The sequence below is a fragment of the Mesoplodon mirus genome, assembly GCF_964341445.2.
Source record: "Mesoplodon mirus genome assembly, chromosome: 15".
NCBI lineage: Eukaryota > Metazoa > Chordata > Mammalia > Artiodactyla > Ziphiidae > Mesoplodon > Mesoplodon mirus.
This window is the reverse complement of record NC_138991.1, coordinates 7,082,485-7,370,842: the sequence shown is the minus strand read 5'-3', so window position 1 is coordinate 7,370,842 and position 288,358 is coordinate 7,082,485. Positions and strand designations below refer to the sequence as shown.

At 39.1% G+C, this 288,358-nt stretch overlaps 1 protein-coding gene and 2 pseudogenes across 3 annotated transcripts; 1 reads left to right on the top strand and 2 right to left on the bottom strand.

Moving 5' to 3' along the window:
* Positions 1 to 126,074: 126,074 nt before the first annotated feature.
* LOC309817093 (adenylyl cyclase-associated protein 1-like) lies at positions 126,075 to 127,066 on the bottom strand (annotated as a pseudogene). Its single transcript has one exon. The product of its transcript is annotated as an adenylyl cyclase-associated protein 1-like (transcript).
* On the bottom strand, positions 127,066 to 128,499 carry LOC309817090 (adenylyl cyclase-associated protein 1-like; annotated as a pseudogene). Its single transcript has one exon. The product of its transcript is annotated as an adenylyl cyclase-associated protein 1-like (transcript).
* On the top strand, positions 127,905 to 249,038 carry LOC309817092 (uncharacterized protein). The gene is made up of 5 exons (XM_082645035.1): positions 127,905 to 127,963; positions 187,011 to 187,087; positions 195,681 to 195,870; positions 248,092 to 248,267; positions 248,861 to 249,038. The coding sequence occupies exons 3-5, from the start codon at positions 195,771 to 195,773 to the stop codon at positions 249,002 to 249,004; spliced, it is 420 nt and encodes a 139-aa protein (XP_082501161.1). The 5' UTR covers positions 127,905 to 127,963; positions 187,011 to 187,087; positions 195,681 to 195,770; the 3' UTR covers positions 249,005 to 249,038.
* The last annotated feature ends 39,320 nt before the right edge of the window (positions 249,039 to 288,358 follow it).

Below are 288,358 nucleotides of genomic sequence, written 5' to 3'. Positions count from 1 at the left end.
GAAATACCTCTGCTAAAAGGAACATAGTTTTAAACCCTCTGTTTCATATTTCTTCTCTACCACAAGACCATAGATGTTTTGAGAACAGAATCCCTGTCTTAGTATAGTGTCCTAAACCAGAGAATAATGATCCTCAGTATTTTCCTTAACTGTTGCTTAATCAAATAATAAAACATTAACAACTTGGCTAGTGGTGAGATAAGTTTAGTCCCTGATTGATAATTTATTTTACAGTAAATTCTGTAAGTTAGTCACCATAAGTAACATCACTTATTAATTTATTCAGTGAAGATTATTGAGTCCATATTGTGAACCCAGATGCTGTGTGAAGTCTAACAGATACCAATAGGAATACTGAATAGTCTTCATAAATATGCAGCTCACATTATAGAAGTGGTAATAAATATAATAATTAAAATCACCGTTAACACATGTATTGTTGTTGAGATACCGAAAATAGATCAATGCGACTCATGTAATCGAGTGTCTCCTAGGTGCTAGAATATAAGTCCCCTGAGAGCAGGTTTATTCTCTGCTCTATACCTCCAGCACCCAGAACAATGCCTGGCAGAGTAGCAGAGGGACAATATATTTTGAATGAAGAATGCTAGTTCTGAAGATATAAGGTTCCTACTATCAAGCAGCTCAAATGGGCAAGTAGGAATGTCCACAAGCCATCTTAGCAAAGAGTGATGACAATTTTGAGAATGTTGCCCACGAGGAAACAGAGATAATAAAAGTCGAAAGATGTGATGTCATCGTCCAGTGGTCAGTGCTAAAACCAATGCTCAAATCCTAGCCTTCCAAGTCATTTTAAGTAAGAATACAAAGTAAAATAAAAGATTATCTAGGGTGAATTCGTCAAAAGAGTTGTACATCAAGGAATGTGGAAGTAAGGGAATCCCCATTTACTGTTGGCCAATTTATTAAAACTGCATTTCCCTGAAATGAAAAAATAAAATTCGGTGTTATTCAACAATAATTTCTTACCAACCACAATTTATTTGTAGTTATTATGGGATTAGTCTGCAGATACACATGAAAACTGTAGTTAAATGTGATTTTAAACTACTTCTATTGAGCATGATATCTGAGCATCCTTTTGCCTGACCAGTTCCATGCCAGAGGAAACTAATTCATATTGTCACTTGTGTAATGATTATTGCATTTATGAGACAATTTGAGACTCATTCTGGTACTATTTTCTTTTTAGTTTCATAAATAGTCTAAATTAATACTTATATATGGCTGTTATAAGAAGTATATGAACATTTTAGGATAAAATTTTTCAAAATATAGTGACTCGGCATCTCTATTAAGCGATTCAGACTTGAAAATCTCACAGCATTCATGCCAACATCTGTCTAATCCAGGAAGCAGTCTGGTTTGGTGTTAGTGGCATGAGCTTGAATTTGAGCATTCTACTGTGGGATTCCCAGCACCCCCTTTCTTGAATTATTGTTCTGAGTGATGCCAAGCTTGGCTGAGATAAGGTACCTTTGGGACTAAGACTGAAAACAGATGTTGTGACATCGTATCCCTTTAGCTTTTGAAGTCTGTTATTTGCCTGGGTCGGCACAGTTGGTGTTGGTAAATTGAGACTATCTAGAATATAAGTCACAAATCTGTTCAGTGATTCATGCAGGAAAAATTCCCAGAGACTCGGGGTGTAGTCTGGGACAGCTGGATGTAAAAATGTCAACAGCTGTTCAAAATGCCTGAGCTTCGTACAGCATAAGTCAGAATAGAGCCCAAGATCATCTGTGCAGGTGAAAGCTAACTAAAATTGAAAAGGGTAATGTGAATTATCTAGAAATTATCCACAGTGATTGACAGGTATTATTCATTTTTTGGAGACATCTTTTCCTTCTTTTTCCTTCTGAGAAATGATACATTGTTATTTATTTATTTTTAATTTTTGGCTACATTGGGCACGTGAGATCTTTCACTGTGGCGCGCAGGCTTCTCTCTAGTTGTGGCATGTGGGTTTTCTCTTCTCTAATTGTGGCGTGAGTGTTCCAGAGCGGGTAGGCTCTGTAGCTTGTGGCAGGCGGGCTCTAGTTGGGGAGTGCGAGCTCAGTAGTTGTGGCACGTGGGCTTAGTTGCCCTGCAGCACGTGGGATATTAGTTTCCTGACCAGGGATGGAACCCGTGTCCCCTGCATTGTAAGGTGGATTCTTTACCACTGGACCACCAGGGAAGTCCCTAGAAATGATACATTTTTTTAAAAACAACAAAGGTAATTATTCTGTGGATAAATAGAATGCTAAAGCAGAGACCTAATTGGTGGTTGTGTCATTGATCCATTGGTAAAAATGTGAATAGCAGGTCAGAAACCCAGTACCATAGACTCTCCAACAGCATGGGTTTGAACTGTGTGGGTCCACTTATAAGCAGATTTTTTCAATAAATATGTTGGAAAATTGGGGGGAGATTTTCAACAATTTGAAAAAACTCACAGATGCACCACAGAAATTGTAATTTCTCCGATTACAACTCTCTTGTAATCGGAGAAATTGTATATTACAGGTTTTTTTTAATGTAACAATATTTCCAACACTGTATTATTATTATTATTATTTTTTGTGGTATGTGGGCCTCTCACTGTTGTGGCCTCTCCCGTTGCGGAGCACAGGCTCTGGATGCACAGGCTCAGCGGCCATGGCTCACGGGCCCAGCCGCTCCGCTGCATGTGGGATCCTCCCGGACTGGGGCACGAACCCGTGTCCCCTGCATCAGCAGGCGGACTCTCAACCACTGCGCCACCAGGGAAGCCCCTCCAACACTGTATCAGGATTATGACTGTGATACTGTATGCCATAAAAATTTTATAACATTCATTCATTAGTGTATAGGCTATGAATGATTATACTTGTGAACAAATGTGAATTACTTTTTCACGTCGTCTTTTCATTTTTGATGTCTAATGTTAGTAATATGTATAACACGTACAGTGTTTTGAATCATATAATATTGATGTAGGTACTGACAACTATTCATCTCGTAAACAGATCACATAAACGTACAGTACAGTACTTATAAATGTATTTTCCCTTCCTTGTGATTTTCTTAGTAACATTTTCTTTTCTCTGGCTTACTGTATTGTAAGAATACAGTATATAATACCTTTAACATACAAAATATGTGTTGATTGTTTCTGTTATCAATAAGGCTTCTGATCAACAGTAGGCTATAAGTAATTAAGTTTTGGGAGAGACAAAAGTTATACTCAGTTTTTCGACTGTGCGGGGGTCAGTGTCCCTAATCCCTGAATTGTTCAAGGGTCATCTGTATTAATCAAGGTTCAAAAGGAAATTCAGGATCCAAGAAGTCCACGATCCAAATGGTTAAAAGGTAGCAAGTATAGAAAACCACACTTACACTTCCTTTGCCCATGGCAGGCATTGCTAATCAATTGGACAGTCTACTACTGACCTAGAGAAGGCATACTTCTCAATCCCATCCTCAGAGAGCTATACTTGTTAGGTCAGAGATTGAAGCCTACTTACTCTCCCTGGTCGAAGAAGGACTAGCTTAAGGGATTTAGTTCACTTTTCCAAGAAGATCAGAGTAGAATGCGTACAAAGGCTGCCCTTGAGTTGGTGTTATGTCTTACATTAGCACCAAGCAAGGGTGGGCAGAGGATCCTCTCAAACTCTGCTGAGGATGGGGCCTCTGGATCAAAAGGAAGAGAATTTTCCAGTAACTCAGTTTCTCTAAACAATGCTTCTTTTAATGAAATGGTTCATTTTACCAGAGTAGATCTATTGGATTTAAATTATTCTGCTGACTTACATTACTTGGAAAGGTATCTGTTTCCTATTCATGTTGAATTGTATGAGCATAGCTGAATCTCATTTATTATTTCAATAAAGGGTGCTTTTATGTGTTCTGGGAATCTAAGAAGATGTTGTTCTTCCTGAAATTCCATTTCCTATGGGTAGAATGTGTTACATTCTGGATGGGATGTTCTGTTACAGGCTGGTCCTAGAGCAAATGTTTTTGCAGATTATTTACAGACAGGTTACATTTTGTTTCTTCTGTCATTCACCATTGAGCTTGTGACTCTGAGCTGTCCGCCCTTTGTCATCATATTCATTTGTTCTTTTTTGAATTTTAATACTATCCATTTATATTCAGGTTTCTATTTGAATATAACCCACTACTTTTGGATCTTATCAAATTCTCCTCTGTATTTCTGCTGTCGCCATTACAGTTCTTTTACTGCTGTGTTGTAACTTTAAAGATTATCCATCAGCGGCATAAGACATTTTGTTTAATATGACCTGATCTTCTTCAAGAGTTTTCTTCACATTTTTCTTCATCTCTGGGGAAGAGTAGTATAGAAAATGGCCAAGAGGGTGCATGAATAAGTTATGTTGTTAAAAATCTTACTGGAGTGCCATGAATGTAATCTTGTGCTCCTATTAGAGTTCAGAGGGAGGTTGTATCTTAAACATAATTTTTGAAACATTTTTTTTGAAACTGTTTTTTCCCCAATAGTCTATGATTTGTAAATAAGCGAACATTGTTTCATATTATACTGAATCAACAGCATTTTTTTTAGTTATATTTATTCCATGTAAAATGCCATGTCCCTTAAACAAATGTGAAAAGAAAATGAAAATTTGATAGGCTAATGTAGCATTATTTTAAATGTAATAATCAATATTAATAATTGATATTAATCAAAGTTTTCCCTGTTTTTTTTTTTTTTTTTTAAACATTGGCTGAAGTTGGTTTGGAGACCTGAGGTTGCTTTACCATGTAATGAAAACTTCATTCTCTTACTGACAAATCCCAAATCAGGGCCTTGAAAATTCATTTGCATGTGCTCTTTTATCAATGAAATCAGAATATTTGAGGGTAAGATTCAGACACCAGCATTTGTAAAACTTTCTAGGTGGTTCTAAAATGGACCCAAGTTTGAGAACCAGTGTTTTAGACTATATAAAAACTTTTGGTAAGGAAAGAATTAGTATGAAAATAAGTTCATTATGACCTTGGAGACCCTGTTGATGTATTAATCAAATATCCATTCTCAATCCTTTCTCCCCTGTGGGTGTACAGATGAGATGCAGACTTGCTTTTCTCACCGTCTCAATAGCTGGATGTGAGTTTTGACTTGGTGTGGTACAGAGTATGGTATGTGGTATGGAGTATGGATTGCAGGAAAGCAGTTGAGACAGTTGTGCGGTTCTGACAGTAACTCCAACTAAAAGATCATGGTAGCTTGGGTCAAGGCAATTACAATGGAAATGGGGAGAAGAGATATATTCGAGAGATATTTAAGAATTTTACTTGGCAGAAGTTGATAACTGATTGTAAATCAAGTCGGGGCATAAAGTATTGTTAAGAATGACTCAGGTTTCTGACTGTAGCAACTTGACGGATGATGAGATTGTTTGCTGAGATCTGAAATGTTAAAAATTAAGCAGATTTTAGGAAGAAGATGGTAATTTTATGTTTGTATAGGTGCCTGTGAGATAATCAATGGGAATATCAAGTAAGTAGTTAATATCCAGACCTGAAGAGGTTTGGTCTGAAGATGTAGACTTGGGAATCATCAGACACAGGGGTAACTGGGGTGACCAAAGACATATAGAATTAAGACTTCCAATTGGGGAAAGCCTAACCTAGGCCTAAAGATTTTCCTTATTTCACAAGTATATTCCTCAGCATTTGGAAATCTATCATTCCATTTAGAGGCAAATTTGAAAATTTCAGCTCCTGTTTCACTGGCCCCAATTGGAAATAATGACTTTCAGTTTGCTTATTACTAGTTTAAAAACTGATCTGTCTAATTCAGAGACTACTTTGCTTTCATGGAAACAGATCCTGTGTTATTCACTAGTTTCACCAGCTTCCTATTCTTTTTCTTATGTAAACTTTATTATCAGATAGAAAATATAAAAATGTTATTCATCATATATATAACACCATATACTCGATATTTTGAGCATTTCATGATCTTCCTAGTTTCTGATTAAAAATTTAGTGTAATATTTTTATTATGAAAATATCTATTATAGATTCAGAAGAAAATACATAACACTATGAAAAAAGAATGAACTGAGACTTGTTTTTTTCTTTGTATTTTGCTACAAATGTCTTCAAGACATTTATGTAATAAAAATTTCAGTATGCTTTACAACCTGTTTTCTAAATTCATTTAATTCCTTTTTTTCTTGGTCAATATATCGAGATCCTTTCTGTTCCTTCTTTCCTTCCTTTTTTCCGGCTCTTTCCCTCCCTCCCTCTGTTCTGTTGTGCTGATTCTGTAGGCTAATAATTACCTAGTATTTATAACTACAGAAGTATTTTTTCTGTAGTTATAAAAGAGATACAAATTACTTTGGTGTATGTGTGTGTGCCTGTGTGCATTTGTATGTATGTGATTTTTTCAGGTTTTGCTCTAAAAGTTGTACTAATTTTTGAAATATAAAATAGGGATCATTCTCTCTATAGCGTTTTTTTTTTTCGCTTTTCTGGGATAATGTAGGAAAAGAATCAGGGTTATCTGTTCCTTCACTTTTAAATAACTTATCCTGTAAGAATATCTATATTTGGCATAATAAAATAAACTAATAGAACAGAATAGAAAGCCACAAAACATAACCACACAAATGTGAAACTTTAAGTATTATACAGCCTCCACTGCAGATCCCTACAGGAATAATGTGCTGTTTAATAAATTATGCTGGGTCAGTTCTGCATAGAAACATATAAAATTGAATCTCAGGCTCATACTAGACACAGAAATCAATTCCACATGGATTTATGGTTTAAATATGAAAAATAATACTTTAATTTTTAAAGGAAATCTTAGAAGAATATCTTACATCATTGAATAAGGGAACTTAAAATTTTAAATATGATAAGAATGAGAAATCATAAAGAAAAATTTTAATATGTTGGATTATATTAAGGACTATGTTTCACCAAAAAAATATTGTAAAGGTGAAAAGACAAACTACATAACGGGGAGAAGATATTTTCAAGATATATAAACAATAAGAATTAGCATCCAGAAAATATAAACAACATCTACAAATCAATAACAAAAAGAAAAGCAAGCCATCCAATTAAAGGCATTAAAAAAGGAAATAGTAATGGTGAGTGAACACAGGAATAAATTCTCAAAATCATTGATAGTCATGCATGCAATCAAAACCACAATGAGACCCCTTGTGACACATATTATAATGGCAAAAATTAAACAGTCACATGAAGCCAAGAGGTTATTTTTATTTCTTACTTTGGGAGTGCAGATTGCCACGGCTACTTTGAGAAACAAGGTGACATTGCTTAGTGAACTTAAAGATGTGTATGTGAATATTTGAAAATTTCAGCTTCTATGAACATACTTAGAGAACCTCTTGTGTATATTCACAAGGAGACAAATGAAAGTATATTTAGAGTAGAACTTTTTATGATAGCTAAAAATTTGGAAACAACCAAATGTCCATCAGCGGTAGAAAGAATAAACAGAATAGTAGATACACTTTTAATACTTAGACAATGGAACACTATAGAAGATTGAAAATTAATGAAAGTGAGATGATAGTCAAAAACTTCGTGTTTACGCTGGGAGAGAGAGACAGAGAGAAAGAGAGACAAAGAGAGACAGAAACAGGAAATCAGTGAATTTTTGAAATATACTTCTATTTATACAAAAGACACACATGGCAAATTCATACAAAATATTGTTAAATGCCCTAGGAGTCAGCACTGTGCCCCAGGCTCTCGACAGCACTCCTGAGTGTGTGCGCCATGTTCCCCTTTCTCTTTTCCTCTTTCCTGTCCCTCCATATGAACACCTCCAGCACAGACATGAGCTCTTACTCTTTCCTGTTTCAGTGTTATATATATGCTTGATTTGTCTGTGAATGTGTTAAACCTGGGTTTTAAAAGGCAAGGAATGATTTTATTTTATTATTATTTTTTAATAGTTCTAACATTTATTTATTTATTTTTTAACATCTTTATTGGAGTATAATTGCTTTACAACGGTGTGTTAGTTTCTGCTTTATAACAAAGTGAATCAGCTATACATATACATATATCGCCATATCCCCTTCCTCTTGCGTCTCCCTCCCACCCTCCCTATCCCACCCTTCTAGGTGGTCACAAAGCACCGAGCTGATCTCCCTGTGCTGTGCCGCTGCTTCCCACTAGCTAGCTATTTTACGTTTGGTAGTGTATATATGTCCATGCCACTCTCTCACTTCGTCCCAGCTTCCCCTTCCCCCTCCCCGTGTCCTCAAGTCCATTCTCTATGTCTGAGTCTTGATTCCTGTCCTGCCCCTAGGTTCTTCAGAACCATTTTTTTTTTTCAGATTCCATATATACGTGTTAGCATACGGTATTTGTTTTTCTCTTTCTGGCTTACTTCACTCTGTATGACAGACTCTAGGTCCATCCACCTCACTACAAATAACACAATTTCGTTTCTTTTTATGGCTGAGTAATATTCCATTGTATATATGTGCCACATCTTCTTTATCCATTCATCCGATGATGGACACTTAGGTTGTTTCCATCTCCGGGCTATTGTGAATAGGGCTGCTATGAACATTTTGGTACATGACTCTTTTTGAATTATGGTTTTCTCAGGGTATATGCCCAGTAGTGGGATTGCTGGGTCATATGGTAGTTCTATTTGTAGTTTTTTAAGGAACCTCCATACTGTTCTCCATAGTGGCTGTATCAATTTACATTCCCACCAGCAGTGCAAGAGTGTTCCCTTTTCTCCACACCCTCTCCAGCATTTATTGTTTATAGATTTTTTTGATGATTGCCATTCTGACCAGTGTGAGGTGATACTTCATTGTAGTTTTGATTTGCATTTCTCTAATGATTAGTGATGTTGAGCATTAAAAGGCAAGGAATGATTTTAAATTGAAATGATGTACAAGAATTAGGACAGTCATTTCCTCCTAGAAATAACATTTATGGAAGAACACACTGAAGGTTTCAAACACAGTCATTTTTATATTTCGTAAGCTTATTTGTGGACAAATGGGTGTTAATTTTATTATTCTTTAAATTTTTCATATATATGTACCTATATATATATATATCAACAACAACAAAAAAAGAGGCAAATGTAGTATTTTTATGGGCTTAGATACATATAACTTTAGTGTCTCTTATATTGGTTCATTTATTTGTTTCCTTCCCCTTTTTGAGTCAAATAACATGTTTATATTTTTTTTTCTAGAAAGTTTCCCATTTTTAGGAGATTTAAAATTTTTACTATATATAGGTTATGTTAACCATTGGTTATACATTAAAATCATATTTTCTTTGAACGTAACTTTACCTATAAATTTTAGACATTAATATGTACTAACAGTGTCATCAAAATTATTTTCTCAATTGGTGGTTACGACTGTTTCGGTCTTCTTTCTCACCATGGAGTTTTCATCTTTTAAAGTTTTTTAATTGGTTTGACTTATTTTCCTTTTGTGTTTCATTTACAAATTTATTGCACTATGTTCAGAGAATCTATTGAAATATTCTTTTTATTGTTACTTAGGATTTGATTATTCTCAAAAAATATTTTAAATTTCTATATGGAAATCAAATACAGAAAACAAATATAATTATTAGGTTAATACCCTTTTAACTGCTACCTATATCAGGAGATAAACTTTATCAGCTATCCTTTTAATCTACAGATCTCTTTCTCCAAATTTGACAATTCTTGCCTTACAGTTTATTTGTTGAAAAAACAAAATAATTTCTCCTGTAGAATTTCCAACAGTGTGGATTTTGTTGATTGCATTCCCATGATGTAGTTTAGCATGTTTCTCTGTTCTGTCATCTAGCTATCGTATCTATCTTATCTATCCATCTATCTATCTAATATGTTCTTGGCAAATTGGAAATTTTTATCATAGTATATGGGTGCAATTTATTTTAATATTTTTGCCTGAAAGTCTACTTCATTCAGTATATTGCCACCAAATTTTTTGGATATTATTTATTGTTATAGCTCTTCTCAATTTTCTTTCAAATGTACTCTGATGTTTTAATCTATTCATATTAAGTTTATATACTTGTATATTTTAATTTCAGTTTAACAAGCATTGTCTTTTTAAAAATTAATTAACTAGTTTATTTATTTTTGACTGCATCGGATTTTTGTTGTTGCACGTGGGCTTTCTCTAGTTGTGGCCAGAGGGGTCTTGTCTCTTCATTGCCGTGTGCGGGCTTCTCATTGTGGTGGCTTCTCTAGTTGCGGAGCACGGGCTCTAGGCATGTGGGCTTCAGTAGTTGTAGCATGTGGGCTCAGTAGTTGTGGTGCATGGGCTCCATTGCTCCAGGGCATGTGGGATCTTCCTGGACCAGGGCTCAAACCCATGTCCCCTGTATTGGCAGGTGGATTCTTAACCACTGCACCACCAGGGAAGCCCCTCATTATTTTTTAATTGGATAATGTTTACATATATTGTAACTACTGATAGATATATATACGGATTTATTTCCCAATCTTATTCTATTATTTAAATTTTCCCTGTTTTAAATTTTTGTTGTTTCTTCCTTTCATTATATTGGATTATTTTATTTTTCTGGCTTATTCTAACACATTTATTCTCCTGGTTTAGAAGTTAACCACTCTCTAAAATTTCTTAAAATTTTAACATGCACATGTAGTTTTAAATTAATTCCCTTCCTGTATTCTTGAAGTAGGCTGGGATGTAGTAATTCTTATCACTCCTTTCTCAGAGCATAAGCTACTGTGCAGTATTTTAGTTCTGTATTTATCCTTACAAATTATACATTATTACTGTTGTCATATGCAGACATTTTAACTTTGATATGGATTTACCTACAGGTTTGCCAGTATCTTTTTTCCACTCTATCCATTTTCACCTCAGATATTTCTATTCCAATGGTATTCTTTCTTTGTAAAGGATATCCTCTGGAAGTGATGGTATATGTTAGTAATTCTTTCAGTTTTTATTTGAGAATGTTTTTATTTTACATTCATTTCACTGAGTATAAATTCTAAACTGGTAGTGATTTTTTTTTTTTTGGTCATCATTCGAAGATATTATTTGTCATCTGGCTTCCATTATAGTTGTGGAAAAGTGAGGTGCTGATCTGCTAACCTTGTTTTGTAAGTAATTTTCTATTCATTCTGAGTGTTATTATAATTTTCTTTTACTGTTTGGTTCTTCAGTTTTACTACAATGGTGTAATGATTTATGTCTGTCATAACACCTGGAAAATTCTTAGCCATTTTTCTCTTCGTATAATCCTTCTCTAATTCTCTCCATTTCCTTCTTCTGGGACTCTGGTTAAACATGTAAAACTGTCTATCTTGCTTGCTTTTAACATTTTTGACATATTTTTCTATTACTTTCTGGGCATCAGTTGTATATTTATTTCTATCTTTCAGTTCCCTAATTCTCACTTCATCTGTCATACTTTCATGTCATACTTGCTATTAATCCATACTTTTTTCTTACACATCTTTATTGGAGTATAATTGCTTTACAATGGTGTGTTAGTTTCTGCTTTATAACAAAGTGAATCAGCTATACATATACATATATCCCCATATCCCCTCCCTCTTGCGTCTCCCTCCCACCCTCCCTATCCCACCCCTCTAGGTGGTCACAAAGCACCGAGCTGATGTCCCTGTGCTATGTGGCTGCTTCCCACTAGCTGTCTATTTTACATTTGGTAGTGTATATACGTCCATGCCACTCTCTCACTTCATCACAGCTTAGCCTTCCCCCTCCCCGTGTCCTCAAGTCCATTCTCTACGTCTGCGTCTTGATTCCTGTCCTGACCCTAGGTTCTTCAGAACTTTTTTTTTTTAAGATTCCATATATGTGTATTAGCATATGGTATTTGTTTTTCTCTTTCTGACTGGCTTCACTCTGTATGACAGACTCTACGTCCATCCACCTCACTACAAATAACTCAGTTTCGTTTCTTTTTATGGCTGAGTAATATTCCATTGTATATATGTGCCACATCTTCTTTATCCATTTATCTGTTGATGGACACTTAGGTTGCTTCCCTGTCCTGACAGTGTTCCACAGTGAACATTGTGGTACATGACTCTTTTTGAATTCTGGTTTTCTCAGGGTATATGCCCAGTAGTGAGATTGCTGGGTCTTATGGTAGTTCTGTTTTTAGTTTTCTAAGGAAACTCCATACTGTTCTCCATAGTGGCTCTATCAATTTACATTCCCACCAACAGTGCAAGAGAGTTCCCTTTTCTCCACACCCTCTCCAGCATTTATTGTTTGCAGATTTTTTGATGATGGCCATTCTGACCAGTGTGAGTTGATACCTCATTGTAGTTTTGATTTGCATTTCTCTAATGATTAGTGATATTGAGCGTCCTTTCATGTGTTTGTTGGAAATCTGTATATCTTCTTTGGAGAAATGTCTGTTTAGGTCTTCTGCCCACTTTTGGATTGGGGTGTTTGTTTTTTTGATATTGAGGTGCATGAGCTGCTTGTAAAGTTTGGAGATTAATCCTTTGTCAGTTGCTTCATTTACAAATATTTTCTCCCATTCTGAGGGTTGTCTTTTTGTCTTGTTTATGGTTTCCTTTGCTGTGCAAAAGCTTTTAAGTTTTATTCGGTCCCATTTGTTGATTTTTATCTTTATTTCCATTTCTCTAGGAGATGGGTTAAAAAGGATCTTGCTGTGATTTATGTCACAGAGTGTTCTGCCTATGTTTTCCTCTAAGAGTTTTACAGTGTCGGCCTTACATTTAGGTCTTTAATCCATTTTGAGTTTATTTTTGTGTATGGTGTTAGGCAGTGTCCTAATTTCATTCTTTTACATGTAGCTGTCCAGTTTTCCCAGCACCACTTATTGAAGAGGCTGTCTTTTCTACATTGTATATTCTTGCCTCCTTTATCAAAAATAAGGTGACCATATGTGTGTGGGCTTATCTCTGGGCTTTCTATCCTGTTCCATTGATGTATCTTTCTGTTTTTGTGCCAGTACCATACTGTCTTGATTACTGTAGCTTTGTAGTATAGTCTGAAGTCCAGGAGGCCGATCTCTCCAGCTCCGTTTCTCTTTCTCAAGATTACTTTGGCTCTTTGGGGTCTTTTGTTTTTCCATACAAACTGAAATGTTTTGGTCTTGCTCTGTGAAAAATGCCATTGGTAGTTTGATAGGGATTGCATTGAATCTGTAGATTGCTTTGGGTAGTATAGTTATTTTCACAATGTTGATTCTTCCAATCCAAGATCATGGTATATGTCTCCATCTGTTTGTATCATCTTTAATTTCTTTCATCAGTGTCTTATAGTTTTCTGCGTACAGGTCTTTTGTCTGTTAGGTAGGTTTATTCCTAGGTATTTTATTCTTTTTGTTGCACTGGTAAATGGGAGTGTTTCCTTATTTTCTCTTTCAAATTGTTCATCATTAGTGTATAGGAATGCAAGAAATTTCTGTGCATTAATTTTGTTTCCTGCTACTTTACCAAATTCATTGATTAGCTCTAGTAGTTTTCTAGTAGCATCTTTAGGATTCTCTATGTATAGTATCATGTCATCTGCAAACAGTGACAGTTTTACTTCTTCTTTTCCAATATGGATTCCTTTTATTTCTTTTTCTTCTCTGATTGCTATGGCTAAAACTTCCAACATTATGTTGAATAATAGTGGTGTGAGTGTACAGCCTTGTCTTGTTCTTCCTCTTAGTGGAAATGGTTTCAGTTTTTCACCATTGAGAACGATGTTGGCTGTGGGTTTGTCATATATGGTCTTCATTATGTTGAGGTAAGTTCCCTCTAGGCCTGCATTCTGGAGGGTTTTTATCATAAATGGATGTTGAATTTTGTCGAAAGCTTTTTCTGCATCTATTGAGATGATCACATGGTTTTTCTTCTTCAATTTGTTAATATGATTTATCACATTGATTGATTTTCATATATTGAAGAATCCTTGCATTCCTGGGATAAACCCCACTTGATCATGGTGTATGATCCTTTTAATGTGCTGTTGGATTCTGTTTGCTAGTTTTTTGTTGAGCATTTTTGCATCTATGTTCATCAGTGATATTGGCCTGTAGTTTTCTTTCTTTGTTACACCTTTCTCTGGTTTTGGTATCAGGGTGCTGGTGGCCTCGTTGAATGAGTTTGGAGGTATTCCTCCCTCTGCTATATTTGCAAGAGTTTGAGAACGATAGGTGTTAGCTCTTCTCTAAATGTTTGATAGAATTCACCTGTGAAGCCTTATGGTCCTGGGCTTTTTGTTTGTTGGAAGATTTTCAATCACAGTCTCAATTTCAGTGCTTGTGGTTGGTCTGTTTTATATTTTCTATTTCTTCCTGGTTCAGTCTCAGAAGTTTTATTTTATTCAACGTTTCAGATATTTTGTAGCACAGGTATTTAGAATATCTGGTCTATTATATTTTTAGAAATGAGAGTCAAGTCCCACATATATTTGAACCTAAGTCTAACATTAAGCTTTGAAACTAATTTATTGTCAACTGTACTTAAGAATGACCTCACACTGCAAATGAAAAACCAGGAGACAGAGAAGAACTACCTATCATCTTCTCAAGAGCTGGATTTTTGCCTCTTGCTTGTTTGCTTGTTTTTCAGTGAGATCCTAAGATGAGAGCACATCCTTGTGGGAGTTAGATTTTCTACAGATAGGTTTTGATGTAATGCTGGAGAAAAACAGAATTCAATTAATGAGGCTCTTCAGGTGAGAAGTGAAACACAGTAGGAGAAGGATGCTGGGTTTTGGAAAACTAGCAAAGTTGTAAAGAACTCCTGGTACTTTTCAAGGAAGAGAAATTAGGAGAGAGTAGGGGAAACATGAAAAGGAGATAATGGGAAATAATGTCAATTGCATATTTCTCGGTTTACTAGATGGCTGACTGTTCAAGTATGTGGATTAAGCATTTTAAAATGTGCTCTTTTTCAGTAATTCCTAAATTTACTTGTGCATAAAAGATAATTATTTACAATTGTAAAATTCTGTCTCTTCATTGTTTGGATCACAAAAATTGATTTGACTCATATTTTTTTCATTAGCTGTATAATTTTGATCTGTTTGTTTTTACAAGAAAACAGATAAGCCACTCCTTTGGAAATATGTAGACCCTATTTTAAATCTAAATATTGTATTGAATTTAAAAGTGGAAAAGTGGGACTCTCATAAAGGTAGTAGTTTTTACCTGTGATGGGCTGTGTCAATATATTCAATTAAAAAAAAGGAAAATAAAAGCAATTATCTAGATATTTTAACTAAGCAGGTGGTCCCCCCAAACTCTGAAACTCTAACTCTACATTTTCTTTACCATTCATATTCCATGATAAATGCATACACAAAGGTACACTTGGTCATCCTCCACCCTGCTTCTATTCACTCAGACCTCAACTTCAGTCAGATTCAGTTGCTTCTCACTCAACTTCTGTAGACTGTAAATCCTCTCTGTTGGGTTGCATAGCAACTGCCACTCAATCTCACCTGCAAAAGGTTAGTCCAAAATCTTATTTTTTTCCTAATTTTTTTTGACTCTAGAAATAAAGCAGACCAGCTGGTAGCATTCTAAACAGAGCTGTTCAGATCTGGGTTATAAGTACAGCACTGTTGTCTTCCCAGTTGTTGCAACTAAAGAGATATAATATAAAGAACACTCTATAAGGAGACAGGGAACTTGAAATCTAGGTTTATCTCTGCCAGTAACTGGCCATAGGACTATAACTTCTCCCTTCCCCTTTCCTGACCTTAGTGTTCTCTTTCGTACAATGAAGTAGTTAAATGAAGGGATCTTTTGGGTTGCTTCCAGGTCTGACACTCTGGCAGTCATGTAAAGGAAAATGTTTGTTTGTGCACTGATCTAGATGACCTTCTATCCATCTTTAAGGCTGCCCCATTATGCAGTTCTGGGTTCAACACTCCTGACACTGTGTTCTAAATAAATGGTGTCTTCTGGAGGACTCTCCAGGGGGAGCCATTCACATGGATTAAAGTATGCAGTGCAACCTCTCTCTATGTCCTAATTAAATACTCATAGAATCTGCAAGGTAAGATTTTGGGGTCTATGCTTTCTATAGGAAGGATGGAAAATTCAGAGTGATTATATCCATTGCTCAGGGTTCTATGGTAAGTGGCAGCCTTGGAATTTGAGCATTAGGGAACCAGACTCCATAAGCAGTGCACCTTTAATCATACTTCAAGGTTCTTTCATTTGACTGTGGTATCTACATATCTATAGATATAAATATACTTAGAGATATGGATATAGATAGATACTATTTTTCAGGACTCAGTTGCAATCAGCTGGAAGATAGAAAGTCATTTCAATCCAGCTTAAGTAAATAAATAAAAATTAATTAATTAACATTATTATTAGTTAAGGTAAATGAAAAGTCCAGATGTGTATTATATCAGGCTTCAAATCAAGGCTTCTCTATCCACCTTTAAACTCTGCTGTCCACTGTATTAGCTTTGTTCTAAGGCAAGCACACCCCATGTGGTGATGAGATGGCTGCTAAATGCCAAGCCTTACATTCTCAGAAGCCCCAATGCCAAGACACATCCTACTTCCTAGAAGTTCCAATTGAAGTCGTAAGTTGGAAGCTCTCTGTTGCCGGCTTAGGCCATCTGCTCAGGGTCCCAGTGACCAGTGGGAACTGCGTATTCTCTCCCCAAGCCTGGGATGTCTGCTCAATCCTGAGCTGTAGAAGGGAAGTGTTAGTTTCACTGAAGCACAGGATGGAAACAATGTCAGGTGTCAGCTCTGAGAAGAAAATCATGGTGTCGGGAGTGGGGATGGGTAGATGCTGGGTGAACAAAATACAGCATTCACACACTACTGATGTTTTCACTTTCCAAAACTGAGACTCAACAGCTGTCACTGTCGGACTCAGGAAAGAATGCAGTGAAAGAAGAAATTCTGTGTTTTGAAGCATCCTATTCTCTATGTAATATTTTCAGCTAAGCTGACTGACATTGCCAGGTTGTACTCTGGTTGACATGAAAAAAAGATTACTTTATAGAAATCTCCTCTTCCTTTGCCCTTCATGCTCTAGCTCTGATATCGTTTCAGAAATGGAGCTGCACAAAAGGAGACAATATTATTTGTAGGCAGTAATATGGAAGGAAACCCACTCATTCTTCAAATGGTGCTTCCTTTAAATATCTTTAATCTGTCTTTTAATGTCGCACAAAACAATCCCAGGAAATTGGCATTTTCCCTTGGCAGGGAGTGCTACTTCACTTCACAGACATGGGCGGAATGTTGACTTTAGCATCCTTCTATTATATCCAGAGATTATTAATATGTCATCTTTCCCTTGGTATGAATTATCCAGTATTCACTCAGATGAGTTCATAAGACAAGCTCTTGAATGCTTCCACAAGAAAAAAAAAGTGATCAAACGATTGGTTGATAATTTGAAAAGACAGTTCTATTTAATGAACATGCTGACTCTACGGTTTTTTGTCTTGTTTTTTTAAACTAGTATGGTCCCTTCTCAACAATAGAATCTGTGCTTTTCATTTCCTTTGTGGCTCCCTTAGCAAACAATAGGTGCACACTTTGTGTGCATTGGAAGAATTAACTCAACAAATTAGGCTTCAACATTAGCAAGTGACATTATGCAAAAATTTCAAATTTGATAGTGTATTTATTGCATATACAAAATGATGTCAAATTGATATTGAAAGGGGAAAAATGTCTCTCATTACCAGTATGAAAGGTACAACTATTTCATTAGGCCTTTCTTATCCCATAAAGAAGGTTTAATTTCCTTATTCTCAAGAATATAGTGATAATCCTTGGAGAAAGTTCCTAAGGACCTTTTACAGTTATCCCAATAGGAACAGTGTTTGTTTTTCTAATTCCTCTTCTCAGCAGGTAACACAATGCCTAGCACACATTACTTGCTTAATAAATATTTGTTGAATGAATTAACAAGTACAAATGCATCATTATTTTTAATTTCATAACTTGATTAGTTTCAGAGACTTGAGAAACCACTTATGGGATAGAAAAAGCCTCTACATTTTCTATGAATGGAAATTATTTTGACAGGAACTTGAATAGGGTATGAATCTCTTGAAAAAAGCATAATTTACTCTTTGAAGCATGTTGACATGATTTTTAAATAAAAGGAATCAACTAAAAGAAGCCTCAGTCCCCAAAATAGTAAAGAATGTTTCCCATTGAGTACTAAGAGGTAACATTTAATTTATGAATCGTAGCGAGTATCCCTGTTCAGAAACTAATTGAATTTGACCCCAGTATGAATTTGTAATATGAAATGAACAAGAGGCAGTAAGAAAAAGCAAAACAGACCTTAACACAGTGACCGCATCATATTAATATTTTCAGGCAGTGGAGATTCCAGCTGATAAATGATCTATGCGACGGCATCATTATAGCACTCTTGCTGCAATTGGGAGCTTGATGTATACAAAATAAAGTCTGATTAAGTGTCATCAAAATGACACCAATGGATAAACAGCCTAAATAATGTCATGTTGAGGTTAAAACACTGATTAATTAATTGTTCATTGTGTCATTAAAAAAAAAAAAGTGATACCTAGCATGGTCAGTTGCCATTTCAGTTAGGAATGGGCGTTCTTTCCTCGTTATACATGGAGACTGAACAATTGGTTCTTTTAAATTGCTTTTCCTTGGCATCTGGAATAGGTATTGTCAGTCAGAGTGTAATTTCAGATTTAAATCATTCTGACCAGGTGTTATTAGATCAAGAGTGGTAAATTATAGTGGTTTGCAAATAACTTATTTCAGTATAAACACATACTAATTTTAAACTCCCCAGAAAGTGCCTTCCTATAAGAATAATTTGTTTAAAAGTTTGGGATTTCCTCCATGCTATGCAATTTCTCATAAGTTGCTCTAGAGGGAAAGGGACTTTACTTGCATAGAAGGCTGTAGTTCCAGCCCTGCTTCATCATGGGACAGAAGGAGATTATGCCCTAGACATTTATCCTTTAAATGAGAGGGATCAGAGTGTTCTGAGTCCATGACTGTGGAGTGAGTTTATCACCAGGTGTTCACATGAGTAAAAGCTTAGCTCCAGCTGTTCCTGTCTGTCTCTCAGACTGGCCATCTGCCCTGTTATGCAGTTCCAAGTGCTCGTGCCATTGACCCCTTGGAAAAAGAGCATGATCTTGAACACAGTCTGACCACTAGCTTCCTTGGCCCACTCAATGCATTGGGTTTTTGCTTATCTCTCTCTCTCTATCTGGATTCTCGCTCCAATAGCTCCTTGTATCAATAAGAACTTTAGTTGTCAATGACAGTAAACTATTTCAAATTGTTTTAATCAAAAAGAGGAAATTTATTGGTTTACATAACTTAAAAGTTCAAATATAGTGTTTGCTGCAGGCACAGCTTAACCCAGAAGCTTGAGCAATGTTATCAGGACTCAGAACTCTTTCTCTCTTTGTTCTTCTTTTATATCTGTTGGCCCCTTTCTAAATCAGGTGCTCCATAAGTGGTGGTGGAGATGGCCACCATCAGCTCCATGTGTATACACCACCAGCTTAGTGATTCCCAATAGTTCCAACAAAATCCCAGGCTAAAAAATCACTGGCTCTAATTGGCTTGATTAAATAATGTCATACCTTGAGATCTCACCCAAAGTATAGAGTGAGGCACCTCAAATAAAATTAGATTGCTCTAACCAGAAAAAGGTAAAATAGATTCTGGGCAGACAAAACCAACAACCAGTCACTATATCTTTTGTGACAGATAGTGTCTGACTGTTCACCAAACCCATGTCATTTTCTTCCTAGCCACATAAGTTGACTACATTTCCCAGCTTGCTTTGCAGTTAGGTATGGCCATGTGACTGAGTTGTAGCCAATAGAATGTGGACAGAAGTGATGTCACAACTTTTAAGCATGGTTGATATAAACCTCCTTTTGGAGGCACTCACACCCTTCCCTGTGTGCCATCTGGATGTTAAACACCAGATTCATCTTAGAAGCTGCAGGTTGAAGATGACACTGAATTCACCCTAGATTCCTAAATGAAACAGGCCTCACACTCTCCTCCCCAACACACCCAGCTGGATTTTATGTGAGTGAGAAATTTAAACAAAAACAAAAACAAAAAACCTACTGTTAAGCCATTGAAATTTCAGGATTATTCCATTCTATCAACTAGTGTCCTCTAATATATTCTTTAAATACAGGCATACCTAGGAGATATTGAAAGTTCAGTTCCAACCACAGTAAAGCAAATATTGCAATAAAGCAAGTCATGAATTTTTTGGTTTCCTAGTGCATATAAGAGTTATAATCACACTATATTGTAGTACTCTAAGGATGCAGTTGTATTACGTCTAAAAAATGTACATACCTTAATTTAAAAATACTTATTGCTAAAAATGCTAACCATCATCTGACAACACAGGGGTGCTACAAACCTTCAGTTTGTTAAAAACTCAACAAACGTGTGAAGCACAGTAAAGGAAGAGTAATAAATCAAGGGATGCCTGTACCTGACCTGCTCCTTAATATACCACAGCTATGCCTCCATGTTAAACGCTTTCAGAGCAAAGAACTATAACTAACTAATTTCATCATTATAGCTCACCATCATATGTCAGACATAGTGAAGTCCCATTTATTGTTATTTGTTTGCACATTTTGTGTTCTAAAAACTTTTGTCTACCCCAAGGTTGCAAAGGTCTTCTCCTATATTTTCGTGTAGAAGTTTCCCAACTTTAGTTTTTACCTTTCGAATTAATTTTTGTGTATTGTGTGAGGGAAAGGTCAATGTTCAATGTTTTCCTCTTGGAGTATCTAGGTGACCCAGCACCATTTGTTTTAAAAAAAAAAGTTCTTCCTCAATTAAATTTATTTGGCACCTTTGTCAAAATAAATTAATCATAAATGTGCAGATCTTGTATGTGCCTTTTTTTTCTGTTCCGTTAACCTACAATTCTATCTTTTCACTGGCATCAAACTATTTTAATTACTGTAGCTTTATAGTAAGTCATTTGTTTTCTTTTTTTTTTTTTTGCGGTACTCGGGCCTCTCACTGTTGTGGCCTCTCCTATTGCGGAGCACAGGCTCCGGATGCGCAGGCTCAGCGGCCATGGCTTACGGGCCCAGCCGCTCCGCGGCATGTGGGATCTTCCCAGACTGGGGCACAAACCCGTGTCCCCTGCATCGGCAGGCGGACCCTCAACCACTGCACCACCAGGGAAGCCCTGATTGTTTGCTTTTGAGCTTCCTAGTTGCCTCCCTTTTGCTTGTGTAATTAGCAGTCAACCAAGGATTGGGACAGAAGTTACATTCAGCAACCTCAAGGCAGTAAGTCTTTTACCATCTGCTGCCTGAGTTTTGTGTGGGTTCAGGAATTCATTTAGATGTACAGCTGGCTCACTAGTTTCCCAGGCTTTACATTTTTGCTGGATTCCTCCCCTCCCCTGCACTCACAGTTTATAAGTCAGCTAGAAACATGTAAGAATATATAGCTTTCCCATTCTCATCATCTCCCTCTTAAATTTCTAACTGCTCTGCTACCTGCCCCAAACTAAGTCTACCATCTCTGGCTAGTAAAACTTTGGGTTTTCATTGCTTAAGCTGGGCATAAAGGACACACTTTCAAGCAAGAAGTCAACAAAATTCACCATTCTTACTTGATAGAATTTGGTTGCCTATGAGTAAACACTTCTCAAGTTGGTGCTTGGGTTTGGTCATTTTCCAGGGGTTTTAAAAATAGTTTTGTGCAGTTTTATGCGTGTTTTCTGTGGAGGAGAATTATCTGAACTTCTCATGCAGCCATACCAGTAGCAGGAATGAATACCTGGAAACAAAAAAGTTAACACCTTCATACGGTCGAAAATACAATAAACATGTAGATTACAGTGAAAAGCCTCCTTTTCAAATCTGCCTCCCCCAGCCATCTTGGAAGGGAATCAGTAAACGTCAGTAAAGTATTATGTATCCTTCTAGAGATAATTTATGTATATACTAGCAGGTAATTTTGTTTTTTTCACAAATTTCTCTACATATTTCTTTTCTTATTAGAATGTTTTATACACACACATATAAAGATATTTCTTAATTTTATGCCTATCTATTTCACCCAAGAGAGATATATATATGTAATATTTTGTATATTCAGCACTTACAAACATTTAGATTTTTAAGCCTTTTGTTATTATAAAAATGCTGCAATTAATAAAATAATAGATAACTATAATATTCATATATTCCTTTGTAACAATGTATCCAAATTTAGCAGCTTAAAACAGTTTCTGTGAAACTGAATTTGGGGGGTTCTGGCTCAGAATCGCTAGAGCCAGCAGTCAAAGGGCTGAAGTCCACGGAAGGCTTGCCCAGGGTTGGAGAATCTGCTTCCAAGGTGGCTCGTTTATATAGTGATAGCCATGATCAGTTCCTCACGAACTATTAGGGGTTGTGGGGTTCTCAGTTCCATGCTACACTGACCTTTTCTTAGGGCTGCTTTTGTGTCTTCAGGACATGGCAGTTGACTTTTCCCAACGGGAGTGATTCCAGAGAGTAAAGTGAAACCCACATGCATTTTATGAACTAAGCTTGGAAGTTACACTTCATCATTTCTACAGTGTACCGTTGGTTAAATGCATCAACCCCATTCGTTGTGGGAGGAGACTACACAAGGGAATAAATACCATGACATGAGACTCATGTCCAAAGCTGGCTGAAATAATATATCTTTTTCTATATCTATAGCTCTCTATTGCTATATCTGTTTCATATCTATCTACCTATCCAACTATGTAAAGTTTTTGGCTCGTTTATAAGGATATGTTTCTTGATGTGTTATTGCTACATTTCCAAGATGCTCTCCATAGGGTCCAACTTATTCACTTCATAATGAGTAGTTTTGCTTAAATTTCTAGTCTCAACTTTATTGGGTTATTTTACCCCAAAATAATTTGTCATACTTCCTATAAAGTATTGAGGCCTCTAAAAACCTGTGACTGTTAGGTTTAAAGAAAAAACTTACAGTAATGAAGCAATGCGTGAATAGCAGCTTTCTTAGCAATATATAGCATCTGAATAAATAATGAATTGCATTTTATCAAAGGAAAATTTAAGCTATTTTTATCAGAGAATTCCAAGACTGTCCTTCCAGGCTGCAGTTCTCAAAGTGTGTTCACAGAACACATGTCCTCCTAGGGTTTCCACAAGCAGAAGACAGGAAACATATTTAGGAAATGTGGAGACTCGCAAAGCACATTAGTAAACTAACAACTGTGAAGTCTTAGAAATTAAGTCAACTTAATTTAGTATTGCTTAAACTTTCTTGACAATGAGACCTTTAAGTTTGTAACATAATAAATATTGCAACAATATCACATAGTATTGCATATGGTTTCCAATGGAACATGCTATGTGGAGTTTTCTGACAAGACATTAATTTCTTTTCCCTTTTTTTAAATTGCAGTGTAATCCACATATCATAAATATTATTTTAAAGTGTAAAATTCTATGGTTCTTAGTATATTAACAAAGTTGTGCAATTATCGCCGCTCTCTGGTTCCAGAATATTTTCATCACTCCCAAAGAAACTCCATATCCATTAGCAGTTACACGCTACCCCTGCCCACCCTCCCATCCCCATCAGCCTCTGGAAACCACTAGTCTATTTTTGTCTCTCTGAATTTGCCTCTTCTTGACAATTCATGTAAATGGAGCCATACAATACATGGTCTTTAGAGTTTGGCTTCTTTTACTTTTCATAATGTTTTCAGGGTGCATTCATGTATCAATCCTTAATTCCTTTGTTTTTCTATTTGGAAAGCTTTGCTATTTTGCATCAAGACAACCGCTACTTCCTTAAACAGATCAGAATTGTGTATAAAACAACAGTGATTTTGCACTGTGGTGTTGGCAACAGGTTTGTGTTAAAATATTTCATCTTCATTTTGATTCAGAGTTTTTGTGCTTTTTGGTTTTTGTTCCTTCAAATGTGCGGTTTAGGTACAAATGTTTGCAGCTGTTCCAAGCTTGATTTATTAAAATAGGTTCAGTACAAATCCCTTATGCAATTAAATTGCCTATTCATGTGTTCTTTTCACAATGAAATGCTGTTAACTAATAGCTCTAATATAATAGCATAACAGTTAAGGGAAAACTTGGGTGCAAGTGGCTAATAGTTATGAGCTGGTGTAATTTTACAAAAAATAGAATGTGTTTTTTTTTCCTCTGATTAAAATGCAGTGTGTGCACTTTGTGGAGAATTTGGAAAAGATGAAAAATTCCAACATATTACTTTTAATTCCGACACCCCAAAATAAGCACTCTTACAGGTTTCCTATTTTTTCCAATGTTCTTATTGTTACTAATCTTGAAATTCAGGAACCTCACCCGGATTTGTCTTAATGAGCGTTTCTTTTCATGAATTTTGCTTATTGCCTTCCTGAAGAGCCTCCCGTCACACTTAGAAAACAAATCAGTAGTAGCAGTAATAGGAGCAGTAGTGCAGTTATCATACTTGTTCAGTTTTATGTAAAGAGTTTGGATTTAAATGTTGATATTAATTTGTTTCCGTTTGTATTGCATCTTTGAATTTTGAGGTCATGTTAACAATTTCAAACAAAGAACTTTTAAAACATAAAAGATTAATTTTATTTAATTTGTATGATTTACTTAATCTACTTTGCAGTTGCATTTTATTTTATTTTATTTATTTATTTTTTTGCGGTACGCGGGCCTCTCACTGTTGTGGCCTCTCCCGTTGCGGAGCACAGGCTCCGGACGCGCAGGCTCAGCGGCCATGGCTCACGGGCCCAGCCGCTCCGCGGCATGTGGGATCTTCCCGGACCGGGGCACGAACCCGTGCCCCCTGCATCGGCAGGCGGACTCTCAACCACTGTGCCACCAGGGAAGCCTGCATTTTATTATTATTTTTTAAAATCCTTTAGTCGATTGCTGTCCACAGAGCACACATTTTGTGGAAATCTTGATTATAACATAGTCATTTGTGATTTTGCTGAAATGAACAGAGAAAATATGTTCCATGTTGTAAATATAAAGCATTTAATGAGTAATGTATTTTATTACTTGTCTGAAGAGAACACACAGACATCTATAACAATAATTAAATTTGGTAGTTTTGGTAGTTTGTGAATTTTCAGTCATATGAAAGCTTTAAATTTATGTATTTAAAAAATTTGCCAATGTGACAATATACTGGCCCAAATATGATGATAGAATATGTGTTATTTAATACAGTGTTAGCTGTATTTATAACTGTAAAATATTTAGACATAGGGCTGCAGGCATGCATTTGTGTGATGGGGCGGGGAGAAAATGAAGGAGTACAATTGTTTTTAAACCTCCTCTAGGAGATTTCATGTGACAGAGTGGCTACTGGCATCCTGGTGAAAAATGTTCTGCCTGATGCAGAGATGAAAATGTGGAGAAAGTGACGTGTGTGTGTGTTACCCCATGGTTCTTTCACCCCCTTCTTCAAAATGGAAACAGCTGCCAGGGTACTTGCATATCAGTAATTCTTATCTTTTGCTCCAAACACTGCTACAGCTTTGCTCTCTTCGTATATTTAACTAGGTGTTTGGAAAGACACACAGGGAAGGTGACAGAATGAACCACTAGGCACTTGGATGCCACCATCTTAAGCTGGAGAAATCTTTTCTAATTCAGTTTTTATTATCCCCACACTCATAACATTACATTTCTTTAGTTTACCTATTTGTTTATTCTATTTTACCAAGACCTTCTCTGGTCTGAGTTGGAATGACTGTGCTACACGTGAATAGTTACACACTTAGGGTTTAAATGATAAGCAAGTTAATGACAGTTATGCTGAAAGTGCACTTCCATTATGTTCTCATCTGTTTAATGGCAATTTCCAGAATCTAAATATGTTTAAGGAGCACTTACATGGCATGTTTCATTAATTTTATTTTGACCACAGTTATCATAATTTAAACAAATTTGTGAGTCTGTGGTAAATGTCCTTCCAGGAGGTAATCAAAGGCTGTTTACATACAAGTTTAAAGCGGGTTTTATACTATTTGGGGGTTAATGTTTTATCTTTTTGAAGTAGTAGCCATATTTGTCATCCCTAAGGAAATCTTCAGTTCTGTGTATCCAATCCAAACTCCTCCATTTTTTACTGATTTGTCTTTTAAATTTGCAGCTCTAGGCTGTAGTCATTAGTCAGCCAATGAACTGATTCTTTCAGTCATAGCTTTGCATATTCGTCGTCCTAGTTCATAAACTCGTTGACTTATTCAGTTAGTATGTGTGGCAAACCATTGGGCTAGGTATCAGGGATCCTGTGGTTTCACCTTCATAGAGTTTCAAATCTGATGATGGACGTCAACAATATGCAAAAGGTAGTCTCATCAATGTCCCCATGGAAACACTTGTCTTATGTGAATATTTATTCCAGAACTGAGAAGTCAGTACAGGCTTTTTAGTATATGTGCTGCCGAAGCGAGCACATTATAGGCTTTTTAGAAGACTTAATATCTAAGCTGACATCCGACTGGTGAGTTGAAGTTAGTCAGATAAGGAACATGAAGGAGGTGGCAGGTGAGAAGGGACAGGAGTTAGGAGTGGCTGGCAGGCGCAGATGGCAAGAGACAAGTTAGGTGGGAATCGTGATGATAGAGAGGACTCGGGGAGGGGCCTCATCTCAGTTCGTTTCACAGGGATGGAAAGTGAATGGCTTCAAGAGCTATTCATATATCAGAATATATGGGACTTTATTTATTAATTGGGGAGAGAGGGAAAAGAGTACTGTATAAGAATTACTTGACATGGGTATTTAATACACAAAGGCTCAGCCCAACCCAAGGTTTCCTAAATCAGAATTTCAGGGGAGGAGCCTGGGAATTTGTGTTTACCACACAGCACAGTCACCTGTGACTGTGATGCTGATAATGGGACAACTGGAAAATGGGATGATGTCCACATGTTTTTGAGCAAGTGGGTAGTGGTAGTCCCTATTATAAAGGATGCGGGGGGAGAGGAACTGGTGTAAAGGATGTGGAATGAATAAAATGATGAAACAGATTTTTGTGTATGTTGGGTTTCGGAGGCCTGTGGAACTTCAAAAGGGAGCTGGCCTGCAGGCAGTTAGATAGGAAGTGCCAGTGCTCAGGGGAGTGATCTGGTTAGATGGTGCAGCCTCGGGAAGCCAGCAGGTGATAAAATGTGGTCATAACCACGAATGTAGCTGAGGCTATTCATGGAGAACATGGAGGAGAGTAAGAATAGAAGAGGCTACAGCCATTAAAATAAGGGTAGGAGAAGACGTTCCAGTAAACAGAGTATTTGGGGAAAAATAAGACTGTTGTACCAAGTAAGCTAGTTAATACAATCTAATAGAGGGTCAGGATGCCATCAATGGTAACAAGTTTCCAGTACAGACAGGAAGGAGAATAAGATGTGGGATAGAATATTCCTTAAATTTAGCAGTTATGAAGTTTATTGATGCCAGGAATTGAGTTCTGGGTTGTATAGCCACTTTGAAATGGGTTAAGGAGCTTTGTTTCTTTATAAAGAGTAACATAAAATAACCAGCTGCCCACTCCAGGTAATAATACATAATCAAAAGCTAACCTGCACTGTGTATATCTTCAATGGGGCCCAGTTCTCACCATTACTTGTGTTAAAGCTTCATGATTCAGATCAGAAATCAAAGGAATTTCTGTGTTTGTTTGTTTGTTTGTTTTATCTAATTAAATCTAAAATACCTTAAAGTAATACAAGTTTTATCTGGCATATAGATTATGTTTTCATTTGGTGTTATAGTGGCTGAGGGCTCTTTGTTCTTTTACCCACCGTGGTGCTTCCCAGCCACTGATTATTATTGTTATTTGAAGAAAAGGGTTTGCAATCTTCCCCTTCAAAAGAAGCCCTCCAAAGTTAAAATGTGTCACAGAAAGTCAGTAAAGCTAGTGAATCCCCATAGATAACACCTCATTCTTCAGTTTCTCTAAAGACTTAACATGGTCAGGCAAACATCAGTTAGGTACTTCCTCATGACTTATAGCATCTAGGCAACCAGCTTTAAATGATCTGAAGACTGTGTCTGTGGCACCGACATTATTGTATTGGGGGAAAAAAAGCAGTCGATTCTACAGTGTACTATGTATATATTGATAGATTATTTCAATATTGTCCTAGAATCAATCAAAATCTAAATGAAAATAAATAAGACCGTTGGAAAAAGCAGTCTTAACTGATTATTTTACAGCTTAATATTGTACCTTTTTTGTGGGGTGATTAGTAATCAAATGAACATTATAACATTTTAAGCAGCACAAAAATGTATACAGTGAAAAGTTCTTTTTTTCTTCTTTTTCCTGTTTTTTACTCTAGCCTCTCAATTCCTTAGTCCTGCTCTCAAGGACAAACATTATTATTGCCATTTTCTTTGCATTCTCCAGATTACATATGTAAAGGTATGTATGGGTGTATCACTCTTCTTAACACAAATGGGAGCAAACTGCTAGGTTATAATTTAAGCACATTTTCATGTCTAAGGAAACTGAATATCATTTCATATCATTGCATTTATTTACCTCATTCTTCTTACTATTTAAAGAGGATTCATGAATGTTCCATAACTTGTCATTCTTCTACTGGAGGATATTCAAACTATTCCCAGGATTTTGTGATTGTAAACCATAGCCCAATATACACCCTTGCACAAGTCTTTTTAAATAAAGGTGAGTGAATCTACATCCCTAGGAGAAGATTTTTTGATGGAAGAATACAATACATGTATTTTTAATATTTGATGGACATAACTAGCCTTTTTCTGTATTTATGATTTTTATACCATTGCAAATATAACCAAAATAAGATCACAGTGAAGAGTGTGGCATTGGAGATACAGGGGTACTCATAATAATCATGATTATTAAATTTCAGTTATTTGCTACTCCACTAAAGAGCCAGCATCAGTGAACATGGCCCCTGGTCCAATTTAGAAAGTCTAACATCAGCCAACACATCTATTAAGTACCTGTCAAATCCTGGACTTGTGGCTGCCATGAGGTGGGCTTGGTGTTTTACATGCATTACTTTATTCAACCCCACAGTATCCTAGGAAGTTAGCACTATTGTTATCCCCATTTTATAGATGAGGAACTGAGTCCTTAAAAAGGTAAATAAAATTCCAAGGTCTCACAACTGTTGTGACTTAGACATTAAATATAATGATGACCATGCATGCTAGTAAATGTCAAATTTCAGGTTATACAGGAATTGTTTTATGCATTTGGTGATTTTGAAAACACTTTCTTTTATCAGCTTATCTGAAATTAGAGACAATAATTGCCTTTGAATGCCATTAATTGATAATGTTTTTGGAAATATGCCCAGGTCCATGGATACAAAAAGTCATTATTTCTATAAAATACTATGATATAAAATATTGATAAAACTTCTAGATTTCTAGAAGTGTTCTAGATTTCAAAGATTAGATCTCTATTCTTCGTCTCTTTAATCACAGAATTTTTATCTTTAAGCATTTCAGTGACTATCAGTATGAAATTTAGAATCTTCTCTTGAAATATATTCACTGTAGTCACTTCATGTTCATTTCATAATAATCAAGACAATCTCCATGGACATGAAGTTAATTTTTGGAAGCATTTAAGATTGTAACTGATAAGTACATCTTTGTATTCATCCACCTCTGTGGTTGGTACAAATATCTGATTTCTTTGTGTCCATGTAGCTTTCATCCTCACTGCAGACTACCTACGTGCATTTGAATTTTTGTCCAGGGCTATACAAGCTTTATAATGCAGTCCAAATCACTCCGCTTTCCTCTGTTCTTTCGCCTTCCTTTTCCTATAAACCCAATTTTTGTCTCAGAGCGGGCTTGGAGATAAGTGAGTAAATCGTATTCCTTTTCCTTTTTCTATGGCCAGTACTTTGGTCATGAAAGCACTGCGTTCTTTTCGGCATTTCTCACATCCTAGGAAGGGTCTAGGAAGACCCCTTTGATCATAAATTGGATTCCAGGTAGACTTTTAATTCTGTAAATCCCGATTTTGTGTCCATTTTGTTTCCATTTCTAGAGTTCATGTTTAATATAATAGAATATTCGATTGTGAACTTTAGCTGTTTGGTAGAGATGCAAATAATATTTTTTTTTTTTTGCGGTACGCGGGCCTCTCACTGTTGTGGCCTCTCCCGTTGCGGAGCACAGGCTCCGGACGTGCAGACTCAGCGGCTATGACTCACGGGCCCAGCCGCTCCGCGGCATGTGGGATCTTCCTGGACAGGGGCACGAACCCGCGTCCCCTGCATCGGCAGGCAGACTCTCAACCACTGCGCCACCAGGGAAGCCCGCAAATAATATTTGAATTAGCCATGAACAGCATAACAAGCAATGGCTGTTTCATAAATATGATAACAGTTGTTAGTAGTAGCCAAATTAAAATGACTAGGTGAAACAGGTGGCATGTTGTTCTATGTGTTTTACATTATTTCATCTCTTTAATAGCATCATGGAGTAGATTATAATAATATATGCATCGTGCAGATGAGGAAATTGAGGCTTTAAGAACTTATTTAATGGATTTGCACACAAGTAAAGTTGTAGAGCCAAGATTTAAAGCAATTTCTGTCTAAATTCAGAGCCTTAGTTCTTCTACATGTGACATTCTCTCCTTCCTCCGTCCCCCCACCCTTTCCTCTTTCATTCCTCCTACTCTTCCCGTTGACCTGGGTTTGAAAACAAGCAGTAAGTTTTATGGGTAGAATCTCTATAAAAATTATCACACTTCTGATCCCTGTGCAACAAAATAAAATGGAGTCTAGATATAGAAGCTTTTGTTTCAGGCTTTACAAAGAAAGAAGGGCAAATAGAGAAAAAAAGAAGGAAAACAGTCATTGCTTGAGTAAGTCTCTTGGCCAAGAGAAATGCACAGATCTTTGAAATTTCAAGGGAAAGTCACTACCAATGAAAAATCCTGCTGTGTAATAAGCTAGTAGAAGAGATTGATGAAAGTGGGTACCCAGGATTCATTGCCTTAGCGATTCAGGTTCAAGCTTTGTATTCATAGAGAGACACTTCTCTAGTTTTGGATACGCTGAGTCAGCTGACACCCACTCACACAGCATACTGAGAATGATGCAGGAAAAAATAAACTCTCTGGATGTCCCATTAGTAATGTGGAGAATGAGCCTGGTAGAAGAAAGAAGAGGCAAAAACCATCTCCTTAAGTCATCTTGTTGCTAGGTGAAATAGAATTTTTAGAGTGCTGACTGGGGTAGGGCGGTTGACTTCAGGGTAGATACACAAAGAGCAAACTAGGAGGAGTGTCATTGAGTGTCCTTCATGCCTCTGCCAGGAGCCCTACACCTTATCCCACCACCACCCTCTACAAGTGTGTCAGTCAGACACACTCCATTTCACAGATGGCAAAACTGAGACTGGAAGCTGCTAAGCACTATGTCAGCCTGTAAGACACACACGTGGACAGTGAAAGGGCTCTTCCTTGAAAAAATAATATTAAAATCCTTTTTTATTGTATATGTTTTAGAATTATTTAAAGGTACTTTGTACATGCTAGAATATGATGGGAAATCATGAGATAAAGGTTGGCAGTAATATTCTGCCACCCTTGGGAAAATATGCAATGACAAAGAATTATTTGGTAGCAGGGAACTCTGATGGAACATAATATATTTTGTGTTCTAAAATGTTAGAATGCTGGTGAAATACAATTCTTCCTTTTATCAGCTGTATTGCCTGTGGTTTCTCATTTTTTGTTAAGAAAACCACTGTGAGGATGTAACTATATTATAGTTACTGCTTAGTCTTGTACTCTGCCAAAAAAGGATAGGATCAGAAATCATTATTTTATGTTTTGGGCTTAGATTTTCCACTGGTAATTTGAACACAGGTTGTGTGTGTGTGTGTGTGTGTGTGTGTGTGTGTGTGTCTATACATTTTATTATATTGTGTATGTACACACAAGCACGTGCATACACTTAGGTTTGTAAATTATATGCCAGAAAAAACGTGATGGAGCCATGCTCTTGTCTTTTTCCCATGGGGTCTCTTAATTGATGTGTAATGTTATCTAATCTTTAATGATTCTATGTAGGACCTCTCTCTCCAAGCTACATCGTCATCATCTTCATCATAATCATCATCATTATTTTATTAATAATAGCAAGAATTGGTCTAAATCTTGTTAAGAGTTAAGAACTGTGCAATGCATTTATATTCATTTGATCATTTAATTAAATGCATTTCTTATGTATTGCACCCCAAATATTCTCACCATAGTCATAAAGGAAAATAACAGTGAAGTCTGTCAGTATGCAAGCTATAAATACCTAATTGCTATTTATATTAAACTTTCCAAATTCAACCTGTAATAAACACAGTCATCCATTTTGCTGATAAATATCACAATTTTTAAACATAACATAAAACAAGGACTTAATTATCAAACAGGTTTGAATATTAATTTATGGGCACCCTTAAATAACGACCACAGCCTATTCCAGCCTCTTCTATCTCTGTAAAGAAACTGTGCTTAAATTGCACATCATTTTTATCAGCCCATAAAACAGATGCTCCATTAGGCAACGCTTGGCCTGCTTTCATTCAGTTTGTCCATGTACTTGAACATTAAAGAATCATAGAAATAAATCCTTCTATATTACTTTAGAAAGTTTCTCAATATAATGGGAGGAAAGAAATTAATTTTTAAGAGCTAACTGAAGTTTGAGTTGAAGGTTAGGCTAAAAGTAATTCAGAAGTCCACTTACTATAGGGAGAATTTCTTTCTGTTGGGGAAAAAATACCTCAGTGGACACGTTAGTTAGGAAAATGAGCCTGATTCTGAGGTTACTCTAACATGGCACAAATTTATACAAAAAGCATATAGTAGTCTGTTGCTGTTTGCCTCTGTAGAACAATCCCTCATTTTTTCTGACAATATCCCCAAATTTTGTTTGGGGTTCTCCTTGACTATTCATTTCTGGGTTCTTTATGTTGCCTCCCTAGGGCTGAAGCACTGACCCTGGCTTAAGCCATGGCCAGCATGGTGGTTTGAGTTGGCCATGGTCAGTCCAATTTAAAAAAATGTTTAGGTTTCTTATATGGCTATTAGAAAAGGCATTCTTTCTTTCCCACTGTACTTGAACATAAAACTATAGGGACTGACATTGCTGTCTACCACATGGAGTCTAAATATGGAACCAACACAGAGGAACAAGAACCAGGCCATGGAGAAGGAGAGCTCGTCCTAGTCACTGCTTGAACCTTTGCACTCAGTTCTGTTTGAAACCAGCTCTGTCCTGGAACTTGTTGGTCACATGATGCAATCTATTCCATTTTTTGCTTAGATTAATTTGGTTTGGGTGTTTTGTCACTTGCAAATAACTCTGCATATTAAAGTAGATGGAATTTTGAATGTTCTCTTTAGTGGAGAGGGGAGATAGGAATTTGGAAACTCAGAAACTTGGGGGAGAGAAAAATGTAGAAGGAGAAGATTCTTGGTAGGAAGAGAAGTGTCAACTGACATGGCTTTGGGTGGAAAAATAAAAGATTTTGTATGGCATAAGGAGAGTGTGGACAAACACATCCTTTGTAATATGTCATCTATTCTGTGCCACACTGACATGTTGAGGATGGTGTAAACTTCCCATCAGACTTAGGAGAAGGGCTCATGCCATTTTGTTGAAAATTAGACTGTATCAATATTGCAAAAAAGGTTTTACTTTCACTTTTTTTGGATATAAATATGACCTTTAAAAATCATTTGATTTCATCTAGGAAGAAAAATAAGAAGTTAAATAATTTTTTAAAATATTTAAGTAACTTTGCTATACTTGTCAACCATTGCCATATAATATTAAGTAATAGCATTTTAAAAATATGTCAATTCATCCTGAATTGGGTGGGTTTAAAGGTATTTGAACTGCCATCAATCTTTTACATACTTCTGTATCTAAAGAATGGACCCAGGCCAGTATGTCCTATTAGCTAGTGAAGACTCTCATCTCAAGAGTAATAAGGAACTGTGTGGAGTCCTGGCAATTAATTTAACCCACCGAAGATCAGCTTTCTCAACTGTGAGAATGGGATAACAACAGTACCTCGTGAACATGAGAAGAGATAAGGGCACATGGCCTTTAGCATGGTGCCGCGAGCAGAGCACATGGGAAACATTTCTATTGTTATTATCATTTTCTTCCCATTCTGTACTTAACTGAAGTACAGGTTTTATAGATTGGGAATTTTGAAAATCTGGATATCATTGCAAGTTCTATTATTAGCTTGCAATGTGACCCTTGGTCTTTTGGACCTTCATCTCCTTGTCTCTAAAATGAGGGTGACTAGACAGTCTCCCATGTGCCTTCCAGGTCTGAAATATCTGGATGTTTCACAAGGTCTGCCTATGTCTGGGTTCATGCTTCTTTCTCTCAGTGTTAACGTATAGTCTCTACTTAATAAATATAAAGAGTAAGGCAAGTGAATTGATGACTACCTAGTGTCTTTTTCTTCAGTGTGTTCTTCGTAGGCAGTGAACTTCATTCCACATATTTCACACAAATATGGGAGAACCTAACATCTCTAAACCAATACCGTGAAGGCAGTGCAGTCTGGGTCAGAGGCCCCAGTTGCCACAAAACCAAAATGCCTTCTTCTGTGTTCAGTAGCTGTTCCTCTCCTGGGTAAAAACTTCCACTTCCCTTCTGCCACCTCTAATAAAAAATGCTTTAGGCCTGAAAAGAGGACAGAAGGAAAGTGAAGGAAGGCAGGAGAAATTGGAAAGCTCAGACTTAGGTTAAATTAATTTTTGAAGAAAGCCATCTTCTTTGGAACTTTTATCAATTTTACATCTCCCTTCTATTTTCACCGGCCTCATTTCCAGACTTAAGTAGGATGAAGGGTTAAACCTTTTCCTGGTGAGGAAGTATGAGTATTTACCTGCATTTAGTGAAGAGAGAAAATATTTTATTAGCAGACTGCAGTTGGGGAAAATTGATCTGCCTGCTTTATGTGGGAAAATAAATGTGTCCCTTTCACCTGAAATTGGTGCATCCAACTCTACAAACTTCAATTATCTTGACAAAAATGATTTAACCCACCATGGAACAATAGGGAGACTGAGGAAAAGGACTAGAGGATGGAAAAGATCCTCCGAGATCTAAGCTTTAGGCCTCTCACCACAAGAAACCTCAGCAGTGGAATCAAACAGCATCCTAGAGAGTGGGGTACTCCAGGAGATCTGTCTGCAGGGGAGCGCTGTGCTTCTCACTTAATAAGTATGTGGTCTTTCAGCGTCTGCTGAGCAAAGTCGTAGTTTTGTTTTCAGTCCAGTTACATCATTTCCATCTGCTGGCAAACATGAAATGAGATCCCCCATTAACTACAAACAAACAAGTAGTTCCTCAACAGTGTCTGGGTCCCCATAAATAGTTGGGAAAAGAATGAATGAAACAAAATTCAATACTGTGAATTTGTGAAAAAGTTTACTAGAATTTGGCCTAAAAGACAACCTGCGTTGCTTGCGTTTCTTTGTTTTTTTTTTTTTTTTTTTTTTTTCTTTTTTTTGCGGTATGCGGGCCTCTCACTGTTGTGGCCTCTCCCGTTGCGGAGCACAGGCTCCGGATGCGCAGGCCCAGCGGCCATGGCTCACGGGCCCAGCCGCTCCGTGGCATATGGGATCCTCCCAGACCGGGGCACGAACCCGTATCCCCTGCATCGGCAGGCGGACTCTCAACCACTGCGCCACCAGGGAGGCCCTCTTTGTTTTATTTTGATAAGGTCTTCAGCCCAATTGCCAACCAGCAGTGGAGCGGGATTTACTTTCCATAGACTAAGTGTGATGTTCTCCTTCCTTCTTTGAGGAGATGGGAGCTTGATTGGTTGGGGGTTGCACACCAACCTGAAATTCCAAAATCCATCCTGGGGTTGTGACAACTGTTTAAAAGTTTGAATTGATTATCAACAAGGAAGACTGAGAAAATTCCATATATATATACGTTCTGATTGTTTTCACTTATCCTAAAGAATTAGTTCTTACGATCCTGAGAGACACATTACAGCAAGGCCACATATTACTGCAATGATCAGGGACTGCCTTCTGTCTACAGAACATAGAGTTACAGGTCTTCATAGTCCCCACCAGACTCACAGTGCTAATGTGTACATCTACCTGGGTTCCATAGACCCTGAATTTGCCAACTATTGATCTATTTAAACATGCCAAATGGAGGCGCCATTATTTTAATCCACCTTGACAAACTCCCAAATTCTATAAAACAAGCAAGCCTGGTGGTAAAGGCTGCCTGTGGACTTTTAGACTGTAGAATGAAGTGTCAACAGGAATAAAATCTGGGGATATCTCTCTCTATCTAAAAACACTAGACTTGGACATACGCACATATGTGTCTGCCAGCAAACAACAGAATTCTAAATTGACAGAACAGCAAAGTCTTGGTGACTCTGATAAAAACAGTTTCCATGCATCGTCTCCATGGTGATGCCTGCTTTCTAAGGAGGGTGCCTTTATAAATTAATATACCCAAGATAAAAAGAAAAAAAAAGCATATCCACTAAGAAAGATTAAGAAGGTTTTTCTGGGTTTTGTTTTGCAACAGATCCTGCACTTTGGTAATATTGCTCTAAACCTTTGTGTTTCCTTTTAAGAGACCAACCAAATCCATTTCTTCACTTTGGGACTTAACAATTACATTTGCTTATCTCTAACTGCCAGTGCCATTTAGACTTTCATCATATTTTTGCTTTTGTTAAAAATGCCTGAGATTCCAACAGAGCCTTGTTCAGAGCTTTTGATTGTTAATATTCATCAGTTCAGAAAATTACCTTTTTTTTTTCTCATTTTTGAGTTTAAAGTCCAGCAAATAAACAGCATAATAATGTCAGGAAGTACAGGATGATTCCTTACTTTTGGCAGGTGATATTTTTGAATTTCCCAGCATGATAACACTGCTTCATGTTATTCCTGAATATACTTTATATTGAAATTATTTTAAGTTGATCTGGTACTTTGTTAGCCTTCATGAAGATGGGACTGTTTTTTGAAAATTGCTTTCCAGTTACCCAAAAGTCAGGAGTTTTTATCTTTTCTTTCTCCAAGTCATTAACATTTAGTCCTTCTTGTCCTTTTCCCCAGGTTCCATGATTTTTTTTTTTAATGGCTCAACATTTATGGGTTGTTTGAAGCTGAGTTTCTCAAAAATGTGATATACATTACTCAGTACATTCCCCAAATATGAACAAGACCTAAAAGACACATACAAGGTCTAATTATGGTTAAATTCCCAAAGTTCATGTTTTAAAAAATATTCATCAGAAAGTTTTACACAAACACACACCAAAAAAAACCAAAAAGTGAAATACGTAGGACAGTTATTCTTTTGCGTGAGAACAAATTCACATTAAAATGTCCGTGCCTTTCACAGAATATTTCCAGTTGGAAAGCTACTCTTTTAGCATGGTAAAACTCCATAGATTATCCCTTGCTCTCAAGTGCCTGTGTGTATATTTATAATAAAAAGAGAAGGGAAAGTGTTCTTTGAATAGGAGACTCTTCTCTCCTGGATTTGAGTTTCCTTAAGCAGCGCCAGCAGCTTCTCATACAATGGATGATTTGCACTTAAGCCATTAGCTTTATAGACTTCTCCAAACACCTTCTGAGACAGAAGCCCTGGTTTCCTGTCCAGTGTTGTGCTGACATTCTTATGCAGAATGCTTGTTAAGAGCATTGTCATGCATTTCCAAGGGACCTTAAAAAATAATAAATCCGAACCACCTTGCTACTATTTTCATGAATAAATGCCAGCGTCTGACCTTATCTCTTGGCTCCGCCGGGCAGTAACTTCTCCACACCTCTGCTCTATGGGTATTGTCAGAGAAAAAGGATGCATGGTTTTATCATTTAGGGAATTATTCCATCTTCCTCAGGCCTTTTCTAGGAGGAATAATTCTACATGGGGATAAATACGGGCTGGTAAAAGTAGGTCACTCCACAATGTAGTTTTATTTTTTTTTTCCCTAAGAAAAACCAGAAAACAAATTGGGACATTGTAAACCCTGATCCAGATATAAGTCAGTAAGAGGATATAAAAGGCAGGCCAAACTAGAGTAAATGACTGCCTTGAAATAGAGTGAAAATGACGATATGGTAGAAGCCGTTGTCCATAGCCTGTGAAGCTCTGCCCTCTCTTCATAGTGTGGATCCATAAAGTTTGCCTGATTTTTGCTGCCACTCTAAATATAAACATATTGTTCATACTGGTTAAAGTTCTCAAGTTTGTGAATGATCCATGGACTAAAAGTAACAAATTAAGTCCTGCCACTGCTGTTAATGCCATCTGTCATGTGCATCCAGTGAATGAATGCATTCACAAATCCATGAGAACTGCCTCCTTCAGGTGAATTGGATCACCCTAGTAGCCTCCATCTCCTCTGGGCATCTTTCTATGAGCACTGAAAACAGTGCAGCCGGCTCTTCCCTGCTGCTGGTTGCATCTAGCTCCTCTTAAGACAACGTCATTATTATACACAAGTCTTTAGTATATATACATCAACTTTCTGATGCTGTTTATACTATGAATTTAAAAGGTACAAATACAAGGGCAATTTAAGTCATGTATCCATTAACTTTCTGTTTCTATCAATATCTGTTGCTATCAGTCTTTAATATAAATTAGGTATTCTTAACTGGGTGATGTAGAAAAGAACCTTATTGTTACCGTCTCTTGTTTTTATCTTTTCTGTATCCTTTCCTTATGCAAACTCCTTCCTCACTCCATACTGTCCTGGTGAAGCCCACAGGGGTTGGTCAGTGACCTACAGGCTAGGCAATCATAGGATCACATCTTTCTAGGGAAGTGACCCGGGCCAGGCCAATCTGTCTTTATCCAGAGCATTACAAACTGGAATTTGAGAGGTAAATCTCTGTAGCTCTTGCATCATGAGGTATAAGTGTGTGTGCTTGGGGTTATCATGGACATCTTTCCTGAAAGTCGCCTATTAGGAAAGAGAAGAGCAGATTGATTCAAAGAAGCATAGCTAAAGGAGAATTGGTGGGGGGGCATATATGTATATACAGTTGACCCTTGAACAACATAGGGGTGAGAAGCAACGACCCTCTGCACAGTCAGAAATCTGTGTGTAATTTATAGTTGGCCCTCCTCATCCCTGGTTCCTGTGTATCCCTGGTTCCACATTCATGGATTCAACCAACCTCTGATCGTGTAATACTGTCATATTTACTGTTGAAAAAAATATCCACATATAGGTGGACCCACACAGTTCAAACCTGATTTGTTCGAGGGTTGCTTCTCATCCACGTAATGAAAATGTTCGCGTAGTTAGCTTGTGTGTCAGTGACCATAGTGAGAGTTGTATCTTGGCATCTGTCCAACATCACTGAGCCTCTGAACAATGAAAGAACAATCTTCCCTCCACGTGGCCTTTCACACCTACTGCTTTCTCCCTCGTAGAGGACCAGGAAAGTGGAGGAGACATTTTTCCTCCTCTGTTTTACTATCTGATGAGATTTACCCCCACTCCTTTACCTCCTAAACAGAAAAATGTTACTCAGGCAACTATTCTTTCATGTCATTCACCTCTCAAAATTCACTTTTTTGTGTAAGTTGTTTTGCATTAAGTATCATAATGTCCAGAACCACCTTTGTCTCACTAAAGCAAAATGTCTCACTGATACATATATATATATGCATTTCATATACATATATATATATAATGCTTATTTCTTTTAAGATAAGTATTTCAATCATAAATACAGAAGTTTGCTCAGAACCTCATTAGAGTAGGATTCTGTTTGAGGTGCCTGGGATTTGGGGAAAAGGGTGGAGCATATGAATAAATGATTCAAGCACTGTTTCTCAAAGGCCAGTCCTTGAGATGGCTGCACTACCATCATTTTCAAAAACTACTTGAAATACAGATTCTCAGGAACTGTCTGCCAGGCACCACAGTTTAATAGATCTGGATTGTGTCCTGGAAATTATACAATTTTTATTTTATTATTTTTTTTTTTTATTTTTTTTTCGGTATGCGGGCCTCTCACTGTTGTGGCCTCCCCCGTTGCGGAGCACAGGCTCCGGATGCGCAGGCCCAGCGGCCATGGCTCACGGGCCCAGCCGCTCCGCGGCATATGGGATCCTCCCAGACCGGGGCACGAACCCGTATCCCCTGCATCGGCAGGCGGACTCTCAACCACTGCGCCACCAGGGAGGCCCAAATTTTTAAAAAGCTTTCTGGGTTATCTAAAGTGCTTCCTTCTAATATTTTTAAAAGTTACTTTTGAGGTTAAAAAAAGTAAATAATAATTCAGATAATTGAGCCTATGGGGGGAAAATATAGTGAATAAGAATTAGACATTGGAGGAAACAAATAAGGGTTGATTAGAGAAATTTATTGTATTGAGATTATGTCTTTCATCAGCAACGATTCCCATATGAAGAGACACACGTGGGATGGGAAGTGGTTTAGGTCTGTCACAAAGACAATTTGAGGTCATGCAATGGTGTGGTGAGATGCTGGGTCAGGAGTTAGGAGTCGGTTTAGTGCCAGACAAGCCACATGATGCTGAGGAAGCCACTTAATGTCTCTGAACCTCTATTTCCCATCTGCAAAGCCCTGTGATGGTAATAACTCTTTCACAGCATTTTTACAGGAGCAAGAATAAGTCATGTAAGGAAATGTGCTTTGAAAACTGCAAATAAGTTATGTAAGTTCAAGTTCTTACTACTAAGAAGTAGCTGGTTATAAGGACTGCTTAATGTGAAAGAAGATTGAAGGGAAGTGAGGGAACAGGCATCTTACTGTTTGTTTAGAACAATATTGCTGTTAGGTGTTTGCTTCTGTTTATTTGAGGTCATGGATCCCTTTGAGAGTATGATTACAGATTCTCTTTCTGAACATTGCCCATGTGTACCAAAAATGAAAAACTTTGAAGACGATTTCTGGTTTGTATGAACTAGGTTAGGAGTCCTGTCTTCTCTTTTAATTTGCTACTTCCTTGACTTTTTTTCTCTCCATTACTTGAATGTGAGTTTCATGAGCTCATGGACTTTGATCTGCTCTCTGCTGCAGCAGCACCGGTAACAGTGCCTGGTCCATAGTTGGGAGCCTCATAGCTACGTGCTGGACACGAGTCGCTTCTAATGTGCACAGTACAGAGCTAGCTTCACGGAGCTAAGGAGGCAAATAATGCCTGACCCCCAGGGCTGAGCCATCTAGCGGAGGAAGGGTACAGGCAGATGGGCACATAACTGTTAAGGAAGTATTGAGAAGATACATACCGAAAGCAAAGCGTGCTGCACTTCAGAAATATTGCAGAGGAAATGACTGGGAGGTGACCTCTGAGCAGGGCTTGAGTATGGATTTCACGTGTAGAAGGGGTCAGGGAGTGAATTCAAGAGTTACAGAATGTTGTTATAAAGCAGAAGCTAACACACCATTGTAAAGCAATTATACTGCAATAAAGATGTTTAAAATAAAAAGTTACAGAATGGCTCAAGAAAAGTATAGAAACAGATAAATAACATGGCAGAAGTTGAAGAACAGCTACCTTTAGCTAAGTTTGGCTAACTCATATGCTTTGTTGAACCCTCCTGATGTTCTTAAAAATAGGAAATTTTACTTAAAAATATAAATCTCTTCCTTCTCCTCGAAGAGTAAGATGTGGCATCTCTGAGCCCACCACCAGGGTGGAGCAGTAGCTGTTCCCTGTACATAAGGTGTGACTTCCCTCTTAACCAGTGTCCTTTCAACACCATGCCCCACAATGTCATATATTTATGGAAAAGCTTGGTTTATTCAGGAAGTTGTAGAGCACATCAGACATCAGATACCTGCATCTTTGTGAAAGGGCATTTATGGAATGATTCCTGTGGTGGAAAAATCATTACCAGGTAGAGTCACTGTATGTTGGAAACTTGCTATTGAAGACCAATAGAGCTGAAGTAGATGAATTTAAAACAAATAAATGAAAAAAAAACATGATGGAAAAATACGTGTAATTAGTATGAATAATTATGATTTGAATGGAGGTGACGGAAACAGGCATGATCATTGTAGGTAAATAACCAGTAAGGAAGTTGCTGCAAATTATGGAGATGTGATTGCATAGAAGAGGATGTTTTTGGTTTTATGAATTTTGATTGTTGAATTCAACAATTGTATTCGTCCTTCATAAACTCACAGTTTCTAATATGTCGATTATCATGCTAATTGACCCCCTCGATCAAAAAAAAAAAAAGAGTTTTGGTGTTGCCTATAGCCTGAACACAAGCAAGAAAGAAGACAAAGCATAGGAGAAGGATTAAAAACCTCGGAAGCCAGGGCTAGAGGAAGAGAAAGTAATTTGCTTTGACCCAGGCAATAAATCTGCCGAGCAGTAATGACCATCTCTTGACACCAGTAGTGACATTGATCAAGTGAACTGTCCCAGGCTGTCACCTCCCCTTCCCCTGAACCACAAAGCCTGTCCTGACTGTTGGTGCCACTATTTATGAACAAATGTCAGAGAGCAGAGATAAAGGTATGATACAGGTGCAATGGCCTCTTTAAGTTACTGCGAGCTCTGATTGAAATCATCACAGATGCCATTCTGTGGACCAAGGGAGGCACTCTCTTCTGTTTATGTTATTTCTTCACCTGTGGAAGTGTTGCCAGAACTTGATATTCAGACAGTTTCAAAGTTCTCATTGGAGCAAAGAAGCACAAAAGCAGACCAAGAGATTTATGCAGCTCAGTTGCCTTGGTGATTCAGCCATGTGAGTGTGGGCACAGGTAAGGGATTTATTTTCCTCATTTGGAAATTTTAGGGCAAAGTTTCAAACATGAGGTGAAGCAGATGTTTTTCCCTGCCACCCAGATTTATTTTAGTAAGTCTTCTTTATATAAGTTGTTGGATGCGATGTCTCTGATTTGTGATCCAGTTGTTTTATTTCCTTTGTCACTTAAAATTAGTATAATATTCATAAAATGACATTTAATCTTCATTTTAAGTTGTTATTAATTATTTAATATGTACAAAAGTATATTTATATCACATGTAAGATATGAGGAAAAATATAAACACCTATGTTCATCCTCTGGCTTCAGAAATAGAGTTTTGCCAATACCCACCCTTCCCACATCCTGTGCTGCTCACAGTTCCATTCATCTTCCTCCCCACGGACAAGCCGTGACTACGGTGAAAATTGTGATTCATCACTCTTTTTTTCTTTGTAGTTATACTACACGCTTATAGTCCTAAGCAACATATGACTTAGTTTTGCAGCCTTTTGGAATTTCTATAAGTGGAATTATGTGTAATCTTCAACTACTTTTTCCCACTACTCAACATTGCATATTTCAGATTCACCTATATTGATGTGACATCTGGGCCAGGGGTCAGCAAACAACCGCCCAGAAGCCAAACCTAGCTCACTATTTATATTTTGTTTCATTATTTTATTTTATATTTTATTGTATGTTATTTATTTTTTTACAGTCAGCTAATTAAAAATGTTTTTTTTTCCTCATTTTAAATGGTGATATTTTAAATAATTACATAAACATAATAGCTATACAAGTCTCTACATAGTATCCTCAATTTTGCTTCATAGCCTGTGAAGTCTAACATGTTTACTTCTTGGCTCTTTAAGAAAAAGTGTGCTGACCCATCCTCTAGGCCTTTAGGTCATTAATTTCATTGTAAGAAGATTTTTTGGTTTTGTTTTTTGGTAAAATATCTAGTCTCAAGTTGAAAGCCACTTGATTGGGTCTATTTGTTTGCTATTATAAACGCTGTAGTATAAACGCTCTTGGGCCAGTCCTTTGGTCTACAAGTTTATGTCTGACTGTAAGTTATATGCCTTTTCAGTTTTAGCAGACAATGCCACGTGGTTTTCCAGAAGGGTTGTACCAATGTGTGGTCCCACCAGCAGTGCCAGGGTAACAGTAAAAGGAGCCATTTATCGGTTTTCTCTACTTCCCTTATCAAATGTTGTCTTACGTAGCTCACTGCTTGCATGTGGGCTTAGAGGAACAAGCTAAGTAAAATCTCCCATAGCTATGTCCTAAGGTGTTATGTGCAAGTTTCCTAATAGGCTATCATAGTTCTTGATATATGCTGTTTTATGATGCTATTATAATATTCTGTTAATTTATTTTGAGACAGTTTTATTCAAAACTGTAGAAATACATTAAATTTTGTAGACATAATGTATATACATTCATGGTGATCGAATGTTAATAATATCTTTGTTGGTGTATGTATTTTAAAAAAAGTCAAACTCTTTCTAATTGTTTGCCAATTTATACAAAACTTCAAGTTACAAAATGAAGTTTCAATAGAAATAGGAGTAATAATAGCAGTCTGTGCTGGATGAGATATGATTTTTGTTCAAGGAGACAAGAGTGTCTGACAATCAGGTTACAACCTCTAAAGACTGTTTTGCTCTCGGAGTTGATTTCCAGACTGTATTCTCACTCTCAGAGAAATTGTACTTCCTCATGGAAATGAGAACCAATCCATCATGGGTATCGGTGCTTATGTAGATGGCTCTGTTTAGAAATACTATTATAAAGCTAACCCAGGAAGTTCAATTTCTCTCCCCAACCAGCATATCTTTGGAATTATTTCCCTTGCAGATCAGTAGAACAGAGAATAGAATTGACTTCTCTTTGTGGGCATTCCTCCTCCAGGTACCCCCAAGTGCTCTGTGTAATGAAAGACAGCAATGTTGGTGCCTTTAATAAAACATTGACAATAATGCTTTCTTTTTCCCTGGCATTACTGAAGAAATGGAACTGATTTGGAGTCAAACAACATGAGAAAAATGCATTCTCTTAAGTTAATATATCTGAAAGGCATACATATTATGGTTATGTCAAAGTTGTGAAACAGTAAATTTCCCGTTATCCAGAGTGGTCAAAGCATGAAACATCCTTGTTTATTTTCAGTTATGTGTCTGTCTTCACGCCATCTACCATGAGTAATTGAGGGCAGGGACTCTACTGCCTTTATCTGTGTATATCTTGGCATATAGATACCTAATATTTTTATTGAAAAAATATGTGAATAAATGCAGTAGATTAAATAAGTGCACCCTATATTCCATGAGGTGATTATATATCAATAATGACTACATTTTAATTGATTTCCTGAAGTGTGCTAGATGCCAATCACCAATACTGAAAGGAGCAGTCTCCAATATTTACACCAAAATAATAGCAAATATAATCTTATTAGTCATGAATAGTGTGACTAAGATTTCAAAATATGTCACTGTCTTCTAGCCATTGCTCTGCACATTAATTTACTTTATTTTTTCTAGTGTCAGAATGGGCTTTGTAATTTTATAATTTAATTCCCTGAGAAGAATATAACTGCATACCCAGAATGTCCTGTCACTCTCTAGCCACTGAGAATAGAAAATAAGGAAAGTATAGTCCTTCAATCTGATAATCTTACAAGAGTGTTGAGGAGGAGTCTATGAAACAACCAAAAAAAGTCTTGAAACAACCAAAAAAAAATTTACTAAATTAAAAGTATTGGTGCACTAGAAGAGGTGATACAGACAAAAGTGGTAAAGGATGAATCTAGAAAAGAACAGAGCAGTGAGCACCTGCATTGTCAGGAAAGGCCAGTGAAAGACCTGACAAGATGAGCACTAAACAAAGGAGAGAGTGCAAAGTGTGAGGTTTTGTAGCATCCACCCTGACCTGTCCAGTCTCATACCCAGTATCAGGTAAGAAAGTGGAAACAGGAATGTGCTTCAGGAAGAGGAGAACCAGCTGTTTGTTATACTTTCTGGTTGGTTGGATGATGGAAGGTGATGACGGTGTCTGTACATCATCATCATGGTTGGCTTGCTTCTTCCTGGTTGCCTCTGTCTTCCGTGAGCCAGGGCTTTCACGGTGAAAGGAGGACTGAAGGACCCAGCCGTAGCACCACAGCATAGACTGGGGACCCTTCCTTCTATCCCAAGGTTCCCTCTCCTCCCTTCGTCTCCCCTCCCCTCCCAACCCCTCCCTACCCATTTCCTTCCATTCTCTTCCATTTCCTTCCCTTCCTCTTGCAAGTCAAAGAACCCAGTATCAAATATTTGAATGAAACTGCAGACAGAGCCTGACTAGAGAGTCTCTAGAACTTTATGTAGACAGACCTGAGTGTTAATTGAGCTCTGATAACTGCGCTGCATGTCCTCATAGGCAATTTACTTAAGTTTCCTAAGCCTCAGTTTCATCAGTGGTAAAATCAAGTTGGGAATACCTGCATTGCAAAACGACATCGAAGATGATTTAGCATTTCTGATACCTAATTCATTTCCTAACACCACATTAATTGTTCAAAATATTTAACTCTTATTGATACAACTCCTTTTAGGATAGAAATAGGGCAAAATACTTTTGTTAGGAGCTCCTGTGTGTCATGGGCTCCCTATACAATAATATTCTCATTTTTATAATGGCCCTATAATGAGGCAACGATTATCCCTCACTAATGAAATACCTACAGCTCAGAGAGGTTAGGTGACTTACCCAAAGTGACACTGCTGGGATTTAAACCTAGGTCTGTCTGGCTCTGAAAACATGCTTTTATAAAGTATACCATGCTGCCTTCATGACGTAGATGAGAACACAGTACTCTCATCAGCCAACAAAATTGTCAAATTAGTCAGTTATGGCTGAAGAGCTAGTTGGATTTTTGTTAGCTTGTCCTTTGGCACAGAGGATTGGCAAACAGGCAAGGGACCATCCAAAGACTCAGGAGCAATATGAGTGTATTGGTTGTGTTTTGGATTTATTTTGTTGAATTTCATTTTAAACCTACTGGAGCAATACTTGTCAGGGTCTAGAGCCATAAAGAGGACGAATTCAACAATTGTCTCTGCCTGAGTGGGAAATGCCCAGTCTTCCACTAAGGTAACATGTCTTTAGAACATGTTCAGCTGTGGGAAAGGAGATCTCATTCCTAAACCTGAGGGATGCTCCATGTCCCCCAATGGGTATTTACTGAATGATGATGGCATTAGGCAGTCAGGGTCTCTGCTGAGTCGGGAGGTTTCCCCTTTGCCGTCTACAGTCAGCAGAGATCCTCAAGGCTAGTTCCTCCTCCTCCTCTTCCAGGTCTCCTCATTTCCCACTCCTTCCTCCTTCCCTTCTCTGCCCACCTCATCTCTCACCTCTCCTTCCTCTCCCTCCCCTGGTGCCTTTCCTTATTCTCCTCCTTTCCCTCTCTTCTTTCGCCTACTCTTCCTCCTCCTCCTCTCCTTCTCCATCCCCCCATTCTTCCTTCCTTTCTTATTTTCCTGTCTTCTTTCACCTGCTCTTATGTGTTCTCACCTCCACTAACGTCTTCCCCTCCCTCCTCCTCCTTCTTCCCTTTTCCCTTCTTCTTTCCTTCCTCTTTGTTCTTCTCCCACCATACATCTTTATATTTCATTTCCAATTCATTTTTAATTGAAGGATTTATTCAGATAATTGCAGATTCATGTGCAACTCTAAGAAATAATATAAGGAGACTGCATGTACACTTTATCCAGTATCCCCAAGAGTAATATTTTGTAAAACTATGCTATAATATCACAACCAGGATATGGACATTGATATAATCCACTGGTCTTATTGGATATTCTTAATTTTACTTACTTATTTGTGTGTGTATCTCCTTGTATTTAGTTCTATACAATTTTACCATGTGTGTAGTTTTGTGTATCCATCACACAGTCAAAATACTGGACAGATCCAACACCACAAAGATCCCTTGTGTTTTCCTTTTTTAACCACTGCCATCTTTCTCCAGCCCCAGTTCCCAACCCCTAGAAACCACGAATATGCCTTCCAATACTATTACCTCCAAGACTAAAATTGTGTTATTTCAAGGATGTTATACAAATATAAGTGATTTAGCAGCCATGAAATCACAAATATTAAGGAATATGGTAAGAGGGTCATTAGATATTAAGCTTCTATACAAGAATGAGAAGATCAGGAGTAGCCAGAGGCCAGGCCAGTACAGATGGGGTGAGAGTGAGGGAAGCCTTCAAGACAGCACACATGGTGGGCCTGAGAAGCTGGCACGCTATCAGGCATGGAATGGCTGAACAGATTAGACTCCTCCTGTCCAGGGGACACAATGGTGGTCTAAGAGAAGTGTCGTGGAGCTGAATAATGGGAAAATCTACTTTCAGCAAGGATGCTTATAGAAAATTGAATTTACTAGTAAAAATGAGTTGAATTGTTCTCCATTCTTTGAGCAAAAAGAAAACAACCATTGGAGGCAACTAATTACTCTGGCGAAAGCAGTGTCTATAGAGCCAAGCAAAGGGACCAAGGTCACCCCCTTGGTTAGCAATTACTCTGGAATTTCACAACATGTTGTTGGAAGAAACAAAACTTTCATAGATACCAACTGATAAAAATTGAAGCTAAAGTGAACTCTTGAGCAAGTGAAGTAATAAGGTCTATAAAAAGCAGCATGTAATAATATATTCCTGAAAAATGGAATCAACCAGCCCCAGTTCAGGTGACATGGAAGAGGGGTCAGGCACGGTCTACAAAGTAGACTTTCAGAAGAGACTAGACTTGGTCTGATCACATGAGAACAGAGAACATTTTCTTATCCCAGATTCTTGTGAGAAGAAAGTACAAATTGATACCAAATATCCCTAAATAGTATTTACAATGTGCACACTCAGTCTTTAAGCCATTCACAGCTAAACAGATTTAAGTCTACTCCAGGGTGGAGGCCCATTCATTCTAAACATGAGCCACTCCAAGTATTGTTTATTGATTTAACAACAGCTGCAGGGCCAGGGACTTCTTATTTGCTTTCCACTCTATCCTCAGTGTCCAGGAGAATTTATGTATTCAGCAGATGTTTATTGAGCACCTACTTCATGCCAGGCACCAAGGGTACCATCAAGGCATTGAACAAAAGAGACCTAATCTTTTCTTTTATTGGAACTATGAACTATGAGTCTAGTGGGGGATATTTCTTTATGTATTCAACCAATGCGCACTTGGTGAATACCTACCAAGAGCCAGCTCTGTTCTAGACAGGAAGTGGAAACAACTACAAGAAAGGGATGGAAAGTAACCAAGCTGATCATTAGGGAGATAAACGGATGGTTTCTAGAGTGGAACTGTGCAGGGAGATAGAACAGAATGGTGTTACAGAGCATGACTGAATGGCCATGCAGACTGGGACTCAGGAGAGGCCTCCTGGAAGAGACAACTTATACGCTGGAGATCTGTATAATAAAATTGTGAATCGGCCACTAAAAGTCCTGGGGGTGGAGGATTCCAGGCTGATTAAATATTTAACAAATCATTAAATATAGTTGTTTAATTACTGCTATCCTAAGTGCCATACTGATTTTTATAACCTGCATTTCTCCGTCTTTGAATTTGAAAATACCCTTTACCAGTTTTTCCTCTGCACAGAAAATGTTTCCCATGTAGTTAGCAACTTTTGATAGTTTTTCCACCTCCTAATTCAGGGTAGTTGTGTTCTGGGGATAAGGCTTGACTTTTTTTTTTTTTTTTTGGTTACTTCTGCCTTTAGGGCAAGAGATACTACTTTTTGCAAAGTTAGTTTTAAATTTCTCTACGTTCAAGACACCAAGAATAACTGGAATAACAAATAAACAACAGAAAAATATTCAGCAGTTGACAATCATCATTTCAAAAAAAAATTAAAAGCTGTTAAATGGATTATAATATGATCAAACACATGAAAGATGTGCTTCAAAACACAGCTAGGGAAAGATGTTTGTTTTTATTAAAAGTTGCTCAGAGGCATCATCATAGCGACAGAATTTAAACATCTACCAACACAAAGACCTGAAAAATAACTCTTTTTTTTTAAATGGATAACTTAATTATGTTAGATCTATATCACTTTATTTTTTTATTAATTAATTTATTTTTGGCTGCGTTGGGTCTTCGTTGCTGCACACGGGCTTTCTCTAGTTGCGGCGAGCGGGGGCTACTCTTGATTGTGGTGCACAGACCTCTCATTGTGGTGGCTTCTCTTGTTGCATGCGGGCTTCAGTAGTTGTGGCTCGTGGGCTCTAGAGCACAGGCTCAGTAGTTGTGGTGCACAGGCTTAGTTGCTCTGAGGCATGTGGGATCTTCCCAGACCAGGTCTCGAACCCATGCCCCCTGCATTGGCAGGTGGATTCTTAACCACTGCGCCACCAGGGAAACCCTGAAAAATAACTCTCCATTGATTTTTTTCACCTGCTGTATTTTATGTATTCTGAAAGCTGTTGGTACTCTTTTAACAAGGCCTTCTTCATATCTGCCAGATTTTTTGAATGATCATTTTTTGCTGATTCAATCTGGGAAAATCCCTTTTGCTGAGACAGTCCCTAATAGCCACCTTTATAGTCTTCTTACTTGTTTTATTCCTCAAGAGGCCTTGCTATTTCTCCAGTCTAAGCACAGAATATCTGAACAACCAAAAATAGCTTTAGCTGGATTTTCCTTCAGTCAGTCAGTCCTCTGCTAGACAGTATGGATTTTTAGATCTTAGAGTTCAAAGAGATTTTCTGGTTCATATCACCAGAGGCCAGATCATGCAGACACAATATCAGTAGATTGTTACTTCATGCACACTAAAACTCTACCTTCTGCTTTTTCGCTTGTGTTTGTCATGGCTCCTTCCAAAATGCTCCAATGTGAACCTCAGATCTTCTAGTCTCTATACTTAGATATGCTTGAGTGGTGGATTGAAGTGATCACAGTGGACTTATGTCAGATTTTCTTGATGTGGTATCTCAGACAGATTCTGATTTATTAAGGGGGTGCTCTCAGGAGAAACTTCTAAGGATGTGAAGGAAGCAGGCTAGGGCAGAGTGAAAACATAAGATGTGGTTTTAGGTGCTGACTCAACTCAGCCCGATCCCATAGGGAACTCTGGAGCCTAAGTAGCACCACAAGGTTGTCCCAGCTTGAGAAGACGGCTGGGTTTTTTATGCCACTGTAATAGCCAGTCATTGGCTGAGGGCCCTCAGGGAGGGAAGAAGGTTACTGTCTGTCAGGCATTTCTGGGTGAGGTGAGTCCTGTTGGGACCTGGGAAGTTCTCCCAAGAAGGGTATAGCTGTGAGCTGTGAGCTCCCATCAATCCTAGCAATTCGGAGATGGGTACACCCCTCTGGCAAAGGGGATCCAAGCAGGAAATCAACGATATCTTCTACACAACTCAACATGTTGCCTGTGTTGTTGTTGTTTTATTTTTCCTGCCATCAGCCATCCTGGGCTGTAAGGACCTCCACGTTTCCAAAGCAATTTTCCCTTCTGAGTAAACTGTTACAAATTTGTAACTGATTCTTTGTAATTCACTCCTCAAATGGCTCAGCTTGAGTTTGAAACACCAAGAAGCTCCAAACAAAAGGCATAATTACTGAGGTTGAAAATGTCATTGATGATTTATTATCTGCAGGGTTGGTCATGATACCCTGAAATGGCATGTTATGTTTGTCAGTTAAGAGGACCTTTAAACAGCAGTGAAGAATTTCCCATTAAGAAACAAAATGTTGATTTAAAGTTTCACGCTTCAGTTGAATCCCTCCCTGCCAGCCTCTAGGGAAAATGCACGTGCTACTAAATAGTACTTAGAAAGCAAACCAAGGCAAGAGCTTGGAAGAGCTGTACAATTAGATGTGATGCGTAGACTCAAACTTTCAATTCAGCTGTGAAAGGCTAATTTAAGGATGCCTCATCTGGCATCTAAGTTAGAAAGCTACTCAATCTTCCAATCTTCTTGATATAAGTAGAGTAACCACTGTTTATGAACTGCAGAGCCCTAGAGAATAGGGGTTAGAAAACAACAGGCACACTAACCGTAGCTGCCATTCAACAGCTGTTTCTGCATTATTCAGGTACTGTCCTAAGAAGTTGATATGTCTCACTTAATAGTTAAAGAAACCCTGTGAAGTACACATTATTATTCTTGCTTTATAGGTGAAGCAGCTGAAGCACAAGGAGTTCCTATTAAGTGAAAATTGCCAAAGATGCATTGGACCCAGTCTCCGCCCTCACACAGCCAACTCTGAAATGAAGGTAAGATTACAAATGTGAACTCCAGCATACAGAGGTATGTGATTATGTCAGGTAGATCTAAGAAGATTTCCTTAAAATAAAAAGGAGGAAAAAAATATCCTGGACAGGGGGACTAGCAGATGCAAAAACCCTGTGGCCAAGGAGAGCACAGTCCATGTGGCTGGTTGGAGAGTGGCCCTGCCGGGATAGAGACACAGCCGAAAATGTAGGCAAGGACCAGAACAGGCAGGACCCTGTTGCCTGTATTAAGGGGATTTTCTGTAATGTAATAAGCAATGAAAACTCACTGAAGCAATGGAAAACCATTAATTTTTTTAAGTGATATTAAGGATGAGAGCGTGTATTTGCCTGATACGATTAGTTTTGGTTTTTAAAGGAGCCCCCTGGTTTTAGAATGAAGATTGGATTGTAAGGAGGACAGAACAAACATACAGATTATGAGCTATTGCAGGTAGACCGGGATGAATGCTGGTTGCAGCTTTGACTAGAGTATTGATGAGGACAAATAGAAGTTATTGTCAGAAATTGATATGGATTGGTAATGGGTTGGATGAAGAGTTGCCAAAAAAACGCTAAAGTTTATTCCTGGTTTCTTACTTATCTAATTATAAGAAGAGTATGAGAAAAGAAATATGGGATGAAGACCAAGTTTGCTGGGAAGGTCATGAGTTTGGTTCTAAACATGTTGAATTTGAGGTACTTTAGATTTCTCTTTAGCCTTTTTTTTAACCTTAATCCCTGAGGAGGTTAATTGGTATGGAAATCATCAAGAAGCTCCCTTGCCTTCTGACTTGAAGTTGAAGTCAGCTAATGAGAAGTGCTTACCAGATCAGAAATAGAGGACTGAGTAAAGTTGAGGTATTCCATTTTCCTGGTCTCTGGGTTCCTGTGGGTGATGCAATTCTTTGTCTCAGATCAGCACTCCTCCCGTGGCCCTCCCTGTCTCGAGGTTGGAAATCTGCTTCCTTTTTTTGCCTTTTCAAGCCTATAGAATGAAGCTATAACCCCCTCTGTTACCGGCCCTAAAGTGCCCCAGTACCCCTTGTAGTTCCCCTACGCTCAGCCCACATCTTTGTGTGTAACCCCTGTATAAAACTACGTTAGTTCTCTAGGGGTCCCTGACCCACATAGGGTAATACTTATCACAGCCAAATCACTCTGGTACCTCAAATCAGGAATTAAAAACAAAAGGCTATAGAGACAAAGTAAAATGCATTAGAAGGATGCTGATGGACAGAAGCTAATTCAAATTATAGTCATTGTTAAAGGTTATCTTTTCAGTTCACAGTGACCTTCCTTCTAGAGGCACCAGTTCACTGGGATGTGTTTTAGGCAGGTTATGTCTAAACCTCCCACAGTCTATTTCTCCCATATCCAAACTTAGCTAATATGACCAAGGGTAGTCACATGACCTGATAAGGGTCAGTCATGTCCTTTTCCTGGAAACTGCAAAAGGTCAGTTACTGAGCTGTGGGATTAATTACATGAAAAATGGAAGAGTGAAGTAAGGAAACAAGGCAGAGATTGAAACACAAGAGATCATTTCCAGATTGCAATGCCTTCCCAAAACTTGGCCCCATTTCTCCCTTGAACAGAGTTATCACTATATCTTTAAAATAAAACCCTCCATTTTTATTTGTTAGCTAAAATTGGTTTCGGTTACCTGCAACTAAAGGAGTCCTAAATGATCCATTAAACAACAAATGATAATTTTTAACCAGCAAAAGTGGCTCTATTCCAGCACCATCTAATGGAACTTTCTGCAATGATGGAAATGTTCTATAAAATCTGCACTGTCCAGTGTGGTAACCACTAACCACATGTTGATACTGAGAAATTGAAATGTAGGTAATGCAATTAAGGAACTTTTTATTTTATATTTTATTTTAAATAGCCATATGTGGCTAGTAGCCATCACATTAGCTCAGCTCTATACTTTTGGCTTCTCCCTGCTTTTGTGAAGTCAATTTCCAGAGGAGCCTGGGGTTTGAGGGCTGTCTGCTGGCAGCACATCCTACAGCTGAAGAAACAAAATCAGTCAGTCCAGCAGAGGGATCTGTGCAGTGTATCAGAGCATCCAGTATCCCATCCTCTCAGTTCTTCAGGCTAAAAACCTTAGAGTTATCCATCATTTCTCTCTTTATATTCCGTCCTAGTTCTGCTTTCAAAATATATCCAGAATATGACCTTATTTACTACCTCCACTACTGCCATCCTTATTCACACCACCATCCTCTCTAGTTTGGATTGAGTAGCATTCTTAGTGATTATTAATTGTCCTGTTTTTGCCTTTGCCCTACTTATAGCTTATGCTAGAATATCTTAAAACATATGGCGATCACGTCGCTTCACTGCTTCAAACCCCAAGCGTTCTCCATTTCATTTAGGGTGGAAGTCAGCGTCCCTAGAGCTTTCTACAGGGGTCATGACCTATCTGTCCACAGCACTTCTGACACCATTTCTTACACTTGCTCTACGTCAGGCCCTCCAGGCACACTCCTGACTTTGAATTTGACTCTGTGTCATCCTAGAAAACATATTCCCTGTTTTCCCATGGGGCCTTGTCCCTCATTCTGTTGGGTCTCTGCTCTTACGTCACCTTCTCAGCAAGGCCTTCTCAAACGACCTTGTATAAAACAGTGATCCCCTCGTCCTTGCTATTTCTCACTGCCTTCCTGGACTGAGTGGGGAGATGCTCTTCCTGGGGGAAGCAAACCAGCAGTGAGCTGAGCCTCCACCCTCACCCTTAGCAACTGGACTTAATGAAGCCATATGAGGTTGGGCTAGTGACCACAAGCCTTCACTCGCACCTTACGTCAGCAAGACCCCAGTGGGGAGCTGAGCTTGCACCCTGCCTCGGCAACAATCGAGCAGAAAATAGGTAGGGTGTGGTGGGTGAGGTCGTTGACAACCTGCTTTCTCCCTCCTCCGGTGGATCCCAGGGGAAGCTAAGCCTCTACCTTTCCCAGCATCAGTGAAGCAGAATGAGATGTTAGGTGCTGGACTAGGTGGTCCTGCACATGGTCCTTCTCCTACCCTGATGGCAGCTGAGCCTAGTGGGAAGCTGAAATTAACAGTCGCACATGGAGGGAATTAAGCACGTGGGAAGGTGTCAGCCAGGCTGAGGGGGAGCTAAACTTCCACCTCCTCCACCTGCAGGGAGTCAGTGGGAGTCAGAGCCCCACTTATGATGGGGTGGTTGGCAAGGTCCAGCGAGAAGCTGAACAGACACACCCACGTGTACCTTGCACTGCACCTCAGCAGGGAGGACTCTCTGCTAAACATAGAAGATTAAATAGGATCCAGAGTCTTATAATATCAAACATTTTAAAGATACAATTGAAAATCACTCAGACCAAGAAAATAATAGCATGAATGAGAAAATCAACTGGTGCCAAAACTGACATGAATAAGATATTGGATTATTTTTTAAAAACAAATGAATGGAAATAGTACAAATATCCAGTCAAAAAAATCTCCAGGCTACGATGGTTGGATGAGAGAATTCTACTGAGCATTTAAAGTACTAACACAAATTCTATTCAATATCTTTCAAAAAATAGAAGAGGAGGAAACATTTCCTAATTCATTTCCTGAGGCTAGCATTACCCTGATACCAAAAACAACAAATATAGGCCAACAAATAGGGAAAACTATAGACCAGTCTCTTATTAACTGAAAACAAAAAACCTCTCAACAAAATATTAGCAAATACAATTAAGCAATATATGAAAGGAATTACATACCATGACAAAGTGGGATTTATTTCAAATATGCAAGGCTGGTTCAAACTTGAGAATCAATCAAACTGGAGTTTTAAAATTATGAATGAAATGTCATGAATAGTTATAGCACTGCTTAAAGTATCCATATCATATTGGGTATGCAAATCATAGTTTGTGCTTTTTGATGGATTGGTTCATTCCCTCGAAACTGTAAAATACCCTTATCATACTATTGTATGCCCTTATATCTTTTCAATGGTTACAGAATCTGTAGTGATTATCATCTGTTTCATTCTTGTTGTTAGTAATCTGTGTCTTTTCACTTATTATCTTTGTCAGTTTTGAAAGAGAATTATCAGGTTTTTCCTGAAGCACTAGCTTTTTTTTCCCATTGACTTTGTTTTCCTGTTTTTAATTAAATTCATAACACTCTACACACATTGCCTAAATGCATTGTGTATGCAGTAAGGAAATTGCCGTATTTTGATCACACTGAATGATGAAAATTTTGAAATATGAAGTAGCAAGTAAAATAGAAAAATTGAAAGTTGTTTGTTGATCAACTGAAGTTATAACTAAAACCTAAGCCTATATTCCTGTTTATGACATTCTCTAACATAAATTTAACACTATTCTTCGTTTCATTTATTTCTAACTAGACGTGGTTGTTTTTTTTAAGTTAATTAATTAATTTTATTTTTGGCTGCACTGGGTCTTCGTTGCTGCACACGGGCTTTCTCTAGTTGTGGCGAGAGGGGGCTACTCTTTGTTGTGGTGTGCCAGCTTCTTATTGCAGTGGCTTCTCTTGTTGTGGAGCACGGGCTCTAGGGTGCAGGTTTCAGTAGTTGTGGTACACAGACTCAGTAGTTGTGGCTCGCGGGCTCTAGAGCGCAGGCTCAGTAGTTGTGGCGCATGGGCTTAGCTGCTCCATGGCATGTGGCATCTTCCTGGACCAGGGCTCGAACCCTTGTACCCCTGCATTGGCAGGTGGATTCTTAACCACTGTGCCACCAGGGAAGTCTGGGGGTGGTTTTTATAGGGAAAAAAAAACAGATAAATCAATTGAATGGTATTAATATATCTTAAACATGCCAATTTGATCTCAATTTCTTTTCAATTTTTGGTTTGTGCATAGTTAAATAATTTCTAAATATTGCATGTAGTAAAAACAGTATTTTTAAAAAAGAAGTTGGGGGTTAAATTTTTAATAAAAATAGTCACTTTTTTAAATTGTTTTCTCAGGTAACACCTTAATCATCATGTTACATAGGATTTTATATTTTGATATAAACAAAAATTTTGATGGATAGCCTCAGTTAATATAAAGAATTAGTTACAACTTCTAAAACTTTGATTTAGCAGTTTATATTTTTGGATTTTAAATTGCAGACAGTAGGGGGGAAAAGTGAGTAGCGATCAAACTTCTTCACTTAATATGGCAGTAAAACGCAAATGGAAGTGGATTTAATACAAAGCCGTCTTCCATTAAGATACGTTGATATGTGAGAAGAGTCTCTTACAATAATTCCAGTAAATTAAAACATTTGCAGACTTTAGGGAATTGTGTTGTAGCTTAGTTTAATTTTACTTCAAAAGACCATTAGGTGTAGTATAGAAAGCTGATCTTTATGAGTTGTTTTATGATGAGTTGCTTTATGAATAAGACATAAATAAATGAGTAAACATTGAAGCTAAAAGTCTAACCTTTAAGTGGCATGTAGACATATTTAAACAAAAGCAAGAGTAGTCCTACTGTGATTTGTTCTGTTGATCTGTTACATCATCTGAATGTAAGATTTCTTAGAGTTATAACAAACCTTAAATTCAAATGTGTGGGATATTTTTATCATACAACGATGTTGCAAGCTTATAAAATAAATTCAAATGTGTGGGATATTTTTATCATACAACGATGTTGCAAGCTTATAAAATAAATCAAATTTGTACATTAGCCTTTGAAAATGAAAACCTACATCCAAATATTCTGTACAATTTTACTTTGAGTATATTATAAAGAAAATCATGCTAGTGGAAGCCATATCCTGGCTAGGAAATAGGACGTTGAAGTAATTACAATGCAGCTAAAATGCCCAAAGATATGGAATACTAGAGAAAAAACATGATAACAGTGGAAAATTGGGATTAAATAGATCAGATTTTCAGAATCCTCCTAGGAGAAGGTAAATTCAAACTTTAGTTATTTCCTGATTATTTAAGAGATGAGCATCCAATTTATAGATTACATGGGCCAGGCCTAGGATATGAAGGTCTTCTAATATAAATTGCCTTGGGTGAAACCCAACTCACCAGTCTTTTTATACATCAGAATCAGATTAATATTGAAATGAAAGAAGCTCTGAAGAAAGAAGGAGGACAAAAAAAAGGTCTATAGTCTTGGAGAGAAGAAGGAATAAGGTAGAGTATAAAGGTTAAAATATAAATTCTTAGTTAAAGATCAGTGTGATTGGCAGAGAAAGGAATATGCTGTATCCTGACTAAATGGAATGTATATAAGCCACTGGTCCATTTTATAACCATCACAAATATGCATACATTCTTTACAAAGCTTCACCTGTAAAGTTAAACACTGTAAAGTTAAATACATAATTTTTCAAGCCACATAATTATTTTATCTTATATATTTATTCATTAATTCAACGGGTATGTATTAAACATGTACTATGTGTCAGACCCTATTGCTGGACACAGCAATGAAGACAAAAATCAGTGGCCTTTGGTAGTTGGTAGGAGGAGAAAGATTATAAAACAGAGAAGTAAAACACATAGTGTGTTAGAAGATGGTGATTGCTAAGGAGAAAAACAGATCCGGAAGAGTAGATTGGAAACTCTGGGGTGAGGAGAGGTGCAAATTTAAATAGTAAACGGGGCTGGGTTCAGTGAGAAGGTGACCTTTGAGTCAAGACCTGGATGATGGGAGGGCGGGGGCGATGCGGATTTCTGTGCGTGGGCCTGAATCAGAGCATACCTGGAATGTTCCAGAACAATGAGGGACCAGTGCTATGGCTGGTGAGGTCAAGTGAAGGGGAGGCGCAGTGGGAGATGCGGTCATTTAGGATGCTGTGGGCCTTCCTTCGGGCTTGGCTTTTTCCTAGGTGACCTAGGAAGCCACTGGGAGGTTTGGGGTGTAGGACTGACTTGATGGGACTTAAATGACAGCTGCTGTGCTGAGAACAGGCCCTGATGGTGGAGTCAGACAGTAGTGGCGCCAGGACACCAGTTCTGCCATTTTCAAGAAACTGTGCCTCAGTCCCCTCATTTACAAATTAGGGACAGTAGTACCTACTTCATAGGGTTGGTGTGAGAATGAATTGAAGTATTACATATAAAATACATAGAACCATGCCTGGCACATATTACATTGTCACCTATTTGTTAATATTATCTTTATTGGAATAATACAGACAAAAGATGATGGCAGTTTGGACTATACTGGAAATAGTGGTGAGGTGATGGGCACACATTTAAAAGTAAAGCTGATGGGATTTGCTGATCAACTGACGGTGAGCATAAAAAGAAAGAGGATGACATCAAAGCTGGCTTCAGTATGGAGTTAGCATCTAAGGAGTGGGGAGGGTACTTTAGAAGAGCAGGGATTATATCAGGAACTCAGTTTGACTTGATTTTTGAGATGCCTTTTACTTACCCAAAAGGAGAGCTTGAGTGAGCAGCTGGACATAGATACTGGCCCGCATTGAAGCCTCAGCCCAGTTTGTTAGTGGTCCATAGATTACGATTCCCATCATGCTTTCCATACTTAGCATTAGTTTATGTAGATTTCCACTAGTATGTTCTAATAGCCAATGTGTTTATATTGAAATATCATTTGATACTAAAAAGTCCCATTTAGCACAAAAACGGCTTCTCAGTACAGTATAAGAATCACCACCTCCAAACCAACTGCACAAATCAATGAAGATGGCTAATGACCCTTGCAGCTGCTACCAGAATCCCAGTTGCTTTTGGAACTTTCCATGTTACTAATAGAGCATTTACCATTATGTGTAGCATGAAATTATGAGCACGTACCATCAGTCTTAACCAGCTTGATACTTGAACTTACTTTCCATTACTGGAAACATTGCCATTTCTAAAGTCATCAGAGAGGGAGTTAATGGTGACTTATACACATTTCCTTCCCTGGGCCAAAATTTGGGAATTGCTGATGCTCATTTAATGGTGAACGGGGAAAGCCCTCTTTTGCCTGTCTGTCCCTCTGTCCTTTCTCTACCCATTGCTCGTAGAAGTAGGAGATGTAGCAAAAATAATAAGAGTTAAAATTTATCAAGTCTCTCATGTCCCACCGACTATGCTCAGCATTTTCCATTTTCAGGCAAGAAAACTGAAAGCCTTTTGACTCTCAAGCCCACAGTACATGGCTCCAAGCCCCACCCCTCCTGTACTTCCTACTCCAGACCCTAGAGTTTCATTCTCTTTCCTACTTCCCAGTTGTCATTTTTAGATGGGATGAAAAGTGTCCAGAAAAGTTGATCAAGCTTAAACCAGTAAAGTTTTCTCTATTTCAGGGACACTTTTAGATGGTACAACAATGAGCAGTCAATGGATAGAGAGAGCAGGGGTGCTGCAGGATACAACTAATAGCAGCCAGGTCTGTGCGTTACCTGTGGATTTTAGTTTCTCGTCACTCCATTCAACAGAGTGTGTTCTTTCTAGTGGCCAGAAGTCAAGGTGTTGCATAAAGCTCTTTAATTCCCTCTTAAACCACTGATTTGTTTCATGGACTGCAAAACTTATTACATCTTCACAGAAACCAAACTCCTAAAGATGAGGATTGGAAACGTGAAAAGTGCTGACACAAAGCTAATCCACTTGAAAAAAGACTGACAACTTCCTTTCTTTTGGATTAAGTTAATGGTGCATATTTTCACCTGGAAATAAGTCCTGTTACTGACTTGGGGAGGCAGGGTTTCAAGAGATTTAAAATATCTTCAGGAGAGGGGAAGACGGTATTTATTGGGGTCACATTAAAATTATTTACCGAATGGTTTCACTTGGCTCTTTCTTTCTGAAAGAGAGAAACAAAAGCTAATTCCTTTGGCCGCCTCACTGATGATACTCCCTGTGCCAGACAACACCGTGCCTTTTGTTCATCCACAGTGAAGAGCAGGTCTCTTGCCTTGAATATCAGGGTGACCACCAGGATTTGAATGAAAGTAATGTTAAAAACAAATTCTGATACTTAGAGTTAACTCTTTCTTAGAAATAGACATGAGTGAGTGATGTTAATTAGATACATGTATTATTTTTTGTGTGGATAGATAGATAGATGCTACTCCTGATTATAGAACTAAAGAATTGTTTTGGTCACTTTTTTCCTTTTTAGGAAACACTGTTTCCTAAACATAAAATCTAGCAAATATAGACAGGTAGAAAGATGAAAATATTGCTTAAAAAAAAAAACTTATGCCTTTTTTTTTTTTTTTTTTGATTACAAACCCTCAACTCTTTTTAGAACTTCTTCCTATGAAGACTTCGGCGGGAGGAAGTCCCGACCTCCTTCCTCAGAAGCATAAAGTGAACATATATATGTATTCTGCCCCCCCGCCTCACCCCACCTCACAGATGCTAAGCTATGGGCATGTGAGTTATGCTCATGCAGTGGGAGGCTCCCTCTTGAGATGCTGAATTTTGAACAAGTGATGCACAAGTGACAGGACCTCTGGAACTCATTCACAGCAGTGATTTTTAGGAGGTAGCAGCCAAAGTGAGTCCAGTGGCTGTGGTGTCTCTGCACTGGTGGCACTGGGACCCAGCTGCAACACACTGATGAGGCTACTCCTGCAGCTTGGCCTTGGGCTATGGACGCTGCTGCTGCTTGGTTCCTGTTCCTTTCAAGCCTTGTTCCCTAGACTTCTCATCACTTTTGTAAGCCAGACAATAGCCAACCAATACATACCTTCTACTCCAGTAACCAAGAGATGGTTTCTACTTCTTCCAACTCAGAACCTGACTGATAAAGCCTTTATAGAGATTTACTTTAAATTTACTTTTTTTGATTATTAAAATAACCTGTGCTACATTGTAGAATACAAGAAAATATATTACCAAAAGAGAAAAAATGTTTAACTGTAATCCCACCATCCAGAGAACAGATTTTAACATTTTGGTATATATCCTTCTCATGTTATTTTTAATACACAGAATACGATATTTACTAGTCGTCTGCCTGCTTCTTGCTCGACAATTTATAATCAGCACTTTTCCATTTCCAAGACGCTCTTTGACAGCATTGCTCTTTTTCTTTTCTTTTTAAAGGGGCGGGGCAGAGGAGGTGGGATTTATCGTGAAATCCTGATTTCAGCTGAAGTGTAGTATTTTTTCCCTCAGCTTTATTGAAGTATTAACAGATAAAAATTGTATATTGCTGTATATGGAAAGATATATATGTATCAATGGTTCTCAACTAGGGGTGATTTTTGCCCTCTGGGGACATTTGGCAGTGTCTGGGGTCATTTCTGGTTGTCACAAATGCTGTTGACGGCAGTGAGTAGAAATCAGGGATGCTGCTAGACCAATGCACAGGGAAACCCCGCAGCAGTTACCTGGCTCCAAACTGGCAGTAGCATAAAACTTGATCGTTGTGTGTGTATACACTGAAATTTACTAACCCAATTCGTTACTATCGGACAGTTTGTTTCCAGTTGTTCAGTGTTATGATGAGTGCTGTTATAAATACCCTTGTGCAAACACACATCTTTGCACACGTTACTAATTATTCCCTTTAGGTAAATATCTAGAATTAGAATTGGCAGAATAATAGAGATAATGGTTTTTAGAGCTTTTTATAAACACACCCGGATTCCCATCCTAAGGGGTTGTACCACTTTATACTCTCCTCGTCAGCTGGGTATCCTGTCACTTCCCATATCTTTATCGAAACTGTGCATGGCCATTTGTAAATTTATAAATAATTGAATATTTTCTGGGAAAAATATAATCAATTTCATATGTATTTCTTTCATTACTGGCAAAATTGAAACAATAGAGTTAAAAATTGGCTTCTCTCACTTTAATTATAATGCCATTAGTATTTAGTAAACATGATGCTGGCTGTTGATTTGAGAATTGTTTAATGTTTAAGTTTAATAACTATAAATTGGTGTTGACCGTTGGACAAATGATCTTGTTAGTGAATCAATCTTTCGTTCTTTGAACAAAAGAAGGCTATGTGACCTTGAGCAAGTTACTAAATCTCTCAAGGTTGTGTGGGGTTCTGCACAGATATAGAGATAAGGAAAAAATGGAGATTGAATTTAGAGTTAATTTTCTCAGTTCGGGTACCTGGGAGAATTTGGAAGGAGTCGAGCGATAGGCAGTCAGGCTGAGTTTGCCTGTTTAGTAAAGCATTTTTCTTTTTATCTATTGCATTAGCCTGGGGTCAGTCTTAGAAGCAGCCCCAGTCTAACCATACCTGCTGAAGGTAGGAAGGGAGAAAGTGACACAGGCTCTGCCTTCATGGTGGCCATTGAACCCAGGTGCACATTGCGGCGGACTGGGTGCGATCCAGATGTCCCTTCCCAATGCCAGCAGCCTTTCACGCCTTCCTTTCCTCTGTGAATTCTAGATGTTTTTGTCTTTACTTCCCCAGGTGGAATATATTTGTTTATATTCAGGACAAATGGAGACTTTTTTCAGTCAAATTTTGTGTGCACTGCTTTATAGCCAGTGTTATTCCCATTTTCTGTGTCTAGTGCTGATACCAACTTCTCAGTATCCCTTTGAGCATCTCAGTGGACTCTGAGAGAAGAGGTGGATGCTAGTGTTCAAATAGCCATCTTCCTTCATAGCCCCATTACTTGCCTTAGTTCATCCCTTTGCTGGCTTCCTTTTTCTCATTTTAGGTTTGCTGTGGATTTCTTTTCCTGTTTATTACAGACATCTTATTGAACCCTACTGAAGACATTTAAAAGGATTATTTTGGTTATTTCATTCTAGACTTTCTAGAAACCACCTCTCCTTAAAGTATTAAGGTTCATATTCTCTTTCCCTCATGCTGTTTTTAATGGACTAAATATAATTTTCTAATTATTTCTTTAAGAAGGAGAGCTCTATAACAAAATTTAACAACTAAGAGTATTTCAGTTGCCAATTTGAACAGGGTTGTTTTCTTTTTTTTTTGATCAGTGCACACTTGGGAATAAGACTTGTGTAATCATATCCAAACAGCAAATTGTCCAAGTAGCACCTAATGCTTTTATAAAGAAGGAACAGATCATGTGGGTCACTACAAAGGATGGTTGTATCCTGCAACTCACCTGGACTCTCAAAACCCAGAAAAATGTTTATGTGCATAGTTGTTTGACCAAGTCCAGAATCCTATAGATATTCACTTCATATCTTAATTGTGGATTATTATTTTCCTAGTCTCACTATAAACCAGTAGGATGTGTTAACAAACAAAAACCTCCATCACATGTTTTGTATTTCAAGTGTTTCGTTTCTTGAGATGATGTATTTTATGATGCAGTATCTTTATGTATTTGTAGCAGAGTGATGATGATGATAGAGAACATGTATTGAACACATGTGGTTCAGTTAACTATTGCTGTGTGATGGAAATACAAAAGTGGGATGAAAGACATGAGTGTACAGGTTGGTTAGGAAGTTGTACAGTTTTGGGTGAGACATGGCTGGTCTAGGCTGGCTGGCTCCTTCATACAGGTGTGTCATAGTTCAAGATAAGTGAACTGCAGGCCTTGGCTGAGATCTACTCATCTCTCCTTTATGTGGTCCTCATTATCTACCAGGATAGAGTGGGTTTATTTTCATGCTGGAGACATGGTTCCAAGAGAAAACAAAAGCATTCAGGACCTCTTGAGGTGTAGGCTTGGAACTAGTATACCTTTACTTTTGCTCCATTGTTTTGGTCAAAACAAGGGAATAGGCCATGCCAGATTCCCAGGGTGGAGAAATAGCTTCCACCTTTTGACAGAAGGAGCTACGGTGTCACATGGCAAAGGGTATAGGTACAGGGAAGGATGGTGAACGGCAGCCATTTATGCAATCATTCTACCATAACTTAAATATGGCAGGCCCTATATTACATATGCCTATATATTAATCTAATTACCACAATATATAAAGCCATTATAATATCAGTATTCCTATCTGATGATAAATAATATGTAAGTCTGGGTGGGGAAGAAATGGAATGGTGCCCTGGCATGAGAAGAAACAATCTTTGTAGAAGATAGAGATGGGGCTATTCTTTTTTCCCTACTATGTATTTCCAAATCAGAGAGAAGATAGCAACTTTCATGATAAGTTTCCTTTATCAAATGGTTAAGTATGTTAGAAATATTATGCAATAAATTTCTGTTGCAAATGTTTCATTCATCAAAATTAAAAGTCCTTTGTACTGGCTATAGTAAAATTTTAGCTTTGGTTGGAGTTGCAAGTTTATATTTCCAAATTTTTATCAATAATTAAGTATAATTTTGGAACAGGCTGATATGAGGAATACTTGTCAGATTCTATCTATTTAGAATCATAGAATCTACTCTGATACAGAACTTAGCTTTGGCAAGTTCTCTACTCCAGACTACTTCACCAAGTGGAGCTTGCTTCCTGATGGGATTCTTAACGAGTTCTTTCTTCTGTTGAGGCAAAATCTGCCTTAATTCTACCCATGGGTCACATCCATGATCATCCTATCTGGTAGAACATTTCCCCATCATTGTCTATTCCCTCACCTTGTTCTAGTTTTTTTCATAGTATTTCTCATTTCCTTTTTATTGTATTCATTTTGATTTATTTGTATATTATCATTTTCCCATTAGAATGTGGACTCCATGAGGTCAGGGACTTGATTTTGTTCAGTGCTGTATCTCCAGTGCCTAGAACGGTGCCTAGCACATAGTAGGCATTCAGGAAACATTGCTGAATAAATGAGTGCCTCTTTTCAACACATTACTCCTTGTTAGATAAGACTTTTTATTGCTATTCAGTGTGTGTGGGGTCCACAAATGTGAGAATACTGCCTTCTGTATGTTTGCCAAAATCGCTGAAAGAGTGTTGAACAAAGTGGAGTTATATTAAGAACAATATGGAAGGTGTGGAAGCTCCTATCACTGAGATATTGAGCAAAATCAATCAGTTGTTATTCAAAGTTATGAATGTCCTACCAGCACTTTAATCCAAGCTATTTCCCCCATAACTAAAAATAAAATGGCATCTAGATCATATAAAACATGAGTAAAACCAGTAATATGTACAAAGAAAGGATCAGTGAAAAAGTAATGGACGTCAGATTAACAAAATAAAGATATTCACAGAGGAAAATGTCAGATGTCTATCCCAGGGAGGGCATGGGAGGGTCCTTCTGTCTAAGAGAAGCTATGACTCTCTTGTGGAGGTCTGTAGGTCATCTGGCTATGTGAGCCATTAAACATGCAAATAGATATCATTAACTACCCTTATTCTGATGCTACAAAACCAAATAGTCCTCTCATCATTTTGCTTTCGGCACAGCTTGCCTACAGGGAAAGAATGTGCAGTCAACCTGACGCTAGTATCCTGCTTACTTGATAATTTTATTCTAATTTGAATTCAATAGTTGTCATTCTGGCAAAGCCCTTCAGTCTCTTTGAGCTTTATTAGTGTGATTCAGTATCCACAAGTCAGATCATCACCAGGACAATGACATGAGCATGTATCTGAGCTTGGAAGGCTGAGGGACAGACCCTGGACTGGGTTGAATTCATCATTCTGGACAGCCAAGTAGCCTTCCCTAGTCAGAGGTACTAGCTGCTCTGCTGGGTGTGCAGTGCTGTGAATATCTACATTATTCAAATCAGGAATCACTTTATACATGTTCCCAAAGTAAACCTTTGAGATATATCCATCAAGAAGTCTAAGGGCTTTTTTCCCCAAAAAAACAAACACATGCAAGAAAGTGATTGAAAGACTTAGCACAGAGTATGTGCCTTGGTCCCAGGATAACCCCAAAATTTATTTCCAAAAAATAGCTGATGTATTCATAAGAGAGGTCATGAATATTTCTCTCTGCTTTTTCTGTGTTTTTGTTTACTATGGATTATTTCTTGGAATTTTGAAGCACTATTTTCCAGTTAGTGAACTTAACGCATACCTTCAGGCTGTTGTGAAATCTAATGGCCAAACCTTTTATGTGCAGATTCTCACCGCAAACACCATTTTGTTTCTTCCTTTCTTTTACTCTTTTTTCCCCTTGTATTAAGTGACACAAAAGAGTTGTGATCTGCTCTGGGGAAATGAACACATTACTTGCTTGATGCAATGTACAAGCTTAAACTTTAATGGATTCTTCAAGAAAGACCAGTTCACAGCCAGAATTCTTTTATCCCACAGTGGTGACAGGGAAGAGGAGCTGGGGATTTTTAACAGTAAAGAAAAAGAAATATGGGAACTTTTTCAAAGGGTAAGATGATGTACAGGTTCTAAAAATATTCCATTTGCATTTAAAATATGCCCTTCTAGTCTATAAAGAATACAATTTTTTGTTAGATTTTTAGATAATTATACTGACATATTGGTGCTTTTAAAAGTCACTGGCCATCTATTATTTAGAATAAAATAGAGTGGATTTAGGTGTAAAGACATGTGTGAATGTATTCAACATAGTGAGAAATATTACTCATTTTTCCCTTAGGCTTTAAGTTGAATAATAGCAGCACACTAGGCTATTTTTATAGCTTGTTTATTTAAAAGTTAGTATTTCTAATGCTGAAGACAAAAGTTTTCTTCCACTGGTTTTGGTCAACCCTTATTACACAACTAATTCCAGTACAGTCAGGTCACACTTTCTTCCATTTGTACACATGTCAGTGCAAGCTGAGCCAATAAATAAGTAAATAAGTAAATACATTCATATCATGTGCTTAGTATGGCTAGACGCCATGGGTAAAGAAACAAAGAGGTTAAAATATGATCATCACCCTTGAGAAGCTTATAAATCAATTGTTCTAGCAAAGCTCGGGCTTTGGATTCAGTAGTTAGGGTGTGGGGAGATGAGACCCAGCTTTACCATTCACTGATGGGTGGCTCCATCTTGGACAATTAATAAGACCACTGAAGGCTCTATTTTACTCCTTTATGAAATGGAATTTTTAAATTTGTTAAGATGAAATAAAATAATATTCTTTAAAACTCTAGCTCAGTTCCTGGCATAGATAAGCAGTCAAAAATATGAGTTATGACCTGTTTATCCATTCATCATTCCATCCATTTATTGATCTAATAGACATACATACTATGGCACTATTTAGGTATTAGGAATACAAAAGATGAATGGTCCCCTTCCCTCCATGGGTCTACCACAAAATGGGGGGATCCAAAAACATTGTTGATAGGATAAAATTTCCATTATTCAACTAAATGCACATTTATAGAAAACTTTTACTCTGGTTATTCCATATGTCATATATGTCTCTGTCATGGAGCAATTAGATGAAATAATAGAATGATAAAAAAAACTGAAGCTAATAATTACCGATTGCATATTATATGGCAAATGCTTGCAATATCTGAACTCAAATATTATTTTAAACAATAATGAGTGACTTCCCTGGTGGTCCAGTGATTAAGACTTTGCCTTCTAATGCAGGGGGTGTGGGTTGGACCCCTGGTTGGAGAGCTAAGATCCCTCATGCCTCATGGCCAGAAAACCAAAACATAAAACAGAAATAATATTGAAACAAACTGAATAAAGACTTTAAAATGGTCCACATCAAAAAAATCTTTAAAAAATAACAGTAATGAAAAGCAAATCACTGTGAGGTACATTTAAAATTCCTGTTTTACACACTGGGCGATGGAGGCTAATCAGTCACAAAAATAGCTATATCTGGAGCATAAACTTAGTTGTCTTTGACAGCAATACTGCAAAACTTGTAATTGTGTGGCAGACGTAAACTGTTAGAGAAGTTCAGTGAAGCCATGGAGCGATGTACAACAGACATAATTCAGTCATCTTTTATGTTAGAGAAGTTCAGTGACGCCACGGAGCCATGTACAACAGACATAATTCGTCCTCTTTTATGTTAGAGAAGTTCAGTGAAGCCACGGAGCGATGTACAACAGACATACTTCATCCTCGTTTACTGACGTGGCGTAGGTAAAGCACTGTGCTAACAGCCCTCGAAGAGAGCAGTAGATGGCTATGAGCTTACATTCCTGGTCCTACCTTCTGATAACTTCCCTTTTTCAGGCCCTAACCTCGTGGTCCCCGTGGAAGCTACCGTATTCTTACAGGACTCTATTATCCTGTTCACAATCAGTTGTTTCAAGGATGACGCTTGACCAATGCCAGTGAGTCCCATTCATAAGATTTGGGATTTAAGAGCCAGACAGCTGAGGTGACTAAATGTGTACTGCTATTAGGACTTGGTACAATTTATATAAATTCAACCTACACTGGGTTTAATAGTAAAAGGAATCCACAGGCTCATTTAAGTGAAAATTTCAAAGTAGTATTGGATTCATATAAGTGACTGAGACATTCAGAAGATGTTTTTCAGAACCCAGTTTCTCCCTGTGTCTCTTTTGCTCCATGGTGGAATCTTTATTTGCTAACTTCATTTGATATAACCCCACAACTTCCAGACATTTTCCTTTTGATACCAAATAGTACAGCAGTTCCGAACCTCATATTCTCATGCCATACAGTCTAGGGATAAAGAAACTTCTGCTAGTCCCCAAATATTGTTTGGTGTTCATTCTCTTATATTAGTCCAAATTAGGCCTTGCGTACATTCCTGTACCAATCACTGTGCCTAAAGTTGGGATAGATAACTGGGATGTAAGATTAAACTAGTTTAAGCTTATCTGTGTCCAAACCTGGAGTCATGGATGTGCTGAATATTTACAAAGTGTCATATCTGTATATGGAATATAGGTGGAAAATTGAAAAAAAATCAAAGCACAGTTGGTAGGAAAAATTTAGGGGAAATGAATGCTGAAGAGCATTATATATTAATATATAATATATAAAATATATTGGGTTGGCCAAAAAGTTCATTTGGGTTTTTCCATAACGTCAAAACCTGAGCAAACTTTTTGGCCAACCCAATACATATATATTTATAATTGTATATTATATAGTTATATATACAATATATGTTTGTATATATAACTATATATAAATACGAAATCAGGTTTGATCCCAGTCTGTCTGGTTTCAGTGCCTGCTTCCATTGGAGTCTTTTACAAGACGCAGAATCCAGCTGATTAATTTAACCTTGTCTTCCTACAAAAGGAACCACATAAAGGTATTTATTGGAAAGCTACTAAATAGTTCACAAAATGGGAGTGCTATAAAAGCAGGCCTATGAGAGAGAAGAATCAGCAAAATCAGGGGACCTTAGAAGTGGGATCACATGGTCAATTTCTTTTCCGTTCTGCCACCAACTTTCCATCCCTTCCCTGAAATATACAGATGTATCCTGGGCCTTGTCTGGATTCTGTGTCTACCCTTATAAGGGAGTATTGGTCCAAATATTGCAACTCTTTGGATCCACATGGAATAAAAGGATAGGGTGTTTACCAAAGGAAAGAACATTGAATAGCTTCTCCAAGGTGCTCAATCCCCTATAGAGCCCCATCTTCCCTACAGACTTCAGGCCCCTTTGAGCCTGAGAACAGCCATGTTTGTAACAAAAATCAGGCAAGTCAACAACTGAGCTGAAATTATTTGCAGTTTTTAACACTGTTTGTGTCACATAGATATATCCTCAGAACTATATTATGTTGAACATAATAGTATTTACGTATTTAAGTTTACCTTGGGTGGAAGACGTACTGATATATGCTGGAAGCTTCCCTATCAGACTCTTTGTATAATAGATTCCTAAACGCAGGCAATAAGGATTCATTCCCAATTTCCCACTATCACTTGCAACTGAATGCATTAACACCAGTGAAGGCATTATGTACAAATCACCTTGGCAGATCAAAACAAGCAAAGCTAGTTCAGAGTGCAGAGAGTTGAAAAGATTCTGTAACAGTCACATCCTGAAACTGCAGGGCTTAGAAAAACAAAGGCACATCAAAATTAAGTAAACTAAATCATTTAAAAAGTCTGATCTCACTGCTGTATTTTTCAATCCCCAAACCAGATAGTCTTTAAATAAAAAGAACTAGTTGGTGAGATTTTGCTGCTTTCAGAATTCAGAGATTTAAAACTGAAAATAATTGCTATATATTGGTGACCTCAAATACATACTTGAAATCATTTTATATGTCAGATTGGTATCTCAAAAGATCTATATAAATCAGGGTATATTTAAAGTATCACAGAGGCACTGATGATAAAAAAATAGAGGTATTCATATAAATCAAATGATGAGCCTCTAACTGAATTCGTTTTTAAATACTTATTTGAGTTTGATGGTCCATCCTTTCAAATACTTCACATGTTACCCTTCCTTTCTTATCCTTCTGTCTCCATTGTCTTTTCCCCATTGTCTTTTATTTATTTATTCATTTAGCAAATATTCATGTATGACACTGTCTGGGCATTGGAAATAAAATAGTGAGCAGTGTATCAATAATCTCTGTTCCCATGAGCACTTATAGTCTAGTTGGGAGGAAAAAGACATTAAACAAATAATCAAAGGTGCACACATATACTTATAACAAAAAAGTACAGTTTGTTGTAAGAATATAATTTGGTCTACCTAATCCAGACTGGGGAACCAGGAAGGATGTATGTGGAGTTAAGTAGGCATGTGGGATGCTCGCATGTGTGGAGGAGGTGAAAGAGCATTCCAGACAGAGGGAACAGCATGTACAAAGATGCTACTGCCAAGGAGAGCAAGCTTCCTGTGAGGACCTGAAAGGGGGGCAGTATGACTAGCCATTAGGGCATGAGAGGAAGAGTGGACTGAGATGAGTTTGGGGAGGGAGGTCAGGGGAGAGATAGTGAGAGCATGAGAAAGCCCTGGAAGAGTTTAAACAAGGAAGGAAAAAGATCAGACTTGCATTTTAAAAGATCTCTCTAGCTACTTGGTGAAGAATACATTGGAAAAAAGCAGGAGCAGATACAAAGAAAAACAGTTTGGTGGCCACAGCAGTAGGCCAGGTAACAGAAATAGATTTGGGTTTCAGTTTGTCTCTAAATCCCTTTGGTCAATTTCCTTAACCAGTTAGAGCTTTATTATTCTTATCTGTAAAATGGAAATAAAGATAACATTTCTCCAATATGGTGTCTGTGAAGATTGAGATGTAAGTTGTGGAAAGTGATTACCATGGCACATAGTACAATAAGTCTTTTATCACTATGAAATATTAATGTTTAACCTCTGGTAATATTCCTTGTTCTGAAGTCTACTTTGTCTGATGTTAGTGTAGCTATCTTTCCTTTTGATTAGTATATGCATGTTGTAACTTGTTTTTATCCTTTTACTTATATCCCATTGTTTTCTTCATATTTAAGATAGATTTCTTGCCAATTTCTGTTTGGTTCTTCTTCATTCAATATCTGTGGTCAGAAAACTTCCTCCTGATAGAAAGTCTGGATAATCATACAGCTCACCTCCTTTAGCTTCATTCCTCTCATGGACCACACTTCTGTGTGATCAAAAGTCCTACACTTCTGTCAAGTATCCTTAAACAGTGATTTCCTATATCCTGTCCAGTTTTCTAGCAAGAGGTTACATTCTGGGCTCATTACATGCATCTGGAAATGAAAGTGATGTGACATTTGACCAGAGACTTGAATGATGATGCATTTTATATTTTAACTTTGTTATAACCAGTACTTTTTTTTTTTTTTTTTGTGGTACGCGGGCCTCTCTCTGTTGTGGCCTCTCCCATTGCGGAGCACAGGCTCCAGACACGCAGGCTCAGTGGCCATGGCTCATGGGCCCAGCCGCTCCACGGCATGTGGGATCCTCCCGGACCGGGGCACGAACCCGTGTCCCCTGCATCAGCAGGCGGACTCCCAACCACTGTGCCACCAGGGAAGCCCACCAGTATTTTTTTTTTAAGTTTGAATTTCTACAATCTCTCAAGTACCTACTAATAACTAACAGTTAAGTAAAGTTATCTTCTAAGTAGTTTAAGCTTCCAGTACCATCCATTTGATATTGACATGACATTCTCACAATGGCTTCAGGATTCTGAAACTTCTAAACATCATAAAACAAAATGGTTATTCTGGTACAAAAAATATCCCATTAAAATCTTAAAGTAGAACGTTATTGAGTGTTTAAAAAGTTAACGTGTGGGCCCCAAATATGTAAAGTTGATATGGGGGGGATCATCAAAATCTACTTAGAAGACATTAAGTTATTTACAAAGCACTTTATTAACAGCACTTGCTACTTGATGTTTAATTACCCAGTCCCTCAAATGATATATATCACTAGAATTAATGTCAATGAAAATAATGCCTAGCATTCAGTCTTTTCCTGTTTTTATTTTGTTCCGTTTCCTGAACTCCTTCATATAGGCTCAAATTCTTGGTTGTAGCAAGGCCAGAGAGAGCAATTTAAGTGGTATACTTGTAAAAAATATCCAATACTCCCAGCTAATCCACACTGGCTACTGAGAGAAGGAAATCTGCCTGCCAGGTGAGAGTCCCCAGGCAAAACAGGTGTATCATTGTGAGTGGTGAAACACATGTTTACGTATTCTGACTTAGACGAGCCATGGAAGGTTCTCAGGAATCTCTTGAGCAGACAGGCCCAGTAAAATTTCTTTTCCAACATTCTACTTTAATTGCAACTCCGTTGCAATTGCTTCATTGGTCTATGGAATAAATTCTTGCCAAACTCATTTCAATCCTTTTACCAAAATCGAGCTAAATAGCTCACATGTTGTTTTGCTCTGGATTAGTGTTTATTCCATAGTTATGTAGTTTTTCTCATTTTGGTATCTTTAACCTAAGGAGAGGACTCTGACCAGAACAGATAGAAACAGCACCTGGTGGAAGCTTTGATTCTCTTTACTAAACTCCCCCGGAGCCCTCAACAGAACTTACTCTGGTCTTCACAGATGTGCAAACATCATCAGGCCTTCTTCTTTCTTAATTCATTGCTATCAAATAAATATGAAAATCTTTGGGTTTGGCTACATGACCAAAGGAATTCAACAAAGTTTGTTGTATTAGTTTCCTGCAGCTGCCGTAACAAAGTACCACAAACTGGGTGGCTTAAAACAACGTACATCTATTTCTCATAATTCTGGAGGACAGAATTCTGAAATCAAGGTGTCAGCAGGAAGATGGGAAAACCAAATGTTTAGTAAACCAGTGTTTGCAAAGCCATGCACATAAGTCTTTCTGATGTAAAATGTTATCTCTGGTCATAGCTCTCTTCCTGGTACAGGCCCCCTATCTAAATTATTTCGGGCAGTCAAGGGAAAGGTTAAAAAAAAAAGCTCTTCCTGAGTCTGTTAGGCCTTGATTGCCTTCAGCTCAAAACAATTCACGTGTCAAAGTGCCATATGTGGGTCACAAATTCTGCTTCTTCTAAACCTATATCATACACAGAATCTTTCAAACTCTGACATCTGTCCATATCATTATTTTTCTCATTTTTCTCCAAATGCAAATGTTACTTCTCATACTATTGCATATACATACGTATGCATTCACCTATAAACTGCTATTATTCTCATGCTAATATGCTCAATTTCACGTATTCCTTACTGTTTCCATGTAGGTTGCTAGACTGACAATCTCAGGAATGATCTTTTCAAAGAGCTACATTTTATTCATAACTGGCCAAAGTTCTTCATTTCCTTTTCTTCTTTTCTCCCCTTCTGTTATCTCCCAAATCTCTCCTTAGGAGCTCAGTTGTTTTTTGGTTTTTGTTTCCTGTCATTTTTCTTTGTTCAAGTGTTTCCTTCATTTCCCTGTAATAATTTTCCTGTGAAACTGTACCTTTTCAATGCATGCCTGTAGTGCTTTGGAATCAGATAGTGTAGAGTTTGATGTGATCACGTGATATTGTGATTTATAATATGAAACATATATTTGCTCTTCATCCCATTTCTGACATAGAGCTCCTGAAACCCTGAAAATCTCTCCTGGTTCTTTCTGAATTACACCTTTTTTTAATTTTTTTTTTGCGGTACACGGGCCTCTCACCGTTGTGGCCTCTCCCGTTGCAGAGCACAGGCTCTGGACGCGCAGGCTCAGCGGCCATGGCCCGCGGCATGTGGGATCCTCCCAGACCGGGGCACGAACTCGTGCCCCCTGCATCGACAGGCAGACCCCCAACCACTGCGCCACCAGGGAAGCCCTGAATTACACCTTTTTAAAACATTTCTCTCAGTTCTCTGAGCCATTCTAGCAGATTAATCGAACCCGAGGAGGGGGTCTTGGGGAACATCTGATTTGTAGCCAGTTGGTCAGAAGTATAGGTAACAACCTGGACTTGTGACTGGCGTTCTGAGTTAGAGTTTTTGGAACCTCTAATTTGTAGCTGGCTGGTCAGACCCACAGGTAACAACCTAACAACCTGGACTTCCCACTGGCCTCTGAATTGGGGGGTGGGGAGGAGGGTGGAATTCTGTAGGACTGAACCTTTAGCCTGTAGGATCTGATGCTGTCTCTGGATAGACAGTGTCAGAATTGAGTTGAATTCTTGGACAACCTGCTGGAGTCTGAAAATTGTTGGTATAAGGGGAACACACACACACACACACACACACACCCAGGTTGGTAATTGAGTCTCAGACAACTAAACAGATCATGATAAAAATAATGTCTTTCCCAAGCCTCTTTTGTAACATCTAATCTAGGAAAGAAATCAGAAATTATCCAGCCTGGGATCATGATTCACCTTATAACTTAACCGTAAATCGTCTCTTCATCTCGTGCTTAACATCTAATTTCTACTCTCCTAAAACCCAAACTGATGTCTACAGTAGCCATCAGAGATGACGGTCTGCGGTGGAATATGGGAAGACAATGTGGACTATAGACATTGCTTTTCTTTTTTGTAGAGTCTAGTTTGGGCATTTTGTTTGTGTTTTTGTGGGATTTGGGGGGTTGCTGTCAATGAACGATGCATGGCCATGGGAAATTGAGTCCTAAAGTTAAACAGGATAAACCAGAATTGAAGCTTTTACTATGAGGAAATTTCTCTTTGAGGTGATATGTCTAACAGGACTTCAAACCTTACCTTAAAGATGACATGGGGAATATTAGCAGAGTTTGAAGTGGGAACGAAAGTAACTAATGGTGTTCTTTCTTCCCCTATTGTTTTTTGACTCACATTTTCCCTCTAACGCTCCCTGACAAACACTCTGTAGTGGCTACACTTTTCATTTTGAGTAAAATGCAAAAATGCATAAATGATACGTTGCTGTGGTACCTCTATGTAATCTCATCGCATGCCCTGCCCCCTTGCTGATTTGCTCCCCAAACCTCCTCTTCCTTAAAGTCACCGAGCTCTTCCCCTTCTCACTTTATTCTTTTATTTTGGGGCCTAAGTCTCTCTTGGAGATTTTTATGACACTGTCAAATATCACCTCCCACCTCTGTCAAGCCAATCGCTCTCTGCCATATCACCCTTTTAAATTTCATCCGTTCACTTAACGTCTTCATTAGAATATAAGCTACAAGAGAGCAGAGATCTCGTGTGACTCATTTGTTGCTATACTCTCTCAGTTCTGAGATAAATGTGCCATACTTAATGGGTTCTCCAAAATATTTTTTTGAAAAATTAAATGTGTTCCCCCTTTCTCATTCTTATAGTAATGAAGGATGGAGTAGTTTGCACCCACGTGTGAACAGTAGAATAAAACTGAAACTTTTCCAATAAGAATTGCAATAAAGTTATTCTTCACTCTGCTTCACCTCAGTCTTTGAATATGAGACGACAGTGGAAAAGGGATTAAAAACCTGCATCCAGACCTGGACTAGAGTGAAGCAAGGGTGCCTAGGATGCTAAATTTAAAGAACTTAGTCTTAGAGCTGTACAAATGGTGACTCTGCAATTGGGTGACCCTGGAAGTGAGTGCCTCCTTACATTTTGTGCCCTAAGTCTCTTGCTTGCTTCCCCTTGGCCCTGGCCCTGCCTGTGTCTTACTAAGGGTGATTTGGGAGCTTAAAACAGGGTCCTACCATAGAATCAGGTTATTTTTTCTTGCTTTAGAAGTACGGTTGCCTGATAAAAATACAGCCCACACAGTTAAATTTATCCAGTGAACAACAAGTATTCCTTTTAGTATAAATATGTCCCAAATATTGCACATTGTTATACTAAATTTTTTTTGATGTTTATCTGAAATTCAAATGTAAGCTTGCTCCTGTATTTTTATTTGCTAAACCTGACCACACCTACCTGGAAGTTTTCTAGAGGTAATGATCTCATGATGGTTATGTTGTGGCAGATTTCACCTCAACAATAATCTCATAGAGGGAAGGCCTCATCTGTCCCATGAAGTAGAATCTCAATAGTGAAAGGCCAAGGTGAGAGTCCTGTGAGTCATTGCCATGCTGTTGTTCTCGTCTCTCCAACCCTCTCATTCTTCTCTGAAGGGAGAACATATCAGATCAAGTAAACGTTACCACTCAAAGCTTTCATAAAACATTGAAAACTTAATTTGAGTTTCTCAAAGCAGCCACGCCTGCTTTAACTGTTTGAAAATTTGGTATATTTACTCATAATGGATCCCCAGAGATGTGTGCTCTACAGCCGGGAGAGGACTGAGCAGATCCCTTTGGCTCAACTACATTCTTTCCAAGAGGCTTTAATATGTGCCAGATATACAGCTTGTAAATAAAACCCCCTTTGACACAGATTGTATTATGTTTTCTGGAAAGATAGCAATGCCCTTTAGGCTTGGAAGAGAGGATTTCAGTTAGAATAAGATACTTGCTTTTCTTCTTTGAGTATCACTTACTGAACCTTTCTCAAAGCAAGAAACGAGTGTATGAAGGTGGAGGAATCCAATTCAGCAACATCAGATAGGAAGATGCATCCAGGGTAGTTGAATATCCACAAGATGAATTATCTATGATAGGAAAAGAAAAAGTATTTATCAAAAGGCAATGCATTAACAAAATCTAAATAGCAGAACCAATAATCTAGTATCTGGTAGTCAAGAATTAAAGCCAGGGCTTCCCTGGTGGTGCAGTGGTTGAGAGTCAGCCTGCCGATGCAGGGGATACCGGTTCATGCCCCGGTCCGGGAGGATCCCACATGCCACGGAGCAGCTGGGCTCGTGAGCCATGGCCGCTGAGCCTGCGCGTCCGGAGCCTGTGCTCCACAACGGGAGAGGCCACAACAGTGAGAGGCCCGTGTACCATAAAGAATTAAAGCCAGTGATTATCATAGGATGAACAAAATAAACAACTATAAGGAAGATAGAAATATCTTATTATAGATACATCAGCATCAGTATGATCACTTACCTGCATACTACAGATATGGTGGTAGCGTCAAGTAGGGTATTACACTATTTTAGTGGTTTCAAACCTTGCTGAAATATCAGACCCAACAGATATATTGAGGTAAACTTTCCTGGCCTTTAGATCTGGGAATCTGTATTTTAAGTCTCCCTAAGCAATTCTGATAGGACACATTTGGGGATACAGTCACACTTACTTATTTATTCACTGATTTAACAAGTCCCAGAAAGCTTATTAGGTACCAAAACTATTCTTTTTTTTTTTTCAATTTCCAGCTTTCATAAACGTTCATTCTAATGGAGAGAGAAAAAGCAAACAAATGAATAAACAAAATAAAAACTAATTAAATAATATGACAAATTGTGATACATGCTATAAGGGAAGACAAACAGGAGGGAGAGTGTGTGCCTGGTGGAGGAAAGTGGATGCTATTTTAAATGTGGTGGCAATGAAAGACTCTGAGGTGAGACCAGAATAGAAAAGAGCAATTCAGACCCAGAGAACATTCTGAGCACCTTGAAGCAGGAATGGATTTCAGGAAGGCTCATGGAAGAGCAGGACAGCCAGTGTGACTGGGGAGGTGATGCACAAAAAAAGGGAGCATGGAAGGTGAGGTCTGAGGCATCCATGGATCAGATACTGAGGACCCTGCAGACTCTGATAACAAGGCTGGATTTTACTCTGTGGATAATGGAAAGCCACTGAAAGTTTAGGGTGAGGAAGTGAACTGATCAGATTTTATTTTAAACTCTCACTCACTGTGGTTGTAGAATTTAGGGATACTGGGTACACAGCTATGTTGCTGTCCAGATGTGTAATGATGGTGGCTTGTACCAAGTTAGTAGGAGTGATGGAGGTGAGAAGTGGTTGGGTTCAGTAAATGTTTTTGAAGGTTGAGAGTCAGTAGAACTTGCTGATTAATTGCTTGTGGGCTATGTGAGAGAAAGGCAGAATTCCAAAGTGACTGCAAATGTTTGGTATGATAGCTTGATCAATGGAGATACCAGTTACTAGGGTGGTGAACATTCTAGAAGTAGCAAGTGTGTGTGCTGAGGGATTTGGGATTGGTTTTGAACATATTAGGTCTGAAATGCCTCTTAGATACACAAGGAGAGATGTCAAATAGGCAGTTGAATCACAGAGTCAGGTTTAAAGGAAGGTTTCAAGACTGGAAATATGGAATTTGGGAATCATCAACATACAGAGATGTATGTACCCTAAAAGCGGTGCGATTAGGGAGTTAATGTAAATGGAGAAGAAAGGGGATATAAGATCAAGGCTTTAAGTGGGTAAAAAGCCAAAATTTAGAGATAAGTTAGATGAGGCAGAGGTATTATTAGCATTTAGGGTTGAATAAAACTTTGCTATTCAAGACAGATGTGAGAATTATAGGATGTTTAGCATCCCCGGATCTACCTACTAAACACCGGTGTCACCTCCCAATTATTCTGACAGCAAATACAGCCCCACATATTTGCAAACCACTCCAGAGGTGTGTCCTGGTAGAAAACCCTTGACTATATGGTTATTGAAATCAATAACTGGCTTCAAAGATTTTAGTTTAAAAGATGATGAGTTTCCAATATACTTGCATTATTGAAGTACATGTTACGAAGGGCTGTGTCACTATGGAAAAAACTTTGTTTGCTAACATTCTCCTAGGGCCAAGAAAATAAAGCAAGATCGGAAAAGCATTAAATCCACTTTTACCATTTTATTACTTAACCAGGATCAACTGATTAATTGATTCTTGTAATATCCTTTGTAAAGCTTTCAGAGCATAGTAAATGCTGGATTAGTAAACTAATTTTGGTAATGCAGCAGACTTCTTAGCACCCCATGCCCACATTAGAATTATATGTGCAAGTGTTTTTTTTCTCAAATCTGTTCTGTAAATTGCCCATAATGTTGTAAATACACTTTGTAATTTTTTTTTTTTTTTTTGCGGTACGCGGTCCTCTCACTGTTGCAGCCTCTCCCGTTGCAGAGCACAGGCTCTGGACGCGCAGGCTCAGCGGCCATGGCTCACGGGCCTAGCCGCTCCGCAGCATGTGGGATCTTCCTGGACCGGGGCACGAACCCGTGTCCCCTGCATCCGCAGGCGGACTCTCAGCCACTGCGCCACCAGGGAAGCCCCACACTTTGTAATTTGACATGATATACATACAAAAGAGATGCTATTTAGTGCATTATTTCAAGACCACTATTTTTGGAGGACTAGTTCTGTGAGATGGCATCCATTCATTTATTTCTGGGGTAATGGTAATGTTCTAAATGTGTACCTTGATAGGGGTTTGGGTTCCTAGAGGTGTACACTTGTCAAAAACCCCACCTCCAGAATTAACCACCGTTTTGTGTTTTCCCCACTGTAGTTTATTTTTGCCTGTTCCATAATTTCATATAAATTGAATTTTACATGAATTGCATCATATAGTTTGTACTCTTCTGTGGAAGGCGTCTTTCACTTGATGTTTTTAAGATTCATGGGTGAGGTTTTAAGATTCATTGAGTGTATCAGTAGTTTATTACTTTCTCTGCTGGATAGTGTTTCATTGTGTAAATAAACCACAGTTTCTTTATCCCTTCTTCTATTGGTGGACATCTCGGCTGTTTCTAATTTGGGGCTATTATGAAAAAAACTGCTGTAAGCATTTCTGTACATACCTCTTTGTGAACATATACTTTCATTTCTCTTGGGAAAATACCCAGTTGAATTGTTGGTCCATGGAGTAGGTATATATTTAGTTTTAGAAGAAACTGCCAGGATTTTTTCCAAAGTAATGGTATTACTTTAAATTTACATTTACATTACATAAAAAAATGGGGAAGTTCTGATTGTTCTACGCCCTTACCAATACGTGATGTTGTCAGCCTTTTCAATTTTCGACATTCTAATGGGGGTGCAATGGTATTTCTTCGTGGTTTTTATTTACATTTTTCAATAACTGTTGATACTTAGTACTTTTTCACTTGCTTACTGGTAATTCATGTATCTTTTTTTTCTGAAGTGACTATTCTAAAAGTTTACCCACAGAAATCTCTTCTGTAGTCCTTTAAATGCTGAGTTGCTACAATAAATTTGCCTTAGAAGAGTTACCTATCAGTCAGTATTGAAGGAAGTTTGTTTGTGTGATACCCAGTAGTCAAGGAGAAAGTTATTTATGGTATGTGTTTAAAAATAATTATATAAGATCATAAATATAACAATTTTTTCTTTTGACTCGGTAAATTAAACTGGTTTTCATTAAAAGTTAATTAATGTACTGTACTTCTGGAGAATAATATAGATATTAGTCAATACATATAATTTATGGATTTTAATTGTAAAAAAAATAGAAACACCAAGTCACTTATCATAATGTCCTATTTAAGTATGTTAGACTTAATTTATTTAACTTTTCTGCTACTACTGATATAAAAATATTTGAAGTTTGTTTAAGAAGCAGCATCCACATATTGTTGTGATGAAATACCTTTAGTCTGATTTGCTTCATTCACCAACTAAAAATGTATATAAATAGTGATATTCAGTGAAAATTTAATGTGAAAACCAATTTATGATAAACACCTAGCTGGACATGTTCCTGAATGGGTACATTATACTTCTCATTATAGAGAAAAGAAACTAAAAAACAGTGTCAAGAAATCCATCTTGTCAGATCAGTAAGTGGCCATCTACTTTCAAGAAGCTGAGGTTACACACAAAATACGTATTCTCGGACTTCCCTAGTGGCGCAGTGGTTAAGGATCTGCCTGCCAATGTAGGGGACATGGGTTTGAGACCTGGTCCGGGAAGGTCCCACATGCCATGGAGCAATTAAGCCCATGCGCCACAACTGCTGAGCCTGCGCTGTAGAGCCACAACTACTGAGCCCACGTGCCGCAACTACTGAAGCCCGCGTGCCTAGAGCTGGTGCTCCGCAACAAGAGAAGCCACCGCAGTGAGAAGCCCATGACTGCAACGAGGAGTAGTCCCGCTCGTGGCAAGTAGAGAAAGCACGCGCACAGCAACGGAGACCCAATGCAGCCAAAAATAAATAAATAAATTTATTTTAAAAAAAACGTATTCGGATAATAAGAAACCAGAGCCCCGTCTGTTCATCCTCATGGAACAAATAAATAGAGTCTCTGAATTTGGATGGTAAGTGGCCATCAGAGATTTGTATTTTCATAAGTACATTTTTTTTTTTTTTTTTTTTTTTTTTTTTGCGGTACGCGGGCCTCTCACTGTTGTGGCCCCTCCCGTTGCGGAGCACAGGCTCCGGACGCGCAGGCCCAGCGGCCATGGCCCACGGGCCCAGCCGCTCCGCGGCATGTGGGATCTTCCCAGACCGGGACGTGAACCCGCGTCCCCTGCATCGGCAGGCGGACTCTCAACCACTGCGCCACCAGGGAAGCCCCATAAGTACATTTTTAACCTCGCAAATAAGATAATGTTCACATAATTCAAAGGAATAAAGACCAAAGCAAGGTATTCAGTTCAAACTTTGGTCAGCAACCATTTACCCACCAGCCTTTCCAGACAATAAAATAGTAATTTGTAAAATAATGTATTTCAGCACCAGGTTCCTATATACAAAACAAAAGGCATTTTCACAATCCTCCGGGACAGTCCCTTTTTCTCGTGTTGAACTTACTGTCAACCTGCTTTGAGCTGCAGGCTGTTGGAACAAAATTATTCACTACAGCTCCAAAGGGCTCCCCACTTTACATAATGATACCATTTTACAACTGGCATTTGCTGGGATAAATCTACCTTGGAGCAGCTGACTTTTCAGTCAGTACTGAGGAAAGGTCAGCCCTGCAATCAAAGGGAAGGCTCCTTGCAGTGTAAGATCTGAAGTCTTTTATGAGACTTTTTAATTAATAGCATAACATGTACTGAAAGAGGCTTAAGCTAAAGCAAAATAGGTTGTTTTTCGGTGTGTTTTCATTTGTCATTCTGTTGGTAGAGGGTAGAGCAGACCTTCTTGATGTTCCCAAGCTTGTTAGAGTGAAATTAGTAGGAGCAGTGCAGTGACACAGGCACAGAACAGATAAGCTTTACAGTCTAAAGTTGATAAACTTACAATTAACTTAGGACACTGTAATGCCATTTTTTTTTTCTATGTGTATTTAGGGATGATGTTTGGCCAACAGGTCAACTATGGATCAATGAGAAATTCCATTTCTTAGGTCTCTTTCCCATTATTCTGCACATACTTTGCTCTGGGGACATTGCTAACTGGTTGATCAACCTGTAGGTCAAAGAGAGATAAATGAGGTTATTGTGTAGGGCAGAGTCGAAAAACTATGACCCCACCCATCCCCAGGCCAAACCTGGCCTCCCAGCCACATGTTTTTTGTAAATAATGTTTTATTGGAACGTAGCCATACCCATTCATTCACTTATTTTTTGTGGCTTCCTTTGCTCTATAAGAGCAGAGTTGAACAGTTGCAAGAAAGCCCCTCTGGCCCACAAGTCTAAAAGATTTACTGTCTAGCCCATTGAAGAAAAAAATTTATTGACTCAGTGTAAAGTGATAACATTTCCCTGTTAGCTGGGTTATGTTCCAGTAATGCCTTCCTATGAAGGTGTCCAAGAAACTCTCCTCGGTAAGGGAACATTTAAGTAAAAATAAATACAACTTTGAGCAACGAGGGTTTGAACCGTATGGGTCCACTTATACGCAGATATTTTTCAATAGTAAATACTACAGTGCTGCATGGTCCATGGTTGGTTGAACCCAACCATGGTAGATGCGGAGAAACTACAGATACAGGAGGGCCAACTATAAGTTATACGCAGATTAACTCCTGTGTTGTTCAAGGGTCAGCTGTACATTATATCTATTTTGGGGGGACCATTACTTCAGATACTTATAGGTTTCCCCAATGTTCTATCTTCCTACCTGCATCAATAAAAATTACACCTTTCCTACACACACAGTTTTCATTGGGATTATGACTGTTAAGAATAAGGACTAAATTCCCAACCTGCCTTACAGATAGATTTGACCAGGTGACCAACTTTGACCGAAGGACACAAGCTCATGTTATGAATGCAATTTCTGCTAAGTTTGGTACATGCCTTTTTCTTTTCCTTGAATTTTTTCTGCTGGTTGGAACATGGACATTATGGTGAGGCCAGCAACCTTCCTGGACTTTGTTAACAAGGAACACACCATCAGGAAGATGGGGTAGAAATCTGCGAGCTTCTTGGATTGTTAGCAGGGATTGCCATGCCAGCTCTGAACCACTGATCTCAGACTCTTTCTTTCTTCGTTCCTTCCTCCCTCCCTCCCTCTTTCCCTCCCTTCCTTCCTTCCTCCCTCCCTTCCTTCCTTCCTTCCTTCCATCCTTCCTTCCTTCTTTCTTCTTCTTCTTTTTTATTTTTAGCATAGCAGGTTGAAACTACATGGATTTAAGTCATTGCTGATTTAAATTTTGAAATTCATGGTGCTAAATGGAAATTTACTTCAGTGTGTGTAGCTGGTGCTTATTAAGTCTGCACTTGGGCCTTTCCTTTCTGGCACTTCCTTCCTCTTTCCCCTCCATCTACATGGATATAGCAAGAACATTTATTATTATAAATTGAGATACCCCCTTGACAGAGTTGATTGCACCAAGAGTGGGCAGAAGACCCTAATGAGGACAAACAGTCACTTGTCTGGGAATTGTTTCTACTGGAGAACTAAGAAGCCTCTCATAACCATATTTTCTGATATCTGAACTTGGAATAGGGGTCAGAGAAAGTCTATATGAAAAAAAAAGAGAGTTGTAAAAATGTAATTGGGAGAACACTTATGAAAGGAAAAATCCTGAGAACTTGAAATCCCTGCTTTCATTTCATCTTTCCATTTCTTTCTTCTGGTACCATGATACACACCCATCTTTAGTGGATAAAGTTATTCATTTACCAATTCAGAATTGAGAAGAGATGTAACTTTCTGTATTGTTTTCCTATATCTAAAATTAAATTCTGTTTTGAGAACCATTCCTGCCAGGTCATAGAAACTTTTTTCTTTTTTAAATTTAATTTAATTAATTAATTTTTTTATACAGTAGGTTCTTATTAGTTTTCTATTTTATACATATTAGTGTATATATGTCAATCCCAATCTCCCAATTCATCCCACCCCCACCCCCGCTTTCCCCCCTTTGTGTCCATACATTTGTTCTCTACATCTGTGTCTCTATTTCTGCCTTGCAAACCAGTTCATCTGTACCATTTTTCTAGATTCCACGTATATGCATTAATATACGATATTTGTTTTTCTCCTTCTGACTTACTGCACTCTGTATGACAGTCTCTAGGTCTATCCATGTCTCTACAAATGACCCAATTTCGTTCCTTTGTATGGCTGAGTAATATTCCATTGTATATATGTACAACATCTTCTTTATCCATTCATCTGTCAGTGGGCATTTAGGTAGCTTCCATGACCTGGCTATTGTAAGTAGGGCTGCAGTGAACATTGGGGTGCATGCATCTTTTGAATTTTGGTTTTCTCTGGTTATATGCCCAGGAGTGGGATTGCTGGGTCATTTGGTAATTTCTACTTTTAGTTTTTTAATTAACCTCCATACTGTGCTCCATAGTGGCTGTATCAATTTACACTCCCACCAACAGTGCAAGAGGCTTCCCTTTTCTCCACACCCTCTTCAGCATTTGTTGTTTGTAGATTTTCTGATGATGTCCATTCTAACTGGTGTGAGGTGATACCTCATTGTGGTTTTGATTAGCATTTCTCTAACGATTAGTGATGTTGAGCATCCTTTCATTGGTTTATTGGCAATCTGTATATCTTCTTTGGAGAAATGTCTATCTAGGTCTTCTGCCCAGTTTTGGATTGGATTGTTTGTTTTTTTGATATTGAGCTGCATGAGCTGCTTATATATTTTGGAGGTTAATCCTTTATCAGTTGCTTCATTTAAAAATATTTTCTCCCATTCTGAGGGTTGTCTTTCCATCTTGTTTATGGTTTCCTTTGCTATGCAAAAGCTTTTAAGTTTCATTTGGTTCCATTTGTTTATTTTTATTTCCGATACTCTAAGAGGTGGATCAAAAAAGATCTTGCTGTGATTTATGTCAAAGAGTGTTCTTCCTATGTTTTCCTCTGAGAGTTTTATAGTGTCTGGTCTTACATTTAGGTCTCTAATCCATTTTGAGTTTATTTTTGTGTATGGTGTTAGGGAGTGTTCTAATTTAATTCTTTTACATGTAGCTGTCCATTTCCCCCAGCACCACTTGTTAAAGAGGCTGTCTTTTCTCCATTGTATGTCCTTACCCACTTTGTCAAAGATAAGGTGACCATATGTGCATGGGATTATCTCTGGGATTTATATTTGGTTCCATTGATCTATGTTTCTGTTTTTGTGCCAGTACCATACTGTCTTGATTACTGTAGCTTTGTAGTATAGTCTGAGGGAGTCTGATTCCTCCAGCTCTGTTTTTCTTTCTCAAGATTGCTTTGGCTATTCGGAGTCTTTTGTATCTCCATACAGATTTTGAGATTTTTTTTGTTCTTGTTCCATAAAAAATGCCATTGGTAATTTGATAGGGATTGCATTGAATCTGTAATTGCTTTGGGCAGTATAGTCATTCTCACAATATTGATTCTTCCAATCTAAGAACATGTTATATCTCTCCAGCTGTTTGTATCATCTCTGATTTCTTTCATCAGAGTCTTATAGTTTTCTGAGTACAGGTCTTTTACCTCCTGAGGTAAGTTGATTCCTAGGCATTTTATTCTTTTTGTTGCAATGGTGAATGGGATTGTTTCATTAATTTCTCTTTCTGAGCTTTCATTGTTAGTGTATAGGAATGCAAGAGATTTCTGTGCATTAATTTTGTATCCTGCAACTTTACCAAATCATTGATTAGCTCTAGTAGTTCTCTGGTGGTATCTTTAGGATCTTCTATGTATAGTATCATGTCATCTGCAAACAGTGACAGTTTTACTTCTTCTTTTCGAATTTGTATTCCTTTTATTTCTTTTTCTTCTCTGATTGCCATGGCTAGGACTTCCAAAACTATGTTGAATAATAATGGTGAGAGTGGCCATCTTTGTCTTTTTCCTGATCTTAGAGGAAATGCTTTCAGTTTTTCACCATTGAGAATAATGTTTGCTGTGGGTTTGTATATATGTCCTTTATTATGTTGAGGTAAATTCCCTCTATGCCCATTTTCTAGAGAGTTGTTATCATAAGTGGGTGTTGAATTTTGTCGAAAGCTTTTTCTGCATCTATTGAGATGAACATACGGTGTTTATTCTTTAGTTTGTTAATATGGTGTATCACATTGATTGATTTGTGTATATTGAAGAATCCTTGCATCCCTGGGATAAACCCCACTTGATCATGGTGTATGATCCTTTTAATGTGCTGTTGGATTCTGTTTGCTAGTGTTTGTTTGTTTTTTTTTTTTTTTGGTACGCGGGCCCCTCACTGCTGTGGCCTCTCCCATTGCGGAGCACAAGCTCCGGACGCGCATGCTCAGCGGCCATGGCTCACGGACCCAGCTGCTCCGCGGCATGTGGGATCCTCCCGGACCGGGGCACGAACCCGTGTCCCCTGCATCGGCAGGCGGACTCTCAACCACTGCGCCACCAGGGAAGCCCTGTTTGCTAGTGTTTTGTGGAGGATTTTTGCATCTATGTTCATCAGTGATATTGGCCTGTAGTTTTCTTTCTTTGTGACATCTTTGTCTGGTTTTGATATCAGGGTGATGGTGGCCTCGTAGAATGCGTTTGGGAGTGCTCCTTCCTCTCCAATTTTTGGAAGAGTTTGAGAAGGATGGGTGTTAGCTCTTCTCTAAATGTTTGATAGAATTCACCTGTGAAGCCATCTGATCCTAGACTTCTGTTGTTGGAAGATTTTTAATCACAGTTTCAATTTCATTACTTGTGATTGGTCTGTTCATGTTTTCTATTTCTTCCTGGTTCAGTTGGAAAGTTATACCTTTCTAAGAATTTGTCCATTTCTTCCAGGTTGTCCATTTTATTGGCATAGAGTTGCTTGTAGTAGTGTCTTACGATGCTTTGTATTTCTGTGGTGTCCATTGTAACTTCTCCTGTTTCATTTCTAATTTTATTGATTTGAGTCCTCTCCCTCTGTTTCTTGATGAGTCTGGCTAAAGGTTTATCAATTTTGTTTATCTTCTCAGAGAACCAGCTTTTAGTTTTATTGGTCTTTGCTATTGTTTTCTTTGTTTCTATTTCATTTATTTCTGCTTTGATCGTTATTTCTTTCCTTCTGTTAACTTTGGGGGTTTTTTTTTTTTCTTCTTCTTCTTTCTCTAATTGCTTTAGGTGTAAAGTTAGGTTGTTTATTTGAGATGTTTCTTGTTTCTTGAGGTAGGATTGTATTGCTATAAACTTCCCCCTTAGAACTGCTTTTGCTGCATTCCATAGGTTTTGGATCATCGTATTTTTGTTGTCATTTGTCTCCAGGTATTTTTTTATTTCCTCTTTGATTTCTTCAGTGATGTCTTGGTTATTTAGTAACATTTTGTTTAGCCTCCATGTGTTTGTGTTTTTTACGTTTCTTTTCTCCTGTAATTTATTCCTAATCTCATAGTGTTCTGGTCAGAAAAGATGCTTGATATGATTTCAGTTTTCTTAAATTTACCAAGGCTTGATTTGTGACCGAAGATGTGATCTATCCTGGAGAATGTGCCATGTTCACTTGAGAAGAAAGTGTAATCTGCTGTTTTCGGAGGAATGTCCTATAAATATCAGTTAAATTTACCTGATCTATTGTGGCATTTAAGGCTTATGTTTCCTTATTAATTTTCTGAGTGGATGATCTGTCCATTGGTGTGAGATGTTAAAGTCCCCCACTATTATTGTGTTACTGTCAATTTCCTCTTTTTTAGCTGTTAGCATTTGCCTTATGTATTGAGGTGCTCCTATGTTGGGTGCATATATATTTATAATTGTTACATCTTCTTGTTGGATTGATCCCTTGATCATTATGTAGTGTCCTTCCTTGTCTCTTGTAACATTCTTTATTTTAAAGTCTATTTTATCTGATATGAGTATTGCTACTCCAGCTTTCTTTTGATTTCCATTTGCATGGAATATCTTTTTCCATCCCCGCACTTTCAGGCTGTATGTGTCCTAGGTCTGAAGTGGGTCTCTTGTAGACAGCATATATACGGGTCTTATTTTTGTATCCATTCAGCGAGACTGTGTCTTTTGGTTGGAGCATTTAATCCATTCACGTTTAAGGTAATTATCGATATGTATGTTCCTATTACCATTTTCTTAATTGTTTGGGGTTTGTTTTTGTAGGTCCTTTTCTTCTTTTGTGTCTCCCGCTTAGAGAAGTTACTTTAGCTTTTGTTGTAGAGCTGGTTTGGTGGTGCTGAATTCTCTTAGCTTTTGCTCGTCTGTAAAGCTATAGATTTCTCTGTCGAGTCTGAATGAGATCCTTGCCAGGTAGAGTAATCTTGGTTGTAGGTTCTTCCCTTTTATCACTTTAAATATATCATGCCACTCTCTTCTGGCTTGTAGAGTTTCTGCTGAGAAATAAGCTGTTAACCATATGGGAGTTCCCTCGTATATTATTTGTCATTTTTCCCTTGTTGCTTTTAATAATTTTTCTTTGTCTTTAATTTTTGTCAGTTTGATTACTGTGTGTCTCAGCATGTTTCTCCTTGTGTTTATCCTGCCTCGGACTCTGCATTTCCTGGACTTGGGTGGCTATTTCCTTTCCCATGTTCAGGAAGTTTTCGACTGTAATGTCTTCAAATATTTTCTCAGGTCCTTTCTCTCTCTCTTCTCCTTCAGGAACCCCTATAATGCAAATGTTGTTGTGTTTAATGCTGTCCCAGAGGTCTCTTAGGCTGTCTTCATTTCTTTTCGTTCTTTTTTCTTTATTCTGTTCCGCGGCAGTGAATTCCACCATTCTGTCTTCCAGTTCACTTATCCATTCTTCTGCCTCAGTTATTCTGCTATTGATTCTTTTTGGTGTATTTTTCATTTCAGTTATTGCATTGATCATCTCTGTTTCTTTGTTCTTTAATTCTTCTAAGTGTTGTTTAATTCTTCTACGTCTATGTTAAACATTTCTTGCATCTTCTCGATCTTTGCCTCCATTCTTTTTTTGAGGTTCTGGATCATCTTCACTATCATTATTCTGAATTGTTTTTCTGGAAGGTTGCCTATCTCCACTTCATTTAGTTGTTTCTCTGGGGTTTTATCTTATTCCTTCATCTGGTATATAGTCCTCTGCCTTTTCATTTTATCTATCTTTCTGTGAATGTAGTTTTTGTTCCACAGGCTGCAGGATTGTAGTTCTTGCTTCTGCTGTCTGCCCTCTGGTGGATGAGGCTATCTAAGAGGCTTATGCAAGCTTCCTGATGGGAGGGACTGGTGGTTGGTAGAACTGGGTGTTGCTCTGGTGGGCAGAACTCAGTAAAACTTTAATCCACTTGTCTACTGATGGGTGGGGCTGAGTTCCCTCCCTGTTGGTTGTTTGGCCTGAGGTGACCCAGCACTGGAGCCTGCAGGCTCTTTGGTGGAGCTAATGGTGGACTCTGGGAGGGCTCACACCAAGGAGTGCTTCCCAGAACTTCTGCTGCCAGTATACTTGTCCCCATAGTAAGCCACAGTCACCCCCCACCTCTGCAGAAGACCCTCCAACACTAGCAGGTAGGTCTGGTTCAGTCTCCTTTGGGGTCACTGCTCCTTCCCCTGGGTCCTGATGTGCACACTACTCTGTGTGTGCCCTTCAAGAGTGGAGTCTCTGTTTCCCCCAGTCCTGTCGAAGTCCTGCAATCAAATCCTGCTAGCCTTCAAAGTCTGATTCTCTGGTAATTCCTCCTCCCATTGCCAGACCCCCAGGTTGGGAAGCCTGACATAAGGCTCAGAACCTTCCCTCCAGTGGGTGGACTTCTATGGTATAATTGTTCTCCAGTTTGTGAGTCACCCACCCAGCAGTTACGGGATTTGACTTTATTGTGATTGTGCCCCTCCTACCATCTCATTGTGGCTTCTCCTTTGTCTTTGGATGTGGGGTATCTTTTTTGGTGAGTTCCAGTGTCTTCCTGTCAGTGATTGTTCAGCAGTTAGTTGTGATTCTGGTGCTCTCACAAGAGGGAGTGAGCACACGTTCTTCTACTCTGCCATCTTGAACCAATCTCTCCAGGTCATAGAAACTTAATTTCAAGCAATTCAAGGTTTCCCAATTCTTTTTGCCTGGGGTTGCACGTCACTTCCTGGAGTTTTCTGTAAAGTGTTCGAGACGATAGTTCCTCAGTCAGTGCCTTGGTCCACGTTAAAATATGCCTACACAGCATCATCCTAAAATTTAATGGTTGGTGGTATCAATTGCCCCGTATTCCCTTTGTAGCAAATTGTATGTCCATCATCATTGAGTTGAATGAAACCCATCATAGTGTTGTTTTTTACTCCAAAATGTTTTCTTGGGATAACCAGCATTATACATTTTCTAACCCAGTGATTCTTACATTTTGATGGGCATGTGAATCACCTCAATATCTTGCTAAAATGCAAAATCTGATTCAGTAATTATGGGGTGGGGTTGAGTTCCTGCATTTCTTACAAGCTGCCCCGTGATATTCATTCTGATGGTCCTTGGCCCACAGTTGGAATAGCAATATTTTAACACATGTGTAAACATGAAACGTCCCTTTGTTTTATACCTCGTTATATACATCTTAGGCTTCTTAATGAATGCATCTCTGTTCCTCAGAATAGGCCATTCAATATATATATTTTTATAACTTTTGTATTCATTTTTGTCGCTACAAACTGAAAGCATCTATACTTTAAGTAATGTATTTTTTTAATCTTCTTACCATGCTGTATGATGTCTTTTGGCAGACAGTAAAATATTGTACTGAGTCAAGGTGAATATATTCAAGTATAGATTCGACTGTACTCAAAATATGTCCTTGAGTCAAATTCACTTCTTGAGTTTATTTTCTGGTTACTGGGGGTGACATTTGCCCCACTTATTCCCACAGTGTTGTGAGGTTGTGAAGGGGAATAGTAGACACGAGAACATGCTTTCAGAAAAAGTGCCATTGAACCTTACCTTTCTAGTTGATACTCTTTGGCAACTAGCAGCTGTACATTTCCAGCTGTTTTCACTGCTCCTACTGTGACCCCAGTGTGTTGGAAATCTTGCTCATGAAAATACTGAATTACATCTTCCTTTGTGACTTCACAGTCAGTGCCAATGTCTTATTTAGGTGGGCTCTGGTTTGTGTAAACAGGCCAATAAATAGTTTGTTCTGAATCTTTCCTCTGGGAATTTTCCTTAAAACTGCACCCTAACATCTCATTTCAAAGGGAGCAAGGAGGGGGCTGAGTCAAGATGGCAGACTAGGAAGATGCAGAATTCATGTCTCCGTACAACTAGGGCACCTACCAGACACCGGTGGGGGACCACAGATACCTAAAGGGACGGGAGGAACCCCCAGTGACTGGGTAGGACGTGGGTGGGGAATGAGGGGGCAGAGGAGAAGTGGAGGCAGGATGGGACCTGTGCCCCTGAAGGGCAGCTGGGGGTGGGGAAGGGATCCCACGCCTGGAGGGGGAAAGGGGGGGGGCCACTGGGAGGGCAGAGGATCAAAAGGGAGGGTGGCCAGCGTTTCCCCTGCCCACTTGGGCCCCAGGGAGCCTGCTGAGATCCCGGGCCTGATCCTCTGCCCACTGAGCCCCGCTTCAGCCATGCCTGTCCTGAGGGAGTGAGAGGGAGGGAAGGGAGAGGAAAACTAAAGGCCAGACCTACGGGACTGGCACCCCTGAGGGGCAGCTGGTGGAGGGGAGGAGTTCCTACACCCAGAGGGACCCACCCACAGTTAGAGGCCCAGCAGCGACTGGGAGACCCTGAGGGGTGGCAGAGGAATGGAAGGGAACATGGCCAGCTCTTTCCCTACCCACTTGGGCACTGGGGAGCCTGTTGGGCTCCCAGGCCTAATCCTCTGCCCTCGGAGCCTCTTTCCTGCTGCACAGAGCCCATGCACCGCCCCTTCACCCCAACCCAGGGCCTTACTTTTACACGTGGCACTTGGCACTTGGGAGCCCCCTCTGAGACCCCCACAAACCATGCCGGGCCTAACCCACACCCACACACCCGAATAGCCAAAGCAATCTTGGGAAAGAATAACGGAGCTAGAGGAATCAGGCTCCCGGACTTCAGAGTATACTACAAAGCTACAGTAATCAAGACAGTATGGTACTGGCACAAAAAAAGAAATATAGATCAATGGAACAGGATAGAAAGCCCAGAGATAAACCCATTGCACATATCGTCACCTTATCTTTGATAAAGGAGGCAAGAATATACAGTGGAGAAAAGACAGCCTCTTCAATAAGTGGTACTGGGAAAACTGGACAGCTACATGTAAAAAAATGAAATTAGAACACTTCCTAACACCATACACAAAAATAAACCCAAAATGGATTAAAGACCTAAATGTGAGGCCAGACACTATAAAACTCTTTGAGGAAAACATAGGCAGAACACTCTATGACATAAATCACAGCAAGATCCTTTTTGACCCACCTCCTAGAGAAAAGGAAATAAAAACAAAAATAAACAAATGGGACCTAATGAAACTTCAAAGCTTTTGCACAGCAAAGGAAACCATAAACAAGACCAAAAGACAACCCTCAGAATGGGAGAAACTATTTGCAAACGAAGCAACTGACAAAGGATTAACTCCAAAATATACAAGCAGCTCATGCAGCTCAATATCAGAAAAACAAACAACCCAATCCAAAAATGGGCAGAAGACCTAAATAGACATTTCTCCAAAGAAGACATACAGGTGGCCAACAAATAGATGAAAAGATGCTCAACATCACTAATCATTAGAAAAGTGCAAATCAAAACCAATGAGGTATCACCTCACACCAGTCAGAATGGCCATCTTGAAAAAATCTAGAAACAATAAATGCTGGAGAGGGTGTGGAGAAAAGGGAACCCTCTTGCGCTGTTGGTGGGAATGTAAATTGATACAGCCACTATGGAAAACAGTATGGAGGTTCCTTGAAAAACTAAAAATAGAACTATGGTATGACCCAGCAATCCCACTCTTGGGCATATACCCAGAGAAAACCATAGTTCAAAATGAGTCATGTGCGACAATGTTCATTGCAGCTCTATTTATAATAGCCAGGACATGGAAGCAACCTAAGTGTCCATCATCGGATGAATGGATAAAGATGATGTGTCACATACATACAATGGAATATTACTCAGCCATAAAAAGAAATGAAATTGAGTTATTTGTAGTGAGGTGGATGGACCTAGCGACTGTCATACAGAGTGAAGTAAGTCAGAAGAGAAAAACAAATACCATATGCTGATACATGTATATGGAAACTAAAAAAGTGGTACTGATGAACCTAGTGGGAGGGCAGGAATAAAGACGCAGCTGTAAAGAACGGACTTGCGGACCCAGTGGGGTAAGGGGAAGCTGGGACGAAGTGAGAGAGTAACACTGACATATATACACTACCAAATGTAAAATAGATAGCTAGTGGGAAGCAGCCGCATGGCACAGGGAGATCAGCTCGGTGCTTTGTGGCCACCTAGAGGGGTGGGATAGGGAGGGTGGGTGGGAGGCTCCAGAGGGAGGGGGTATGGGGATCTATGTATACATATAGCTGATTCACTTTGTTGTACAGCACAAACTGACACAACATTGTGAAGCAATTATACTCCAATAAAGATGTGAAAAAAAGCGGGGGGCAAGGAAAACATAAGCTACTGAAGGGCACTGCATTATTTTTTTAATGTACAACTTAAAAGCATTACATCTGGTTTGTATAGAAACACATCTGTCTGTGCAACTGTCACAGTGGGTCACGCTCTTTACATGTGGAAGTGGTCACACATAGGATCCATGTGGCTCTGCTTGGTATTTATAGGGATTGGAAACCATAGCCATGAATGCTCTTCCTTGTATAATACCTACCTTGTGATGCTAAAGATTCTATATTAAAGTAAAGCAAAAGTAGGTTTGTATATCCTCATTTCCAAGTCAGTTATTGCTGCTGAAGTCTGATAAACCAGTTATAAAGCCAGGCCAAGCAGATAAATAATCAAAGCAATAACAAACATGCAGGTATTTTCTCCTCTGCCTACCACATCAGAGAGTAGCTCAGCAAGCCCTTCTGATTGTTTGGTTTCAATTTTAAAAAGGTACAGCTTTCTCAGCCCCTTTAGAAGACAGAGATGAGAAAATGTCATCTGACCCAGAAAGTAGAGTTACAGCTACATTGTTTGATCAAGAATGAAGAAGGAGACCTCTGGGGTGGTGTTCAGTAGCCAAGACAACAGTCTTTTTCAGCGCTAAATGCCCTACAGCTGCAGTCAGCAGTGCCTTGGGCAAGGCGAAACATCTGGCATTCTGCTTCTCCTGCTGCTGGCACTTTGCTGGCAGCCACAGGATCCTTCCTTCCTAACCTGGGAAAGTCACAAACTCACCAGGATTCACGAAAGATTTTTTAGAGGTTTTCATCAATTTCTTGAATTATGCACCCATGCATAATTCTGTTTTACTGTTCTCAAATATGATCTATGAAGGTAGATTTAGATTTTACACTACCCATTGTTACATGAGTTCCCTGACATTCTTAATTTGCTCATTCGTTTATTCAAGGCATATTCATTGAGAGCCAATATTCCTACATTTATTGATAGAGATGTATAGATGCAGAAGATACAAAGGTAAAATAGACAAGCTGCCCTCCCAGAGGAGCAGTGCTGTCATACCTACATTTCCACGGGGAACTCAGACACCCCGCCCTCCAGTGTGGTGACAGGCTGACCACATTTTTTGGCTGAATAGGCATAAACTTTTTGTGAGTACTCCATTTGAGGCCCAGTTTACATCTGGTCTCTCAAATTCTGCAGACACATCGGCTCATTCAAGCCTTTGTCCATATGTTTTTAGGATATTTTCAACCCTTTCTCTAATATCTAGGAACTCTGGGGACCCTGCAGTGCAGGAGTGCTTGTGCATCAAGATGCAGGGCCTTCAGAACAGGAATGTCAGATCTGGATCAAGGGTGCCTCCATTCTCTACTCCTTTGTCCATGGTAGACATTGGTGAGAGTTTAGCATACACTTCCTCACTGAACTTTGGCACTGCCATTGACCTATTCTCAACATACTGGTCCAGGCAGCCAAATAAATTAATACTGACCCAGGAGATGACCTTTAGGTCTTCTCCTACTCCTTGGATGGTCCCATTGATCTGCATCCATAACTGAGTATTCACAGCACCCACAGATGCAGAGCCCCATAAAATCACTCATATCTTATCCATTTGGATCCCAGAAGGCACCGTTGTCATCAGTACCTGATGACTTCATTTTAGGATAAATCCAGTCTCTGTAAACTCCATCCATAGCCACAAGTTCCACAACCTCAAGTCCTTTTAAACCTTGGTCTTATACTCACACTCAAGAATCCCCAGCCTTGGGCTTCCCTGGTGGCGCAGTGGTTGAGAGTCCGCCTGCCGATGCAGGGGACACGGGTTCGTGCCCCGATCCCGGAAGATCCCACATGCCGCGGAGCGGCTGGGCCCGCGAGCCATGGCCGCGGAGCCTGTGTGTCCGGAGCCTGTGCTCCGCAACGGGAGAGGCCACAGCAGTGAGAGGCCCGCGTACAGCAAAAAAAAAAAAAAAAAAAAAAAAAGAATCCCCAGCCTTTATTACTTGCAGTACACTAGCTGGCCAAACACATCACACCAAGTTAGTTGAATTATTGGTCACAGTTCACAGTTTAATACAGGTTGGTGGGATGTGTTGGAGGGGAGGGTCTCTACTCCATAAAAGTATTCAGGCACCCAAGTCCTTTCAACCAAAGAGTGTTGTTATCTTCCAGGGTCTCAGAGCCATCTACCAGATCTCCTCCATTGAGCCAGTGAGGAAAGAGAAAGAAGGTGGGGAATCACACATAGTATTTTTTAGGGTTGAGGCCCTGGAAGTGACATGCATCATTTCCACCACATTCCACTCACTTAACTGCAGGGGACACTAAAAAATAATGCCTAATAATTCGACTAAACTAGACAGGCTATTCTAGGTGACAAATAACTCCACAGATTCTTGACATAAAAGAAGTTAATTTACCATTTGCAGAAATTCTAACATGTAGGATCGGCCTAAAAACAGTTGGGCAACCCTCTAGGACAGTTTGCCTCCATGCAGTGACTGAGGATCCAGAATGCTTTCATCTTGTGGATCTACACTGTGGTCTCCATGGTTACTTCCAAAGGGAAAGAAAAAATGTAAAGATATGCACCAGGTTTAAATGCCTCAAACTGAGAAGCAACACACCTCACTCTGCCCACATTTTTTGCTAGAAATAGTCATGTGACCTTACCTAACTGCACAGGGGTCTGGAAGGAAGTCTTCATGTGCCCAGGAAGGAGAGGAGTACATGGTGGTCACTAGCTACTCTGCCACATGTGGACTAAATGTGTCCTTAGGAGGAGATGGAAAGAGAATGTGGTAAACACAGCGTTGCCTCAGCCACAAGGCATCTCTTTCCCTCTTCTCTCATAATGTCCTAGAAGACCTTGAGCCTATAAAAAGAAGAAAAAATATATATAATTTTAATAAATGCCAAGTGCTAACTGGAAAGTAATTAGGATGTAACTTTTTAAAGAAACTGATATTATGTGATTTTTCAAAAAGTGACTATTTTTAAGCATATCCTGGTTTCAGAGTTTGCAGTTTGAAGGTATGCATAAGAGAGAAATTTCTTGGTCAAAAATGAGATAAACCTAATTTGAACAGTCGTGAGCCAACCAAGGGATTTTACTCGCTCGTGTAGTTGAAAACTCTTGGCATGGCTGGATCCAGGTGCATAAATGATATTGTCATGAATCTGTGCCTTACCCTCTTCCAGCCCTGTTTTCCGCTTGCAGGATTCACTCTCAAACAGGCTGTCCTTAAGTTGTGGCAAGACAGCTACCAGCAGCTCCAGGCAGCCCCTGGGAAGAGAGAGTGTGTCTCCCCCAGTGATTATAACAAAGTTGGGGAGATGATGCTCACCGAACTGCATTGGGGGAGCTGTCCATTCATTTAAAGGATAATAGATAATAGAATAGACATAGATAATAGAATTGGCTGGGTTTGAAATCAAGTGTTATATCATCCCCATCTAAGCTGCAAAATAGAGATGGGAGGTAAGTAGTTTCCCAAAGGAAAACCTGGTTGTTGTTACCAGAAAACAGAACCAAAAATACCCACACAGTGTTCCACTGTATGACAAAAATAGGAGATTGCCTTGCTGCCTAATTAGGGGCTTGTGGTGACTTCCCCCGCCCCAAAAAGTCACTGTGGCCCAGAGTCTGATCATCAGATTTGCAGATCTAAAGACCTCATTTGTTATCACTGCAAGAGACATTTGGTCTCTGGGATAATGGCTGGTGCCAACCCACCTCGTAGGACTGATCCATAAACTAGAACTCTGGCTTGTTCATGTCCCTAAGAAATATAACTTCTTAGTGGACCAGAAAAATTTCAGCTACACTGACCAGCTCCTTGTCAGCTACACTGACCAGCTCCTTATATATTAGTTGAGCATGAAATCAGACTCGGAAAATTAGTTATATAAGGACGTGCTGTGACATACAACCGTTATTGCCCAATAAACACATTCCAGAGTCATGACATACCTGCGTGGAGGCTGTCATTCGAATAGGCTCATCTGCACACTTCTCTCCACACCCACCTGGGTGACTGTTGCTAAATTTTGCCCTCTGACGTTGTAATTCCTATCACTGTATTTTCACAAGGACTATTTCCTTTCACTGACACCTTATTTAACTGAATTGTCTTCATTTGCTTTTTGATTAGGTAACAGTCCATTAATAATTACTATATATTTAATAAGGCAAAGCGTCAGAAATCTCAGCTTCTGTATTGATTACAAGTGTTTAAATAGCCACTTATGAGAATTTTCTCTCGAATTTCCAAGCATTATAATTGGTTAAGCTCTTTAAAATCAATATAGCAAGCAGAAAATACTTCCTGGATTTTCACGTTATCAGAGTCTTGCCTTTCTTCCTGGAATTGTCCAAACCACATTGGTGAAGTTTATCAATTGAGAATTTTCTCTTTTTATATTGAAACAAGTTCAAAATGAGGTTATAAAACATGATCATTATTTTGATACCATTTCAAACTTACATCAGGTCTCAGGAATAGTACAAGCAACTTCCCTTTATCCTTTTCCCACATTCATCAATTGTTTATATTTTGCTCCACTAGCTTTATCGTTCTTTCTCTACAGGGTAAGTTGAAAACATTGTGCTCTTTTCCTTAGATTCCATAGAGTTCATGTCCTAAAAACAAGGACCTTTCTTACATAGCTGTAGTACAATGATTGAAATCAGAAAATTTAACTGTGGAACAATGCTATTATGTAATCAACAGTTTGTTTAATTTTTTGAAATTGCTCCAATGATGTTATTTTTTAGCTATTTTCTCGCTAGCTCAGGTTATATCCAGTATCATGCATTGGATTTAGTCATCTTTTCTTTTTGGAATTCCTTATCTCTGAACAGTTGCATTGCCTTTTTCTGTCATTTCTGATGTTGAGCTTTTTGAAGAGTATAAATCTAGTTATTTTGTAGAATCTCGCTCAATTTGGTTTTTTTTCTGACTTTTTTGCATAATTAGATTCAAGTTGTATACTTTTTGTGCATCTTGTTCTGTCTTTTTTACTGCATCATGTTAGGATGGCCATGATATTGGTTTGTCCCAACTTTGATGGCAATTTTGATCACTACCTTAGGATGGTGTCAAGGTTAAGATGGTTTCCATCAGATTTCTCCATTGTAAAGTTAATTTCCTTTCTGTTTGTAGTTAAGTAATTTGGGGAGAAGGTTTTTTTGAGATTATGTACAAATCCTGTTTCTAATATCTGCTTCCTCTTTTACTCCTCCCAATAACTTGTGTCAAGTAAGTACACGTATTCTTAGTCCATTTGACATGTGAGTGAATGGAAGCAAACGGGTTAAAGGAATTGTCCTAACATATGCTAGATATGGGGTTAGAACCTAGTTTTTGTATTCCTTTATGTGACATTTCTCCCACTTACTTTTTGTACAAAATCTTGGTCACCTGCTCTGCTGCTTTAGCACATAACATCTTATATTTGGAACAACTTTGGAGGGTCAGTTAAACCTGGGACGGACCTTGACTGTCACCTGTGGGCTGTGTAATCTTTGTAAAGTTTTATAAAATTCTGAATCTCAGCTTCTTCTCCATAAAAAGAGATAATACTGCTCAACTTTCAATGTTGTTTTGGGATTAAATGAGACTATATTTTTCTCATGCACTAACATAACGTCTGTAATACAGTAAGTGGTTAATAAATGTGGATCCTTTCTCCTCTTGATTCCTTCAGGTTTTTTTCCCCTTCTTGTTTTTAAATGAATAACATTTGCTAGGCTCTGTTTATATTCTGGGGATGTAACCATGAGAAAACTTAGTTTTTGCTGAAACAGAAAGAGAGAGAACATTCACTGACAAAGTGAAGTTGTGGGTCTTGTAGGTATGGGAGAGAAGAGATTCCTGGGTAGAAGAAACAAGATCAAAGGACCTGGATGGTCGTGTTCTTGACATCTTTGAGGAAGAATAAGGAAGTCAGTATGGCTGGAGCAGAATATGTGAGCTGAGAATGAGAAGGATGAGATCAAAGAGGTGGTTGGGGCCAGATTGTGTAGGTCAGCATCAGAGCTGGAGATTTATTCTTAGGGAGATGAAAGACACTGTAGGATTTGAGGCAGAAAAGTGATTTGTTCCTTCTCTTATTTTAAATGAATCACGTTTTTGTGTTGAACTGTGTCACCCAATAAGATATGTTCAAGTCCTAGTCCCCAGTGTTTGGAAATAAGGTCTTTGTAGATGTAATCGAGTTAAAATAAGATCATACTAGATTAAAGTGGGACCTAATCTAGTATGACTGCTATCCTTGTAAGAAGAGGGAAATCGGAATGCAGAGATGAAGACCATGTGAAGAATGAGGCAGGGATCGGAATGATGCATCTACAGGCCAAGGAACACCAAGAATTGCTGGTAACTACTAGAAGCTGAAAGAGCAAGGAAGGATTCTTCCTTAGAGCCTTCAGAGGGACTGTAGCCCTGCCAAAACCTTAACTGGGGACTTATAGACTCCATAACTGTGAGAAAACACATTTCCTTTGTTTCAAGCCGCCTAGTTTGTGGTAATTTGTCATAGCAGCACATGTTATGGACGATTATAGAGGACAGGTGAGGAAGCAGGGGGCTATTACATTGTCTGTATGAAAGACAAGGGTGACATGAACTAAGGCAGTAGAGATGGAGATGCAAGATGTGGCCAGACTCTGGTTATGTTTTGTAGGTAGATAAGCTGTACTTGGCATTGGATTGGCTGGCCCAAGCCAGGAACACTTTGCAGAGAAAGGAAGTGCTACTAATAATAACACAGGGACAACAGGCAGGATCTAGGGTGTATGATTATTGAACTGATGAACTGAATGTAAAAATGTGAAAGAGAAGAGTCAAGAATGACTAAGATTTGACCTGAAGTCCGGGATGAATAGAGTTAACCATTTATGAGATGAGGAAGACCACAGAAGGAGTGGTACGGAGAAGGAATTCATAAATTCAGTTTAAGATCTGTTAAAATTTGAGATATCTATTAGCACAAGTGGAGAACTGAGTAGGCAGTTAGATGAAGGAGCCTGGTGTCCAAAGGGAAAAGTTCAGTGTAGATATATAAGTTGGTTGTTTAATAATGATATTTAAAGCCATGAAACTGTAGGAGATCTAAAAACCTAGAGAATGAATGATAGAGAAGGTAATGAGTCCTCCATATTTTCCTAGTAATTATTAGACTGCCAAAGACAATAGGAGGTGCTTCTATTTATATCTGTTGATTGTTTGAAGGTGAAAACATAATAAATCTGGGTAGGTTGAATCAAATTTGTTCAATTTGAACAATTTGTTAATTTGAAACAACAAGAGATTAGTTCTTTAAATTGGTAATGCTCAGTGTTAAGGTGCCGGGGAATTATTCTAGATAAGTGTTAAATATCAAATTGCTTCCCCTCAATCCCATACATTCTGTTTCCATAGCCACAAGATGAGGTCCAGAATTCTTAGTTTGTGAAAAGTAAAGTAAGAAATTGGGATGCAGGGAATCACAGGCTACATTTTTAGAGACACTTCTTTGAGAAATTTTTCTGGTTAAGTTTTCTCTTATAGTATTCACACCCAATTTGTATGTTGTGTGTGTTCAAGTTTTTGTGCATTTGATTTTCTTAAATTGTGCCACTACCATAGCAGCTGCCTGAACCCTATAAACAATCTCAGGATGACAAATGTGTATAAAAATGATGTCAGTATTTCTGAATTTGTAAATCTGTCTTGAACAGAGAAGCTACAGTAAAACAAGTGAGTGATGTAAGGTTGGGTGAAAAAGGGTCAGGAGGATGAGAGCCATCCACTGTCTAGCCATGCTCAGTATCAGATATCCCTCCCATGATTCTGCACACCAGGAAATGCAGCTGAGAATTTCCCAGCCTGGAAATGTAAGAGCCCCCATCTTGTACTTTGATTTCCTTTTTCCATCTGCTTCTTGTGCCTATTTGAAATATGTTGGCACTATTTTACCTACAGCTCTAGTAATTCCAAATTGATTCCTAATCAGAAACGCAGCATGACTCCCTCCAAACTCTATTTGGTAACTGGCTCTTTTTATATTAATATAATCCCCATGAAAATATATTAGAAATATGGTACAGTGACAGCAGAGTATCTACAACTTCAATTACATTAAAATGCTCTTAATGGGAGAGATCTTCAAGAGGGCAGAGGAGGACGATGTGGAGATCACCTTCCTCCACACAGATGCATCAGAAATACATCTACACGGGGTTCCCTGGTGGCACAGTGGTTGAGAGTCTGCCTGCCGATGCAAGGGACACGGGTTCGTGCCCCGGTCCGGGAAAATCCCACGCGCCATGGAGCGGCTGGGCCTGTGAACCATGGCTGCTGAGCCTGCGCATCCAGAGCCGGTGTTCCGCAACAGGACAGGCCACAACAGTGAGAAGCCAGCATACCGCAAAAAAAAAAAAAAAGAAAGAAATATATCTACACGTGGAACAACTCCTACGGAACACCTCCTGAATGCTGGCAGAAGACCTCAGACTTCCCAAAAGACGCCCTCAGGCGACCTACATGCAGAGACAGGGCCAATCCAAAGCTGAACCCCAGGAGTTGTGTGAACAAAGAAGAGAAAGGGAAATTTCTCCCAGCAGCCTCAGGAGCAGCAGATTAAATCTCCACAATCAACTTGATGTACCCTGCATCTCTGGAATACCTGACTAGACAACAAATCATCCCAAAATTGAGGTGGTGGACTTCGGGAGCAACTGTAGACTTGGGGTTTGCATTCTGCATCTAATTTGTTTCTGGTTTTATGTTTATCTTAGTTTAGTATTTAGAGTTTATTATCATTGGTAGATTTGTTTATTGATTTGGTTGCTCTCTTCCTTTATTTTTTTATACGTAGATATATATTATTTTTCCTTTTTCTCTTTTTGTGAGTGTGGATGTGTAAGCTTCTTTGTGTGATTTTGTCTGTATAGCTTTGCTTTTACCATTTATCCTAGGGTTCTATCTGTCTTTTTTTATTTTTAGTATAGTTTTTACTGCTTGTTATCATTGGTGGATTTGTTTTTTGGTTTGGATGCTCTTTTCTTTCCTTCTTTCTTTATATTTTTCATTTTTTTAATTTTTATTAATTTTTTTATTTTAATAACTTTATCTTATTTTATTTATTCTTTCTTTCTTTCTTTCTTTTTTTCTCCCTTTTCTTCTAAACCGTGTGGCTGACAGTGTCTTGGTGCTCCTGCCGGGTGTCAGGCCTGTGCCTCTGAGGTAGGAGAGCTGAGTTCAGGACATTGATCCACCAGAGGGCTCCTGGCTCCACGTAATGTCAAACAGCGAAAGCTCTCACAGAGGTCTCCATCTCAATGCTAAGACCCAGCTCCACTCAACAACCAGCAGACTGCAGTGCTGGGCACCCTATGCCAAACAACTCGCAAGACAGGAACACAACCCCACCCATTAGCAGAGAGGCTGCCTAAAATCATAATAAGGTCACAGACAACCCAAAACACACTACTGGATGTGATCCTGCCCACCAGAAAGACAAGATCCAGCCTCATCCACCAGAGCACAGGCACTTGTTGCCTCCACCAGGAAGCGTACACAACCCACTGAACCAACCTTAGCTACTGGTGGCAGACACCAAAAATAATGGGAAATAAGAACCTGCAGCCTGAGAAAAGGAGACCCCAAACACAGTAAATTAAGCAAAATGAGAAGACAGAAAAACACACAGCAGATGAAGGAGCAAGGTAAAAACCCACCAGACCAAACAAAGAGGAAATAGGCAGTCTACCTGAAAAAGAATTCAGAGTAATGATAGTAAAGATGATCCAAGATCTTGGAAATAGAATGGAGAAAATACAAGATCTTGGAAATAGAATGGAGAAAATACAACAAATGTTTAACAAGGACCTAGAAGAACTAAAGACCAAACAAACAATAATGAACAACACAATAAATGAAATTACAAATTCTCTAGAAGGAGTCAATACCAAAATAACTGAGGCAGAAGAACGGATAAGTGATCTGGAAGATAAAATAGTGGAAATAACTACTGCAGAGCAGAATAAAGAAAAAAGAATGAAAAGAATTGAGGACAGTCTCAGAGACCTCTGGGACAACATTAAACACACCAACATTCGAATTATAGGGGTCCCAGAAGAAGAAGAGAAAAAGAAAGGGACTGAGAAAATATTTGAAGAGATTATAGTTGAAAACTTCCCTAATGTGGGAAAGGAAATAGTCAGTCAAGTCCAGGAAGCACAGAGAGTCCCATACAGGATAAATCCAAGGAGAAATATGCCAAGACACATATTAATAAAACTATCAAAAATTAAATACAAAGAAAAAATATTAAAAGCAGCAAGGGAAAAACAACAAATAATATACATGGGAATCCCCATAAGGTTAACAGCTGATCTTTCAGCAGAAACTCTGCAAGCCAGAAGGGAGTGGCATGACATATTTAAAGTGATGAAAGTGAAAAACCTACAACCAAGATTACTCTACCCAGCAAGGATTTCATTCATATTTGACGGAGAAATTAAGACCTTTACAGACAAGCAAAAGCTAAGAGGATTCAGCAATACCAAACCAGCTTTACAGCAAATGCTAAAGGAACTTCTCCAGGCAGGAAACACAAGAGAAGGAAAAGACCTACAATAACAAACCCAAATCAATTACGAAAATGGTAATAGGAACATACATATCGATAACTAACTTAAATATAAATGGATTAAATGCTCCAACCAAAAGACGTAGACTGGCTGAAGAGATACAAAAACAAGACCATATATATGCTGTCTACAAGAGACCCACTTCAGACCTAGGGACCATACAGACTGGAAGTGAGGGGATGGAAAAAGACATTTCATGCAACTGGAAATCAAAGGCAAGCTGGAATAGCAATTCTCATATCAGACATAATAGACTTTAAATAAAGACTATTACAAGAGACAAGGAGGACACTACATAATGATCAAGGGATCAATCCAAGAAGAAGATATAACAATTGTAAATATTTATGCACCCAACATAGGAGCACCTCAATACATAAGGCAAATGCTAACAGCCATAAAAGGGGAAATCAACAGTAACACAGTCATAGTAGGGGACTTTAACACCCCACTTTCACCAATGGAAAGATCATCCAAAATGAAAATAAATAAGGAAACACAAGCTTAAAATGATACATTAAACAAAATGGACTTAATTGATATTTGTAGGACATTCCATCCAAAAACAACAGAAAACACATTTTTCTCAAGTGCTCATGGAACATTCTCCAGGATAGATCATATCTTGGGTCACAAATCAAGCCTTGGTAAATTAAAGAAAATAGAAATTGTATCAAGTATCTTTTTTGACCACAACACTATGAGACTAGATATCAATTACAGGAAAAAAATCTGTAAAAAGTACAAACACATGGAGGCAAAACAGTACACTACTTAATAACCAAGAGATCACTGAAGAAATCGAAGAAGAAATCAAAAAATACCTAGAAAAAAATGACAATGAAAACATGACAACCCAACACCTATGGGATGTAGCAAAAGCAGTTCTAAGAGAGAAGTTTATAGCAATACAATCCTACCTCAAGAAATAAGAAAAATATCACAAATATACAACCTAAACTTACACCTAAAGCAATTAGAGAAAGAACAAAAAAAAAACCCCAAAGTTAGCAGAAGGAAAGAAATCATAAAGATCAGATCAGAAATAAATGAAAAAGAAATGAAGGAAATGATAGCAAAGAACAATAAACTAAAAGCTGGTTCTTTGAGAAGATAAACAAAATTGATAAACCATTACCCAGACTCATCAAGAAAAAAAGGGAGAAGACTCGAATCAATAGAATTAGAAATGAAAAAGGAGAAGTAACAACAGACACTGCAGAAGTACAAAAGATCATGAGAGATTACTACAAGCAACTCTATGCCAATAAAACGGACAACCTGGAAGAAATGGACAAATTCTTAGAAATGCACAACCTGCCAAGACTGAACCAGGAAGAAATAGAAAATATAAACAGACCAGTCACAAGCACTGAAATTGAAACTGTGATTTAAAATCTTCCAACAAACAAAAGCCCAGGACCAGATGGCTTCACAGGCGAATTCTATCAAACATTTAGAGAAGAGCTAACACCTATCCTTCTCAACCTCTTCCAAAATATAGCAGAGGGAGGAACACTCCCAAACTCATTCTATGAGGCCACCATCACCCTGATACCAAAACCAGACAAAGATATCACAAAGAAAGAAAACTACAAGCCAATATTACTGATGAACATAGATGCAAGAATCCTCAACAAAATACTAGCAAACAGAATCCAACAGCACATTAAAAAGATCATACACCATGAGCAAGTGGGGTTTATCCCAGGAACGCAAGGATTCTTCAATACACGCAAATCAATCAATGTAGTAAACCATATTAACAAATTGAGGGAGAAAAACCATATGATCATCTTAATAGATGCAGAAAAAGCTTTCAACAAAATTCAACACCCATTTATGATAAAAGCCCTCCAGAAAGTAGGCATAGAAGGAACTTACCTCAACATAATAAAGGCCATATATGACAAACCCACAGCCAACATCATTCTCAATGGTGAAAAACTGAAATCATTTCCTCTTAAGTTCAGGAACAAGACAAGGTTGTCCACTCTCACCACTATTATTCAACATAGTTTTGGAAGTTTTAGCCACAGCAATCAGAGAAGAAAAAGAAATAAAAGGAATCCAAATTGGAAAAGAAGTAAAATTGTCACTGCTTGCAGATGATATGATACTATACATAGAATATCCTAAAGATGCTACCAGAAAACTACTAGCGCTAATCAATGAATTTGGTAAAGTAGCAGGATACAAAATTAATGCACAGAAATTTCTTGCATTCGTATACACTAATGATGAAAAATCTGAAAGAGAAGTTAAGGAAACACTCCCATTTACCATTGCAACAAAAAGATTAAAATATCTAGGAATAAACCTACGTAAGGAGACAAAAGACCTGAATGCAGAAGACTTAAGACACTGATGAAAGAAATTAAAGATGATACCAACGGATGGAGAGATATACCATGTTCTTGGATTGGAAAAATCAACACTGTGAAAATGACTATACCCAAAGCAATCTACAGATTCAATGCAATCCCTATCAAACTACCAATGGCATTTTTCATAGAACTAGAACAAAAAATTTCACAATTTGTATGGAAACACAAAAGACCCCAAATAGCCAAAGCAATCTTGAGAAAGAAAAATAAAGCTGGAGGAATCAGGCCCCCAGACTTCAGACTATACCACAGATCTACAGTAATCAAGACAATATGATACTGGCACAAAAACAGAAATACAGATCAATGGAACAGGATCGAAATCCCAGAGAGAAACCCACGCACATATGGTCACCTTATCTTTGACAAAGGAGGCAAGAATATACAATGGAGAAAAGACAGCCTCTTCAATAAGTGGTGCTGGCAAAACTGGATAGGTGCATGCAAAAGAATGAATTTAGAACACTCCCTAACAACATACACAAAAATAAACTCAAAATGAATTAAAGACCTAAATATAAGGCCAGACACTCTCAAACTCTTAGAGGAAAACAGGCAGAACACTCTGTGACATAAATCACAGCAAGATCCTTTTTTGACCCACCTCCTAGAGAAATGGAAATAAAAACAAAATCAACAAATGGGACCAAATGAAACTTAAAAGCTTTTGCACAGCAAAGGAAGCCATAAACAAGGGGAAAAGACAACCCTCAGAATGGGAGAAAATATTTGCAAATGAAGCAACTGACAAAGGATTAATCTCCAAAATATATAAGCAGCTTATGCAGCTCAATATCAAAAAAAGAAACAACCCAATCCAAAAATGGGCAGAAGACCTAAAGAGATGTTTCTCCAAAGAAGATATACAGATTGCCAACAAACACATGAAAAGATGCTCAACATCACTAATCATTAGAGAAATGCAAATCAAAACTACAATGAGGTATCACCTCACACCGGTCAGAATGGCTATCATCAAAAAATCTAGAAACAGTAAATGCTGGAGAGGGTGTGGAGAAAAGGGAACCCTCTTGCACTGTTGGTGGGAATGTAAATTGATACAGCCACTATGGAGAACTGTGTGGAGTTCCCTTAAAAAAACTAAAAATAGAACTACCATATGACCCAGCACTCCCACTACTGGGCATATACCCTGAGAAAACCATAATTCAAAAAGAGTCATGTACCACAATGTTCATTTCAGCTCTATTTACAATAGCCAGGACATGGAAGCAACCTAAGTGTCCATCAACAGATGAATAGATAGAGAAGATGTGGCATATATATACAATGGAATATTACTCAGCCATAAAATGAATGAAATTGAGTCATTTGTAGTGAGGTGGATGGGCCTAGAGTCTGTCATACAGAGTGAAGTAAGCCAGAAAGAGAAAAACACATACCATATGCTAACACATATATATGGATTCTAAAGAAAAGAAAATGGTTTTGAAGAACCTAGGGGCAGGACAGGAATTAAGATGCAGGCGTAGAGAATGCACTTGAGGACACGGGGAGGGGGAAGGGTAAGCTGGGACTAAGTGAGAGAGTGGCATGGACATATATACACTACCAAGTTTAAAACAGATAGCTAGTGGGAAGCAGCAGCATAGCACCGGGAGATCAGCTTTGTGACCGCCTAGAGGGGTGGGATAGGGAGGGTGGGAGGGAGATTCAAGTGAGAGGAGATATGGGGATATATGTATATGTATAGCTGATTCACTTTGTTATAAATCAGAAAGTAACACACCATTGTAAAGCAATTATACTCCAATAAAGACGTTAAAAGAAAAATGCTCTTAATGCCCTCAATTTGCTAATTACAGTCTGTGCATGATTGGAAGAATGTTATAGGTTAAAATACTTTGTAAACACTATGAAGGTAAGAGAAGATGGGAGCATTTCTGATTAGATTTTAGAATTGTGCCCTCCTTGCAACACTTAATTGTAGAACTAGGATTTTTTTTTAAAGAAAGACCATTAAAAGGAAGAAAGAAAAAAAAATTTAGGAAAAATTCCTCTCTTAACTAAAAGATTTTTTATTTTAAAATATCTAAAGTGTTTTTATTTTGATCATTTAAATACATTTTATCCAACACTCTTCTAACATTTATACTTAATGCTTGTCCAGAAATGTTTTTGAAATTATTTTACAGCATTAAAGAGTTATAATTGAGAAATAGAAATGAATATTTTTAAGGTGTGCAACATGATGATTTCATGTACATATACATTGTGAAGTGATCACCACAATCAAGTTAATTAACATATCCATCATCTCACACAGTTAACCTTTTTTTTTTTTTTTTGGTATAGTGAGAACACTGCATACCTATTCTCTTCACAAATTTCAAGTAAACAATGCAGTATTATTAGCTATGGTCATTATGCTGAGTTCACTGAGGAGTTTCAGGTCTGGAAATCCACAAAGAAAGAAAACACAGTCTTGATAGCTCTACTTTTGTGTTAATTACACATGAAGTCATAAGCCTTAACTCATTCATTCATCTGTGATACAAATGAGCATTGCTATGCTTCAGGTACTAGTAAAAAGATAGATGGTTGAAAAACCAGATATGGCTCCCACACTTCTAAGATCACATTAGGGGTACTTTCTTGGGATCATCATATTTCAAGTATTTCAGAAAGACAAGTGTTGGAAAATGGACTTTGGGATTTGTCAGGATCAGTATCCACTACACCAGATCTCAGACTTTGGAATTTCCTTCACAGCTTTTGTAGAAAAGTATGTGTTTTAGTCACAGTTCTCCAGAGAATCAGAACCAGTCTAATATATTATACATAGAAATATAGAAAGAGATTTATTATAAAGAGTTGGCTTATGTGATTGTGGAGGCTGAAACCTCCCACAATTTGCTCTCTGCAAGCTGGTGGCCCAGGAAAGCCAGTGGTGTACAGACCCAAAGAACCAGGGGAACCAGTGGCCTAAATCCCAGTCTGAGTCTGAAGGCCCTAGAACCCAGAGCACGGATATCCAAAGGCAGGAGAAGATGCATGTCCCAACTCAGCAGAGAGCAGATTTGCCCTCTCTCCACCTTTTTGTTCTATTCAGCCTCTCAGTGGGTTAGGTGATCACCACGCACACTGGTTGTATACCTTTTTTATTCAATCTATGGATTCAGATGCTCATCTCTTCCTGAAACATCCTCACAGACACACACAGAAATACTCTTTTTACCAACTATCTGGGCATCCATTAACCCAGTGAAGTTGACACATAAAATTAATCATCACAAATGCTGAATATATTTATTTTTTCATACGCTTATTTGCTATCCATGTATCATCTTTGGTGAAATGTCTATTCAAGACTGTTGCCCATTTTCTAACTAGATTGTTTGTTTTCTTACTGTTTAGAGAGTTCTTTATATATTCTGGATATGTAGTTTGCAAATATTTTCTCTGCATCTATGGCCTTCGTTTTCATCATTGTAACAAAGTCTTTGGCATAAAAGACGTTTTGAATTTTGATGAGAACCGATGTATTAACTTTAACTTTTTTGTATCATGACATTTGGTGTCATGTCTAAGAACTCTTTGCTTAGTCCTAGGTCATGATTTTCTTCATCATTTTCCTCTAGATGTTTGATAATTTTACTGTTTATATTTAGACCTATAATCTATTCAAGTTCTTCTTTTTAGGTATGGGCTTTTGTTCCAGGTTCTTGTTTGTTTTGTTTTGCCTGTAAATGTCCAATTGTTCAAGCGCCATTTTTTGAAAAGACTGTGCTTCTCTGTTGAATCACTTTTGCATATTGGTCAAAAATCATACTGTATGTGGGCCTATTTCCAAATTCTCTGTTCTGTTTCATTGATCTATATGTCTATTCTTTTGCTAATATCACGTTGTCTTGATTACATAGCTATACAGCAAGTCTTAAAAATTAACTAGTGTGATTCCTCCAACTTCTTCTTTTTCAAAATTATTTTTGCTATTCTAATTCCTCTGCCTTTCCATATAAATTTTAGAATCAATTTATCTGTATCTACAAGGAATCCTCCTGGGGTTTTTGACAATAATCGTGTTAAAGCTGTAGATAATTTGTGGAGAACTGACATCTTTACTATGTTGAGTCTTCCATTCTGTGAACACAGGATGTCTCCATCTATTGATTTCTTTCATTAGCATTTTGTAGTTTTCAGCTTACAGATCCTATACATGTTTGTTAGATTTATATCTAATATTCTTTTCTGCTTTGGGGAGTGATTGCAAATAGTAACAAAAATATTTTAGCACCAAGTATTAAACATATATATAGCTCTTTGAAAATACATGAATTTTTTGTTACATTTGCCATTTTGCAGATAAAATGTCATACAAGGACAAGTGTTCAGAATCTATTGTTCTAAACACAAGCTCCAAATATATAGGATTGGGTCTCTTTCACTGAACCAGAATAGGGTCTAATATGTAGTAGGTACTATAAATTTGTTGAAGGAATGAATAAATAAATTTAAAACATTTTCAGAAGTTTTAGTTACTTACTTTTCAATTAATGTGAATGTGATGGTGAATCACACACAAAAAACCCATGAATGCATATACATATTACTTCTCAGAATTTCTCTACAAGGTGGGGCACGCCCCAAGGAAATCTTAGCAGAATATCTAAGAGAATAAATATGGACTGAAAATGCTCTAAAATTTTTTTTCTGAGGGCCTAAAATATAAGTCCCTTGTTCACTGATGATTATTGCCTGTGTCTAGTGCACTCTGTGGGACAAAGCCACAGCTCAGTGGACATTTGTTGAATAATTAAAGAAATGTATGACTGAGGGAAGGAATAATTAAGATAATAAAAAATATATGACCTCTAACTGTTCAACATGGTTTGTATCATTACATTCTCTGTACCTAGAGATATGGTTTCTAATTTTCAAGTTTGGATCATACAATATTTTTTTAATTAAACTGATGAGTGTATATAAGCATTTCATAAGTCATTAAAAATTCTTTTTATATGATATTAATGGGTAGGCAATATCCATTAATTTCTATATCATATTCTGATATGAATAGTCTATCATTTAAAATAACTCAATGTATATGCTGTTTTCTAATTTTTTCACACGTGTAATAATTACATACATAAAATACATATATATATTTGGTTATTTCCTTAGTATATCTTGGTGGGAGAATATTTATTTACTTAATATGCACACATATTTTAATATAAATGGTACATATGCAAAAGGCCCTCCTGAAAGAGTTTTCCAATTAATCTTTGCCAAGTGGTGTTAGGGTGTTGTTTATCTTAAACTTTAGCCAATGCTGAGAAACATTGTTTCCTATTTGAAAGTTGAAAATGAAATCTCCTTATTCTTTTCATTCTTATTTCTCTAGTAATTTGGAAAGATAAAAATTTTCATATAAGTTCATTGACATAAGTGTGTCAAATTGCTTTTAGAGTCTATATGTCACTTTTATCCTGCTTCCTCATGTTTGCCTCTAAGAGAAGTATTTGCAAATTGACAGTTGCATGGATTCTCCTTACTTCCCTCCTTGATGTACCTGCAATTCACACTAGAATCCTTCTTTTGAATCTTAAGATGAGGGATGTGGTTGTACATATCCCTTAAAAAATTTCTGGAGTCACTGTGGGGCTGCACCTGATGTATGTATTGAAAGATTATTGTGAGTTGGCTGAACTATTGGTTGGGAGAAAGGTGGAGAGTAGACAGGGCAGGAATGGGGTGTGTGCAATAGTATGCTTGTACAAGCAAGCAAAAGGGGTGGCCACAAATGTGGTGTGTCTGTCTCATGGCCTGTGTCCTAGGGAGCAGGGAGAGAGAACTAGATGTGATGTCTTACTCTGTTTCTTAAAGTACGTTGGATGTAACATTTTATGGTCTAAAAATACAACTACAGGTTGTCATCTTATTTCCTGTGGATAGACTTAGGACTGGCTTGACAATGTCTATTCATTTTGTAAACTGAATAATTTAACCTCCTTTTATTAGTTTTGAAGTTTCTACATAAATATATACTTTTTCACTTTTGAATACCCTCAAGTTTAAAAGACTGATGTGAGAATACTAGGAACTTCCCGTTAAAGTGAAGAGAATAGATTAATTTAGGAAGTTATGGGGTTTGCTTTCAATAAATAAAATTTGGAAATCTTAAAAGCCAAATAATCTTTTGGATGAATTTTCTACAGAAAATACCTATTTATATAGTATGTAAACACAAACGTGCATATGGGGGGGTTGTTTATTTATTTATTCAGAAATGAACCATTCGACAACCATAATAGCCTTTGCATTGAAGGAGCAATTTTCAGGAGGCATCTATATCCTAGAAATGGCAACAAAATAATAAACGGAAAGTGGAATGAATATAAGACCTCTGTGCCGGTGACACCAAAAGCCTTGCTTCTAAGGAAGTTCTAAGCACTTAAATACCATGGTGAGCCTCTGACAGTTCTCAATTGCTAGATGATAATTCCCCACCCCCCCACACCCAACCACTTTTCTTCCTCCTGTACATTTTCACCTTCCCCGCTCACTTATTTCAATTCTTTCTCTAATCCTTGGATCTCTGTTTCCACCTTTCTTCACAGGCAGTTCTCAGCCATCCAGAACTACCTGGTGACACTGGTAGCATTTGGGAGACTCTTCTAGTTACCATACTAGGTTTATTAATTTGATAATCCCTCCTCTGTTAACCTTGGGCCTTAATATACCCTTAATACCCCAGATGTGGAGACATTCAACGCTGAAAATGTAACATGAGGGATAAGAAAAGCAACATAGTTTATCTGCGGTAGAAAAAATACTGAACTGGGGGTTAGAAGACATTCTTTGTAGACCAGTGCAGTCACCAGAACCTTTCCAATGTTTATATGAATGTAAAGTTTCCTACATAGTTATAAATATTTATACTTATAGATTATAAATGCTATTTCGGCAAGTCTTAGCTAATGCAATAGGACAAGAAAGGAAATGAAAGGTATACTGATTAAGAAGGAAGAAAAGACAGTCCTTTTCCACAGATGACATATTCATCTACGGAGGAAATCTGAATCAACGAAATAACTCTTGGAATTAATAAGCAGTTATATCAAGGTTGCAGGACACTAGGTTAATACACAAAAGTCAATTGCTTTATTATATGCCAAGGATGAACAAGTGGAATTTGAATTTAAAAACACAGTACTACGTACACTAGTACCTCCCCAAATGAAATACTTAGGTATACCTCTATCAAAATATGCACAAGATCTATGTGAAGAAAATGGCAAAGCGTTGGTGAAAGAAATCAGAGAAGAACTAAATGAAATGGATAAATATTTCATGTTCACGGATAGGAAAACCTAATATTGTTAAGGTGTGAGTCCTTGCCAGCTTGATCTATAGATTCACTGCAATCCCAGTTAAAATCCCAGCACTTTATTTTGTGGATATCAACAGACTAATTCTGAAGTTTATATGGAGACACACACACACACACACACACACACACACAACAGGATAGCCAATACAATATTGAAGAAGAAGGAGGACTAATACCCCGGACTTCAAGACTTACTATAAAGTAAGTCTTACTTACTTACAGTAATCAGGACAGTGTGATATTGGTGAAAGAATACACAAATACATCAGTGGAAGAGAATGGCCCAGAAATAGATCCATGTAAATATAGTCAACTGATCTTTGACAAAGGAGCAAAGGCTATACAATTCAGAAAAATAGTCTTTTCAACAAATGGTGCTGGAATAACTGGACAAAAAAATGAATCTAGAGATAGACCTTACATCTTCACAAAAATTAACTCCAAATGGATCACAGACCTAAATGTAAAGTGCAAATCTATATAACTCCTAGAAGATATAGAGGAAAACTTAGGTGACATTAGGTTTGGTAACACTTTTCAGATACATTACCAAAGGCACAGTTCATGCAATAAATAATTGAAATATGGATGTTATTATAATTAAAAACTTCAGCTCTGCAAAAGACAACAGCAAAAGAATAAAAAGACAAGCCACAGACTAGGAGAGAATATTTACAAAAGACATATCTGGTAAAGGACAAACTAAAGAATTCTTAAAACTCAACAATAAAGACAATAAACAACCTGATTTTTAGCATGGGCCAAAGACCTTAACAGACACTTCACAAAGAAGATATATAGATGGCAAATAAACATATGAAAAGATGCTTCATGTCATAAGAGAAATGCAAATTAAAACAGCAGTGAGATACAACTACATACCTATCGGAGTAGCTAAATTCCAGAGCACTGACAACAGTAAAGGCGAGCAAGGATGTGGAGCAACAGGAACTCTCATTCATTCGTTGCTGGTGGAGAGTCTATGTGGTTACGGCCACTTTGGAAGAGTTAGGCAGCTTCTTGAAAGCCTAAACAGGCTCTTACCATATGATCCAGCAGTCGTGCTTCTTGGTATCTAGTCAAAGGAGCTAAAAACTTATGTCCACACAAAAACATGTACCCAGATGTTTATAGCAGCTTTATTCACAATTGCCAAACTTTGGGAGCAACCAGGATGCCCTTCAGTAACTAGTGAATGAATAAACTGTGGTACCTGTAGACGATGGAATATTATTCAGTGCTAAAAAGAAATGAGCTATTAAATCATGTATAGACATGGTGGAAACTAAATGAACACTATTAAGTGAAAGAAGCCAATCTGAAAAGGCACATACTGTATAATTTCAACTAAAGGACATTCTAGAAAAGGCAATATTATGAAGACAGTAAAATAATCAATGGTTAGGGATTGGGGGAAGGTAAAATTAATAGGCAGAGTACAGAGAATTTTTAGGGTAGTGAAACTATCTGTAAGATACTTTAACGTCATTATACATTTGTCCAAACCCATAGAATGTACAGCACCAGGAGCGAACCCTAATGTAAACTATAGACTTTGGGTGATAATGATGTGTCAATATAGGTTCATTAATCGTAACAAATATCCATTCTGGTGGACAGTGATGATAATGGAGGAGGTGAGGGGTATATGAGAAATCTCTGTACCTACCTCTTCATTGTACTGTTAACTTAAAACTTCTCTAAAAATATAGTCTTAACATGCAAAAAAAGAGAAAGATTTACTGTATATTTTTTCATCATAATGGAAGCCCTTATAAAGATCTGATGATATGACCTAGCCTGGTCCTGAAGCTAAGGGGTTATTTATGATGCTAAACTTGGTCTGGAATAGTGCCACCAGAGCCATCATAGGGTGGTATATCCACAAATAGATGATGTAACTTCAGAGACAGGGGTTGGGAGCAATAAGACTCAGCTACCCCTCTCTACAATGTCATTCTCTTTCCTTGTTGACTAACACATTTCTGGGCAACATTTAATTTTGAGAACTTTCTTCATTAAACCATTCATTCACCCATCTCAAATTCAGCAAATACTTAGTTGAGTAAGTAGAAAGTGCTAGGCGTTAATACATTCAACAAGTATCATTGATCATCATTGTGTTTCAGATACAACAGTGACCAAGACTATTTTCCTGCCCTCGAGGTGCATTTAGTCTAATATACTTATTTACACATCAAAATTATAAGTGAATGTAATACTAAGTAGAGTATAATATATGAGAATGATAAATAAAGTAATATGGAAGTTTATAGAAGGATGACTTTTTCATGATTGTGGGTGTCCAGACAGAATTAAGCAAAAAAGGGTGAATTCAGAGATGAATAAACAAGTCAGGTGTGGGAGAACAGAGAATATTTTATAAGTGAGGGGAAAAGACCATAAGTTGTACAGAAACAGGAGGGCAGAAGTATACTAGGAATAGGTATATAGTCCACTTTGACTAGAAAAGAATATTGAATAGATGAAAAAACTAAGAAGATTGAGATAGACCAAGGTCAAATTACAGAATGATAAAGTCATGGTGACTATGAATCTTAAGAAAAACAAGGGAAAACGCTAATAGTGGAGATCAGAATGAAGGAGAAAATGTTCTTAATGAAATCTCTGCTGGATCCCCTAGGGCTAAAAAGTATAAGTGAAAATAATCATTTTAGATGTATAGGAAACCCAGAGAAAGCATTATCACAAAAGATCATTTCTGAAATTGAGACTATTAAGTAAAAAGAAGATAATCCCCACTTACATGGAAGTGGTGAGTAAATAGGTACAATTGGCCAAAGATAGGGATATTTATTTCCATACTTACAGTTTACGTTAACAGTTCTTGAAATGTGATGCGTAAAGAGATGAATAGAATCTGATTGAAATAGAAAATTGGCTGTGGAGTGGCAATGCAGAAGGAAGAATGAATATAATTGTAAATAATATAATTTCAAAATTTCAAGGAATCTTTTTATGCATCCTCCACTACCCACCCCACTACTCAGATATATTTTCGATAAAAAATTAACTTGGGGGAGTAAATGAGTTAATATCAAAGGGAAGTGATTCAAGCTGTTAAGAAAGGCACTCTACAACACCAACCTGTTATTACTAATGATCACAATAATAATGACAAATTGCTGCACAGGTCGGGGGTCTGCACCTTGTCTTTGAGAGGGAGGAGAAAAGAAAGAGTCGGTGTGTTCACACTGCCTGTAGCACCGCATGGTATGGGAGCGAGACAGGTAGGAGAGTAATTTTTCCCAATAGCTGAAATTCACTTCTGGCATCTTTAGACATAGAGAATCATCAGATAACAGTTAACAAAAAAGTAGGAGGAGGAGCCCAAATGCCCACTAAATGTAAAAGCCTCAGCATTGTGCTGGGACACAACTGTAAATATTAGACTCTGCTGTTATGATAATGGCACGTATTTGGCACTCACCTATGCCACCCATCTGTTGGCTGTTCTCAGGATGGAAGCAAGACAACGGGCTGGTTTCTTTCCTATTCAAAGCATGAGCGGTTTGCCATTCCTCATTTAGGATTTAACGTGCATTTTAGGACAATTGCTCCAGCAGAAAATGATAAGGTAGGGAAGGAGAGAACAGCTCCTGGAGACCACAGATTATTCAGAACCAACAGAGAGGAGAGCTGGTGAAGATGTTCAGTCTGAAGGCAGCCAGTTAATTCATATGTTTGAGGAATTCTGTGGTGAGCCTTGCTTCATGCCAGGGTTGGAAAAATAAGAGAGACTAAGAGCTTTTTCTGAACACAAATTTATTTTCTTAATACAATGGAAGTCTGGCCCAAAGATGCTTGGTTATTATTGTTTCCTTGTCATCTCCTCAATTCTATTTGTATTGTGAACTAGACAAAGCTCAGACACAGGTCCTGAAAAATATTGTAATCAAGTCTGATGAAATTCTGATTTCCTTCTAATATCTATTTGATCAGCCACTATAAATGCCTATTTCTGTATTTCTTTCTGCTCATTAGACTAGGTACTCATTGAAAGGAGGGGCATATTCATCTCAGTATTGATGATGTCTAACACAGCATCCAGCATGGAAAAGATAAAAGCAAATATTTAAAGAAAGAATGGCAAGAAGGCTTAAGGGGGATGCTTTACCCATAGCCCAGGTCTGTGATCAGGTCCTTGTGTCCAGTCACCTGAGATGACAGTGTAAGTGATTGGTACTTTGGGAACCTTATGCAAAAGTCTCATGGCTCTCAGAGAAGCCACACTGTAACCATCAAATAAGTATGTGTGTATTTCCAGGGGGAGAGGGGAGGCAGGAGGCTTCCCAACAGCACAATATGGTAGCCAGAGGATTCCAAACATCCAAGTGTTATTTAACTGATGCCATGGCTGGAACTAACCAGGAGACCATGATGACACTTCAGTTTGAGAACCTGGAGTAAGACTTACGGTCATCTCCACCACTTGGCCATTGGAGACAGTTAAGGATCTGACACACCGATTTCTAGGAGACTTAGATATACTTGATGCCAACTCACCATCCACCAAGACTGAAAGCAGGACACAAACTGATGAAAAGTGGTGGGACTCTGACTCATCCTGACCCACAGCTATTGATTGGCATTCTGGTATCAGGCCCCTGAAATTTTCCTGCAGTCTATGTACAGCACCTACAGACAAGTAGAGTGATGGCCATATCTTCACAGAGATAATTTATGGTGAAGTCTCTCTTCTAGGGAAACTTTTTTCACAAAAGTTTTAATTTGACAATGATTCTTCATAAGATGTAATTTTTCCTGAATGTTCTTTGCCTTCAGGCACCTGTTCTGGAGCATTCTTCCCTCTGCTGTGGTGGTGCCTGAGTTAGACGAGTCTGCAGCCCAACTGCTGGTGCAAATAATGACTTTTACCTCCCAGTGTAGAATCTCAGGCTTCCGAGCCCCACAAAACTTAGAGAAAGGAAAGGAAAAGTTAGAACTTAGAGAAGGGAAAGGAAAAGATGGAATAGTGGATGGAGAGATACTTTGGAACCAAGGAAAGAAAGAAGAAATGTCCTTTGATTAGAGATAACCCCAGCTGAGGAGGAAGGAAATTCTTATCTCTGCCTTATTTTGTGAGATCATAGAGGTGCCTTCTGACCTTCAATTTCTTCTTATATAATATATTGCTCCCTTAAATATTCAACAAATAAGTCTTGGATACCTACTTTATAGTATGACCATTGTCTCCCAACTCTCCTCGAGGAGAAAAATTTCTTGTCTCCCAGAAGTTCTATACATAGGAGTATATCTTCTTCACCCTCCTTCATCTAGCCTGAGGATTGAGCTCTACTTTGTGGGGGGAAAAAAAGAGAATACAAACAAAAGCAAAAGAAACAAGTATGAATAAATAAGCCTCAGCTATTTTCCACTCTTATTCCAATCTTTCATAGATGGAATGATAATCGTTTATTCATCCACCCATCCATATTTTCAAAAAAAAATTTTATTGAGTGTGTAGTGGGAATGCACACTGCTCAAAGGGATGGGGACGTAAAAAGACTTTAGAATCACTAGTTCATGGTTCTCAGTGAATGGACAAAGATGTAGTGTATCTGGAAGCACTGTCTCCAAAATACTTATGTGGAATCCATTTTCTCTCAATCCCTACTTCCACCTGTGTTTTGATTTATATAATTTCCTGCCAGTTCTACATGCATAAGTTATTCATCTGCTTATACCACTCCTGTCCTTCACATCAATAAGCTGTATATGCTTGAAATTACTGTGATCACCAAAAATATGCCAATTACCCCTAAACACACTGAAGAGCATCCTAGAAATGTTGATTAAGAAAAAAATTAATGTGCAATATACAAGTTTGTTATCTAAAAGCTTGGAAACCTAAGATTTACCTTTGATTCTTCTCTCTTACTTCAACATCAAATCCATTAACAAGTCCTCTTAGATATACCCTCAGCTATATTCGGAATCCATCTCTTCTCTCCATCCATGCCACCACCATCCTCATTCAAGCTTCCATCCTCTCCACCGTGGACAGCTATGATTGTGTCCTCAGTGATCCACCTGCTTTGTCGTTCTACGGTCTTTTTCCACACAACTGTAAGAATAATCTTAGGGTAATCTAAATTTGATTATGCAACTTTCCCACATTAACTCTCCCTTGGTTTCCAACTCAAGCCCCTTGTCATGACCTATAAAGCCTGTATGATCCAGCTCCTGCTTCGCTCTCATCCTTATCCCAGACTCTTATTCTTTAGATCTTTCTGCTCCAACCATATTGGGCACCTTACTCTTCCTAGAGTTTTTCAAGTTCATAACCATCTTATAGACTTTGAATTTGCTATGATTTCCTCTGATTTTAAATATTATCCCTTAGGCCATTGCATGGCTGCCTTCTTATCTTTCAGATTTCAGGTCTGCTAAGAGAAACCTTTATTGACTATCCAGTCTAAAATGCCCTCCTAACTCTAGTCACTGTCACCTATCCTGATTGATTTTCTTCCTGGTAATTAAAACGATAAGTTACACGATTCTTGTCTGCCTTTGCTGATGAGAATATGATCTCTTTGGAGGTGAGGTCATGCCCATCTCATTCCTATCTATAATCCTCAGAATCTAGAAGAAGACCCACAACAGAGTAGGTGCTCAATAAATATGTGTTGGATTTTTTAAAATGAATTAATTCATTAAAGAACAGTAGACTGAGATAGATGGGTACTCCCAGACCCTTAACCCTGAGGAAATTTCTCCTGTGCCACTTGTTGGCTAAATAAACAAGAACAAACAATAAAACCAAAAATCAAACAAAAAACAGACAAATTTACAATTGAAAGCATTTTAACTAATTACTGCAAATAAATACACCAAAACCCCCCCAAATCAACAAATAAACACACAGAAGAATCAATAACCACTGATTTTATCTAATTTATTGCTGTTTGCTCTTCCCGTTGCAAGACCCAAGTATTTCCTGAACTGAGGGCCATCTTCAGCTCTTTCAGCCACCACTACCTTTCTCAGGTGATCCACTGAGTGGTTTCTTCCACCCGGAGTAATGTTTTCCCCAGAATTCTACCACCACAGGCTTCAGTAGAAATATCTGTGACACATAGATATTACAGCCATTTTTCTCCCAAAAGTAAAAAGAACTGCTGTCTTCTCACAAGGGGCCCCCAACACTTCCAAGGTGGCATCGTTTTTTCCTTTCCAGCGACGTGAATGCAATCTCAGGCACACAATAGAAGCAGTGCCAACAAAGTCTATTCTTGTCAGCCGCACAAACAGCCTCATTACTTGCTAACTGCAAACATGGTTTGAAGCTGCTGCTCCTGCTAAGCTGAAGTCTTCCAACGCCGGGGTTGAGTGATTGAAAATTCCAGATTATAGGCAGAAGGGGATGAAGAGTTGTTTAGAGCTCTTGCTTATCCGCTAAAAGCCTCTGGCCAGAAACAGCTCTCTGCTTGAAGGAAAGTAAATTTCTTCCACAGCTGAAAATTAATGTGTTTTGAGGGAGATCTAGGCAGGACTTGTGGCAGGGAACATGGCTTACAGGCCTGGGGTAGGCATGGGGAGTGATAACTAGCAGTCATTCCTCAAACCAGGGAGGTCCCTGTCTGACAATAACCAAGGCTGGGAGCACTGAGATTTAACTGTTTCTCTCAGTGTGAGATGGGATTAGTTATGCCATTGCAGAAAAACACCTCTGTAGGTTGATCATGGCTATAATTCTAATTGTATCATATTTGTTGTAAGGGCTCTGTTTTATCTGACATCTTGAAAAACTGGACCACACATCACTGGACATGGAAGTGCCAGGATTCTGGTTGAATATTCAAGGATATAAGGACTTTAGCTGGGTTAGTGAAATCTCTTTATCTTGAATTGTCTTCAACACCAAACTGTTCTTGAATTACAGATTCAGGTAGGAAGAAGAAACAGGAACAAATTTCCTCTATTCTCTATCACATTCTCTCAACATTCAACATATACATTCATTCAATTATTAGAAATTATGAATTGAATTCTTTCTGACACGTTAGGTGATGGTTATGCAAAGTATCTGGAGCAACTCAGTAGCATGGTCCCTGCTGTCAACTGCCTCATATTCCCTCTGGGGAAACAGAACAGACACTTAAACAAATACTCATGATGGAATGGGATGAGTCCCATAGTGTAGGTAAATATCAAGTGTTGGAGAGCCCAGATGTTGGAGTGATTTGTTGCACTCAGTTTTGGAAAGGACCTGACAAAGGTGGAAACCATAGAAGTTAAGTAGAATGAGATTTCCAGGTCTAGATTGGGGATGGAGGAATTGAATAAGTGGCTTTCTAAATAAATAAACACATACACGCAAACATCTTTAGAGATTATTAGCTCTGGAGGTAAAGTTGTGGGCAGACCCTTTGAAGAATATAAGGAATATTTTGCCTTTCTCACTCAAAAAATAATGCCCATAAACATACCATTTTTAAAAATGTAATTCCAAGGAGATCACAGAAGGCTCCATAGCAGGTACAGATTAATACTTTAGGAAAACTTTAGTCTAAATCCCTTTAGTTCATTTTCACCTTTAATGCAGTATTTCTCAAAGTAAAGGCTGGGAGCCAGCTACATTGGAAACACCTGCGATGTTTGCTTAAAATGCAGATTCCTGGGGCCCCATTTCAGACCTATTTAAAAAGTTTCTCTAGTGTGGGGTTCAGGACTCTGCATTTTAACAACAGCTGTGTGATTCTGTGCAATGAAAAATTTAAAAGCTCCTGGGAGATTCTGGTGCACACATTCTAAACCCTGGAGCATTTCCTGTTTATTTGGACTCACTGTGACCCTTTTAAACTAGGGGTGTTGCCCACCTACGTCTGCTGAGAGGCCTAAAGGACTTCACTCACAGAAAATCACCTATTTAGGATACCCTGATTCCCATCCTTCCTGCGAGTTCCATATAGTGAAGTTCAGCTTTTGACATCAAGTGCCATTTGTGCCTACCTTGTTCCCATGGGTGTGTCTTATCTGCCTAACAAGACTGCAAATTCCCTGGGCTGTTGGGTCCTTGCTTTTCTTTTTTTTTTTTTTTTGCGGTACGCGGGCTTCTCACTGTTGTGGCCTCTCCCGTTGCGGAGCGCAGGCTCAGCGGCCATGGCTCACGGGCCCAGCCGCTCCGCAGCATGTGGGATCTTCCCGAACCGGGACATGAACCCGTGTCCCCTGCATCGGCAGGCGGACTCTCAACCACTGCGCCACCAGGGAAGCCCAAGGTCCTTGCTTTTCATCTTGTATTCTAGATGGCTGGGTGCATGGCACGTGCTTAATAAGTATTTATTCGTTGGTTATGGAATCAGTGTTCCTTCTTCTTATTCCTTGAACACAGCTGGCCAGCCTCACTGTCATTCCATCAGGATCCAAATGGTTTCTATTTGTGGTGGGGTTTTTTTGCATTTTGTTTTCAGCTGGTCTTGTACACCCCTGTGTCTACATCATCTGGTCTGTTTTATGAAGAAATGTCTTGTTAGATTTATCCTCAGCTTCGCTTCTCCCTCCCCGGCCTCCCTGTGGTTCTTTCACAGAAAGCCCTTTGTGTTGAGCAAACAGGCTCTAATCTGCACATCTTCCTCTGCACTTGAACAGGGCTGCCAGGTGAGCATCCCGACACCAGCCTGGAACAGCTGTTCAAGTGGTCCTGAGCAGTGGGCAGTGATTGTGTGTGCAGTTCTCTTGTCTGATGGGCCCTGGGTCCAGCATGCTTGGGGAGGAAACCACAAGCGCAAATGTTTGCCTTGCTGCCTGGAAGTCCTAAAAGCAGCTGCCTGCTGATTGATGATAACTTGCATAATGACACCGAGTGTCCAGATGCTGCCAGGCGTGAGCGAGACCCTGTGAGCTCCCCTGTGCAAGCCCTGGCTGGTTGGCCAAACCCTTATCTTTCAGCATGCAGGCAACAAAGACGGCAAGAGCCAGAAGGTATCTGATCCAAAGATGCCCATTACAACCCTGATGGTTTTAACACATGGAGAGAGCAAGGGAGCAGCTTGATGCTTTCCGCTTGCAAAGTCACTAAGAAAACTACACACAGGGGCTCAACACAGACATGGTGCCTCTATATCGGATATCAGGATAGGATGTACTAGTATTTTTATATTTTATGGATAAAATGGAGTCTATTATGGAGCTAGTAGAAGTGGCTTCTAGAAACATTTCTTTTTTTTGTTTTAATATTATTCTATTTTCTGTATAACTTTACGTACATAAAGGTTCATTTCCACAGGCCTCAGGAAATGGGTAGAAGTCACAGGACAATCTCTCTTCCCACCAAAAAAAGTTGCATATTTTGGTAAAGTGTTTGTCCTAGAGGAAAAGCTGAAATTTACAATAGCAATTCTGTGCAAGATTTTTACACAAGACCTAAAACCAGCCTGCAATGGAGATTTTAGTCCTCTGTTCAGGTGCCCAGACAGAAGCAAAAAAGCTGTTGAGCATGACAGGGCAAAGGAAGCAATGAAGATGGATCATGGGCACCCAGCATGGAAGGAGAAAGGGAAGCCAGATTCCTGGGAATGGTGTGGTTTTCCTTTTTTTTCTCTCTCTCTTTTTAAGTCATCTCTGTAGGAAGGTGGTGGGCAGGGGCCCCAGAGAGAGGAAGGGTCCAAGACTCCTTTAGCTGGCCTGGGTGCAGGGCACCATCCCGGCAGCTAACACAGGACAACCTACTATCTCAGGTTCGGGCAGATACAGGATGGAATGCAGAAGAAAAGGAATGCTTATAGGAAATCATTTTGCTTGGAATGCTAGATGGCCAAGCTTCAGCCTTTGGTCCTGTGCAACCCTTGCCTCACTTGTCAATAGTGAAAGTTAGTTTAAGTTAGAAGAACCAACTAGGGTCACACCAGGTTCTGCTACCTTCACGCTCATTGTTAGAAAAAGATTAACTTGTGTGAACGTTCTGATCTGTTAATTCCTGGGGACTGCTTTCTTCTTCCCCAAAGACTATTTTATGGTCAAATAACCCCAAAGGCTGAAAGCTAAAACACACCTGTCCTGATGTGCAGTTCCTTAAGAATGGACTGGCTGTATGGTTGAGCTAATACAGAAAAGCTGCACCTTCCTGCAGAAGATCAAAGACCTGCTATCCCACCCCAGATCTCAGCCTGAAGGATATTTCAGTGAAGGCAGGTAGCTGTGCTTCTCAAAGCAGAGAAGCAGTTTAAGAGCAGAAAGGTAGAGGAAATCTAGAAAAGAACCATCTTGATACAGATTTATCCCACGCTGTGAGGGAGAGGGCAAAGAACCCAGTGGCACTTTGCTTATCCAGCAATTTCTGTCACTGCGGTGACCAACTACTGCCCATTCCATATCGTCTTGAGCTGCTCAGGGACTGGGAACTCATTGAAGTCACCACCTTCTGTAGGAATGAAGACATTCATCTCAGAAGATTTGGCACTGACTATCTCACAATCCAGGGAATTCTTGCTCAGGTAAACGTGGCAGCCATCTGTTCTGTTGATGGAAATGGTTGGCACTTTACCCATTACCTGAACTTTGACATCCCTACAGTTGATTATCTCCATGATGCCCACCACGTCATTGAACACCAGACAGAGTTTCTTACAGTTATCTATCGTAGCAGAGTTAATTTTGCCCTTGATTTGCAATGTTGAGTTGACACACTTGAATATGAAAGCCACCTGTTTCAGCTCTGTGTCATCTATCACCAGGTTGGAAACATTCTCCTGATTTTCCACTCTCCACTTCTTGCCCTTTAGTTCAGGTAGAGCTGGCTCCTTCTTTGTGACTGGTTTGGGGGATGGGCTGACTCCTGGTTTAGATGCAGAGAATGGTTTGGGGCCACTTCATACTGGAGCACTCTGAGCGTTCAAGGCAGGGTTCTTTTGAGTCTTCATGTCATCATTCTCCTGATTTTCCACTCTCCACTTCTTGCCCTTCAGTTCAGGTAGAGCTGGCTCCTTCTTTGTGACTGGTTTGGGGGATGGGCTGACTCCTGGTTTAGATGCAGAGAATGGTTTGGGGCCACTTCATACTGGAGCACTCTGAGCGTTCAAGGCAGGGTTCTTTTGAGTCTTCATGTCATCAGATACAAGTTTCAGGGCATGTGTGATGCTTTCCCCCTGATTAATCTGTGCAAACAGTGCTGAGCGGGAAGCAGACTCATCTGAGCCTGAACTGGTGGGGACTCGGGGGGAGGTGGGCCTGGGCGTGGAGGGGGAGGACCCGATCCAGCAGAGGGTCCAGATGGCAATCCACTCAGTCCTTTTGCCACGGCCTGGTTTAGCTCCAGGCCAGTCCAGTGGTATGGAACTCTTTAATGTAAGCCGGCAGCTCTGTCCATATACTCAAGTAACCTTTGACCCAGCCCACATCTTTGTACTCCTTGAGGAGTCAGTTTGTATACAACATGGCGGCATCATTCATTTCCTTCACTTAGGGACCAGACTTGGGAGCCATAGCCACCCAGCCCAGGGCCTGGATACCTTCGCTGACAGCTGACTGGTGATTGAACTTGCTGCCTCGGTTCTTCTCCCGAAAGGTTATCACTTCTTGGATCTGCTCGGAGATGGGTGCCAACAAATCAGAAAGCTTATTGCCTGCTGGCTGCTGGCCTTGAGAAGCTGTAACCAAGAGCGCTCGCTGCAACTTCAGACCCGTGTGGGCCATCTCTGCAAGCTTCTGCACATCTCCCCCAGTCTCTTCACCGACCTTGAGGTACTCTGCCACAGGACCGGCCAACGGTGAGTCCAACACTTGCACCTGTGGAGTCGTTCCTGCTTTTGCAGCACTGTCTCTACACCCACGGTGTGTGTCAGGGGCATGGAGCCTGCCTTCAGGCGGCCCACCGCTCTCTGCAATCTTTCTACCAGATTTTGCATGTCAGCCATAAGGTAGCACCTTCTCAGAGCTCTGCCGCACCTCGGGACTGTGATCAGCCGCTCTCCCTAGAAACATTTCTTAAGGAGATTTTTTCTTCTACTGAGGCCAGATTCTAAGCCAGCCACACTTATGTTCATTACCTCCCCATAGGATTTGGCTCACTGGTGTGGAAAAAACTAGGTAGTCTTTGAAATTAAAACGGCCTACCAAAGTGGTTAAAAATGGCAACGAAAAGTGGAAGAATACCAATGTACAGTCTTTTGCATCAGCATTTCTCAAATCACTCTCTTTCATCCGTTTTTATTTCTACTGATTTAGTCGAAACCCTTACCACTTCTGTTGCGATCCTAACAGGTTCCCTTACCTGTGGTCTCACCCTGGTGTAATTTACTCTCCACATGGCAGAAAGATTTCCCACAGTCGTCATGGGTCAGGTTATTCTTCTCATTGGCTCTCTTTGGTTGCCTGTGGTGGGAAATGTCCAAACTCTCTGTTACAGACTAGAGGGTGCATCGTGATTCTCCACTTCTCTCTAAATGCAGATAAACCTCCTCAACCCAGGGGCCTATAAGCTGCAACGTGATCAGGTTTCTGTCTACGTCTCCACAGGCAGGGGACCCTTCACTCTTTACCCCTCACGTTGTTCTGTCTACCCTGCCTTGGCCTGCCTTTTGTGTCAGTAGCCATTACATTTGTCACATTGAATTCTGCAGAATGTAAGTCATGAAAGATGTTAACTGGAGCTGTTAAAAAAATTGGTCAAAGAAATTTGAGAAATTGGTGAATATTAAATCACACTATCATACTAAAGTCTGAACATCCTATTCTTAAAAAAAAAAAAAAAAAAAAAAAGCAGCTTTGCTTAACCAAACATTTCCCAAACATAGCCGAACTCAGAATACCTTTTTTTGGAAACACACCTGGGTAAATCTGTTTCCTCGGTCAACAATCTGGAAAATTCACTCTTAAAGCTCTTTGCATCCTGGTCTCTCTTTTGCCCCCTCCCATACATACACTGATGTGAATTCTTCTGTTTTCCTTACGGCATACACCCATCACCCTTAGCACAGTGCTCTAACATTTACTATCTCAAGATTCCTTTTGATATAATTTGCAAAAAACAAATTCAGGTTCGTTTTAGCAAATGGGGAAGATTTTACATTGGCGAATATGATGGTGGATGGCAATCTTGGTTATAACTTAGTAGTTCTTAGTAGAGGGTGATTTTGTCCCTCTACCTACTGTCCCCCAGGAGAAATCTGACAATGTCTGAAGACATTTTTGTTGTCACAACTGCAAGAAAGTGGTGCTACTGGCATCTAGTGCCAGGTAGAGGTAAGCACCCTCACCACCACCAGGAGGAAGTATTGAGCCCAAAATGCCAGCGGTGCCAAAATTGAGAAACTCGACTAGATCCAAACACTCAAGTTATTAGGAATTCTTTGTTATTCCTCTCTCATTTCTTCTGTCAAAGCTTGATTTTATCTTTGTCTGCATAGCAGGAAATATGCCTGGTGTCCATATCAGATTCCCTTAAATCTAGTTTTATGACCTAATAGAAGAAAAGTCTTCTTCACTAGTTTCAACCAGAAAAATATGCAAGAATTTATTTAATTGGTCCAGGTTTAATCATGTGTTCATTACAGAATCACTCCCTGTAGATGTTACAGTGATCCCAATATAGGCCATGTTCCCACCTTTGGGGAGATGGCATAAGAATTGGGGTGGGGTGGGCAAAACTGTATTAGTCAGACAAAAGCAACATTTATCACACTTTCTTAGAATTCACTTCCTCATTTTTAAAATAGAAATGATATTTATTTCATAAAACATCATTGTGAGACATTTTTAGTGTATGTAACGAGTCTAACAGAATATTTGATATAAGAGAGATGCTTAATAAATGGTAGATATGATTCGTAGATTCTTTTTAATGTTTTACCATGGCAAGAACACTTAACAGGAGATCGGCCCTCTTAACACATCCTTAAGTATGCAATGCAGTATCGTTTACTACAGGCACAATATTTTATGGCAGATCTCTAGAACTTACTCCTCTCACATAACTGCAGTTCGATACCCTTTGAGCAGCAACTCCCCAACCCCCCTTCCCTCAGTCCTGGTAACCACCATTCTACTCTCTATTTCTATAAGTTTGACTATTTTAAAGACTTCATATAAGCAGATTCATACAATATTTGTCCCTTGTGTCCAGCTTACTTCACTTAGCATAATGTCCTCCAGGTTTATCCATGTTGTCATATATGGCAGGATTTCCTTCTTTTTCTAAGGCTGAGTAATATTACTTTATATTATATATATATATATATATATATATATATATATATATATATATATATAATCACTTTCTTTATCCATTCATCATCAACGGACATTTAGGTTGTTTCTGTATCTTGGCTATTGTGAATAATGCTGCAATGAACAAGGGAGTGCATGTATTTCTTACAGATCCTTATTTTAGTTCTTTTGGATATATAGCCAGAAGCAGGATTGCAGGATCATAGGGTAATTCTATTTTTTAATTTTTTGAGGAGTCTCCATACTGTTTTCCATAGTGGCTGCACCATTTTACATTCCTCTTATGTAATTCCTCACATTACATTCCCTCTCTTACAAAAATGTGTAAGAGTTTCAATTTCTCCACATCCTCACCAATATGTGTTTTGTTTGTTTTGCTTTAAAAATAGACATTCTAACAGGTGTGAGGTGATATCTCGTTGTGGTTTTATTTGTATTTCTCTGATGATTAGTGATGTTGATCACCTTTTCTTACACCTGTTGGTCATTTGTATTTCTTCTTTGAAGAAACGTCTTACAAGTCCTTTGCCCATTTTTTAATGACTATTTTATTTTTGCTATTGAGTTATAGGAGTTTCTTACATAATTTGGATATGAATCCTTTATCAGATACATGTTTTGCAAATATTTTCTCTCATTCTGTAGGTTGCCTTTTCTCTCTGTTGGTTGTTTTGTTTGCTGTGCAGAAGCATTTAGTTTGATGTAGTCCCATTTGTCTAATATTGCTTTTGCTACTTGCGCTTTTGGTGTCATATTAATTGGTAGCTATTTAATGATGATGCTGATTAGAAGACAAATAAGAAAGCAATATAAATAGTCAGTCTCTAACATGAAAAAAACCAATATCATATGTAGTCCAGAAATCAGAATAGAAAACATAATATTTATCTTTGGTTTTGATTTTTTTTTTTTTTTTTTTTTTTTTTTTTTTTTTTTGCTGTACGCGGGCCTCTCACTGCTGTGGCCTCTCCCGTTGCGGAGCACAGGCTCCGGACACACAGGCTCCGCGGCCATGGCTCGCGGGCCCAGCCGCTCCGCGGCATGTGGGATCCTCCGGGATCGGGGCACGAACCCGTGTCCCCTGCATCGGCAGGCGGACTCCCAACCACTGCGCCACCAGGGAAGCCCTGATTTTTATTTTTAAGTGTCAGCAATTAGGCTTTTAAATTTGCTTGCTTACAAAAGTATACCACAAGCTGATAAAATATATCTGGTAGCTGTGGTGTCAGGAGTCCCTTTCGAGTTGTGAAATATACACAGTTGGAAATATTTGGTGTCAAGGTAGCATTTAAATCTTCAGACCAATTAAGTCTAATTATTGAGTGAATAGTAATACTTTTCTTCAACAATGTGAAATTTAAATTAAAACTTATTTTCAAATTAGAAGGTAGCACCTACTACCTGTCAGTTAGTCAAATGTTTGTTTGAGGATCTGGTTAGGAAAACAATAGAGGTTAAAAATACTAAAGTCAAGTCAAGTCTTTCTTATATTATGAGCATTATACTTAGATTAATCAAAAATCTTGCTTTTTAAACCAGTACTATGGCAAACCTAAAATAGATTTTTCTGAAACTCATGAACAAGGTCTAGTTAAAGGTGTCAAGCATGTGTGAATTGTAGGTAACTCATGGGCTTGAAACGGCAGAAACGTCCCATCGGTTGTTGCCAACTGACAACAATCTCATTGTTCTCTCCAGCTATATTAAAATTACTTAATATTTCTCCTGTTTTATGTGAGCTCTGGTGGAGAGCTATAAAAAGTAAACAGATAGGTAAGAACCTGGCTACAGAGATTAGCGCAGGAGGAAAACCTTACCATGGCAGTCAGCGAAGAAAACCATCTTGTTGGGTATAAAATTCACGAGTAAATACACACAGGGTATACACACATATATGAAGAATATTCCAGGCTTCACCCACTGTGCTACAGAAGCTAAAATTTTGCTCACTGGGTTATGGATAACATATGAAGGGTGCTGTGCAGTGTAGAAACAAAGACATCAGAAATGGCCAATGTGAACCACATTTTCTGATGATCAATAAATATGGAGTAGGCTCAGTTTTATATTCAACTATATATTTTTCTTTTTTGTAACATCTTTATTGGAGTATAATTGCCTTACAATGTTGTGTTTCTGCTTTATAACAAAGTGAATCAGCTGTACGTATACATATATCCCCATATCCCCTCCCTCTTGCATCTCCCTCCCACCCTCCCTATCCCACCCCTCTAGGTGGTCACAAAGCACTGAGCTGATCTCCCCGTGTTATGCTGCTGCTTCCCACTAGCTGTCTGTTTTACGTTTGGTAGTGTAGATATGTCCATGCCACTCTCTCACTTCGTCCCAGTTTACCCTTCCCCCCTCCCCATGTCCTCAAGTCCATTCTCTATGTCTGCGACTTTATTCCTGTCCTGCCCCTAGGTTCTTCATAAGCTTTTTTTTTTAATATATTTCATATATATGTGTTAGCATACGGTATTTGTTTTTCTCCTTCTGACTTACTTCACTCTGTATGCCAGACTCTAGGTCCATCTACCTCACTACAAATAACTCAATTTCGTTTCTTTTATGGATGAGTAATATTCCATTGTATATATGTGCCACATCTTTATCCATTCATCTGTCGATGGACACTTAGGTTGCTTCCGTGTCCTGGCTATTGTAAATAGAGCTGCAGTGAATATTGTGGTACATGACTTTTTTTGAACTATGGTTTTCTCAGGGTATATGCCCAGTAGTGGGAGTGCTGGGTCATATGGTAGTTCTATTTTTATTTTTTTAAGGAACCTCCATACTGTTCTCCATGGTGGCTGTATCAGTTTACATTCCCACCAACAGTGTAGGAGTGTTCCTTTTCTCCACACCCTCTCCAGCATTTATTGTTTGTAGATTTTTTAATGATGGCCGTTCTGACTGGTGTGAGGTGATACCTCATCGTAGTTTTGATTTGCATGTCTCTAATGATTAGTGATTCAACTATATTTTTAATAAAGGCATGCAGCAAATTAAGAACAAGTACTATGGACCCTACTATCCCATTTCATTACCCACATGAATAAATCGTCTTGGGTTGGCTGCTCCAATCACACCTTCTCCCTGCCTTTGCCCTTCTTATGATTCAATATAGTGTTTCCAAGATTTATTAATGTTAATATATGTAGCTTTAATTCACACAACCTATGACTTTAAAAAAATCATTAGGGCTTCCCTGGTGGCGCAGTGGTTGAGAGTCCGCCTGCTGATGCAGGGGACGCGGGTTCATGCCCCGGTCCGGGAGGATCCCACATGCCGCGGAGTGGCTGGGCCCGTGAGCCATAGCCGCTGAGTCTGCACGTCCGGAGCCTGTGCTCCGCAACGGGAGAGGCCACAACAGTGAGAGGCCCGTGTATCGCAAAAAAAAAAAAAAAAAATTCTTCCATAGAATGGAACAAAGTAATGTATATTACTACATTGGTATGTCTCAAAAATGTTCCCATACCAACACCAATAACCTTGGAGTTTCACTGACCAATAATCCTATGAATTTGCAATATTCCCTCCCCCTCCTCTCATTTCGCAAATGTGGAAGCACAAGCCCTTAACCACTAGGCTGTATAGAGACTGAATTCATGCCTTAGAGCTGGTTCTCAATATCTGCTTATATATCTAAGTGGTTAGTAACTCCAAGCTAAATGAGCTAATCAAATTTAGGAGTATTTTGAGTATACATAGATTGTTGTTTTCCAAGTTCTGTGGGCATGGAAGGAGAGCTGTGTTCAGGAGAGCTGTGTTCTTGACTCTTTGAAAAATAGAGAGTTAGGTTTATCAATTCAGAAGGGCCTGTGTTTCTACTCTCTAAATAAGAGACTGTTAACAAATGTCATATCATTGTGGCAAAAACTTTCTTACAATATGCCAAATTCCTTTGCTTCACTCTCTTGTACCTTAAATAGACTAGTACACTTAAGCACTCAAAATCAAATCATTGGAAGATGTTTTATATAAAAAGTCCTTTAGTGCTTTTTCCCCTCCCTTCTTATTAAAATGTCAACACCTAAGTCTAACCATGGAGAAGGTATTGTTTGCTGGATGAATAATCTTAGCCAGTGAGTGGTCCTTTCTCTCATGCCTCCCTCCTTCAAAGAGAGGATTAAGCCATTGTTCCCTCTGAATTCAACAACTAAAGTAATAAAAATGATGTTTTTCTTTATAAAGTCAAGAAATTACAAGTTTACTGGTTTTCTGGGTTCAAATTATAACCCTCAGCAGCCCTGTATGGCATTCCTGAGAGGGTAAACCCCTGTTTTCTTTTTCCCAAATAATAACAGGAAAATTCTTCTTTCAATGTACCAGAAAAGGCAGAATTAATACAATATTGGTAACACTGAAAAAGAGAAAAAGAAAGAAAGAAAAGAAAAACAAAGAAAAGCAACAAACAATCATTAATCATTGAGCATTTTACAAACACTATCTCATTTATCCCTTCATTGGTCGTGGAAGTATTACCATTATCACAGATAATTGTGGCTCCATGAGGTGATATTATCTACACAAAATCACTCAGATGCTAAGAGGTGAAACTGGGGTTTAAACTTAAGTCATTTTTGACCCCATATCCCTTATGTGTGTACATTCAGCCATATGAAGTATTTCATCAAAACTCACTTCTTTGCTCTTTTCTCATAAGTTTAAGAATTACTGGATATTAACCTGTTAACCTTTTATTCTTCCTCACCGAATGTTATTCTTAAATAGGGAAAGGAAAATGAAATGTGCCCTCAGGAGCCAAAGTTGTTAGGTCTAGTTTACCCTACTATGTTCCCCCCCAACTTTGTCTACTCAACTTCCATTCCATGAGTTGAAAACTCCTGCTGATAAAATAGAAGCTGTTAATAATGAAATTCAACATCATACTCTAGTTTTTCACACTGGGTTGTTGAACATCAGGATTCCAATCTAGTCCCAATGTTTCTTCTATCTGCTTTCCTTGGGTGACCTCATTCACATCCATGGGCTAAATTATTACATCCGTGCTGCTTGTTTTCTTTTTTTTTTTTTTTTTTTTTTTTTGCGGTATGCGGGCCTCTCACTGTTGTGGCCTCCCCCCGTTGCGGAGCACAGGCTCCGGATGCGCAGGCCCAGCGGCCATGGCTCACGGGCCCAGCCGCTCCGCGGCATATGGGATCCTCCCAGACCGGGGCACGAACCCGTATCCCCTGCATCGGCAGGCGGACTCTCAACCACTGCGCCACCAGGGAGGCCCGTGCTGCTTGTTTTCAAATCTCACTCCCCAGCCCGTACATCTTCACTGTGCTCCAAATCCTTGAGTCCAAGTACTTCTTCTTCATTTAGAGGTTTCACTGGCATCTAGAATTCAACAAGTCCAAAACCAACTCTGTCACCTCTCTGCAAAATAAACATTACAGATGTGATAAAGAAAGAATGAAAAGGAAATAAGGAAGGAGGGAAGAACCAGTTCCACATTCCGTGCTCCACTTTTCATTGAAGGGTACCACCAGCCAGCCAGTGGCCAACCAAACACCAGAGCACCACATTTGACTACTCTTCATTTCTTGCAGCTGATCGATCTCCAGGACCCCCTGGCTTTACAGTCTATATATTTCTCAAGGAGTCATCCTTTTTGCCTCTAATGTTGTTCAGTCTCTGGCATCTATTTTCAGGAATCAATCCACTAGCTTTCGAAAGCAGTTTCTATTCAACCTTTTTCCTTGTCCACTCCTACAATCTGAACTCCATGCTGTAATATGAGGTAAACATTTAAAAATGAATATCTGAACATGCCAATCCTTGTTCCTGCTGTAGTACTATAGGGTTTAAGGCATGGAGCCAGACTGCCCGGGTTTGATCCTGGCTCTGTCATTTATGACCTTGGGAAAGTTACTTAACCTCTCTATGCATCAATTTTTTTTTTTGTAAAATAAGGATAATAATAATGATAACCTTATGGGATTACTATGAAATTAACCACACAAAATGCATACTATGTAAGTGCTATATAAATGTTAGTTGTTTTAGTTTTTTCTTATTATTGCTGAAACACTTCAGTGAAGCCCTAACTCCATTACAGGACTTACCAGGTTTTTTGAGTTCTGACTACCATGTACCTCACTGGTCTAATTCCTCAACACTTTTCACTCTCACTGTAGAAGCTCTGGCTATAAATTACTTTCACTTCTTCCAGTGTATGCTGCTTTCTTTTATCTCTGGCTAGTCCTTATGTCTGGAACACATTTTCCTAACCACCCACCTCCTCTTCTTCCTTAAGGTCTCAGTATAGGTATTTCTTCCTCCTGGAAGCTTTCCTTGAATCCCTAACCTGAGTTAGGTGCCCTTCCTCAGTGATGCTATGACATCCCACAGCTGCTCCATCTACACTTACCATATCTCTCCAGAGCACTGTGACTGACCATCTACGTATCTGTCTTCACCACTAAATGTGCAGACACCGTGAGTGTGGGCACGCCGTCTTCCTTGTATTCTTTGACATAGCGTCCAGTGCAAAGTACATTCTTTATAAATATTTACTGAATGTGTTAACTAAATAGACTTTTTGCTGTACGCGGGCCTTTCACTGTTGTGGCCTCTCCCGTGGCGGAGCACAGGCTCCAGACGCGCAGGCTCAGCGGCCACGGCTCACGGGCGCAGCCGCTCCGCGGCATGTGGGATCTTCCCGGACCGGGGCACGAACCCGTGTCCCCTGCATCGGCAGACGGACTCTCAACCACTGCGCCACCAGGGAAGCCCCCATAATCACTTATTTATGCTTCTACTATATTCAAACCACTTTTAATGTTTGCTTGAATCATTGTTTCTTCTGGAATTGCCAGTGGTGATAGAAAGACAGTACCACATTATATTTGAAAGTGCAGGGAGAATTTCTTCAATAATCCCAAAGGTAGTGAAATTAACTACTAAACAAGTATAATAAGTAACAGCAAAAGTACCATGATTAATAAGTTATAGCAACATTTTCTAAGCTAATTTTCAACATATTAAGTTGCTACAAATATTTTTTTGCTGAAACAAAAGAAAATAAAAAGAATAGAATCGGATAGGAATTTTACAAAATATGATTTGATCGAAAATAGGAAAATTTTAAATGCACAAAAGATTGCCCCGCAGTCTCCACACTGTTTGGAAAAATAAGTGACAAGGGAAGACTATAAAGTAACTTTTCTAATCTCATCCCCCAGTTTTCTGTCCGTTGACTGGACAAATTTTAAAATAAAAGCCCTGAAATAAAACCCAGCTTTTCCTTTCTTCTTTACTATCCTTGAGGCCACTTTAATTCTTTACATGCTAAGAATAGCCCCCAAAATAGGTAAGAATTTTCCAAGGGGAAATATTATTTCAATTTTCTTCATTCAATATCTACCTCCCCTATGTCATCTAAATTCTAATTCTACAGAATTCCTTTATGTCTTTCCTTATGACAGTACACTGGTGATTTAATAACTCTCTTTCCCCCCTCCCTCCCTCCTTTCCTCCCTCCCTCCCTCTCTTCCTCCCTCCCTCCCTCATTTCCTCCCTCCCTCCCTCCCTTCCTCTCTCCCTCCCTCTCTCCCTCCCTTCCTCCCTTCCTCCCTCCCTCCCTTCCTTCCTCCCTCCCTCCCTTCCTCTCTTCCTCCCTCCCTCCCTTCCTCCCTCCCTTCCTCCTTTCCTCCCTCCCTCCCTCTCTCCCTCCCTTCCTCCCTCCCTCCCTCCCTTCCTCCCTCCCTTCCTCCCTCTCTCCCTCCCTCCCTCCCTCTCTCCCTCCCTCCCTCCCTTTCTTCCTCCCTCCCTCCCTCTCTCCCTCCCTCCCTTCCTTCCTCCCTCCCTTCCTCCCTCCCTTCCCCCCTCCTTCCCTCTGTCCCTTCCCCCCTCCCTCCATCCCTTCCTTCTCCCCTTCCTTCCTCCCTCCCTCCCTCTCTTCCTTCCTTCGAATCTGTAGCACAACCTGGTACTGTGCTACCAATTTGTTTATGACCCTTAATTTCCCCCTTAATGAACCACGGTTCACACCAGGAGAGCCTAGGTGGGGTGATGTTTCTCTCCATCTGTTGTTTGTCATGTTAAATCTAGATATCTCTGGCAGTGCCCAGATTCGATAATGATAGGTGAGGGTGTGTTATATATGTGCTAACAGAAAGCTATTTTATAATTCCTGCATGCAATTAGTAATTTTCATCCCAGTTCAATCTTTCTTGCTTGCAGTAAACCTTAACTACAAAATACTCAGCTGGAATTACTAACAAAATAACCTTTTCAAGTGATGCCTTTTTTTCTTTACCTGGTATCATTTGAAGCGTGAGGTAGAACTTTAATTTCTAAGTATGTATGTATGTATTTAAATAAGAGAGCTTGCACGTAAAAATTGCTTGCTTCTTTCCATTTCTAGAGATAGTGTTGTCCATTTATCTTGGGGTAAATGTTCTCTTTTTCCCACCTTATAGTTTGGTGAAAAAGTGGACATGTTTGCGTATGGAGCCCAGAGGCTTGCTGAGAGTGGAAAGATAATGATCTAGACTCCTTCCCATTGAGTTTCCATGTTTTTAAACCGTGTCTGAAGGACCTGGAGCTATGACTGAGACCTACGAAATCCTAAAGGGAGATAACTGTAATGAAAAGGGGAATTAGGGCTAGTGTCCCAGACACAACACCAACCTATAAGTTTTTATGTCAGGTCATATAACAGATGAGTTACACTTGTTCCCTTTCTGACCCAGTTACTCAGGTACCATGAGTGTGGTTGAAAGAAGGAGATCCTCTGTACAATCTGTTTTACATCTTAAGACTGCTGGCCCTCCCAGTTGGGAAGAATGACACACAGGGGTAGTAGCAGCAGCAATGGAGAACGAAGTCTCACCTTCCTTTCTATTATGACCGTCAGCACGCCAAAGCTGCTAGATCCTGGGAGTGAGAAATGAAGTGTGGACTTCCCCAAATCAGTGGGATGAGGGGTCGAAGGCATTTAATCTGAGTATATAAGTAAACTCTTCCCCTGTTGTGTAACTTCACCTAGAGAACTGACACCATCTGGTAATATAATTTACATGGACTGTATTATTCCAGTTGAGTGATCCGAGCGTAAATCAGATATTTTTGAGGTTGGAGGAAACAAAATAGACTCATGGTGAAGGAAATGTATGCCTTATCTCAAGTTGATTTAAATGTTTGAACTTCTTGAAAAATTTCCAGTCCAAAAATTAGGCAGTAGTTGCCCCTGTTGGCTTTGTATGTGCTGATGTGGCCTGGTGGAACCGCGTCTCCTGGAATCCCCTTCTGCGCAAGTGTGTGGTCAGCGAGGGCCAGAGAGAGATCCTCGTGGGGGATCAGGAGGGTGAAGTGGAGCTGTAGCCCTTCTGTGGCTGGTGACACACATTGTCACCACTCAACTGCCAGCTCACCTCCTTGGCCTGAGCCACCAGGTGGGTCAGCTATCGATTCAGTTTCCCTGGTTTTTCCTTCAGCTTCTTTGACCCCTGGGCCAGGTATGTGTTCAGCTCCATGATGAAAGGTCCAGCTCCCATAGGACACCCTACTCATTATGGTCAGAGGCAACAAGGACTGATGAGGGTTTCTGTCCATCCTTGTAGGTTCCAGCTTGTTCTCACTCCCACCCACTTTGCATCAGCTTTCCTCCCCCAAACCCAACTTCTGTCCAGCAGATATCAGCTCCAGCATCAGAAATGGGGATAACAGCCTTAGAGAAGCTAAGTACTCAGCTTCCACAATTACTTATGGCCAAATAGTTACTAAATCCATATATATCTGATCTACAGTTCTGTTTCTCTGATTGAATCCTCACTGGTACACTGTCATCTGGCACCGTAGACTTAAGACTATGGCAGTCACATGGACACCCCTGGCAACATTACCTTTCAGTAAGTCTTTTAGAGGCGTATATACTTAGGCACCTATTTCCCTCACTCTTCAGATTTGAAGGGATCATTTTAACAAAGGTAAAACTCATTCTTCTGACAAACATGTTCCCGATTCTACTTCCTCACCCTCTTTTTAAGGCACTGTCTCTTTCCATCTTTTCCCACCTTTGTTAGATAAAGATCAGGACAAAAATTTGAATCTGAAGTTCTAGAAAGCTAAAGCTTATCTGTTTCTCAAAAGATTGGTAGCGGAGCATTTATCACACTATTTTTCGATGGGTACTTCTTTAATAAATCTGTAATGCAAGTGCAAGGACAACTTGATTTGGGGATTTTTTGTTGCTGACCAAGGTTTTAAATCTCAAAGACATCAGTGCATGGAAATCTTCATCAATGTGCATGTTACTTCAGCACCACCTTCATCAGAAAGTTGGCAAGAAAAGAAAGAAAACATCTAAGAAAGTAAGAATGAAAATGGAGCTTGATTGATCGCTTAAAAAATCATCAGTACACATATTAAGCCTGAGCTTTTTCTGGGTTAGAACCACCTCTCCTTCCACCCTGTAAAACTACCCTTAATCATTAGATTCCACTAAATGAACAAAATCCATAACCATATTTCAAACACATGTAGAAAATTAACTCATAAGAAAAAAGTGAAAATGCTTCATTAAGGAATTTAATTTCTAGTAAAGTTCTTATTAATGATATATTGAGTCAGGAGTAGTGACAATTTATTATAAGATAAACAAAGCAACGTGCTACCTGATGTTGGGAAGCTGAGCACAAAGAAAGGTTCCTGGTATAGCCTTTGATAGGATCATTTCAACAAAAATCTGAAATTAAATGCCAAAAATATCATATATGATATGATGTGAAATATAAATATATACATGATATTTGGGGCACTTAATTTAGTATAAATATGCAAATATATATAATATATAATTTAATATATATGCAAAACTACTTAATTCTTTATAAATTTTAGAAATATATTTTTGAGAATAGTAATGTAGCAACTATAATGAAGATTCGGAGTATACATAAAGTTGGACACTTAAGTGCATTTGTGATCTAAGGTGAGTTAAGACCTTCCCAAAACCACCAATAGGCCTCAGGAAACAACAGAGTCTGAATTACTCATTTTACAGATGAGGAAACTGACAACCAAGGACATAGAGACCTGTGGTGGTCACCGCAGGTCAGGGGTCCAGGGTCTCCTGACTCCTAATCCAAAATGCTAACAAACTAGTGGTTATCAGTAGGGTGAGGGTGAGGGGCAAGACAAGGTAGGGGATTAAGTGGCACAAACTACTAGGTATAAAATAAATAAGATAGGGCTTCCCTGGTGGCGCAGTGGTTGAGAGTCCGCCTGCCGATGCAGGGGACACGGGTTCGTGCCCCGATCCCGGAGGATCCCACATGCCGCGGAGCGGCTGGGCCCGCGAGCCATGGCCGCGGAGCCTGTGTGTCCGGAGCCTGTGCTCCGCAACGGGAGAGGCCACAGCAGTGAGAGGCCCGCGTACAGCAAAAAAAAAAAAAAAAAAATAAGATACAAGGATGTAATGTACAGATGTACAGCATAGGGAACATAGCCAATACTTTATCATAACTTTATATGGAGTATAATCTATAAAGCTATCAAATCACTATGTGGTACACCTGAAACTAATATAATATTGTAAGTCAACTATACTTCAATTTAAAAAGTATAAAAATAGATAAATGCTGACCCCTCACACTGGCCCCTCTGTGGGGAGCAGCTGGTTCTTGGGTAAAACAAAAGGGTTGTGTTCTAACACTGTGATCACTGCAGCTTTAGTTGCAAATAAAGTGCACTTTCCCCACTTTACATAAAGGACAAAATCCACATGCTAAGAATATCCCTGTTGTCGGTGTGAAGGGAGTGATTGCACATTTCACAAAATGATGCAAACTCAGGCACACGTTGCTGGTGCCTGCTCCCTGCAGGCTCGGGCACCTCTCCAAGTCCAAATCCAGCTGCTGTGTCTCATTTTGAAGCTCGTATAACCACCTTCTACTAACAAAAGTCATGCTTATTCTTTCGATTTTTTTAAGTTATGTGTGAAAAGTAAGAGATTAAAGCAGATGAAGAGAGAGCCATGCACATAGCAGGGGCAACTTGTTACTACAATGAGGCACAGGCTGGGAATTAAATGAGTTACTATTTCACTTTTAGAGTTGCTAGAAAATACAGCAAGAGGAAAATACTGAGAATCTGGGCACAGGTCTCTGGATTTGATGTTTAAAAATTTGCTTAAATGATTCATACTGGCCTTTTAACAGTCACTGCATACCTGTTAACCCAGTTCCACCACTTAGCAGCTTGGACCTGTTGACCCCTCTGTGCCTCAGTTTCCTAATCTCTAAAATTGGAGTGTAATAGTATCCACACTCCCGCGTAGACTGGCTTATGTTAGAGTCCTGGAAATACCCCTTTACACAGTGGGCAAACCACAGTAAAACCTTGACCTTTCTGCCATCTTTTCTGTTCTACCTCCTGTTCAAAATACTGTGAAGATTGAAAGAGAATAAGATCTAAAGGGCTATAGAGACGTGGGGGATGGTTACAATGCTCTGTCTATACTGTTCCTACCCTCAGTGATGTGATCTCCAAACACCAACACAGGTGACCAAGGTTACCTCTATGATATTGAGCTTAAGACCCTTTCACTCTGTAGTTGTGAACCTTAGCTTCTAGGGAAAAACTCGCTGGAAAAATATTAGGACATTTTATTTGTCACAGGATGACACTCCCACCCCAACTGTCTTATGATGGTTTCAAAGTATCAATGCTGGGAACCCATTTCAAACAAACTACACACACACACACACACACACACACTCACTCACTCACTCACTCACTCACTCACTCACAGAAGTTGGATCCAGAAACTCGGGGCATGTTGTCATGTCTCTTCCATACCCTCTCCCATATCCAAAGCACCTACATGATGTCTACAACATATGAACTTCTCAAATTATTGAGTGACGTCTTAATCTACTATACATGTCTGCTGACATATTTTCTTTTTTTTTAAACATCTTTATTAGAGCATAATTGCTTTACAATGCTGCGTCAGTTTCTGCTTTATAACAAAGTGAATCAGTTATACATATACATATGTCCCCATATCTCTTCCCTCTTGCGTCTCCCTCCCTCCGAGCCTCCTTTTCCCACCCCTGTAGGTGGTCACAAAGCACTGAGCTGATCTCCCTGTGCTCTGCGGCTGCTTCCCTCTAGCTATCTATTTTACATTTGGTAGTGTAGATATGTCCATGCCACTCTCTCACTTTGTCCCAGCTTACCCTTCGCCCTCCCCGTATCCTCAAGTCCATTCTCTAGTAGCTCTGCATCTTTATTCCCATCTTGCCCCTAGGTTCTTCATGACCTTTTTTTTTTCTTAGATTCCATATATATGTGTTAGCATACAGTATTTGTTTTTCTCTTTCTGACTTACTTCACTCTGTATGATAGACTCTAGGTCCATCCACCTCACTACAAATAACTCAATTTCGTTTGTTTTTATGGCTGAGTAATATTCCATTGTATATATGTACCACATCTTCTTTATCCATTCATCCGATGATGGACACTTAAGTTGCTTCCATCTCCTGGCTATTGTAAATAGAGCTGCAATGAATATTTTGGTACATGACTCCTTTTGAATTATGGTTTTGTCAGGGTATATGCCCAGTAGTGGGATTGCTGGGTCGTATGGTAGTTCTATTTGTAGTTTATTAAGGAACCTCCATACTGTTCTCCATAGTGGCTGTATCAATTTACATACCCACGAACAGTGCAAAAGGGTTCCCTTTTCTCCGCACCCTCTCCAGCATTTATTGTTTGTAGATTTTTTGATGATGGCCATTCTGACCAGTGTGAGTTGCTATCTCATTGTAGTTTTGATGTGCATTTCTCTAATGATTAATAATGTTGAGCATCCTTTCATGTGTTTGTTGGCAATCTGTATATCTTCTTTGGAGAAATGTCTCTTTAGGTCTTCTGCCCATTTTTGGATTGGGTTGTTTGTTTTTTTGATATTGAGCTGCATGAGCTGCTTGTATATTTTGGAGATTAATCCTTTATCAGTTGCTTCATTTGCAAATATTTTCTCCCATTCTGAGGGTTGTCTTTTTGTCTTGTTTATGGTTTCCTTTGCTGTGCAAAAGCTTTTAAGTTTCATTAGGTCCCATTTGTTGATTTTTGGTTATATTTCCATTTCTGAAGGAGGTGGGTCAAAAAGAATCTTGCTGTGAATTATGGCACAGAGTGTTCTGCCTATGTTTTCCTCTAAGAGTTTGATGGTGTCTGACCTTACATTTAGGTCTTTAATCCATTTTGAGTTTATTTTTGTGTATGGTGTTAGGGAGTGTTCTAATTTCATTCTTTTACATGTAGCTGTCCAGTTTTCCCAGCACCACTTATTGAAGAGGCTGTCTTTTCTCCACTGTATATTCTTCCCTCCTTTGTCAAAGATAAGGTGACCATATGTGCGTGGGTTTATCTCTGGGCTTTCTATCCTGTTCCATTAATCTATATTTCTGTTTTTGTGCCAGTACCATACTGTCTTGATTACTGTAGCTTTTTACTGTAGTCTGAAGTCAGTGAGTGTGATTCCTCCAGCTCTGTTTTTCTTTCCCAAGATTGCTTTGGCTATTCGGCGTCTCTTGTGTTTCCATACAAATTGTGAAATTTTTTGTTCTAGTTCTGTGAAAAATGCCATTGGTAGTTTGATAGGGATTGCATTGAATCTGCAGATTGCTTTGGGTAGTAGAGTCATTTTCACAGTGTTGATTCTTCCAATCCAAGAACATGGTATATCTCTCCATCTATTTATATCATCTTTAATTTCTTTCATCGGTGTCTTATAATTTTCTGCATACAGGTCTTTTGTCTCCTTATGTAGGTTTATTCCTAGATATTATATTCTTTTTGTTGCAATAGTAAATGGGAGTGTTTTCTTAATTTCTCTTTCAGATTTTTCATCATTAGTGTATAGGAATGCAAGAAATTTCTGTGCATTAATTTTGTATCCTGCTACTTTACCAAATTCATTGATTACCTCTAGTCATTTTATGGTGGCATCTTTAGGATTCTCTATGTATAGTATCATGTCATCTGTAAACAGTGACAACTTTACTTCTTTTCAAATTTGGATTCCTTTTATTTCTTTTTCTTCTCTGATTGCTGTGACCAAAACTTCCAAAACTATGTTGAATAATAGTGGTGAGAGTGGGCAACCTTGTCTTGTTCCTGATCTTAATGGAAATGGTTTCAGTTTTTCACCATTCAGGACGATGTTGGCTGTTTGTTTGTTGGTTTGTCATATATGGCCTTTATTATGTTGAGGAAAGTTCACTCTATGCCTACTTTCTGGAGGGTTTTTATCATAAATGGGTGTTGAATTTTGTCAAAAGATTTCTCTGCATCTATTGAGATGATCATACGGTTTTATTCTTCAGTTTGTTAATATGGTGGATCGCATTGATTGATTTGCGTATATTGAAGAATCCTTGCATTCCTGGAGTAAACCCCACTTGATCATGGTGTATGATCCTTTTAATGTGCTGTTGGATTCTGTTTGCTAGTATTTTGTTGAGGATATTTGCATCTGTGTTCATCAGTGATATGGGCCTGTAGTTTTCTTTCTTTGTGACATCTTTGTCTGGTTTTGGTATCAGGGTGATGGTGGCCTCGTAGAATGAGTTTGGGAGTGTTCCTCTCTCTGCTCAGTTTTGGAAGAGTTTGAGAAGGATAGGTGTTAGCTCTTCTCTAAATGTTTGATAGAATTCACCTGTGAAGCCATCTGGTCCTGGGCTTTTGTTTGTTGGAAGATTTTAAATCACAGTTTCAATTTCAGTGCTTGTGATTGGTCTGTTCATATTTTCTGTTTCTTCCTGGTTCAATCTCGGAAGGTTGTGCATTTCTAAGAATTTGTTCATTTCTTCCAGGTTGTGCATTTTATTGGCATAGAGTTGCTTGTAGTAATCTCTCATGCTCCTTTGTATTTCTGCAGTGTCAGTTGTTACTTCTCCTTTTTCATTTCTAATTCTATTGATTTGAGTCTTCTCCCTTTTTTTCTTGCTGAGTCTGGCTAATGGTTTATCAATTTTGTTTATCCTCTAAGAACCAGCTTTTAGTTTTGTTGATCTTTGCTATCGTTGCCTTCATTTCTTTTTCATTTATTTCTGATCTGATCTTTATGATTTCTTTGCTTCTGCTAACTTTGGGGTGTTTTTGTTCTTCTTTCTCTAATTGTTTTAGGTGTAAGTTTAGGTTGTTTATTTGAGATTTTTCTTGTTTCTTAAGGTAGGCTTGTATAGCTATAAATTTCCCTCTTAGAACTGCCTTTGCTGCATCCCATAGGTTTTGGGTCGTTGTGTTTTCATTGTCATTTGTTTCTAGGTATTTTTTGATTTCCTCTTTGATTTCTTCAGTGATCTCTTGGTTATTAAGTAGTGTGTTGCTTTGCCTCAATGTGTTTGTATTTCTTACAGATTTTTTCCTGTAATTGATATCTAGTCTCATAGTGTTGTGGTCGGAAAAGATACTTGATTCAATTTCCATTTTCTTAAATTTACCAATGCTTGATTTGTGGCCTAAGATATGATCTATCCTGGAGAATGTTCCATGAGCACTTGAGAAGAATGTGTATTCTGTTGTTTTTGGATGGAATATCCTATAAATATCAATTAAGTCCATCTTGTTTAATGTATCATTTAAAGCTTGTGTTTCCTTATTTATTTTCACTTTGGATGATCTGACCATTGGTGAAAGTGGGTGAAAGTGTTAAAGTCCCCTACTATGATTGTGTTACTGTCGATTTCCCCTTTTATGACTGTTAGTATTTGCCTTATGTATTGAAGAGCTCCTATGTTGGGTGCATAAATATTTACAATTGTTATATCTTCTTCTTGGATTGATCCCTTGAGCATTATGTAGTGTCCTCCTTTGTCTCTTGTAATAGTCTTTGTTTTAAAGTCTATTTTGTCTGATATGAGAATTGCAGCTCCAGCTTTCTTTTGATTTCCATTTGCATGGAATATCTTTTTCCATCCCCACACTTTCAGTCTGTATGTGTCCCTAGGTCTGAAGTGGGTCTCTTGTAGACAGCAAATATATGGCTCTTGTTTTGGTATCCATTCAGCCAGTCTGTGTCTTTTGGTTGAAGCATTTAATCCATTTACATTTAAGGTGACTATCGATATATATGTTTCTGTTACCATTTTCTTAATTGTTTTGGGTTTATTATTGTAGGTCTTTTCCTTCTCTTGTATTTCCTGCCTAGAGAAGTTCCTTTAGCATTTGTTGTAAAGCTGGTTTGGTGTTGATGAATTCTCTGAGCTTTTGCTTGTCTGTAAAGATTTTAGATTCTCCGCCAAATCTGAATGAGATCCTTGCTGGGTAGAGTTATCTTGGTTGTAGGTTTTTCCCTTTCATCACTTTTAATATGTCCTGCCACTCCCTTATGGCTTGCAGAATTTCTGCTGAAAGATCAGCTGTTAACCTTATTGGGATTCCCTTATGTGTTACTTGTTGTTTTTCCCTTGCTGCTTTTAATATGTTTTCTTTGTATTTAATTTTTGATAGTTTGATTAATATGTGTCTTGGCGTGTTTTTCCTTGGATTTATCCTGTATAGGACTCTGTGTGCTTCCTGGACTTGATTGACTATTTCCTTTCCCATATTAGGGAAGTTTTCAACTATAATCTCTTCAAATATTTTCTCAGTCCCTTTCTTTTTCTCTTCTTCTTCTGGGACCTCTGTAATTCAAATGTTAGTGCATTTAATGTTGTCCCAGAGGTCTCTGACACTGTCCTCAATTCTTCTCATTCTTTTTTCTTTATTCTGCTGTGCAGTAGTTATTTCCACTATTTTATGTTCCAGATCACTTATCCGTTCTTCTGCCTCAGTTATTCTGCTATTGATCCCTTCTAGAGAATTTTTAATTTCATTTATGGTGTTGTTCATCTCTGTTTGTTTGCTCTTTAGTTCTTCTAGGTCCTTGTTAAACGTTTCTTGTATTTTCTCCATTCTATTTCCAAGATTTTGGATCATCTTTGCTGTCATTATTCTGAATTCTTTTTCAGGTGGACTGCCTATTTCCTCTTCATTTGTTAGGTCTTTTTCAGGTAGACTGCCTGTTGCCTCTTCATTTGTTAGGTCTGGTGGGTTTTTGCCTTGCTCCTTCATCTGCTGTGTGTTTCTCTGTCTTCTCATTTTGCTTAACTTACTGTGTTTAGGGTCTCCTTTTTGCAGGCTGCAGGTTCGTAGTTTCCGTTGTTTTTGGTGTCTGTCCCCAGTGGCTAAGGTTGGCTCAGTGGGTTGTGTAGGCTTCCTGGTGGAGGGGACTAGTGCCTTTGTTCTTGTGGATGAGGCTGGCTCTTGCCTTTCCGGTGGGCAGGTCCATGTCTGGTGGCGTGTTTTGTGTGCTGACATATTTTCTAAAGAGCATGAATATTTCAAATTCTGGATAGTATGTTGATCTAGATTTTTTTTTATACTTTACAAAATCACTTGTGTTTCTTTTGCTAGAATATGTTCTGTCAAGCCCTGGGAACTTATTCTTCATTGTAGAAGTACTGTACAAAATAAAAAATACATTCTCAACCTTTTCTTCAGATGCTTTAGACATCCTGGCCTCATTTTAAAAGTGAGAATATTGAAGTTTTCAGAACTTTAAAGTTATGATATTTTTGTCTGTCTGAACTTTAAGGTACCTGAAAGAAGAGGAACATTTTCCTGACATTCTTTTTCTTTTAACAGAGTGTTGTATATCACTCATATGGGATAATATGTGGAAAAATAAGGGGCAGTGTTTGCCCTAAAATTTGTCACAAAATACCCTAAATTTTGAGTTCTTAATTGACTAAAGTTATAACCACACAATAATTTCTTCAAGTTAAACACTGCCTCTTCATTTCAGGCCCACCTTCCTTCATTTATCTGTTTATTCATTCATTCATTCATTCAACAGTCATGCACTGAGCATAAAATTAGGTACTGGAGACAGCCAGTTGAATGAAACAAATGCACAGAAAGAACATCATATCCCAAGCAAGAGGATGCAGATTTGATTAATTCAGCAAATGTTTATTGAACCTCTCCTGATTATCAAGCATTGTGCTAGGCTCTGGAGATAGAGCTGTAAACAAAATACAGAAGTGTTCTCCTTATAGAACTTAAAGGATAGTGAGTCAGAAAACAAACACCTGAATAAACAATAGAGTGATCATTTCTATGAGAGTTATACATGGGGTGATATGATAGAAATCCATTGGTGGTTATTTTCAACAGATAGGGTAGTTAGAAAAGACCTCTGAAAAGGTTATCTGTGGTCTGAGAACTGAAGGAACTGAAAGAGGAGGACAAGCCATGTGAAAAGGCAGGGAAAAGAATGTTCCAGGCTAAGGAACAGTATCTGCAAAGATCCTGTTACATAAAGAATGATCTGGAAAGGAGACAAGGGTGGGTAAAGTGAAATAAAACAAGATGAGAAGTGGGGAAGGGTGCTAGATAAGGTATGCCTTAAGACATGGTAACAGGTTTGATACATTCCCTTTGATTAGAACTATGGTATTAATGGCCAGCTGTCATATATCCAATAACTATGTGTTGTATAAGGGATCAGAGCATCAGGAGAAACTATATATCCTATATGAAAGATACAGAAGCAATTTCAAATTTACAGAAGAGTTGAAAGAGTAGTGCATAGAACTCCCATATATCCTTTGCCTAGAGACTTCTTTCAAGTTTCTAATTTTCCCATTTATGTCCTTTGAAGTAAAAGGATGCATATCCAGGATTGCAGGGAACCAGTTGTCAGCTCTCTGATCTCCTCTAAACTGGGACAGGGCCCTAATCTGGCCTTGACATTAATTTTCAGTGCTGACAAGCCAGTTATTTTGTGGAATGGGGTTTCTCTAGTATTTCTTTATAATTTGACTAAGGTATGCATTTCTTCTTTTTTGACCAGATGATCACATATGTGATATTTTATTCTTCTGTCTGCATCCTACCGCATGGCTTGTGACACAGATTTGTTTCATTACTGGTGGTGCTAACTCTGGTTACTTCATTAAGATGGTACCTGCCTGGCACTATTGCCTCTACAGAGGAACTTTCCTCCCCCTTGTAATTAACAGTGTTTTGTAGAGAGGTAACTTGAGGCTAATTAAAATCCTATTCTTCTCACTTTTACCACTGGTTTTAGCACCACTGATATGCCTTGCCTGAATTAATTAATTATTAGTATGATTATTACCATGAAATGGAGATTTTCTAATTACATAATTTCTTTTATAGTTGTTAGTTTGCATTTTTTTGTATGGAAAAAATCCCCCCCTTTTATTCATACAACTATTTGTTTATATTAGTATGGACTTGTAGATTCCAGTTTAATTTAGTGAGTTATAATCTCTTAATATCTTTATTAATTTTGAGGCTCAAATTTTCCCTGATTTTAGCCAGTGGGAGCCCCTTCAAGCTGTCTTTGCATCCTTTTGACATGTCCTCATCATTCTTTGAGCATTTTCTTACTTTCTGGTACAACAAAGTGCTCCAGGCTATCTTGTTATTTTCCTGACCTAGTCCTGGGAATCTGCCATTTCTCTGATGAGACCTGGTTCCTTTTAATAGAGAAATGGTATTTAGAAACTAAGATCTGGACACTAGCTGTACTCATGGCCACTAGGATGTTAGTGATCTTAGGATCTCAGGGTGGAGAATTCACATCAATATCTCCAATTCTGATCCAACAATAAAAAGTTCATTCTAGCTTTTCCCCTTTCCATTTTTCCCCTCCCTTCTCAGACAGTGAGAAACCTCACTGACCTGCCTTCTTATTGCATTTCAATACCCTCCTCATATGGACCACAGCTGTCACCAGACTGACTGAAAAAAAAAAAAAAGAAAGGAAGAAGTGAAGGAAGGTAGACATTCATTTTTTTTTTAATGAATGAATTTAGTGATACCACAGTGAAATCATTTCTGTTGAATGTATTTTGTTTCAGGATCATTCCATTTACAACCATATCCAGCCTCTTTCAATCTAAATTGTTGGTCACCCAACAACTTTCCCTCCTAGAGTCTTTTGGAGTCCAGCATCACTGTTGTGCCATTTTAACCTATCCAGTGGCTACATGGATCTACTTTTAGAAAGTTCTTGTTTAGGCACAGGTGGCGGGGCTGTAAAAAATACATAAGTTACAGTTCTTCAACCAAAAATGAGGGACTCTGCTCTAGCAGAGTGGCTAATCTGTCAATGACTCTGTCTCAGAAAAGATTATGATAAATGTCATAAGAAGAATAAACTGCATCAAAGGTGTAAAGGAGGGAAAACTGATAACTAGAAACAGAAACCGTTCTTACTAGGGCTTAGTTTGTAGTCTACCTCGGTCTTACTTGGAGAACAAGTAAATACCTAAGAAAAGATAAAACTGTTAGATTTAATAGAATTTGCAGAAGACCTTAAACTAAACACATCTAACAACAGCAACAACAAAAAAAATGTGATGATGGAAATGTCAATTTCCTTAACAGCTTCCTCTATTTTACTTTCTGATGCCAGGTACAAATTCACTCTAAATTCTGTCACAGGGATTTAGATGCACATGTTTGAGACATTGACAGTTGCTCAATAGTGGATTTTAAAATACCATTGGCTTGCAGGAATGCCTGATAGAGGATATGCATGATTCATGGGGAAATGGGCCTTCCTGACTCATTTTCTAGGCTGCTTCTATCACCAAAGGCAAACATTTGACCCTGAAATCCCCAACATTAATGTATCTTACCCAGTTCTAAGTCTTGCTGCATTATTTTTATCTTCTCACAAAGAAGTCATTCATCCGTTAATTCCTTCAGTCAATCAACAAACACCAATAATTCTCTTCTGTCCCATCATCATGGGATAAAAAGATGTTTCTGAGATTCATATATTTATTCACAATTCTTTACTAAGTAGTTACTATGTGATAGGAATTATTCTTCGTGCTGGGGATGAACAAGGCAAAAGTATCTGTTCTCATGAAGTTTGTGGGAGATGGACATATAAAGTAATGAGTACGTTTCAGAAAATAATAAACGCAGTGAAGACAATGAAACAGGCAACATGATGGAGTGTTGAGGAGTGCTACTTTCGATTTGATGGTCAAGGAAAGGCATCCCTGAAGAAGTGTTGCTGGGTCTGAATGATGAAAAGCAGCACAAGTCTAAAAAGACTTTGAAAAGAGTATCTGAGACAGTGATATCCATTACATTTTAAAGAAACAGTACAATACAAACTGGGCATTCACTGTAACGATAAGTTCTTCAGTGGAAGTACATATAGTGAGTTTAGGCAGACAGAAAGTAGTGCATTAGGAAGGCTGGGAGCGTGAGACAAATATTGGAGATTAGGAAAAGCGTTGCAGAAGGGTAATATTTCAGAAGAGTTGATGATATTTCTGAGCTTCTTAGGCAGATAAAAAAGAGAAACACATGAAGTCAAATTATCATGGGCAAAGGCTGAAACCACACGGTATGTTCAGGCAGTAAACTTTGGTGGATACACTTAGAGCTTATAATGAAAATGAGACTGAATGGAAATGAGTGGAAAGGTAGGAACAGGGAAATATATTTTTTAAGTTCTGCACTGAGGACTGAACACTCAGTTGAGCTACAATTTGATTGCTGTGGTTTTTAAAAAATAGGTTAATGATCCTCACAAACCACCTAGATCTATGATATTCCAAGCATTTCTCCCAGTGTCTGAAAATTCTTAAGAGGGCCCTAAAGCTTATGCTAAGGAATAGGGAGGGCTGAATGGGAAGGCCTTGAGTATTCATGCCCCTGTTAAACTGGAGCTCTTGATTTTTTTTTTTTAAATGTTTCTAGCTTGTTGGGATTCTGTTTCACAGGTTTTTTGAATAATGAGTTTTAATATTAAAAAATTAAAAACAAACATAATTACACAGATCTGAGAGTTTTACTTCTGGCTATGGCAGAATGGCTTCTGGCAGACTAATCCCCGCTCCCCCCAGCCCACCTCCACCCCACAGAGCACAACTATAAAGATGGAAAGAAAAAAAAAAAAAACCCTCTGAAAACCCTGGAGAGTGACCAAGATAGCTGGAGCTTTCTCATAAATGATTAGTGATTGGTGTTACTAAATATTCAGTAAGAGAAGCATTTTTCCCCTTTTCCTATGTTCCTATTTTTACCCTAAGTAGGAACTTTCCGCCTTTTAGAAGTAGTGGGAATTTCAGTACCTGGTCTATTATCCATCCAATTCCACACGCATTGGATTGGTGCCATTTGGATCTGAGCATGTATATATTCTGTCTTCCCTGGACATGCCTGTGTTTTCGGTTGTGCTTCTGCTTCTGTATTGTAAACACCCTTGTGTAAAGAATCAGTCCTGTGTGTGCCCACTGTCAGCACCCAAGCCTATAAAGAAGTGACTCTGGGTGTCTGGATAAGTGTCCACTCTTGAGACCCTAACTCTTCTTGGGTTGGACCATGGATTCAGCTCAGGAAGCACTGCAGAGCTTGACTGTGGCTGCAGATTGAAACGAAACTCCAAAATAAAGCCCACTAGTGTAAAAGCCTAATTAAAAGGCTAAAATTTTGATTTCCATCTGTCTGACTCTTCTATTTTTCAGTTTATTCAGAACTTACAGGGAAAGAGAGGTGTCGTGATTCATTATCTCTCAAATCTCAACACACAATACAAATCAATAAATTATTGGTATTGTAGCTCTAAGAGAAGAAATCCCCAGGCCTAAAGCCTTCCTCGTTCCCTGTCTTGCATTCCACAGTTCTGCTCTAATCCACTGAGAAAATGGGTTATCTCACAGGATTCATCTCAGCAATTGTTATCAAGTCACTTCCATTGGCCAAGTCTTGTGCTGGGTACTTTTGGGATATAAAAATCTTATAGTTCAGTAGGGGAACTCCAATCTGTGTGAGTGAACCATAATCCATTTAAGTTTGCAGCAAGGCCATTCTTGACTCCCCTTTGATAAAGCAACCTCAACCCTGACCCCATTCTCCACCCACCCATTTACTATCATGTTATTCTATCTATTTGCTTTGCTACACTTGTCACAATGAACTGAGTTACCTTGTTTATTTCCATTGTTAAATTATGTATTTCTGGCCTAAAATGTTAGCTCCATGAGGCCTACAATACTGTTTTGGTCACCACTGCCTCCTTCTAAGCTAGAATATGATACTTGCTCAATAAATGTGTTTACTGTCAAGAGAATCAATTAATTATAAATTAATAGTAGAATATCACTTTATAAAAAAGTCAATGATGAGGTGTGGTGCCATTTTGTACTTCTTCCTTGGAAAATTAGGAAAGGCTAGGAAGAGGAGGTGTCATTGCCACTGGACTTGGATGCTAGATTTGGGATGTGTAGAGAGGAGAAGCATTCTGGGTTACGAGAAAAGCCTAAATACAAACATGGCACCGAAATCGCAAGATTATTTTCATTCAATGAGTATTAGAATAATGACTAACATTTATTCCTCATCAACTTGCATATATTTCCAGTGGGATGAATCTTACTAGTTCTTTCCAGTCATACAAAGAAATTTTAAAATACAGTCAGATTCTCTCCTTGGGTTCATACAGAGAAGATTCACCATGCCAAAGGTTTTTTGTTTGTTTGTTTGTTTTGGTTTTTTCCCTCTTTTTGTATGAGAAGCTCTCTGTCTGACATTAAAGGGAATCTATCCCAACTGCAAGATTGTGGGTCAAGTTTGAGCAACAGTTCACTGAACAATAATTTTCTTCAATCGAATCTTGCTCTTGCTGGGGAAATTCTCTCCACACTGGACAGTACCGAGAGCTCCAGAATAAGAGTTATCTATCTTGTGCTTTGCAAGTCAAGCCTGTTGTCACCATCAAAAATCATTCATGAAGGGCCAAATCATCTAGATTTAGCCCCAGCTTTATCTTTGAACAAAACAAAATAAATGGACACCCTTTTTCTTTACATCATCTATGAACAAATTTTATCATAGTGTCTTTAATACTTTATCATCAGTTATTCATTTTTATGCTTGACCTCCCGTGGATAATGTGCCTTTGGTGGGTGCAGGCTTGTCTTATTCTCCTTGATATTCTTGTTGCCTGGCACACGGAAGGGCCTCAAATATTAGCTGAATGAATGAGCTTTGTAAATGTAACATGAATAAACATCAGACTATGCAAATCACCATAAATATTGAACATATAAAGTATACTGTATACATATTTGCATGATTTCTCAAGACTAAATAGGAAATTTGTAACGTCTATCATAAAGATATCTATTAAAACTCCTGTTCAGGTTTACCTTTTAAAAATGATAAACTATGTGTTAGAGGTATAAGCATCTAAGATTAGAGCCAGAAAATTTACTGGTTGGGGAACAGGAAAGAAATGTGACCTCAGATTTACTTGTAGAGATACTATGTTTCCGTCTTCATTGGATTTTCATTGCATGGTGCCAAATATAAATTCAGCAACACTAAATTCAGCAACACTAAAATGAATATTTTAATGTACTTTTGTATATTGGTTTAGTTTCTTAGAATTCTTACACAATTGATATTTCCTTTGATAATGTACGCTATGGCAAGTGTCTTGACTCAGCGATCATATAATACAAAAAAAATTAAACTATTAAGCACCTACTTAATGACATACTATTCTGACAGCTGCTGATACCACAGGAATAAGATAGATACGCGCTTATCATTAAGCAGCCTTATCAAGTGAAGTCTAAAGACACTGAATTAGTAATAATTAGTATGGTACATGTAAAAAGGAATATGCAATGAACATATGTTGGAAAAAAGATATCAGACCTAAATTTCTCTTCTGTATTGGGTCACTGTAAACGTAAATTTTACTTATGATTTTCAAAAAATGTATGGAACTTGTATAATTGTCACTCTGTTTATCCAGCCCAAACAGAGACTTGAGGAAATATCCTTGCCAGGCCCTTTCTGATGGAATCTATCTGAGGCCCAGACAGTCTCTGTGATACTTCTCCAGGGATAAAGCCCAGAACCTTTCTGGCAAGTTGTTCAAAGGGCTAGAAGAGGATTTCCACAACTTCACCCCCTTTCACTCCTCGCATGAATAAGCCAAGCCACACTGTTCTGTGAGGTCAGGGGGCAGCATTCGTTTTCTTTAGCATAGCAAAGGGAACGATCAACATCTCTAAGATAATAAAGACTGTGTATATTGCAGATTTCTGATTTCAAGCAACAAAACCCCTTTCAGCTAGCTGAAGCTGAAAATGAGGCTCTTCTATGTGGCAACAGGAATACTGCAAGGAACCAAGGGCAGGAGGACACCAGGGATCAAGTAGATGATAGAATCAGAAAGTAGCCCAAAGACAAGCTTCTCTTTCTTCATCTCTGATCTTTTCTCATATTGACTTAATTTATGTTTGTTTCCCTTCCCTACTTCACAGGTTGGGTACAAGATTGACACCCTTTCTTTGAGGCAGTCTCTCTCTGTCTCTCTCTGTCTGTCTCTCTCTCTCTCTGCTAGATATTCCTAAAATAATCTGTTCACCCCTTTTCCCCTAGTAATAGATCCCCCAAATACCTTCAAGATTCATGCCCAACTGAAGTGTCTACACACCTCAACCTCTGCTGCAGCTACCTGTGGCATACGACTGTCAAATGAGATATAAGAAGACACAAGTACAATTTGCAAGAAGTCTTCTTAAAGGGAATCACATGGAAGAGAGCTTTTACCCCTTTTAGTCCATCTTGCTGCAGGATTGATAACTGTAACTAAAGCACCCATAGAAAGGACCATGGGAAAGATGGTAAAATGTGAAAAGAACCATGGGGTAAGAGAATTAAGGAACAACAAGAAGTTAGGAGCCTGGGACTCTGACACCATACAGCATTATAACAACCCTGCAGTGCCAGTTCCTGGAAATTGATGTGAGAGTTAAGTCCCATCTTTTGTAAACTACTCTTTAATTTGTTTTGTTTTGTTTTGTTTTCTGAATCAACTTCTTAACTTAATCCTAACTGACTGATATACTTTCTCTCCCCCTATCTTTCTAATATTCTTTTCCTCTTACATTTTTTCTTAACCCTCTTACTGTTTTCCAAAGACCTTTATCCCTGATCCTATGGCTGGTCATGAGGCTCTTTCACATTAAAATAAAGTGGCTGCCCCTCCAACTCCCACTTGGTGAGAGAACCAGTTAGGAGGTCTTTGTGAACAAGGTGGACTTTCTAAAGATTCCAGTAGAGTATGAGTCGAGGAGGCTGAACATTCAAAGGGGAGTCTTGGAATTGTTTGCTGAATCTCAGGGAATATCCCTTGAAGCCTGAAAAAGATATTCTGCTAAGATGGAAAAACCCAAACAGCTTGTTACACTAAAATATTACACTTATAGAACTCATCCCTCCAAGAAAGTAAAGTTACTCCCAAATGTCAACAGGTTCAGAAACCATTTAGTGACTGTCTCAGAGCTTAATCAATAAGATATTTTTAAGGGCTGTCTGGGGTGCAACCTTAATCTTGAAGTTGAGGCCAAGGAACAGCCACGAGGTCTTCCGTGGTGTCTCTTTTATAGTTGCCACAAAGGAAAGGTTCTCAGCATCAAAAGGCCAAGGCTTTAGCCAACAAAGATTCTTAAATTCTTATCACAATTTCTAAGGAGAAAGAAAGGGTAAAAAGTGTTTGTTTTATGGTGCTTATCCTCAAAGATTCAGAAGCATGACTCTGTGAACTAAGTACGTCCCAAAGGCAGGTTGGTCTGAGAGCCCAGCTGTTTGTAGATGCCCTGCTCTATTTCATGTGGCCAGATGGGGGCAAAACCTTTGGGGTTTTATCCCATAATTCAGCCACTACTCCCACCCTTTCCCTTCATCAGCCACCTTTCATTATATCTTTTTTATTGAGATGGTTTCTTTGCTTCACTGATAATTGGAATACTGGCCCTCTTTGCTGGTCTATAAATTTGGCAGTTACTGCATTTATGGCTGTGTCAATCTGACACAGTTTTTCAGCCCTGAGAACTGCAGCATGAGTTGATTTGTTGAAAGAAGGCAAACATTCAGAATATCATGCATGATTTGGGTAGAGGCAAATCTATAATTTAACATTGCTCATGTCTGTACTATTGCACCAACATATCAGTTGATGGGGGCAACTTGATTTGGATGAGAGAAATAAGTATCTCAGGGCCATTCTTGCATGAAGGCTGATTTGGAAAAGGAAGTAGGTGGACCTCAAAAAATAGTGAACATGGGTTTAATCCTATCTTTGTTACTTCATATGCTATTCACTAGGTACTTACTAGATTACTTAAATGTAAAGAATGTTTAATATTCTCTATGTGTCTGATGTAATTTGGGGCTCTTTTATTTTCTCTTATAGTTTTAGCTGCTGATTTACTGGTCAGTATTCAGAAAGTCAGGTTCACATAGTGGCTAAGGCCAGTGGGCTTGGGAATCAGACTGGCTTCATTTAAACCCAACTCTACCTCTTCTAGCTGAAGACCATAGGAAAGATCTTGAAATTCTCAAAACTACAATGTCTTCTCTACAATATAGTGATATTGACTATAATACCTGCCTCATAGTTCTATTAGGAGAATTAACTGAGATCATGTCAGTTAGTGTTCTTTGTTGTTTTTTTTTTTAATTTAATTTTATTTTTAAATTGTATTTATTTTTGGCTACGTTGGGTCTTCTTTGCTGCATGCGGGCTATCTCTAGTTGCAGTGAGCAGGGGCTACTCTTTGTTGCGGTACACGGGCTTCTCATTGCAGTGGCTTCTCTTGTTGCAGAGCATGGGCTCTAGGCACGTGGGCTTCAGTATTTGTGGCACGCGGGCTCAGTAGTTGTGGCTCGTGGGCTCTAGAGCTCAGGCTCAGTAGTTGTGGCGCACAGGCTTAGTTGCTCTGCAGCATGTGGGATCTTCCCAGACCAGGTCTCGAACCTGTGTCCCATGCATTGGCAGGCAAATTCTTAACCACTGTGCCACCAGGGAATTTCCAGCAAGTGCTCTGAATGCAAACTGTCCCTGTTATAGACTATAACTGTGGCATTTGGGGCCATCGGGCAGGGTTCTGGGAAATCCTCCAAGAAGTTATTCACCTATTCACCTGAAAGATAACCCAGTTTGACCTAATGGAAGCCTGGGATAGTGTGAGTTACATGGCCCTTTCATGACATAGTTTGCCATGTCCAGCCATGACCTCTAAAAATCAGATTGAAGTGACTATAATTGTAATGGGAACACCATATTCTGAGCAAGAACAATCTCAGCTCTTCATCTTCTGCTAAAGTGCCTTCACAAGGCCCTGCCATCCTGCCTTTGCTAAGGCGTTGTGCACTCTTAATTGATCTGATGGAGGTTAAAGACCAATAGACCACTAGGCACATAAATATGCTGTTGCCCACAGAGGGTGAGTTTGTATGTTTTCTCCTAAGTTTTTTTTTTCCATTAAATTTCTATTCTCATAGAAATAAGTGATCACTAAAGAGGTTCAAAACACTCACTTATAATAAAGTGATTCTTTTTTATTTTTGCAACTTGCTGTGTTTGTCCATCCATACATTCATTTGTCTATCCATCCAACCAGTAAACATTGCTCGAGGATGTACTTCATCCAAGGTGCTCTCTTGGGTGCTGGGGATTCAGAAATGGGTAAGGCACGTGGTCTTTGTTCTCCTGTATCTCACTATTTAGTACAGTTTACAGATGAGCTCATCAACCTAATGTAATGTGATATGTAACAGTAACAGGTAAAGGATTCTCCAAGAAGAGGGTCTCCCCCCTCTGCTTGGGGGAATAGGAAGGAACAACACAGGATGTGAAGACTGGGTCATGTTGCAAAAGATGGAGTAGAGACCAAGGACAATCCAGTGATGAATCCCAGGAGAGAGTGCTGACTCTGAGCTTCATTTCCTCCTCTGCCTCTCCTTAACTGCAACTTAAACCCAAACTTGTCTTCCCTTAGCATCTTATTTTTCTCATCTGTACAATGGAGACAGGGTATATAGAGTAGTACCTCAACTTAGAATCCCCCATGTGGAGCTGTTAAAAAAAAAAAAAAGCTGCCCGAGCCCTGTCTCAGACGTGTTATTTATCCATTCATAAATTCAGCCTACTTTTTGCACGCATGTTTATTAAGCACCTGGTTGTACCAGATACTGTGCTAGGAACTGGGGAGCAAAAATTAAATGTCCTTGAGAGGATATTAGGGGAGACAAGCATAGCAAGTAATCACTATAAGAAAAAGAAAAGAAAAAAGAAAAAGAAGATAAATATTTCAAAAGAGAGCTTATAATAGCAGCAACCAAGCAACATATTCCTGGAAGAAGTGAAAGGTGAATTGAGGTGTCAAGGATGAGGCAGAAGAGGAGCAAATTAATTAGGCGCAAGATGGGGAGACCATGCCTGGAAAAGGAATCGCATGTGCAGAAGCCCTATGAAATCAAACTCTTGGTAGGTGAGGCCAACAGAGCATTTTAAACTTTGCAGGTGATTTGGATGTTCATTCAGGGTTGAGCAGCTCTTGGTAACCCCCGATTCTCAGTTTTACAGGGCTGCTGTAGGGAGCAAATAAAAAGAGGCTTCTAGAAAGCCTTTGAAGTGTAAACAATGCTTTACACAGAGTGTTGTGTGTACCATAGCCCTCAGTGATCATCAAATAAGAATTGTACTCAGGGTATTAAAACCGATGAGCCCTTGATATGACCATAGATTTAGGGGATTACTCATACTTCACGTCCAGATCGACATTTCATGTCCCTCTAGCCATAGTGATATGACTCCTACACTATCGACAGCTTCTCCATTTTCCATTTAAGAGGTCTTGTACCTCAATGTGAACACTAATGGTGTGTAAGGATTGATGTTTATGAGAGTGAGGGAGAATGCCAGGAGAGTAGGATGAGCCCGGGAATGAAAGGGAAAGTTCTGGCTACTTGCCAAAAGAAATAGGAACTTACTCTGTAACGACCTATATGGGAAAAGAATCTAAAAAAGAGAGGATATATGTGTATGTATAACTGATTCATTTTGCTGTACAGCAGAAACTAACAGCATTGTAAATCAACTCTAGTCCAATAAAAAATTAATTAAAAAAAAAAGAAATAGGAACTTGCAGTCACGGATTGGATATCTGGTGGAAACAAATACATCACTGGTCTGGGGGGCAGGGCTACAGAGCTGTGGTCTTCACTGTCATAGTTAGACTTCTTGACTTTAAATGTGTGATAACCAAACCAACCCGTCATCCTATCCTTAGTTCATTATAACACCAAACCGTATAGCTAGATCTTTACAGGGTTGAGCTAATATCATAAAGGGATATGCAAAGTCCTGAGGAGCTCAAATGAAATAAACGATGGAAACGCCAACCTTAGATTAAGGAGATACACAGTAACCACAGTCCCTGCCGTTTCCATGGGCAGGACATTCCTCATCTGATAGAAATCAGACGAGTGAATGGAGGTAACGAACCAAACCAGATGCTCCATGGGATAATTCACTTGGGCACAGAGATGTAATGGAATGGGAAGTGGAGTCCCAGACGACAATATAAATCCTGCCTGCATTGTGACTGTATGTGTGTAACTCAACCCATCAGTGCCTACATTCTCTCATATACTAAATGGGGGTAGTGGTTATGATGACGATTAAATGAGACATTGAAGTTAAAATGTTTGACACATGCACAGAAGAATTCCAAACCATGTACTGTAGATACTCAGTCCCTCTAACTCCCATGAAGGAGGTAGAGCATAACTCACTACCCCTTAACTGTGGACTGTCTATTGTTACTTTTCTGCAAAGGATACAGTACAGGAAGCAGGGGATTACAGGGAGCTTTACACTGACAAATGGGACCTCAGCCAACAGTGATAGATCATGTAGATAATATGTACCCTTAATAGGATAGGGTAAGAATGACACTTTACCTCTTTGGTCTTCCCTCTCCAAAAATCTATAACCCCAGTCTAATTATGAGAAGATCAGCAAACAAACCCAGATTGAGGGTATTCTACAAAATACCTCAGGAGTGTTTCTCAAAACTGTCACGAGCATCAAAAATAAGGAAAGTCGGAGTAATTGTCACATGATATTTGGATGGCATCATGACACAAAAAAGAAAGAAAAAAAGGAGGAAGAGAAAGAAGGACCTAAGTTAAGTACTTAGATCCAAATCCAAATAAATAGAATGTACTTAATAATAAGTGTAACAATATTGGTTCATTAGTTGTGACTAATACAGCATAATAATGTAAGATATTAACAACAGAGGAAAATAGATGTGGGATAGATGGAACTCTCTGTACTATTTTTGCAAATTTTCTATAAATCTAAAACTATTCTAAAATTTTAAAAGCTTATTTTTAAAATGTTGGCACCACACGAGGGACATAGTAAGAACTCAGTACGTGTTCTCTCTCTACTTCCTCTTCCTTCTTCTCCTCCCTCCTCCAGTTTATACAACTTGAAAACTTGACTTAGTCAGCATTCAGAGGCATACCTCGATGTATATGGGTCTAATCCCACATACACACATGTATGTGTTCCTCAAACTTAATGCATATATAAATATATAAGGTATGATGATTCTGCTTGCAAATAAGATGGCTTATAAAATAAAACCATGTTATTTTCTCACAATATAAGAAGTCTAGAAAAAATAGGTACAGGAATGTCCTGGAAGTCAGCATTACCATTAAATATCCAGGTCTTCCCATCACTTGACTTTTCCATCTTCAGAACACAGATGATGTCATCCCTCTGATTCCCAGTGATGTCGGCTCTAACCATGCTAATTCAACATTGTGCTGGCAGTTCTACCTGGTCAAAAAGCCAAGAAAAGGAAACTTAAAGCATACATCTAAGAAAGAAAGAAAGAATTAGCAGTCAGAATTTGTGAATGACACGAGTATCTATGTGAAAAATCACAAGGTATCTACAAAAAAAAGAAAGAAAAGCCTTCTAGAACATATAAGTAAGTTCAGTGAGGGCATAGGATGTAAGATAAATATACCAAAAAAAAAAAAAATCACTGTGTTATACTAGCAACAAGCGTGTGTACACTGAAATTTATAATATCAATATAATACCATTATATGTCCAAAAGTCAACCACTTAGGTATAAATCTAACACAACAGGTGTAGAACTTGTATACTGAAAAATACAATATGCTAATGAAAGAAATCAAAGATTAAAATGGAGAGTCACGCTGCGGGCATGTATGGAAGGTTCAACTTAGTAAAGAAGTTAGTGCTCTCTAGATTCTTATGCAGGCCTAGTCAAATTCCTATCAAATGGACCTACACACCGTCATGCAGAGTGAAGTAAGTCAGAAAGAGAAAGACAAATACCATATGCTAACACATACACATGGAATCCAAAAACAAAAAAAATAGGGTTCTGAAGAGCCTAGGGGCAGGACAGGAATAAAGACACAGACGTAGAGAATGGACGTGAGGACACAGGAGGGGGAAGGGTAAGCTGGGACGAAGTGAGAGAGTGGCATGGACATATATACACTACCAAATGTAAAATAGATAGCTAGTGGGAAGCAGCCGCATAGCACAGGGAGATCAGCTCAGTGTGTTGTGACCACCTAGAGAGGTGGGATAGGGAGGGTGGGAGGGAGATGCAAGAGGGAGGAGATATGGGGATATATGTATATGTATAGCTGATTCACTTTGTTGTACAGCAGAAACTAACACACCATTATAAAGCAATTATTCTCCAATAAAGATGTTAAATAAATAAATATTATTTTTTTAAAAATTCCTATCAAAATCCCAGCAAAATTTTCTGTAGATCGAGACAAAATTATTCTAAAATTTGTATGGAAAGGCAAAGGAATTAGAATAGCTAAAACAATCTTAGAAAAGGAAGGTGAGATGAATCAATCTACCTGATTTTAAGAGTTATTATATAGCTACAGTAATCAAGACTATATGGGATTGGCAAAGAGATAGACACATAGATCAATGGAACAGAATAGATTCTAGCATGTACCTATTCCCAAATGATTTTGAACAAAAGTGCCAAACCAATTCAATGAAGGAAAAATAGCCTTTTCAATACATGGTGCTAGAGAGTAATTGAATATCCACAGGCAAAGAAATAAAAACAAACTTCAACCTAAGTCGCATACCGTATACAAAAATTAACTCAAAATAGATCACAGTTGTAAATGTAAAACTTGAAACCATAAAACTCTCAGGAAGAAAAAGAGAAGTCTTCAGGATCTAGAGCTAGGCAAAAACATGTTATATTTCACATGGAAAATACAGTCCGTAAAAGAGAAAATCAATACACTGGACCTCACCTAAATTAAAAACTTTTGTCTTGAAAGGTCTCTGTTAAGAGAATGAAAAGCCAAGCACCAGACTGGAAGAAAATTTTGCAAGCTCCATATCTGATGAAGGTTGAAGAATATAATGAATGTTCAAAATTCAACATTAAAAAAAATCCATTTAGAAAATGGACAAAAGACATAGTCATTTTACCAAAGAGGATATACAAATAGCAAAGAAGCATGTAAAAAGGTGTTTGACATTACTAACCATAAAAAAATAAAAGTTAAAACCACAGTGTGCTATCACTGTACACATATTAGAATGGCTAAAAATTTTTTTTTAAAAAGTGACCAAAACAAATGTTGGCAAGGATGCCGAGAAACCAGATCACATATATTTCTGGTGGCATGTTTTTTAAATAACTAAACATGTGACTGCCATACAACCCAACAGTTGTACCTCTGAGCATTTATCCCAGAGAAAAGAAAATCGGTGTTCACACAGGAACCTGCACGTGAACGTTTATAGCAGCTTTATTCATAATAGCCCAGAACAGAAGCCCAGATGTCCTTTAATGGGTGAACAGTTAAGTAAACTGTGGGACATCTATGCTAAACTATTCAGCTGTACAAAGGAATGAGCTACTGGTATACACAACACCTAGATGAATCTCCACAGAAAAGGGATGAGTGAAAACTGCCAATCCTAACGGGATGTATCGTGTAGTTTCAATTTATGTAATATTCTTTTTTTTAATTTTTATTTTGTATTCGAGTAAAGTTGATTTACAAGTTTGTGTTAGTTTCAGGTGTACAGCAAAGTGATTCAGTTATACATAAACATATACCTATTCTTATAATATTCTTGAAATGAATGACAAAGTTATAGAAATAGATAAAACAGGTTACTGATTTCCAGGAGTTACAGAGGGCTATGGTTTGGGAGAGAAGTGGATGTGGCTATAAAAGGGCAACAGGAGTGATCTTGTGGGGATGGAACTGTTCTGTATCTTAACTGTATCCATGTCAACATCCTGGTTGAGATGCTGTGCAGATCTTCTTCAGCTTATGATGGAGTTATGTCCCAACAAACCCATCATAAGTTGAAAGTATCCAGAAGTGGAAAACCCATTTAATACACCTGACCTACCTATCATCATAGCTTAGCCTCACCTACCTTAAACGTGCTCAGAACACTTACATTAACCTAGAGTTGGGCAAAATCATCTAACACAAGGCCTATTTTATAATATAGTGTTGAATATCTCATGTAATTCATTGAATACTGTACTGAAAGTGAAAAACAGGATGGTTGTCTGGGTACATAATGGTTGGAAGTGTCTGGGTGGTTGACCCTCGTGATCGCATGGCTGCCTGGAAGCTGCAGCCCACTACTGCTGCCCAGCATCACAAGAAAGTATCGTTCCCCATATCCTGAGTCCAGGAAAAGATCAAAATGCAAAATTTGAAGTACGGTTTGTAATGGATATGCATCACTTTTGCATCGTCGTAAAGCTGAAAAATCAGAAGTTGGGGATGGTCTGTACTATAGTTCTGCAAGATGTTACTGTGGAGAAACTGGGGAAAGAGCACAGGAGATATCTTTGTATTATTCTTACAACTGTGTGCAAATCTACAATGATCTCAAATAAAAAGTTAAATTTAAAAACAATTATGCTAGCTTGGTCTTCATACCTCATTTGCACAATGAAATTAAATGCACTGGCATTTACTGACACTGTTTTTTAGGTACAGTTAGGTACTGCAGGGGGTCCGACATGTGTATGTGTGTAATTTGTCTGTACAAAATTATACGAGAGCAGAGCATGGAGGACGCATTGCATCGACTCAGTGGTAAAGGCTGGGAGACTCTCGTCTTTTCCTCAGTCTCAGTTGCAATATCAGCCTCGTTGGTAGAGGGACTTCCACGGGCATGTACTTTAGACTTATGGGTACTTGCAGATAACTCATGATCACATCCTTGAACTAGAAGTGACCTTTTACTTCTTTCCCAAGATAGTTGTAGATATAGATATAGATGATATAGACAGAGGTATAGATTATGATTTCCAGTTATTTTATTAATGATATGTAAACTTTAACTCCTTTATGTTGAGGGAAAGCCTGAAGGACTAAATGATTAATAATAGAGTCTTGTCTGGGCCCAGAGTGACTGCTTGAGCTGAGGTAGTCACTAGCTGTGTGACATTGAGAAGGATGCTTACCCTCTCTGTCCCTTTCTTTACATAGAATAAAAATAAATATTACTTCAGAGAGTTGAAATGAGCTCTGAATGAATTAGTATTTGTAAAGCACATGGAACAGTGCTCTCAACAGCATTTGTGAAATAAATTCACTCTCAATTTCTTCTGTAGTTTCTCCTGCAACTACAGTTTATGAAATGAAAATAAATTCACTGTCAATTTTTTGTAACTTCTAAGCTGATGACTCTTACAGATTTATATGCCTAGTTGTAAATAATCACAAAGAATTTGAATACTTTTGTAAGAAAAAAATGAAGTTAAAATAATACATCTTTTAAAAGATATGATTTGAATGCTTCAGTTTGTCAAAATGTTGTTCATTTAAACATTTAGCAATTTTGTTTTGTTTTTCTAGTTTCAATCCACATATTTCAAGAAGAAAACCCTGCAGGCTGTGTGGGTTTTTTTTTAACATCTTTATTCTAGTATAATTGCTTTACAATGGTGTGTTAGTTTCTGCTTTATAACACAGTGAATCAGATATACATATATATCTGTATATACATGTATATACATGTATATACATGTATATACAGATATACATATATGTATATGTATACACACATATACATATATCCTCATATCTCTTCCCTCTTGCGTCTCCCTCCCACCCTCCCTATCCCACCCCTCTAGGAGGTCACAAAGCACCGAACTGATCTACCTGTGCTATGCGGCTGCTTCCCACTAGCTGTCTATTTTACATTTGGTAGTGTATATATGTCCATATAGGCTGTGTTTTATTATAATTATTTTGTCAGTGTCAAGAATGCAGATGCATGGATTTGATTTGTTTGTTGAGCATTAACCCACTATGTGCCAGGACCCTCATCCTTGCACCACTTTTTGGACCAATGAACTCCCTGGGGCATGTCAATCAAAAGATCAGCTGTGTGTGATGGGCTTCCCTGGTGGCGCAGTGGTTGAGAGTCCGCCTGCCGATGCAGGGGACACCGGTTCGTGCCCCGGTCTGGGAGGATCCCACATGCCACGGAGCGGCTGGGCCCGTGAGCCATGGCCGCTGAGCCTGCGCGTCCGGAGCCTGTGCTCCGCAACGGGAGAGGCCACAACAGTGAGAGGCCCGTGTACCGCAAAAAAAAAAAAAAAAAAAAAAAAAAAAAGATCAACTGTGTTGCATTTAACCAGGGAAATGGGATAAAGATATTAAAAAAAATACATACATGTCTTTACTCACGGTTCTCAGTATGACATGAATGCTGGCGATTTGCTGAACAGCACAGTTGATAACCAGAAAATTTGGACCCCTTTACTCTCAACTTAGAACAACGTCATTTCTCAGAGTGACGGCAGAATGGATGCTTAAAGATAATAAATTCATTAATCTTACCCTCATAACATTTCAAAGGAATAATGAGAGATGAGTAAGTGACTCAAAAAGATAAAAAGAACTTATCACCAGAGGTCTCCACTTTGTAAGGCAATTAACAAAACAAAACAGAGCAAAAAGGAGCTTCAAAAGGAGGGTTGATTTAGGGCAATGGGTCTTGTCTGGGGGAGATTTTGCATCTCCAGGTGACAGCTGGAAATGCTGGAGACATTTTTTGATTGTCACAACTAGAAGAAGGGGTATTACTGGTATCTAGTGGGTAGAAGCCATGGATGCTGCTAAACATCCTACAATGCACAGAACAGCCCTCCTTAACAAAGAATCATCTATCCCAAAACATCAGTGGCACCGAGGTTGAGAAACTCTTTTCAGGACATTTGATTTGCTTGGTTGGCATTATAATTTACCAAGCCTCCCCAGTCTTTTTTTCCTTTTTCCATGTAGAATAGTAAAAGGTGATAAGAAAAATGGATATGAGGCTCAACACAGTTTTCTAACAGCCTTTAGCAGAAACCTCTATTGCAGGCTCTCTGTAATATTCTTTTTTTGTTTTAGATTACTTTGCATTGCTTTCTGTTTTCTTTTTTAAAATTTTATCAGAGTTATAACTGAATTACAATGTTGTGTTAGTTTCAGGTGTACAGCAAAGTGAATCAGTTAGACATATACATATATATATATATATATATATATATATATATATATATCTCCATTCTTTTTCAGATTATTTTCCCATATAGGTCATTTCAGAATATTGAGGAGTTCCCTGTGCTAAGTAGGTCCTTATTAGTTACCTGTTTTATATATATCAGTGTACATATGTTAATCCCAATCTCCTCATGTCACCCCAGTGCTCATTGCAGCACTATTTACAATAGCCAAGACATGGAAGCAACCTAAACGTCCATTGACAGAGGAATGGATAAAGAAGATGTGGCACATATATACAATGGAACATTACTCAGCCATAAAAAGAATGAAATAGTTTTTACAATGTAATTTCCTGTCCTCCTTGGGAGGTGATGTCTCACCGAGAGCCTGGCCAGGATCATTTCCATCTTTATGTGCCTAGTGGTTAGAGTGTGTGATGTGAAGTTCTACACACTCAGCAAAAGTTTGTCAGATGAATGGTTTCATGAGTCATCATAATAGGATACTTCTCTAAAAGGAGCACCAAAGAAACTCTACGTTTAAAGAACGTGTGCTTCAGAATCAATCAGCCTGGATTTAAGGGAAGATTGTGGCATTAGCAAGCAGGCAAGGTATAGTGGAACAGGTAGTATAGATTTTTAGGAGGAAAATTGAGATGTGAACAAAGTTTTGAAGGAAGATGTCAAGCAAGAATACTCTACACTATTAAGAAGTTATCCAAGTATAAAGACAATGGCCAACCTTCTCAATCTGAAATGCCTATGAATTCCTCCTTGAGAAGAAAAAACTTGTCAATACTATCCAGACATTTAAGATTTTAATGTAAATAACAAACTTCAAACAGAGGACTGATAAAAGGACTGATTGGTGACAAGTACTCAATATGTATAGATGTTTGCATATATATTCAACATATACATTTATATATATGTAATGTGTGTGTCTGATTATACATATATATTTATAAAAATATATAAGTGTGTACTCAAATATAAATACCACATTACTAATCAACAACTATAGAAATTATGTTCAGGGTACATAGATAGTAAACCTGAAAAAGTAAAAATACTATAATGAATGAGTAACAAATTAGAAAGTGACGTTAGAGTCCTTATTCACACAACTGAGTAAAACTAAAACTATAGGTTACAAAAAATGACTCCTGATTTTAATGTTATTTATTCTTTCTAAATTTTAGAGATATTGGCAAGATCCTTTTTTAGAGCAGAGTAATTTATTTGCCTTTTAATAATTTTATATAATTTTTTCAGTTTATTTCTTATGTTAAATTTAACAAAATATTTAATATTTTTTATTTTAAAATTCCCTATAACATTCCCCTAGAGTATTTCTCTTTTTCTGTCCTTTCTCTCTCCCTATCTATCCAATCATCCGTTTATCCATTCAGGTTTGTAGGAAGATACCTGGAATGGTGCTAAGAAATGTTACTTATGCTATTTCCATGTGGTTGGATTTGGAGTAAATTTAAAATTTCATATTTTTCTTCAATTAATTTTTATAATAAACATTATTATTTTAGCAAAAACAGTGGACTAACACTTCTTTTATTTAAAACTTTTCCCTCAGTTTGACACATAATTATCATACATTATACCATTATGCTGTACACTTTAAATTTTTATAGTGCTGTATGTTAATACTTCGCTTTTTAAATACAGTAAAATTGTTTTTCTTCAGCACACAATTCTATGAATGTTAATATGTATGTAGATCTGTGTAAGCACCATTACAGTCAGGGTACACAGCAAGTCCACAGCTCCAAGAACCGGCCTCATGTTGTCCCTTTTTAGTAACACCTCCCCCCAGTCCCTAAGCCCTTTCAGCTACTGATCTGTTCTTTGTCACTATAGTTTTGTCTTTTTGTCTTGTAAGTAGAATCACATAGTGTTTAATCAGGGTTCTCTGGAGAACAGGACCAGTAGGATGTATGTATCTTGTAAGGAATTGGTTCACGTGATTATGGAGTCTGAGAGTCTAAGAAATCCAGGAGCTGAAGTTGGCAAGCTGGAGGTCTAGGGCAGTCGATGGTACAGTTCCAATCAGAAGGCAGGAAAGCAAATGAACTTAACTATAAAACAGAAACAGACTCACAAACATAGCAACCAAACTTACTGTTACCAAAGGGGAAAGGAGGTGGGGGACGGATAAATTAGGAGTTTGGGATTAGCAGATACAAACTATGATATATAAAATAGATAAACAACAAGGTTCTGCTGTATTGCACAGGGAACTATAGTCAATATCCTGTAATAAACCATAATGGAAAAAAAATATATATGTATATATATACACACATATATAACTGAATCACTTTGCTTTACACTGGAAAGTAACACAACATTGTAAATCAACTATACTTCAATTTAGAAAAATCTTTTTTAAAAAGGGAGGAAAATACCAACGTCCCAGCTCAAGGCAGTCAGGATGCAGAGTTCCCTCTTCCCTGCAGAAGGCTCACCGTCTTTGTCCTCTTCAGGCCTTCAACTGATTGGTGAAGGCCACCCACATTAGGAAGGTCAATCTGCTTTTGAGTGTTGAGCCCTGTCACTTCTTAAAAGATTTTGAACACAGATAGGACAAAATATTGACAGTGGTTAATTCTGAGTAGTAGTGGTATGAATGACCTATTTCTTCCTGATGCTCTTTGTATATTTTGCTTTGAAAAGTTAAATTTTCCAAGAGGAGAAAAACTTTTCAGTAGATTATTCTACAGTTTGTATGTAGAGACTGGAAAGACTTCTGTGATTCATCCAGAAGACAAACTTAAGAATAGAAAACACCAAGGAAACACAGAACACAGACCTTCAGCATTCCTGCTTATCTCCTCTTTGAATCGGTCCAAGATAGTTTACTCGTGGTTGTCAGCTTGGGCAACCAGCTGTTCTCTGTAACTTTGGGCTTAAGTGGTCGCTTCGTGGCACCTAAGAGAAAATACAGAGTTGGAGGAAAGTGACTTAGAACCAGAGTCAAAGGCAACTGTGAAAGTAAATACACTTTATTAAATTTCATCTGTCACAAAGCAGTAAAACAGAGGCGCAGACTCCGGAGTGATTGAGCAGCACCAGACTTTACGCTGAGCTCACTCATTTCTTTCAGCTATTAAATATTGTCATGTATCGCTGTGCTCTTTCTCTAAAGTGCCCGAGTAGGAGAGGGAATACAAGAACACATTAAATAGTAGAGGCATGATGTCATGAGGCAATCCTCTGCTGTCTCTTTCTCCTTTAAGCATCAGGCTCATTTTCTGATAATTGCCTAGGGACCCAATTTAGAGAGTCTGTCACAAATGTCTGCATGAGAGGAGAAATCCAGTGTATGGGTTTTCTATGATAGAAAGTCTCGCCATGACAATGTTACCTTCAAAATGTATTTCACTTATTTCTAAACACTTCTCACCATTTCTCTGAACAGCACTGTGGTCCAAGCTTCTATCCTCTCTGTGGTCTCTCCGTACTTCCTCCAATATGACGAGCACATGGGCTTTTGTTCTCACTACTTCCTCTGCTTGAGAAAATCTTTGTATATCATGGTATATGGATCATGGCTCAGTCCCTCCCAGAGAGGCTGTGCCTAGACAACCTGTCTAAAATGTGCTCCTATTCACAAGCTGTTAATTTACCCTGTTTTATTCTTTTTTTTTAAGTACTCATATAAGATGTCTACTAACCTGTCTTGACAATTAGAATATAAGTTCCATGAAGGCAGAAATTTTGTTTGCTTTGTTCACTGCTCTTGCCTAGTGCCTAGAGTAGTTCAGCATATACTGTACAGGTTTAATACATGTAGTAGGCAACATATATAGTAGGCATTCAGTATGTTGAATGCAGTAGGTATCCAGCACCAATATATGTTGAAGGCTGCATATGGGTGTGGCAGAATATTCCATGATAATAATGCAGCCCGGCACAAGGCACGATGCATATGTGTACTCATCTAGGACACGTCAGATACCTTAAAGTGCATTTTAAAGGCACATCAGCTATGCTTGTGATTGCCAGTATACAAGAATTTGATGCACATTCTGTTTCTCAGTTGTAGATGGTTATTTCCTAGGAAAGCATGTGAGGGTTTTCCTGTTGTTTTTTCCCTTATGAAAGTGGTCCCTGACTTGTCCACTGCAGCCTGTGGGAGCACGGCTGGGTTTGTTGTGGGCTGTGGTGTTCCTGGATGTAGGTCCAGTTTAGCTTTTCCTGTTCTGCTGCTGAGATCCATTAAAAATCAAATAAGCAAAGAGAGGTGAGCTCAGAGACAGTGCCAGCCCTGGAAACCTTGTTCGCTTGTGCAGGACAGCCACATGCTCTGTTTCCACCTCCCTCCAGAACACCCTCTTTGTTTTGAATTCCTGGAGTGGAGTGAGCCATCCATCTGCAGGATTTGATCCTGGGATTTTTTTTTTTTTTAACTGCATAGTAACTGTTATATCAAGCACAGTACTTTTTTTTGTTAGCTTCGGGCTATTGCTGTCTGTATTATCTTCCTACCTAGGAGTCTCTTGCTTCATTTTGCTGATGCCCTGCAGGGATTTCTGAACTCTGATCCATTTCCTTTCCATATCTTGAAGTTTTTTCCTTTTTTTTTCCTTCTGGACTATAGCTGCAGCAACTATAGCCTTAGCTCTTAGACACTGACTTCCTTTCTTTGCTTTTCTCAGTTTTTCTTTCTGTCTTTGGTGGATCAAATGTTTCCTAATTGCAAGAATAAAAAATATACTCCAGGGACCAGTGTCCGAGGCTGCATAGTTTTCTATTTTGAGTTACATTTGTGTTGCTTCCCTGCCCGACTCTTTACATCTCCATGCCTGGGATGGCACAGTGGGCATACGATGGTGCCGTGGATGTCTCGTTCATTTGATGGGCATGGAGAGCTCTGGGACAGTGCATGCAATGCCTTTTCAGAGAAGCAACCCTGCCTTTGAAATTATATTTTAAAAGCTCTTAGATGTCTGGGTTTACATCTTTTTGCCTGAAAGAAATAAAAGGCAAGAAAGAATATGCTGGATATATCAAAGGAGAATACTTCTTTCTTCCCTTGCCATCCTTCCTGTCTCCAAGTGCAGGGTCCACATGGACACAGTATGGGCATGTGCTTTGAACCTGATGATTGGAAAGAGATGGGCGAGAGGGTATGAGCCTATATGGGACATTGGTAAGCACAGGGTGGATGAGTTGGATGAGTTGGATGAGTCTGGGCTATCAGAATGCTCCAAAGTTTAGTCAGATCTGCTAATCTAAGATGACCAACTTGTCCCAGTTTTCCTGGGGCTTTCTCAATTTTAACACTGAAACTCATATATCCCAAGCAAACCAGGATGGTTGGTCACCCGACAAAATCATCCCAACACAGTTTTGAGTGCCTGCTATGTGCCAGCATGTCCCTTAAGGAAGTTCATAGTTTGGTCAGCCAGTCCTTTATCCTGTCCTCATCTGCATTTTTCTTCCTTCTGTTTACGTAAACCTTTAAAAGTTGCCCTTTCGTTAACGATTTCACATTCACGCCTGGCCTTGGTTGTCCCGAACGTTTGACCCTCCGTTAATTTGATTTTATTCTCTGACATGACCTTGGTCTCCCGTAGATCCAAAGTGAAAATGCGTTTGGAGTGACAACAAAAATTGAACGTGGGTAAATCTTAGGGGAGACCATAACTCACAGAGGAAAAGAGGTACAGGATGCAGGGGTAGCACGATAGGGCTCTGTCCCACCACCGCACACAGAGAGTGTGCCCTCGGATTTGCACAGACGCTGGTAAAATGTCAAAAGCAGGTGTTTCTTTTTTCTTCAGTCTGAGCTTCAAGCTAACATGGGCATTCAGCTAAATCCCTCCCAGGTGCTGAAACAGTATGCGGTTTAGGATTTGAGAGGTAATTATTGCTGAATGCATTGTATGGCCAGTGCACCTGCCAGGTAGATGTTATGAAAGAGAGTGCGGCGGGGAGGAGAGAACCAAAAGAATTTGGGGGACAATTTTTCCATCACAAGACCTCGTAGAAAACCTAAGAACATCAAAAGCCAGTCTTGGAGCTAAGTAAAGGGTTAAAGATAAAGGGTTAAAGGGCTAAAGATAAGCCAAGGCTTCCTGGTCAGAGAAAACAACAACAAAAGGCCAGTGTCCCTGCCCTGAAGGACCTCAAGATCCAGTGGGAGAGTCAGAAATAAATCAAATAACTGCCTAAGTTGATGTAAAATCACCGATGCGATGATGCCATGAAGAGGGGAGGTACCAGGATTTCTGAAAGCAGATAATGGAAGGATTTGGACCAGTTGGGTGGCTTCCCGAGAAATAGGAAATTGGGCTCAAATGAATAATATCTGTGCTTGTTGAGTGCTTAACCTGCGCTGGCACTGCCAACAGCTTTCCTTGCACTTTCTTGATTAATTCTTACATATCAAATTTGAAGGTAGGCGTGATCCTTTCAAACCGCCTTTGCTGTCAGAAGAGTGTTCCAGCATTATCTTTAATCTCTGGGGGGATGTTTCGTCATTATCAATATCCTAAGGAAGAACATTCCATTAAGATTCCCTAGAATAGAGGTGAAGTGGAGCAGAATTTGCCACCCCAAATGTACCTCTTTGGCATAAGGCTTCTTTTAAAAGGCTGGTTATTTTTGGAAACAACACATACAGGGAAAACTCAGTAGAAGTTACCCTTTTACCCTTTTGTAAGAGACATTTACGTTTATTGAGGAAATCTCCATTTGTAAGGGTGTCTCCCTCTCTGTACCTGTATGACTAAATCTCTAGAAACTTATCCATAGAGAAGGCAAGGGCTTAAATCTGTACAACAGCCATACCCTTGTTTACCTTGCTTTTCCTGATAACCTCCCATAACTGACTCTCCCCACGGGCAAGCTGAAGATGGTATTTAAGGTAATGGCTTGGGCCTTTTCGGGAAGTTACTCAGTCTTCCTGGGTTTCTCCCTTGTATACAGGAGGCATATGTTATTAAACTTCTGTTTGTCTTTTTCCTGTTAATCTTTTATAACCAAGGGGTCTTAGCTAAGAACTTAGAAGGGTAGACACAGAGGTTTCCCTATTTTCCCTCCTCACTGAGGTTCCCTGAGCCTGTCTTTTGTACCTCTGTAACTAGTGCCTAGAGATTCTGCAAAAGTACAAGTCCTGCAAAGACTAAAACTCAGATGTTAGTTGAACGAATTTATTTATTCTCCATATACAGATTAGAAAATTTGGCCTAGAGAGGTCAGGCAGTGACCTTACAGCTGGTAGGCAGTCACCTTACAGTGACCTTACAGCTAGTAGGCAGTCACCTTACAGTGACCTTACAGCTGGTAGGCAGTCACCTTACAGTGACCTTACAGCTGGTAGGCAGTCACCTTACAGTGACCTTACAGCTAGTAAGACGCAGAGCCACGGTTAAAGCCATGCTCTATATCTGTAGGGTATCCTCCAAGGGAGGAAGCGGGGCTGCATTCTGATTTGAGGGTGCAGCAAGTGCACAGTGCACGGTCCTGCGCAGTTCACGGGTTTGCAGCCTCTCCTGTATGTCCTGGAAGGGCAGCACCCACGGTGCTGCCTTGGTGTCGTGTGTGTTTCCTCTAAAAGCAGGATCTAGGCCGTGTCCCGCCCTCACAGTCAGGAGAATCATATTTCACAGATGGTAGAGAGGAGCTGTAGGACTTTGAAACCTGGCCCCCCAAGATTGCCTGTCCTGCTGATAAAACAAATAGGCATGCCTGGGCTCCTGTTTCAAGGACTGACATCCCCGGCTCTGGATTGCTTGTGTGTCGACAATTCCTCTTGGAAAATCTTATAAGCACCTTTTGAAAGCCACGCAGCGCTGAGGAGCTTGCATACAGCATAGGCACAAAAGCTTGAAACCTTGAGGCTCTGCCCACACGGATTAAATAAAATGCTTTAAGTGACTTTGCAGCTACTTAGAAAAAACAATTTACATAAGTTGATGTGCTGTTGGAGGAGGGTAGAAAGGGTGGTTTTAATTTTTTTTTAATCTTCTCTTCCCCTTAGTTTAATAGCTGCAGACACCTCAAAGAGGCAAGTTCTTTTAATAAAACCTGCTTGTAAATTTACTGAGACAGAGTCCAGATGCCCCAATTTCAGGCAGCTCCCCAGGGCCTCCCACGTCCACTGCGCCAGCACAGAAGGGCCCCGGGCTGGGCGATGCCCGAGGAGGCCATGCGCTATGACTCATGCTTTCTGGGCCCTGAGATGCTTCAGTCATTCCAGGATATTTAATTGCTAAAAGTATTCAAGGTTTTACTGAAGAGCTAGGCAATGCTCAGAGGTTTTACCATGCTTTACCTTGATAAAAATGGACTCTGGAGAACTGAGATGCCAGCACATAGCAATCACACACACACACACACACACACACACGCACACACACATATGCACACATACACACATGCATAATACACATATACATACATGCACAATCCATACATACACACACATACATATACACACATCCATAATACACATATACACATGCACACATACACATACACACATCCATGCATACACATGCATACACACACATGCACACATACAAACACATACACACATGTACACACACACTATATACATACATGCACACATCCATCCATACACATACATAAACACATATACACATATATGCAGTACACATAAACACACATATGCACACATAGACATATACACATACATACACACACACACACACACAAAGGCAAATATTAGGCTAATTGATGTGGCCTAGATAGGAGGGATGGTGAAAAATATAAAATTGTTGCTTACATAATGATTGCATATATTTATTTATTTTATCTAGCTTGGTTTTATTGTTATTTTTTAAACAGGTTATATATATATATGGTAAATATTGCAAACAGATTATTTTTCGAATTAGGAATAATTCTCCCTCATTTTCCCCCATCACACTCAGTTGTCTGTTTACTCTCCAAAGAGATAACAACATGGTGAATTTCTCCTAAATTCTTTCAGAAATGTGTTGTACATAAGACATACTTCCCATCCTCTGATGTGCATTCTTATGCACAAACAGTAGCATGTGGATAGAATTTTGCATCTGGAGTTTTCACTTAATAATGTATCTTTGAAATATTCCACTTCAGTGATGTTGATAATGACGGTGGTGATAGCAGTGATGACGCAACACACCCATACATATATAGTATATGTTCTAAATCTGACATAACTGTAAGTCTTTAATCCTTACAGCACCCTTACCACAGCTCTGTACTCCATTCCCCGAACCATTCTGCAGCATCAGCTCTCGGCATGAAATCACTGCCTCTCACTTAGGGATGCCTTATTCTTAAGGGCTGTGTAATATTCCTTTAAACAAATGTATCCCGTTAATATATCCTGTGCACTGTTAATGATGTCTTAGGTTTCTTTTTCCTATTTTTTTGCTATTTCAAACAGTGTTTCAGTCTTTCAATATTTGACTACATACCTTTGAACTTGTGCTTTGTGTACATATTTGTAATATCAATTAATCAAGTTATAATAGCAGTTTTTTAAAACACCAAATGCTGATTTTCTTCTTACCTAGAAGAGAAATGGAGAGGGCTTACTAAAGCAGGCATTTCCTGTGTCTCTATTCTGCAGCCAATATGAAATGGCCCCGTGAAGTCCAAGGGCTCACTAATTATTTGTTAAATGAAATAATTAAATAAACAAAAGTTGTCATGTTTTAATTATACACAATGTATAAAATATTTTGAGTTACCAGATGTCATAAAATTTATAGAAACGTTATCCTCACTCTACAGATCAGGAAGGGAGACACAAAGTCTCAAAGATAAGAAGGAGCAGTGTCATCTTTAAACTCCAGCTCTTTGGAATCCAAATCTATACACTATGTGTATCTATGTATATGTGTATGTGTATGTATGGATGTGTGCATGTATGTATATGTGCATTGTGCATATGTTTCCACTTGTACGGGATGAATGCCAATTTGCAAGAGAAAATATTAGATACAATGATGGATAAAACTAAAATGATACCTAACATGCCTTAAATGCTTATTGAGTGGGACACTTGAGATAAATACTTGGCCTCACATTATCTCACATACTGAGGACAGTCACCCTAGGAGGCTCAGTCTATTGCTGTTGCCATTTTGCAGGTTAGAAAAAGCAAATTGAAGCTAAGCAAAGTTTAGTGGCTTGCCTAATATCATAGGAACTTGTAAGTGACAAAAGAAGACTCAACTCCAGATGGGATGGTCTCCAGAGCCCCAAAGCCTTAAACGCTACTTCTCTACTGGAAGTTAGAATAAATATGGCATAGATACCTTTTTAGACCTTGAAGATGATACGTATGGGCTGTGCTGAATCCCAAATGCATCTACATTTCCTACAGTTTCCTGTCCTTTATTTTCAAGTCTTCACTATACCTCTTGAGGACTCTGTCTCAGCTTCTATTATAATGAGATCTCTTCTGTAGTGAATATTCAGTTGTTTGATAAATAACTACATATTTTTTAAATGACAGACTCACCAGAATTGGCCATTACTTAATAATCACAAACACCAAGCTTATGAATATTCCATGCTCACTCATTTCTGCTGAGACTGTAATTATCCCACATTTCTATAGCTACAGATTATGCAGGGAACAATGGAAAATATATGTTTTGTGTGTCTTCTTTAACAATTTGATGATGGAAGAACACCTTGCAGTGTTGGAGATAATGTAAGAAATAGCCGCCTTTTGTTATTTGAGTGCTTGAAATAAAAATCTCAAATGGCAAGTTGTAATCCAAACCACAGTGATTATAGAAGACTGTATAAAAAGGTATACATTTTAAATTCATAAATCTAAATGACTCTATCTGCAAGTAAGTAAACTTTATTCAATTTTCCACAGCAACTACCCAATACCATCACCCAAAAAACTGCAGACACTGTACTGCTCAGATGTTAAAAAGTTTCAGTTTGGGATTCAATTGTTTCTTTGTTCCCTCCTGTTTTCTTTCAGTCAGTGAATATTAGAGTTGTTATAAGTGATCTGAGGGAGGGGCACACCGTTAAATGAGCACGCAGAATAGGGAGCCTGATGAAGGATGGCGACACAGGAAAGGCTTCCTTGAAGAAGAATGTTTAAACCTGATGAGGGGATCCAGAGGAGGTTGCCTGGCAGAAAGGTGGGATGTAGAGGCGGTAACAGACATTGGAAGAGCCCATAGAAAAAGCAGGGCACTTTCTAAAAGCTGGAGAGAGCCAGGGTGGTGATAGCATGGTGACTGAGAGGAACGGCAGTATGAGATGGGCAGAAGCCAGATCCTGCAGAGACTAGTAAACCATGGATAACAACGAATTTGAACATTTGCCGAGGAATGGTCACAAGCCATTGAAGGGCGTGAAGCTGGGGAGAGACACGATCTGAGTCCTGTTTATAAAAATCATGATCATTCCGGCTGCTGAGTGCTGAGTGCTGAGTGAGAAATGGAGAGAGAGAGACAGAGAGAGAGGGAGAGGGAGAGGGAGGGACAGAGAAAGGATTTAGGACATACCTGCAATAGTCCAGATAAAGATTATGCTGGCCTGGAGGCTTGGATCAGAAGAGTGAAAGTGACCTGGAGAGCAGTGCGTGGACTTGAGAGCCATTGTGGAAGTGAAATACACAGTCGAGAGTGATTGATTAGATGTTGGCAGTGAAAAGAGGAGAGTGTCAAGAGTGACTTAGAGATGAATGACTTGACAAACTGGGGAGACCGTGAGTTCTGTTTTGAACTTTATAACATTATTTCAAAATTCCCTATTTTATTGCCTGGGAATTTGTAGCAAGAAGAGAAAGGCATATATACACACACACACACAAGGACCACTTCCAAATTGTGCTTCACAATGCCAAGATTTTCAGCTACATCTTTGTGAGAAGGGCTGCTCTTTCTGTTAAGTTCACCACTCTATTCCCAGTGGCTATGACACCTGGGCATACAGTAGGTGCCCAGTAATGAGTCTATTAGAGCAGCTGAGCTGTGTTCCGATCTGGGATATAAGAGTCTTGGGGAGATGGCTGTCCTTTCCTTGTCCTTCCTTCCCCCGTCTTTATTTCTTTCTAAACTTGTACCTAAGTTTCTCATTTATGGGCTATTTTAGGGAGTTAGACAAACTGATACTAAAGTTCATGTGGAAGAAGAAATATATAAAAAGAGCCAGAAAAAAAAAAAAAACTTTGAAAAGAAAAGCTCTGATGGGGCCTAGTCCTAGCAAACATTAAAACATACTATAAAGCCTCTATAATTAAATCAGCATGGAACAGGTCCATATATAGACTAATAGACCAGTGAAATAGAAGAGAAAGGCTAGTCAGAAAGAGAAAAACAAATATCGTATATTAACGCATCTATGTGGAATCTAGAAAAACGGTACAGATGAACCGGTTTGCAAGGCAGAAATAGAGACACAGATGTAGAGAACAAACGTATGGACACCAAGTGGGGAAAGCTGGGGCAGGTGGGTGGTGGTGGTGTGATGAATTGGGAGATTGGGATTGACATATATACACTAATATGTATAAAATGGATAACTAATAAGAACCTGCTGTATAAAAAATAAAATAAAATTCAAAAATAATTAATTAATTTAAAAAAAGATGAGACAGCCTAGTACAGTCTGAGGTACTTATGGAAATTTAGTATATAATGAAGGTAGCATCTCAAAGCACTGAGATAAAGAAGGACTTTTTAATAAATGACATTGGGACAACTGAGTAGCCATCTGGAAAATGATAAAATTGGATCCATATTTCACACCATGTATAAGAATACACTCCAAATAGATTAGGGATCTAAAGTAAAAATATGAAACTATACAAGTACTAGAAAAAAAACATAGGTAAACTCTACTTCAACCATAGTGGAGAGAAAGCCTTCCAACTGTGACTCCAAATCCAAAAGTAATATAAGAAAAGATTGACAAATTTACTACAATAAAAGGAAGAAGTTACATGGCGGGGGGGAACCTAACAATAACATATATGAAATCAAAATACAACTGAAAACTGGGAGAAAATATGTATAAAATGTGCCACAATAATGTCTCCAATGGATTAAAATCTCTAAAAATTGAGAGACAAAGTGGCAAAAAGCTGATATTTTAAAATGCCAAAAAACAGAGAGTTCCCTGGTGGTCTCGTGGTTAGGACTCTGCACTTTAACTGACGGGGCCCAGGTTCTGTCCCTGGTCGGGGAACTGAGATCCCACAAGCTGTGCGGCACAGCCAAAATAAACTGCTCTGAAATAGATGAAGAACCCAACCACTCATAATTAGAGAAATGAAAGTTAAAACACTGACACAGAATTCGTCACCTATAACACTGGCGCAAATTAAACAGTGTGACAGTACATTCTGTTGGTGAGGCTGAGAGAGGCAGGAACTCTCAGACACTGCTGGTGGGAATGCCGACAGGTAGTTGGGCAAAATCTAACAAAACTCCACACGCATGCACCTTTGATCCTGCAGTTCCTCTTCTAGAAGTCTACCCTGAAGGTGCACTCCCAACAATATGAAAATACATATGCACAAGGTTGTCCCTTACAGCGTCGTTTGTCATTGCAAAATTTTGGAGAAAACCTAAGTGCCCATCCCTAGGAGCGGAGTTGAATAAATGATGGTGCGTCCACAAAATGGAGTACTGTGAGGCTGTAAGAAGAATGAGGACAAGTTCTACAATGTGATTTGGAGAGATTTCCAGAACATGCTGTTAAGTGAAAATAGCCAAATACGGAAAAATATCTATAGTACATTCTCCTTCATGTAAGAAAAAGAGGCTATTAAAAATATGCATGTACCTGCTCATTTGTGTAAAAGAAATGCAGGATGGTTAAACAAAAAACTAAATAGATCCATTACCTCCGTGGGGTGGTTGAGAAAAGCGTAGAAAGTAGTTGAAAGTGGGAACAGGGTAGCGGGAAAGGAAGGAGAGACATTTCTCTCTGAGTGTACTTTATCGTAGTGCTCTGACTTTTAGAACCAGAGTAATGAAAAATACACCAAAAAAATAGACATATAAGCAAAAAAAATTTATAAGCAAAGTCAATCAGGATGTGAGGGAAAGCCAAATGTGGAATATACATAGTAATAAATTAATGTAAGCATATCCCAAATGAAGCGGTAGAAGAAAAGAAGCAACCTAAGTGACTTTGGAAAACAGGATTTTAAGTGGATGTTATAAGGCCAGAGGCAAATAAGACCTGTTTTTAAATGCTGGGCTTGACTTTGTAAATCTGTTTCTCATAGAAGAATGAGTGAGCAATTCTAAGGTAACTTTATGTGTATACAAGGATAAAAAATAAGTGAATATATGACAGGTAATACAGTCAGGTTTCTCACTGTCAAAGAAAAAATGCACAAATTAATAAGATAAATAAGTCCTAAGGATGTCATGCACAACAGCATGATCATATTTAACAACACTGTATTGTATATTTGAAAGTTGCTGAGAGAGTAGATCTTAAAAGTTCTCATCGCAAGAAAAAAATTGTAACTATATGATGTGATGGATGTTAACCAAATTTATTGTGGTGGCCATTTCACAATATATACAAACATCAAATTATTTAGTAATACACCTTAAACTAATACAGTGTTATATGTCAGTTATATCTAAGAGATGTGTCTGTATGTGGTTTTGGAAACTGGATTGACAGGACTGAAAGAAAACTGAGAAGTAGAAATATCAACTTCAAAATTTCAGCATTTAAAAAAAAAAAAAAATTTCAGCATCATCTGTAATCTGAGAGGCTATTTTTTTCACTATGTATTATTTCTTAATAATATCACACATAGACATTCAATGAACATACTTGTTATAAGAGAAAAAGGGACCAGGTATCATTAAAAAAGAAGATGTGGCACATATATACAATGGAATATTACTCAGCCATAAAAAGAAATGAAATTGAGCTATTTGTAATGAGGTGTATAGACCTAGAGTCTGTCATACAGAGTGAAGTAAGTCAGAAAGAGAAAGACAAATACTGTATGCTAACACATATATATGGAATTTAAGAAAAAAAAATGTCATGAAGAACATAGGGGTAAGACAGGAATAAAGACACAGACCTACTAGAGAATGGACTTGAGGATATGGAGAGGGGCAAGGGTAAGCTGTGACAAAGTGAAAGAGCGGCATGGACATATATACACTACCAAACGTAAGGTAGATAGCTAGTGGGAAGCAGCCGCATAGCACAGGGAGATCAGCTCGGTGCTTTGTGACCGCCTGGAGGAGTGGGATAGGGAGGGTGGGAGGGAGACGCAAAAGGGCGGGGATATGGAAACATATGTATATGTATAACTGATTAAATTTGTTATAAAGCAAAAAATTAAAAAAAAAAAAAAACCTTAGGATGATTAAAAAAGTGTATTCCCACAGTAGTTAGCATGATATAACCTAGGAGTTAACAAACTTTCTGTAAAGACAGTAAGTATATATGGCTTTGTGCACCAAGAGACAAAATCAAGGATACTACTAGGTACTTTCATCAGAAAAAAGAAAACAGATTTTGACAGAAGTCTTTGGTGAATTTCAAAATATTAAAAAAATTATTCTTATTAAATAACAAAAGGTTATTATTAAAATATATAAGTATAATTTTTGTAATCATCAACTAATAATTACAAGAGTGAAATTCTTGTTTGTGAGAGGGATAGCACTAACTGTTATTCAAATTCAGTGTCCCCTATCACCATAATGACTGCAAGTGTGCATTTGTAAAAAACGTTATCGGTTCACCAAAAACAGGTAACTAGGGAGAGTTTGCCCATGCGCCGTAGCTTGCCAACCCCTAACCTGGCCCATGCCTACCCCTCCAACTTCACCTCTGCCATTTGCTCCCCTGTTACTCTGCCCAAGACCCAGTGGCTTTCTTTCCATTCCTCAAGCACCCCAAGTTTCCCCCTGCAGCTGGGGGGTCTTGACCCTTGCTGTTGCCTCTACCGGATACAGAGTCCCCAGCTCTGAACCTGGCCAGTCACATCATTTAAATCTCAGTTCAAATGTCAGTTTCTTAGGGAGGCTCACTCTGATCACCCCGTCTAAGTGCCAGCCCCTAACTCAGCCACTTCCTATTTCCCAAGTTAATGTCCTTTATAGCTCTTTTCACTCTCTGCAATGTCATACTTACGTGTTTGTTTAAAGGATTTCCTGTCTGCACCTCTAGTTGAAGGTCCATGACACAGAGAGTTAATGTTTGGTTCCAGCTAATGAATTAACCATTGCTTGGCATGTAGTGACTTCTTAATAAACACTTGAATCAATAATGATTGAAGAGAGAAAAAAGGGATTACTGTAACCCACATATTGCATATGCAATACAATGAAGGCTGGGCAGGAAAGACAGCAGTCACAGTGGGAGTTTTGGACACAAAGATTTCGCTGCTGTTCTGTTGGGATCCTGAGAGAAAGCGGCTAGCTGTAACCTTATAAATGCTTGGTAAGAACATCCATTTCAGGCCTGCCATTAACTTGTTCTAGGTCTGGAATCACTGCTAATTTTTCACCTAGCTTATACTTTGACCTTCAGAAGCAAATGAACATCAGATGAGATACAGACACTCACACAAACTTGACTGCATTCCATGCAAACTATAAAAATAGAGGAATGAAACATCACATTAAAAATGGCATGACCCGGGCTTCCCTGGTGGCGCAGTGGTAGAGAGTCTGCCTGCTGATGCAGGGGACACGGGTTTGTGCCCCGGTCCAGGAAGATCCCACATGCCGCGGATCGGCTGGGCCCGTGAGCCATGGACGCTGAGCCTGAGCGTCCGGAGCCTGTGCTCCGCAATGGGAGAGGCCACAACAGTGAGAGGCCCGCGTACCACACACAAAAAAGGCATGACCCTACAATTCCCCCAAATAATCAGGGTGTCCAGAGTCATATGTGAGTCAGTAAGTAGAAAGATTCATATGAACACATAATGGTAGCCAGTGTCTCTGAAAATAAAAGATTTCCTATTCTAAATGTAACGGTATTCTAAGTGGAGAAGGTAAAATGCAAACGACTGAGTATCAAAATTTAGTATAAAAGCTGCTGGGTATACAGAGAAATGAAAAGGAGAAGGGAAGCTGGAATTAGAAAAGATTCTAGAATTATAATTGTCACAAGCTTAGGGAAGAAAATTAGCCATCTTACCAGACACTGCAGTGAGGAGAAAACTTGTAAATTAGATTTATAGGGAAGTAACCTCAACATAGACAAAAAATAAACAGAAAAGAACAAAGTTAAGCACCACTTGTAACTAACCTTGGAGAGATCAACTCTTTGATGGATTCAGTAGCCTACCTAGAGTACGTGTCTGTCTAGCGATGATTAACTACTGAATTGAAAACAGATTTACGTGTAGTTTAGGACACCCATTTGCAAGAGCAACATATATTAAAACTTTTATAGAATAATAGTTTATATGAAAGTCAAATAAGGAAAACTTGTTCTTCCCCTCAGTGAAGTCAGCGGGGATTGTTCAAAATCGTTAGAGTGCTTGCTTTGTTTTAAAATCATATGAACAGTTTAAAAATTATTTCATAAATACCAAGAATAAGAAAATATCATATACAATCCAATTTCCCTACTATTCAACTGACTTTATTGTCTGGGCAATGTTCATCTCTTTGTTTTATGCGTGTAAAATATTATGTAGTTATAATAATAGCTATCATAAATAATTTTGTATTCTGTATATTCTTACTGTATCACAAACATTCTTAGGTGACTATATTGTCTTTATTGTTCTCATTTTTTATGACAGCTGAGTAGCCCATATCAACATTGCATGATTGTTTATTTTTGTATTTTTTCCTAATTTTTCTTTATTAAAATACGGTTGAAGCTTTTACATTGTTTTTGAAGGGAAAGCATTTTCAATTTAGTTCACTACAGACTAGTTTGAAAATAATATCCACACAAGAAGAGAATTACCCACAAAAGTCATTCTGAAAACATCCATGTTTTATTTATGTGCATCTTCAATTTCATGTCACAAAAAGTACAGAGAGAACGTTGTACTCTATACTTTCCATTAACATTATGCCCAACATATTCTGTTTCTATTTAGTGATTTTTTTGTACCCTCCCTACAGTTACTGTGGCTCACATTACTCTACATTTTTTTCTTTAGGTAATTCACTGTTCTCTGAAACTGGTCCTCTAATGAACTCGTGTCCTGGTGCATTACCTGCTTCCTCCCACTGAAATGTAAGTATCGTGAGGGCAAGAACCTGGCCTGTCTGTCCAGTACTGTCTCTGCAAGGTCTGGAAAGGTGCTAGACCCAGACAGGGTACTCAATGAATGATATTGGACAAAAGAGTAAATGAAAATCAGAATGGTCGCAGAGCAAGTGTAGAGCTACGTTTTGCATCCCAGAGCTCTGACTCCACAACGGTTCTCTAATACAAAATGGAAGGCTAACCCATGTGGCATCTTCCTTTCTCTCATTCCCTCAGTGAGGTGGTGATAGTGAGTGTTTCTTAAAAGGATTATAACTTCCTGTGGTTACAAGGGATTTTGCAGTAAATCTTCCCAGCCCCTCGAGAAAAAGGGAAACTTAGATTCCCAAGATTTAGCAGTAAACTAAGAGCAGTCTAGAGATGCTTAGCTGTTCTCAACTGTAAATATTATGACATACTATTTTATGATACTATTTTATAATATTTTAGTGATGTCAAAGGATGTGAGCTTTGAAGTCACTTGGCAGATGACATAATATTAATTCTACTAATTCCCAGCCACATAACCTTGTCCAAGTCACTTCCTCCTTTCTACCTCAGGTTCCTCTTCTACAAAATGGGGGACAATCATAATGCCCTTTCAGATGATTGTGGTGAGGACTAAGGATTAAGTAAATTGATATAAAAACAACTATATGTCTATATTTACATGTATTTGGAGTGCTGCTTTATCTATAGAAAACATTCCATAAATATTAACTATAATCATCATCAGCATGTAATGGTCAGTAGTTTTGCAAATCCAATTAACTTTTCACTTGTAGAATTAAAAAAACAGAGTTCACAAAGTATTCCTTTAAATAAATAGGACACGTTCAAGGCTATTCCTCGAATATCCCTCTTACTTATTTGCATTACACTATGTCTCTTGACTGGAAGAGAGAAGGAAGGATGACCAACGTTTTGCTGGAAATGGTGCATAACTGTGGCTTTGAACATGCAAATGCATCATTCATGTGAATGTCATTGATCACGTGTGCTCAGGAGAGGTGGGGGGGGATGTTAAGTGATGCTGCTTTTGACTATAAAAATCCCAGGGGCCAAATTATGTAAATTCTTTTGGAGTTCAAGAGAGTGTCCTGCCAACTAGTGGATGTAATAAATGTTGTTGATGTTGTAATGAAGATACTTAAGTTTCTGATAAAATGGCTTCTTCTTTGGTCCTTGCTTTAGGACCAAAGGCTTTCCTTGAAGGTGAAGGGGATTTATGTTTTTACCTAGACTCATAAATTAAGTGGAAAAAAATCCTATCTGAGGCAAAGAAAGACTCTTCTCTTAGACATAAGTGTGTTCATAGGCTCTAGCATATTCTTTCTCACAGGCAGCACCTGCTGGAAATCTTTAGTAAGAAATGCAGCTTATTGTACTGACTCTCTTCCCACCTTTTCAAAAATTTTTTTTCTTTTCTTCCAAATACTTGTTAAGCAATGATGAGTTGGTAAAATCTGCACACAAATGAGAACATGTAATTATGGTCAGGAAGACAATCCATTTAGTACGGATAAAATTCCATGCCATAGATAAAAAATGTCATCCACAGTAGCTTCATTATAGACAGAGAGGCCAGGATCAGCTGTGCTGCAGTAACAAACTTCAAAACCTCAGAGTTTCAAACCCATAAGAGTTTATTTCCTACTCATGCCGATTCTACTCTAGTCTTTGTCTCTTCACAGTCACTTTCTTGAAATGCTGACTCAGAGATTCAGACCTTTCTTGTCTTTTGACCTCAACATCTCATTATTCATCCTCTGTGATCACCACTAGAGGGAAAGACAGATCCTGTAGAACTCACAACCATTCTGCGATGCGTTGATTTGCTGAAGACCATAGGCCACAACTAGTCATAATGCCCCCACCTAACTGCAAGGAAAATGGAAAAGGTTTGGGGAGAGGGAGGTGTCACATAAATATTAATGATCAGTAGAATGTAAAGGTACAATTACCAAAATGTATTCTGAGAAATATGAGGGCTATAAGGTATTCTGAAGAAAAATGCAAGAGGCCAGAGGCATCCAGTTAACTAAAACACTATTGCTAATCTGACCCTTTAAATTCCCCACTTAGAAATTCTCAATGCACGTTAGCCGGCTGTCAACTCTGAGAAACCATTCTACCAATAGGCATGATTATCTTTGTTTAATGCAGTTTTTTTTTTTTTTGCCAACTCGATTGACCATAGAATAATTCCTTTTCACAACATCCATGAATCTAATGTCCCATTGAACTCACATTAGACAAATACTCCATTAGGCATCTTGAAATACTGAAGTGAAAAACCTAATGGGCACTTAATACATATTTATTGCCAGAACATTAAATGAATGAATGAGGAGTCACTTTTCAGAGTCAGGGACACCCATTAAATCAGATTTTCGGGGATAAAGTTCTACACGACACCTACCTTGAAGTTGAAAAATAAAAACCGTAGGTCAAGCAACTAGCTTTTGCTTATAAGATGCTACACACCAATTTTGATGGGTTTTGTTGTTGTTTTTGCCTCTGTGCTGACTTGAGTGGTTTTTTGGTGTTGTCAGCCATAGCTCATCTGCCCAAGATTTCACAGTGGAATCGTCAGGGTGATCGTACGTGTACAGCTCAGCATGTGCAACCCATCCCACACTTCTGTCCACGTAGAAATTTAGGAGTGGAAAACAAACCCCGCATTGTGATGGAGAGAATTGAAATTATATGTTGCATAAGCCGTGCTCTAGATGGCGTTCCACGCTAAAAACCTCGCCGGCTCACAGTAGGGAGACGCGGCAACAGACGCAGTGCTAGTGTACATTCCACGCAATCCAGTGCAGTGCAGTTCTGAGCAATGCTCAGGCATTGGAGCAGTACCTAATGGTTTGCCTTGGGTCCAGAGAGTGGCTGGTTATTGGCGGCAAAGCCTGGAATCTGGGAGGAGAAAACAATATGGAAGCAATATTATTTGCCATCTAATTTTCTGTAATCCAGAAGGACGTTGTGCTGAATGATAACACACAGAGGAAAGATTAAATGTAATAACATAATATTCACACTCTGCATCAGAAGTTGCTACTTTAGGCGCCATGGAGGCAGATGGCTGGCACTGGCCGTTGCCAGGAGGTGTTAAGTGGGTAAGTGGTACTGAGGAATAGAGTCATCTGTGGGGAAAATGACAGTCATGAACTGCTTGTAATGCTGTGAAAACTCAATGAATTTGATTAAACGCAGATTGCAAAACCGTTTCCTGGACGACCACTGGACACAATCGTTTATACCGAAACGCGCTTTCTCCCAGGGACAATTCTGACAGGAAAACTGCCGTTTCTGCTGCCAGTTTGTTGAGCATCTTGACAAAGAACGTGACCAAGGAGATGAAAATAGCCCTGTCCTCCTAGCAGAGTCACCAGGTCCCCATACACACAGTTGTCTAACTCTGCGGGAAGGTCTTCTGGGAGGGGCAAGGTGAGCATGATTACAAGCCATCCTAGCTCTGGGAGACAAATTTGTGTAAAGTTTTTGTGAGATCTTATCCTATATTCTCAGTGACCACACTACCTGTGTTAGATTAAGGTGCCTACTGTACAGTTTATTTAGTGTGGGTAAGACAGAGACACTACAGTGGTAACAGAGCAGTTACCTGTATAAGGTTTGCAGGCTCATGTCAAGGGCACATACAGAAAGAGATGGGAATGGGGAGTCATATAGATTAGGGTGGCCCTGCACCAAGTGTGGTTCTAGGGCCCATGGGGATATGCCAACACTTCCTTACTGTTCACGATAAGACAAATGCAAAAATTGAGAGTAGAAATGTTTAACCATTTGACAATTTTGTTTAACCTCATACTAAACAAATGGACTTTGTATTATTTGTGCCTTTTTTTTTTTTTTTTTTTTTTTAGCGGTTTGCGGGCCTCTCACTGTTGTGGCCTCTCCCGTTGCGGAGCGCAGGCTCTGGACGCGCAGGCTCAGCAGCCATGGCTCACGGGCCCAGCCACTCAGTGGCATGTGGGATCCTCCCAGACCGGGGCACGAACCCGTGTCCCCTGCATCGGCAGGCGGACTCCCAAACACTGCGCCACCAGGGAAGCCCTATTTGTGCCTTTTTGAATTTTTACTTTTCTGGTAATTCCTTTTTATTATACTTTACAAAAGTTCTGTGATGGATTGGGAATTTCACCACAGACAGTTTGAGAATCAACAAATTGGAGTTGCAGAGGCAGATTTAGTCTGCATCTCTTACAAGGTTTATTGCTTTTAGCAAAGTTTTGTTTTTCTCAACATTTGATAAGTAGATTATATCATTATTAAATAACTGGGTACACCATGAACCCCTCACATAAACTACTGAAAAATAATTAAAATGTTTAGATAATCCATGCCTACTAATCTGAACATTGCACAAGGTGAGTGATTGATTAAGTTCAATATTGTGGAAGAGTGAATGGATCAGGTAACACACACACTTGCTTTTTTCCTGTATTCAGTTCATGCAGCAAGTATTTGTTAAGCATAAACCTTGTTCGAGACACGGTTCCAACTGCTGAGGATATGCAAGTAAATAAAAAATTGTAAAGACTCCTGCCTATGGGGAGTTTATATATGATCAGGGGCTACAGTTAAGACAGAATAGTTATAATTAATAAGTAAATGGTATGATTGATTTGAGATTGAAAGTTGCTATAGAAAAATAAGAGAAGTATCGCAAGGCATGGAAAGAGGGAAGATTTTAAACGTGGGTTCAGATTGAGCTCCAAGTTAAAAAAATGACATTTCAACAAAGACATGAAGAGCTCAAGTTAGCCATGTGGATATCTGGAGGGGGAATAGGCCAAGTAGAGGTAACAGCCAGTGCAAAGGTCCTGTGTTAACAAGTATATAGCATACTTGAGAAGCAGCATGGAGGCCAGTGTGGCTGAAAGAGAGAGGACAAGAGAAAAGTGAATAGTTGAAGACAGAGAGGCAGTTTGAGTCCTTGTAGGCCATTGTGAGGATTTAGTTTTTCACTCTGAGTGAGATAGGAGCCCTTGACAGTTTGAAAAGAGGACATGGCTTTTCTTATATTTTAAAGGATTATAAGGCTATCACAGCAATCCAGGTAAAAGATGATGGCGGATCCAACCAGAATGGTAGCGATGGAAAAGGTGGAAAGCAGTCAGGTTCCAGTCAGGTATTTTTAAGGCAGAATCAACAGGATTTCCTGACATTCTGGGTATAAGGTATACCTTATACTCAGTATACCTGCAAGATATGGGTAGAGCAGATTATATAAACATGGGGGTATATCTGAGCTTTGTTTGGAACATGTGAAATCATTCGTATCTATTAGGCATCTAAGTATCTCAAGATGTCAAGTATGCAGTTGCAGTCCAGAGTTTGCAGGAGACATAAATTTGGAAATAGTTGCAAATAAATACATTTAAAGCAGTAAAACCAGATGAGATTACCAAAGAAACGAGTGTAGATAGAGAAAAGGACTATAGACTGAGATCTGAGACACTTGGGCATCAAGAAGTTATGGAAAAGAGAAATTGGCAAAGGAGACTGAGAAGGAGGGACCAATAGGACAAGAGGACAGTCAATAGGGGTGGGATTTTGGAACCAAGTGAAAAAAGTATATCAGGGAGGAAGAACTCATCAAATGCTTTGTCAAATGCTGCTGATGGTCACATATGGTGAGGACTGAGACCTTTGGATTTAGAAATGTGGAGCTCATGGATGACCCTGTAATGGTATAATGGTGTGTGGAGTGGCGAAGAAAAAGTCCTATGGGAGTAGTTTAAAAGAGCCTGGCCAGAGATGAATTGGAGACAGGGAACAAAAACAAGTCTCTTAAGGAGTTATGATCACAAGGGAGTAAATATATGGAGCAATTGCTGATGGCAGAAGTGGGGTCAAGAGAGATGCTTTATGTAAATTCCAAGAGAGTTTCTTCTGGGGAAAACATCAAATCAGTAATAGAACTGGTCATTGAGAGGGAAGACATACTCCGAGGTGGTTCTCAAATGAGCCAATTTGGGAGACTAAGTAATGGAGCTGCCAGAGGTGAACACAGTCACAGCAGAGAACCCTCTAACGCAAGAACAGGAACCGCTGTATGAATTGCTTGTCTGATTTCAGGGGCTACACTTTTTAAATTCTGTAAGTGGTGCTTACCAGGCAGATTGCAGACATTCGTTTGCAAATGCAAACTCCTTTGTAACCATCATTGAGCCATTTGTACAATCACATATTTCTTCACACGAGTAATTAATACTGATACTTAAATACTAAATTGATAGGCTTTCTTGCTCTCTTGCTTACAAGCTCTTCACAGTCTAGCTGTAATTAAGAATCAGCAGAGACAGTTCTTCAAGGGAATGGGTGGAAGTCTACTGTCCTCAGTTTTGGATTGATGTGTATTAACTAAAGTAGAAGTAAAAGCAACAAGGCTCCTTTCTTTTCAGTTTTTTGCCTTTCAGAACATTTTATCCTAATGAAGGAAGATAAAAATATATTGTATATTTATTATATATAAATATAATATATAATTACTTTTGCAAAATATATAATTATATAAATTATGTAATTATATTTACAAAATACAAATACAAAAATATTTAAAAATACAAAGTATTATATATATATCTGCCATAGGTGTGTGTGTATGCATGTATGTGTGTATATACAGCATATATGTAATATAAAATATTATATATATTTATATATTATAATATAAAATATATTTACATATATATACACACCTTTGACAAATATATATAAATACATAATATTTTATATTTTGTAATATATTTTGTAAGTTTATATATTGCGATATTTTATAATATATAGTGTATTTCAATATCATGGTACTCACTTATATTAAATATTACTATCTCAGAGGTATAATACAAAAGGAAAATTTTGGTCAGCAATGCCATTGTCCATTGCAGATGTACCTGGTCAATGGATGGTTTACTTTTGTCATTCAGGATCCCAGGCTTCTTCCCTATTGTGACTTTGCCTTCCTTTAGGGTCCTGGATAAAGCCTATTTTCTTCTTAACTACTTTGACCTAGAAGTGACATATATCTCTTCTACTCACATTGCATCAGTGAGAACTAGTTGTATGGCACCCCTTAGATGCAAGGAGCCCTGGGGACTGCAGTCATGTTTACTCTAGTCAGCCCCTTCTAACACAACTCTATACTATGTAAGGAAATCATGTCACTCTGGGGGCCAGCCAGCCATCTGCTACAGGGAAAGAGTATTTCAAGGTCAGAGGCAATCATTTCAGTATCTGATGCTCTTTGCCTACATAATATTCCAAAGAATTTAGAGTTATGCTATACGGAGAAAAGCAAAGGGAAGACTTAAGAATGTTCTAATATGACTTAATGTTTGATAAATTAGAGCCCTCTGAATTAAGTGAGAAAATTGGGGAGTTTTTTTATCTTACAGAATTTATCAGCCTGGAAATCTGGAAAATGAACCATGAATCTTGTCATACCCTATACTTCACAACTAGCATTAATTATATATTTGCACCATGAGGCATTTGTTGCTTTCTTATTTACAAGATCACATTAATGACTAGTGGCAATGTTGAAGAACAGTTGACATCAGTGCCACTCAAGAGAGTAACAACAGGAAGAATAATGTCCTGGGACAGCCACTAAAATCAAACTTAGATTGAAGACTAGGGAAATGATCATTCCTCATCATAATTGTAATATATAAAATATTAAACATTTTTCTTCATTTTGACATTTTAATCACATCCCATACTCCTCATATAGAGATATTTCTTCGAATTTTTTGAGACTTCTTTAGTTTATATAAATACATATACTTATATTGTATATAATATGTATATATTTAACATAACATTTGGTTTGTGTTTTTCATTTTTTGGTATCGGTGTTGGTGAATCCTTTATTTAAAAGCTTAATGTCTGAACTGAGAGCAATGCACACAACAATCGCAATATTAGAATCTCAATAAATCTACTCAGCATAATGAACTGAATTCCTTGTACTTTAGGTGTCACGTTGCTCTTTCTTTGACTTAGTGTGTATTGAGGTCTGTGAAAATAGATAGCCACAGTGAAAGTTCAATAGATAGCAAGTTAAAATGGAAAAGAAAACTTGCTTTTTAAATAATCTTTGGCAAGAGACGTGAAATTTAGGAACCAGGTAGATCATTTTGTACCAAACTTCTTCCCTGCTCCCCTCCACCGGAAAATTGTCATTTTAAAAATCTACATTTAAAAAACAATCCCTGTGTCAGCATCAGTTTATTGAAAAGTCATCTCATCTCATAAGAAATATCATAAGAGTACATATTTTGGGGAAGAAAAAAAGGCTTTTCCTTTATCACTGAGATGAGCAGAGTGTAAAAGTATGCTTAGAAATAAATAGTTAAGGAAATCAACTAGACCCTACAACCTTTAAAATATCTCAACCTTAAAATGTCATGAAGTAGTATTTGCAACTTGAAGGGGTATTCCATAAATATTTATTAAATGTTTAATTAAATTAATTTACTAAATGTAAAATCTTAGTGATTGTGTCAGAACCCCTCTCTACCTTTCTCCACCCAATTTGCTGCCACAGGAAATGTACAGTCATCAGGCAACTTTGCCCTTTGGCCCTGAATTATGTTTGGCCAATCAGAGCACCAATAGGAGGTTGTAGAAGAGAAGGATGAAGGTGTGGCATTACTTCACCTGGACCCTCCCTACAAGATTGTCTCAGGCTACGTGGAAAGATCACATCACTGCTCAGTGCTGCCATAACTTCAAAGGTCAGTGCTTCTAAAAATCACTCACTTCACTAAAGTGTGGAGATGGTAACAGCTCTGCTGTTATGAGCCCGGAATACACCAGTGTCCCTGTGGTTTCTCTACACCATGCCCTCACTTTCCAAGACGTCTTAATTTGAGAGTGCCATCTGTGACCCCAACCCAGGATTCTGACTGATTCAATGATAATGATTTACAAAATATGATGCCTATCACTATAGGGTTCTATACGGTCATGTATGAAAATAAGACACATAGAGAAATAAATACAATAGATGTTAAAAGCAGTAAGGGCCATATGAGAACAACTAAAATGTCATGGAAGTTTCAAAGACAGAGTAATTGCTTCTTGGGCAATCAGGGAAGATTTCATGGAGGACATTTAAATGGGACCTTGAAAGATGGGCACTATTTGCATAAGGAATAATACACTTTCAGGTGAAAGAAATAGTGTAAAAAAGTGAGCAATTTTTGGCTTGGTTTATTTGGAGAACTGTAATTGTTTTATTGGAGTATATAAGAGACAAAGAGAATAAAAAGGAGAATAAAAATAAGTAGGCCAGGGATGAGTTGAACTCAAATATTGGAGTGATTAGAAATTTGGTAGATATTTTAAAATCAGTGATGCCAACAGGTACATGAAAAAGTACTCAACATCACTAATCATTAGGGAAATACAAATTAAAACCACAAAAAGATATCACCTCACACTTTTTAGAATGGGTGCCATCCAAAAGACAAGAGATAACAAATGCTGGTGAGGATGTAGAGAAAAGAGAACCTTTTTTGTACTTTTGGTGGGAATGTAAATTGGTGCAGCCACTATGGAAAACTATATAGAGGTTGCTCAAAAAATTAAAAATAGAACTGCCATATGACCCAGTAATTCCATTTTTGGGTATGTATCTGAAGGAAATCACCTGAAGAGATATCTGCACACCCATGTTTATTTCAGCATTATTTACAATAGCTACAGTATGGAAACAGCTGGAATATCCATCGATGAATGAACAAAGAACGCACGGTGTATATATAATAGAAATCTATTCAGCCACAAGAAAGAAGAAAATCCTGCCAGTTGTGACAACCTGGAGGAATCTTGAGGGCATTATGCTAAGTGAAATAAGTCAGACAGAGAAAGAGAAATACTGTGTGATTTCACTTATATGTGGAATCTAAAAAGCCCAAGCTCATAGAAACAGATCAGATTTGAGGTTACCAGAGATGGGTGTTGGGGATGGAGGAATTAGGTGAAGGTGGTTAAAAGATACCCATTTCTAGTTATAAGGTAAGTGAGCTCTGGGGATGTAATGTATAGTATGAAGACTATAGTTAGCAATACTGTTTTATATATTTGAAAGTTGCTGATAGAGTAGTTCTTAAAAGTTCTCACCACAAGAAAAAAAATTGTAACTGTGAGGCGATGGATGTTAGCAAAAGTTGTGCTAATCATTTTGCAATATATACATATTTCAAATCATTATGCCATTCCCCTGAAACTGATACAGTCAATTATATCTCAGTAAAACTGGGGGAAGAAAGAAGAAATTTACACATATCAGAAAAATTAGTAAAAATAAAAACCAATGGTGAGTTCATAACTATCTTATTGCAGATAAAATTGTCATCAATATATAAACATTTGAGAAAAAACCCTGAACATTAGGAAAATTAATTTGGCAATAAGATTAAAGGTTAAAAAGGGAAACTTTGGGTGGAATTGTTAGAGTCCGCACGAGGGTGTAACGTGGAGTGAAGACGAAGGGTTGATGGAAATTGACAGAAAGAGCTATGAGTCTGGGGGACGGGAGAGCCAGCCTGTAGAGGCAGGACTTGGAGGAACGTGGCAAAGGCAGTTCCAGATGGCAGACGGGAAGGATGGAGGTGGCACTAATGGTCATTTGGAAGTCATTAGAAGAAACAGTTTGGGGAAGAAAACACCTTGAATTTTGATAAACAACAAACGTCACTTCTGCCAGCCCGACATTAAGATGAACTTGAGGACCAGATGGTCACAAATGTGAAGTTGGATCCCAGCAAAGAGGGTAGAGCCAGGATATAAACTTGGGAAAGGTCTAAAAGAGGGGATCATTGAATCACATGCAGGAAATGAAACTTGCATCAGTGCCCACATATATGAAGAGGAGGAATGAGAAGATTAAGAGGTATGAAGGTAGAGTTAAACATGTTAATGTGTAGAAAGGATTTAGTGCAGTGCCTGGGTCAGAGTAAATGTGTTTAATAAAATGTTGGCTATTACTGAAGTCACTGTTAGTGTTGAGTTAAGGTGAGTCAGGACAGTGAAGTATTACGGAAGCTAAGAGGCTTTAAAGAAGGACTAATTTTGCTACAGTTTCAAATGCTCTAATGCTGGGATATAGAGAGATATGTATTTGGAATATATATCTAGAAAGATATAGAGAGATGGAGAAAGAAATAGATAAACAGATAGTCTGCTCTCTGGTTGTCCTCAAATATTCTGACACTCTGGGATCAGTGTTTATCTTTTGTATCGCTTCCAATGAACTGTGGAAGACTTAGTGATTCATCTTCAATATCATCAAAATTTGTATTGGTTTGTGTTGGTTAAGTGCACAGGCCATCCAGTCAGACTGCCTGGGTTGAATCCTGGCTTCATTTCTTACTAGATCTGTGAGGTTGGACAAGTTGCTTAGCCTTTCTGTTCCTCAATTTTTTCATCTGTAAAATGGAGTCATGATATTACCTACTTCTGTTATGGAAATGACTTAAGTACTTTAAAAGCAACTTTCCTAATGTAACTAATAAAGATTAGTTGCTATAGTATTTATTGTTTTCTGCTCCCACATAATTATATATCCCTGTCTTCATCTCACTTTCTACATGTGTTATTCTCTTTGCACCCATGTTGCACCACACTGGATATTGTTATAATTGTTGTAGCTGAAGTACTGGAGAAAATTGAGAAAGACAACACAGTGTAAAACAGAATGGGCATGAGTTTACCTTCGAGAAAGAGGTTTCCTCGCCATCTTGGCTGTGAGGAATTTGTAAGAGCTCTCCATCTCACTCAGGATGTGTCCCACTACTGAAATAATCTTCTCAAATCTGTGTTACTCTCTATGTCTGGGCTAAGAAACAGAGAGCAATGAGGTGTAAGGAGGTTACATAAACTGTCTATGATTAAAAAATAAATGAATGAAACAGAAATTGCCAATTAGCATAAGAACCAAAAGCAGTTCTGGAATATAAAAACATAGGCTCCTTATACATACAAAAGGATACTGTAATAATAGTGGTTACATCCACCAGTCCTGAAATAGTTTGTCACAATTCGAAAACTCCATAAACAACTTAAAATCTGTTCTCCGTCTTCCAACTAAGTGAAGCTAAAATTGTTCTTTTAAGTGAAAGCTTTACGTATAATATAAAACAGAGGTAGTTCATGATTGCCCCGATCTCCTGACTACAACTGTGTTTTGTAATGTGATTTTGTACATGGAATTCAAATGCTTTGAAGAGGTAAATGTTAGCCACAAACCCCACAATCCCCAATCTTTAAAACCAATGTGATTCACATGGGTTTTGGTTTTGTTTTGTTTTTTTAACATCTTTATTGGAGTATAATTGCTTTACTATGTTGTGTTAGTTTCTGCTGTATAACAAAGTGAATCAGCTATATGTATACATATACCCACATATCCCCTCCCTCTTGCGTCTCCCTCCCACACCTCTAGATGGTCACGAAGCACCGAGCTGATCTCCCTGTGCTAGGCAGCTGCTTCCCACTAGCTATCTGTTTTACATCTGATAGTGTATATATGTCAATGCTACTCTCTCACTTTGTCCCAGCTTACCCTTCCCCCTCCCCATGTCCTCAAGTCCATTCTCTATGTCTGCATCTTTATTCCCTTTTCTCCACACCCTCTCCAGCATTTATTGTTTGTAAATTTTTGATGATGGCCATTCTGACCAGTGTGAGGTGATACCTCATTGTAGTTTTGGTTTGCATTTCTCTAATGATTAGTGATGTTGAGCATCTTTTCATGTGTTTGTTGGCAATCTGTATATCTTCTTTGGAGAAATGTCTCTTTAGGTCTTCTGCCCATTTTTGGATTGGGTTGTTAGTTTTTTGGATATTGAGCTACATGCGCTGCTTGTCAATTTTGGAGATGAATCCTTTGTCAGTTGCTTCATTTGCAAATATTTCCTCCCATTCTGAGGGTTGTCTTTTCATCTGGTTTATGGTTTCCTTTGCTGTGCAAAAGCTTTTAAGTTTCACTAGGTCCCATTTGTTGATTTTTTTTTAATTTCCATTTCTGTAGGAGGTGGGTCAAAAAGGATCTTGCTGTGAATTATGTCACAGAGTGTTCTGCCTATGTTTTCCTCTAAGAGTTTTATAGTGTCTAGCCTTACATTTAACTCTTTGATCCATTTTGAGTTTATTTTTGTATACAGTGTTAGGGAGTGTTCTAATTTCACTTTTTACATATAGCTGCCCACTTTTCCCAGCACCACTTATTGAAGAGGCTGTCTTTCTTCATTGTGTACTCTTGCATCCTTTATCAAAGATAAGGTGATCATATGTGTGTGGGTTTATCTCTGGGCTTTCTGTCCTGTTCCATTGATCTATATTTCTGTTTTTGTGCCAGTACCATACTGTCTTGATTACTGTCGCTTTGTAGTGTAGTCTGAAGTCAGGGAGCCTGATTCCTCCAGCTCTGTTTTACTTTCTCAAGATTGCTTTGGTTATTCAGGGTCTTTTGTGTTTCCATATGAATTATAAAATTTTTTGTTCTAGTTCTGTGAAAAATGCCACTGGTATTTTGATAGGGATTGCACTGAACCTGTAGATTGCTTTGGGTAGTATAGTCATTTTCACAATGTTGATTCTTCTAATCCAAGAACATGGTATATCTCTCCATCTGTATCATCTTTAATTTCTTTCATCAGTGTCTTATAGTTTTCTGCATACAGGTATTTGGCCTCCTTAGGTAGGTTTATTCCTAGATATTTTATTCTTTTTGTTGCAATGGTAAGGGGAGTGTTTCCTTAAATTCTCTTTCAGATTTTTCTTCATTAGTGTATAAGAATGAAAGAGATTTCTGTGCATTAATTCTGTATCCTGCTACTTTACCAAGTTCATTGATTAGTTCTAGTCATTTTCTGGTAGCATCTTTAGGATTCTCTATGTATAGTATCATGTCATCTGCAAACAGTGACAGTTTTACTTCTTTTCTGATTTGGATTCCTTTTATTTCCTTTTATTATTTTATTTTTATTTATTTCCTTTTATTTATTTGTTGCTTTTCCCTTGCTGCTTTTAATATTTTTTCTTTGTATTTGATTTTTGATAGTTTGATTAATATGTGTCCTGGTGTGTTTCTCCTTGGATTTATCTTGTATGGGACGCTCTGCGCTTCCTGGACTTGATTGACTATTTCCTTTCCCATGTTAGGGGAGTTTTCCAGTATAATCTCTTCAAATATTTTCTCACACCCTTTCTTTTTCTCTTCTTCTTCTGGGACCCCTATAATTCGAATGTTGGTGCGTTTAAAGTTGTCCCAGAGGTCTCTGAGACTGTCCTCAATTCTTTTCACTCTTTTTTCTTTATTCTGTTCCATGGTAGTTATTTCCACTATTTTTTCTTCCATGTCACTTATCTGTTCTTCTGCCTCAGTTATTCTGCTATTGATTCTTTCAAGAGAATTTTTAATTTCATTTTATTGTGTTGTTCATCATTGTTTGCTTGCTCTCTAGTTCTTCTAGGTCCTTGTTAAACGTTTCTTGTATTTTCTCGATTCTATTTCCAAGCTTTTGGATCATCTTTACTCTCATTACTCTGAATTCTTTTTCAGGTAGACTGCTTATTTCCTCTTCATTTGTTTGGTCTGGTGGGTTTTTACCTTGCTCCTTCATCTGCTGCATATTTCTCTGTCTTCTCATTTTGTTTAACTTACTGTGTTTGGGGTCTCCTTTTCACAGGCTGCAGGTTCGTAGCTCCCGTTGTTTTTGGTGTCTGCCCCCAGTGGGTGAGGTTGGTTCAATGGCTTGTGTAAGCTTCCTGGTGGAGGGAACTGGTGCCTGTGTTCTGGTGGGTGGGGCTGGATCTTGTCTTTCTGGTGGGCAGGGCTGTGTCCTGTGGTGTGTTTTGTGGTATCTGTGAACTTAGTATGATTTTAGGCAGCCTCTCTGCTAATGGGTGCAGTTGTTTTCCTGTCTTGCAAGTTGATTGGCATGGGACATCCAGCACTGAAGCTTGCTGGCCATTGGGAGGAGCTGGGTCTTAGGGTTGAGATGGAGATCTCTCGGAGAGCTTTCACCAATTGATGTTACGTGGGGCTTGGAGGTCCCTGGTCGTCCAATGTCCTGAACTTGGCTCTCCCACCTCAGAGGCTCAGGCCTGATACCAGGCTGGAGCACCAAGACCCTGTCAGACACATGGCTGAGAAGGAAAGGGAGAAAAAAAGAAAGAAAAAAAGTTTACTAAAAAGAGAATTAAAAAAATAATAATAATAACAATGAAAAAAGAAGAAGACAGCAACCAAACCAATAAACAAATCCACCAGTGATAACAACGCTAAAAACTATACTAAAGTAAACATAAAAATCAGAAGCAAATCAGTCGTACACAACAGACCCCAAGTCTACAGTTGCTTCCAAAGTCCACCACCTTGATTTTGGGATGATTCATTGTCTATTCAGATATTCCACAGATGCAGGGTACCTCAAGTTGATTGTGGGGATTTAATCTCCTGCTCCTGTGGCTGCACGGAGAAATTTCCCTTTCTCCTCTTTGTTCACACAGCTCCTGGGGTTCAGCTTTGGTTTTGGCCCTGCCTCTGTGTGTAGGTCGCCCTCAGGCATCTGTTCCTTTTGGGAAGTCTGAGGTCTTCTGCCAGCGTTCAGTAGGTGTTCTGTAGGAGTTGTTCCACGTGTAGATGTATTTCTGATGTATTTGTGGGGAGGAAGGTGATCTCCACGTCTTACTCCTCCACCATCTTGAAGGTCTCCGTTCTGTGTATATTTTAAAGTAGAAGGATAATACAAATAATTTAGTTTTTAGGTTATCTCCTCCCCTAGCTCCTTTCGCAGGTGCAGTCCGGAGGCGGCACTGCTGCCGCTGCCCTGAGGAGCGGGAGAGGTGACTCTCTTTCCCCACACCTGTCCCCAGGAAGACGACAGCAAGGAGAAGGAAGTGCACATGCAGCTCCCAGGAACTGGTCCTCAGCTAGCAAGGGATTCCAGGATGGCTGGGGAGCGGTACCCACCCGCCACTTCGCCAGGGTCAAGAGATCCTGGGATGTAAGGAAAAAAGGAACGAAGAGAGACGGGTTTTTTTAATACCTGGCAGGATCTGTGGCCATTTGAGTTTGTAACTTAGTAGTCACCAAAGAAAAGACACATTTTGACCATCTTTATTGGATTTTATATATCCACATTATTCAGGGGAACTGACTGTCCCAAATTCAAGTCTAGACAACTAATTTATTCAAAATACATTAAACATTTATATTGAAACTTTTATTGACAATATTATGTCATTGATGTTTTATTTCCTATATCTCCCATGTCAGAAATACTTTCATTTACAAATGTAGAACCCACCTGACATGCCTCAGGGAAAGCCTTTTGTTTTGCAGCCCAAAACCTAGATAGATACAATTTTGTACTTGTCAATCATACCTCAATAAAGCTGGAGGGAAGAAAGAATCTGGGCTTTCAGAAAATCCAATTGCTCATTTACTCCCATTCTTGTCAAAGGCATATTTTCATAAACATTCACACACTCTAAATCTTGGAGGAAAAGAATATTAGCTAGTCTTATTTTTTTCTAATCATTGGCTCATTTAACATGAAAAAGTAAATGACGTTCGAGCTTATTTCATTTATTTTTTATATTGATTTTTTACTAAAACTGTAAAAGAAAAAGGCCTTAGGTATCATAATGTGCAAGCGGGAATGATTAGATGGATGCAAATAGTTAATCACCAAAGAACACCATTTTGGGGTCTGCATGGCCTTCTTTACAGTGGCAATAAAGACTGGGGGATATTTTGGCATTCGTTTTTCACATAAAATGTTAATGAGATGCACAACGGATGACTATCCTTTCCTTTCTGGATTTTAAAAGATGATTTGTGCCATTGTTCTGTTTATCCTAAGAAGGATTTTTTAAGTAGTAGAATCCTAAAGACTTCTTAACAGGTGTTTCCATGTTTCTGATAGATATTTGTTTAATATATGGCTAGGAAAACAACATAAAACAATGCAATAGCTGAAATATAACAATTTATAAGTGCAGAATGCTTTGCAGTTATCTTAGGGTGTGCTCCCCGGCAGACAGATTCTACGAAGGAGATAAAGTTACCACAGTGTACCCTTGGGAAGGAAGAAGAAGGTAACTGGAGAGAGAAGAGGGAGAGATGGGTTGTGATGCAGGTCTAGGCCAACCCCATGGGGCCTCTGAAGCTGGGAGGCCCTTTTGGGGTGCCCTGAGTTGGGGCTTTTATATTTCTTCCTTGACAAATCACTACATGTGTGCTGCCCCGGGAAGGGGGCATGACCTCGGGAGAGGCAAATTATTTCCGTTGAGGCATTTCCAACAGACCTTAAATATTTGGGTATTTTCCTCCCCCTCCCCTGCCAGTGTCTGTTTACCAAAGCAGCTGGCCATAGGTCCCTTGGAAGGATGAGCGGAGGAATCATTACCACGTGTGGTGGTCAGTACAGGGTTCTTCCTCCCAGACACCTGGCCTCTTCAGTCAAGTGATGCCTGATCTGAACACTGGCTTTCTTGCAGAGCCTGGGAAAAGCACTGTAACATTTTATTGAGGCAACTTCCCTCATGCATCTTCGCTGGTCCTCCATGCATCTTCTGATTGTGCACACACAGTGGCACACTTACCAACTGTCCATCCGTTTGGCTGCAGGGACAAGTTCTATTAATTATCTCCCTAACTCTCTGGGTCTGGCCCTCTGGCTGCCATGCTGACCTGCCACTCATTGCAATGCTCACGTTCACCTGGCTTCTGATGGTTAAGCTCCGCCACCTGGCTTCTATAGTTTTGGGGTTCCACTCTTCCTGTCGTTACTAACCCAGCTGAGTGATGGCACCTCCAACCATTAGCCTTGGTCTACTGAGAATTGATGCTATTGAAGTTTGTGATGTAGGTGCCTCTGCCAGCAGCACATCCCCTATAGCTTCGGAAAAGGGCTTGTCCTTCCCGGCATCCCATGGAACATGGTCATCGGGTGGGTTTTCCAGACCGACAGAGCTGCCCGCTGAGCTGAGCTTTTTATTCCCCTCTTCCACCACCTGCCCTGGCATGGGGCATTTCTGCCTCACTTGCTGTGCGCCTCTTTGCCACTTCTAGGAGCTTTCCTAGCATCTGTGCTAGGTATGTTTGTACCATCTCTACTAGTTTTCTATGCATAACAAAGTTCGCTGTTTCTAACAGCCCCCGTTTGTTATCAGTTCTGTCCATCAGAAGTCCATGTGGGCTCCACCGGGCTCTCTAGTGACGGGACCCACCAGGCTGACATGCAGATGTTGGCTTAGGGGGAGCTCTCATCTGGAGGCTGTGTGGGAGAACCCACTTACAGGGTCATTCAGAAACTGGAGATTTTAGAAAATATGTTGGAAAAATTCTGGATTCAAATGTTTTTGCCCCTGAGGGTTGTGTTTATGGTCCTTTCTTCTTTCCTTCCATAACTTAACTAGGTGAATCTGTTAATTCTGTCTGTGACGTGTGTCTGCTGATGTCTTTGCTCCCTTTTAAAAACTCTTTTAAATTTCGCTTTTAATCCTGACTTCCTAGGGGTCACCCCTGTGTCTGTGTAGATTTGTGTCAGCCAGTGACGGCACAGAGGTTATGCTCACGTCAGCTTGAGTCAGTAAGTCTTCCATCTCTACCGATGGATTTGTTTGTAGGAGAAGCACATTCGAGGTTCACAACGTTTTCAATTCTGCCCTAGATTTTACCTTCTACTGGGCCCTTTCACATCTCCTACGCAAATATCGCAGCTTCAGGGCTAACCAGGAGTGTGTGGCTAGCATGTGCCCCCTCCAGAGTCCATTGTCTGTGTTTGCAGCCTCAGCCTGGAATATGCTGCCCTGATCTTGAAACCTCAGGCCACTGTATCCATTGGCCTACCCCACCTGACCAACTGCTACATAATCACTTTTAATATTAAGGCTGCTGGGTGCGGCCACCACCCAGTGCTCCGAACAACAAAGCTCCTTCAACCAGGGCACAGAAGCTGCCAGTCCCCATGACCTGTCTCATCTGGCAAAACCTGCATGCCTACCATGCTGGGGTAGGCTAGGAGAAGGCTTATCCCAGAATGCCACAGATTCCCAGTGTTCTTATCCAGAGTTGAGCAGATTTTTCAAGATTACCCACTTCTCAGATTGTTGTATGATGTTGGTTCATATCCAGAACACTTAAATGGTTGTGCTTATTTGTCTATCTCTATAGTTGCTCTCTGGGGAGAGGATTTGCCCATCTCCTTGCTTGATCGTGGTCCAGCTTTTAGAGACTTCTTTTGGAATCTGTAATTTATCTCATTATCTCCCCAGAACTAAGTTAGAGCCAGTTTGGGTTGCTTAAAAGCAGAGAACCTTAATGAATAAAACTAGATTTGGGGGCTTATTTTCTGAGTCAGCATTTCAGAAATGCACTTTGCTTTGCTTGTTTCATAGTGTTACAAAGTGCTTCAGATGAAGGACTTTTGCCTTCTTTTCAAATACATTTTCTTTTTCCTGTGAAGGTGAGTTCTTGACTAAAGAAATCAGGAAAATCCTAAAGGAAACTCCATGGTGAGACTAAGTATCTGCTTCCTTTAGTTCACATGCACTGTTGACTGAGAGCTCTGTTTCCGTCTGAGAACTCTTTGCAATGTGAATATGTTGAGCTTGGTTAGAGGCTCCAAGTGTGGGAATGCCCTGGCAGTCCAGTGATTAAGACTCAGTGCTTTCATTGCCGAGGGCCCAAGTTCGATCCCTGGTTGGGGAACTAAGATCCCGCAAGCCGCCCAGTGTGGCCAAAGAAAAAAAATAAGAAGACTCTCAAGTGTGAGAATGCAAACCAGACAGACACCAATTCCAGACCAAATGTAATATCTGAAGATCTATTTGAAAGGCCAACTTATAATGCTTAATGCTGGAAGCAAAAATATATTTGGAAATGTCTCCATAACTACTTTATTTGAGAAGGAAGTAGAAGTCATTCTGAAACGCGATCCGGAAAAAAGGCATATCCGTTTCCTCAGAACATCAGAAGGAGGGTTTTGAGGTTGATCTGAGACTTTACAAAGGCTCCAGCTGTGATGTGGGCTGCTGCCTGATAGCAGAAGCATGCGGGCCACCTGCACATCCCATCAGAACTCCAACAAAAATCAGCTGTGTTGCTAACAGCTGTGAAGCAGCATGGACTTGGAGTGGATTGAAACAGCAATTTCAGTAGAATTACATCTCCATTTACCGGGACATTCAAAAGGCCAATGGGAAGGTCTAAAATAATTTGACTTGAGTCTCTTCTTTTCGTTTAGCAAATTAAGCACAATTATGTGTATAGACATGATGAAAAACAATCCTTCTTTCTTGGATTGTACCTGAGCTCCGATGCCCTTGAAAATGAACCAGAAGTCCCTTTTCTTTGCCAGGAAGGTCAACATGTGTAGAAGAATCATTTTTTTTAATGGTTATGATGAAAAACATGAGTGGTTCTGCTCTGAAGCTAAATAAGATTCTTTCTCTGAATAACAATCACCCAGAGGTCAGAATATTTCCTGGCTGGCCTTTAATGATCCTTATGAGAGGACTCTTCAGAGGAAGCTCTCTCTACAACTGGAGGTTCAGTTGGCTTCCTGGTCTTGAGCAAGGTGAATAGATGTGGTCCTTATGCTCCAAAATGCTTCCAGTTTTAGAAAGAAAACTAACTTTTGTGGGCACATTCATACTCTAGAATTTAATAAATGCTTGGGCTTGAGGATGGGGCAAGGTGTAATGATAATACACAAACATCTTTTTATTCTTATCTTTCTTATAGTTTCTCCCAGATATCAACTCCTTCCTTTTTTTTTTTTTTTTTTTTGCGGTACGCAGGCCTCTCACTGTTGTGGCCTCTCCCGTTGCGGAGCACAGGCTCTGGTTGCGCAGGCCCAGCAGCCATGGCTCACGGGCCCAGCCGCTCCGCGGCATGTGGGATCTTCCCAGACCGGGGCACGAACCCGTGTCCCCTGCATCGGCAGGCGGACTCTCAAACCACTGTGCCACCAGGGAAGCCCTCAACTCCTTCCTATACTCATAGTATCCGCAGATTTTTAGCCCCCAGTCTCTCCAGCCATGCTTACAAATGTGAATTTGTTGAAAAGAATGAAATTAGCTTCATCTTGAAAACTGGTGCTGAAAGGCACAGTTTATTTTAATTCTTATAGATATGTGTGTATGTGTGTGTGTCTGTGTGTGTATAAGGAAATGGTTCTAATCAGTAGATAAGACAAACATCTTGTACAATCAAAGCTACCCTTGAAATTTTATCTTAGAATATATCCACCACAGCCAGTTTTTCCTCCAGTGTCAGAACAGTAGCTCTTTCTTTGGTTGAACACCAGATGAAGTAGGTAAATTGTGTTTAGGGACCAAAACAAATGAACAAACAAACAACTTATCTCTAAACATTAGAATCATAGGCACACAATGCGAGGGATATAAGACTTAGACCAGAGTAGGGAAAACAAGCTTCATGCCTCCCATGTCCTGCTCACTTTTAGGCTGCCAGGAGCAAAATAGGCAGCATTATTTGAACTATCCCTTTATTTCATTTTAATTATTACTTTAAAATTAGCTGCTAAGCACACATAGATGAATTGTATTGGTTTAAGTATGTGTGTTGTGCCTCATGATATATTCATAATAAACCACACACACACACAAACACACACACACTATGGAACAGTGGAGATACTTGCATGTCATTTTCCACATTCTCCTAAACTTATTTTTCCCCATGCACCATGGCAAAACACCAGCTGACTGAGACATCTCCAAAAATCTTCCCCTATCAAACATGCAACTCTAAACTTCTCCTCTGTTAAAACAAGTTCAACAAGGGGATGTTGTCAAGAGTTCTTTAATCAGTTAGGTACACTATCCTGTCCCTTGAGTTATCCTAATTATTTGAATGGTTTGATTTCCACAAGATTCAAAATCAAATATTAAAAAGGAAGGTGGGGAGAAACACGGGGAGAAAGGGATACATTCAGATGCCAGATGAAAAGCAGTGATAGGTTCCCTCAAGTAATCAACACTCAGCTTTGTTTGGAACACAATTGATCTTGTCAGGGCTAAAAACCTATCTGCCTCTGCTGTTGATATCCCCAACAAGGAAGAATAATTAGAAAATTCCTTAATTAGTATTCCATTTAATCTTCCATTATCAAGGTAAACACTTTGATTAAAGTAAGTAGTACTCAGGAGTAACTACAGACTATTTGAATTTCCATAAACTTATTTAATTTTCCCATCTTTCACCATCTCAACCGATATTGCCCTTCCTGAGACTTGCAGTAACAGGGAAGGATTTTAAGCAAAGCAAGTGAAGTGCTGGTTTTCACCAAGATCTGGGCCCCAAGGAACAGACTGTCAGCCTTTCTTTTCTGCTGAAGATACAGATGAGTTCATAAGCCATCTTCAAGGTGCTCCTGTTAGCAGGGTCAGCCTGCAGTGACCATGATGCTTCCTGTAGTGATCCACACAAGGGTCACTGGGGACTGTAATCAAATACACTTTCCTGATGCAACTAGAGATTCTCATACTAAGTGAAGTAAGTCAGAAAGAGAAAGACAAATATCATATGATATCACTTATATATGGAATCTAAAATATGGCACAAATGAACCTATCTACCAAACAGAAACTGACTCAGACATAGAGAACAGACGTGTGGTTGCCAAGGGGGAGGGGGAGGGGGAGGGAGAGGGATGGACTGGGAGTTTGGGGATGGTAGATACAAACCATTCTAAATGTAATCAAACTATTACATTTAGAATGGATAAACAACAAGGTCCTAATGTATAACACAGGGAACTGTACCCAGTATTCTGTGATGAACCATAATGGAAAAGAATATAAAAAAAGAATGTATATATGGGTATAACCGAGTCACTTTGCTATACAGCAGAGACTGGCACAACATTGTAAATCAACTGTACTTAAATTAAAAAAAATTTTTTTAATGCCCATTCCTGGGCCCACTCTTAGATTTTAATTCCATAATTGGAGGTGGTAGGGTTCAGGTATTTGAATTTTTATCTCCCCAGGGATTCTAAAGCAGAAATACTACTTTTTCACTCCACCTATGACTCCTGTTTACCTTATTACAACTAATACTTGTTGGTAGAATTTAGGCAAGCCACCTATGGGACTCAGCTCTTTCTGTTGGAAAGCCCCCTAACTCAGAGATATAAGTCCTGCTAATGTTATCTTTTATCTGTTTTCCCGGTTTTAGCCTCTTATTCATTCATTCATTTGTTAAACAAGTATTTCTTGATCACTTACTATGTGCAAAGCAGTTTTAGGTGCTGGAGATTTGGGAATGAAAAACAAAAAAATTAATAACATCAGGGGCTTATACTCTACTGAAAGGAGACAAAGAAGAAAGAATTACCCAATAATTTAGAATACCAGGAGTGATGAACACAATGTAGAAAAAAATAAAGCAAGGGCAAAGGATAACGTGTGGGAGATAGGTTCTGATTTTAAACTGGATTGACATGATAGCTGACAAGTTGGGGCTTTGAATGACCACCCCCCACTTGTGGTTGGGAATCCTCCATTCACCCTGCCAGAAAGTAAAGCCAACACAGGAGAAAGCAGAGGGAGAGAAATTGGTTCAGGCATCCTTGTCACAGATCCTGAATTCAACCATGCCTCTATTTTTTGGTAAGACATTAGAAAGACATTTAGTAAGGAAGCTATTAAATCCACTCCTGCATTTTTTAGTAAGACAAAACATTAAATTCCCTTTCTGATTAAATAAAGAATACATGGTACTTGTCCTTTGCAACCAAAAACTCTAACAAATACTCTAATGACATTTATTTGTAAAAAATAAAATCTATTTTACTTTCTCACTACATAAGAATATTATAGAAAATTTAGAAAATACAGAAAGGCAAAGGGGAAAAAATAAATCTTAGGACATCATTGTAATGATTTTGCTGAGCATTCTATAATATGGCTTAATTGAACCAAACTACTGTTGTGTGTTTAAAAAATTTATCATTGCTGTTGGTAATGATTCCCAACAAAATTGTAAGAAACATCTTTGAGGCAAATTCTTTCCCATACATAGTTATTTCCATAAGAAATATTACTGGAAGTGGAATTGCAGGCTCAAACAGTATACACGTATTTGTGGCTTTTGAAATGAAAGTGTCACTTTGCCCTCAATTACAATTGTTACCAGTTTTGAGCACCGTTACAAGTAGATTAAAGTGCTTATTACTTTATACATTCACCAACAGCAGAAAATAGGAAGAAAAAAGTTTTAATATCTTTCTCTTAGCAAATCAGGGATATCATTATTATATATATATTTATTTTTTCAGTCCATGTAAGATTCCTTTTTTCACCCTATTAAGAATTTAATATATTTCTTCTTTTGTGAATTGACTAATGCCTTTCAAATATTTGGGTACCTATCATGTTCTTACTGATTTCTAAGAATGCTTTATATATTAAATGTGTTCCTTTGTTGATGACAAAAATTCAAATTATAAGCATTGTTATTTATTGTGCCCAGAACAATGATAAGTTCTTCATACACCATTTAATTTTCCTACTTTAATATGAACTATTATCTTGCTTTTCTCTTAGCTGTATACCATGAAAGATACTCACTTAACCAAGGATGAAATTGCAATTTAGAGAAATGAACCTGTTCGAAATCACACAGCAAGTAAACAGTAGATCTGGAATTTTAAGTCCAGTCTGCTTGAACCCAAACCAGTGTTTAACATGATGCTAAGTTGCTATTGATTCTTATTTCCTCTTTATCTCGTAGTTCAGGGGTCAGCAAACTACATTTCTCAGGCCAAATCTGGCCTGCCACCTGATTTCATAAATAAAGTTTTACTGTAACACAGCCATGCAATCATTTATTGTTGCTTTCCTGCTACAAGAGCAGACTCAGTTGTGACAGAGACCACATGGTCTGCAGCACGCTAAACTATTTACTCTCCGGCCCTTTACAGAAAAAGTTTGCTGACCCTTGCGGTAGCTTCTTCCCCTAGAAACAATGTAAATAGATACTGGACGTCCTGAATCTATCCTTTATCTCTCTATATCTTAGTGTTCTCTCAACATTTCTATCTAGAATTAAATAACCAGTTATCCTGCTTTTATTTTAGCTATACACTGTGCAAGACTGTTATTGATTGTCCCTACGGGTACTTTCATTCAAAAACTAATTAGCATTGTTTTATTTCCAAAATATCTTATTCTCAGCCCCTCTCATTTCTTAGCATCCTGCCTGTTTTAATAACACAGCATCTTCCTGAATTTCATTAAGAATAATATTTACCTTTTTAAAGATGTTATTTTTAATGAAAGCTGTTTCATTTGTGGGTTGTTTCTGACTTTTAATCAGGTGTTCATATGAGTTTCTGGATTTGTCATTGCTGGAAGCCATTGTGGAACTCCCTTAACAGAGAGACAGAAAAACCTAGGCAGACTTTCCTTCCAGTGGCTTCCCAGTTCACACCTGCACACAGGCAAAATCAGTCTACTGCCTGTGTGCCCTGCCAGCTCTGCCCGTGGATGTTGCTGTAGGAAAATGGATTCTGTCTGTGTGTGTGTGTGTGTGTGTGTGTGTGTGCAGGCACATGTGGTTGAGGTGGATTGTGATGTCTCTGTACTCAAAATGCTCCTAACTAACCCTCACTCTCTCTGGTATGGGTCAAATTCCTCTGGGTCTTCACTGCCATGACAATTCCGTGTGCTTCTGTGATATTGTGATTTATAAGAAATCTATGTTTGGTCATTCAGACGACCAAAATATATTTCTCATGTATATTTGGTCTTCCTCCAGTTTCTGGCTCACCGTACCCCCAACCCTTGGAGTTTCCTAAGTGATGAGAGCTATCAAGCTGTCTTTTGTTACGTAAATGAGGTAACTTTGGAAGAGCACCTAAGAACGGAGGCTGGTTGCCAGAGAACCAGTCCCCATGATTGAGGGCTTAAACCTGCAGTCCCACACCTTGATTTCCAGGGAGGGGAGAAGGGCTTCAGGTTGAATCAGTAGCCACTGGCCATGATTTATGTAATGAAGCCTCCATAAAAACCCAAAAAAGGATAGCTTTTTGACCCTTTTCAGAGCTTCATGTTGGGAAACCAGAACACTTCCCTGTGGCTGGCCGCATGCTCCAGGAGGACAGAAGCTCCTTTGCTCAGGACCTTGCCCTCTGTATCTCTTCATCTGGCTCTTGATTCATATTCTTTAATATCCTTTTATAATAAATTGGTGATCTAGCTGTTCTAGCAAATTAATCAAGCCTGAAGAGGGGTTTTGGGAACCTCTGATTTATAGCCAGTCAGTTAGAAACACAGGTGACAACTTGGACTTGCTATTGGCATCCTGAGTTGGAGGGGATTGTGGGAACCTCCAATCTGTAGACAGTTGGTCAGAAACGCAGGTAACAACCCCTAGGCTTGTGACTGAGCCTTTTACTTGTGGAAACTGATTCTGTCTTCAGTAGATAGTATAGAATTGAGTTGAATTCTCAGATACCCCGCTGCTGTCCAAGAATTGCTTTGTTGGGTGGAGAAGCCTCCACACACACGTGTTGGAATTGGGTCCAGAAACCCTTATCCGCGTCTAAGAAGAACAACTTCTCAGCTGGATAGATACGTTTCCTTTCATGGTGATCATAATGGAATTTATTCTGGCAAATAGTCTTTTGTGTTTGTAGTAGGAGGTTGGGCCCTTCCTAGGCATCAGGGCAGGTAAAGCTCTGTTCTCTGTTCCTTCTTTGTGTTTAATAGGGATAAATCTATGGGAACATTTAGGCTAGAAGAATACATTACACAAGAGCTGATTGTTCTTAATCTGTAGTATTTTAGATGAAGCTCAGCAGAATTTGTTAGGTAAGACTCATTTGCTAAGTAAGCTAAGGCAACAAACAGGCTACAGAACTGGAACACAGTGTACAAATCAGCAATAATAAAGGGCTCATCAAAAAGTACAGGAGACAGATCATGCTGGGAAAATCCCTTCGCAGCCTGGCACCACATTTTGAAAGCGATGTTGATAAGTTCCTCTGTATCAAAAAGTGGGCAACCATGGTAGAGAACTGTCTGGAAAAAGAGTCATATTTTTGAAGATTGTTTTCAAATTTTGTAGTGGCTTCCAGATGGAAAAGAGAACAATATTGTGAGTGACTTTAATCAGCAGAAAAAATATTAATGATGAGATGTTACAGGGAGGCATTTTTTGGTTTATATTAAGTAATATAATTTATATTTATTTTTAGTTTAGAAAGAGATATCCTTCTAACAATTAGATATATCCCAAAACAGAATAGGTCACCTTCTGAAAAATATTAGATCATTTTAGTTGAGAGCTTAATTTGAGGTTCAAATAAGCTTTGTCTTTGTTTTGCATCGCTAAGTGTGACCTTGGGGCAAATTACTAAGTTTCTCTGAGTCACTAGTTCTAAACTTGCAACATTTTCATACATGTTGTTATAAAGATAAAGTTATAATGAGATGTTCTTAGGACAGCACTCACACTCAACAAATACATTCATGTTGTGACTGGTGAGTGGTGAGTTTCCCATTTCCCAGGTGTATTCAGGTAGAATCTGGATATCCCACCTCAAATAGTGTATAGGGGATTCCAGTGCTGAAATGGAGGTTGGATTAGATTTGGTCAAGTCAGTTCTGACCACATTTGTACTGACTTTAATTTGCACAGCCTTTGGTTTATTCACTTGTCCCAACAAATATTTACTGACTGCCCATTATGTACCAGGACCAGGCTAGGTGCTAGAATTCCAGCTGATAAAGGAGATAAGATAAATCCTTGGTCTCTTAGAACTTGTACTTCAAGGGGGGGGGGCGGGAGAAGAGATAAGAAATAAACCTTAAAAAGCAAGAAAACATTAGATAGTGGTAAATGCTCTACTTAAAGGAGGATAAAATAACAGAGTGTGACTGGGAAGGCCTCTCTGTGTGAAGCCATTGAGATGGTGGAGTTGTTCATTAAAGCAGCACAATCTAACTTAGTCTGACTGATTCAGGGAATGACTAGGAGTAGAGGATATGGTTAGAGATGCAGGCCAGGGCCAGATAATACTGGGTTTTGTAGGCCAGAATAAAGTGAGGATTTGTGAACAAAATTAATGAGCAGCCGCTGTTATCTACTGACTGATGACAGCACTGCCATAACTCTTCAACTCTCAAACCCAAATCTCAAACAATTTGCATGATCTGCTGAGGTCCTACCTCCTCACCCTGCATCAACTACCTCATGTCATGAGAAAGTCAACTAAATATATTTTATGGATTTAAGGGCAAAAGGGAAAAAGAAAGAAAGCAACAGATTTTACAAGTCCTGTAAGGGTGTCTTCCGATAATACGCTTCACCACCTCTTCACTATAATCACTTTTTTCTATTTTTTCTTGGTTTTGTTTTGTTTTTGTTTTCTGACTTTTGCAAAGTATTTTGCCAAAAAGTAGTTATCAAATAAAGGATTGATTTATAAATATTTGTTGTAATTTTCTTTTTCTATCTTTGTATGTCCTTTTAAATAAGGAAAGATTGCCACGTTCCAAACTTCATTAAATGCACACCTGTCTAAGTGCTAAATATGAGTCATAATTAACAGGAAATAAGCCAAATAACCGTATTCTTTTTTGTCAACAATCAAATACAGTTTTATGCCATGCATAGAAGTCATGACCACATGTTTAATTATAGTTTTCAAATGTCTTTGTTATGAGGATATTATTGCCTAACATTTACAGAGGATTTACCAATGATATATGCCAGGCAGAGTCCTAAACACTGTATATATACTATCTCGTTTAATCTTTACAATGATTCTATAAGGTAGATTTTATCGTTATGCCATTTTATATATAAGGAAACTGAAGCTCAAGAAAAGTTTAGCAAGTTGACTAAGTTTATACAACTAATAAGGGGTTGAACTGAAACTGAATTAAGGCAATTTGACCAAGGATCCTACATTCTTAATTATTCTAAAAGCTGTCATAATATAAGAAAAATAATGAGGAAAACATTTACTTGAAGTCAGGAAGGCAGTCTACTTACAGAGTGACCACTCTGATTTGGGGCAGATATGTGATATTTTCTCTGTCCTGAGATGGAAAATTAGCTGTGGGAAATGGAGAAAGATGTGCTATGTAGAACAGATTATTTAATCTCTTTGAATCTCAACTTTCTTGTCTGTAAAATGGGGATTAAAATACCTACCATATAGATTCCTGATGAAGATTAAATGAGATGATGGGCCAAGAGTAGGCATTCTATAAATACCAATTATCTGATTAAGTTCTTTATTTCCTTCCCATCTCTCACTGAAATCTTGGAGATGAGTGGTACCTATCTGTAAATCATCTTACAATCCAGGGATGAAAGCTGATGCAAACATACAGTGTTATAATTCCTTCTGGAATCAAAAAAGATTTTTGAAATATCCTTTGATTTACTGTGGAGGAAAATGTCATGCACACTAAAGGTAAATTAAGTAAGACAATGTTACTATCTATATGGTGATGGCAGTTACTTGCAGTTAAGTATCTTATCCAAGTTCATGGTGCTAGTAAGTAAAAGAGGCAGGACTTAGAAGCAACACTGTTATCTTCTTTTCAAGTAGCTTTCCTACTACATCCCTCTGAAAAGGTACTAATTTATTATTTGGTTTCTCTCAACTACAAATCACCTTATTTTTCCTTTTTCCTCTAAATCATTTTAGTGGACAAAAAGATACAGAGAAAGTCTGTGTATCACTGTCAAATCTCCTTTTGGACAATATCACCCTGCCATGTTTCTGTCGAAATGAATCTGCAACACTGACAGGAGAAAAAATACCTAAAGTAAAAGTCCTCATTGTTCATTCAGGGATGGAGTTGGCTGAACGAATCCTTGGGAGGTGGCATCACCAGGGTAGACTGGATGCAATTAGGAAACGCTGGATGCTGCTCTGTGTTCCCTGGCACTTCTGCACTCACTTAAAAGGGCAATTTCGCTTTGTTTCTGTCCTGGCTTTCATTCCACTTCTGCGGTTCACAGCCATGGCTAACCCTGAACGCACTTTTATATTGTATGTGTGGACAGTGTCTGTGACATACTGACCTTGCTTAAGATACGGGAACTGGAGGCTCTTTCTTCTACCCATGGGGAAACCAGCCATGCTGGTGAGTACTGCATGGAATGAAAGGACACCAGAAGCTGTTTTCAGAATTTCCTGAAAATCAGGGGAATGAAGCTAGAGTTGAGATGCTTGAAACTATTTTTATACATGATTTGAATTTGCTCTGTGAAATATTGATGCAAAAAAAGTCCGTATCATAATACCTACTCACACAGCCCTTTGGTGAGTAGGGAGGGAACATTTCCTCTCTTCCTTAACTCGGATTTCCAGGGTTTACCAGGAATACAAGGAAAGGGTATGGACTATAGTGTATGCTAAATGTTATGATTGTCACCCATCCATCTGTCAAATGATGCTGAAATTGTATCTGTCAGGAAGGGTAGCACTTACTTTCAGGACTATATGTCCATGAGTTTTTATTTCAGATATACTAAGTCTCAGAAGGTTCAGATGTTTATGTGCCTCTACCTGACAAAATTCCATCAGGATCCCCATGATAAGATAAAGGAGAGGGTCCAAAAGTGCATTTTCTGAAAATATTTTGAGAGTCACCTTTTGGTATCCAGGCATAGGCAATATCCTCTAGGGGCAAGTCTTGACTCGAGGAATAAACACAGAATTTATCACAAATATAGAGGGCAGAAAAGTAAAGATTTATATGTTACAGGAAAAAAAAAAAAAAAAAAGAAGAATCCATAGCCAGAGTGGATTTGGACTGATTTGCAAAATAGTTGGCCTAGAACTTTTTTAAGACTATCAGCCTAAATATTGGCTAGTCCCCCCAAAACTTACCTCAGTCTCCACTGGCCCCATTTAGGTGAGGTCTTAAAAGATATTTAACAAACTTCTTGGAACTGGGAGGCAAAGAACTGAAGTCATGTGTCATCCTAAGGGTGTACTATTTAGCCTCTGTGACAACCTTGGTGGTGGTGGTGGGTTTTTTTTTTTATGTATATAAAGTAAAATTCATTCTGTGGGGTACAGTTCTATGAGTTTTGACAAATGCATGGAATCATGTATCCAGCCCCATGGCCATGGCACAGAACATTTCCATTGTCCCCAAAATTCCTTTCTCTGTCTCCTTTGCAGTCAGGCCTTCCCTCCACCATCAACCCATGGCAACCAATAATCTGTTTTACACCCTATAGTTTTCCCCCCATTGTATTAGGTGTGGAATAGTATCATGTTGAAGATTTAAAATTTTTTTAATATAAATTTATTTATTTATTTTTGGCTGTGTTGAGTCTTCCTTGCTGTTCTCAGGCTTTCTCTAGTCGCAGCGAGCAGGGCTGCTCTTCATTGTGGTGCTCGGGCTTCTCATTGCGGTGACTTCTCTTGTTGCAGAGCACGGACTCTAGGCACGTGGGCTTCGGTAGTTGTGACACGTGGGCTCAGTAGTTGTGGCTCACAGGCTTAGTTACTTAGTTGCTCTGTGGCATGTGGGATCTTCCAGGACCAGGGCTCGAACCCGTGTCCCCTGCATTGGCAGGCGGATTCTCAACCACTGCACCACCAGGGAAGCCCGAAGATTTAATTTGCATTTCTCTAATCACTAATGTTGCTGAGCAGTTTTCATGTGTGTATTTGCCATCCTTATATCTTCTTCAGTGAAATGTCCGTTAAATATTTTGCCTATCTTCTAATTGAATTGTTTTCTTACTGTTGGGTTTTGAAAGTTCATTATATATTCTGCATAAAATTTCTTTATCAGATATAAGTTTTGCAAATATTTTCTCATAGTCAGTGACTTGCCTTTTTGTTCTCTTAACTTTGCCTTCTGAAGAGCAAAATTTCTCAATTTTGGTAAGTCCAGTTAATGAATTAAAAAAAAATTTATGGATCATGATTTTGGCATCATATTTAAGAAATTTTTGCCTAACTCAGGGTCACATAGATTTCTTCTGTGTGTGTGTGTGTGTGTGTGTGTTTCTAGATTGTAGTGATTTTAGTTTTTTACACTTATGCTCCATTTTGAGTTTATTCTTGTATAGGGAGCAAGATATGGATCTGGGCTCATATATCTTGTTTTTTATATTCCAGCATAATTCGTCAAAAAGACTATCCTGTCTGTATTTAACTACCTTTGCACCTTTTCAAAAATCAATCAACCATAATGTGTGGGTCTATTTCTGGACTTTCTGATCTGTTCTATTGATCTATCTGTCCATCCTTTCTCCAGTACCACACCTATTATGCTTATTTGCTTGGATTGTCAGAAAGATGATGAAATAGGTGAAACACAGGTTTTTGTTTTGTTTTGGTTTGGTTTTAGGGATGTGAAACGATTCTGTATGATGCTATAATGGTAGATACATGACATTATGTGTTTGTCAAGGAGCCAGAGAACTTTACAGCACAAAGAGTGAACCTTAATGTATCCAAATTGAAAATAAAGCATTTAAGAGATGGAGAGATCCCAGGATGGAATACAGACCATAAGAAAAGAATCTAACTGTATTACAAACACTGTACCCAAAAGAAACTCACAGAAGGGATGGAAGAAAAAGGTGCTGATCTAAGTAACTCTGGAAATGAGTATGGTCTGTAAGACTAAAGGCAAAATAAATGTCACATAAGCACTGTAATTGACAAAGGTGTTTCCCACAGGGATGGCAGTTAATAATCCTGAAACCATTATACATGTGTACTTGAATTGAACAGTTAAGTAACTGGATGGCAGATGGGGGAAACCAGGTTTTTCCTTGTTGCAGTGTGAAGTTACAATCAAGGGAGAAGGCTCCAATGATCCATGAGGTGATGGATTAAAGTTGGAGTCGTTAGCATGAACTCTTGTTTAGCTTAATATAGATAGAGATAAATAGGTATAGATATGTGTGTATAAACAATTAGTATATATATGTACATATATATTAGAATCAACGCACTTGCAGCCGTGAGCACACCAAGGGCCCAGATTCTGGTTTCCAAGTCTATTCTCCAATAAAAGGAACAGCGGCTTCTTGGAAAAATGGCTGATTTAAGGACTGGGTCAGGATATACAAAATGAGCCTGAAGAGTCTTGTAGTGCCAAAAACTACAGAAAGCCTCAAAAAAAAAAATCATTGGTGGGAGTATGTCAAAGGGACATAGAAGCCAACTGAAAGCACATCCAATGACCAAAGCTGGGAGATTTAAGCAACAAAACACAGTAGCGTTCCGAAAGTTTAAAATCAATATTCATACTATATACTGGTGTAAATAAATGATTGAATCAGTAAATAAATTGGGGAAAATGGGTAAATGTTCTGTGCAGAAGAATTTCACTAATTTATTTGCCCTTAAAGAGGTGAAGCTTAATTTCCCACGCCTTAAATTTGGGCTGTGATTTCTTTCCAAAGAGGACACTATGGAAAGAAGGAAAAAAGTAACTTTGCAGTGGAGAAACCTGAGAAACACCACATCAGCCAGGTGATCAAGATCAACCGCAATGTAAGTCATGTTGATAGGGTGTGCCCTCGATACAATGTGAAAAGAATGCCATTTTACCTTTGTGTCTTCCTTCCAAGAAACCATAACCCCAGTCTAATTGTGAGAAAAAGATCAGATAAATCCCAATTGAGTGATATTCTGAGAAAAAAAATCCTGACCAGTATGCCTCAAACTGCCAAGGTTATCAAAAACAAAGAAAGTAAGAAATTATCACAGCCAAAGGAGACGTGATGACTAAAGATAATGTGAGATACTGGAACAGAAACAACGAAAAGACAACAGGTGAAATCAGGTTAAAAAAAAGGAAGTCTGACAGACCTACGAGAGCATGGACCTGAGGACACGGGGAGGGGGAAGGGTAAGCTGTGACGAAGTGAGAGAGTGGCATGGACATATATACACTACCAAGTGTAAAATAGGTAGCTAGTGGGAAGCAGCTGCATAGCACAGGGAGATCAGCTCAATGGTTCGTGACCACCTAGAGGGGTGGGATAGGGAGGGTGGGAGGGAGGGAGATGCAAGAGGGAAGAGATATGGGAACATATGTATATGTATAACTGATTCACTTCGTTATAAAGCAGAAACTAACACACCATTGTAAGGCCATTATACTCCAATAAAGATGTTAAAAAAAAAGAGGAAAAAAAGGAAGTCTGAATAATCACAGACTTCAGTTCATAATACTTTTAAAATATGGATTCATTGTGACAAATGTACTATACTAATACAAAACATAAAAATTGGGTGTGGGGTATGTGGGAACTCTCTGTACTATCTTTGCAACTTTTCTATAAGTCTTAATTTATAGAAGCAAAACTTTTTTTTTAAGTGGAAAAAAATCACAAGCTTTTCTGCCTCAGTCTTAAACATGAGATTCTAAAGCAGCGTCATCTCATTTTCCTTCACCAATCTAAAAGTCCCAAAATTATTTGCTTAGAAGAATTACAAGGCTAGGTCTCATCTTAAGGACAAGAGTGCCATATCTTTCATGGGCTCAGGTGAAGGGGTGATGACGTGCCACTGTAAGTGTGCAGACCCTCAGGGGAGAGCTTGAAGATGGCCACACACCCTTTGCTATTCCTCCCGTGAAGAGGTGGAGTCTCCCTTCCTCTTGAATCTGTACTATCCTTAGTGATTTGGCTGATCAACAGAATGTGGCAGAAGTGGCATCCTGGGACTTTTGAGGACAGGACCTAAGAAGCTTCAAACCTGCTAGAATCCTTTGGAACAGACAATCTTGGGACATCTCCTTGGGGAACTAAATGCCTTGTAGTGAGAAGCCCAAGCCCCATGAAAGACCAGGTGTAAGTGCTCTGTTGGTACCTCAGTTGAGCTTTTTGCCAACAGCCAGCAACTCCAGACAAGCATGTGAGCCACATGGGACATGCATCCCAGGTGAGAGGTGACTCCTATCCTGATCACCATCTAATGGCAACTGCAGGATAGAATCTCAGTGGGAACTGCCAACTGAGCGCAGTCAATCTGCAGACCATGAGGGATAACAATAAAGGGTGATTTAAAGCACAGAGATTTGGGATGGCTTATTTTGTAGCAATATAGATAAGTAAAATGGAGCACTCTGTTGAATGTTGCGGTTTCAAATTCAATTTTCTAGGAGCATTTCATGTAGGAACAAACAACTGCACAAAAGCAAACATTTACTGTGTGCCTCACATTTTCAAGGCATGGTCCAGCAACTGCAACTCCAAGCCTTGGTGATACCGCTGGGCAGAAAGAAAGCATTTTTCAAGTAGCCATTGTGACCTATCTCAAAGGAGCCACCAAGTCAAAAGATTTATGTCTTCCAAAAGATTACTTACTACTTAAAAGACTACCTACTGCTTCTTCGCAATTATTTCAGAAGTATGGCTGGTTAGGGTATATGAGGACCCTCAGAGGAAATAAACATATAAAATCAACACACCTGAACTGGTATAAATTGAAAGGCCTTCAACATTATCCTCGCCAAATATGAATACTTTAGATTAATGTACGTTTAATAGGTTATTAATATTAGATTTTTGAAGCAAGATGGCATTTCTAACATTTCTTTTATAGAAAAGATTTGTTATAAATATGCCAACTCGATAAGTTTCAAAATCTTGAGTAAAAGTTAATGTCTCAACAAGTTATCCTATCTACATCCATGAGTTTGTTATCATTAGGTTACTATGAAATGCAGTGGAAATTGAAATGTGTTGCTTAGTTAGAATGAATCTATCAATATCCTTTCTTTCTGTTTCTTTTGAATTGGGGAGAAATATAATCATGTGCAATTTGTGCCAGTAACCCAAGGGAAGAGGTGAAAAGGTGTATGAACATAGGCTTGGGAAGGAGCCATGAGCCAATGAGGTGACTAATGTCTTAACCCTCTCCCAGGTAAACTCAGAGCTAAGCATGGAGGGAAGCAGGACAGTACAGCAGTTAAAAATTCTTCTCATTGAAGCAGAAGTCCAGTTCCTCCGCTCACCAGATTTGTGACCTAAGGGTTTTAAGCTATTAGAGAAGCATTTTTAAAATATATGTATAATACTTGCCTTAGAGACATGGAGAGGTTAAAAAATGATTTAGCTTTGAAAGTGCCTGGCAGAGTCTGGCACGTACTAAGCAGTGGTAAACATTGGCTTCTAATTTTAATAAGTTGGGAAGAACATGATCTGGAGTCTATCTGTCAGATTCTATGCCCTGGCTTCTCCTGCCACTCCCTTCTCTGCAGGGAAGATACCAGTGCTCACAGAAACAGTCTCAGCTCCTTGAGAAGGAGAATATTTCCTCTGACCCCTCTGCCATAATTTTGGATGCCATAATTCTGGTCAGAGCAGTGATGTGGAGAAACATCTGTAGGGCTTTGTGATCTTGGGCAAATTATTTAACCCATCTTTCTGCCTCAGTCTTTTCATCTGTAAAATAGGGATAATGTGGTACCTCCCATATAAGGCAAATATGAGGATCAAATAATATTGTGCATGTAAGGTGTGTAAAACAATGACTGGCACATAGAAAACATTCACTTTGTCTAAACAGTTATTATCAGTGTAAAAAAATATATCATGAGGCATATAATCAGTACCCTGGTATTCTGGTAGCCTTTCCATTGGTCTTTTCCCTACCATTTTTTTTTCAGAAAATATACCTGAGTGTAATAAGATGAAAACAATATAATATGGTAACAGGGGTCATTTGATGTATCTTAGAGAAGTTGTTGCTTTAGCTGTAAAGGTTTTGTTGTTGTTGTTGTTTTTAAGGCACGTGGGTTGTTGGGTGAAATATTGAGACCTTGGGTAACAGAGCTCAAGCAATAAGCCTTGTTTAAAAGATTATGGAGAACATCCCCAAAAGGGGAAAGGAAAGAGATCAGAAGGGCCGACAGGGGAGGGAAGAAGGAAGAACTGGCTATCAAATGGTGCGTGGAACTGCAGGGTGGGAACCAGTGTAGGGTGGGTGAACGTGTTCTAAGAATAAGCATGTTCACACGTCCTGTGTTTGCTTGGCTGAAAGCTCCTCTTCTCTCCAACAACCCCACCCCTATCATGTGAAAGTCTATTCACTTATGAACATGTTGGACCCATAGGGGCTTTAATGTATACACATCAAGAAAGTGGATATCCTGCCTCGGTGATGGGCTGTAGGCAATAAATGACACACGCATAGAAAAAGGAATTCAGAGGCAGGGAGTCACTCTGCCTCATTTACCCAATGCAAAATTGTAGAGAAAATATTGACTGTTTCAAATGTCCACAAGTTATGGGATGGAAGACTCATGACCATCTTAGTAAGATCTTACCATCATGTCCCTGTGCCCAGTCCAGGACCTTGCATACGAAAAATTAATGAGATCACAGCTGGCATCTGGGTTACATATGTCTCAGGCATTGTGTATATAACAAGTATTTACTGCAGAGTATTCAGGCCTCGTTCATAATTCTCTAGCTGGTCTCCGTAGCTGAGAGAGAATGTGTGTGTTGAATGAGACTACTTGAAATACATTGATTTTACCCAAACATTATTTATTCAGTGTATTTTTTTTCTTTAATACTTAACATTTACCATGTAGTGTTCCAAGTGTTCCAATGATGCCCTCATGGATCTTTCATGTTAGGCAGAGAAAACAGAATATATACATGTTCTAACAAGCATAATAATTTCACATAGGGCTATGAAGAGTATTAAAGAGAGTGTTTGGTTGGGGGGGATCTTGACAGGGAATTCAATAGGGAAGCCACCTTAACAGAGGATTTGGGGGTTGAAGCATGAATGATGAGAATTAGCCATAGGATAATTTGGCGGTAAAGACAAATTAGACATCTAGACAGAGGAGCATTGTGATAAAGATGAGGTTAGTGAGATGTAAAGAAGGTGAGTGTGCTGGATTGAATGGGGTACAGGGAATAGGTGAGTTCAGAGATGAGGAGAGGTATCAGTAAAGAGCTGAATTTTATTCTGAGGACAATGGGGAGACTTTGGAAGATTTTAAACAGGAGAATGACATGATCTCATTATAAGAATGTCTTTTCCAATAAACAATGTCCATCTCATCTATATCTCATTTGTCTATCACCACAAACCTGGACTCTAAGCTTTTAGCACTGCATCTTTTAAGAACGCAACTGATACTCAAAGTGGATATTTGCTTTTTCCAAGGTCGTTTGAGCAAAAGGAATAATTGAGGACTTTACATCATGGCAAGTGAGAATTGGCTGCCTCTCAACTAGAGCGCTTTGCATTTAATAACTGATGGAAGGGAAAAGGGACCTTTCTAAAATCGCTGCTAAAAGACACAATGTGGTACTGTGATGTTTTTCAATACTCTTTGCAAAGTAAGCTAAAACTCATCTTTGAAAGAAGCATGAGTAAAATGCTTTTCCTTACTTTTCTTCTAAGTCTATCTTTTACCCATGTCTTTGCTGAGTCTGCATGTGCACCATCCATGCCAATTGCTAAGGCATTAGCTGATGACCTGCCATCTGGGGAAAAGGGTCAAGAGAGAGATTAGAGCTGAGTGGGGAACATAGAGCTGAGAGGGAAGGGGTGATCCATGCAGCGGGTTTCAGCCAGCCTGACTCAGTATCACCAGAGGTGTATAAAAAGGATTTTGTGATGTTCAGATTTTTGTGAAATGAAGTTATGTACCTTGATACAACATTTCCTAGTTTCTAGAACAGTCCAAATCAGCAAATTTGAAGTTACCTTCAATATGACTAATATTTTTGGTTTATGTAAAATTTCATTTCTGTGATAACATTATAGCGTATGTGATTAACATATTGCATTAAATTTTGTGCTGTTTTATGGAATTCTTAATATAATGCTCTGAATCATATATGAACTCTGAAAACAGACCTATACTTTTAATTTATTTTATAAAGCATTGTTAGTCTTCCTTATAATTCAAGGTTTGATCATTTATGCCAAAACTTTTATTGAAAGCAAGCATAGGGACTTTCCTGGTGGCACAGTGGCTAAGCATCTGCCTGCCAATGCAGGGGACACGGGTTCAAGCCCTGGTCCGGGAAGATCCCACATGCCACAGAGCAACTAAGCCCGTGAGACACAACTACTGAAGCCTGTGGGCCTAGAGCCCGGGAGCCACAACTACTGAGCCCTCATGCCACAACTGCTGAGCCCACGAGCCACAACTACTGAATCCCGTGTACCTAGAGCCCATGCTCCGCAACAAGAGAAGCCACCACAATGAGAAGCCCGTGCACAGCAACCCCCAGCTCGCCGCAACTAGAGAAAGCCTGTGCGCAGCAATGAAGCCCCAATGCAGCCAAAAATAAATAAATAAATAAATAAATATTTTTAAAAGCAAGCATAATAAAAACACTCTTTAAAACGTGGTGGCATTAAAACACTAAAGATATTCTGATTTTAAAAAATAAGTTAACTAAATAGAGTAGATCTAGATTAGGGAAAGATTGTGCTTCCTCCTGTTCTTACTTCTTCTCACCTTGTCATCCCATCATTCAACTTTCAGTAACCAAAGATGTTTTACGTTTCTTCTAGACACCAAACAATATGGTAGGTGGCGTGTAGGCATTGGTGAGAAAAGCAGACATCGACCCTATAGAAACAAAGGGCAATGTATATACAGTAAACAAAGAGACATAAATAAATGAATGAATATACAGTTACAAATTGTATTGAGCTCTAGAATGCAGGAATGAGGGGATGGCATACACTTTGTTGTCTCCCTCGTATCCAAGTTCCCCTTTTTTTCCTTAGCAACAAAACTATAGTTTTTGCTGTAGGTGGTGGTGGTATGGGGATTTTTGTTTGCTTGTTGGTTTTTCGGAGTGGATGTGGTGACAGTATGCCCTACCTAAAAGAACTACTTTTCCCAGAATCCTTTTTAACTAGAGCGAGCCTGTCACTGAGACCTGGCCAATCAGATGAGAGGAGGCGTGCACTCTTCTCTCGGTCACGAACACGGACGAAATTCTGGAGTGGAGAGTGGTCATGTGGGGACTGTAGGGCGAGAAGCATGAGTGCAAAGACAACTGGAATCTGGGTTCCCATTCCCGGGCTTAGTGTTACATGGCAAAATATGTACAAACATTTACTTTAAAATGTGTATTAGTTAGGTTTTCAGGCTAATCCAGGCTGGGATGTGAGTGCTGAGAACTTGCTTAGGAAAGAGGTAGGACTAGAATTAAATATAGGAGCACCAACAATTCTCTGAAGTTGGTTGGTTATGTCTATACAAATGCTTAAGAAAAACAAACTGAAATTTTAAAAGACAAAAACACACCATCCCTACACTTTAAAAATTTTAAGAAAAAAGATAGGATATTTGGTACACACCCATATTCACACAATATATTTAGCTGTCTACTTCTCTTTATGTGTGCAGGCCTATATATTTAATGAGTAAAATGGAAATATCTATTCCTTAGGTTAAGTTTTCATTTCTACTTTTGACTAAAATAATAGTTTTCAACTTTTGTTTGTAATATTAGAGGATACAGTGAGCCTCACCCCAGACCAAATGAAGCTTAGAGACTCTGATTTAGTAGGTTTGGGTGCCGTGAGCAGGGCCATGGCATTGGGAGGTTTAAAAATCCCCCCATGATTCTCATATACAGCCGGTGTTGAGACTCACTGACCTGGAGGAATGAACTGTACTTGGGCCATTTGCATACCTGACTTACCTGTGCAGAAAGGGCAGTCAGGGAGAAGAACCTAGGGGCTAACAACTTCCTGTATCCCATCAGAAAGAAAGTCTCCATTCAAGTTCTCTCTTCATTAGGAAGTAATTGGGTGATCCTGAGAAAACTGTTGAATCTTTCCAACCCTCCATTTCCTCATTGTAGATGAAATGAAATAATAGATGCCATGCACTTACCAACCAAATATGATGAACATGCAATGTATTTAAGATCTATATCAGTACAATCAAGTTTCTGCATCCAACATAATCACATGAAAATGACTGACATTTTGCGATTTGGAGGATACTTTGGGGATGGTCTCACTGAAAATACAGACAATGGGAGATGCAAAAATGTGCTTTATGAGCCCCACAGAGACACACCAAGAGTCAGTAACCAGCGCACTTGAAACTAGATGCAGTAAGAAACCTTTGTGAATGCATTTGGAGGACGCACGTCATATTAAGATGCTATTGAAAAGTAAAGAAACAAAATTTAAAGACAGCGATTTCAAATATGAACCTCTACTAAAAGAATCCCTAGAGCAGGCCTACTCAGTTGCAGGCTCTGATTTGCAAGCTAGCTGCTCCTTGCAGGACAAGCCTGTGTAGCTGCTCCATGGTGGGTCTCAGCGGGAATGTTATTTACTTAACCATGGATAATGGTTTTTCAGAGCAACCCCAGGGAAGCCGGAAAGCAAAAGTTTCTTCATTATGTTAATAGTATCATAGTCTTAGAGTTAAAATAAACACTTAAGACCATCTACCCTGACCTGTTTATTTTAAAGATTTAAAATCCATAGCCTGTGGGTTCAGTGCCTTGGTTAACTCACTCTAGACAGTTGATGGAGGGCAGTTGCAAGCCCCCAGGCTTGTTGATGTCAATTCCAGTGCCCTTTATATTTCTCTTAGAACTGAGCTTTCCAATCCTGCAGCCCCAAGCCACGTGTGGTTTTTAAGTCTTGAAATGTGGCTAGTTTGAGTTGAGATGTGCTGTCTTAGTCCATTTGGGCTGCTATAAAAAGTGCCATAGACTAGGTGGCTTATAAACAACTGATTCATTTCTCACAGTTCTGGAGGCTGAGATCAGGGTGCCAGCATGTCAGGGACTACTGAAAGCCCTCTTCTGGGTTGCAAACTGCTGCCTTATTATATTCCTCACATGGCAGAAAGAGAATGAAAGAGCTCTTTGGTGTCCCTTTTATAAGGACACTAATCCCATTTGTGAGATCTCTACCCTCATGACCTAATCACCTTTCAAAGGCCCCATCTCATATCATCACATTAGGGGTTCAGATTTCAACATACGAATTTTAGGGGGACAAAAACATTCAGTCCACTGTACATGCTGTAAGTAACATATACCTCAATTTTAAAGATTTAGTATGAAAAAATAGAGCACAATATTGTTATGCTGATTACAGGTTGAAATGATAACATTGGGGATACATTTGGGTTAGATAAAACATACAATTAAATTAATTTCTTCTTTTTACTTTTTAAAATGTAGCTACCAGAAAATATAAAACTACACATGTGACACATTTTATTTCTGTTGGACAGCTCTGTCTCAGATTCCTTGCACCAAGGCAAGTTAAAAGAACCAGGAAACACAATTTAAAAGATTCACAGTCATTTAAAAGTTGCAAGGACATGGTAAGAAATAAAGGGAGAAAACTTCATAGGATAAAGATCTGTGTAGCCAGGTTTAAAATTCTAGATGTGTTTTTCAAATGGCTCATCTTCTAGAAACATGGAGAAGTCATTCAAAGAAAGAGAATGGGAGCGTTTCATTCAGTGATTTAGGGGCAAAACACATCAACATTTAGAGGCTACCAGCTGTTCTCCTTTCAATGTGTCTTGCTTGCGCTGCAGGGGGGAAAATGTATTATATACAGATTACAGTAAGTCCCCTATGTACGAACGAGTTCCGTTCCGAGAGCACATCCGTCCAATTTGTTCTTAAGTCCAACAAAGTTAGCTTAGGTACCCAACTAACAATCAGCCATATAGTACTGTACTGTAATAGGTTTATAATAAGTTTGCATCTTTGAAAGTTCGCAACTTGGAGGTTCATATGTAGGGGAGTTACTATATAACCCTTAACTGTATGCTTCTTACGGTCATTGACAGACACCAACATGACTCCTAGAGAAAGTTGTAGTAAGGATAAGTTATTTTTATCTGAGAAATACCTAGCAAACCTGTATTTTTCTTTTTTCTTTTCTTAAATTATCCTACAATAAATTGACTTTTTATATATATTTGTAATACACATGTTTGTAGCAAACAGTAGGTTCAGTCAATGTGCTACTACAAATTAGACCGCTGTTCAAGAGAGGGGTTAGGGAGGGGTATCTGTCTAGCTGGTTTTCTTTCTTTCTTTCTTTCTTTTTTGATGGGAGATTTATTTCTTTCAGATTTAAGATGGAAATGGAAACCTGTACCATTATTCATTTTGCATCACAGTAAGTAAGCTTCATCACCAATGGAAATTTTCATTTCTTTGTGGAAATACATTCCTTGCTGATTAATTCCATCTTCCCTTCATTTTCAAACTGCAGAAGATTTGCTTCAAAACCCAAAGATCAGGTATATTTCATTCTTTATTGAACCAGTAACAAAAGAAAATACATTTATATTATTCAGGAAGCAATCATGGAGATACTTTATAGCTCATTTGTATCAATATCAAACTAATTCAGTAAGTCAAACATGCTGCCCTTTAACCATGGAAAACTGTAAGGTATTTCAGCTGAATAAATTAAGGGCAATTAACTAAAAAATGAGCTACACACATGAAGCTCATTATTTTTAAGTTGAGGGATCCTTTTAGTTTATTAGAATTGGGTTTTTTTTTTTTGATACGCCAGATGCCTGTTTTGCCCAACAAAAGTCAAAACACCTCAAAGCATAAAAACATGCACCCCATGTGTTAGATGAACTTGACTTGATAATTAACATCAGCCATGTCATTTGCAGCTATTATCTTGGTGAAAAATACATATTCCTTGTCTAAAGGAAAGGTGCAAGTTTAGAACACCAGAAATACCCAAAATATTAAAATCCAACACAAATTGGATTCAATTGCATAATTCATGCTGGAAAATCAGTTACGATCAGGAAGAAACAAGTTGGACATTGGCCAGAAATTCCTGTAAAAGGAATAGACAAACCACATGCTGGTTGGCTTTTCTAAATATGGACAGAACAAAGAGGGTGTGTTTTGTACAGACGCCTGTTCTGGGCACAGATGTTTATGACTACATGTCATTTTCCTGAAACTTTTAGTAAAGCATGTAGATATTTACTGACACTGCCTTAGTCTCCTAATGGTTCTGCCAGCAATACTAAATGTTGGCTATTTATGCATCCATGTTAAAGGAAATTTATTCAATCATGATTGATTTTTGCCAGTGGATGCCAGTGAATGGGATGAATAGACTAAATAATCCAAAACAGTGGAGGAAATGAAAAATAAGTTGGGTTCTACAAGGCCCCATGTTCTGCCATGTTTGTTGGTTTAGCTATGTGTGAATGTACGGTCATTAGACTTTTTGTTCACATCAGAAGATTTGCATTTCCCGAGAATCTGGCAACTATTGTAAGAACAGTAATCTCAGGAAAAACATATCGGGTGATTGATATGAATTTGCCATGGATTAAGATGTTCAAAAAGTATTATCAGAAAAATACTCACTGAGCATCTTTTAGCATTCTAGATGTTCAGGATACAGAGGTGATTAAAATAAAGACCCTGCGTGTATTCTATCCAGAAGGATGGCAGATAAGTTATAAATAAACATACTAACGATGTTACATAAAGGTTCTGTGAAGTTAATAATGGCATAGGTGGCCTGGGCCAGGGGCAACTTCAGTCACAGTGGGACAGCCTCTCTAGCAGGTAATTTTGGTTTTTTTTTTTTTTTTTTTTTTTTTTTTGCTTTATAACAAATTTAATCAGTTATACATATACATATGTTTCCATATCCCCTCCCTTTTGCGTCTCCCTCCCACCCTCCCTATCCCACCCCTCCAGGCAGTCACAAAGTATCGAGCTGATCTCCCTGTGCTATGCGGCTGCTTCCCACTAGCTATCTACCTCACGTTTGGTAGTGTATATATGTCCATGCCGCTCTTTCACTTTGTCACAGCTTACCCTTCCCCCTCCCCATATCCTCAAGTCCATTCTCTAGTAGGTCTGTGTCTTTATTCCTGTCTTACCCCTATGTTCTTCATGACATTTTTTTTTCTTAAATTCCATATATATGTGTTAGCATACAGTATTTGTCTTTCTCTTTCTGACTTACTTCACTCTGTATGACAGACTCTAGGTCTATCCACCTCATTACAAATAGCTCAATTTCATTTCTTTTTATGGCTGAGTAATATTCCATTGTATATATGTGCCACATCTTCTTTATCCATTCATCCGATGATGGACACTTAGGTTGTTTCCATCTCCGGGCTATTGTAAATAGGGCTGCTATGAACATTTTGGTACATGTCTCTTTTTGAATTATGGTTTCCTCAGGGTATATGCCCAGTAGTGGGATTGCTGGGTCATATGGTAGTTCTATTTGTAGTTTTTTAAGGAACCTCCATACCGTTCTCCATAGCGGCTGTACCAATTCACATTCCCACCAGCAGTGCAAGAGTGTTCCCTTTTTTCCACACCCTCTCCAGCATTTATTGTTTCTAGATTTTTTGATGATGGCCATTCTGACTGGTGTGAGATGATATCTCATGGTAGTTTTGATTTGCATTTCTCTAATGAGTAAAGATGTTGAGCATCCTTTCATGTGTTTGTTGGCAGTCTGTATATCTTCTGTGGAGAAATGTCTATTTAGGTCTTCTGCCCATTTTTGGATTGGGTTGTTTGTTTTTTTGTTATTGAGCTGCATGAGCTGCTTATAAATTTTGGAGATTAATCCTTTGTCAGTTGCTTCATTTGCAAATATTTTCTCCCATTCTGAGGGTTGTCTTTTGGTCTTGTTTATGGTTTCCTTTGCTGTGCAAAAGCTTTGAAGTTTCATTAGGTCCCATGTGTTTATTTTTGTCTTTATTTCCATTTCTCTAGGAGGTGGGTCAAAAAGGATCTTGCTGTGATTTATGTCATAGAGTGTTCTGCCTATGTTTTCCTCTAAGAGTTTGATAGTGTCTGGCCTTACATTTAGGTCTTTAATCCATTTTGAGCTTATTTTTGTGTATGGTGTTAGGGAGTGATCTAATCTCATACTTTTACATGTCCCTATCCAGTTTTCCCAGCACCACTTATTGAAGAGACTGTCCTTTCTCCACTGTACATTCCTGCCTCCTTTATCAAAGATAAGGTGACCATATGTCCGTGGGTTTAACTCTGGGCTTTCTATCCTGTTCCATTGATCTATCTTTCTGTTTTTGTGCCAGTACCATACTGTCTTGATTACTGTAGCTTTGTAGTATACTCTGAAGTCAGGGAGCCTGATTCCTCCAGCTCCATTTTTCGTTCTCAAGATTGCTTTGGCTATTCGGGGTCTTTTGTGTTTCCATACAAATTGTGAAAGTTTTTGTTCCAGTTCTGTGAAAAATGCCAGTGGTAGTTTGATAGGGATTGCATTGAACCTGTAGATTGCTTTGGGTAGTAGAGTCATTTTCACAATGTTGATTCTTCCAATCCAAGAACATGGTACATCTCTCCATCTATTTGTATCATCTTTAATTTCTTTCATCAGTGTCTTATAATTTTCTGCATACAGGTCTTTTGTCTCCTTAGGTAGGTTTATTCCTAGATATTTTCTTCTTTTTGTTGCAATGGTAAATGGGAGTGTTTCCTTGATTTCACTTTCAGATTTTTCATCATCAGTATATAGGAATGCCAGAGATTTCTGTGCATTAATTTTGTATCCTGCAACTTTACCAAATTCATTGATTAACTCTAGTAGTTTTCTGGTAGCATCTTTAGGATTCTCTATGTATAGTATCATGTCATCTGCAAATAGTGACAGCTTTACTTCTTCTTTTCCAATTTGGATTCCTTTTATTTCCTTTTCTTCTCTGATTGCTGTGGCTAAAACTTCCAAAACTAGGTTGAATAAGAGTGGTGAGAGTGGGCAACCTTGTCTTGTTCCTGATCTTAGTGGAAATGGTTTCAGTTTTTCACCATTGAGGACGATGCTGGCTGTGGGTTTGTCATATATGGCCTTTATTATGTTGAGGAAAGTTCCCTCTATGCCTACTTTCTGCAGGGTTTTTATCATAAATGGGTGTTGAATTTTGTCGAAAGCTTTCTCTGCATCTATTGAGATGATCATATGGTTTTTCTCCTTCAATTTATTAATATGGTGTATCACGTTGATTGATTTGCGTATATTGAAGAATCCTTGCATTCCTGGAATAAACCCCACTTGATCATGGTGTATGATCCTTTTAATGTGCTGTTGGATTCTGTTTGCTAGTATTTTGTTGAGGATTTTTGCATCTATGTTCATCAGTGATATTGGCCTGTAGTTTTCTTTCTTTGTGACATCCTTGTCTGGTTTTGGTATCAAGGTGATGGTGGCCTCGTAGAATGAATTTGGGAGTGTTCCTCCCTCTGCTATATTTTGGAAGAGTTTCAGAAGGATGGGTGTTAGCTCTTCTCTAAATGCTTGATAGAATTCGCCTGTGAAGCCATCTGGTCCTGGGCTTTTGTTTGTTGGAAGATTTTTTATCACAGTTTCAATTTCAGTGCTTGTGATTGGTCTGTTCATATTTTCTATTTCTTCCTGATTCAGTCTTGGCAGGTTGTGCATTTCTAAGAATTTGTCCATTTCTTCCAGGTTGTCCATTTTATTGGCATAGAGTTGCTTATAGTAATCTCTTATGATCTTTTGTATTTCTGCAGTGTCAGTTGTTACTTCTCCTTTTTCATTTCTAATTCTATTGATTTGAGTCTTCTCTCTTTTTTTCTTGATGAGTCTGGCTAATGGTTTATCAATTTTGTTTATCTTCTCAAAGAACCAGCTTTTAGTTTTATTGATCTTTGCTATCGTTTCCTTCATTTCTTTTTCATTTATTTCTGATCTGATTTTTATGATTTCTTTCCTTCTGCTAACTTTGGGATGTTTTTGTTCTTCTTTCTCTAATTGCTTTAGGTGCAAGGTTAGGTTGTTTATTCGAGATGTTTCCTGTTTCTTAAGGTGGGATTGTATTGCTATAAACTTCCCTCTTAGAACTGCTTTTGCTGCATCCCATAGGTTTTGGGTCGTCGTGTCTCCATTGTCATTCGTTTCTAGGTATTTTTTAATTTCCTCTTTGATTTCTTCAGTGATCACTTCGTTATTAAGTAGTGTATTGTTTAGCCTCCATGTGTTTGTATTTTTTACAGCTTTTTTCCTGTAATTGATATCTAGTCTCATAGCATTGTGGTCGGAAAAGATACTTGATACAATTTCAATTTTCTTAAATTTACCAAGGCTTGATTTGTGACCCAAGATATGATCTATCCTGGAGAATGTTCCATGAGTACTTGAGAAAAATGTGTATTCTGTTGTTTTTGGATGGAATGTCCTATAAATATCAATTAAGTCCATCTTGTTTAATGTATCATTTAAAGCTTGTGTTTCCTTATTTATTTTCATTTTGGATGATCTGTCCATTGGTGAAAGTGGGGTGTTAAAGTCCCCTACTATGAGTGTGTTACTGTCGATTTCTCCTTTTATGGCTGTTAGTATTTTCCTTATGTATTGAGGTGCTCCTATGTTGGGTGCATAAATATTTACAATTGTTATATCTTCTTCTTGGATCGATCCCTTGATCATTATGTAGTGTCCTTCTTTATCTCTTCTAGTAGTCTTTATTTTAAAGTCTATTTTGTCTGATATGAGAATTGCTACTCCAGCTTTCTTTTGGTTTCCATTTGCATGGAATATCTTTTTCCATCCCCTTACTTTCAGTCTGTATGTGTCTCTAGCTCTGAAGTGGGTCTCTTGTAGACAGCATATATATGGGTCTTGTTTTTGTATCCATTCAGCCACTCTGTGTCTTTTGGTGGGAGCATTTAGTCCATTTACATTTAAGGTAATTATCGATATGTATGTTCCTATTCCCATTTTCTTAATTGTTTTGGGTTCGTTATTGTAGGTCTTTTCCTTCTGTTGTGTTTCTTGCCTAGAGAAGTTCCTTTAGCATTTGTTGTAAAGCTGGTTTGGTGGTGCTGAACTCTCTCAGCTTTTGCTTGTCTGTAAACGTTTTAATTTCTCCATCAAATCTGAATGAGATCCTTGCTGGGTAGAGTAATCTTGGTTGCAGGTTTTTCTCCTTCATCACTTTAATTATGTCCTGCCACTCCCTTCTGGCTTGTAGAGTTTCTGCTGAGAGATCAGCTGTTATCCTGATGGGGATTCCCTTGTGTGTTATTTGTTGTTTTTGCCTTGCTGCTTTTAATATGATTTCTTTGTGTTTAATTTTTGACAGTTTGATTAATATGTGTCTTGGCGTATTTCTCCTTGGATTTATTCTGTATGGGACTCTCTGTGCCTCCTGGACTTGATTAACTATTTCCTTTCCCATATTAGGGAAGTTTTCAACTATAATCTCTTCAAATATTTTCTCAGTCCCTTTCTTTTTCTCTTCTTCTTCTGGAACCCCTATAATTCGAATGTTGGTGCGTTTAATGTTGTCCCAGAGGTCTCTGAGACTGTCCTCTGTTCTTTTCATTCTTTTTTCTTTATTTTGCTCTGCAGCAGTTATTTCCACTATTTTATCTTCCACCTCACTTATCCGTTCTTCTGCCTCAGTTATTCTGCTATTGATCCCGTCTAGAGTATTTTTTATTTCATGTATTGTGTTTTTAATCGATGCTTGATTCATCTTTAGTTCTTCTAGGTCCTTGTTAACTGTTTCTTGCATTTTGTCTATTCTATTTCCAAGATTATGGATCTGGGAAATAGAATCTTGGATCATCTTTACCATCATTATTCTGAATTCTTTTTCAGGTAGAGTGCCTATTACCTCTTCATTTGTTAGGTCTGGTGGGTTTTTATCTTGCTCCTTCTCCTGCTGTGTGTTTTTCTGTCTTCTCATTTTGCTTATGTTACTGTGTTTGGGGTCTCCTTTTTGCAGGCTGCAGGTTCGTAGTTCCTGTTGTTTTTGGTGTCTGTCCCCAGTGGCTAAGGTTGGTTTAGTGGGATGTGTAGGCTTCCTGGTAGAGGGGACTAGTGCCTGTGTTCTGGTGGATGAGGCTGGATCTTGTCTTTCTGGTGGGCAGGTCCACGTCTGGTGGTGTGTTTTGGGGTGTCTGTGGACTTTTTATGATTTTAGGCCACCTCTCTGCTAATGGGTGGCGTTGTGTTCCTGTCTTGCTAGTTGTTTGGCTTAGGGTGTCCAGCACTGTAGCTTGCTGGTCGTTGAGTGAAGCTGGGTGCTGGTGTTGAGATGGAGATCTCTGGAAGATTTTCGCCGTTTGATATTATGTGGAGCTGGGAGGTCTCTTGTGGACCAGTGTCCTGAAGTTGGCTCTCCCACCTCAGAGGCACAGCACTGACTCCGGGCTCCTCAATTTGGGATGATGTGTTGTCTATTCATGTATTCCACAGATGCAGGGTACATCAAGTTGATTGTGGAGCTTTAATCCGCTGCTTCTGAGGCTGCTGGGAGAGGTTTCCCTTTCTCTTCTTTGTTCTCACAGCTCCCGGGTCTCAGCTTTGGATTTGGCCCCGCCTCTGCGTGTAGGTCGCCGGAGGGCGTCTGTTCTTCGCTCAGACAGGACAGGGTTAAAGGAGCAGCCTCTTCGGGGACTCTGGCTCACTCAGGCCGGGAGGGAGGGAGGGGCACGGAGTGCGGGGTGGGCCTGCAGCGGCAGAGGTCGGCGTGACGTTGCACCAGCCCGAGGCGCGCCGTGCGTTCTCCCAGGGAAGCCGCCCCTGGATCCCGGGACCCCGGCAGTGGCGGGCTGCACAGGCTCCCGGAAGGGCGGTGTGGGCAGTGACCTGCGCTCGCACACAGGCTTCTTGGCGGCGGCAGCAGCAGCCCCAGCGTCCCACGCCTGTCACTGGGCTCCGCGCTTTCAGTCGCGACTCGCGCCCGTCTGTGGAGCCCCTTTAAGCAGCGCTCTTAATCCCCTCTCCTCGCGCACCAGGAAACCAAGAGGGAAGAAAAAGTCTCTTGCCTCTTCGGCAGCTCCAGAGTTTTCCCGGACTCCCTCCCGGCTAGCTGTGGCACATTAGCCCCCTTCAGGCTGAGTTCTCGCCGCCAGCCCCAGTCCTCTCCCTGCGCTCTGACCAAAGCCCGAGCCTCAGCTCCCAGTGCCGACTGCCCCGGCGGGCGAGCAGACAAGCCTCTCGGGCTGGTGAGTGCCGCTCGGCACCGATCCTCTGTGTAGGGATCTCTCCGCTTTGCCCTACCCAGGTATGTGGGGAGTTTCTTGCCTTTTGTGAGGTCTGGGGTCTTCTGCCAGCGTTTAGTAGGTGTTCTGTAGGAGTTGTTCCACGTGTAGCTGTATTTCTGGTGTATCCGTGGGGAGGAAGGTGATCTCCGCGTCTTACTCTTCCGCCATCTTGAAGTGCTCGACCAATTTTGGTTTTTTTAACTGTGCATTTTGAAAACACATCAAATCTACAAAATGTTGCAAAAATAGTACAATTAACTGTGTATTTCCTTCACTTTGCTTAGCCAATTGCTAACACTTTGCCATGTTTGCCGCATACTTATCTCTATATTGTTCTAACCCAATTAAGAACTTTGGGTATCTTGAGCCTTCACTCATGTTATTCATTCCTAAATACTTCAGTATGTATCTCCTAAGAACAATGCCATTCTAGCAATCACCATGGAACAGTATCATATTTAGGACATTTAATACTGATGCAAAACTAGAATGTAAAATACAGTGAATATTTTAAATTTGCCAGTTGGCTCAGAACTGTCTTTTCTAACATAAGGAAGTGACTCTGACTAATAGCTAATTGATGAGCTAGACACAGCCACATAAAAAGGGTTTCCAGGAATAAAGACAGAAGGAATAGAAAATCCAAAGAAACTTATATAACATCTGTGTAAAAAATTTATTTAAAAATGATAGTTCTAGCCAATATTCTAGGAATTATATTAATAACCAAAATCTGGCTCTACATATGCTAGTTAATTTGTTAAATTTTATGTAAAATTCTATGTAATAAGAAACCTTGTCCAAATGGATAGTCATTTTGTTTCTGTTTGGTTTTCCTCTATTTTATCCATATGCACTTTTTACCTGGTCCTCCCCCCATTGTCAATTGTAGTAATCTGCCAAGGAGCGCCACCAGTAAGATTTAGGGAAATTGTTGCCTGCAGAATTTGAAACATGGATATGAGGTATTTGGAAGCAATTTCTGATAAGAGAGGACTATAAATTGCTACCCCAAGGTACAGCTTGCACATTACCCAACAAAATGTTTTTCTTTAAACAAGATTCAGAGGGAGGAGGGATGTATTAGTCATGAAACTTAATGGACTACAGTGCCATTACTTATTAAATAGGACTATTTATATGAAAAATGAACATTGAATGTACACATGGAGATAGTGTAATCCATTTATCTTATCTACATACACAGAAGATTCTGACTGTAATGGACCTGGTGGTCCCTTTTTGCTCATTCCATTTGCTTGAGTACCGTGTCTGGATTAATAAAAAGAGCATATTTTCCCAAATGAACATAGACAGAAAGGCAAACTGGCCCTCTCCCAAGGACAGAGAGATCCCTCTAGGACTTTCAGAGGGACCCAAGGTCAGGTGGCCCTCACTTGGGACCACGGAAAGATTGTAGCATCTTTCATGTCCAGCAGAGAAGCAGGCTGGGATGTCTGATACTTTCTAACCTTTGAAAATCATAAAATAAATCCAAAGCATCATAGACCATCTGTTACTTACAACGCAATGTCTACGGATAAATCTGAGCAAAGGGAAAACTGTTACCCCCACTGGGAGAGAGTTGCAGTTAAATTTCATTCTACTTCACTTGCCTGATCACTGCCCAAGATATCATAAAAACCCCCTCCTATACAACCCCCTTTCTTCACCCTTGAATTAGTCGCTCTTCTTAATGTCTACATTTTATATTTTTTAAAAGTACCAAACTATAAGCAAGAGTGATGGGAACTCTGAACAAGAAAATGTCACATACCCATTTTTATGTCTTATTATTGACATTTATGGCAGCCTTAAAAAAAAACAAAACTAAAAATGCCTAAAAGACCAGGAAGAATAGATGATTAAACAAATTCACCTAATAAATATTAGCCATATTAACCGCATTAAAAAGGAATGTGGATCATGTATGCCTCTGCTAAAGGAGAGCCATCATGGAAGGGAAAGGACGTGACAAGACAGCACAAACCCAGAAAGTCAATTGCAGAATTATATTCAGAGGAGTCCCTTTTTTTAAAAAAAACAAGAAGGCAAGCACTGTGTATGATTGTGTGCCACTGGATTGTGTGTGTGTGTGTGTGTGTGTGTGTAGATTAAAGAGGACCGTAGATTAAAGAACTAAGCTGTTCACAGTAGTTCCCTTTGAGACGTGCTATCGAGACCTGACAGTGATGGGGAGAGGAGTGCCTTTTTAGATTTATACTCATTTTTATGTTGTGTTAAGCCCATATATTGTCATTTAAAAAATAGCAAGGACATAATCATAAGGTAATAGAGAGAAGTGGCAGCTTAGCAAATGTCCAGCCTAGTTCCATATTCTTTGCACATATCCCATTTTAAACAGGCAGTGAAAATTGAATTAGCCCAAGCTCTCCAAATCTTAAAGAAGGTAATTTGGGCAATTATTTATTTAATTAAAAAAAAAACAAAGCAAAAGAATACCACCCCCAGCCTACTTTCCTGTTAAACATTTGGATATTTTAGCACAAAAATTATAGATGATTTAAATGATTAGCTTGCATGTTGTAGACAATTTAAACTGAGGTTATAATCAGTGAGATACTAAGTTTAAGTTATTCAGAGTCATGTTTCCACACATTTTCATTTATTAATGGTAATTCAAGAAAACTTTCAAAACTTCTCATAAAGTAGATTTTCATGGAATTAATTTTAAGTTGAAAACTGGAGTATGATCTCGTCATTGGAGCATAGAGAAAAGATATCGGCTAGTTACGATTATAGCAGTCATTTTGTGTCCCTTTTTCTGTGTAAACTTGTGATATTAAATGTGACTTTTTCCGTTGCCTTCGGTTACCTTCCTGTTTTCCAAAGCTCAGAAATGGACAAGTGGAGGCAGACTCTCTCCTATCTTAAGTCAGGGTTCCACCAGCTCTGCAGGTTTTGCCAAGAGGTTACGACCCTGGAGGTCCTGCTAGCAGTAGGCTGTCACCCACCTGCCAGCTACACAAAAGGGACTGAAGGGCCAGTACTTGGTGCTATTTGGGGCAGAGCGATAGCTGTGGTGTGTATTCCATGATTGCGTCTCACAGTGGAGAAATAAATAAGCTGTTTCTGTCTTACCTCGAGCCAAGTGAGAGATTTTTTTTTTTACATCTTTATCAGAGTATAATTGCTTTACAATGGTGTGTTAGTTTCTGCTCTATAACAAAGTGAATCAGTTATACATACACATATGTTCCCATATCTCTTCCCTCTTGCGTCTCCCTCCCTCCCACCCTCCCTATCTCACCCCTGCAGGTGGTCACAAAGCACGGAGCTGATCTCCCTGTGCTATGCGGCTGCCTCCCACTAGCTATCTATTTTCCGTTTGGTAGTGTATATATGTCCATTGCACTCTCTCAATTTGTCCCAGCTTACCCTTCCCCCTCTCCATATCCTCAAGTCCATGCTCTAGTAGGTCTGTGTCTTTATTCCTATCTTACCCCTAGGTTCTTCATGACATTTTTTTTTCTTAAATTCCATATATATGTGTTAGCATACGGTATTTGTCTTTCTCTTTCTGACTTACTTCACTCTGTATGACAGACTCTAGGTCCATCCAACTCATTACAAATAGCTCAATTTCGTTTCTTTTTATGGCTGAGTAATATTCCATTGTATATATATGCCACATCTTCTTTATCCATTCATCCGATGATGGACACTTAGGTTGTTTCCATCTCCGGGCTATTGTAAATAGAGCTGCAATGAACATTTTCGCACATGACTCTTTTTGAATTCTGTTTTTCTCAGGGTATATGCCCAGTAGTGGGATTGCTGGGTCATATGGTAGTTCTATTTGTAGTTTTTTAAGGAGCCTCCATACTGTTCTCCATAGTGGCTGTACCAATTCACATTCCCACCAGCAGTGCAAGAGTGTTCCCTTTTCTCCACAACCTCTCCAGCATTTATTGTTTCTAGATTTTTTGATGAAGGCCATTCTGACCAGTATGAGGTGATATCTCATTGTAGTTTTGATTTGCATTTCTCTAATGATTAATGATGTTGAGCGTTCTTTCATGCGTTTGTTGGCAGTCTGTATATCTTCTGTGGAAAAATGTCTGTTTAGGTCTTCTGCCCATTTTTGGGTTGGGTTGTTTATTTTTTTGTTATTGAGCTGCCTGAGCTGCTTATAAATTTTGGAGATTAATCCTTTGTCAGTTGCTTCATTTGCAAATATTTTCTCCCATTCTGAGGGTTGTCTTTTGGTCTTGTTTATGGTTTCCTTTGCTGTGCAAAAGCTTTGAGGTTTCATTAGGTCCCATTTGTTTATTTTTGTTTTTATTTCCATTTCTCTAGGAGGTGGGTCAAAAAGGATCTTGCTGTGATTTATGTCATAGAGTGTGCTGCCTATGTTTCCCTGTAAGAGTTTGATAGTTTCTGGCCTTACATTTAGGTCTTTAATCCATTTTGAGCTTATTTTTGTGTATGGTGTTAGGGTGTGATCCAATCTCATACTTCTACATGTACCTGTCCAGTTTTCCCAGCACCACTTATTGAAGAGGCTGTCATTTTTCCACTGTACATTCCTGCCTCCTTTATCAAAGATAAGGTGACCATATGTGCGTGGGTTTATCTCTGGGCTTTCTATCCTGTTCCATTGATCTGTATTTCTGTTTTTGTGCCAGTACCATACTGTATTGATTACTGTAGATTTGTAGTATAGTCTGAAGTCAGGCACCCTGATTCCTCCCGCTCCGTTTTTCGTTCTCAAGATTGCTTTGGCTATTCGGGGTCTTTTGTGTTTCCATACAAATTGTGAAATTTTTTGTTCTAGTTCTGTGAAAAATGCCAGTGGTAGTTTGATAGGGATTGCATTGAATCTGTAGATTGCTTTGGGTAGTAGAGTCATTTTCACAATGTTGATTCTTCCAATCCAAGAACATGGTATATCTCTCCATCTATTTGTATCAGCTTTAATTTCTTTCATCAGTGTCTTATAATTTTCTGCATACAGGTTTTTTGTCTACTTAGGTAGGTTTATTCCTAGATATTTTATTCTTTTTGTTGCAATGGTAAATGGGAGTGTTTTCTTGATTTCACTTTCAGAGTTTTCATCATTAGTGTACAGGAATGCCAGAGATTTCTGTGCATTAATTTTGTATCCTGCTACTTTATGAAAGTCATTGATTAGCTCTAGTAGTTTTCTGGTAGCATCTTTAGGATTCTCTATGTATAGTATCATGTCATCTGCAAACAGTGACAGCTTTACTTCTTTTCCGATTTGGATTCCTTGTATTTCCTTTGCTTCTCTAATTGCTGTGGCTAAAACTTCCAAAACTATGTTGAATAAGAGTGGTGAGAGTGGGCAACCTTGTCTTGTTCCTGGTCTTAGTGGAAATGGTTTCAGTTTTTCACCATTGAGGACGATGTTGGCTGTGGGTTTGTCATATATGGCCTTTATTATGTTGAGGAAAGTTCCCTCTTTGCCTACTTTCTACAGGCTTTTTATCAGAAATGGGTGTTGAATTTTGTCGAACACTTTCTCTGCATCTATTGAGATGATCATATGGTTTTTCTCCTTCAATTTGTTAATATGGTGTATCATGTTGATTGATATGCATATATTGAAGAATCCTTGCATTCCTGGAATAAACCCCACTTGATCATGGTGTATGATCCTTTCAATGTGCTGTTGGATTCTGTTTGCTAGTATTTTGTTGAGGATTTTTGCATCTATATTCATCAGTGATATTGGCCTGTAGTTTTCTTTCTTTGTGACATCCTTGTCAGGTTTTGGTATCAAGGTGATGGTGGCCTCATAGAATGAGTTTGGGAGTGTTCCTCCCTCTGCTATATTTTGGAAGAGTTTGAGAAGGATAGATGTTAGCTCTTCTCTAAATGTTTGATAGAATTCACCTGTGAAGCCATCTGGTCCTGGGCTTTTGTTTGTTGGAAGATTTTTAATCACAGTTTCAATTTCAGTGCCTGTGATTGGTCTGTTCATATTTTCTATTTCTTCCTGATTCAGTCTTGGCAGGTTGTGCATTTCTAAGAATGTGTCCATTTCTTCCACGTTGTCCATCTTATTGGCATAGAGTTGTTTGTAGTAATCTCTCTTGATCTTTTGTATTTCTGCAGTGTCAGTTGTTACTTCTCCTTTTTCCTTTCTAATTCTATTGATTTGAGTCTTCTCCCTTTTTTTCTTGATGAGTCTGGCTAATGGTTTATCAATTTTGTTTATCTTCTCAAAGAACCAGCTTTTAGTTTTATTGATCTTTGCTATCATTTCCTTCATTTCTTTTTCATTTATTTCTGATCTGATTTTTATGATTTCTTTCCTTCTGCTAACTTTGGGGTTTTTTTGTTCTTCTTTCTCTAATTGCTTTAGGTGCAAAGTTAGGTTGTTTATTTGAGATGTTTCCTGTTTCTTTTTTTTTTTTTTTTTGTGGTACGAGGGCCTCTCACTATTGTGGCTTCTCCCATCGCGGAGCACAGGTCCAGACGCACAGACTCAGCGGCCATGGCTCATGGGCCCAGCCGCTCCGTGGCATGTGGGATCTTCCCGGACAAGGGCACGAACCCATGTCCCCTGCATCGGCAGGCGGACTCTCAACCACTGCGCCACCAGGGAAGCCCCTGTTTCCTGTTTCTTAAGGTGGGATCGTGTTGCTATAAGCTTCCCTCTTAGAATTGCTTTTGCTGCATCCCATAGGTTTTGTCTCCATTATAATCTGTTTCTAGGTATTTTTTGATTTCCTCTTTGATTTCTTCAGTGATCACTTCGTTATTAAGTAGTGTATTGTTTAGCCTCCATGTGTTTGTATTTTTTACAGATCTTTTCCTGTAATTGATATCTAGTCTCGTAGCGTTGTGGTCAGAAAAGATACTTGATACAATTTCAATTTTCTTAAATTTACCAAGGCTTGATTTGTGAGCCAAGATATGATCTATCCTGGAGAATGTTCCATGAGCACTTGAGAAAAATGTGTATTCTGTTGTTTTTGGATGGAATGTCTTATAAATATCAATTAAGCCCATCTTGTTTAATGTATCATTTAAAGCTTGTGTTTCCTTATTTATTTTCATTTTGGATGATCTGTCCATTGGTGAAAGTGGGGTGTTAAAGTCCCCTACTATGAATGTGTTACTGTCGATTTCCCCTTTTATGGCTGTTAGTATTTGCCTTATGTATTGAGGTGCTCCTATGTTGGGTGCATAAATATTTACAATTGTTATGTCTTCTTCTTGGATCGATCCCTTGATCATTATGTAGTGTCCTTCTTTGTGTCTTCTAATAGTCTTTATTTTAAAGTCTATTTTGTCTGATATGAGAATTGCTACTCCAGCTTTCTTTTGGTTTCCATTTTCTTGGAATATCTTTTTCCATCCCCTTACTTTCAGTCTGTATGTATCTCTACGTCTGAAGTGGGTCTCTTGTAGACAGCATATATATGGGTCTTGTTTTTGTATCCATTCAGCCAATGTGTGTCTTTTGGTGGGAGCATTTAGTCCATTTACATTTAAGGTAATTATCGATATGTATGTTCTTATTCCCATTTTCTTAATTGTTTTGGGTTCGATATTGTAGGTATTTTCCTTCTGTTGTGTTTCTTGCCTAGAGAAGTTCCTTTAGCATTTGTTGTAAAGCTGGTTTGGTGGTGCTGAACTCTCTCAGCTTTTGCCTGTCTGTAAAGGTTTTAATTTCTCCATCAAATCTGAATGACATCCTTGCTGGGTAGAGTAATCTTGGTTGCAGGTTTTTCTCCTTCATCACTTTAAATATGTCCTGCCAGTCCCTTCTGGCTTGCACAGTTTCTGCTGAAAGATCAGTGGTTAACCTTATGGGGATTCCCTTGTTTGTTATTTGTTGTTTTTCCCTTGCTGCTTTTAATATGTTTTCTTTGTATTAATTTTTGACAGTTTGATTTATATGTGTCTTGGTGTTTTCTCCTTGGATTTATCCTGTATGGGACTCTCTGTGCTTCCTGGACTTGATTAACTATTTCCTACCCATATTAGGGAAGTTTTCAACTATAATCTCTTCAAATATTTTCTCAGTCCCTTTCTTTTTCTCTTCTTCTTCTGGGACCCCTATAATTCGAATGTTGGTGCATTTAATGTTGTCCCAGAGGTCTCTGAGACTGTCCTCTGTTCTTTTCATTCTTTTTTCTTTATTCTGCTCTGCAGTAGTTATTTCCACTATTTTTTCTTCCAGGTCAGTTATCTGTTCTTCTGCCTCAGTTATTCTGCTATTGATCCCATCTATAGTATTTTTAATTTCGTTTATTGTGTTGTTCATCGTTGCTTGTTTCATCTTCAGTTCTTCTAGGTCCTTGTTAAATGTTTCTTGCATTTTGTCTATTATATTTCCAAGATTTTGGATCATCTTTACTGTCATTATTCTGAATTCTTTTTCAGGTAGACTGCCTATTTCGTCTTCATTTGTTAGGTCTGGTGGGGTTTTTTCTTCCTCCTTCAACTGCTATGTGTTTTCTGTCTTCTCATTTTGCTTATCTTACTGTGTTTGGGGTCTCCTTTTTGCAGGATGCAGGTTTGTAGTTCCCGTTGTTTTTGGTGTCTGTCCCCAGTGGCTAAGGTTGGTTCAGTGTGTTGTGTAGGCTTCCTGGTGGAGGGGACTAGTGCCTGTGTTCTGGTGGATGAGGCTGGATCTTGTCTTTCTGGTGGGCAGGTCCACATCTGGTGGTGTGTTTTGGGGTGTCTGTAGACTTATTATGATTTTAGGCAGCCTCTCTGCTAATGGGTGGGGTTGTGTTCCTGTCTTGCTAGTTGTTTGGCATAGGATGTCCAGCACTGTAGCTTGCTGGTCGTTGAGTGAAGCTGGGTGCTGGTGTTGAGATGGAGATCTCTGGGAGATTTTTGCCGTTTGATATTATGTGGAGCTGGGAGGTCTCTTGTGGACCAGTGTCCTGAGGTTGGCTCTCCCACCTCAGAGGCACAGCACTGACTCCTGGCTGTAGCACCAAGAGCCTTTCATCCACACGGCTCAGAATAAAAGGGAGAAAAGTAGAAAGAAAGAATTAGAAGTAGAAAGAAAGAAAGAAAGAAAGGAGGGAGGAAGGAAGGAAGGAGGGAAGGAAGGAAAAAAAGCAAGAAAGATAAAGTAAAATAAAACAACGTAAGATAAAATAAAGTTTTTAAAATAAAAATTAATTATTAAGGAAAAAAAAGGATGGATAGGACCCTAGGACTAATGGTGGAAGCAAAGCTATACAAACAAAATCTCACACAGAAGCATACACATACACACTCACAAAAAGAGGAAAAGGGGAAAAAATCATAAATCTTGCTCTCAAAGTCCACCTCCTCAATTTGGGATGATTTGTTGTCTATTCAGGTATTCCACAGATGCAGGGTATATCAAGTTGATTGTGGAGCTTTAATCCGCTGCTCCTGATGCTGCAGGGAGAGATTTCCGTTTCTCTTCTTCGTTCGCACAGCTGCCGGGGCTCAGCTTTGGGTTTGGCCCCGCCTCTGCGTGTAGGTCGCCGGAGGGCGTGTATTACCGCCCAGACAGGATGGGGTTAAAGGAGCAGCTGATTCGGAGGCTCTGGCTCACGCAGGCCGGGGTGGAGGGAGGGGCTCGGAGGCGGGGCAAGCCTGCGGCGGCTGGCGTAACGTTGCACCAGCCCGAGCGGAGGCGGGGCAAACGTGCGGCGCCGGCATGACGTTGCACCAGCCCGAGGCACGCCGTGCGTTCTCTCGGGGAAGTTGTTCCTGGATCCCGGGACTCTGGCAGTGGCGGTCTGCACAGGCTCCCCGGAAGGGAGGTGTGGAGAGTGACCTGTGCTCTCACACAGGCTTCTTGGTGGCGGCAGCAGCAGCCTTAGCGTCTCATGCCCGTCTCTGGGGTCCGCACTGATAGCTGCGGCTCGCGCCCGTCTCTGAAGCTCCTTTAAAGCAGCGCTCTTAATCCCCTCTCCTCGCTCACCAGGAAACAAAGAGGGAAGAAAAAGTCTTGCTTCTTCGGCAGCTCCAGACCTTTTCCCGGACTCCCTCCCGGCTAGCCGTGGCGCATTAGCCCCTTCAGGCTGTGTTCACGCCGGCAGTTCTCTCCCTGCACTCCGACCGAAGCCCGAGCCTCAGCTCCAACCTCGCCCGCCCCGGCAGGTGAGCAGACAAGCCTCTCGGGCTGGTGAGTGCAGGTCGGCACCGTGCGGGAATCTCTCCGCTTTGCCCTCCGCACCCCTGTGGCTGCTCTCTCCTCCGCGGCTCCGAAGCTTTCCCCCTCCGCCACCCACAGTCTCCTCCCGCAAAGGGGCTTCCTAGTGTGTGGAAACCTTTCCTCCTCGGCTCCCTCCCACTGGTGCAGGTCCCGTCCCTATTCTTTTGTCTCTGTTCTTTTTTATTTTGCCTTACCCAGGTACGTGGGGAGTTTCTTGCCTTTTGGGAGGTCTGAGGTCTTCTGCCAGCGTTCAGTAGGTATTCTGCAGGAGTCGTTGCACGTGTAGATGTATTTCTGGTGTATCTGTGGGGAGGAAGGTGATCTCCGTGTCTTACTCTTCCGCCATCTTTCCCCTGGTCCCGAGTGAGAGATTTTTAAAAGAACCATATTGTGAGCTAGACATAGGTTCTCCTTGACTTTGGGGACATAGGAATCAGTGTCTGATGCTGAATGAAGGAAAGTTCAGAGGAGGGGGAGCTTAGGAGAGCAAAGAGAGAGGAGCTGCACTGCAAGCTGACTGTACCTTTACTGTGTGCAGAATAAGAATGTGTGCTTCTCATGGACCAGCACTGGCGTGTCCGAAGGGAGCTGTCCTAGGGTTGTCGTAAAAGAGACCCAGCCGAGAAGCCCCACATCTTGTGACACCCACAGAGAGATGGGCACCTGGAAGTCCAGCTGCTGAGAGAAAAGGCATTGCTCCTTGGAAGGGCACACAGTTGGGGACTCCCAGTGAGAGCTCTCTTAGGAACCCAAGAATGCACCCCATGTGAGAGAAAGAGCCAGAAATTGCTCCTGTACTCCGCTGAGACGGTCCAAAGCCAGGTAAGACCTTTTCTCTTCTTCCTGCGCCTCTCTCCCCCGTGTATCAAACTCTACAGCAGTTGTGTATGGGTGCTGGTGAGGAAGAAGGGACAGCAGAAGGGAAGAGGCGAGAAGCCGGTCTGCAGGTCAGGCGAGACAGACCAGCCTTACAGCGGCTGAAAGAACGGGGGTTCTGTATAGCTGGGCTGAATCTTCTTAATTACCAAAATGACCGTTCTTCTGAATGAAAGACCATGAAAAAGCACGTGTCTTGCTAAAGACTTCATCCAGCATAGAAAAAGGAGCTGCACAGAGAAGGGGTTTAACGGGGCAGAGGGAGAGAGAATAAAAAGCTCTGTGCACTCTGCCAAGCCAGCTTGTTCAATGCGTAGTTATACATGGCCGCTTTCAGTAAGTTCCCAAAGGCTGATTTAGAACTCTTTATTCTACTTCATACATTTATGAAAACCACTCTGAGGAAAATCTCCATTCCTTTCACGTATTGTGGAATCTTTCCGAAAGATGTTTCCTCAGTCCTTTGGTGAACAATGGCTCCGTGTCATTGAAAGAGTCCCTTCTATGAGCAAAGTCATGTTAGGGAAGGGACTTTGTCAGCAGAGATTCGGGGTGCTATCAAACCCATAATTCCTGCCACTGTGAATAGGAATTCTGTGTGAACATCAAAAGGAAAATGAGTTCTGCCTCACCTGCCATCTTTTGCTATTAAGAGATTCTGGACTTTAATCAGAACTTTTGCACAGCGCCCCTCAAACCATTCAGAAAGAGTTGGTTTGTGCCATTCAAAAAAGAGTTGGAAATGGTACTTGCTTTGTTTGAAAGTAGCCAACAAAAAGCCCCCATTTAGGAAGCATTTCCTTTTGTAGTTTAGTATAGGTATTTGGAGTGGGGCATATTTCCCTGAAAGTAAGTCATAAACGTAGGTTGGAGTTTGCAAACCCACAGCCCAGGCGTCCGTGTGTGTGTTGCCAGCCTGGTGTTTACTTTTTTAAACCGATGTTGTTGTTTTGTTGTTTTCTAAGAGCTTTACTGAGGTATAATTGACATTTGATTCCAGACATATTTAAAAAGTATAATTTGATAGAATTTTGTGTACACATACACCCGCCAAATGATCACCACAGCAAAGATAGTGGACGTATCCATTATCCCTAAATATATACTCACATCCCTCTGTATTGTCTCTTCTGACCTCTCTGCCCTTCCCCCATCCCCATGCAACCCCCAGTCTTCTTTCTGTCACTATGGATTGTGCAGTAGACTGTTTATGTTTCCCCAAAATTCATCGGTTGAAACCTAACCCACAATGTGATGGTATTTATTAGGAGGTGGGGCCTTTGGGAGGCGATTAGGTCAGGAGGGTAGAGCCCTCATGAACAGGATTAGTGCCCATATAAAAGCGGGCCCAGAGAGCTCCCTCACCCTTCCACCAGGTGAGGACACAGCATCTATGAACCAGGAAGCAGGTTCTCACCAGACACCAAATCTTGATCTTTGTCCTCCCAACCTCCAGAATGGTGAGAAATAAATGTCTATTGTTTCTAAGCTACCCAGTCTATGGTATTTCTGTTATAGCAGCCCAGATGGACTAAAATAGATTGGTTTACATTTTCTAGAGATTTATAGAAGATTCATACAGAATAAAACTTTCTGTTTGTTTTCCTTCACTGAGCATAGTTATTTTGAGATCCATCATGTAGCAGGTATTAATAATCCATTCCTTTTTTATTGTGGACTAGTATTCCATTGTATGGGTGTACCACAATGTTTATCCATATGCCTATTGATGTATATTTGGCTTATTTTCATTTTGGGGCTACTGCAAACAAAGTTTCTATGAATATTTGGGTATAAATTTTTGTATGGACAATGCGTTTTTCTCTCTTGGGTAAATACTTAGAAGTGGAATGGCTAGCTCATAAGGTAGTTGTATATTTAGGTTTTTAAGAAATTACCAAACTATGTTTTTAAAGTGGTTGTAATTTTTAAATTTCTGACCGTGATTTTATCAGCATTCTAATTCCTTCACATACCTACCATCATTTGGTATGGCCAGTATTTTTAATTTAAGCCATTTTAATGGGTTGCAATGGTATCTCACGGGGTTTTTAATTTACATTTCCCTAATGATGAATAATGTTGAGCTTCTTTTGTTGTGTTAATTTGCCATCTGTATATCTTCTTTGGTGAAATCCGTTCAAATCTTTTCTGTATTTTTACTGAGTGTTTTCTTATTATTGAGGTTTTTTTTTAAACTGAAGTATAGTTGATTTACAATGTTGTGTTAGTTTTAGGTGTACAGCAAAGTGATATATATATATGTATGTATATCACTTTTTCAGATTCTTTTTCCTCATAGGTTATTACAAAATATTGAGTATAGTTCCCTGTGTTATACAGTAGGTCATGGTTGATTATCTATTTTATATATAGTAGTGTGCATATGTTAATCCAAAACTCCTAATTTATTCCTACCATAAATTTGTTTTCTATGTGTGGGTCTATTTCTGTTTTGCAAATAAGTTCATTTGTATCATTTTTTTAGATTCCACATATAAGTGATATCATATAGTCTTTGTTATTATTGAGTTTTAAGAGTTTTTTACGTATTCTGAACACAAGTACTTTACCAGATATGTGCTCTGCAAATATTTTCTTCCAGTCTTTTCATTCTCTTAACATTGTCCCCTGAAGAGCAGAGGTTTTAAATTGTGAAGAAGTCAAATTTATCAATTTCTTCTTTTATGGATTTTCTCCTATGTTTCCCGTCTCTTGGCATCATTGTCCTTAATTACTATGTCGATTGCTTTGAAAAATATTATCTTAAGTATTGTGTCTGGTTTTTTGGTTGTTTCAAGGGGGATAGTAAATCCAATCCCTATTATTCCATTTTGACAAGAAGCAGAGTCCTGGTGTGTTACCTTAAATTTATTTTATGGCCAGTATTTAACAATCTGGAAACTCCACATAATGATCTACAGATTTGGATTCCCTTGAAAATTATCTGGTCACACAGTGGTCATATTCCTGCATAAACTAACAGGCTGGAACAGAGTAGCCTTCAGCTTGGTTACTAACCACTAACCACTTACCCAATTCAACTAAAAAATATCTTTATTAAATTTCTTAAAGATATTAAATTAAAGATATTAAAGATAAAATTAAAGATTATTAAAGATATTAAATAAAATATCTTTTATTTTATTTGTTTATTTTTGGCTGCATTGGGTCTTCGTTTCTGTACGCGGGCTTTCTCTAGTTGTGGCGAGAAGGACTACTCTTGTTGTGGTGCGCGGGCTTCTCATTGCAGTGGCTTCTCTTGTTGCAGAGCATGGGCTCCAGGTGTGCGGGCTTCATTAGTTGTGGTGCACAGGCTCAGTAGTTGTGGCTCGCGGGCCCCAGAGTGCAGGCTCAGCAGTCGTGGCGCACAGGCTTAGTTGCTCCGTGGCATGTGGGATCTTCTGGACCAGGGCTCGAACCCGTGTCCCCTGTACTGGCAGGCAGATTCCTAACCACTGTGCCACCAGGGAAGCCCAGAAAACAATATTAATTACAAGGTTACTCAGCTTCGTTTGCACTCAAATATAACCGTATTTCTAGGTCATACATGGGATGGGCAAAGAGTTTTAGTCATTCAATGAACAATTATCCTTTATTATTAAATGAAAACAATGCACATCTGATTGAAACGGTACAGTACTATTATCTTTATTTGCAAAGGAAGGGAGAAGTTGACATTTTTAGTGCCTATATACCAGGCATTTTAACATATAACGCTTAGTTAAATCAATGAATTCAAGTCCTAAAACAATGCTATGAGTAATTCATTCAAATACATATTTATTAGCCTTCAATGCAGATGGGGCACTGGCTGATGACTGCGACGGGGCAGAGAGTGTTATGATATCATCCCCATCTCATAGGTGCAGCCTGCTGGCCATCCTGTAAGACTTGTAGCCTTCTTGTAAGCTCTATTCCTCCAGGACTGGGGGCTGGCTAATTTACAAAAAAACATAATTACTCTTATCAGTGAGAATTACCTGAGGGTGGCTCAGATTAGACACATCAGACTTCATTCTAATTTGGTATTATTGCAAGTATTATCTAATTGCTTCAGAGACCGGTTGAGCTATCTCCTCTGGATATGTGGATAGAAATGTTTTCTCCAATTTATTTCCTACGAGGTGGTTTTGTAACTTCCCCCAGAATCATTGTTCAGTCTAGTTACCGTGAAAGAACTGATAAGAGGTATAAAATGAAGACCAAGTGACCCATAAAGATCAAGTCCATTTGGACTTCCAGCCTGGCACGGAGGGAGAACAAGGATTCCTGTGCCATGAAATAGACTTGAAATAAACTTGCGGTCTCAACTTCCCACATGCAGGCTCCTTGTACGTAATGGGCAGTATTCTCTTCCCCATCCTAGCAGGTGGTTTTAGGGTCAATTTGGATAAGGAATGCAAAAGTACTGTGTAAAATTAAAAGCAATATGAAATGTAGGAAAACAGTCTGTTGTGCTGTGAAATGATAATATTAACGATAATAAGTATAAATAACCCTTTTTGAATATTGATATGCAAAACATTGATCTAAGCACTTCACAATTAGGCGTTAGTTTAACCCTCATAGTAACTTCATGACAGTAGCTACTATGATTATCTCATTTTACGGATGGCAAAACTGAGGCACAAAATGTCTCAGTAACTTGTCCAAAGTCACAGCTAGAGGGTGGCAGAAATGGAATTGAGGCCAGATAGGAGTCTCTGAGTTCATGTTCTTAATTATAACACGATGCTCCTCTCAATATGAGAGCTGAATTGTCCACAAAGAGTATTAGAAAACAATTGTTTTCAGGGAAAAAAATCAAGTTGGGGGTTAAAGGTTATTAGAATTCCATCTTAACAGAGTTTTTTGTTGTTTTTTTAAATTGTTTTTTCCTTACAGAGATTTTAATAGTGAGGTTTTCTTTTTAGAAAAAAAAAATCCAAAACAAAAATAATCATATTAGATTTTAATTATCTGCTTAAATTTTTCTCCCAATATACCATGATCTCAATATACCAATATATCGTGATACCTTTTTTTTTTTTTTTTTTTTTGTTGTACGCAGGCCTCTCACTGTTGTGGCCTCTCCCGTTGCGGAGCACAGGCTCCGGACGCGCAGGCTCAGCGGCCATGGCTCACGGAGCCAGCCGCTCCGCGGCATGTGGGATCTTCCCGGACCGGGGCATGAGCCCATGTACCCTGCATTGGCAGGCGGACTCTCAACCACTGCGCCACCAGGGAAGCCCTTGTGATACCTTTTGAGCAAAATTTTTGTTTTTCCTTTTTATTCCTTTTTCTACTCAAAACAAAAGAATGAACAAAAACATATAATAGTTCCTCAACAGATACTTGATGAATACATTTAAGGTTAGAGTTTTAATTTGGCTTGCTTCAAAAGAAACATTTTGATATGGTATCTCCACTGAAGGTAGATATAGAATTATAATTAACATCTATATATTACCTGGAGAGTTTCTTCAACCTTCCCTATATTAAATAAGATTATAATTCAAGAATTAAAGGATAATCATATTTTTAATATAAAATTATCTTTTAAAAACTATTTCTAACTAAAAAGTGTATTTAAGTAATCACACATTCAACAGATTAATTTTAAGGACACTGTAGGCATGATAAAAACTCAAAGTCCTAGGTCCTGAACCTGAGTCTCATGTTTCATGTCAACTACTCTAACACCAATGACGTGAAACAGACTCATGAAACATTACTACCCAACATTGTAACTGGATGTTAGGAAAAAAAGAATTGAAATAGATCTCATGGGAGACATTTTTTGTCTAGTTCCAGACATATGCTGCTCTCTAGTTTAGCTTAATAGGTCACTCTCAGTATTGGTAAGTAGCCAAAATATTCCCAACTTTATTTTTCTTTTCATCTAGATAAAATTTGTCAGTTTTTATTCCAAAAGCATGGCGTTCTGCTTTGATTTGTGTAGCATGAAACCCCACCACTCATTAACCGAGCAAACGCCTTAGAAGCTGACCTTGGTAAAATTAAGGAAAAACAGGATTTCTAGGAATTCTTGGCAGGAAAGGAAAACCTAATTTCTGAACTCTTTTTTTTAACAACTTTATTGGAGTATAATTGCTTCACAATGGTGTATTAGTTTCTGCTTTATAACAAAGTGAATCAGTTATACATATACACATGTTCCCATATCTCTTCCCTCTTGCATCTCCCTCCCTCCCACCCTCCCTATCCCACCCCTCTAGGTGGTCACAGACCACTGAGCTGATCTCCCTGTGCTATGCGGCTGCTTCCCACTAGCTATCTACCTTACGTTTGGTAGTGTATATATGTCCATGCCACTCTCTCGCTTTGTCACAGCTTACCCTTCCCCCTCCCCATATCCTCAAGTCCATTCTCAAGTAGGTCTGTGTCTTTATTCCTGTTTTACCCCTAGGTTCTTCATGACATTTTTTTTTTCTTAAATTCCATGAATATGTGTTAGCATACGGTATTTGTCTGAACTCTTTATATGCGGAGTTGACTCTGCTTAGAGTGAAATCTGGCCAAAGGTGTAGAACAACATCTGGCAGCTGTTCAAGAGCCATGTTGCTAAACCAGAGATAAAAATGAGAAAATATAAGCGTAGGACGCAAACATGAAAAACTACAGCAAGTCACATTACACTAGATTCAAGCTTTGGAAGCTGTTACAGCTGAAAGGGTTCTTTATACAGGCACAGAGCTATGTAGGTCAAGGACTCAATTTAACATAGATTTTGCTTTCAGTCTTGGCCTCATGTAGTAGCCAGTAGTCTCACCCTTACCCTGCCAGTCCATCTTCAACACAAGGGCGGCTTATTTGGGGCTTTGTACATGGTTAGGGATTGAGTTTTATCCTAAAGCAGTGGGAAGCCATGGATGGTGGTGCCTAGATGTGACTTAGCCTTGTGTCTTTAAAACACCCCTCTGACTGCGAGACTGTGAAAAGGTTAATCATAAAGAAAAGGCAGTTATGGGCACTAAATAAGATAATTCATGTAAAAAGCCTAGCATATTTCCTATTTATAACCTTGACCCAGAACTTATCACGGCTTTAAATATGTAAGCATCTATGCCTTTGCTTCTTTAATTATTCACTCCTTCACGTGGTGACTGCAGTCCCATGAGAACAGGGAGCCCATCTAACGTAGCCGACACTGAAATGTAAGTGCCTGGCACGGAGGAAGAAATGCATATAAAGCACCAAAATGAACAAATGAATGGATAAATGGATATGTGAGAACTCCTAGAAAATACTCATGCTGGGAAATTTGCTTCCATTGCACTCATCTCAGATTGTGATTTGATGTGCATGTGAACATTTGATTAACGGCTGAATCCTGAACTTGACCGTAGCTCCATAAAGGCAGCCACTGTGTCGCTTTTACTCACTCCCTGCTATTTTCTCACCATCCAGCAGTCTGGCGCACAGCCCTTAAATATAAGCAATTGTAAAATAAATTAATGTAGTGGGTCCCACAGTTGTAGCAGAGAATGTATGTAGAGTCTTATAAATGGTTATTCCGTAGTTCTTTTGATATATATATGTCCTCCTCTAGCACGTGTGTTCCCTGGGGGTGGGATACATGTATCTCCACTCCCTGCCTACAACTGCCCAGTAGAGTGCCTGTAGCATAGCAAATACTCAATACATATTATTAACTGGATGGCATAGTTCCCAAACTAAATGTAAATAAATATGCTTGATTAATTTCATCTTCAGGAAGAGTCTTGAAAAGAATGAAAGAAAGTTCCATTGTCAATTTAATTTTTGTTGTATTTTATTTATGTTGGAGAAAATGTCGGAAGAATCTGGAGGCTTAAAAGATGTTACTCTTTTTAAATTCATGCTTTGGAAAGTCTCAAGAGGCCCTTCCTTCCCCTTGGTATTAAGCAAGGCCAACGATATTACCAAGCTGAGGCTAAACTGGCATGAATTATTCAGAGCAGCAGGAAAAAGCAGCTGCTCATCTTCTCTGCCCCTAATTCTGAAAGGTGGAGAATTGGAGGGCAGTGGTGACAACACCAGGGGGGAAGAAAAGACAGATTGTTGCCCTAAACCTCATAAGCTATAACATCTGCAGCATTGCGTTTAATTTGGCGGAGTCCACAGAACCTGCTGTAGGTAACAAGGGCAAAAAATGGGAGGAAGCATATGAATCCTTGCTTGGATGTTGGAAGTGACTGGGGGAGAGGAAAAGGGAAGGGGGTAGAGAACAGAGGAGGGAGGAGGGGAGGAGGAGGGGAGAGAGAGAGGGAAAGACACTTGCGTCCATCCTAGAAGGCAGGAGAACAAATTGTAGTTAAGGAATAATATGGGGCTGGGAAAACTGTCTTCCTGTCCAGAAAAAAGCTCAAGGGAAATTTAATGTGTAAAGAAAAGTATTTGCAAATTAAAACATGTTAAAATATTGTCAAAATAAAACGACCCGGCCACTCAGCTGAAGAGAACCCCTGCCTTCCGGATTTTATCTCTTTGATCCAGAGGCTATTTGGGAATATTTTGAACTTCTTGGAGACCCAATGGGTGGCATGTAGGAAAGTACTATGAGAGAGAAGGGGTAGGGATGTTGTGGTCATAAATATAGATACTGGAATCATAAAGTCCCAAGGGAATTCCCTGGCGGTCCAATAGTTAGGTCTTTGCACATTTACTGCCGTAGGCCCAGGTTCCATCTCTGGTCAGGGAACTAAGATCCCACAAACCGTAAAAATAAATAAATAAATACAATAAAAAATAAAGTCCCAGGATTTTAGGACTGGAACACACTTTAGAGTTCCTACCATATGGTCTTGGGTTGTGGAATTTGAGACATGTCCAGTTTTCTTCTGGATTGAAGTGACTTTTACATGATGGATGTATTGATGGCTGGGAAACAATCTTGAATCTATAAAGTTTTATTGAAAATCACCCTGAAGACATTCTGACCACATCAGCTGCTTTCTAATGTTGCAAATCAAGAGCAGATGAATTGAGTCAGAAATGGGAAAAGAGTCCAACCTGCAATATGATGCTTTTTGGCGAAGGACAGGTAGATGCTCAGTGACACACTGAGGTTAAGACACTGAGGTTAGAGACAACGCTCTCTTGTTGCGGAGCACGGGCTCTAGGCACGTGGGCTTCAGTAATCGTGGCATGCGGGCTCTAGAGTGAAGGTTCAGTAGTTGCAGCACGTGGGCTCAGTAGTTGTGGCTCACGGGCTCTAGAGCACTGGCTCAGTAGTTGTGGCGCATGGGCTTAGTTGCTCTGCGGCATGTGGGATCTTCCCGGACCAGGGCTCAAACCTGTGTGCCCTGCATTGGCAGGCAGATTCTTAACCACTGCGCCACCAGGGAGGCCCTAGATGGGCCACCACACTGAGGCCCATCTAGGCTTTCATAAAAGAAAATGTGTAATAAAAATAGGGACTGCAAAGCATGTATCCCATTACATTCATTGACATGAACTTAAAAAACACAACTAAGATCACTCCCTTCTTGACAACCTGTACAAACACCCACTTACGTGCACATAAGCATACATATATACCCATAAAGAAGTGTTAGGTTTCTCTTTAGAGCAGCAGTCATCAATCAGAAAGGACTTTTCCCCAGGGACATTGGCATTGTCTGAAGACAGTTTGGGTTGTCACAACTGAGTGGGGGAAGGTGGCACTGGCATCAAGTGGGTAGAGGGTAGGCATGCTGCTAAGCACCCTATGATGCCGGGGACGGTCCCCGCCACAATTATCTAGCCCTCAGTGTCAATAGGAGAGAAGTTGAGAGACAAGCCACAGGAGGAATAATAGAGAAATTCTCTCCCTAAAAATAGCAAAAGCTGTCATTGTACCCAGTGTTGTAATTGATTATTTGTAACCTTTATGATTAATTCTCAAAACATCCACAAAAGGTCATTATTGATATCTGCTTAAGGAGAAAGGGAAGCTTGAAGAGATTAAGTAAATCATCCAATGTCACTTGTCTCTTTAGAAGGAAAGGGGACAGAAAATCAGCCTGGTTGCACTCATCCAGCTGACCCCCAAATTCCTCTTAAGGAAGGCACTCTCTTTGCAAAGAAAACTACTTTGATAAAACAGATGAATATTAAAAGATAGACCCCAGGAAACGTTATGGGAGAGGAGAGCCAATAGGAAAGAAAAAAAGAACTTGATTTTCATAGCCCCCCAAAATAAGTAACACCTTTTCTATGAAAATACAGATGGTGCTTTTGCCTAGGTTCTCCTGAAGTCATGTGGTTTCAAGAGGTGAATTGTTTCTGACCATTTCATATAACATGTGTTCTTCTTTTTCTTCTTGCCTTAAAAACTAGATAGAAACCAACCATGTCTATTAAAAAAATTCTTATTTTTAAATGCTTTGTTTGAAACAAGTAGGTAAGACTTGTGATTAGTTGCAGGAAAGAATATCACTTTTTTTTTTCTTCACAGCATAGGCTGTATTCACTAGAATTCCTGGCCCCCCAAAAAAAAACTATATCTCATTCTCAGTATGTGAGCTCACACAAAAACTCGCTAAAATTCTCAATGCTCTACCTGTTAAGACTGAGGAAGCAAAAATTCAGTTTCCCTTGGATGGGGGTTTTTCAGATAATCCTTCTTAACAGTTACTGTATGAGCTTATCTTAGAGCAGGGTTGTAAAAATTTCTCTTTAAGGACCAGATACTTATTATTTCAGGCCTGCCATCCATGCTGCTGTAGCATGAAAGCAGACATAAGCAATATATAAACAAATGAACATGGCTGTGTCCCAATAAAACTTTATTTACAAACACAGGCATGGGGCCAGATTTAGCCTGTTGATTGTAGTTGCTGGATCACTACCTTGGATTGCGAGACTCCCATCTGACATACCAGATGCCCATTCATGGTACCCAAACCTGAGTAGCCATGTAAGGATCTTTGAAAAATACCCATGCCCAAGACCCACACCCGGAGACTCTGGTCTCACTTGTCTAAGGTGAGGCCAGAGCATCTGTCTATTACAGGCTGCTCAGGACTGGGAACCTCAAGGCTGGTTGCTGTCTCAGGATCAAAGGAGAGGTTCAGAAACTCAGCACCCACCAAAGTCTTATCTGTGCAGTGTGCTCTGTTTCATATAAATTGGCTTCCACTTAATTGCACAAGAGTCTCATTCACATTTGGTCCTGCTTCTCTCCCTGGAACACACTGCATAGAGAAGCAGGTCAATAGCAAATGATCAACTCTAACCAGATAACCAACTTGGGGATGATTTTTTAAACCACCATTAAGGTGCCCAGAACATCTTAATGAATTTAGCAAATCTCCACTGATGAGAATCACACAGGCTCTTTGTGCAGGATTTCTCAAAATTTAATGTGAACACAGATCAGCTGGGGATCATGCTTACATGCAGGACCTGATTCACTTATTTTGAGCAGAGCTTACAGTTTTGCATTTCAAACAAGCTTCAAAATGTTGCCGATGCAGCTGGTTTGCAGACCAGCTTGGTGGTCTTGGTGGACCACCCTTTGATTTGTTCTGGAGGATGACTGCTATGACCTTGACATGTCCTCTAACTACCATGTCCCACAAAATATATTTGGAGATGCAATAACCCTATAGTTAAGTCAGAATACTGCAAATATACCTACCAAATATGGTGAAAATCCACACTGGGCTATTTTAGTTCATTTCTTTGTTTTTCAGTGAGCAAAGACAGGCAAAATAATTTCATTTATGTAGACAAAGTGTTTTACACTGATTTGTAAGCAGTCAACAATGATTAATGAAGTTGTATTGGATAAAATGGTTGTTTTCCATATCTTACCATATTGCTCTAGCTTCCCTGTTTTTGCTGAACATCCACAATCAGCAGACATTTTTGCCAACTCTACAAAATGAGGTGTTTCTTCCTTGTTTCCTGTGTAGAAGGCTTGAGTCCTTAACAAGGCTCTCCATGCTTCCACGGCAAAGTCTGCAGTGGTATTGTGCAAGGAAAATTGGCTTTGTAGATGTATAAGTTTTCTATGCTGTGTAACAAATTACCACAAAATTAGTGGCTTAAAATAACACCCACTTATCATCTCTCAGTCTCTTGGCCTCTGTAGTTCCTAGTTCTGGTGCAGCTTAGCTGGGTCTTCTGCTCCAGGATCTCACCACACTGCAATCTGGGTGTCAGCCAGGGCTGCAACCTCATCAGAGGTTTGATTGAGGAATGGTCCACTCCCAAGCTCCCTCGGGTTGTTGGCAGAATTCACTGCATTGTCGCTGTAGGCAAAAGGTCCCCATTTTCCTGCAGACTATCAGCCAAGAGCCACCCTCAGATCTGCCGGTCTTAGGGGCCATCCACAATTTCTTGCCACATGGGCTTCCTCAATTTGATTGCTCACTTGACCAAGCCAGCAAAGAGAACCTTTTGCTCCAGTTTTATGAGATGGAGTCTAATATAATGTATTCTAATCAAGGGAATAATTTCCATTACCTTTGCCATATAATGAAATCTAATCAAGAAAGTGATATTTTATCACTTTTGCCATATGTATTGAAATAAGTCGCCAGTTTCCCTTATATTCAAGGGGAAGGAACTACACAAAGGCATGGAATTTAGGGGGAAAGGCTTAATGGAGGTCATCTTAGAGTTTGTATATTTCAGTTGTTGAAAGATTTGGCTTTCTTATATCTGGAAAAGCCAGAGACTCAACCACTTTGGGGTCATTTGATATTCATGGATAAAATGGGCATAACACAAAGCCTAACTGATACAGCTATAAGAAACAAAGTGAGATAATATGCAGCATCATTGTAAAGTTTTATATAAATGTTAGGTTTTGCTTTTTTTGTTGTTATATCCCCTGAGAAGCTGAGAAGACAATGAAAAATGACGGACTTACAGAATTAATAAAACAAATCCATTCCACCTCCTAATAAGAGATCATAGGGAGATCAATTGCAGTGTTTTTAAAAGCATCATTTTCAGTACAGTGGGTTGGATTAATCCTTATAAATATCAACTGCATTAAGAGTGTGGGCTATAGGGCCTTCTAGTATGCCCAAGAAACTCCTTTCAGTCCAACTATTCCTCAGACAACAACTATACATTGTGGGAAAAGTAGAAAGACAACCAACCAAAGACACTGGAGAGTTAACCAAATCAGGCTGAAACTGGAGGGAAGTCAACACATAGGAGAAAGGAGTAGCACTGGGTGAGTTTCTCACTTGAATGGCTTTTATCCTGAAGACATGCCCAGTCTACGCTATGCAGGACAGTTAAAACTATGATGTAAAACCTGCAGCCTTGCTAGCTAAAATAACTAGGGTATAGGGTGTGAGGCAATCACAGCTGTCAAAAAGTGAAGTGGGGGAAATACCAGAAAAGAAAAAGTCAGAGAGGGGAAGCACCAAATTCTGTCTACTAGCTGTGCCCAAATCACTGGATGACTCCACAAGCATGCACGCATGCATGGGTCAAAGACCAGATGGCTCATCTAAACCTAGAAGGATTGAACTGAAATATGAACTGCCACCTAAAGCAGGACAAACAAAATTTTGTGATTTGAGTTCAACCAAGTTAACTACCTGCTTTAAAAATAAACAAAAGACAAACACAGTACTCTTCACAGGAATATAACAGAATCTAAAGTTTCTATAGCATACTGGTCACAATGTTGAGGATATAATCAAAATTACTCATTATTCCAAAAAAAAAAAAAAATGAATGAAGACCAGAAATGAAGACCAGTCTTGAGCTGACCCAGATATTGGAATTAGCAGACAAAGATTTTAAATAGCTCTTATAACTAGACTGAAAACATGAAGAAAAAATATGCTTGAAATAAAAGATTGGAACTGTCAGTGGATAAAGGGAAATTATTTCAAAAATAAAAAAATTCTAAAATTTAAGAATATGATATTGCAAATAAAAAATTCAATTCATGGGCTTATGGACATAAAGAGGGTAACAAAGAAAAGAGCCAGTGAACTTGAAGATAGAAAGTTATCCAATCTGAATAACAGAGAGAGAGAGAAAGGAAAAAATTTAGGTCTCAGAGAGCTGTAGGACAATATCCAGAGGTCTAATATATATATATAATTGAAGTCTCAGAAGGAGAAAGATGGTGGAACAACAATAACAAAAGAAGGGTCAGATGTTTCCCAAATTTGGTGAGAGACATTCATTCACAAATTCAAGAAGCTCAGCAAACATAAGGCAGGATTAATACAAAGAAAACCACATCCAGGCATATCAGAGTTAAACTGATGAAAACCAAAGATAAAAAGAGAATATTGAAAGCAGCCAGTAAAAGATTACATACAGAGCAACAATGATTTATCAGTCCACACACTTCTTGTCAGAAACAGCAGAGGCCAGAAAACAATAGAACAAGAGGTTTAATATTCTGACAGTGTGAGTTGTAGCATCAGACAACATGATTTAAAATCTTGTCTTGGGCTTCCCTGGTGGCGCAGTGGTTGAGAGTCCGCCTGCTGATGCAGGGGACGCGGGTTCGTGCCCCGGTCCGGGAGGATCCCACATGCCGCAGAGCGGCTGGGCCCGTGAGCCATGGCCGCTGAGCCTGCGCGTCCGGAGCCTGTGCTCCGCAACGGGAGAGGCCACAGCAGTGAGAGGCCCGCGTACCACAAAAAAAAAAAAAAAAAAAAAATCTTGTCTTAACAACACTTAACAAACTATTTGATAGTTCCATATCTCAATATATTACCTTTTTAACTAGTAATGTGAAAATGTATCTATCTCATTGGGTTGTTAAGAAGATTAAATGAGTTACTAACACATGTGAAATACTTAGCACTTAGTACATAGTACAAGCAAGATCAATCTTTTCCATTATTATTATCAAATTTTAATAATGCTGGTCAATTTAAATACTTCTACTTAAATGTTTAAACACACGTATAAAGACAAAGAAATGCATTTTTTAAAAAAAAATCCAAAAAGTAAGAGTGCCTAATTCAAATTACTAATAGCATCAGGAGTTTGCCAAAGAAAGAATGACTTCCAAAGGGACAGGAGTTAAACAATTTCACAGCCGGGAGACCCAGTTCTCCCTGCAGCTCAGGGTTGAGTCCAACAAAATCTCTCACTTTCTCATCTCAGGCTTCTGCCTGTCCTTATTCCCCAGTGCAGATAATTAGTAATCAAATTTTTAATTACTCAGTCCAACCCACAAGGCTATTTGAATAAATCAATTAATGCGACTCACAAAAGAGCTCACGTTTACAATGTAACCGTTAGAATATTTTCCTGTCAAATCAGTACCAAATGCTTTAACTCAGAGTTTGGCCATGATGGCCCCTGTCCAATGTGGAATCCACGTTGAGGTTGATAGAAACAGAAGCAGGACTCTAAACCTAAGTTCTTTCCTTATTTTTTTTTTCCCATTAAGGGAATTCAGGAAAGTGAGAGTCAAAAGGATGAGTGGTTTTGAGTCACCCAAGCTTAAAAACAGATTTACTGTGCTTTGCTTTATTGCATTTTTTTTACAAATCGAAAGTTTGTGGCAACCCTGAGTCCAGCAAGTCTATCGGCACCATTTTTTCAACAGCATTTGCTCACGTTGTGTCACATTTTGGTAATCCTTGCAATATTTCAGATGTTTTCATTATTATTATATTTGTTATGATGATTTGTGATTAGTGATCTTTGATGTTACTATGACTTGCTGAAGGCTCAGATGATGGTTAGCATTTTTTGGCAATAAAGTATTTTTTAATTAAGGAATGTACATTGATTCTTTAGACATAATGCTACTGAACAATTAATAGACTACAGTATAGTGTAAACATAACTTTTATATGTGCTGGGAAACCAAAAAATTCGTGTGACTCGCTTTATTGAGGTATTTGTTTTATTTCAGTGGTCTGGAACCAAACCCTCAATATCTCTGAGGTATGCCTGTACTGATAATTTAATTGTTTTCAGTTAAATTTTTAAAAAATGTATCCCTTATTTCATTTGACAAATGCACCTTGTGCTTGGTGCCAGGTTCTCTGCTAGACCCTTTGGGGAGCGTTCAGAAACCTCTTACTGAGGGTAGATCTTGAGTGTCCCAAGGAAAGGAAAGGAAAGGAAAGCAAAGTGAGGGGAGGGGAGGGGAGGGGAGCCTTGTGAGGTGAGGCATATGTTAATTAACTTTATATTAGTGACAATTTAACAATATAAAATATGAAGTCATCATGTTGTACACGTTAAATATATACAGTATTTATTTGTCAGTTATACCTCAATAAAGCTGGGGGCGGGGAATACACCACTTACTATGTAACTCTTTAAGCTTCAGTTTCTGCAAAGTGCATCAGTGCTTCTTAAACTTTAGTGAGCATATGCACATCCCAGGGATCTTGTTAAAGTGCAGCTCCTGGCTCAGGAGATCTGGCTGGGCCCAGAGATTCCGCACGTCTCACTGACTCCCAGTGGAGTTAGAATGCGGATGCTCTTCTTCTAGGGATCAGTCTTCAAGTAGCGAGGGTACAGAATGAACATTATTCTATTGCTCACTTCACGGGATTGTTGAGGTTGCTTTGAGATCTTTGGAAAGCAGTTCAGATAACAAACTTAGCAAGCACTGATTACATTTTAGTTTATTGTTAGGGATATGCCTATAAGAACCAGAGTCTTATAGAAGAGATAAAAGACATAAGGAGATAGAGATTTACAGGCGACGTACATGTTAGACAGATACCAGTAGACAGCAGTTCTAGAACTGGCTTTACCACTAATAAACTCCAAAAGCTTGATGACAGTATCATGTAAACCCTTGGGACAACTGTCCTTTATCCATTAAGATAAGTCATTGGTGTCACCCTCAAAATTTTTGTCACACCTAGGCGGTAAATTACCTTTCATTTCCAACTGACTTTAAATCAAATCAGTTTTGAAATTTAGCCTTATCCCAAGCAATAATCTTCCAGAAATCATAGGTGAGTGGTACTAGCTATAGATAAGTGTTTTGCTAACAGATTAAAATAAATCTGTAACTACTATAACCAACACAATTCTTCCATATATTCCAGGACATCATCTCGTATCCCACCAACTGTATGCATTAGTTGAAAAATAGTGGATTTGTTAATTCCCACAATTCTCTGAAGAATTAAGGATTAATTGGTTTATGCTCCCAGGTGATCTGAATACTGGGCAAAAGGAGAGGGATTTTGTAGAGGAGGTAACATGCAAGCAGAATCTTGAAGAAGATGGAAGCGTTAAGTCTAGAAATTTGGTGTGTGTGTTGAGAGGGTGGGGAGTTGCTGTGTAAGGAGAGAAAGAAGAACGTTTGGGACACGGGGAGTATTAAGAATTAGAGCAAAGGTTGGAATTAGTGACACACTGGCTAAACTTTCCCAGAGAGTAAAGGAGCTGTCTCTTTATGATTCGAGAGAGAGCTTGAACGGTAACAGCAAGGTCAGGGAAAAACACTCACACCATAATGGGTCCCTAATGGGTTTGTCTTCGTTAACCCCTTTTAGGATTCTCTTGAAAACTCTGGACACTCTCTCAAGAAATATACATGACAGGACACACACACGCACACACACACACACACACACACACACACAAACATACACTTGAAATATTTTGCCAACAGTATTAGAATGTGTATTCATCTCTAAGACCAATAAGTGAAAAATCTAGAGCTCTAATAGACCAAATGTTCGATGGTGGCAGCTTTCGGAATCCTGCAACTTAAAAGATTTGACACTCTGTCCAGTGTCTCAGCATCATATGTTCCCTTGAGTCACAGAACTCCTTCATGATGAGTGACAAAAAATACAACTCAAAATAGCTGAAGTAAAAGAAAACATCAAATACACAAGAGTAGATTTAATTTCAGATGAAAGCTCCAGATACTGTCACAACAATCAGTCTCTCTTGGCTCTGCTATCCCCCTACGTTGGCCTCAAATTCAGGTTCCACTGGGTAACAAGACAATACAAAGAAGCTCCAAACCTGAATTCTCTCAGATTCACGTTATCTCAAAGCAATAGTCTTGAATTTTGTGAAGGTCTAAGCACCTCCACTGGGTTCACATTGTTTCTGTGAAGCTGACTCTATTCCCAGTCTCCAGTGTGTCACATTCTTCAGTCTTGGCTAATCTGAGACTAATTCCTCTGGCCACAGTGATTGGTTTAGAGATGAGTATGTGACCTCTCAGAGTCATTGAGATACCATGAGAATTTGGTGAGTCTTCCAAGAGAGAGCAGACACTCTTTCCTCTGGATGGGAACAGGAGAGAATGTAAGGGTTGGAGCTACTGCAGCCACCATGCAACCTTGAGGAAAGAATCTAAGTTTGGAACCAATATGTGAGAGTGTAAGTGAGAAAAAGGAGACAAAGAACATGTGTGTGTGTGTGAGAGAGAGAGAGAGAGAGTATACTGGTGACACAATTTGAACCCCTGATCAAGCTGTGCCTGGAGCTTAATAGCTCCAGTTTAGTTATATTACCTACTTAATCTCCCTTTAGTTTATGGCAGCTTGGATAAGACCTGTAAATGAAAGATGAGTAACTGACACACACTGCCTGTCATGGATCTGTCAAAAATATTCTTGCATTTATAAGTGCAACAGGAGAGATGATTTAGAAGGCCCCCTTCATCACAGAACTTTTCTGTAACACATGTGGGAAAACGTCTGTTTAAAGCTTGTGGGTGCCCCAGTGATAAGTCCCCTATTTCATAGTTGATACCGTGGTCCTGAAAATCTACATAATTGAATTTATCAGAAAGTGAGACCTTTAGGATCTTCATCTATGATTTGTTCAGATACCCTAATTACTGACTGAGTTTTAATTTCAGGCTAACAGTATCTTAAAGCTTTAGTTTTTATAGTCTTTATGGGATGCTCATTTGAGAGCAATTTCTATTGCTTTTTTGGTTTTGGGGGGGTTCATTTTTAAATATTTATTGAGCATACACAATTAATTCACAATGCTTTTATATTGATTTGGAGTAAGCTGAAAATTGTCCAAATGCATAGACACTGAGGCCATAAAATGAAATACAAATCAATTAGTGAGTTAGGCAATGTATTAGCTCAGGAAGAGTTAGACCAGGTTAGTCATAGGGAGTTAAGAATGAATTTTGGGTCTGGAATCCACAGGAAGTTTCTTAGGCAGTTAGGTTCGCAGTGGGATTTACCCTAATTTCTTTGACAAGTGAGTAATTGACAGATGGATAAAGCAAGGTGAAAAGTACTGTGGTGAAAGACCAGTGCCTACCTGCCACCCCATCCTGCACTCACACCAACATTTTTCCAGTAAATAATTACTTCTTTTACTCTGACCTATGGCACTTAACAATTTTCCCCATCAGTTTCAAGCACTGATGTAATCTGATTATTTTTCTGTAGGAAAAAACCTTCTTTTTCCTTATTTATTTTTGTGTTCCCCAACTTTAATCATTTAAAGGCGTCTGTCTGAGAACATATCCTTGTTTCCTTCAGCTGAGCCCGTTTTCTTATGCATGATATATTTCTGAAATGATAAATCTTCTATGTAGTCTGGCCAGAGATCGCTGTGAAATTGGCACTGTAATGGAAGTGAGGTATATTCAGAGGTGGAAAGCAGGCTATACTCCAATCAAGGAGCCCGGGAATTGGTTCCTGACTTTTCTATGAACTGATGATGTAACTTCTTCCCCTATGGCCTCGGCTTCCTCTTCCATATTTGAGAAACTATTGGGATCAAGCGTACCTAACCTCACAGAAATGTGGAATCAAAACTCATACACTGCAGTGCAGAGCAGGCTTGGAAAACTCTGGATGAGAGTATAAACTGCCATTATTCCCGTGCCTAGAGAAAATGTGGGAGTGGTAGAAGGAGATGGAGATCTCAATTCAGCCCCTCATCTACTTTCTTTGGGCCATTTCTAATAAAACTCAGGGTGGGAAACAGAAACCATCCATCCTAGGAAACTTATACCATTCTTCATGTAATTTTTTAAATGGACTTTGTATCTAATCTCAGAGACCTTCTCTTCCTTGCTAAATTCCATGTGTAAGTTCCCCTGTGATTTTATACAAACCCCAGAAGGCTTCCATCAAATCAAAGTTGGAATTCTGTGGACGTGGAAGGGTCTGGAGAAGCACGCTCTATGCCAGCTTGCCTTCTGTGTCTCCTCTTAATCATGTTGCCTTCTTCCAGGGAGAGACGTCAAGGAAGATTGCTTCTTCCTGGCGTCTTTTCTTATCAATACCATTCAATATCACTTTCTCCAGGACGTCCCCTGATTCACTTTCTTCACGGAGGTGAGCATCTCCATTTAATTTGATCCCGAGGACATAGGCTGTAGATGGAGACGATTTACGAGGAAGAGAGAATGTTGAGGGCTACACAGAGATTTATTGGTGTGAAAAATAAAGCAAGTCCAGATGTGACTCATTTTTGAGGCATGCCATAAATATGCCTGCTTCATTTGTAACAAAGGGGGACGCCTGGGCTTACAGCAGAGTTCTTTTTTCTTACGTGTGTTCCTCAACTTTTCTCTCTTTCAGGGGAGAGCTAAAACTGGAGTTTAGGGAGTGATTGATGGGGGTTTGAATATTGTATCTCCTTCAGTGCCCCAGTTGGTTTTCTAAATTACTGCCTCTTCACAAGCTAATCATTTATCACCCTCGCCTCCTGCAAAGTTTTACGTGTTGGTAACTATTTCCTGTCTTTGCCATTTTTAAGGCCAATAATTAACATGAGGGGTTGATGACTTTCATAAATCCATTTAGTGTTATTACTTAAAATATTGGAAGCAACACATCAAACGAAACAAAAACATCCTGCTTCTTTTCGTTTCTGCTGCTTTGAGAAAGGATGTTATCAACGACCTGGGTTGTCCATGGCCTTATAAAAAGCATTTTTACATGTGTGTTAATACACACATGGGAGATGTTATCTTAGCTCTTGCCATTCAAAGTGTGGTCTGTGGGCCAGTAGGATTGGCTGCCCCTAGGAACTTGCTATGAATGCAGAGTCTCAGGCCCCACTCCAAAATGCAGAATCTGCATTTTAGCAAGATTCTCACGTGATTTGTGTTCACGTTAGACTTTAAGAAGTTTTGTGACAATTATGTTAGTATGAAATTAGAGCCTTAGAAGTGAAGAAGAGCCCACATTTCCCATAATAAAGTGGACCAGTGTGTGTTCAAATCTGTCTTTGGCTTCCATTGTGATGATATCAGAGCAAGATTTGCTAATTGGGACATAATGTAACTTGTCACTCTTTTTCATTATGCTGTCATTCTTTTTAAGCTGTCAGTGGGAACATATCTTAAAAAGCGTGACATAGCTGTTGCCAATTAGCTGACAAAAAATGGAGTGCGTGCCACTGGGGCCTGGACCGTACATGACAGACGTGCGCTCTGACCCCAGTGCTTAGCTTTCCTGCATCAGCCAAGCCCAGTCTTGTAAACTAGGTGTGAGGTCTCTCTTCCATTGAGCGAACATGATTTCCCCATCCACCTAACATCATTTGTTTTCCTCTCCTTCTTAGTATAGGGAAACTACTTAATTCCAATGCATCCAATTTCTGAAAATCAGGGCCAAAAACAAACAAACAAAAAGATATAAAATGTGAAAAAATATGTCTGCCCCCAAACAGAATGTTTTTGGGTTTTTTGGTTTTTTTTTTAAGAAGGTACCATTGTTGACTCAGGTGTGTCGTATTGAAGGTAAGCCTCTCAAAGCAAAATAAAAGTTGTATCTCTCTAAAAGTGGAAAACACTTTGAAACTTTCATGGCCTACATTTTTTGAAAGAAACAAAAATGGAAGTTACTTTATTTTAGTTGGCATCAAATTTACCTGAGTCAACCTCATTCTAGTAAAATATCTATGAAGAGATAGAAAAAGAAGAAAACTGAAACAACCAAAAGTGATAATTAGGACTCAAAGAACCTAGTGCCAGGCTCTGAGGAAAAACTCAACCACACTGTACCATAGAATATGTACAGTATATCTAACAGGACTGGGGAAGGAGCGGGGACTAGATAATGCTTTCCTTGCATTTAAGTTCTAGGACTCATCCCTAGTTGCAGAAAAGCAGATGAGGCACTTCTCTTACTCTGCCCCTTTTCTATATTTGTTTATAGATAGCAGCTCACAGCAAACAACAGAGCAGGAAAGTTGGGGTGGTGTATAGGTAGCCGAGGGGCAGGTGCCCTGAGAAGGGAATCATCTCCCAAAAGGACTGTTACTAACAGGAAGCTCTGTGGTCACAGCTTGCTGGAGGTGGTCGATTTTTTTTTTTTTTTCTCTTTCAAGAGTTTCGTTCCTTCTGATAATCAGAGATTTCAGCACTGTGGGTAGAGGAAGATTTTACATTCAAGGATAATCACTTTTCCCCATTCCTCTAGTCCCCAAACATTCCCAGCCTCTTCTTTGTTCCTTCCTCTTCCCTGTAGAGGTGAGGCCAATTGATGGAGGGCATTTGGGGGTCTCCGGTCCTTGACTGGCTGGAGCTAATCTAACCAGATGTTTATTTATTTATTTTTTTTAAGATGTTGGGGTAGGAGTTTATTAATTAATTTATTTATTTTTGCTGTGTTGGGTCTTCGTTTCTGTGCGAGGACTTTCTCTAGTTGTGGCAAGCGGTGGCCACTCCTCATTGCAGTGCGCAGGCCTCTCACTATCGCGGCCTCTCTTGTCGTGGAGCACAGGCTCCAGACACGCAGGCTCAGTAGTCGTGGCCCACGGGCCTAGCCGCCCCGTGGCATGTGGGATCCTCCCAGACCAGGGCTCGAACCCGTGTCCCCTGCATTAGCAGGCAGACTCCCAACCACTGCACCACCAGGGAAGCCCCTAACCAGATCTTGAATCAAGAGATGCAATCACGTCCTGCTTTCCTCTCCACCCCGAGAACCAGAGGTGGAAAGGAGAGACATTGGTGTGCTCTGTGGATTCGAGCCCTTTTGGGTCCTGCACAGCTATGTCCTCCAACCTAGATGTTTCCAGTAGTAAAAGTCACATTTGGTTCTCCTGCTGGTGACTATTTTGTCTCATCTCAGAGTTGGTTTAGAACTCGAACAGGAATGAGGGGTGATGCCTGAAAGAGTACAAGATACAGGAAAGCAATGAACACCAAAAGAGAGCAATTAGGTTAAAATGAATATATTAGGTTAAATATATGTGGTTATTATGATCGGTACATTAACTAATCTCAAGCTATAAACCTGAGAAACAGGCTTGACCAAGAAACTCTCAATGAAGGATGTGAGGAAGGACATTGACATAAAATTCACAAAGAAGCCTATGTTTAGATATTTTTCTAAATAAGGTTATAGATACAGTTATTTTTCTGTGTGTACCTATTAAAAAGTAGCAATTTGTTAAATCTGAATATTTTAAATATACCACAACATTTTTAATATTTTAGAGGGATTTTTTTTTCACTTTTAAATATACCAGAAGGCTGAAAAATGGAAGTGGTCTGGGTTTCTCTTGACCCCTAAAAGAGCTTGATGGGACCCTCCTGAAGTGGCTGTAGAGCTTGGTCAAGGACCATCCCCACTCACTTTGAAGAGGTCTCAGTTCATTCAAATATGAGTAAAGAGGAAAACAAAATGAAAATAATGAAAAAATAATCTACAAAAACTCTAGAAAGGGAAAATGTCCCCCGGGTATCATAAAGACGGTACCTCCGGAAATGACTTGTGCAACAACAAGGAGAAATTTGCAAGAATGTGTTTATTGTCCACACCAAAATGCAAAAAAAGATGTTCTCTGAAACAGAAGCAGCAAGTCACGGGTAAAAAAGGCACTGAGTAGTTCATTTATCTTAGAAGAGGTGGATGAAATTAGGAGTGGTTCAAAGAAACTAAAAACGGAGAAGTGGAATTATAATCCACACTGGAGACGCTGAGGAGATGATGAGGAACCATCTCTAGCGAAACAAAGACCGTTCTGCGCTTAGCTTGGCGTCTTGCTCTTACTCTTGATTCTCTCTACAGCCTCTTAGAAGTTGAACACGGACTGACATGCACACACGGCTATCTTTAAAGTGGACAACGAACAAGGACCCACTGTACAGCACAGGGAACTCTGCTCAGAATTCTGTAACAACCTAATTGGGAAAAGAATTTGAAAAAGGATGCATGTATATGTATAACTGAATCACTTTGTTGTACACCTGCAATTAATGCAACAGTGTTAATCAACTATACTCCAATATAAAATAAAACGTTAAAGAAAAAACATAGCCATAAAGAAAAAACGGAAGTTGCACATGGTGCCTTTGTGGATTTCCTCTGGACCTTCCTCAGATAGTTAATCATTTTCAAGTAAAGATTTAGCTCGATTACAGCTGCTTGGATTAAGTGAGACTTAATCCAAGGATTAAGGAACTAAGGAACAACGCCGTGTGTGTCACCTGCTTCTTCCACGCTGTAAAATGTTCTCCTTTCTAAGTCTGGATCTCACTTTACTTTAAGGAAAGAAACTTGGAAACGAGTTCTCTTTGTTCCATTACTGTAGTTTTTTTGGTTCTCTCTTCAGCTCATATTAAGTCATCCTGCACCAGCTCTCAGAGCACAGTGTGACTGAGGCATTAATTAGCGTGCAGAGATCTCCAGGCAGGCCGCTCTCAGCAAAGAGCTGACATTTGGGGACTGTCAGTCACTTGGAGTTATATTGAATACAAAATCCATATGAAACATTCCATCCAGGAGTTTATGAACACGGGAGGAGGGGGAATGGGGATTGGCAGGGTGGGAAGGAGTCAGTTTAACTTCTTTTATATATAAGACAACACAGGGTAAAAGACGTTTGGAATTAATAAAGCGTATAATCATAATTACACCTCATCATCCTACCTCCCAAAGTGTGCCTGAAATCATCGAATGGCAGAACACACGCACGAGTCTTAGTTCAGTGCCTGTCTTGCTTGGAGTGAGTGTTCAGTAGCTTAACCATCATGGTCAATAACCAGCTAGTCCTCCAGCAAAAAACAAATCCGGCCCTGACCAGTGGCAACAGCAGGATTAAGAAAAATAGCATGTATCTTCCGCTCCGGACTTCACAGTTGGGGGAAGGTGGGATGACATGCAGGAAAGCTGATGTCACAGAACACTGGCTCCCCCCATAGCTTCCCTGGGCCCAAAGTGGCCTTGGTAAAATGCAAATGAAGGAATACAGGAAACGAGTGTTTACTTAACAGCCACCATGTCTCAGGTACTGTGCCGGCCTTGTTTGTAACGGTAGATGGAACAGAGTTCTTTACACAGAAGAGATGCCAGTAAACATTCAATAAATAAATCAACGTATGACTTTGAAATCTATATGTATTTATACATAAGTATTATGTGTATATTCACACATACGCATCTAAGAGTACAGAGTGGACATGAAAGAACATGAAATTTTGCATTCAGCGGACTTGGGTGTATGCCCATGGGCACCGCATAGTTAAATACACAGACTTACGAGTTGTGTCACAACCTTTCTTTTCCATTTTACTGTTGTTAATATTCTTCCCACTATCTCGTAACTTCTACTTCACTCTAATAGTCCTCATGGAAGATCTTATCATTTTCCTGAAAAAGCCATATCTGAGCATGAGCTCCCCAGATCCAGATCCTCATGGACTCACTGTGCATTTCGATATTTGGCCTAACCCCCTTGTGGTGATAATGGTTTATTTTCCTGCCTATGGAAGGGAAGCTTGCCCAGTATAATTAAGTGTACCCACAGCCGAGATGATGGCGGGACGCCATCTGGGGCCTTGATCCTGTGATAGGAAGCCCAACCATGCATGGCTGGCAGTGAACTGCCATGTGGCCCATTCCCATGTTCGCCATGAGGGTAGACAGCTGTCCTCTGCCCAAATCCACTTCCACCCCTGATTTACTGTGGCATTTTGCGTACTGAGTATCTCAGTGTCCCGCAGACTAGCTCTGTAACACTTCGTACTTGATCCGATATAACAGAGCATGAACTCATCCTCGCCCAGCTCTGTATCCAATCCTAAGAAGCTAGTCCTGATATGTCCTCTTTCCCATAGGTAAAAAATAATAATATGTGTGTACCACTACTCAGAGGTCTAGCAGGAAACATGGATATTCAGAAAGTTCAAAGAACCAACAGGGGATTGTGCAGCCCTCAGGGATTAATGACAGTGGGTGACTAGACACAAATGGGGAGGGAGGGAGCTGGGGGAGAGGGAGAGAAGAAGGTTCTTGTAACCTGGCCAGTGTTGGCCCAATGGGTGAGACACTGATGGATAAGATTTGCAGCCACAGAAGAATTCCACTCCTGCCCAAACTGACTAGGCAAAGAGGGAGCAGTGGGGAACAAATACCCCAGCCTCTGTCTCCTTTGTTCTCTGAATCTTTGCTGGAGCCACCCTTGCTTGATCATTACCCGGCGAGAGGGCAGAGTAGCCAGGGTGAGGCCACATAGGGCAGCATCCTTGGGCAGTGTGGGCAGAGAGCTCAGAGTGGATCTGGAGAAAGGGGCAAACAAAACACAATCAGCACAATTTCATCTTTTCCTGCACTGGTTTCCCTCCAGTTACTTCCCTCCTCTCATTTTCACAGACTTCCAGAAAGCAAGCTGCCTCTACTTGACCATCTGTCATGGCACATTAACACACTGACTCTGGCATCTGCTTCCACTATTGCTCTGAGGGTCAGTCCCTTCAGCAGTAGGTCCCTTCCTATTGCTAAATCCCATAGCTGTTCTCCGTCCTCCTGTTAAAAACCTTCTTCTGGGCTTCCCTGGTGGCGCAGTGGTTGAGAGTCCGCCTGCCGATGCAGGGGACACGGGTTTGTGCCCCGGTCTGGGAGGATCCCACGTGCCGCGGAGTGGCTGGGCCCATGAGCCATGGCCGCTGGGCCTGCGCGTCCGGAGCCTGTGCTCCGCAACAGGAGAGGCCACAACAGTGAGAGGCCTACGTACCGCAAAAAACAAAACAAAACAAAAAAACCTTCCACATCACGCACTCTTCTGTTCCCCCTTCTTGGTTTCTGTACTCATTGTAAAGATCATTGTAACAACAAAACAAACCACAAGAGAAACACAGTCCAAGACCAAATGACTGTTCATGACCGTTCTACTCCTTACTGCATTTTCACCAGCTTCTTTCCCCAAGTCCCGTCCTTCCCTTTCCTTTCCTACCTCATCCAACTAAGGCACCAATGATCACACTCTGCCCTGTGTTCTTCCCGACTTTTCTCCATGACCCATGCAGGCATATGCAAAAATGTACACACAGTAGGGTCATTTGAGTGTGTTGGGTTTTTTTTACCAGAAACATTACAAAAATTAGAACACTATGTGTGTTTCTCTGCCACTGGCTTTTCTCCATTCTCAGTAGAAGGTGTAAATTCTTCTAGGCTAATGCATACAGGTGGAACTTATTTTGCCTTGTGGCTGGCAGATGATCCTCAGGACTAACAGAGCTGACCTGGCTGGCTGGGTAGGGGTCCCTTCTTCATGGATCAGGGTGAACTCTTTCTTAGTCACAATGAAGAACCTCTGAAAAGACCACCAGTTTCCTTCTTTAAATGCTCTTTTCTGTGGTTTCTACCATCTCCCCTCTTTGGCTTTTTCCCTCGAGCTCTCTCCTCAGTCAGTTATGTGGAATCCTCTTTCTCTGTTTCTCTCTTTCCTCTGCTTTTATGTATCAGTCAGTTTTCCTCTGTGATAACACTACACTGCGAACAACCCTAGAAACTTAGTGGCTTTCAATCACATTTATCTGAAAAGATGGCGCGCAGTTTAAGCCTTATGAGCTGTTTATTTCTAGAATTTTCCATGTGATCCTTTCAGAACAGGGTTGCCTGCAGGTAAGTGAAACCACGGAAGGCAAAACCGTGGATGAGGGAAAACTACGTACTACCAGTGAGGCATATTTAAATTTAGAACTGGTTATCATAGATACCCAGGAGGAAGTGGGCAGTTAACTCTGTGCCATGATGATGAGTATGGTGTGGGACCCCCCTTCATGGAAAGCTAGTGTTGCCCAAATTTTAGGGGCAAAATGAGAGTGTATTGGGGCTTTAGCTGTAGAGTAGGAAATTCCTGCCTTAGATAATACCAAAAGCTAGAGTGGTAAACAAAATACAAGAAAGCATAAGGTAAAACCAAGGCCCCAGTACCAAGGAAAGCATGTAACATCCCCAGATCAGTTGGGAGCAAGAAAAAGGGATTAAGGTAGAAATTACAAAGCCAAGAATTGAGAACTCGGGAAAGAAAAGTAGAAAGATGAGCAAAGGTCATATCTTCTAGAAATGTCTTTAAATACCAGAGCATCTCAGGGAGTGATAAAGGTCTGGGCTATTTCCATCTTTGGAATATTGCAGCATTTTATACATCATAATGACTTTCCAATCAGAAGTATAAAAATTGTGGTGTAGTTTGATGTTCATTTTTAACAAATTAATGCTTTTAACAAAAGTTTTGCAATGAAATATCTGTGCTATTATACAGGAGACAGTTATAAAATTTCTGAATTAAACACACACACACACACACACACACACACACACACAAATTTATGGAGCACTAGCTGGTTTGTCCAGTTTGAGGAACCAGGTTTAAAGTTTAGTGCTGCCTTCTTTCAATCCTATCAGTGTTCCTTTGTAACTGAGCGCATAATCTCATTTGTACCTGATATTAGAAACCTGAACTTGGGGCCTTTAATGTATGTGAAAGCTGGCCCAAGCTTCCTTGCCTTGTCACCTCTGCCCATCACAGGATAGATCTTGTAAATCACAGCTGGTAACTAACTCATCTTTATTAGCCTGATGAGTTTGGCTGACCTCAAGGGTTAGAAATAACACTATGAATTTATAGAGCCCTAAAAAAACTGATTTAACATTTCTGGTGCATTTCTGATAGGCAGAATGCCTGGGAGACAGGTTTTATTAATGTTTTTGTTTGTTGGCATCTTTCATTCTTTTGCATACAAATTCTTCTTTGTGTATTAATTTTGCCTGGACTTGTGGTTTTCATGACCACAGAAAATTTAAAAGGGAAACTTTGGCAAGTACCTCTTTAATTTGATGGTTATAGACAGCTAATGTGAGTAAACTGTGTTAAAATGTGTTAATTATCCAATGTGGCAGTCCAATCAATTTCACCAGGAGGTTGCCAACATTCTCCATTGTTTTCTGGTAGGAAGTGCAGAATGGTTTTTAGAAACTACAAAACAGAGAACATTAGGAACATACCAATGTTAGCAAAATGAATAATAAAGTACTATTTGCAGAACTGCTCCATTTAAACAGTTGCATTTGTATTAATAATCTACTTTTTGGTAAGGACAATGTAACTGGACATTGGAGAAAAGAAATTTGATTGCAGTAGACTAGAAGAAAAATAATCCTCCATCATGGAATCCATCACTTGGAAACACCATAATATATAATGTTTCATTATTTTAAAAGAGTATTCATTTAAAGTGTTGCTTTTAATTTAGTTTCAACATCATACCTTTAAGACAGCTTTTGAAGTCAACTTTTAAATTCCTAGAATAGCTACATATTAAGAGGTGTTCCTAATCATCACAGCTGATATGAATCTTCATCACACACCTAACATATCTGTACCATTTTGGGGTACTTATCCCTTTTATCATGAATTATTTTTGTTTACTTTGCATCTTATCTACCAAAATTTCATTTCCATAAGGACATGTATTTGAAGGGACTCAATAGCTACAAGTGATAGAAACCCAATTCCACTGACTTAATCAAATGGGGAATTTTTGACTCATATAACTGGAATGCCAGGGGTAAACTTGCTTCAGGTAGGGCAAGATCCAGAAGCTCAGATCCCAACAATAGTAACCTGTTTCTCTCCATCTCAGATCAGCTTTCATCATGGTTGACTGAATTTCCAAGTAGCCTTTCTCTGTGTATGGTAAGGCTACTTATTACCCCAGGCTTGTATTCCACCAGCTTATCAACCAAAGAGATAATGCCTTTCTCTTAATAGTTTCAATGAATGTCTTGAGTTTCAAGTAGGACTCACATTAGCTCAGCTTGGGTGATAGACTCATCCGTGAACCAATAATTGTGGCTGAGGGGTGGTGGTGCTCTGAATGGCTCTGCTGGAAGCACATAGAGTGAGAGTGGAATGAAAGTGGCTCTAAAAAGGAAGAGGTGTGTTTTTCTAGAAGAAAGAGGAATGAATTGGGAGCACATGAATTCAGCATGTACGTTACAGAGCAGGACTATGCCTAACTCTTATCCTGTCTCATAGTGCACCCCTCACCCCTTCCCTACAGCATCTACTCATTACAGTCCACATCTTAAACTAGAGCAAATATCAAATAAATGAATGCATGCATGAAGTGTCAGAGAATAGTGGGAAATGAATTGGCTCTGAAGTCAGACGGAACTGGTTGCAAATTTGGGCTCCACCACAGACCAGCTGAGAGAGCTTGGGGAAGATTACTGCATGGGCTCCCATTTTCTCTTCGGTAAATTGGGGATAATAATATAGGGATTTTTAAGAGGACTAGATGAGAAAATATATGTAAATCATAGAGTCCATATCTTCTTGTTTTAAGAAAAAAAGAAAAAAGTTAGGAGCACACTCTCCATTAAAATGTTAGCTAGTCTATTAGTATTGTAATTATCATTTAAATTTAATTTTTGAAGTTTAATATTTTACTATTAAAACTTACTTGATTATTCACACTTAACACAATTTAGTGTCTATTGATTTGGGTTCAAATATATAATATAATTTTTAATTCAACATCTGTGTTTTTCATGAAATGAAATTGAAAAGAACCATTTGAGGAAATTTTATACTTGATCTAGTTTCTTTTTAAAAATACGTGTCCCCTTAATGCTAGGAATGGATTGATAATTTTGTCACTTGACATAAGTATATAAAGAGGGGAGGAAAACAATTATTTTTATGCTTTGAGACAAATAATACTTTACTCTTCTCATTTCTATTTATACCCAACTCAAGAGGTGATATTATGGCAGAGTTACCATTTGTGTATATAATACCAAAGAAGAATAAATATTCAATCTGTTGGTTTCCTTCCCATCTCCTTTATGCCTTCCTGTATTTCCCCAGAGGTGTCCACTCTGATAGGTTTTGCTTTTACAATAACCCCAGAAAGGTAAAGGGATTGACATGCTGACCTGAGGAAGCCATCTGTTGACACTATTATTATCTGAGGAGGTAGAAGAGGTCTAAAAACAAATATAATTCTTCAGCAGTTGACTTGATATTAAATCTCACCATGCATAGCATTTGTTTTTATACACTGACAAAACTGAAATTACAGAATGCCATTCAGCTACGCGGCTACTGAAAAAAATGTCTTGTAACAGTACATAACTGTGTTTCTCCATCAAAAATAGTTCAGGTAGTTGTTAAATAAAGACTATTGCAAGATATATGTATGGACAACACCAAATCCTATCCCTATGCAGGTTTTGGGAGAACCAAGGATAGAAGGAAAAAAAAAAAAAAACACAGGGTATTTTGGAAAAGGCTAAAATGTACACTTCCTGAAAGAAGCAAAACCTGCCAGGTGAGATATTCAAACAGGAAGTGATTAGCCAATCCAAGGTCATGGCCCTTTGGCTGTCATCACATGTAGAGGTGGTCCAGGACAGTTTCACAAAGAAAAGACTTCTAAAGGCATAATCAATCCAGTCTTAAGTAATCTTCTTCCCAAACATCGTCTAGTTTTCAATATTTCAGGACTTTTCAAACATTTCCACTAACAAGCCTCTAAAGATGGAGAAGAATGAACTCATATCCCCAGGAATGTGCAGATTAGCCTCAAGTGGCGACATGCCCTCTAAGCTTTATGTTTTATCGCAAAAAGTAACTTACTTGTACACCTTAAATATATACATTTTTGTCAACTGCACCTCACTAAAGCTAGAAAAATAATTTATATATAAAATTATATGATAGAAAAAAATGTACATTCCTTAATGTAAAATAAATAGTAAAAAATATTTGAGTTTATTCCCACTTAACTGACTTTTCCACCAAATCTTTAAGTACAAATCCACGCTGCGGCCAGATTTTTGTGACCATCGCTTTACTATCTATGTCACAGCACTATTCCATAAACACCAGAGAGACCTGGAATTTTGGCTCATTTCTTCATTGCTGAATCACCAGAGCCTACACGGTACCTGGCACAGAGTAAATACTTGGTAAATGTTTGTCAAGTGAACGAAAGAATTAAGTAATTTAGTATGCCATGTTTATCCTCTGGCTTCCCATTTTCTCAGCACACAACCCCCAGAGGATGTGTACTTGCGTTTGAAAAGCACTGCTCAATGGGATGCAAATTGAAGCTGAAGTTCGGAATTCACAGAGACAAATTAATGGAACAGTTTTCTCTTCACTTCTGTGATTTTTTTAGCTGAATTATGGGTGAGGCTGATTTCATGGATCAAGTGACCGTGTCTTCTAGGTCTGCAGACGCAGTACTCAGGAATTATCCAATTAATATGACTAATAGAGACAGTAAAAATGAGCATCAGTGTGATCACGGGGGTCTCAGGTTTCTGAGAGTCGAAGCCACATCAAATCTGTGGAAGAAATGTTCTTTTGAAAGAATTAAACTCTGGAGGATGCCTTGTTCCTCTCCAGTGCCTCCATCTGTCTTCTGCCCTCACGTTCCCCTCCTGCCCCTGGAGGTGATCACTATTTTTGCAGATCTTCATTTCTGGTCATACGGCATATGTGTTGTCGGTCTCAATTACCTCTCATTTCTTGGGCATTAGAAAGACCAGGCTAATCTGCTATTAAAACATGATGACAAGGCACTGACTAAACAGGGAGCACGAGGACCCATGGTCACAGTGGAAGGAAAAGAATTGCTGATTTAAAATATCCTCTTACTCCAGAAATGCTCACTTTTAGATGAAACATTGCCTTAAGGAAAGTCAACACCAAAAAAATTTTAATTTAATTTTAAAAACAACTGATGAAATTTGTGGCTTCTTTTTATTGAGCACATCTTGGGTGTTAAGTGCTTGATAAAATTAACCCATTTACCCCTCACACGGGCCTGGTGGGCGGCGCTAGGGGAGTCACGTGTCCTCCACTCTGAGCAGGATGAGAACACTTGGAACAGTTAAGCCACTTGCTCAGCATCACAGGTGAACCTGTGGCAGGTAAACCCTGAGCAGAACAAGGGTCCAAATGCAGATCTGCCTGGGTCTAAAGTCTGAATTCTTATCACGGTGCTATATGCATTGTGGCTCCTTGCAGCAGGTCAACAAAGGCAAGATGGGGAAGACTTAGACTTAGGACCATCCCGTGAAGGTGAGAATTTAGATCAGGAACAAAGAGAAGAGGATATTCTGGTAAATGTGGCTGGTGAAAATGGCAATGCATCGTGCTAGAAACCAGAGCCAATAATCTGAATGGAACAAAGTGAAGTACTGCCACCTTATACCTCTCGCTTGAGTTTTAATATCTCCTGACACCACAGCTAGTTTCTCTGTTATACTAAAATAGCTTGTGTTATTGAAATAATGGTTTGAAGGTTACAGCTAGAAGCCTCCCATTCTAAATACCCCCATCAGCATGATTGGTCTGTCAACTTGGGTGAAATTTCACCAGTGGGTTGAGACTCATTTTTTTTTAATCTCTCTTTACAATACAAAAATTTCCACTGGTAATATTTTAATTGCCATGTTCACCTCTTAAACCAGTCCTCTGGGGTAATGTCTATATGCCAAGAGTGGTCCTAATTTATTTATACAACTTCATGTGGGTCTTCAATCATCTCCATTTGTCGAATGGTAAAGAGATTTTCCAGGGCTTCCCTGGTGGCACAGTGGTTAAGAATCTGCCTGCCAATGCAGGGGACACGGGTTCAAGCTCTGGTCCGGGAAGATCCCACATGCCATGGAGCAACTAAGCCTGTGTGTTACAACTACTGAGCCTGCGCTCTAGAGCCTGCGAGCCACAACTACTGAGCCTGCGTGCCACAACTACTGAAGCCTGCACGCCTAGAGCCCGTGCTCCACAACGAGAGAAGCCACCGCAGTGAGAAGCCTGCGCACCGCAACGAAGAGTAGCCCCTGCTCGCCGCAACTACAGAAAGCCCGCGCGCAGCAATGAAGACCCAACGCAGCAAAAAAAATAAATTAATTAAAATTAAAACAAAAAAAACTGAACTTCAAGGACTGCCCTGGTGGTGCAGTGAATAAGAATCTGCCTGCCAGTGCAGGGGACACGGGTTCGAGCCCTGGTCTGGGAAGATACCACATGCCGCGAAGCAGCTAAGCCCGTGCACCACAACTACTGAAGCCCGTGGGCCACAACTACTGAAGCCCATGGGCCACAACTACTGAAGCCCGCGCACCTAGAGCCTGAGCTCCAGGCTACCCTTGAACCATTGTTCTTGCAACTGTCAGCTCTGGGTCAGCATTTAAGGCAGCCTGACCAGAGAACCTCTTCCTCAGCTGCACCCAAGGAGGAAGGAGCCGGCTGTAGCAGGAGGAATTTGCAGTGGATTGACTGTCACTGCTCACAGGAAGCCTCCTGCTTCTTTTTCTTTTCATGGGATCAGTGTCCACAGTTTTCTTCAACTCTTTCCTTCCTGGGCTCTTATAAGCAAGAGGCAAGGGGAAAAATAGAGGCAACAAGAAAGGATGGGACCACTGGTCTTTATTTTGTCCTCTTCTTCCTCTTGATGATTTCTCCCCCCCTCTTCATTCCTGCTCTAAAATTTGCCCTGACATTGAGCTGGATGGTGGTGGAGAGTTAGTGATTTATTATTCTCTGGCAAAAGCACATTTTTCCTTTCAGACATGTACCTTTAGAAGTCTTACTTTAATGTCCACAGGCACCCCACAGATGGATTGAGAAAGAGAATATCTGCCAAAGCCAAGTTAGACAATTCTGTGAGTGTGATCAAAGAAGTTCAAAGGCAAATTGGGGTCCGTAAGAAAGGAACAGGGGAAGTGAAATAGATCAAAGCCTGATCTACTCAACTACGAGGAGGACACGGGCTCTGAGGACAAGGGATGGGAAGGAAGAACAAGAAGTAAAGAGGTCAATTCATGCTTGAGCTGGAATAGCCAACATCTGGAAAAGAGGTTAATAGGTGGCAGTGTGGGGATTTCTGAGTAAGACTGAGATGGGAAAACAAGTACAGAGATCTCCTCTCCCATCTCTCCCTTGAAATGCATAAAGGTCTACCACCCTACCACCTGTTTTTGTAAAGAAGGTCTATTGGAACACATCTTTCACTGCTTTTACATTATAACTACTGAGATGAATAATTATGACAGAGACCGTGTGGCCTGTGGAGCAAAAAAATAACTGGATCGTTACACAAAATATTTGCTGGCCTTCCTCTATACCAATGAATGGAAAACTCTAAATGGATAATATTCTCAGAAAATATAAATTTCTGAAATTTATTCAAGGAAAAAAGTATACTAAAGAACAAAAAGGAAAGCAACAAGTGGTGAAACAGTTGTTAAAGGAATACATCTCGAGAGGGCTTTGGGACTGGTTTGCTCAAGTCTCCAGTACTCTTCAATCTGCTTTAGAGCAGAGTAAAAGAATAAAGTATTTCTAGTTAATTTTATGAAGCATAACTGTGAAATCAAAACTCAACAAAGCTTTGTATGAGAAGCTACAAGATAGCAATCTCCTATATTAATATTGACACAAAAATAAAATGTTAGCCAAGTCAGTCCGTTAACTGTGTAAGAGAAGTTTGATATCATGAAGTAAGGTTGATTTCAAAAATGTTAAGAAGTCTTAGTGTTATAATATCTCTTAAACTAACTGATTGATTTATCGATTAATATGCCTAAAAAGACAAATTAAGATGAGGGGAAACCACTTTTATAGCTGGAAACTTCAAAGATGCCATCAACAGGTGAGACATGGTGAGGAGTTTCTGCCAGAAAAATTATAGAAAAAAAAAAAAACCAATTAAAGAAAAGGTGCCCACTAAGTAGGGCAAGCTGGAGATACTCTTTTCACAATGATAGCACATTCTTAAGAAGAAATTGTGTGGGGTGGGGAAGGAGGGATGGAAGGAAAACATAATTAAATCTGCTGATGAATAAAAGACATTTGGTAAAATTTATCATTATTTTAAAAACAGCAATAGAGACTTTCTTAACGAGATAAAGTTTTTATATCAGACTCAATATTGAAACATTTGGGCCTTGTCACTAAAATTAGAAACAAACTAAGGGGCCATTATTATATAGTGGTGTTCTGGAAATTCTGGCCAAGGCAATATGACAAGGTAAAAAAGTAAGACTTCCTGATACACTGGCTACTGCTATTGCTGTGAGTAATAAACCAGTTTTATCTCTGACACAGGAGTCTCTTTTTCTGATAGCAAACTGTCTTCCAAAGTGGCTGTACCATTTTGCATTTCCCACCAGCACTGAATGAGAGTTCCTGTTGCTCCACATCCTCACCAGCATTTGGTGTTGTCAGTGTTCTGGATTTTGGCCATTCTGATAGGTGTGTGTAGTGTTATTTTAATTTGCATTTCCCTGATGACATATGATGTGGAGGATCTTTTCTTATGCTTATTTGCCATCTCTATTTCTTCTTTGGTGAGGTGTCTGTCAAGGTCTTTGGCTCATTTGTTAACCAGGTGGTTTTTTTATTGTTGAGATTTAGTTCTTTTGTCAGATACATCTTTTGCAAATATTTTCTTCCAGTCTGTGTCTTGACTTTTCGTTATCTTGACAGTGCCTTTCTCAGAGCCAGAGTTCTTAATTTTAATGAAGTACAGCTTATCATTTCTTTGTTTCTTGGATCATGCCTTTGGTGTCACATCTAAAAAGTGATCTAGGTTTTCTCCTATGTTATCTAATAGGAGTTTTATAGTTTTGTGTTTTACATGTAGGTCTGATTCATTTTAAGTTAATTTTTGTGATAGGTGTAAGGTCTGTCTAGATTTCTTTCTCTTTTTTTTACATATGGATGTCCAGCTGTTCCCAATCTTACTATTTTTTAATGCATGAAATTTAACCAAAAAAAGAAAGAAAATAAATAACACATAACTGTGTACATATCATCTAGATTTTACGTATGTTAACATGTTGCCCTAAGGGCACTCTCTCCCTCCCCTTTCTCTTTCTCAATAAGCATTGTATGTACACTAATAGATCCATTTCCTCACAACTTCCTCTTCATCTCTTTCTTCAGAAATAAGACAATCTTTTGTGCTTAATACTTGAATGCATTTTTTTTTTACTTTTAGTACATATCCACAAACAATACTCATTTTGTGTGTTCGCAAAATATACATAATAGTATCCTTGTAAAGTATCTTTTTGTAGTTTGCCTTCTGTAGCCCAACTTTATGCTTTTGAGAGTTACCCAGGTTGATACATGTAGATCTGGTCCATTCATTTTATCTACAGAAAAGTATTCTATGAATAGACAACAATCTATTTCTTCCCCTTCCCCTCAAGAGACAGTTAGGTTGTTTCCACAGATATTAGAGCCATTTTCCAAATGGAGCAAATTGGACATTACACAGTAGTAAGAAAATTTCTGTTTTGCACTTCCCACTTAGAGAATGGCACAGTCAGTTGGATTGACAGCAGTGGTTAACTGTGTCTTTGAGATCTTTCCACAAGCAGCTAAATTCACCTCCTAGTTATTATCTCCCTTGGAAGTTAATAGAAGGTAGTTATATTATAACACTACTTGACGGAGGTTGGTGGTATTCAAACATATTTTCCCGTTCTTTATTTTTTTTCTTTTTTTGCATGCTAAATTGAGTTGTTCCCTTTGTGAGATTCAAACTCCCACTGAAACAAGTCCTTTTCCATTCTCCCCCATGGCCTTGTACATATAGGAAAAGAGAGACAATTTCTTCAGCCCCAAACGTGAAGAAATTGAGTGATGATGGGCAATGCTGGAGTTTTCTGAGTATTTTATTTCCCATGAATAGTATCAGTGAATTTAAAGTAGTAGTTTTCAACTGGGGGTGATCGTGTACCCCCATCCCCGCCCTGAGGACATCTGGCAGGATCTGGAGACAGCTTGGGCTGTCGTGACTGACACAGGGGTGACGCTGAGAGCCCCTCGTAGGTAGAAGCCAGGATGCTGCTCACCGTGCTACAACATGGAGGACGGTCCCCACTTAATAATAGTCTCTCCCAAACGTCAGTAACGCTGACGTTGAGAAATTCTGATTCAAAGAAGCAGAAACCAAAATTACACACTTCAGCTTCTGTCTTTATTCCAGGAGAACCCCCGTACTGAGGCCCAACTTGACACTGAATTTGTTTGAGGAAATACATTGTGACGAGACAGACAGAACGTCTCTTCTGTCATCCTCCCACCCATGCCCAGCTAGCCCTCACAGATGGTTTCCGTTCCGCTTTCATCCTCCTGTTATATAACTTCCCACCTTCCTTTGAAAGCCCCTCCAGCTCTAAGCCTATGTATCCTTTGGAGATGAAGCCTAGTTAGCTTTCTTCAGCCCTGGAAGGCAGTGCACCTTACCTTTCTGGGTTTATTGTTTCCCCTAAGGTTGCTCTTCCCAGCCACTGAACTAACCTCAGGGCAGTAGGAGAAACTGGCTGATTCCACAGGAGGTGAACAGGAAGGACCTTTTGCTGTCTGTGAGAATTCAGGGACCCTGCCAAGAGCCAGCCAGCCAGTCTGTTCAAGTTTGCCTTAGTTTGATAGACTCCAACTTTCTGAGAAGGTGACACTGGAGCTGGTGGCATGAATCGTAATCCCAGACACATGTCCAGAAATTCCTGGTGGTGAGAATTAAGAGCAGGGCATCACGACAAGGCAAGATCATTGGCCTGTACTGGGTTCTCCCACTAACTAGCTGTGTGACCTTGGGCAAGTCCCTTTCAATGTAAGATGAATCACAAAACAGGCAGCATGTTCTTAAGCTGCAGGTCCCCAAAGGCACCCAAAACAGGGGAAGGAAACTTCCACCTCTGATAGACTTTACAATCTGACATTCTAGAAACAAGTTGTTTTGATTTCACTCTTCATATAGGTTTTATTTTCATTTTAAATTACACAATCTTTTCAGTGTTTAGGATTTCTAAAGGTCTTAATCTAGTTTTGGTTGTGAGGGATGCCAGATCCAGACTCCAGAGTTCTAGCTCCAGCTATCTCAGTGTTCATATTGATTCTAAAGACCGAAGGCTTTTGACCCATTCTTTCATAAAACAAATAATTTTCAATACCTATTATGTAGTAAACACTGTACTAGATCCTGGAATTTATAGAAATGAATGGTAGT

Excerpts from the sequence above, each read along its gene's own strand:
- LOC309817092 (XM_082645035.1), top strand. The coding sequence starts at position 195,771 with ATGAAGGTGTGGCATTACTTCACCTGGACCCTCCCTACAAGATTGTCT. Across the intron at positions 195,871-248,091 it reads GTGCTGCCATAACTTCAAAG|GAAACAAAGAGGGAAGAAAA; the intron begins GTCAGTGCTTCT and ends CTCGCTCACCAG. Across the intron at positions 248,268-248,860 it reads AACCTCGCCCGCCCCGGCAG|AATAAGAATGTGTGCTTCTC; the intron begins GTGAGCAGACAA and ends TACTGTGTGCAG.